The sequence below is a fragment of the Budorcas taxicolor genome, chromosome 5 (assembly GCF_023091745.1).
Source record: "Budorcas taxicolor isolate Tak-1 chromosome 5, Takin1.1, whole genome shotgun sequence".
In the NCBI taxonomy this organism is placed as follows: Eukaryota; Metazoa; Chordata; class Mammalia; order Artiodactyla; family Bovidae; genus Budorcas; species Budorcas taxicolor.
In genome coordinates this window covers 103815572-104069573 of record NC_068914.1, presented here as the reverse complement: position 1 = coordinate 104069573, position 254002 = coordinate 103815572, and the positions used below count along the sequence as shown (strand labels likewise).

Here is a 254002-nt window from a genome sequence, read left to right as displayed (position 1 = left end):
GAATATATTTCAGATGAAGTCTAGAATATGGCGTGGTGGTCTTCCCGCCCATCTCTTTCTTCTGCCTTGTGGACAGAGGTCCGCAACAGTCTTTATACTGCATTTAAATTTGAGGTGGAGGATATTCATGCTATCGCGGATTAATCCTTTTAATGTAACAGTGGAATTGTTGTGTCATATGGTAATTCTGTACTTGAATTCTTGTACCAGACTGCTTTCCACAATGCCTGCACCATTTTATGTTCCCACTAGCAATGTATGAGATTTCTAACTTCTCCACTATCTCACCAACACTAACCATTAAAAAATATTGTCCTAGTTATCCCGTGTGCTAAGTCACTTCGGTTGTGTCCAACTCTTGCGACCCCAAGGACAGTAGCCCTAGGTTCTTTTGTACATGGTATTTTCCAGGCAAGAATACTGGAGTGGGTTGCTTTTTTCCTTCTCCAATAGTTATCATAGTAATCCTACTAATAACATCTCATTGTGGCTTTGATTTGCATTTCCCTAATGACTAATGATGTTGAGCATCTTTTCATGTGCTTATTGGCTACTTGTATATTTTTGGATAAATGTCTGTTCAAGTTATATGTTCTATTTCTGGAATCCTCGAATGAATTGTCTAATTTAAAATCAGACTAAGTTTTTTAAAATACAAGGAAAAGTCATTTAATTATTCTGGGTCTCATTTTCCTCATTTATACAGTTTGGGACGAGATCACAGTTTTCAGCCTCACTACTATTGACATTTTTGGCAAAACAATTCTTGCTGTGGGGTCTGCCCTTTTATTGTAGAATGAATATATTGCAGCAGCATCCTCAGCCTCTACCAACTAGATACCAGTTGCAACCCCTTCCCTCCAATTTGTCACAACCAAAAATGTCTCCAGATATTACCCAGCATCCTCTGGATGGCACAGTTGTCCCCCATTGAAAACTTCTGGATTAGATTAATGGTTTATGAACACAGGCCACAGACTTGGCTCACTTAGCAGGTAGTATTAAGGCTTGCCAATTTTTTTTATTATTCAAAAGTAAACAAAACAACTAACAAATTGTACATTTAAAAATTCAGTCAGTTCAGTTGCTTAGCTGTGTTCGACTCTTTGTGACCCCATGGTCTGCAGCACACAAGGCTTCCCTGTCCATCACCAACTCCTGGAGCTTACTCAAACTCGTGTCCATTGAGTTGGTGATGCCATCCAACCATCTCATCCGCTGTCATCTCCTTCTCCTCCCTCCTTCAATGTTGCCCAGCATCAGGGTCTTTTCAAATGAGTCAGCTCTTCACATCAGGTGGCCAGAGTATTGGAGTTTCAGCTTCAACATCAGTCCTTCCAATGAATGTTCAGGACTGATTTTCTTTAGGATGGGTTGGTTGGATCTCCTTGCAGTCCAAGGGACTTTCAAGAGTCTTCTCCAACAAAGTTCAAAAGCATCAATTCTTCGGCACTCAGCTTTCTTTATAGTCCCAACTCTCACATCCATACATAATTACTGGAAAACCATGGCCTTGACTAGACGGACATTTGTTGACAAAGTAATGTCTCTGCTTTTTTTATACAGTCTAGGTTGGTCATAGGTTTTCTTCCAAGGAGCAAGCGTCTTAATTTCATGGCTGCAGTCTCCATCTGCAGTGAGTTTGGAGCCCCCCAAAATAAAGTCTGCCACTGTTTCCACTGTTTCCCCATCTTTTTGCCATGAAGTGATGGGACCAGATGCCATGATCTTAGTTTTCTAAATGTTGAGTTTTAAGCCAACTTTTTCACTCTCCTTTTTCACTTTCATCAAGAGGCTTTTTAGTTCTTCTTCACTTTCTGGCATAAGGGTGGTGTCATCTGCATATCTGAGGTTATTGATATTTCTCCCAGCAATCTTGATTCCAGCTTGTGCTTCATCCAGCCTGGCATTTCACGTGGTATATTCTGCATTTAAGTTAAATAAGCAGGGTGATGATATACAGCTTTGACGTACTCCTTTCCCAATTTGGAACCAGTCTGTTCCATGTCCAGTTCTAGCTGTTGCTTCCTGACCTGCATACAGATTTCTCAGGAGGCAGGTCAGATGGTCTGGTATTCCCATCTAAGAATTTTCCACAGTTTGTTGTGATCCACATAGTCAAAGGCTTTGGTATAGTCGGTAAAGCAGAAGTAGATATTTTTTCTGGAACTCTCGTGCTTTTTCGACGATTCAACGGATGTTAGAGGATGATGTCATTTGCATATCTGAGGTCTTATACAGTCTCTATTTAATGTGCTGACATTTTTTTTGCCACAGGACTAGAAAAGGTCAGTACATTTAATAGAGACTGTATAAGACTGATGGAAACTTGATGCTCCTTTGCTTTTTATTAGAATGAAATCAACTAAAAATATAAATACTAGTTGATAATCATGGGTCAGAAGCCCTACTGGCATTATTAGATGTATCTGGTTTATAAAAATGGGCAAGCAAATTGTCAGTAAATGATGTTTTTTACTTTCACAAATTATAGATTCAATTTGGGGGAAAAGTAAAGAGTAAAACCCTTTAGAGGTGGTGCAATTTTAAGAAATCAGTCTGCCAGTGTAGGAGATGCAGAAGACATAGGTTCAACCCCTGGGTTGGGAAGATTGCCTAGAGAAGGAAATGGCAACCCACTCCAGTATTCTTACCTGGAAAATTACATGGACAGAAGAGCCTCGCGGGTTACAGTCCATGGGGTCACAAAGAGTAGGATATGACTGAGCAACTGAGCATGTATGTAGAGGTAAAAAGACTAGGAACCCCTCAACCAGATGACCAGCTTCAAATATCGATTTTAAACACAGTTTGATTCCTTGCTGCACTTCCACAGGGTGCCGGTGGTGAATTTTGAGTAAAATTTCTAATCATACAGACACTTGGAAGTTTATATGTGCAAAAGGGGACTTCACTGTTCTCAAAACACAAACAAAACAAAACCACATGGAACTTCTCCCACAGTCGCCTGTGCTGTGCAATCTCCCTACCTCTCTCATTCCTCCAGTGTTTCCAGTGAATCAAACTTCTAAATACTTTTTTTGTTGTTGTCTGGCAGCATCCCCAACTGGGGCCCAGGGATTGAACCCTTCCCCTTGCATTTGAAGTGGAGAATCTTTACTGGATTACTAGGGAAGTCCCTCAATTAAAAAAAAATAAGTTTGTTATTCTACTTTTCATCTTTTACCCACCCTGTTGGATTCCAAGGTGGCTCAGGCAGTAAAGAATCTGCCTAGAGTGCAGGAGACTGGGTTTGATCCCTGGGTCAGGAAGATACTGTGGAGAGGGAAATGGCTACCCACTCCAGTATTCTTGCCTGGAGAATACCATGGACAGAAGAGTCTGAGGGGCTATAGTCCATGGGGTTGCAAAGAATCGGACATGACTAAGCAACAGGCACTTCACTTCAATTTCCTTTGGTTCCAGGTAAACAAAAATTCAGTGTTACTGATAAATGTTGACAGAGTGTAGTGAGTCAAACAAGAGTGTCTGCTGTACCATCCTGTGGCTCTGTCTGGGTTGCTTGGTAATAAGCTTGCTGGGCTTGGTGGATCCTGGCTCTCTCTCTCTACAAAGGTTCCAAGTGCTAAGTGTTCCCAGCACTGGTAGGGAACAGCCCTGAGCAGCTGACAACCAAGCTCAAAGACCACTTTCCTCTACATGCAAGGCTCTTCTGACAAGGAGGGGGCAGGCAAGTTTGCTCTTCTGGAGCACAATCCTTGAAGTGTCTGGCCACATCAAGCCCACAAATATTGGTCTATGGAATGCCAGTCAGGTCACTGACCCTTCTGCCTGCAGATTCCTTCCTTTACTGTTTGGCCCTAGTTCATCACTCAATCAGATGACACCCAAGGTAGAGCTTCACTTTGCCAGTATTGACTGAATGAATAAAACACATGGAAGAAAATGATGACCGGACTCACTGTGATCTAGATTATCTCACAGACATGCCATAGATTAGAATTATACGTGAGGAAGGGAATAAAACCTTGAAACTGTAGTCTTAATGCTTATTCTCTTCTTCCCAATTGGGAGTTCCACTGCAGATGCTACTTTTGTTAAACAAAAGTTATGGCTGCTCTTTCTAGTCTTAATTTAGGTTGATGCTTTCAGAGAAGGGAAGCTTTGCAATGGTGACCAGGTTTGTGGCTTTTTTTTTTTGGGGGGGGGGGTTCCACCTATAATAAATTAGGGCTTCCCAGCCCTAATTTACTACTACTAATTCTTTACCACTGGTAAAGAATCTGTCTGTAATGCAGGAGACTCAGGTTCAATCCCTGGGTTGGGAGGATCCCTTGGAGTAGGAAATGGCAACCCTCTCCAGTACTCTTGTCTGGAAAATTCCATGGACAGAGGAGCTTGGAGGGCTACTACAGTCCGTGGGGAGAGAGTCGGATATAACTAAGCAGCAGCAGCAGCACAACACTTATATAAACCAATAAATTAGTTATGTACATTTTTTTCTAGCCCTTAGGATATCAATTGATTATCACATTCATGGAAAGGAAATTATTTTTATTTTGAAATAATTTCAAATTTATTGAAACATTGTAAGCACAGCACATTAACTTTATTTTTCCTGAATCATTTGCTAGTAATTTGCCAACATGATGCTCTATCACACCAAATACTTCAGTGTATATTTCCTACAAATAAGGAGTAAGAAGAATACTGTAGTCTAATGTAGTACATATTTTTAGTGTAGCTAAGAGTTTTGCCTATTTATCTCCTAGGGAATTAGAAGTTTTAGCATTTGAAATTAATTCCTATGGGTTAAAGCAAGCATGGTAAAAATTTAATTTATTTACGGTAGGTAACCAACAGAAAAAAATACAAATTTAGAGTGATATCGAGTTAAAAAATCTACTTTTGAAAATATTTTAAGAGAGAAAGTATAAATCAATGAAGCTCAGTTTAAGATTATGTAACAGAAAATAAATATTAAGGAATATATTGATAATCTGTTATGGTCAGTTATTTCCTCTTTTTCTCCCATCTTTTCTCTTCCCTTTTCTTCAATAAGTATTTATTACTGAGTCTATTACAAGCTCTGGCGATCCAAAGATTAACAAATAGAGGCTGGGTTCCTGCCTGCTTGGACCTAGTTGGATCCAGATAGTGAAAGAAAGAAGAAAAAAAACTTTTAGGACAAAGGAAGGCAGAGAGAAAAATAGCAGAGTACTAGGGATTAAGCAACATCTCTTATTTTTTTCCTACCTTTGTCCTATTCGAGTCTTTTTATAGTTTTTCCTTGCTGTGATCTGTCTTCTTTCAATTTCTCATAAAACTCATTTGTGATAATCATCAAAGGGTTCTACTTGATATTATAGCAAATTAACCATTTATAACATTTTCCAAGATGATACTCAAAAACTTCTAGAAAAAGAGAAAACAGTAACTTTCTAGTACAGAAATCTGGCAAACACTGCCTTAACAAAGTAATGAAGGTCAAGATGACCACTGATATCCATGGGCATCATGTTAATCTGACAAATGTGTATTCTCTACTTCGCCAGTTAATGATAAATGAGCCATTTTGAAGTCAAAGGAAGCCCTGTGCACAAAGGGAATTCTGAAAGTGTTGGGGTTCTCAAGTGTTACTCACTTTCTTCTTTAACCTCTCCTCACCCATCCTTGTTCTCTGCTGAGACTGTCTTTTCCCCTTTGAACTTAAGTGCATTTGGCCTTTCAGTCAGGGCCACTGCCATTGCCACCGGGCTTAACAAAAGTTGCTATAAAACTGCTTGTACTGAAGTGTCAGAATATTACAAAATACGGAAGAAAGGCAGAAAACAATATGGCAACATGAAATATACTCCATCTCTGTTTTTAGCACGTTCTAACATTTGCCATATTTTTCCCCACCCCACCCCACACTCTTTAAGACATAGAAGTTCCATTCCTTCATCTTGTTTTACACTTCCCCACCACAATTCCAATAGTTCCCCTTTGAGAGGAACTACAGGCTGCATATCTAGATCTGAAAATGGCTATGCCCATCTTCAGCTTTTCTAGACCTTTTCATCTTCAGTTTTCCCAGAAATTGCCAAACTGTTCTTAAAAGTGGATGTGTATTAGGGTTCTCAGAGAAACAGAACCAAGAGGTTCTGTGTGTATACGCACAGACACGTATACACACAGACACATAAACACACAGACATATAGAGATTATACACACACATACATATAATATGGAGTGAGAGACAGAGAGAGACAGGCAGAGATTTCATGAAATTGGCTCACAAGGTTGTGGGCCAAGCCCAAAATCTGTGGGGCAAACTAGCAGACTACAGATTCAGGTGGGAGTTCATATTACTGGTTTGAGCCTGAAATCTGCAGAGCAGTTCAGTAACTGAAAATATAGTCAGGGCAGTCTTGGGGCAGAATCACTTTTTTGAGAAACCTCAGTCTTTGCTTTTAATTCCTTCAGCTGATAGGGTAAAGCCCACCCGCATTCTACAGGGTAATCTGCTTTACTCAAGGTCTACTGATTTAAATGTCAATCACATCTAAAAATATAGTTACTTTCATAGCAACATCTGGACTGGTGTTTGACCAAGCAACCAGATAATATAACCTAGTCCCCTAACCCTAACCCTAACCCTAACCCCTAACCCCTAACCCTAACCCACATCAAATGAACCATTACAGGGTTGTATCAATTTACACTTTTACCAACACCTTTTGAGAGTTCACAGTGTTACCAACTCTTATAATTTTGTCAACTTGTTTAGTGTGAACTAATACTTCATATTAATTTGTATTTCCATGACAGAGAACTGAACATATTTTTTGTCTTTTGCTTATTGCTTTTTTCTTCTGCTTTTCCATACAGCCCAACGTGTTAAGTTTTCTTACATTTGGTCTTTGTCCAAGTTCCTCTGTTGTGTCCTATGTTTGTCAAGATTTTGGTTGAATGTAACTGAAACTAGCCTAAGGGATAAAAACAATCTAATTATAGGTTCTGTTTTCATTTTTGTTTCAACAGTGTGCATGTTGGTGAGGAAACTGTTGTTTTGGAGTCATTCACTAGTGGATGAAAGAAATTTGGAAGTAAGTCAAGAGAGAACAAAATATGATTTGATAGAAGGAAGTGAAGTTGTTTGCTTTATTAACATCACTTTACCAGGTGCAGAGTCTTTCGGCCTTCCTAAAGTACTGAAATATATTCCTTATAAAAGGACACTAAGTAATTTAAAGCTCTCTGTCTCAGAACTATTGATTTATTGATGTTTTGATTGTAGTAAAATATACATAACATAACATTTACCACGTAAACTATTTTTAAACATAAGATTTTAAAATTAAAAAAATAAAAAACTATTAAAAAAAAACAAAAAAACAAAACATATAGTTTATTGGCATTAAGTACACTCACATTATTGTACAACAATCGTCACCATCAATCTCCAGAGCTTTTTCACTGCAGACATTCTGGATCAAATAATTCTTTGTTGGGGCTGAAGCAATATATAGGTTGTGCCTGTCCTATATATTGGAGGATGTTTAGCAGCATCCCTGGACTTTACCCACTGAATGCCAGTGGCATCCCTCCTCTCATCAGTCACGACAATCAAAAATGTCCCTCAGTCAGTTCATTTCAGTCGCTCAGTCGTGCGACCCCATGGACTGCAGCATGCCAGGTCTCCCTGTCCATCACCAACTCCTGGAGTTTACTCAAACTCATGTCCACTGAGTCAGTGATACCATCCAACCATCTCATCCTCTGTCATCCCCTTCTCCTCTCGCCTTCAATCTTGCCCAGCATCAGGGTCTTTTCAAATGAGTCAGCTCTTTGCATCAGGTAGGCAAAGTATTGGAGTTTCAGCTTCAACATCAGTCCTTCCAATGAACATTCAGGACTGCTTTCCTTTAGGATGGACTAGTTGGATCTCCTTGCAGTCCAAGGGACTCTCAAGAGTCTTCTCCAACACCACAGTTCAAAAGCATCAATTCTTCTGTGCTCAGCTTTCTTTATAGTCCAACTCTCACATCCATACATGACCACTGGAAAAACCATAGCCGTGACTAGATGGACCTTTGTTGACAAAGTAATGTCTCTGCTTTTGATTATGCTGTCTAGCTTGGTCATAACTTTCCATCCAAGGAGTAAGCATCTTTTAATTTCATGGCTGCAGTCACCATCTGCAGTGAGTTTGGAACCTGCCAAAATAAGGTCTGACACTGTTTTCACTGTTTCTCCATCTGTTTGCCTTGAAGTGGTGGGACCGGATGCCATGATCTTATTTTTCTGAATGTTGAGTTTTAAGTAAACTTTTTCACTCTCCTCTTTCACTTTCATCAAGAGGCTCTTTAATTCTTCTTCACTTTCTGCCATAAGGGTGGTTTTATGTGCGTATCTGAGGTTATTGATATTTCTCCCGGCAATCTTGATTCCAGCTTGTGCTTCCTCCAGCCCAGCATTTCTCATGATATACTCTGCATATAAGTTAAATAAGCAGGGTGACAATATACAGTCTTGACATACTCCTTTTCCTATTTGGAACCAGTCTGTTGTTCCATGTCCAGTTCTGCCTATTGCTTCCTGACCTGCATACAGATTTCTCAAGAGGCAGATCAGGTGGTTTGGTATTCCCATCTCATTCAGAATTTTCCATAGTTTGTTGTGAAAAAATTTCCCTAGATATTACCAAATGTCCCTGGGAGGCAAAGTTGCCCCTGGCTGAGAACCACTGATTAAAATAGGAAGGATTTTCATTGTAAATAGAGTTATTTTAACTGTGAAGAAATAACTGGAAAAATGCATTATGGGCATTCATTAATATCAGACACAGAACTATTTATGATTTGACTATGTATCAGATCAGTCATGTTTTCAGTAGTAAACAAATAGAGCATTTAATTGCCACAACAGTGATAACATAATCACTCTGATTGGCATTGCTTCAGAACATCAGAGACTAACCAGAAATAGTCTAGATTGGAAATGACAGCTTTGCATGCATGACTGAATGTGAATGAGTGAAAAATTGTTGACGTATAAGGTTAAGAAGTCTATTTTAGTTTTTTATCATAATTACTGTATATTTTATAGAGTAACATCAACTGGCTTGTAGAAAAATAGCCATTCTCTGTTATTCTCAAACACAGAGAGTATCTTTTGTTAAAAAATTATTTTATTTGATCTTGTTGGCCAATATAGACTGTAATTACAGTGAATAATACAATATAGACAAATATTTGAGGAATGTATTAGTCATACACCAAGAAAGTGAAATTTCCCAAAGCCAGATATGATGCTACATCCTTTGCTAGCCAGTGTCTAAAATGATGGAATTTGAGTAGCATTTTGACTTTTAAGGCACTGAAGAACCTGTCCATGTGTTGTAGAAATATAGTGGGCTATTGTGTAAAGAAGTGTAGAAATGAGACACTTAATGTTATTTACATTGTTCCAAATAGTTGATATTTATCCTTAGGTGTGAGAAACAGTTAAGATTTTAAAAGTCAGGTTTATTCCATACTAAAGTAGTTCTAATACTTATTTCTAACAATTATCAACTTACTTTATTTATGGTTGCTGCGATTCTGAAAACAAAAAAGTTTTTTAGTGCTACACTTGATCCCATAGATATTTGGTGAAGTCCCTTGACCTCTGTAGGCCTTAGTTTTGCATTAGTCAAATTAAGGGGTTGAAATAAATCATTTTCTCTGATAGTTTAAATTAACAACTGGAATAAATTGAAGATTAAAATAGGAAATATCTATTTTGATATAGTTGTAACTATTGTTGTAACTTGAATTGTAACCATGGTCTCAATTATATGAGATTAATCCTTGATCTTCCCAAATAAAAGACAGAATAGATTTTCAGTTTAAGTAACAGTGTTTCTTACAGATTAAGCCTTTCAGTTTTTCATGTATGTTCAGAGTGTTAGGCAAGAAAATATAATTCTTTTAAAACCATACACTGTAAAATGAGATTTTGCAATGATGCTGTTAAACATCTGTATCTTGATTCCCAAAGTCTAATAGAGCAATTAGAAATGTAATAATTTAGACGGGAAACTAAAGCTGATTCTGCTTCTATCCAATTATAGATGATAAATTAGATTTTTATAACTGACACAAGATTAAATTTATTCAGCAGACTATTTTTATTCATAATGTAATTTACTTATCCATAATTATTTAGACAATAAAAGTTTTCTTCTCCTTATAGGAACTTGCTATGCTTGGGGTAAAGTCTAGACTGTTTTCAGATCTGTATAATAATATTTAAGTCAACAGCAGCATCATTATGACTGCCATTTATTGAGCACTTATGTGTCAACACTTTACATATATCATCTCATTTAATCCTTACAGCAACTCTGTGAGGTAGCTGTTATTAGCGAGAGTTGCTAAGTAACTTACAGAAAATCCCACAAGGATTAAAGCTCAGAGCCAGGATCTTTCTCCAACTTTGCTCCTTAGCACTTCTAATGCAAACTGTATGAAGCCCAGGGAAAACAAACAAACACAATCTATCTTAATTCTTAATTCTACATATAGTTAATAGCCTAAGTTAGAGAGTGAAATTTCTGTACTGCAGACTGAATGTGATTTATTTTGATATATGTGATTGTCCACTTAATTACCCATACACATAACCTTCCGTATAGTATTAGACTCGTCCGTCCGTCTCCAAATTAGGTTTTGATGTGTGGTCAAAATTAAGATCACTCTCATATCAGAATGTCTGCTATTCTTTATTCTATTCTCTGTCTGTAAGCAGATATAGGAACCAAGGAAAGCTCCTGGGAGTTTAAATTAGAGAAAGACATTCTTAGCTTCTTACAAATCCACCCTCTCTTTTGAGTGGTAGTCCTTCATAGGCTTGCTTAAAGGACAGACATTTTCCCACAGCCCCCTGCTGCTTCTGAATGAACAGATTCTCAGCCCCCTGCTGACTGGTGAATATATTGCTTATCCTCATTTTTACTCTTTACTGACAGCCTTCATAATAACTTGCTTAGAAGACAAATGGCATGGCAGAATCTCTGACAAGTCATTAAGGAAGAGATACAGTAGATTTCTGCCAAATATCACTACCCCCTTAAAGTGAACTGAGAGCAGTTTTTGTCATGATGGAAGAAGATGCTGCTGAGAACTGCCGCCTTCTGTCAAAAGCAGCATAATGTCTCTTTGCACTGTTTTAAGGAGAGATGTAATGACACGTCAGCTTGTAGATTATCTATAGTGTTCTGCCCAGGCGAATGCTGTTCCCTCTACATGAATGCCTTCCTCTCCCTTCTCTGCCGACCTTTCCAGAGACAGCCCAAATGGTATTTTCAATATGATCCCTTTCCTATCTCCCATGGCATCACTCCTTCCTCTAGGCTCTGGCAATACAATTGATACGTTGCAGTATAGTCTGTATAGTTGTTTGTTGGTCTTGACTCAACTTGAAGCTTCTTGAACACAGAGACCATGGTGTACTTATTCATCTTTGCGTCCCCAGCATCCACAGTAATGCTTAGCACAGAAAAAGTGCTGGGTTACTACTGATTGTTAAATAGCTTGTCTACCATAGGAATAATCTTTCCTCATTTGGGTCCAGACTTACATACAGTATGGTGACTACAATCATGGAAACCACTGACAAGTCCCAGTTCTGCTAGTTCTTTGATGTGTAACTTCTTCATTCTGTAAAATGGGGGTTGTAATGGTATCTACCTCATGGAGGTAAATTTCTGCAAATGTTTTCGATTTCATTCATAGTTGAAGATCTGTTTAGGTTTTCTACTGTTTATTCTTGGGGACTTTCCTGGTGGCTCAGTGATAAATAATCCTCCTGCCAATGAAGGATACATAGATTTGATCCCTGGTCTGGGAATATCCCCTGGAGAAAGAAATGACAACTCACTCCAGTATTCTGGTCTGGGAAATCCTATGGACAGAGGAGCCTGGCAGGCTATAGTTGGCGGGATTACAAAAGAGTTAGATGTATATTAGTGACTAAACAGCAACAACTGCTTATTCTTGAGTCAATTAATGTAATTTATAGTTTTCTAAGAATCACTTACATCTTGTTTTTATTTATTTTCATAAAGTAGTAAGTACTCGTTGATTTCACCTCTACATTTGTTTATATTCTGTTCTTAATCTGCATATATATGTATTCACCTCTTTTACTCTTTTCCTTTTTCTAGAGGGAAATATGTAAAAATGTTAGTATTTGGCTCTCTCTGGGTGATAAGATTGTGTTATATTTATATTTTTCTCTTTTTACCCAATATTCAGAAACAAGTATATATGTTACTTTCATATTCACAAAAAAATACTTAAGAAAATCCCTTTCAGTTCCTAAATCGAGACCAGGAATATTATGTGGAACATGGTCTTAGACTGGAACTGGGAAACTGTACTGGCTCAGATGCTTTTTCCTGAGCCTTGAGGTATGAATCATGAAACCAGCGTGATTTTGCTAGTCCTCATCTGATACAAAGAAAATTAGCCACTAAACCATCTCACTTGCTCTAGTTCTCATCTTAGATAAAGGTAAAGATGGTTGGAGTTGTGTAAAAGATCATGAAGAATTAGTCATTGAGGCCGAACTCATCTTATGTGGTGGATTGAATTTTTGGGTGACTTAGCATATCATTGATGATAAAAAATAATAACCTTAGTGATGAAGGACAGCTTAGTTAATATGTCAGAATGACACATAGCAATGAACAAAACATCTGAATGTATAATTGGAAGTATCTGAATGTATAGCTGGAAGTAACTGTAATCACTTGTGTAATTGTAATTAAAATGTGCAATTGAAAATATTCAACATTTTAAAATTTCCTGTGATTCTACAGGAGCATTTTTAGAGGGAAACTGGTTTTTAAAAAAACTGTCTGGAAGAAGGCCCCTTCTGGTTTCCCAGCTCACAGCAAACTAGAAAGAAGAGATAGGCAGCCTAATTTGATTCAACAAATATTTTTGGATTAACTAGTTTGAATTTCTTCCTATACCATAAGTAGAAATGTCTTAATTGTCCTTGTTAAGGACATAACTACTTTCAAAGGGACTTCCTACAATTAGATGTTAATGCTTAGTTTGTTGTTGTTTAGTTACTAAGTCATGTCTGACTCTTTTGTGACTACATGGACTGTCCCCTGCCAGGCTCCTCTGTCAATGGGATTTCCTAGGTGAGAATACTGGAGTGGGTTGCATCTCATTTTCTAGGGGATCTTCCTTGACCAGGGATTGAATACGTGTCTACTGCATTGACAGGCAGGTTTTTTTACCACTGAGCCACCAGGGAAGCCCAACAATTAGCTTACTAGGTTACTATATGTTCAGTTCAGTTTAGTCGCTCAGTCATGTCCGACTCTTTGCGACCCCATGGACAGCAGCATGCCAGGCCTCCCTGTCCATCACCAACTCCCACAGTTTACTCAAACTCATGTCCACTGAGTTGCTGATGCCATCCAACCATCTCATCCTCTGTCTTCCCCTTCTCCTGCCCTCAATCTTGCCCAGCATCAGGTCTTTTCAAATGAGTCAGCTCTTCGCATCAGGTGGCCAAAGTACTGGAGTTTCAGCTTCAACATCAGTCCTTCCAATGAATGTTCAGGACTGATTTCCTTTAGGATGGACTGGTTGGATCTCCTTGCAGTCCAAGGGACTCTCAAGAGTCTTCTCCAACACCACAGTTCAAAAGCATCAATTCTTCTGCACTCAGCTTTCTTTATAGTCCAACACTCACATCCATACATGACTACTAGAAAAACCATAGCCTTGACTAGATGGACCTTTGTTGACAAAGTAATGTCTCTGCTTTTTAATATGCTATCTAGGTTGGTCATGGCTTTTCTTCCAAGGAGTAAGAGTCTTTTAATTTCATGGCTGCAATCACCATCTGCAGTGAGTTTGGAGCCCCCCAAAATAAAGTCTGATACTGTTTCCACTGTTTCCCCATCTATTTGCCATGAAGTGATGGGACCAGATGCCATAATCTTTGTTTTCTGAATGTTGAGCTTTAAGCCAGCTTTTTCGCTCTCCTCTTTCACTTTCATCAAGAAGCTCTTTAGTTTTTCTTCACTTTCTGCCATAAGGGTGATGTCATCTGCATATCTGAAGTTATTGATATTTCTCCCAGCAATCTTGCTTCCAATTTGTGCTTCATCCAGCCCAGCAGTTCTCATGATGTACTCTGTATATAAGTTAAATAAGCAGGGTGACAATATACAGCCTTGACGTACTCCTTTTCCTATTTGGAACCAGTCTGTTGTTCCATGTCCAGTTCTGCCTGTTGCTTCCTGACCTGCATACAGATTTCTCAAGAGGCAGGTCAGGTGGTCTGGTATTCCCATCTCTTGAAGAACTTCCCACAGTTTATTGTGATCCACACAGTCAAAGACTTTGGCATAGTCAATAAAGCAGAAATAGATGTTTTTCTGGAACTCTCTACCTTTTTTGATGATCCAGTGTATGTTGGCAATTTGATTTCTGGTTCCTCTGCCTTTTCTAAAACCAGCTTGAACATCTGGAATTTCATGGTTCACGTATTCTTGAAACCTGGCTTGGAGAATTTTGAGCATTATTTTGTTATTACTATATGTAACTCACGTCTTAAACCCTAAGTGATTTGCCTGGTGCTGACCACAAAGTATATATATTAATAATTTTGTCCCTTTCTATTAGGATATATATAAGCTTTATGAGAGCTAAATATTTTATTTATTTCATTGTTTTAAGGTCATTCATTTCAGTTCACTTTGGTCGCTCAGTCATGTCCAACTCTTTGCGACCCCATGAATTGCAGCATGCCAGGCCTCCCTGTCCATCACCAACTCCTGGATTTCACTCAAACTCATGTCCATTGAACCAATGATGCCATCCAGCCATCTCATCCTATGTCGTCCCCTTCTCCTCCGGCCCCCAATCCCTCCCAGCATCAGGGTGTTTTCCAATGAGTCAACTCTTCGCATGAGGTGGCCAAAGTACTGGAGTTTCAGCTTTAGCATCAGTCCTTCCAATGAACACTCAGGACTGATCCCCTTTAGGATGGACTGGTTGGATCTCCGTGTAGTCCAAGGGACTCTCAAGAGTCTTCTCCAACACCACACTTCAAAAGCATCAATTCTTCAGCGCTTAGCTTTCTTCACAGTCCAACTCTCACATCCATACATGACCACTGGAAAAACCATAGCCTTGACTAGATGGACCTTTGTTGACAAAGTAATGTCTCTGCTTTTTGATATGCTATCTAACCTTATTTTTTTATTTTTAAAATTTTTATTTATTATTTTTTAATTGATTAATTTATTTATTTTACTTTACAATATTGTATTGGTTTTGCCATACAATGACTTGAATCCACCACGGGTGTACATGTGTTCCCCATCCTGAACCCTACTCCCACCTCCCTCCCCATCCTATCCCTCTGGGTCATCCCAGTGCACCAGCTCCGGGCACCCTGTATCATGCATCAAACCTGGACTGGCAATTTGTTTCACGTATGATATTTTACATGTTTCAATGCCATTTTCCCATATCATCCCGCCCTCGCCTTCTCCCACAGAGTCCAAAAGACTGTTCAATATATGTGTCTCTTTTGCTGTCTGACATACAGGGTTATCATTACCTTCTTTCTAAATTCCAAATATATGTGTTAGTATGCTGTATTGGTGTTTTTCTTTCTGGCTTATTTCACTCTGTATAATAAGTTCCAGTTTCATCCACCTCATTAGAACTGATTCAAATGTATTCTTTTTAATGGCTGAGTAATATTTCATTGCGTACATGTACCACAGCTTTCTTATCCATTCATCTGCTGATGGACATCTAGGTTGCTTCCATGTCCTGGCTATTATAAACAGTGCTGCGATGAACACTGGGATATTACCTAACCTTAGAACACTGTGTAACACAACAGAGGTATATAAAAGATTTTTAAATTAATAGTGATAATAGTGGATAACACTTATCAGTGTACTAAACATTTTGCTGGTCCCTTAAATGAATTATTACATTGAATCTTCATGATAACTCTAAGAGTTACTATTAACATCTTCATCTGACTAGGTTTGGCGAGATCAGGTAACTCGTTCAAGATCACACAGTTTGAAAATGATTTGACTAGTATTTAACGTAAGTCTGTCTGATTTCAGAGTTTTTGCTACTTTGATCACCAGTCTCAATGAATGGTTGGTGGCTAAAAGAGTAAGTGAACTTTCATTTGCAGAAATTTGTATTTATTTAATCACTTTTCTTAAAAAAAAGATATCTGATTTTACGAACATCTTTCTATAGGAAGGAAAAACTACAAGTGCCTATGAGATTTATTCTACTATATTTCAAAGACACAGCATTGTTTTATATGTCAATTATGTGTCAATTATAGTTATAGGTATCACTTATGTATCAGTATACATGTCAATTATGATTATAGACGCCATTGATTGTTGGTAATATCCCAGTTTTAGAGATGTTAAATTAAGTGTCTTACAACAGGAAATACAAGTGATATGCATGAATATGTGTGTTCTGTATTGCAACGTGAAATTTTTTCTGCAAGTTCTGAGGCAATACAGTGTAGTAGTCAAGCATGCAGACTTTGAAGCCTGTCTGTTTCTTATTTGCTTGCAGTCCTGGGGAAATTATTTAATTTCTCAGATTCATCCATAAAATATGGATAATAATAATACATTCCTTTGGATCACTCGAAGTACACTTTATTAGACCTAGCTAGGCATTTTTAGTTTGATTTCTAAAGTCTTTTACAAAAGATGGATTTGTTCCCTTGCTTAAAATCTCTATCAGCTGTCAGAGGACCTGCATCCATATTCCTGCCTGAATTTTATTTTCAAATACTATCTTTTAGTTCAAAGACTTATCATTGTCTTCAGGAGGTCTCCAGTTTTATGAGGCCCTAAAAATGGCCATCCTATCAGGTTATTGACACTAACTGAGCTCAAGGTAAGAATATGATGTTAATGAGACACATTTCCATGCATTCACTTCCCACTGTAAATCTGTTAATTTTGCATGAAGAAAACCTCCGATCCATAACTACAGCCTACACTTCTCATTCTAGCCATCCAGGGAAGATGTATATTCATTAATATTTTCTTGATCTTTTTCTCCATCCTCCTCTGTCTCACAGGTTAGTTTTTGCACAAATAATCCTCTTAGCTCTATTCAGGTGGCAAGTGAACAGAATTCATTTTTTGTCAGAAGAGGCCCTTATGGATTCAGTGGAAAAGCCTCTTGATGAAAGTGAAAGGGGAGAGTGAAAAAGTTGGCTTAAAGCTCCACATTCAGAAAATGAAGATCATGGCATCCGGTCCCATCACTTCATGGCAAATAGATGGGGAAACAGTGGAAACAGTGCCAGACTTTATTTTTTTGGGCTCCAAAATCACTGCAGATGGTGATTGCAGCCATGAAATTAAAAGACGCTTACTCCTTGGAAGAAAAGTTATGACCAACCTAGATAGTATATTCAAAAGCAGAGACATTACTTTGCTGACTAAGGTCCGTCTAGTCAAGGCTGTGGTTTTTCCTGTGATCATGTACGGATGTGAGAGTTGGACTGTGAAGAAGGCTGAGCGCTGAAGAATTGATGCTTTTGAACTGTGGTGTTGGAGAAGACTCTTGAGAGTCCCTTGGCCTGCAAGGAGATCCAACCAGCCCATTCTGAAGGAGATCAGCCCTGGGATTTCTTTGGAAGGACTGATGCTAAAGCTGAAACTCCAGTACTTTGGCCACCTCATGAGAAGAGTTGACTCATTGGAAAAGACTAATGCTGGGAGGAATTGGGGGCAGGAGGAGAAGGGGACGACCGAGGATGAGATGGCTGGATGGCATCACTGACTCGATGGATGTGAGTCTGGGTGAACTCTCGGAGTTGGTGATGGACAGGGAAGCCTGGCGTACTGCGATTCATGGGGTCGCAAAGAGTCGGACACGACTGAGTGACTGAACTGAACTTGTTAAGGTGAGTGATAATGAAGTTTTGGAGGCAAAAAATGATGTCTTTTGCTCTAAGTCTAGGAAATGTTTCCTGAGAAGTTTCAGTTCAGTTCAGTCACTTAGTCATGTCCGACTCTTTGCGACCCAATGAACCGGAAGATGCCAGGCCTCCCTGTCCATCACCAACTCCTGGAGTTTACCTAAACTCATGTCCATTGAATCGCTGATGGCATCCAACCATCTCATCCTCTGTCGTCCGCTTCTCCTCCTGCCCTCAATCTTGCCCAGCATCAAGGTCTTTTCAAATGAGTCAGCTCTTCACATCAGGTGGCCAAGGTACTGGAGTTTCACCTTCAACATCAGTCCTTTCAATGAACATTCAGGACTGATTTCCTTTAGGATGGACTGGTTGGATCTCCTTGCAGTCCAAGGGACTCTCAAGAGTCCTCGCTAACACCACAGTTCAAAAGCCTCAATTCTGCACTCAGCTTTCTTTATAGTCCAGCTCTCACATCCATACATGACTACTGGAAAAACCATAGCCTTAACTAGACAGACCTTTGTTGACAAAGTAATGTCTCTGCTTTTTTATTATGTTGTCTAGGTTGGTCATAACTTTCCTTCCAAGGAGTAAGCGTCTTTTAATTTCATGGCTGCAATCACCATCTGCAGTGATTTTGGAGCCCAAAAAATAAAGTCAGCCAAATAAAATCAGTCAAAAAATAAAATAAAATAGATGTCTCCTCATCTATTTTCCATGAAGTGATGGGACTGGATGCCATTAGGGTCTATAAAATGTGGAGTTATTGTTTGATTTTGTTTTATGCAATTCTGATGACTAAAAGAAGGAATAAAGATGTTGACATAGGTTAACTATAGACAGCAACTGTAAGAATGACTATTCCTTTCTGTATTCTTCCACATTTAAAACATCTGGAATAGGAAATGGCAACCCACTCCAGTATTCTTGCCTGGAAAATTCTACAGACTGGGGAACCTGGTGTGCAACAGTCCATGGGGTCGCAAAGAGTTGGACATGACTGAGCAACTGAGTGTGCATGCACACACATTTAATACATTTCCTGTGGGGGGAAAAGCCTACATTTCTGCTCTTCTTTGAAAATGTCAAAAACTGCTTCCCTAAAGCATTATTTGATCATTATAATATAGTGTTTTTCAACCCTGGCAGCTCATTAAATCATCTGAGAGTATTTTTTTTAATGCCATGCCTGACACTAAAACACAGAGGTTCAGATTTAATTGTTCTGAGGTGGAACTTGGGCTTTATTATTGTGATTCTAAATCACAGCCAGGAATGAAAGTCACTGAGGTAACATGCTGCCTTATCAAATTATTTCCCAATCTTGATTCTAATACTTCATTTTATTCTTTATAGAACATTTGGTTAATATCTGTAGTTTGAAGAATGAAGAAGGAAAAGATGTGATCTGTTATCTGAACTATATAATCCAATGATGTACTTGTGTTTAATGAGAGGCTCCATTGGTTTATTTTTCAGTATTATATCTTAGTACTGCACATTTATTTTCAGCCACACATTTATTTTCAGCTAGATTTCAATGCCTATTCCTGCTATAGGAACTAGAAATTTTCCATCTATGAACTAAATAATCATAGAGTACGTTCCAGGACCCTTATCAGCCTATTCAATGAACAGGTAATTGGCCATATGCCAAGGGAATCTGCTGCCCTCTGGAGGGTATTCTGCTGTGATGAATGAAAGCAGAATTTCTCTATGTATATTCCAAAGCACTGGAAAAGTTATGAAAAGAAAACAAACAAAAATGTTCCAAGGTCAAATCATTTGAAAGATGCTACACTATCTCTGTGTAGGGAAGTAACAAAGCAAACTGACAAAATAAAGATTGAAAAGTTCTGGAACAAAGAAATTTGTTTTCCAAACTAATTGTATTCTCTTCTTCCCATCTAAGTCCTGTTAGTATTTGGGGAACTAATATTATACAAATGGCTTTTGTATTAATAATTTATACATACAATTTGGGATTTGGAGAAAGTAGAGGCCACAATGAAAGATTTCTTAAATAAGCTATTAAAAGGAAAAGATTGATCAAGTGGATGAAGCAAGATGAAAGGGTCTCACATCCATGCAGTAATGTTTTGACTGGAGGAATACAGTCTGACATGGCAGTGTGATACTCCATGCTATAAAATTCATGTTTCTCTTTCTTCTTGTTTTTTATCCTAATGAATCATTGAGATGTTTGTACTGTTGCATAACAAATGGAATTGTGACTTTTGCTTTATAATAAATGAAGTTGACTTCATGTACTGTCAAATGTACCAGGAATAACATTTGACCAAAATTGTATGGATGGCAAGAAGCTAGGCATAATAGAATTCCACCCAGAAGTTCAATTAGTACTTAAGTTCATATAAGGGCGGATCCCATATATGAAATTACAGCTGTGTTTTCCTACGGATGGGATGATAGCAAGTTTAGTAGAAATAAAATATTTTCAGTCTTTTATGTCAGTAATTTTTTGATTCTTGCCAATAATCAATACAGTTCTCCTCATGTATAAAAGGAAAACACATAACTCTGTTGCAACTATTCAGTGAGATACCCTATGTGAAAATGCTTCACACAGACTCTAACAAAGTAGGTGCTCAACAAATATGAGTTCAATATAAAGATGATTGATGAACATGGAGATAGCACCAACTTTAAACAGTAAAGGAGTCAACATGGGAGGAAGCTAAAACTGGAGATGAAAGAACTAAGGTAACCAACTGGCCCATTCCAGTCTGCTGGGGACTGTCCTATTTTTTGCACTTAAAGTCCTGCTTTGGGGAGACTTCTATCCTGGGCAAACCTGGATGGTTTGTCACCTTAACTCAGAACCCAGAATAGGAACATAAACAAGGATATGGACTGCAAGAACTGGTGAGAACACAGACACTGTCTCGGAACATTAGAAAGAATGGTCCTGAGATTGCCCAGTGTCTCTCAGGCAGATGGCAAACCAGGTCCAGCATTTCAGTGAGTACGGAAAAGCCCACAGATGCATTGTGTCAGTAGATACGCTTGATTTAGTAACGGGAAACTAAAGGTCCTATTTAAGCAGTGCAATTTGGCACAACTAATTTTTACTGTGAACAGTAAGGAAGAGATAGTTTCTTCAGGGAATAATGCCGGAACAATTACTATTCATAGGAAAAAAGAAAACAAATTTCCTACCTCACATAATACACAAAAGTTAGCAATATAGAAAACTAAATATGAAAATCAAGACTTCAAAGATTCTAGGAGAAAAGCTCATGAATAATTTCTTGAGCTATAAAGAGGGAACGGAGCTTTCCAGGCGGCACTAGTGGTAAAGAACCTGTCTGCCAAGGCAGGAGATGTGAGACCTGAGTTGGATCCCTGGGTTGGGATGATCCCCTGGAGAAGGGCGTGGCACCCCACTCCAGTACTCTAGCCTGGAGAATCCCATGGACAGAGGAGCCTGGTCAGCTACAGTCCAGGGGTTGCTAAGAGTTGGACACAACTGAAGCAACTTAGCACGGATAAAGGGAGAAAGGACAAGATAGCTAAGTTGGTTCAATCAAAAATAAAAGATTCTATGAACATAGTGAAGAGCCAAACTGTAAACTGGGGAACAATAAAATATTTGCAATGTGTTGAACCTACATAGTACTTATATCAAGAGTATGTAAAGAACTCCAACAATTCAGTAAGGATAATTGCCAGTAAACCAATAGACCCAAGAGAGGTATAGGTGATTCACAGTAGATACTTGGATGGTAAAAACATTTTTTAAAGAAACTCAGTTTTACTGCTAATCAGGGAAACACTTATTGAATAACAATGAAATAACATTCTATACCAAGCAGATAGTTAGAAATTTAAACACCTGACAATATCAAGTGTTGGTGAGATAGTGAAGAAATAGAAATTTTCTTTTTTTTTCTATTTTATATTTATTTACTTATTTATTTATTTAAAAAAATTTTTATTTTTACTTTATTTTACTTTACAATACTGTATTGGTTTTGCCATACATTGACATGAATGAAATTTTCTTACACCATTGTTCATTGTTGATGAGGGTGTAAATTGGTCCAATCACTGTGGAAAGCAATTTCTCAATATCTATAGTTTTTTTTTTTTTTGTAAGTATATACCTGAGTACTACTTTTTGGCAGACAGCCTAGAGAAATTCTCAAAGGTGTGCACAGGTGTCACAGTCAAGAGTGTTCACTGTAGCATGGTTTAGAAGAACAAGACCCTGGAAACAATCTAAATGTCCATAAATAAATTGTGCTATAATTCAGTCAATGGATTACTACCATACAGCAGTTAAAATAAATGACTAAAGATCTATATGAATAAATCTGAAAAGTATAGTATTGAGATAGAGCAAGTTGCAGAGGATTTATTCAGTGTGGTATTATTTATCAATAAATCAAGCATAAAAAGTATTCTTTTATAAATTTTATAGGCACATAAATATATAATAAAAATATAGAAACAGTCACAGAAATAGTAAGCCAGATAGTGGTTACTTCTGAGGAGAAAAGGATGCATATGAAGCCAGGAGAGAGTTCAAAGGGCATCAAACGTGTCTCCTGTGTTTTACTTTTAACCTATCTGATGCAAATACAGTAAAATGCCAAAATTGGGTGATAGATACTATATGTCTACATAGTGTCTATATGATACTTCTGTCTGCACTTTGAGATTTTTTTTATGAAAGTAAAACCATAGCAACATTTAAATTCAGATTATTTCAAAATACTCTAAAATATCTTTAAAAATGAAAACAAAACTATGCTTTCAAGAGTTGATCAAGTTTAACACTATTTCCAAAGAATAAGCTAAAGCCTCAGTGTACTTATACATGGGTCACTGCCACTTAACCAACACTAGATGTCACTTTACTTCATTCATTCAGTTAAATGTGAGTGCTTTGAGTTGAAATTAGATGAACTTGAGTATGTCTTAGACATTTGTTTCCCTCTCCAGTTGATGTAAAGAAGGAGGAAAACTGAGAGTGTTTTCTGCTATATATACCTTCTGTAAGGCGAGGGGCATATCTGTTTTGGTTCCTGGTTTTTATTCTCAACATTTACTGCACGTAATACTGTTGCCAAAATATTGTTAACTGAAGAAGGGATACAAGAGACTTTAACAGAAAGCTGTTTAATATTACCAAAATGTATAACATTACATTTAGAATAGTTTTTCTTTCAAATGGCAGCTAGGTATTTGAAGTGTTTTTCAGGAGAAACTTGTGACTCTAATCTCAGCTCAGTTTGTGGTCAGTGGGGATGGTACATCATTTCAAATCTTCTTTTTTTTTTTTTTTTTTGCCACACTGCACAAGGCTTAGGGGATCTTACTTCCCAGGATTGAACCCAGGCCCCAGCAGTCAAAGCACTGAATCCTAACCACTAGACTGCCATCGAATTCCCATTTCAGATCTTTTAATTCAAAGTTGTATTGCATTTTATTGGCACACTGGATTTTCCATGAACAAAGACTCCTTAAATCAACAATTGTTAACTTTTTAGGGGGATAAGCACCTTTGATGATCATGAAAACTATGGACTCTCTGAAAATGTTCATATAAACAAAAATTTTCATGCAGTTTCTGCAGATTTGCAGGCCTCATTAAAGCTCATGCATGGGCCGCAGATTGGAATCCCCTTCTTGAGACAGGCAAAAGCACTTACCTAGTTGCTTTTCCTAAACCTCAAACTCCACTTTGACTCCGGATAACTAGAATGTGTGGCTGATGTCTGCATCCATGATGGTGGCTTAATGATTTGATCATGTGAATGAAAACAGAGACAAACCCTGTAAATTCAGGTATAGGCAAATGTGGGCAATATCTACTTTGGAAATATTTGATTTATAGATACCAATCAAAGTATTTACATATATATTTTTCCTATTAGACTACTTAAAAAAAGAAAAAAATGTAATAACATATTTATTTGGGAAAATATTTATTGGAAGCTTGTTCTTCCCTGCAGAGCAAACTAAATCCCAGGAATTGCTCTACAAATTAAAAATATTTCCTTGAGCCATCTTGTCCAAATATTTTCCTTTTATGCATTCTAAATGGAAATAACTTCTGAATTTTTATTATTGATTTTCTTGCATCATAAATATTTCAAAAGTAACCTTTGGCACTAGCTAGGTGACATTAGTTGATGTTATGGATGCAAATTAATGAAATTTCACTACATCGTGTAAAAACTCTTAAAACCAAGTAAATTTGAAATCTGTTTATTGTCTTTGTTTCAGATTCTTTCCTCATTTAAAAGGCCTCCTCTTTTCAGGAACTCTCGGTTCTGTTGGTCACAGTCTCAGTCTACCAATATCAGGTGTTGAATAACAAACAGAATTTTTCTTTAACATGACAATTCTTTTTATTTAGACAACTTAAGGCCATAGTTACAATAGGATACTGAGCTGGTTTTAATTTTTTTTTTTAATTGTGGTTTTACTCAACAGAGATCATGTCAATGCTATGAAAATTGTACCAGGATTTATTTTTCTCTTATTATGCAATCCTACTGGTGGCTCAGATGGTAAAGAATCTGCCTGCAATGCAGGAGACCCAGGTTTGATCCCTAGGTCAGGAAGATCCCCTGGAGAAGGAAATGGCAACCCACTCCAGTATTCTTGCCTGGAGAATTCCATGGACAGAGAAGCCTGGCTGGTTACAGTCCGTGGGGCCTCAAAAAGTCGGACATGAATGAGTGATTAACACATACACACATGCAACCCTGATACATGTGCAAAGCCTTGGTAAAGTAAACTAAGAATATTTTCAAGTCCTAATTTGGTGCAATGACTGTGTATAGACCTAGTGGGTTATAGCATCCATCGTGAACTTACATGTAGAAAATGGAACCTGCTATAAGAGAACAGAATCTATCTTGGGTTCTAATTATTTGTCCACGGAAAACTTTCACAGCTCGTATAGATCAAAGAGCATATGGCTTGTATCAGAGGTATAAAAGGCTGCATTGCAGCTTTTTATTCGGGCAAGTAAAGAAATATTCAGAGTTCCTTTTCCTTAAAGCAAAAAGCCTGAATTCTGATCCTTCTTTATAATTGATGATATAAACTTTGTAACTCTAGGGAGAAAAACATATTTTCACAACCAAGTATTTTATCATTTATTCAATAAAATCTGTAAATTTTCCATCATTGATTTAACTTTTTCTCTCTGGCCTTTAGAATTTAGAAACATCTGAACTTTTCTTCATAAACACTATTATACTAAGTATTTAATTGAATGACCAACCTTTTCCTCTGAGAAAATCATCTTATATGAGTCATGGCTTAAATACTGGTATTTCTGGTTCTATAGCCAAAATCTTGTAATAATATTTGAGCCTTGTGTCAGTTTCTGGTTCTATGATAAAATACTTTGTTTTTATATGATAGTACCACATACTAAATTTTAGTGTTTATTTTACCATCATTATTGATACTTTAAAAATTATTTTAAAATTTAGAATTTCTCAGCCTGGGGAGGAGTTAAAAGCTGCTGGGAGGTAGCATCAGACCCAGGTGTTCCTCAAAGGGAGCTCTACTTCCTCATGCTCCTTGGAAAAGTACTTTCTTTCTGGTTCAATTTATATTGATGCCAAAGTGATTCACATACAGCTGAGACTGTACTGTGAATTCTGAACTTTGAACTTTTCCTGAGCTAGTGATTTGTGGTACAATTTCTCATGATGCTGGGCAGTGGCAGTGAGCTGCAGCTCCAGTCAGCCACACAAGAATGTGGGTAAACCACTGATACAAGTATTCTGTTGTTCACTTTCAGCACAGTATTCAGTAAATTACATGAAATATTCAACACTTTATTATAAACAGGCTTTGTGTTTTAGATGATTTTGCCCAACTGTAGGCTAATGTAAGAGTTCTGAGCACATTTAAGGTAGGTTGGGCTAAACTGTGATGTTCGGTAGGTTAAGGGCATTTTTGATTTATGATGCCTTCGGTTTACAGTGAGGTTACTAGAGTGTAATCACTGTAAGTCAGGGAAGATTTTCACTCAAATTCTTAGTGTTCTACAGTATACTTTGCTTGAAATCTGAATTATTATGAGGCAAATCTACATCACAAATAATGCTGAAATATAGGAAAAATTTTAGAAGTTTTCCAACCTCATGTCTAATCACTTGATTTGGCCAAAAGTGGGGTCATCTACCCTCGAAAGGGGTAAACACCTGGTCAGTGTGTGGACTTTGCATAAGGATCCTGGATCAGTCACTCACAGCAACGTGACCTGAGGCCAATGACCTATCTTCTTGCCTCACTTCCTCATCTGTATAGTAGGGATAACAATTATACTTCTATCACAAGGCTGTTATAAGACCACTTGAGTTAATGGGGAAGTCTTCAGAGTAGAACCTGGAGCATAATTAGTGTTTTGCTAAACAAACAAACAAGAAACATGTAACAGTAGGTGTTAAATGGCTATCATCCAGAGATGCTATAAAAGAGATTTTTTGCACCTTCAGAAACATGACATCTAAGCTCCATTCCAGAGCTAAATTCTATTATTCTACTGGCCTTTGTGAACCTTGCTCCTATGACTTGCCTACCCAGTGTATCCAGACATTCCTTATTCACTTTAAACCTTCACTCATGCCTTTGGAGAATGTCTTTCCTGCCTTTCTTTAGCTTATCATGTCCATCAGCTGCTGCTGCTTTTCTTCTATTCTTCTTCTCCTTCCTCTTGTGGGCATCCCAGTCTCTAGTGTGTTTTATTGCATTATATTATTCTTTATTTGTTTTGTGTACAATTATTTATATTCCTTGGAGAAGGCAATGGCACCCCACTCCAGTACTCTTGCCTGGAACATCCCATGGATGGAGGAGCCTGGAAGGCTGCAATCCATGGGGTCGCTGAGGGTTGGACAGGACTGAGCGACTTCACTTTCACTTTCCACTTTTCACTTTCATGCATAAGAGAAGAAAATGGCAACCCACTCCAGTTTTCTTGCCTGGAGAATCCCAGGGACGGGGGAGCCTGGTGGGCTGCCATCTATGGGGTGGCACAGAGCCAGACACGACTGAAGTGACTTAGCAGCAGCAGCATTTATATTCTTAATCATATTGTAAACCAGTTGAGAACATTCTTACGATTCACTTATGTTTCCAAGCACATAGATAAATATTTATTAAATGAGTAAATGGTAAGGGAAAGTAAATCAGGAATCAACTCTTTAATGACAATTAAATGCAAGTAAAGGGGATTATGGGCTTCCTAGGTGGTGCTAATGGTAAAGAACTTGCCTACCAATGCAGCGGACCTAAGAGACGTGGGTTTGATCATGGATGGGGGGATCCCCTAGGAGGGCATGGCAACCCACTCCAGTATTTTTGCCTGGAAAATTCCATGGACAGAGGAGCCTGGCAAGCTATATAGTCCATAGGGTCACAGAGTTGGACACAACTGAAGTGACTATATCAGCACCACCAAAGTGGATTATATATCCAGGTTCAGACTTTTAATGAGTAGTTCTTATTCCTAAAGAAATGTTGGTTTATAACTCCCGCTTCACTTTTATGTGGTCTGATCTACTGTTGGTGAAATATTTGTAGATTAGCTGGTTTCCCTTCATTCCTTCTCTTCTGAAATGTGTGGTACAGTAAAAATGCCTAGAGCAATAATTTGTGGATAAAAAACAGCTGCACATGAAAAAATAATTGATGTGGTTTTTAAATTACCCTGAGATGGAAATTAAAATGCCTTTTCAACCTATGCTCTAAAAACAGTGCTAAAGCTAATTCTTTATAAATCATGAAATGGAAGCAGAAGAAGACACAGGTTTTTGAATGGTCAATTGATTTTGGACCAGGAGAGTTTTTAAATTTTGTACATTATATTTTAAAATATTCAATTCTATGAGAGGACATGGTGTAGTTAAAGAAAGCCTTATCTACACCCTTAGTAATGTGAATAAAATGTTTTCCATCCTTATAAATAAGAAAACTGATCACTCTGACTTCTTAATAATTTTTAAAATATTTCTTTATAGTTTTAATTCTTTTTCCTATTATGCTTCTAATATTTTCCAAGGAGTGAACCAAATGGCAAATATTCTTTATTCATCTTTTTTCCAAGGGGAGGTTATCACTGTGCTGTCTTACTTCCACCAATACCTGGTGTGCAGGTGTGTGAATGAAGTCAGATGTTGGGACAAGACTGGAGAATTCACAAAATAACATTCTATCAACATGAAACTGACAATATTTGATTGAACTTTTTAAATTCTAGAGCTACATAGACCTATTATTTCTAAACAAGTAAAAATATTTTTTTTCTATTAACTTTTTTCCTTCATCTAAAATTCTTAGGTCTAGAAAATATGCTTGTTAAGAGAATTCTAATTCCCTGGTTATATAGAGAATATCTGAGAACTATTCAAACACCAATACTTTCCTTCAAAAAGAAATTAAACAGGAAATAGAAAAGGTTTTAGTCATTATTATTTAAATTGCTGTATCTCTTAGCTAATTCACACAGGAAGCCTAAAAATTAAGCAGCATGAAAATGTGATGAGTCACTAGCATATTTCTCTGCTTGATTTGAGACTGTTGCTAACTTCAACACTCATAAACAGTGGTTAAGCATAAAATTTAAAAATATGTACATGTATTTTAATTTTTGAGCCCTAAGCCTTATGATGTTTAGCAGAGTCTGTACAAACAGATAAAATATTCTAAGCATTTATTACCATTTACTGTACCTTAAGAGTTTGCTTTGATAGAAAGGGGCTTAATATAAAATTATATAAACAAGTTTAAACTTAAGCATGAGTTTTAGGAAAAGTAACAGGCTGAGACAGTAAACGGCAACTACCCTGAACAAAGTATCTGAGGATTAAAATATAATTAAAGCAATAATTATAATATACTAAAATTAGGCAGATAGTTAGAAAGGTCTGAATTTCAACCACATGTTAAATATACTTTAGGCATTTAGAGTAGGGGAATTTGAATGTTTCCCTATGGACATTTTGCTGCTAAATGTTAAAAAATCAATTGGCAAAATACATTTTCCAACTATATGGACAAAATATAAGAGAAATATAAACTCATATAAGTGCATGCTATGTACAAGGTATATTCCTAGAATTTTACTTGAAATGACTTATTTAGTCCTCATAAGAAGTCTATGAAGTAGATCCTATTAGTATCCTAATTTATAGATGAGAAAACTGAGGTATACAGAGGGTAGATAATTTGCCCAAAGTCACTCTGCTAGTAAGTAAAAGAACTGGGATTCTTCTAGAGTTAGAATGCCAGAGTCTGAGCTTTTAAGCATCTCACTATTCTGCCTTTGCAACAAGATCAGTGATCTTTTAATTCACTTTTGTTAAAGCAATATAAATTCCTAGTTAAAAGAGTGAGGTGAGCTGTGTTGTTTTACAACATGGAATATCCAAATAAGTTCTATAGAGTTTTAAAAAATGTAAGTACATGCTAGAAATCACATTTTTGGGTGACAGGAATTGAAAACATGTAGCTGTATTGAAATCTTTTTTAGGAAAAAAATCAGAAAAGAAAACAATCCACTATCCCTGATAGAAAAAAGATAAATAACAGTTAACTTGTTATTAAATGCTTACAGTGTGCCAAACATTATTCTAAGTGTTTTAATGAACTTACTCAATTCTATGGAAACCTACAAAATATACATCATTATTATTCCCATTTTATGAATGAGGTTAAGTGGGTGGGTAAAATGCTCACCCTCTCCCCTCCCACCTCTATTCTTTATTCCTGGAGATTCCTGGATCTTTGGTGTTTCCTTGTTTCAAATTTCTTTGAATATTTTGGAAACATTGAGGGGGTTTTTCTGGTGAGGAAGGTTGGCATCTTGGAATCTTTGAGTTGAAGGATAATGCTGCTTAATGACAGAATAGCGAAAAAACCCACGGCAACTTCAAGGCATTTGCTTTTATCCTGCCATGTAACTACTGCATCATCTAGTTCAGTAGAATGGTAGTAGCCACCGGCCCTGGTGTCCAATTTTTCAAATCCTGGCCCTGTCTCTTCTTAGATGATCTTGGGCAAGTTACTTAACCTCCAGAGATGGTGCTCTTGAATGGATCAGAGGGAAACATCCCTGCCTTATAAGGCAGGGATGGAAGAGGGCAAGGGGAATAGGAAGAGAGAGGTCAATATGTGGAAAGGACTGAAAAGGCATAAAGTTATAAAAATAACTAAAAATGTTTCTTCCTATACTCATTCAAGATTTTCCATTACCTATTTGATGTTTTCTATTTGTTTAATGATGAAATCTCTTCGATTTCTGTTCGCAGTTCTTAGTCATATGAAAGCTTTCTATGATGACTGTGCTTGTATGAGAACTGACCTACAGGGCCCACCCATGCTGTTTACAATGAGATCACTTTTTGCAGCTTTTTCTCTCTCAGTCTGTTTGTTATCTTTCCTGATGTGTCACCAATGCTGGGTGAACCACACCCACAAAAATCAGAAACAGATTTTCTTTAATAACATGACATTTGTGAGTTGGGATATTTTAAATTAAATCACATATCTATCTAATTGATCATCCTTCTTCAGTTTTCAGCATGTATTTATTGAGAGCTTATTCTGTGCCCAGCATTGGGGATGTAAGGATGAAGTCATACACTTACTGTCCCTGGCCACCTCAGAATAGTGGTGTTCAGTCACTCAGTGGTGTCTGACTCTTTGAGACCCCATGGATTGCAGCATGCCAGGCTTTCTGTCCTTCACTATCTCCCAGAGTTTGTTTAAACTCATGTCTATTGAGTCAGTGATCCTGTCTAACCATCTTATCCTCTCCCACTGCCTTCTCCTTTCGCCCTCAATCTTTCCTGGCATCAGGGTCTTTTCTAATGAGTCGGCTCTTCTCATAAGGTGGCCAAAGTTTTGAAGCTTCAGCATCAGTCCTTCCAATAAATATTCAGGATTGATATCATTTAGGGTTTGATCTCCTTGCTGTCCAAGGGATTCTCAAGAGTCTCCAGCACTGCAATTCAAAAGCAACAAGTTTTTAGTGCTCAACCTTTTTTATGGTCCAACTCTCATATCCGTACTTGACTGCTGGAAAAACCATAGCTTTGACTATGCTGACCTTTGTTATAGTAGTGACAAGCCTACTATACCTTATACATTGGCAGGGCAGACTGCTTTTATTTTTTTTAACTTAAGTTGTTTTCCAACTCTTGACTAATCATAGCTTTTTTATATAACCTGTGGTCTCTCTTTTTGCTTTCTGTTTAGTTCCTATGCTAGCATCATTATTTGCAAATACATCCAAGCATCCAAATTTTATCCTTTTATATCGAGGTCACGACTGACCTACACTCCTTTTTCAGCTCCATCCAGTGCTTTTCTTCTGACAGTGCAAATTGGTTGCAAACCCTTACTGCGACCTGTATGCAGGACAAGAAGCAACAGTTAGAATCAGACATGAAGCAACAGACTGGTTCAAAATTGAGAAAGGAATACAAGGTGTATTCCTTGTATACAGCCTTGAATACAATATACAAGGCTGTATATTGTCACCTTGCTTATTTAGCTTATATGCAGAGTACTTCATGTGAAATGCCAGGCTAGATAAATCACAAGCTGGAATGAAGACTGCCGGGAGAAATATCAGCCTCAAATATGCAGATGATACCATTCTAATGGCAGAAAGTAAAGAGGAAGTAAAGAGCCTTTTGATGAGAGTGAAGGAGGAGAGTGAAAAAGCTGGCTTAAAACTCAACATTCAAAAAACTAATATGGCATCCATTCCCATCACTTCATGGCAAATAAAAGGGGAAAATGTGGAAGCAGTGACACATTTTATTTTCCTGGGCTCCAAAATCACTGTAGACAGTGACTGCAGCTATGAAATTAAAAGGCACTTGCTCTTCGAAAGAAAAACTATGACAAACCAAGACAGTATATTAAAAAGCAGAGACGTCACTTTGCTGATAAAGGTCCATATAGTCAAAGCTATGGATTTTCCAGTAGTTATGTACAGATGTGAGAGTTAGACCATAAGGAAGGCTGAGCGCCGAAGAACTGATGCTTTTGAATTATGCTGCTGGAGACTCTTGAGAGTCCCTTGGACAGCAAGGAGATCAAACCAGTCAATCCTGAAGGAAATCAACCCTGAATATTCACTGGGAGGACTGATGCTGAAGCTGAAGCTCCAATACTTTGGCCACCTGATGCAAAGAGCAGACTCATTGGAAAAGACCTTGATGCTGGGAAAGATTGAGGGCAGAAGGGGAAGGGGGCAGCAGAAGATAAGGTGGTTAGATAGCATCACCAATTCAATTGACATGAGTTTGAGCAAACTCTGAGAGACAATGAAGGACAGGGAAACCTGGTGAGCTGCAGTCCATGGGGTCGTAAAGAGTCAGACACAGCTGAGCTATTGAACAGCAACAACTTTGTACAAAGCACATATTATTTCCTTTGTGGTATTATCTTCTGTGAGGTCTAAAACTGCGATACAACACTGAATGAATCAGTGAAATATATGTAACTCAAAGCTACGGATGTACAGGTACAAAGATGAATTGGCTATAAGTTTTGCCCCTTTTTAGTCTATAACTGAAGATCTGTCTTTCTGAAGAGAACTTTATGGGTTCATTCAGATAAAAATTAACTTTGACATTGCTTGAGCACAAGATGAGAGTTCAAAAATTGGAAATCTGGTGTCATTGTATGTCTGGCATATGTCATTAACACTGACATTTCTTAGTGAGAAGGTAGCAGCTATGGTATATAATCCTCTCTCTTAAGAACTTTTTATGGCAGAAATTAAGCCCCCAAACAATTTAAATTTGCACCTAAGCCAAGTCTACAAATAACAAATGCTGGAGAGAATATGGAGAAAAGGGAGCCCTCCTCCACTGTTGATGAGAATGTAAGTTGTACAGCTGCTATGGAAAACAGTATGGAGGTTCCTCAGAAAGTTAAAAAATTGAATTGCCATACAATCCAACAATCCCACTCCTAGACATATACCTGGGCAAAATTATAGTTCAAAAAGATACATGCACCCTTATGTTTGTAGCAGCACTATTCACAATAGCCAAAACAATCTACATGTCCATCAACAGATGAATGGATAAAGGTACATATATACAATGGAATACTTCTCAGCCATTAAAAAGAACAAAATAATGTCATTTGCAGCAACATGGATACAACTAGAGATTATCATGCTAAGTAAAGTAAATTAGAAAGAGATATCAAAGTGATACCAAAATCATATGCTACCACTTATATGTGGAATCTAAAATATGGCACAAATGAATCTATCTGCAAAACAGAAACCGACTCATAGACATAGAAAACAGACTTGTTGCCAAGGAGAGGGAGGGTAAGAGAGGGAAGGACTGGGAATTTGGGATTAGCAGATGTAAATCATTATATATAGGAAGGATAAACAGCAAGGTCCTACTGTACAGAACAGGGAGCTATATTTGATATTCTGTAATAAACCATAGTGGAAAAAAAGATAAAAAGAGTGCCTATTTGTGTATAACTGAGTCATTTTGCTGTATAGTAGACATTTGGCACTACACTGTAAATCAACTATACTTCAGTTAAAAAAAAAGTTAAAAAAATGAAACTAAACCAAACAACTAGGACTCATTATTATCATTAGCACCTTACCATTGTTTAATCACAGATATTATTATTATTACTGGTGAGATTTGTAATTTAATAGTTTTACATTGACTCTTTCCCCCAAGCAATACATTTAATCCTTTCCATTTTTTCACCTCATCCTAATTGTGTGTTTATATAAACAGAAGTGACAATTTGCTTAATTACATAATACTAAAGTTAAGGAACATTGAATCAAGACTGATTTGGAGTGGAAGAAGGAAGCTACCCTACTATAGCTACATTATAATCATAACATGTCTCCTAGATAGCATTTTTCTGCTTGCAGCCAAAGAATCTTTTTGAAACACATTTAGGGTTATTTCTGGAGTCAGACATTTGCAGATTATCACTAGTTGCTTGAGAGAGACCCCAGAGTCCTAATTAGACAGAAAAGTGAAATACATAGGCAAGGCTACCACATCAGCCTTGCAGGTTGTGTGCTGCAGAATTTCAGCGAGTGCCATTCACAGAGACAGTAATGTAAATGGTGCCTCTGATGTTGTGCAACAAAGCAAGCTGCATGTTGGAAGCACTAGAAAAATTGTAGGAAGATACAGAGAACACTGATGTGCTAGGTAGACCCATAGTCATCTCATTGTCTTTGAAAGTACATTCATTTTTAATTAAGTTTTTCCTAGAAGCCATGAATATTAAGAAGTATCAATAATTTGAATGTAAAGAGAAAGACAGTTTCTCACTAGGGTATTGATTTCACAATCAATATTCAATTTCACAAAAATACACCATTGGAAATGAGAAAAGTGAATTTGAAACATGGACTCAGAAAATGTATAAAGAGCAATTTACCTAGTAGAAAAGGTAGATAAAGGTATGGGAGATGATTAAAGGTAGGCTATGACTCTAGCAATAGTGCAGATTAGACAATTTGATTTCTCTCAGTACAAAACACCTAGTGCTGGGTTAAAAAAAAAGACAAAAACAAAACTTTAAAACACTTTGTTTAGTGGTTAAGACTATCCAGTGGTTAAGACTCCTCCTTTTCATGGCAGGGGGCCCCGGTCTGATCCCTGTTCAGAGGACTAAGATCCTACAAGCTGGAGCTGGCCAAAACACACACATACACATACACACACACACTTTGCTTACCTCACAAAATGAGTCCATCAGTCATCCAGTATTGTGACTATTCAAAATGTACTAAGTGTTCTAACCAGTGTAATTACCAAGGAAAAACAAATAAAACTTATAAGGACTGGAAATAAACCATAGGTATATATGTATGATAAGACTGTCTATACAGAAAAGTCCAAAAAAACTAAAAATGATCAGAACTAAGAATTTAGTAAGGTTGCTAGATATAAGATCAATACACACAAAAAATCAATTATGTTCCAATATGCCAACAACAATGATTTTTAAAATGCTATTTTTAAAAAGACACTTAGAAAGATAAATAGTCTAGGAATATATCTAAAGATTGACTATTTTTATGAAGAAAATATGAAAGTCTATTGAAATACTTAAAGAGGACCTAAATACATGAAGAGTTATACCATATTCATAAAAATGTGATCTCAATTTCTGAAGAGAATAAATAACCTTAAAATTAACTTTGAATATATAATACAATTCCAGTTCAACACAACTCAATAGCTATGAGTAGTGGAATATAGTTGGGTTGCTGGTACCTAAAGTGAATCTGGAATTTGAGGGGAGTCTAATATAATTAAAGTTACCTCTGATAGGAAAAAAAAATCCTTATGAAGTTTGTTATCAGAAAGATGAATGCTCAGATATATGTATACTGCAAACACAAAAGTTATGTTATATACCAAGAATTGGACATTAAATATCAACACTGGGAAATTAGGAATGTGGTTTCTTAGCAAAGGAATTGCTGCCTCAGTTGCAAGCTGGCATTTTTCATCTATGACTCAGAAGGGAAGTCTGGAATACCGGCTTAATGCCTAAAACAGACTCTGAGTTTCTAGCTCCAGAAAGGAGAATGTTTTAGCAAGTGCAGCCTGCCACACATGAGAGCACCCAGAGCATCCAGAGGTGTCTGAGTGACCACACCTCACCCAAAGGCCACTTGTTAAACTGTAACAGACATGCCACCTGTTCCTTCAGGGGCCAATAAGTGATCTTTGAACAGGCTCGGAGTTAAAAAGTAAACCTACGGTTCACGTTTTTGGATTGTTCTAACTAAAATACAACAGTCGGCTTGCTACAAGTATGCAGTCAGTGTTTGCTTCTGAGATTGGCCCAGTGATTACATTTTAAAGGAAGAAGACATTTATTATGAAAAAAGTTTTCCAAATAGTCTGACTGCTTCTGAAGGAGCTCTTAAAACTATAATACTATGTTATCAGCCAAACTTTCCATATTACAGTTACCTTTACAACTCTATAACTGTGATTTGTGACATTTTACAGTGAAAACAAGGTCAGTTCAAATCACAAGATTATGGATGTTCTTTTTAAGAGTTATAATATCACTTTTTAATTAAAAATTATGAAGTCTCAAGAAGACAAAGAAAATAAGCTTTAAAAAAATAGGTGTGAAAGCATCATTTAGAATATGGAAAAATCTCAGGCTAGTGACGTAATTGGTGTTTCCTTTCAACACTTTCTTCTGTGTTTCTGGCTTACCCTCTCACCCACCTTTTCCTTTCATACATCCTTTTCATTGTTAGAATGAGGTAACAGGCAAAAATGAAAAACTTCATGAAAAGCATGCATGGAAATCTGTTTCCTCCATTATAAACTTTAAGTGTAATTAAGTTTTTTAATTTACTTTTCTGTTGTTTTGTTCACTAGTTGTAAAAAATGAGCATAATTTGAAAAAGTTGAAAACAGTAAGGGTATAGATGACCTGAACAGATCAGTCGATTTGATCAAGTTGACATTTATAGAATATACAACAGTAGACACACAAGAAATATATACCAAGGTAGACCATATACTGGGCCATAAAACACATGTTAATAAACTTGAAAGAATGGAAATCAAGCATGGTATGTTCTCAGACCACAGTGAATTAAGTAGAAGCAAATAACAGAAAGATAATTGGAAAATCCCCAAATATCTGGAAATTAAACAACATATCTCTAAATAACTCATAAGCCAAAGAAGTAATCTCAAGAGGAATTTAAAGATTTTTTGAATTAAAGAAAAATAAAAGTACAATTTGTTAAAATTTGTGGGACACAGCAAAATCAATTTGCTTAGAGGAAAGTTTATAGCGTTAAATGCATACGTTAGAAAAGAGCTAAAGTCAATAATCTAAGCTTCCACCTTAGGAATCTAATAAAAAGGGTGAAATAAAACCAATTAGCGGCCTTCCCTGGAGGCCCAGGACTTAAGAATCTGCCTGCCAATGCAGAGACGGGTTCGGTCCCTGGTCTGGGAAGATACTGCAGGCCGCAGCAGAACTAAGCCAGTGTGTCAGAACTACTGAGCTGGTGAGCTAGAGTCCATTCTCCGCAACGAAAGAAGCCACTGCAATGAGAAGCTCATGTTCTGCAAGCAGAAAGAAGCCCCTGCTGGCTGCAGCTAGAGAAAGCCTGCTCACAGCAACAAAGACTCAACACAGCCAAAATAAATTAAAAATTACAAAAAAAACTGATTAGCAAGCATAGAAAATTTTACAATAACTGTTCAATTTTACATATAATCCAGGAAAAGAAATGCAAATTAAAAAAATCACTTTTCACATGCTGAATTAGGAAATTTATATTTCTAAAGTATAATACCCAGTCCTGGTATGAGTGAGGTAAAATAGTATATTAGAAGTAGTTGTACAAACTGAAACAACCCTTTTTGAAAAGAAATTTGCAAGGTGACCTTAAACGTAATTAATGTGGCTTTTAAATGTATTTCCATTTTAATGATTGTAAACAATCTCAGATTAAGAAAATATTTAACTCACATAAATAGCTATGCAAGTATTATTTACAGCAAAAATCTGAAAATGGCCCAAATGTCCAAACAAGTGTGGCATTAAGTTGAACAAGGAGTATCCAATCACTGGAATAGTTGTTGGCCATGGTGATGTTATTTTGAAATAGTTTGTAATAACTTGATAATAAGAAGCCAGAGTATGAAACAAAAATCGTATGGCTAGAAATACAATCAGAAAAGTATATACCAAAATGTAAACTGCTTTCTTGGTATGATGGGTGTATTGTTGTTCATCCTGTTCGTGACGCCAATTGTCTTGCTGTTCACACTGTCCACGCTGTTCGCTGAACCCCGGGTAGGCAAGGTGCAAACTAAGAGGCTGGAAGGAGCCTTGAGGAGCCATAGGAACTGCAGACACATTTATTCTCTCCTGGCTGGCATGGCAGCCAGAACACAGCCTCTCTCCTGCCTGATGCAGCAGGTGTGGCAGCAGCCGCAACATAACCATAACAGAGCCGTAACATAACCTCATATGACTTTATCACGAAGTCGCTCCAATGTAGCCCCAGTGCAGCAGCAGCCAGCGCTTTCATGGCAAAGCTCATACAGGTGTACCTCACAAAGTAGTCCGTGACCAAGCGAGTTCCCTGTGATGCTCATACACAGTGCTATCAGTGATCTCAGCTGTTAGTGATCCTTATTTACAGAACGCCGGGAAGAGTGAGAGGCGGTGGGGCGAGAGAGCCTGAGCATGCCATCTTGACTGATTTGCCCTTTCGTTACAATGGGTTCGTGCTTTCTACTGCTTTTCCATATTTCCCAGAGACCCATGATGGACATAGAGGCTTTGATCATGGGCTTTAGAGAACAGGGGTTTGGGTTACTGTCTCCACCCTGCTGTGGGAGTCTCAGTTCCCATTCGTCAAATGAGATGATGACTGAAGGTCTCTCTCTACTGTGGCTATGAGGACTGAAGGTGACGCATGTCACATGTTAGGACAGAGTCTGTCACACTGTAAGTCTCTAATAAACACTAGCTATTGTTACTGGTTACAGTAGTTTTTTTTTTTTTAAAGTCTTATTGAGAATAAGCACATTAGGAGAGGTTCATCCCAAATTTTCAAAGGGGGTTTTTATTTTTACTGATCCCTTTGGATTTCATGCATATCCAAGATATTTGTTTACTGAGTACAGAATATTCTGAGTCCATAGAGGGGCAATTAAATATTCTTTGTATACAAAAAAGAACACACATACTAGAAAATTACAAGCATATTGGACTCTCTTTGTGTATTTAAAAGTACTATACCCAAGACCACACGAGTAAGACTGAAAAGAATTCAAAGCTAGTGAATTTAGCTACTTATTACTTCAAGTCTGCAGGTTTTGACCTTTTTTTTTTTCTTTTTCCAGAGTAAGAGACAGTAATCTGAACCTCCTTCTTTCCCCCTGTTGGATGGGTAGGAAGCCAGAGAAAATGATAGTTTTACAGAGCAAACTTCCTACAGGGTCATTAGTGTGTGTGTGTGTGTTAGTCGCTCAGTTGTGTCCAACTCTTTGCAACCCCATGGACTGTAGCCCACCAAGCTTCTCTGCCCGTGGAATTCTACAGGCAAGAATACTGGAGTGCATTGGATTGCCATTACCTTCTCCAGAGGAACTTCCCAACCCAGGGATCGAACCCTGGTTTCCTGCCTTGCAGGCAGATTCTTTACCATTTGAGCTACAGGGACTTTCCCCTAAAGTGCCCTAAAGGGTCATTTGTAGCCTGAGAAATCTACTTCTTTGGAATTTTTTCTAATATAAATTCTAATACTGCTTTAAAAGTGTTAATATATGCTTTCATTCCCCAAAGAGGTCTCCCCATAATAAAGATATTATATATCTAACAATAATCAATAATTTTAAAAAGGATTCCTTCTTTTCTGTTTGTAATAAAACTTGCCTTCATTCAAACATTCCTGAAGGAAGGAAGAAAGTGGGAAAATGCTATATTATTCCTTTATGATGAAGGAATCTTCTATAGTTATGTTAGAGAAACTAACTGCATTCATGAAAAATTGCTTAGACTTCATCAGAGTTAGGACTATTTTCATAATAATTTTGTATTAACTTTGGCTTTAAGGCCCTTATTCCTCAAGTTTAATAGGCAATATTTCTGTGAGTAAATAGCATTTATAAGTAGAGAAAGTTTAAGGTAGAACATGGGAGGGGCCATTTTGAATTTTGCAGGAACATAAATGAAATTATTATTACTGTAACCTTGAGTGGCTAAGGCCTTCCATTTTCTTTACCACTCAGCTGACAGGCTTTCAAAGTGTATTAATACTCTGAAGCTGTTATCCTGATCTCTGAAGATGGTGTATGGTTTGACTTTACTTAATGAGGTTCTCTGATGTTCCTGGTAACTGAATCTATGTTCTACAATGAGGTCTATTATACTCAGTTTAGGGTTAGAGCAAATTATGTCACAGATTTACCTGCTAAATTGCATTGTAATCTTGTGAGACCTGAAATTGAAAACATTCAGAAAAGCGCTTGTGTCTGAAATCACAGCCCAAATTTAGGATTAAAAATTATCCAGTGAAATTATGATCTGCAGGTAAAACCAAACTAGAAGCATACCTAGCTTAATTAGCAGCTTGAATATATTGTCCTATATTATTTATCTTGAAATCCCACTTGCAAAGTTTTTTTTTATATCAAATTGTTGCTTTAGGAAGCAAATTATTATATATAGAATGGATAAATAACAAAGTCCTACTGTATAGCACAGGGAACTATGTTCAATAAACAGTGATAAACCAAAATGGAAAGGAATACACTTTTCTGTAAGTAGAAATTTACACACCATTGTAAATCAACTAAACGTGAATAAAATTTTTAAAAATTGCTGCTTTAGGAGACTATGGGCATTTTAGAGTTGGCTTTCTAAGCTGTGTGTGCTGGGGAATAGTTTATTTGATTTTAAGCTGAAGAGCTAGAAAAACTGAGCAGAACCTTTGTGCTCTCAGTTCAGATCAGTTCATTTCAGTGGCTCGGCTTTGTCTGACTTTTCGTGACTCCATGGACCACAGCACGCCAGGCCTCCCTGTCCATCACCAACTCCCAGGGTTTACTCAAACTCATCTTCATTGAGTCGGTGATGCCATCCAACCATTTCATCCTCTGTCATCCCCTTCTTCTCCTGCCTTCAATCTTTTCCAGCATCAGGGTCTTTTCAAATGAGTCAGCTCTTTGCATCAAGTAGCCAAAGTATTAGAGTTTCAGCTTCAACATAAGTCCTTCCAATGAATATCCAGGACTGATCTCCTTTAGGATGGACTGGTTGGATCTCCTTGCAGTCCAAGGGACTTTCAAGAGTCTCCTTTGTGCTCCAGATGGACGATTTAGGAGTACTGGGCAAGAGAAGGCTCAACCCCAACTTAGTCACTGGTCCTAACTAGCTGTATAACCCTGAGTAGACTGGGGCTCATGGAATAAAAGGTTTTAAATGTATAGTCTCAGCAGACTTCAGTTTTCTCATGCCATAAAACAGGGTTGGCCTAATAACTTCCAAAGTCTTCTCCTATGCCAATATTATATTGTGAAATTACAAAATAGGTAGCTACAGTACAGATGGCAAATGTTCTTAAAATTATCCACTTTTCAGGGGGATTTAAATTTATTGTTTACTGCTTATTATTTCAACTGTATCTCTGTTTTCTTTTCTTTTCTTTTTTTTGGCTATACATCGCAGCTTGTGAGATCTTAGTTTCCCAACCAGGGACTGATCCTGGGCCATGGCAGTGAAAGCACTGAGTCCTAACCACTGAACTGCCAGGAAAGTCCTTCAACTGTATTTTTATGTAGATGATTCCTAAGCCTGTGTCTGGACACTTGACTGCTCAGCTATTCTCTTTAGTTCAACCTGTTCAAGGCCATCTCCTATAGCTCCACCTCCTTAAGCAGCTGAATTTTCTGATTCTTCTGTTTTGATAACATAAGCTATCATTTTTTACAACTAACCAGATTCAGAGCCACCAGGTTCTAACTTCTAACTTTCTTCTAACATTCTAACCTCTTTCTTTCTTCTATCAATACCATGATCATTTACAAAGTCCTGTCAATCCCCTTGTTTTTTGTTTTTCCTTCAATTCCTCTCTCTCTATCTTCTCTAACATCACCTTGGTTTATATCCAAGTCTCCTCATAAAGTAGCTCTCAACTCTCCTTCTAGGTCTTCTTTTTTTCTAATTTATTATGGGTCTTGTGTGTGTGCTAAGTCACTTCAATCATGTCCAACTCTTTGCGACCCTGTGGACTGTAGCCTGACAGGCTCCTCTGTCCATGGGATTCTCCAGGCAAGAATACTGGGGTGGATTGCCATGCCCTCTTCCAGGGGATCCTCCTAACCCAGGGATCAGACCCACATCGCCTGTGGCTCCTGAACTGCAGGCGGATTCTTTACCACTGAGCCACTGGGGAAGCCCTGCTATAGGTCACATCTAGATAATAACAGCTGTGATCACGTAACTTTTCAACACAGATCAGCTGGACTCACCAAAGCATTAACTATTTGTCCCTAGTCTACTTTTTCCCCATCTCCTGCTGACCCCTCTTATTAGACACTACTCACTCTCCCGGGAGGCACCTTGTATATTCACTCCTGTTCATTACAAGCAAGGCTCACCCACATTGGCCACCAATCCATCTAAACCAATTCCAATGTTAGGCGTCAAATATGTCCACATCCTCTGGATAGCTCTTCTAATCTTCTGAGCCCACAGTGTTCCACCTGCTACTAATCACCTACCAATATGTCATTAATCAGATACTGTTTTTTTTAATCATATTCAGCCTTAAGTTGTTACAATTTTACAATAAAAATGTGATCATGACAATTATATGGTATTGCTGAAAATTTCAAAGCTAGAGAAACGGTCATCTCTAGTATTTTTAATATATTGTATGCCTTTTTAATATGTATGTTTTCCATAGGTATAGATAACTAAGGTATAGATAGTTATGCTATCTATAGCTTCATGTTTTGCCCCCATTCAATATATAAGAAAAAAACTGTAATTGAGGATAATGAAGTGATCTATGGGATGACAGAGGGGCAAATAACCCTATTGGAAGAATAGAGAGTAAGAAAGATGTCACAGCAGTTATGGCTGAATTGAATTTCCAAGGATCTGCCAGAGCTAGCCAGAAGCAGAAGAGAAGAGACAGAGGGAGAGAGTGTGCAGAAACAAGGAGCTTGAAGCCCATTGTTAGCTCAGAGACTGCAGGAAATTCACTGTGGGTGGAGCCAAAGACCCTGTGGCAGGAACTGGTACACGGCGCATCTGGGTGCCAAGCCAAGCAGCGAGAATTCCATCTGTCAATGACGGGGAGCCATGAAATATGTTACTAGGTGCTTGGGCCAGATACACTGGTGAAATATTAACATTTGATGACATACATATGTATACTTACACTCAACCTACTCTTCTTTCTAATGGAAGAGGTTTGATTTTTTAAGGGTGGCAATGTGCCCAGTTAAAATATTCACCTCCTCAGACATCCTCATGGTCTGAAGAGGCCACATAACCCAGTTCAGGCCAGTTAGATATAAGCAGATGTGTGGGGCTGCTGGGGAAGCTTTTAAAGACTCAGCTGGCATATATCTTTTCCCCTTCTCTCTTTTCCATTTCTCTTGCCTAGAAGGGGGATACGAGTCCTAGAGGTGGCACAGCCATCTTGCAACCATGAGAAAGAAAACTGCATAAGTCCTAATGACTTCCTTGTTCTGGACTGTCTACCTCCTGCCTCTTTGCCATGGGAAGAAAATCAATCTTGATTTGGTTAAGCTACTGAGTTGAGTCCATGCAATTGAATACAATCCTATCTAATATTATGTCCATTTCTTAAAGATTTGCAATGACTTAACATATGAAAGGAGAAGTCCTATTTACCTTTGTTTAATCTAATATTGATATCATCCGACTACAGAGCTGTTTTTCCTCAGAACACTTCGTATATCTCACTGAGCACGAGTATTCTGTAGAAGTTTGGAAAATACTACTTGTGTTGATCCAGTAGATGGATTTAGTTATGACATTCTACTACAGGAGGAGTAACATGCTAGTAGAGAAAGATAGTTTAGATTTAAATGTGTTGAATTAGGCTAAGTGGAGCTGTCCATTGATGGCCCTGAAGCTCACGAGTGACATTTGGGAATAAACAAAGTAGGGTGGTGGATAAATCCACAGCTCAATGGGTTAAACTGACATTGTGAAAGTAGAAACTAGTCTATGGGTGTCTTTGCCAATGAGAAAGTTGGCAATCTAGTCTCGAACCCTTTCTTTAATTGCCTTCCTATGCCATTTCTCTTGAAAGAGGAAATGGAAAGAACCACTGTGCTTAAAGTCAGACATGCCACATTTCAAATCCTGCCTTGTCAGTTTACTTAGCTGTGTGAACTTCGCTCAGATATTGAACTTCTCGGAGCTTCAGGTTTTTCAACAAGGGGTCAACAACCTAACTTTAGAGAATTGCTATGAGAATTATAAAGTATTCATATTGTGCCTGGTAAATTATAGTTGCTCCATCAGTGCCAATTCTCTTCTCCCTCCAGTTAGAAAAGATTTGTTGCTTCATACTTTCATCTCCTGTGTAGCAACTTTCAATACAGCTAAAACAGCATGTAAAATTAAGTCAGGGCAACTCTTTTGTTTCTGCCTTTTAAAGACCCATATATATTTCCACAACATTTCACAGAAAACCCCAAATGAACTTTTTGGTCAACCAATAACTTGAAGATGGAATACTAGGGCAAGTCAAAGGACATTGTATGCACTTGATGGATTTGTGTATTACTATTTTATGTATTTAACAAAAGAATCGCCTGCAAGGCAGGAGACCTGGGTTTAGTTCTTGGGTTGGGAAGATGCCCTGGAGAAGGAAAAGGATACCCACTCCAGTGTTCTGGCCTGGAGAAGTCCATGGTCTGTATAGTCCATGGGGTTGCAAAGAATCGGACATGACTAAGCAACTTTCACAACAAAACAAAGTGTTTCCAATGTATCTTGCTCTTGTCTAACTTTTCATAAATATTAACTCATTTAATATGCATAATAACCTTACTAAGTAGATACTGTTATTATTCTCATACAGCAAATAAGGAAATAATCGAATCAAGAGGTTAAGTAACTTGCCTTAAGTCACACAGCTAGCAGGTGGCAGAGCCAGGCTTCAAATCTGTGGAATCAGATCCCATAGTCCATGCTCCTAATTACTATGCATATGTGTGTGCTAAATTGCTTCAGTCGTGTCTGACTCTTTGCAACCCCATGGACTGTAGCCACTATACTCCTCTGTCCATGGGATTCTCTAGGCAAGAATACTGGAGTAGGTTGCCATTTCCTCTTCCCCTAATTACTATACTTCTATATAAAAGACATAAATAAGAGAAATTACTCACATTGCTTACTATTCTTTCATCCTCATGAGGCCTTTGGTAGCTGTTTCTTTATCTATTTTCCTACATTAAAAAATAATTGTTTGTCTCTGAGCATCTTTTCATTAATGTCAGAAATAGCAATATGTATAGAAAGTTTTAGCTAAGAAGTATTTTGAAGAGAAAGTGTTTAAAATTTGTGTCAGTATAGTGCTGTCCAGAGGAGTTATCTCTGTAACAACATAACTGTTCTTGTTTGTTTGAACTTTCTAGATTCCATATAATTAATCTGAACAAGAAAGAGCATGCATTTTTTTTTTTTAAGAAAAGTAATGCTTACCTTCCTAGAAAAGCAAATATATTTTCAAAGGTTCCTGCTCTCTTCCTAGGAATGAACAATTATAGCCAGGAAGCAGATGAAATAAGAAATACAGTGCCAGTGGTAAGAGGCTTAGATGAAAGCATAAGGAAATTCCCAAGATGGTGTTTTTAAACGGCATTCGAAGGGAATAGACCAGGTAGACAACAAAATATAGGATTATTTGAATGGAAACAATTCTCCATTTCATTTTCTCCTAACGGTTTTCTAGTTCAAAAAGAGAAGATTGTACTCATGGAAAACTGATGGATACGCAATGGTTAAAACACAAACAAATCTGGAAATCCATGTCCTATCTCTAGTATATATTTATTGGATGATCTAAATTTGGCATTTATGTCTTTCATATAACTTTCTCTCTCAGAAAATGTGAAAAATTTTTCCTGTTCCTTCCCACACATTGATGCTTCCAGGATAACTGAGATAGTGTTTACAGTTCCATGGAGGGAAGATACTAAGTGTACTAAAATCACTATTTCAAAGTTTCTCCTTTCCTTGGAAATGTATAATAATATCAATGTATACAGTGTTGTTAAGGAGAAGGAACTGGCAACCTACTCCAGTATTCTTGCCTGGAGAATCCCAGGGACAGAGGAGCCTGGTGGACTATCATCCATGAGGTCGCACAGAATCGGACACAACTGAAGTGATTTAGCAGCAGCAGCAGAATACACTGTTGTTAAAGAATCAAATTTTCCATAAAAGTGATTATTTTTTCAGAAAATACTTATCCCATTCAGAACTAATAGTTTCCTTTAAAAAATTTAATCATTTTTAAAATTTAACAATTTGCATTTGTGGATTTTTTCCTCAATATTTATTGAATGCTTGCTATCTGCAATGTATTTTAGTGGAACTCTTTCCTCTGGTTAAACAAAATATGTTTACCTTTTATTAATGAGGCCTTAAGATATCAGCATATAAAAAGGGGATTTTAATTTGCTTGAAGCATATCAGTTGACATCATAAAACTTCTAATACACTTTTAGGCTAATGAAATATAAGCCCTAGACCTAAGTGAAGTGAACTATTAGTTCAGTTTTATTCTACACCAATTCAGACAAACCTAGAGTTGAGTTCTAGGTGCACAGTATAAGAGCAACATTGACAAAACAGTAGTATATCTGAAAAGGGGTGAATAAGATGGTTAAAGGTTTGGAAATCATGCTATACGGGCAATTAAACACTTGGAGAAGAAAATAGGAGGAGCAACACAACTTTACTTCAGACCTTCAGATACCTATCAGAAAAAGACTGGACCTATTCTATATTGTTCAGACTACTAAACTATAAACATAGGTAGAATTTTAAGGAGAAAGATTACAATAGTACCCAAAATGAAAAGGGCTGCTTTTGAGGCTTTTGTTTACTGAGATTTCTAGAACAGAAACTGGGTGACCTTTGGACAGAGATTCTGGGGAGAGGATCTGATGAGGTAAGAAGTTGCCCTCAAGGACCCCAAGGTCCCTTTTGATGCTAAATAATCCCATGATCCAATAGAAATGTCACTTACTGTACTAAGTTATAATAGGGTGACACCTTTGCAGCTTTTTGATGCTTTGCCTCTGAATTAAAGGCCTCAGATTGCTATGGGGTTTTTGGTCCTTATGCTACTTCTTATAGTTCTACCATCCCCTTTATGTTTCCCAGGTGGCGCTATTGGTAAAGAACCCACCTGCCAATGCAGGAGACAAGACGGGGGTTCGATCCCTGGGTCAGGAAGATTCCCTGGAGGAGGAAATGGCAACCCACTCCAGTATTCTTACCTGGAGAATCCCATGGACAGAGGAGCTTGGCAGGCTACAGGCTACAGGGTTGCAGAGTCGGTCACGACTGAAGCGACTTAGCATGCACAACATGCATCCTCTTTTTTACCAGGTTGCCCCAACCTTGTTTTAACAGCCTCCTGCTTCATTCTGCTTTCTTACTTCTAATATGCTGTCATCTAGGCTAACAGCATAACCAAACTTATTAACACTGCGTGGATACTTTAAGTGAAGACCTAAAGAGCTCACCTGTGAATGGTATATGGACTTTTTGCCATCAATTTTAGTTCTTGAAGGCCTTTTTTAGCTTTCTTTCAAATTCTCAGGAGTATTCTAGATCTGTCAATTATGTGGTGTCTGGAAACTTGTTATCAAAATTCCATAGGTTTGCTAAGCTTCCTACTAACATAAATTTTTTAAAAAAAATTCTAAACTCATTGCTGAAATTTTCAAAAACCCTTAATCACAGGCATTGTATGCCCTTGATTATCACTGAGCAAGATTTTCCTTAGGTAGGTAAACTTTCCCGGTATAGCATCTTCAAAATGAAAATAGAAAAAAAAAGTAACAAAAAAATTTTCAATGATGAAAACAATTTATAACCAAATTAGACTATGTAACCAAATGAAATTGATTAGAAAGCTAATTACTATTCTCTTCTGAGCTGCTCCATATATAAAATATTGGTATAAACATACAGATTTCTTTAGAATATGGGGAATCATTCTGATTTTACTGGTTTTCTTCTTAATCCCTGGTCTTTAGTATACTGCAATCGTTTTTTAACATAACCCAGTCAAAAATGTTTAATGAAAATTTACTATATATCTAGCAGGTGTTCTCAGTTAAGAATAAGAGAAAATGATAATAATGTTTTGTTCAGACTAAGTATAACAGACTGCTTGACCATTAAGGAACTCACTGTCTCCTTAAAGGAAGTAGGAACCAGTTACAGAGCAATCAAAGAAGTGTATTATCAAGGCAGCATTGGTGCAGATAGTAATGCCCTTAATATTTGTAATGGGAAATGGAGTAGTTCTGCCTCAATAGGGTAGAATCAGAAGTTAATAATAAATGTGCATTTTTTTTTCTTTTTTGAAAGTTTGCTTTGATAATTAGGTTAATATTGGTGTTAAGAGCCCTTGGACTGTTACTATTTCCTGTCATTTATTTGGTAAGAATAATATAGAGAGATGTTCAATTGACTCAATGGGAAGCATTTCTATAAGATATGAAGAAAGCCCCAACATTGCCAATATTTGAAAATTCAAAGGGTTTATTTTCTGAAATGTTATATAAATTGCTATTCCACATCTTTTGCCACTTTCCAGTGCTGGCCAGAATAATTTTAATGTCTCCCAAATGGATGATGCTGACCACATCCCAGTCCCTCCTGGGAGATATAAAGTTCTTCTATAGCCTCAGCCGAGTCATAAATAATACCTACATGTGCTCCAAAGCTCTAAATTGTCATCATCAGCAACACACACAACTAAATTGTATCTGTAAAACAGTTACTTTCCTGGAAAATATTTAAAGGCACAAAATGAACACTGCAATCAAAGACTACTTTCTACTTAACTTTTGCCAGTTTCCCTGGATGTGTGTACATAGAACTAGATTTTCATAGAACTTGCGAAAATCCCTGATTCAAGTGCTCCATAACCGGCATCCATAATCAGCAGCCCGGCACAATGCTATGGACAGTTAGCAGCTTTTGGCTGCTACTAAATCTTCTCCCTTAGGTTATTTCACAACTTTCGCAGCACAACTGGAACGACAGTGCTTGGACGAACCAAAGAGGTTATCTTTGTCGTGCCCCTGCCTCTAGACAAGGGTGTTCTTAAACTGGGCACTGGCTAATCCTGTGCCCCTTTTCTTTTAGCACCCTGAGTTTGAATTAGGGAACACTCTATATATAAAAACGGATACACCTCGGATAAAGTAAGCATTGATTGTTTAGCCAAGATGCTCTCCCCCACCCACTGAGGGTCAGCAGAGAAGCGGCGAATGGGCTCTCTCTTGCCCATAACCCCGATTGGGTGGGCGTGTGTGTGTGTGGGGTTCCATCCCTGGGTCATGAAACTTTGGGAGAAGGGGTGGCGGGAGAAGAGGGAGGGTTTGTTTTTGCTGGGGGATGTGGGAAGTAGGCGCTAGCCTATTTCGCGGTTTTTTAAGCCCCTTGGCATGCCCTGACCTGATCAAGAAGGAGTCAACTGCTCTGTGGAATGTTCCGGGAGAAGGTGGGAGACGGCCTCTAAAGGAGGCCTGTGGGTGCTGGAGGGCACCAGGGGGGTCACGCAGGGACATGCAGGGCGAGAGCCGGGAGGGGCAAGGGCGAAGCTGGGGGCCCGAGGTGACGGGCGCGCGGAGGGGCGGAGGCGGGCGGGTCAAGCTGGCAGCGAGGCATCGGGGGCGGCCAGTCTGGCGTGGGGGATGGGGTGGGGGGGCGTCCCTCCCCGAGCTGCGGCTGCGACTCGGCCTCACAGGCTACAGCGCCCCGGCTGTCAAAGCGAGCGCTGGGGGCGGGAGGGAGGAAGGGGTGGAGGTGCGAGGGGAGGAGGGCTGGCACCGGAGCGCCGCGGTGTCGGTGCAATAAAAATGCATCCCATGGAACTGCCCATGGAGAAGCAAGGGACGGAGACGCCACAGCCAGAGGAGGTGGTAAAAGCGGAGGAGGACGCCCAGGAGGCGGCGGCGGCGGCCGGGAAGTGAAAGGTCTCGCAAAGTTCAGCGGCTGCTGCGGGCGCCGAGCCCCGGGCTAGCCGCGGAGGAGCCCGCGGACTGCTCCGCTGGGCAGCGCGGCCGGGCAGGCTATGGTCCCGGGGCTTCTGCCGCCCCCGAGGTGCCCGGGCCCCTCCAGGCCGGTGCGCGAGGGTCACCCCACCTCCCGGCGCGGCCCCAGCCCGCGGCTTCCCGGCGCCCGCGCCCACTGACCGAGCCAGGCGCCCCAGGAGGAGGAAGAAATAAAGAGCCCTGGTTCCTTCCGAGGACTTGTTGGCGCTTCATCCCACAGCCGCGAGGGCTCGACTCCCTCCCGCGCGCCCGGCCCGGGTCCTCCCGGCTTCTCCCGGCCATGGGGAGCTGCGCGCGGCTGCTGCTGCTCTGGGGCTGCTCCGCGGTGGCCGCAGGTGGGTGGTGACGCTGCCGGGCCCCCACCCCCCTTCCTTCGCTCTTGTGTCCCCCATCTCGGGACTCGGGGATACAGGGGAGCGCAGGCTGAGAGCGCCGAGCTCAGCGCCCAAGGATGAAATGAGTGGCCATGTTCCGCCTCCTTTTCCCCGGGTCTCCGCTGTTTAAAATATTATTGATTTTTGTTTTTTGCAACTGCGATACACATGCCCTTGGATAACCCAATATCCTGGGTGCGCCCTGCCTGAGATAGTGCGACCTTGGTTTTTTCTCGGTTTGGACTAGTAAAAACTGCCTTTCCACTTTGTGAGGGAACAAAGGACCAGGCTCGCCATCCCCCGGCACTACATGGCCTGAGGAATGATGGGGAGGGGTGGCCCAGCGACCCTGGGCGCGCGTGGGCCGGGGCCGCTCTCTTGTTGAGAGCCATCGCCGTCGTCCCTGAACTCTTGCTGGGTACTGGGGAGCCAGGTAGGGACACCTGGGGCGGGGTGAGGGCCCTCTCTCCGGGACAGTGGCTAGAACTCAGACCCCGGCCTGGGACGGTAGGTGGTGATCACCCTAGGTTGCCAGGAGCTGGTTTGCCGCCCTGGGGAATTGGTACCCTGGCGGAGGCTCCGCGGGAGGTCGGAGGCGGGTCTGCTTCCTGTCTGGGTAACTGGACGCCGGGCAGCGGCGTCGTCAGATGCGCTCGCCCTTGCACTCCCACCCCGGCTGCCTTGGGCTGCCCTTGGCCACCAGTCCTAGCTTGCTCTTTCTAAATTTGGGAGCCCCTTCTGCTGCTCTCTCTCCTCTTGTAGGTCACCTGGTTTCCAGTTAGGGGCAAGTGCAGTTCAGGGTGTAAGGGGGAAAGAAAGTGAGGAACTATTCGGCCTCTTGGTCTCTCAAAGCATCTCGCTTGCTCCAGAAAGGAGTGTGGGCTGGAGGGACTGACGGGTGAAGAGGGAGCACTGGCACACTTCTCCCTTCCCTTACTCTGCCCCCAGAGATGCCAGCATGAAGAAAAGCCAGGCTTTAGAATCTGCATCCCAAATCCCAATCGGACTGTTAGGAGCCTCCTTGCTATATTTGGATGGTCACTTCTTTAGGGATCTCTAAGTATTGTGTCCACGGATTATTTATCTGACTCCAGTCTTCTCTGGATTGCTTCTTAGTTTTTTTTCTTTTCCTTGGTGGGGGGAGCTCTAAAATACTCATAACGTTTCCCAAGAAACTGTTAAAGGGTCTAAGCTTTTGTTTTAATTCTTGTTGCTTAAGCATCCCTGTGTGCACTTATTTATGCTCCCCAACCACAAAGTGAACTTTAATAAACCTTTCAAACCATGTTATGGCAAAAACATGCAAGCAATCAAAAGGTTGTAAATAAATATCACAAGGCAAGTGTTTCAAGTCAAAAATACGTGTACGGGCAGTATATGATTTCCCCTGAAATGCTTTACAGGTGAGTCATAGCACATTGTGTGTTTGTGTGATGTTGGCCACAAGCAGCTGATGCCCCAGCTAATCAGAAAAGTGGCAAGCAGAGTCCAGACATAAGGCATACTTGAATCTGACATTTAAAAACTATGCCTAAGGAAGCCCTTTCTTAAGGTTGCAAAGACTATGTGAGGCTCGTGACAGTCAGTGTGTGAAATGTCTCTCTTGGTCTAAGTTGTCATTTGGCTTATAGTGATAACAGTTCAGAGGTGCTCCCTCTTAAGAAGCAGAAATGTTCAATTAGCCAGAATTTGGGGTTTGACTTCCTTTTCCTTCGTTCCCTCTCTGTTTTAACTTTTAAAATAGATAATTTTAAGGTATTCATAATTAAAATGACAAGCCCAAATTAAAGGATTATATTATGTAGTCAGGATGTTAATAGGTGGATAATGTTTATCATTTTAAGTAATTTTGAAACAAAGTCTGCTGGGCCTTTGTTTGGGTGGAAGCACATGTTTCTTTAAGAAGGTGTTTTAGTTCACAGATTATGTTTAAAGGTGCTGTTAGTGGCTGCCAGACTGTAACCACTCTCCTGTTAGGCAAACAGGTGACTACTATATAACCTGTCGTAGGGAGAACCACTCAAGAGGGAGAGAGCACATCAAATAAGCTTTTCTGCCATTTGGTAGTTTAGAGGGTTTTTTCTTAGTTACATTTACTCAGCACTAAAAACAGATATTGCACATCTAAGTTCCTTAAATGAGATCCCATTGTATACGAATATCTCATATTGATTTTCCTAGAGAATTTGTCCCTTCATATTTTTGTCTTAAAAATATGGTAGAATTCTATATTCCCTCCGTAATGCATTCTCATACACATATTAGATAATGCCAAGGACTCAAATTATGTTTGAAAGACTAAACTGAGTGATCTTAAAAACATTGTTGGTTTTTAGTATTATTTATGTCATGGTTTCAAAAGCAAATGAGTGTGTTTCAAAAATAGAGACTGTTTAAAAATATTTGAAAAGGTTTAGGTCCATTATCTTTTCCCAGTGTTTTCACTTTCCTTCCTCTCACCCTTTACCCAAAGTGATTTTATTTTCTTTTATGTGAATTGTACATCTGAACATGAAACACACATGCAGGCACACCCTCATACACTCATGCACATTCACATACTTCCATATTTGCATTTGGTAGAATTTCCTCTTTACTGAAAGTCTCAGGGCAACATGGGGACTGTTGAAGATGGACTGGATGGACAGAAGAGCTTTCCAGATGGGTTTGTCTTGAATAACATATGCTTTCCCATCTCTAGGACTGAGTGGAGTGGCTGGAGTGAGTTCCCGCTGTGAAAAAGCCTGTAACCCTCGGATGGGAAATTTGGCTTTAGGGAGAAAACTCTGGACAGACACCACCTGTGGTCAGAACGCCACTGAACTGTACTGCTTCTACAGTGAGAACACTGATCTGACTTGTCAGCAGCCCAAATGTGGCAAATGCAGTGCTGCCCAGCCTCACCTGGCTCACCTACCAGCTGCCATGGCAGACTCCTCCTTCAGGCATCCTCGCACGTGGTGGCAGTCTGCTGAGGATGTACACAGAGAAAAGATCCAGCTAGACCTGGAAGCTGAATTCTACTTCACTCATCTAATTATGGTGTTCAAGTCTCCCCGGCCGGCAGCCATGGTGCTGGACCGCTCCCAGGACTTTGGAAAGACATGGAAGCCTTACAAGTACTTTGCAACTAACTGCTCGGCTACATTTGGCCTGGAAGACGATGTTGTCAAGAAGGGAGCTATTTGCACTTCTAGATACTCCAATCCTTTTCCCTGCACTGGAGGAGAGGTAAGGGCACACGTTTAGCTCTACACTGTAAGTAAGGTAGAAAAATGTTACCAGCCCACATTTTTTTTAAAGCATGAAGGTATACTTGTAGCAACATGAATGAAATTAGAATTTTTCATGAGCTTTATTTGTCATAAATTATTTCTCACCCTGAGACATGCATGTGGAATCATTTTCAAGCGGGTTGCCCACTGGCTAGGTTTAAATCGAATTCTAAGATTTTAGTTTTTTTTTCATTTTAAGGAAGAGTAGATAGGCAACATTATCAGTTTACCTTAGAAGTTTAAAAGACTACTGATGTCTTCGGTCTGCAGGACTGCTTACTGTGCCTCTGCAGGGGCAAGCCTTACTGAGACTGCCTGTTCCTGGAGCCCATGCCTATCTTCCTGCAAAGTTAACATAAATAGGAAGTAAATAAAAATAAAGCCAAGGGAGGAAAATACTATGTTTGTCAGAAGGATACTTTTGTATAACAGAGGAGTTTTATTGTTAAGATTAAGAGACTGCATAGCAAACAAATGAAGCTAGTTTCTTTTTAGATGCAGGAATTCTTTCTGGGTGCACACACACACATCAGTTGCAGCTCAGGCTCCTGGGTCTATCCTGGGTGCAAGACCTTCTCAGTATCACTCTGCAAAACAGCCCCTTATCTACTAGTACAATTTCTATACAGAATGTTTACTCTTTGCTTCATATTTCCCATTGCTTAAGGGGGAGACTTTTTTTTTTAATTTATATGGAGGTACCTAGAAAGCCCTCCCCTCCTGAGATATATGAAAACATGGAGTTTGGAGACAATTGGGTGAAAGCAGATTTAGAGTAAAGTACCTTCAATGTATAGATCAAGAAATATCAACGTAGAAAAAAAAGAGAAGAGAATATAGTATTTCTAGTTCTAGCACGTGACACAGAGAGTAGATAAGTGGTAGAGACACAGAGAGTGGATAAGTAGATAAGTGGTTCCCAACTAAAGGTGATTTTGTTAACGGGATATTTGGCAATGTCTGGAGACGCTTTTGCTGAGCGTGGGGGTGACACGGTTGGTGTCTAGTAGATGGAGACTGGGGAGGTCACTCAGCCTCCTACAGTGCGCAAGATAGCACTCCTCCCATTCCGGTTCCCAGAAAAGAATTAGTCGCTCAAAATGTCAGTAGTGTCAAAGTTGTGAACGTCTGGACCAAGTGTTAAGCATACATCCAGAGACTAAGATAATCATTCTTCCAGCAGTGTTTATATTACTATTCATAGATTTCCCAGATGAGTATATTTAGTAAATATTCATCGAGTCCCTACTAGGTGTCAGGCAGTGCTACAAATTCTGCCCTTGGTTTGGTGCACAGGGGTACTGATGGAAAGATTGGTTTGGCTACTTCTCCCCCCTGCTCCCATAGACATGTGGACTTTCGCCATGTTATCCAGCTGCTGCTGTTTCTGTGTGCGCTCTGCAGACCTGGAACAGTGTTACTGGCACCAGAACCAAGGAGGATACGGCACAAGCAGCACGCAGATGGTGTTCCATTCTTATTCTTCGTTCCATTCTTCCTTAAGCTGGCTTAGTATTATAAACCTGCGTGCACCCTGTCACGATGGATATTTTTCCAGATACCAGGACAGGAAAGAGAAAGATAAGTTAGACTCTTTGTTTTCTTCTGTGGAGAACACTTTGTGTTGCAAACAAATGAATGGCTTGAACTCTCAAATTGCTTTGGAATTGATCCACAGGTTCATATCAGTTCCTTCCATCTCAGTGCTACTGGGTCATGTTATCTATGAAGTAGCAAAAATAAGAGTTTCAGTAACTAGATGGTAGGCCTGCTTGCTTAGCAAATATCATATTGAATGTATTTCTATGGCCCAGAAATTACTTAGAGATCACTAAAGTAATGACTAAACATTTATTTACTCTACTGCAGAGCAAAACCTTGTTTTCTATAAAGCCAAACTACTTATTGTCATCAATGCTTACATCAAATTTCAAGCAGGTAGAGACTAAAACTTATGGTAGATTGATCTTTCAGTGTGCAGTCACCTTTTATATCTAGTTAAAAATTTTTTTTATTGTAGTTATTTCAGTAGACATATTTCAATGGCAAGAAAAACATTAAATGCCATCTAGTTCTCTCTAGAGCATTACTTGCAAGTGTATGTTAAACCATCATAGAATTTCTTTCCCTTAGAGACAGGTTTGGGAATGAATCTTTCCCCCCTGAGTTAGAAGAGAATCTTCCTCAAAGAGAAGGACCAGAGGAAGCCTCCTTGGAAATGGTCATTATCTACCTCTTCTTTGTTGCTTTGGAATATAAATTAGTGCTGAGCTACAAATTAATTTTTCAGTACAACTCTGTAGCATCAGTCACTACTTTTGAAAACTGAGCAGAAAAATAATCCAATTAATCTAGCATTAAATAAGCAGGCTCAGATTTCATTTATTCCTTATTTATAATACTGTAGACCTTTATGTTCCTCCATTCTACATAAGACGTCTCAGGCCTTCTCTAGGGATTATCCTACTACTTAGGCTAACGTAAATATACCCCAGTCTTTAAATTTGTTTCCATTGTCCATTCTGAAATACTTCTTTGGGCTTTTTAGGGCTTTAGAGACTCCTGTCATTTCATGTCTAAGAAATCAGATACGTCCATCTTCAGAGTGGAAGGCACCAGTCATCTGAAAGAGGACTTTAAAAATACAGGCCTCAAAAATCCACACAGAAGAATACTTTTTAAATACAAGTTTAAGTTTACATAAAACCTTCTAAACCGGTCAGCAGTTTCGAAGAACAGGATATGATTATCCTACAATGTGTCTCATTATAGGAGAGGAGATTGAGGCTCAGAGATAAGGCGATTTGCTCAGCTTACAATTAGTTGGGCTTCCCTGGTAGCTCAGATGGGAAAGAATCTGCCTACAATGCAGGAGACCTGGGTTCAATCCCTGGGTCAGGAAGATACCCTAGAGGAGGGAATGGGTACCATTCCCAGTATTCTTGCCTGGAGAATCCCATGGATGAGGAGCCTGGTGGGCTATAGCCCATGGGATTGCAAAGAGTCTGACAGGATTGAGCGACTAACACTTTCATACAGTTAGTTATGTGACAGAGCTCGGACTAAATCACAAAGACTAAGTATAGTATTTGTTTCATAAAACCATGTTCTCTCACCATTACTGACCTCTAAGAGTTGATAGCAAAAAGATGTCTGCCTTTACCCTTGCTCACTCTCTCACATTTGCTGTTCATTTGGATGTGACATGAAGGTAAAAAAAAAATTGGCCAAACAGCTTTCTCCTAAGCAAAAGTGTCCTCTGAGATGTTGATGGTGTTCTGGGAATAAAAGTTTCCATAGCCAGACTAGGTTGGGAGACACTGACTGGGTTTAACAAAACGAGACATTTATAAACACATAAATATTCTCATTATGTGTCCTGTATCTTCAAATGGGAGGTATAGGATGGGACATTCCCAAACTTATTTGCCCATGCAGTCCTGTCTTTGCAGAACTCCAATTCTTATCTTTTAGAACTCTAGAGATCTTCAGAGCATAACTTGGGAAATGCTGGGGTGAGGTATTAAGTGCTCCCAAAATCCTGGTGAAAGACACAGACAGGAGGAGATATTGTTCATGGGGCACAAAGTTTCAGTTATGAGAGATGAACAAGTTCTGGAGAACTAATGTACAATAGTATGACTATAGTTGGAGAAGGGAATGGCAACTGACTCCAGTATTCTTGCCTGGAGAATCCCATGGACAGAAGAGCCTCGCAGGCTATAGTCCATGGGGTCGCAAAGAGTCGGACACAACTGAGTGACTAAGCATGCATGCATTCATGACTATAGTTAACAACACTTTATTGTGTACTTGAAATTTGCCAGGAGGCTGTATCTTAAGTATTCTCACCACAAGTGCTGAAAAGTGGTGACTATCTGAAGTGACAGAAATGTTAATTAGCTTGAATGTGGTGATTATTTGACAATATTTATGTTTATCAAATCAGCAAATTGTAAACCTTAAATACATATAATTCTTAATTTCCAAATATACCTCCATTTTTTTTTTTAAGGCACAGATGGGCCTGGTGCTTGGCATGGTAGTGAGAGTGGGGGTGGGGAAGACAAAACAAATTAGCTAAGTTATACAGTATGCCAGAGTGTGATGTGTTCTAAGGAGAAAATAAAACAGGATAGAGGATGTGGGGAGGGCTTCCCTGGTGGCTCAGATAATCTACCCGCAATGCAGGAGACCTGGGTTCGATCCCTGGGTCAGGAAGATCACTGGAGAAGGAATGGCTACCCACTCCAGTATTCTTGCCTGGAGAATCCCATGGACAGAGGACAGCAGAGCCTGGCAGGCTGTATAGTCTATGGGGTTGCAAAGAATTGGACTCGACTGAGCAACTAACACACAGACGGTGGGAAAGCTGGCAGTGGAGGGCTTGCTGTTCTTATAACAGATTGAAGGATTTGTGTTAGATGAAACAGACAGTGATAAGAACTCTGAGTTCCTGGCAAGATTTCATGAGTGAACAAAATCTATAATTAAGGCTTCCTTCAATCTTTCGATATGGAAAAATGAAGTTGTGTATTAAAATAACAAACATTGGTAAAAATCCCTCTTGCTAGTGTTTTTTAGAATGAGAGCATTTGAAAAGGAACTTGAATGTCATAGATGGAAAAGCACATGACTGATGAGTAATCTGAAGCCTGAAAGAATTAATGTCTTGTCTACAATTACTCAGCTGAAATGTGTATTTCCTGACTTCTTGCCTAGTGCTAACTCCACTGTACTATTGGCTTGGCTAAAAAGTTCATTTGTGGTTTTTCTCTAATATCTTATGGAAAAACCTGAACGAACTCTTTGGGCAGCCCAATCATTTGAAATTCCTTGGTGTCAAGCTGTGTAGTGTGAAAGATGCAAAAACTATATACATTACTTTTCCTTTGTAGTGCTTACAGTCTAGTGTGTAAGAGATTAAATATCATTTATGGACTGATTTGTTAAGTAATATGAGACAGTGCGTGATTAATTCCCCCTGTATGTTGTGCAAGTCCTATGCTTTTCAAGATTTGAGTATTTGTTTTAGGCTTTTGAAGAGGATTACATTTCAGTACATTGTGATAAAGTCAGTATGGCACAAATGTGCAGAAAATGATATATTAATCAGGGTTTTATAGGTATTTACATGTATCAGGTACTCAGCAATATTTAGGATTTTTAAAGTGAAAAGATAAAGTAATACACAATTAGGAATACTTTCGAGACACTACTCTGGTTAGCTACTTGTTTTCTTCAGTCATTGAAATATGCTCTTAATTTCCAAATAAACCTCCATTTTTCTTTTTAAAGGCACAGATAGGCCTGGTGCTTGGCACACTAGTGAGAGTGGGGGTGGGGAAGACAAAACAAATTAGCTAAGTTATACAGCATCATCAGTCATGAGAGTCATGGTGGCAGCTCTTATCTACTGAAGCTTTCCCATATGCCAGGCATTCTGTAGGCTTCTCTACATCCCTTATTTTCAAAAGAATGCTGTTAGTTGGGTTTCAGTGTCAACCCTATTTTACAGATAAAGTCCTTGAGACTTAGTGAGTCAGGGTAACTTGGTCAGAGGAAGTAATCGATGCTGGAGTTGGGATGACTAGATTGCCTTAAAATTATTTATATAATTAGATTTTATTATAACTCAAAAATTTAAAAATAAAACAAAATTAAATTGCTCTGGTAATTATTAAACTATAAAATTTACAGTTTAATTGATCATTTGTAATATGGCTATGTGAAATTTGGGCTTCCAAGGTGGCGCTAGAACCAGCCTGCCATTGCAGGTAGATATGAGACAGTTCCTGGGTGAGGAGGTCACGGCAACCCATCATGGGATTCTGGTGAGAATTCCATGGACAGAGGAGCCTGATGGGCTATGGTCCATGGGGTCGCAAAGAGTTAGACATGACTGAAGCAACTTAGCATGCATGCATGAGAACTTTGTATAATAAAGTTATTTTTTTTTTTACATTAGATAGAAAAATAATAGGCAAAGACTCTTTGCATTTAATGTTACCCAAGATGATGGTAAAGAATCTGCCTGCCATGCAGGAGACCTGGGTTTGAGCTCTGGGTCGGGAGGATCCTCTGGAGAAGGGAATAGCAATCTACTCCAGTATTCTTACCTGGAGAATTTCATGGACAGAGGTGTGTGGCGGGCTATAGTCCAAGGGATCACAAAGAGTCGGACATGACTGAGTGACTAACAGAAGATCATTTAGCATTAACCATATGGGAATGAGTATTAACAGTTCTTCAGTACCATTTAGCATACTTTTTATTGATTGCTTTGTTTGTTGGGGGGTGGTGTGGAGGAAATACTTTTTATCTAGTTGGTAACGGCTTTAAGTAATTTTTCTTAGTTGTTAATGTTATGCTTTGAAGCATGTTCTCAGCTATAATTTTGTTGAATTTTTTTGAAAATAAATGTTTTATCTGTTTGTTTAGAGTGCTTTGATTATCTACACCCTGGGGCTAGGCTACTCCCTTCCTGTAGGGGTGGGGCAGGAGACTTATAAAAGCACATTAAAAAAAATTGCCTTTAGTTTAAGGAAAACCCTCAGGATGGTTATCAATTAAAATTATTCAAAGAAACTACATTAAAAATTAGAAGAAACCCAGAGATTAAATCAATAAACTTTGATTGATTGGTTTCAATGGGTGGATTTTTCCTCTGCAAATACTTTCTTTGTAGCTATTAAAAAAATCTGTTTAGCATCTGTTTGCTCCATATTTGCCAGTATTTCATTGAAATATTGTGGAAACTTTGAGAGATCAGATTGCAAAATGCTGAGTTAGTAACTGATGATTCATGTTGAAAAATTAAGGCTAGACAATAAGGAACAGACACCTGAAGGTCAGGTAGGCCATACAAAGTAGCTTCCTACTAAGGGATGGAGAACGCAAACCAGAATGGGGGTTCTTAGGGGCTGGGCACTTTGGAAGATGAGGGAAATGAGTCATTCCAGAGAATACGGAAGTTATTGCTTCTGATCAGTAATCAGAAGTGTCTGAAAAGTCATTGAATATAAACCGTGTCTCTTCTGCACACCCACGTACTCTGTGTCTCTCACATGCAACCTTAGAAAGCATCACTACGAACAAAGCTAGTGGAGGTGATGGAATTCCAGTAGAGCTATTTCAAATCCTGAAAGATGATGCTGTGAAAGTGCTGCACTCAATATGCCAGCAAATTTGGAAAACTCCACAGTGGCCACAGTACTGGAAAAGGTCAGTTTTCATTCCAATTCCAAAGAAAGGCAATGTCAAAGAATGCTCAAACTACTGCACAGTTGTACTCATCTCACACGCTAGTAAAGTAATGCTCAAAATTCTCCAAGCCAGGCTTCAGCAATACATGAACCGTGAACTTCCTAATGTTCAAGCTGGTTTTAGAAAAGGCAGAGGAACCAGAGATCAAATTGCCATCTGCTGAATCATGGAAAAAGCAAGAGAGTTCCAGAAAAACATCTATTTCTGCTTTATTGACTATGCCAAAGCCTTTGACTGTGTGGATCACAATAAACTGTGGAAAATTCTGAAAGAGATGGGCATACCAGACCACCTGACCTGCCTCTTGAGAAGTCTGTATGCAGGTCAGGAAGCAACAGTTAGAACTGGACATGGAACAACAAACTGGTTCCAAATAGGAAAAGGAGTACGTCAAGGCTATATATTGTCACCCTGCTTATTTAACTTCTATGCAGAGTACATCATGAGAAACGCTGGACTGGAAGAAACACAAGCTGGAATCAAGATTGCCAGGAGAAATATCAATAGCCTCAGATATGCAGATGACACCACCCTTATGGCAGAAAGTGAAGAGGAACTAAAGAGCCTCTTGATGAAAGTGAAAGAGGAGAGTGAAAAAGTTGGCCTAAACCTCAACATTCAGAAAACGAAGATCATGGCATCCGGTCCCATCACTCCATGGGAAATAGATGGGGAAACAGTGGAAACAGTGTCAGACTTTATTTTTGGGGGCTCCAAAATCACTGCAGATGGTGATTGCAGCCATGAAATTAAAAGACACTTACTCCTTGGAAGAAAAGTTATGAAGCAGAGACATTACTTTGCAGACTAAGGTCCGTCTAGTCAAGGCCATGGTTTTTCCAGTAGTCATGTATGGATGTGAGAGTTGGACTGTGAAGAAAGCTGAGCACCGAAAAATTGATGCTTTTGAACTGTGGTGTTGGGGAAGACTCTTGAGAGTCCCTTGGACAGCAAGGAGATCCAACCAGTCCATTCTAAAGGAGATCAACCCAGGGATTTCTTTGGAAGGAATGATGCTAAAGCTGAAACTCCAGTACTTTGGCCACCTCATGCGAAGAGTTGACTCATTGGAGAAGACTTTGATGCTGGGAGGGATTGGGGGCAGGAGGAGAAGGGGATGACAGAGGATGAGATGGCTGGATGGCATCACTGACTCAATGGACGCAACTCTGAGTGAACTATGGGAGTTGGTGATGGACAGGGAGGCCTGGCGTGCTATGATTCATGGGGTCGCAAAGAGTCGGACACGACTGAGTGGCTGAACTGAACTGAACTGAACTGAACTATCTCTTCTACTCCTACAGTGTTCACTTCTTGAAGAACTTCGCCTCTTCTCTCATTGTATTCGCTCTGTGGCTCCTAGACCCCCAACTTCTGCATCTAGCATATATCCCCAGAAGGCATAAATGTCCAAATACGTTCAGACAGTACTTTAGGACAGCGAGGAGGCTGGTGCTGAATTGAATTCTGTGAAATTATAATACTATTTATTAAATGTGTCAGACGTTACACAACTCCTACATATCCTTTCAATCTAATCATGATTCATTCATTCTTCTTACAAATGTTTATATACTGTCTCCTATGTTCCAGCTATTTTAGGAATGGCGGGTACAGAGCAAAAAGTCAAAAATTCCTGCCCTTGAGATTACATTCTAAGTGTGAGGTGCTAAACAAGTTAAGTAAATAAAATATATGGGATGTTTGATAGTAATAAGTGTAAATTTTATGAAAAATAAAGAAGCAGGGAAGGGGACTAGGTAGTAGAAAGGGGGTTTTAAATGTTTAGACAGCTTCCAGGGAACGCCTTAATGGGATTTTTGAATAAGGACCTGAAGGGAAACAGAAATGAATCATGGATATGTCTAGAGGAAGGGCAAAGGTCCTGAGGAAGTCTACCTCCTGCCGTCAGGACAGTGAGGAGGCTGGTGCTGAGACAGAAGAGTTGAGGTGTAGTATAACAGGTGAGGTCAGAGGCCAGAGAGATAATGGCAAGCTATGGGAAATTATGCAAATCCTCATAAGCAGGTGTCCAGGATGGCCCAAATTTACACCAAGATTTATTAATAGTATTCTTTTTCACTCTCAAAGAGGTCCCAATCCGGACAATAAATTTTTATAAAGTCATTGAGTTTTACTCTGAATGATACTTGGACGCCATTGGAGCTTTAAGCAGAGGGGTAATATGATCAATTTATTTTTAATATGATTTCTCTGGTTTGTGGGTTAAGGAAAGACCAAAGAGGGAAGCAGAGAGACCAGCTAGAATGCTATTGCCAGTAATTTCAGGCTAGATCTGGTGGCGCATGAACAGAAGGTTGCAGTGGAAATGGTGAAAAGTAGTTGAGTTCTGGATCAATGTTATGGATAAAGCCAAGAGCATTTGTTGGCAGGTTGGGTGCAGGTGTGAGAGAAAGAAACAGATAAGAATGTTTCTAGCCTGAGCACCTGAAGAATGGGACAGCCAGTTACTGAGGTGGAGAAGACTCTAGAAGGAGTAGATTTGGAAAGGAAAGTCAGGAACTCATACGTGGACACATTAGGTATGTTGCCTGTGACACATCCAAGTGGAAATACTGAGTAGGCAGTTGGTTCTGGGAGTTTAAAGTTCAAAGGGGAGGTCTGAACTAAATATATACATTTGGGAGTCATTTGCACAGAGATGATATTTAATGCCATGAAACTGGATGAGATCATCAAGGGAGTGGGTGTGGACAGAAAAGAGGAAAGTCCAAGAATGGAGCCCAGGGGAGGATCAAAGTTATTCCATTGACTCTGCCATTACCAAAAATACTTGCAACTGCCCAGGCATATACAAAGACCAGTCTTACCAACCTGTAGATTCAATGGCTGTTTAATTAAGCAACATCATGAATTTGAATAACATTGACTTGGCACTGGCAATACAGTGGGTACAAATTCTAAAATGAAAAGTGAGAGGGAAGGCATGATATTTGCCACTTTAGATTTGCAAAAGATGAATTAAAACAAATAGGGAGACAGGAAAGACTGGTCAGATAATGATGATAGAAAAGGGAGAGGGAACAGTATTGAAGGAGAAAGACATCCTTGAAAACGTTATGCTGAAAGAAAAGTGCTGATTTTAGGGGCTTTCAGATTTTAAGGGCCTCACGTTCCATTTTATCTTGACTCATCCAACTTTTAATCCTTTTTTGACCCTAAATTCCAGCTATAGGAGAAATTTGGCAGGATGATTTTTTAGAAGTCATTTTTAATATCCATGAGCTGTCACAGCATTGGAAATGAAATTAACATAGAGCACTGTACACATTTTTTTCTGCTTAACGAGTTGCGAAATTTAATTTGCAGAATGTGATGGAGAACATCTACCTAAGGCAAGAATGTTGTGCAATTAATCTCATTTATGTAAAAGTATTTACATTTTCACAATCTCAGAAAATGTTACTGTTTTAATGAATGTTTAATTGTTCTCTTAAGGAGAAGAGAAAAGTATCATTTAGAGATCACAGTAAAATGTGCCAGTTTCTCTGTTGGGCATTTTGTATACATCTCACTTTAAGAAACAAGCTCTTTTCCTGGATGGTTTGTCTTATTAACAAACAAAAAGAAAACACTGATCCTCTTTCTTGTCATATTTCACTTCTCTTCCTAACTTTCCTGTAACAGAGAGAAGCAGAAGTCTTTTAAGGCCTCTGCTATGTTTGCAGACATTGCTTTACACTTCATAATCACATAGTTCCTAAAACAAAACAAAAAAATTATGAAGAACATTCAGATGTTTTCTGGGTGACATCATCTGTGCTAACACTATCTTTCAGCAGCTACTGGAAAAGGTTTTGGTGTTTTAAAATTAAATTGAAAAGAGAAAATTTAATCACTCTCTTATACTATTTAATCTCTGTTAAGAATTTATGTTTCTTTTTATGTCAGTCAACCTGACCTTTCTGAAGTTTCTGAGGTTTTCCATGAGCTCCTTTTGTAATTGATTCCTACAGTTTTCTCATATCCTGTATCCCAGTGAATAGCCTTCTGACTCCACCCCTACCTCCAAATAAGAAGCAAAGATAAATGGAGGGCACATGGACCAGTGCTCTGGCTCTCCCAGGAGAACTAGGCATCTCATCTCCAACAACCCATGTTTCCCCTCCCAGCACATCTAAAGGGGTAGGACACTACAGTCACCCTGTTGGAACAATAGCTCCCTCTCTGATGATTATCAAAGTTCAGAAGAACTGAGGTCCACTTAGGGGATCCTTCCTAGAACAGGGGGTGTAGTGAAGAAGTGTAGTTTGTAAAAACAAACAGGTAATTAATTGTCAACTCCTCCTCTGCAGATCCCTAGCTCCCTTCCTTCCCTTATCAATTCCTATTTTTGTTACTTTTGGCCATTTTTCTTTCTATTTTTTATTTCTTCCTTTTAATAATCTAGTTATGCCACATTAGACCACTTATTTTCTCTCCTCTCTGGCCCCCACATAGCTATTTGTCTGCAAAAGTGGGCATGATATCTAGCTTGTTCCCATGATTTTCTCTTGAATCTTCTATGAGTCTGCTCAACTCCATTGACCCCTTGTCTGTCCATCTCAGCCCAGTTCTAATCAATTCTACTGTTCACCTTCTTATTCCTTCAGCTAAAGAGCTGAACTCTAATGGTAAAATAATAACACAATTGTGCTTAGAGATGCCTCTACAAGTTTTTTTTTTCCTACTCTGAATGTGGCCCTTAAATTACCCTGGAAATTCTTTTCTTCCCTTAACTCTTCTCCATTCCTGTAGTGATTCTTTCAAAGTGTCTTCTCCTCTCCCTAAGACCCCTTCTCATACTCATTGCTTGCTCTCAGCCACAGAGCTTACCTCTTGTCTCACTGAGAAAATTAAAACTGAAATGAATGGTATTACTGTCTAACCCAGAAAGGCCCATCAAGACAAAAACTGAGACCCATATTCCATCCTTTCTCTCCTTCACCAGCTTTAGACATTCACCAGGGCCTGTCCCATTCTGCTACTGGAGTCTCTTTTGAGTCTGTATGCTTCTCTCCATCTCTAAGCTACCAGTGGTGGTGCAGACCATTTCTGTGCCTTATAGATATGTCCCCTCTACCTGAGAGTTCACTCTGTTCGGTCTTGCTTGCTCCCCAATCTATTCTCTATGTTGTACTCTGAAGGATCTTTGTGAAATCCAAAATGTTTCTCTGCTTAAAACCCTTCACTGACTCTCCAGTTTCCTCACACATTGTCCACACTGTTTAATGCCAGGCCCTTTCTGAATGTCTGCTGTCTTAGCCTCCTCACTGCCTCTTACGCCCCAGCCTCCAGCTCTACCTGTGGAACTGCTTGTTTACCCCAAGGTGCCATGCTCTTTCTCATCCCCTGACCCTTGCACACATGCTTCCGGTTCCTGAGATGCTCCTCTTCCTGAGTCCTACCTCTATCCATTTAGCTAAGTTGTCGCTCATATATTCTGGGGAGACAGATAGATAAAATAATAGATAATTCCTACTCATCCTTAAGGACTTGGCTTAATCTTCACCTCTTTCCCAAACTGTGGGTTAGGTGCGTGATGTATGTGCATCATGTACGTGCACTCTTGGCACACATTCACCTCTGCTATGGCATTCATCACATTGTTTTGTGAGTTCCTTAAGACAGTCCAGACCACACTTTCAGAAAAACTACCCTTGCCTTTAACATGTTGCCTGATAAATAGTTGTTTATCAAATACATGGATTCTGAGGCATTCAGTTTAGTCGCTCAGTCGTGTCTGACTCTTTGTGACTGCAGCACCCATGGACTGCAGCACGCCACGCCTCCCTGTCCATCACCAACTCCCAGAGTTTAATCAAACTCATGTCCATTGAGTTGGTGATGTCATCCAACCATCTCATCCTCTGTCATCCCCTTCTCCTCCTGCCTTCAATCTTTCCCAGCATCAGGGTCTTGTCAAATGAGTCAGTTCTTTGCATCAGATGGCCAAAGTATTGGAGTTTCAGCTTCAGCATCAGTCCTTCCAATGAATATTCAGGACTGATTTCCTTTAGGATGGAATGGTTGGATCTCTTAGCTGTCCAAGGGACTCTCAAGAGTTTTCTCCAACACTACAGTTCAAAAGCATCGATTCTTCTGCACTCAGCTTTCTTTATAGTCCAACTCTCACTTCCATACACAACTACTGGAAAAACCATAGCCTTGACTAGACAGACCTAATGTCTCTACTTTTTAAAATGCTGTCTAGGTTGGTCATAACTTTTTTCCAAGGAGCAAGCGTCTTTAATTTCATGGCTGCAATCACCATCTGCAGTGATTTTGGAGCCCCCAAAAATAAAGTCTGACACTGTTTCCACTGTTTCCCCATCTATTTGCCATGAAGTGATGGGACCAGATGCCATGATCTTTGTTTTCTGAATGTTGAGTTTTCAGCCAACTTTTTCACTCTCCTCTTTCACTTTCATCAAGAAGCTCTTTAGTTCTTCTTCGCTTTCTGCCAAAAATGTGGTGTCATCTGCATATCTGAGGTTATTGATATTTCTCCCGGCAATCTTGATTCCAGCTTGTGCTTCATCCAGTCCAGCATTTTGCATGATGTACTCTGCATATAAGTTAAATAAGCAGGATGACAATATACAACCTGACGTACTCCTTTCCCGATTTGGAGCCAGTCTCTTGTTCCATGTCCAGTTCTCACTGTTGCTTCTTGACCTGCATACAGATTTTTCAGGAGGCAGATCAGGTTGTCTGGTATTCCCATCTCTTTAATAATTTTCCACAGTTTGTTGTGATCCAAACAGTCAAAGGCTTTGGTGTAGTCAATAAATCAAAAGTAGATGTTTTTCTAGAACTCTCTTGCTTTTTCAATGATCCAACAGATGTTTGCAATTTGATCTCTGGTTCTGAGGCATTATCATTGTTAATATTATTGGTGCATGCACGTGGGCATGCTTTGTTGCTTCAGGAGTGTCCATCTCTTTGTGACCCTATGGACTGTAGCCTGCCAGGCTCCTCTGTGGGGTTTCTCAGACAAGAATACTAGAGTGGGTTGCCATACCCTCTTGCAGGGGATCTTCTTGACCCGAGGAATCGAACCTGTGTTTCTTAGGTCTCCTGCATTGGCAGGCAGATTCTTTACCACTAGTGCCACCTGGGAAGCCCGATATTATTGGTAATGACTACTTATTACCTTCAGTTGTTTAAAGCACCTTTATGGCAGACAGAGAGTCAAACATGACTGAATGACTAACACTTTCACTTTCACCTGGTGTACAGGTACACTAAACAGTCTGTTTGAGAGATGACTTGCTAAATATCTGTTAAATTAGCCATTTAGGATGACAGATTCTAAGGCAGATGGTTGACTAGTACAATTTCTGAACAAGAACAATGTCTTAGCCTCTATCCCTTTAAAACCCAAGCAACAGGCTGTGTTTCTAATCTGCAAAGTCCTGACACAAAGCAGTTTAGATGGAAAGATACAAATCCATCTACATCTCTTGGAACACAATAGAAGGGGTGTGAAAAGGTTAACAGGGAGATTTTGTTTAGTTTTTCATCAATATCACTGGAAATGATTGCTTCTGCAGTGCTTCCAGCTGGATTTCTTTTCACAGTGCTATCCTGGGTGCAAAGGTGTTTTTTGGTGTGTGTGTGATTCTGGAAAAGAATCACAATAATACACTGCCTCTTGACAAACCTGTGCAGCTGTGTGGTTCACTCAGTTAAACTGCCAAGCTTGTTACTCCCTCTCCCAAAGAATTACTCTTTCAAGTAAGCTAAATGCCCCTCACCTAGATTTCTAGAGTTGGGAGGAAAAAGAGGTTTAAATATTATTTTCTTTAAAAAAAAAAAACCCTAAAAATATAAAACTTGTAAACTAAGCTGCTTCAGTTGTCTTCAACTCTTAGTGATCCATGGACTGTAGTCCACCAGGCTCCTCTGTCCACGGGGATTCTCCAGGCAAGAATGCTGGAGTGGCTTACTATGCCCTCCTCCAGAGGATCTCCCTGATCCAGTGATCAAACCTGTGTCTCCAGCATTGGCAGGTGGGTTCTTTACCTCTAGCGCCACCTGGGAAGCTCCTGTTTCCTATTACCTGAACTTCTGTGTAGTATATTCCTGCCTTCAGGGAATTCACATCCTAATTGGGACTTTTTGATTGTCTCTTAAAGTAGAAGTAATAATTGCAAGGCAGAGAAGGGAATTGCATGGAAAAGTGCACATGTATAAGGAAAGTCAACCCTTAGAATGACTGGAGAGTCTGGTATGGTATGGTGTGGAGAGGAGAGAGAGCCGAGGGGAGATGAGGCTGACCCTGAAGGCTCAGGTCGGATTATACAGGGTCTAGTATGCAAAGTATTTTGGATTTGATCCTATAGGTAGCAGAGATCAATCAACAGTTCTGAGTAAGGATAACATAATCAGAGCTGTTTAAGAAAAACAGCTCAGGGAACAGTATGAAAGAGTCTTGAGTAAAATTTATGACATTAAACTTAATTGTGGTAAATTCCTCTTTTAAAAACTCAGCTGTACTACTACCAAAGAGGTGTGACTTATCAGCCATTCATGTGAAAAAGACCTGAGGGTTTCAGTTGAGTGTAATCTCAGTGTGAGTCAACTGTACATCATGACTGCCAAAAAAGCTAATGCAATCTTAGGCTGCATTAATAGGAGAATAATGCTCCAAACGAAAGAGAATAGTCCTTCTGTTGTGTTCTCTAGTCAAAGCATAGCTCGAATATTATGTTCAGGTCAAGATATTCCTATTTAGAGAAGGCTGAGCAGAACTTGTGAGATCAGTTAGAAACCTCATTATATAATGAACAATTAACTTGGGATATTTTGCCTATGAGAGAGGATTTATGGATGTTCAGGAATTGCTAGCATTCTTCAGATATTTGAAGAGGGATTAAATGGACTCTGATGCTTTTCGGAAAGCAAGAGTTTGACCAAAGAAAGACTTTCTTAAAAACTGGATGTATCCAAAAGACAAAGTGAGGCCCCGTGCATTTCTCATCCCATGAAGTGTTTCAGCAAGACCTGAATGAGCCTCTGTGAGAGATGTTATGGAGAGGATTTGTGTGCAGATTTGAAGATTTGTCTCAGGACCCCTTAATGTCTCATCCACCTCTGAATACAAGGGTTATACCATAGAGTGAGTAAATTCTTTACATTCAAACTACTCCAATAGCAGGGGTCTTAGCTTCAGACTGCTTAGCTAATCACATCAGTCTTCTTGCTAGCTAGACAGGAGCCTTCAATTTCGGTTTAATCTTTTTGGGGATATCTGTTTTTTTGCAAAGTGAGAGGGTCCTTCTTCTCAATCACTGAACATAAGGATCTCACTTAACTGCTAAAGAAAAGGTTGACAGGAGAAAAAGAGACTCTACTCTTCGAGTCTCTATTTTGTGTGAAGAGATGATATTTTATCTATAGCTTACACTACTAGATGCAATGTGGTAGCATACGTGTAGGAGCTGGAGCCTATATGAGGTCCATCACCAGGTTTGGGTGTTTCTATCTCTAAGTTGGTTCTCACCTCCACTGTCATCATGTTAATTCAAGCTCCCTCATCTCACACCCAATCCTCTCAAGTAACTTAAATGGCTCTCTCTTTAATTTAGGGGTCTTATGAGCAGCCTTGGGTTATGTCGAGTATGGCTATCATGCAGTTTCTTGACAACGCTTTATTGAGCTAGGCTTCAGCAATATGTGAACTGAAATCTTCCAGATGTACAAGCTGGGTTTTGAAGAGGCAGAGGAACCAGAGATCAAATTGACAACATTCATTGGATCATAGAGAAAACAAGAGAGTTCCAGAAATACATCTACTTCTGCTCCATTGACTATGCAAAAGCCTTTGACTATGTGGATCACAACAAAGTGTTGAAAATTCTTTAAGAGATGGGAGTACCAGACCATCTTACCTGTTTCCTGAGAAACATGTATGTAAGTCAAGAAGCAACAGTTAGAACTGGATATGGAACACTGACTGGGTTCCAAAGGGAAAGGAGTACAACAGGGCTGTATATCGTCACCCTGCTCATTTAACTTACATGCAGAGTTCATCATGCAAAATGCCAGGCTGGATGAATCACAAACTGGAATCAAGATTGCTGGGAGAATTATCAACAACCTCAGATATGCAGATGATACCACTCTAATGGCAGAAAGTGAAGAGGAACTAAAGAGCCTCTAGATGAGAGTGAAAGAGAAGACTGAAAAAGCTGACTTAAAACTCAGCATTCAAAAAACTAAGACCATGGCATCTGATCCCATCACTTTATGGCAAATAGAAGGGGGAAGAGTGGAAGCAGATTTTATTTTTTTGGGCTCCAAAATCACTGTGGATGGTGACTGCAGCCCTGAAATTAAAAGATGCTTGCTCCTTGGAAAGAAAGCTATGACAAACCTAGATACCATATTAAAAAAGCAGAGCTGTCACTTTGCCAACAGAGGTCCCTATAGTCAGAGCTATGGTTCTTCTAGTAGTCATGCATGGATATGAGAGGTGGACAATAAAGAAGGCTGAATGCTGAAGAACTGATGTTTTTGAATTATGGTGCTAGAGAAGACTCTTGAGAGTCCCTTGGACTCCAAGGAGATCAAATCAATCAATCCTAAAGGAAATCAACCCTGAATATTCATTGGAAGGACTGATGGTGAAGTTGAAGCTCCAGTAGTTTGGCCACCTAATGGGAAGAGCCGACTCACTGGAAAAGAACCTGATGCTGGGAAAGGTTGAAGGCCAAAGGAGAAGGAGGTGCCAGAGGATAAGATGGTTAGATAGCATCACCCACTCAGTGGACATGAACTTGAGCAAACTCCAGGAGATAGTGGTGGACAGAAGAGCCTGGTATGCTACAGCCCATGGGGTTGCAAAGAGTTGGATACCACTTAGCTCAAACCATTGTAATAATTATGAAAATCCAAATCAACTTTAACAATAAATCCTAAATGAGAATTTTTTAAAAATTTTGGGGATTTTGGGGGCTTAGATGCTACATTTGTAAATTGAATCAGTGTGAGAAAGAGTAAAATATGGCTCTATACATTCTAAGTACTATATAAATGCTAATTATTATTAATAATATAATTTAACTGTATCATTAATGAAGTCCGCTCTAGGCCAGTTCAGTCAGGCAATCAGCAAATATTGGGATGCCCATTGTGTCTAGCCCTATCCCAGGCTCTAGGGATACAGTAGTAAACAAAAATAAAGCCCAAGTAACTGACTTTACAAATAAATTTTTAGAACACAAGTCACTTGCAAATTCAGGACATCCTGTACTAACATTGGTTAACTGTCAAAGTTTTTCAAGAGCATCAAGGGTCTACATTTCTTTCTTAATTTGGACAGGTATTTAGTTTAGAGAACACATGTGTCTTAGTCATTTTATAGTAAATAAAGTGAATATAAAGAATTATATACTTTTTATTAAAGCAGTAGCCCAGTCATCTTCACAAAATAGAGTAGAAGGAGTTAGACTGAGAGAAAAATGAACACATCACATGTGCAAAGAACATTTCATGTCTCTTCATTCCATATTTAGTTCTACATATCTATTGTGATGCTACAAATTCTTTTAAAACTATATTATGAATGTTAAGTACAAGATAAGGAACTACGTTTTTAAAGATATTTTTAAATGGCAAAGTTATGTTAAGACACAAGTATGAGCTTAAAGTAAAACTTCTTATCAAAACTGAAAAGTATCTGCCTACACCTTGTTGATATTTCAGACTCAAGGAGGAATTTTCAAGTGATTCTAGTAAGAGGTTGCTCTGTAGTGAACTCAGAGTGAGTGAGCAAAGTTCAGTTCCTGGCCCTGGCCTGGATTCTGTATTTGGACTTGCCTTAATGCTTTGGTTAAGATTAGATACTCTTCATGACTTTGTTGGTTTGTCACTAAAATTAATGGTCTTTTAAAACAATATGCTTGAAAAAGTCTGTCTTGAAGTCCTTTTCAAGTTAGGGAGTTATGTTCAAAAGATTATCAATTTGAAATACTATCACCAGAACAGGTGGAAAATACCTGTTTTCTAAGAACTTTATGAAATATGTACCAGCTTCATGGGCCAGGAGTTCAGTGATGTATTATTTCTGCTCCTTTTTAGTTCTCCTCTTTTAAAACAAGCCCTCTTGAGAAAGCATTTGGCTACTTCTGGGTGGCCCAGCAGGTGCTGTAAGTATAACCAGAAGGATGTTTACTTGTGGAGCTGGCCCCTGGTACTTTCATCCTCAAAGGCCATTTTAATCTCCTGGTCAGTTTCCAACCAGTCACCTTCATCACTTCAGCTACTTCTGGAGACAGGGGGAACCAATTTGTTCATATGTAGTTACTGAATATTTAGACTGCTGCCACCTCTCCCAACCCACCTTTGTTACCTTAGCTTTACCTGCCAGCTTTCCTATTGGTTTCATTGGCACATAACCAGAAATATTATTTTCTCAAGAACTAAATAATACAATGACAGATATATCATTGGAATGCTATGGAAATATGTAGATAATATCAACATTCTATTAATATACATGAGTGACTTTCCTTTCCTTCCCCACCTCCCAGAATAATGACGTTACTGCAGTCTTGCCTCCCTATTTGACCATGATTGTAGGTGAGTGCTCAGGAGGCCACATAAACAATATTCTCATAGTGAATTCACTTTAATACCACTGTCTCCAGTCATCAACTCCATTTCTTCCCAAATAGCTGTATTGACACACTCTAGGTCTTTTAAATAAATCTGAATATTTCTGGGCGAGGGCAGGCACAGTTCTTGAGGCACTAGCCTACTGTGTTCCCCATTTGCCTGTAATAAAGCTGTTCTTTCCTTCTCTTACAAAAAAAAATACAATAATACAAAAAGAAAAAAAAAACCTATGAAGATTCCTTAGGTTACAGAAAAACCTTTGAAATGCATTTGGACTGAAAAAGAATTGGGAAAAAAAATGTCCAGCAGTAGAGCTTAGAATTTGTTTGAAATCTTAGAAGGGAATATGTGAGGAAAAGAGTATCATTGGTAGCTTACATATGTAAATTAAACAGAGGTCTTTTGCTACCTAGCCAGAGTGGTAGTAAATGGTCTAAAAACTATGTGATATGAGACACTGTCAATATTTTACCTAGAGAATGAAAGTGAAGTTGGTGGCTGCCCTTAAGTATCTGAAGGACTTCCTGTTGAAGATAAATAGACTTATTTTGTATAGCTCCAAGATCAGTATTAGAAGTTACAGAGGACAGATTCTAGCTTAACACAAGGGAACTTTTTGGTAATTAGAATCATTAAAAATGAAGCATGCTTCCCGATGAGGTTGTGGGATTTAGTAGAGAATGGATGGGTATTAGCCATTCTAGAGGAACTTCCAGCATTGAGAAAGTCAATTAAATGGCCTTATGTGCCCTTCTGATTTAAAAAAATATATATGTTTTGAGCTGTTTCCTAACACCATTTTTTAAAAAGGAATTATTTTTTAATTGATGGAAAATTGTTTACAATGTTGTGTTGTTTCTGCCATACAACAACGTGAATCCATCCTAATTATATATATATATCCTCCCTTTTGAGCCTCCCTCCCCTTCCCCCATCTCACCCCTCTCGGTCATCTAACATCATTTTTGACAGAGCTCACTCAATTTTCAAGAATTATGGAATAACTGAAATCCTATGTATGATTGATTTTTCTTATTCAATTCTGTATCCAGAGTACCTAGCACAGTGCCTGATACAAAGTACTCCTCAATAAATAATGATTGAATGAATAAGTAAATGCTTCTTCTATAAAAAGGCTTAATGTCACATAGACCCGGGATTTTATCTTATTTAATCATGGCTCGGTCATCACTCAGAAATGACACTGCTGATAAGAGTCACAATTAGGATTTATATTAGCCAAGCTTGAAATCCATCCAGGTTGGAAATGTCTTTTTCTTACCTAAAGTATGAGAAACATTTTTAGAAACTGAAAGTGAAAGTGTTAGTCGCTCAGTCGTGTCCAACTCTTTGTGACCCTGTGGACTATAACCCACCAGGTTTCTCTGTCCATGGAATTCTCAAGGCAAGAATACTGGAATGGGTAGCTATTCCCTTCTTCAGGGTATCTTCCTGACCCAAGGATCAAACCGGGGTCTCCTGCATTGGCAGGCAGATTCTTTACTGTCTGAGCCACCAGGAAATGAGATTTAATTTACTTCTCTTTGGAGGTCAGAATTTCTTCTATGGGCTTTCTTGTTCTATAAGCTCAGTGGCCTAAACATCCTGAAAATTGTGTACTTCTAGTTCTTCTCTGTAAATCTCTACTCTGGAGCAGAAGCAAATTTACACTAATTTTATAGTATTTATTATTTTCTGTCTTTACAAAACTTATAAATTAGGGATACCAATCTTTCAGTTGAACTGCTTGTACTTCACTATATGTAGGTAAAAGTAGAGAAAATCTTTTTTTATCTTTAAGCCCGTTTACTGGCTTTTATTTCTGCAAATGTATCCTATTTCAGTTCTCAGCTCTCTTCCTTAATTAATCTCTCGCAACTAGTCATTGTATGTCAGACTAGAACTTAATGGGAAAAAGGTATATGAGATTCATCTCTACTGGGAAAACTTCATTGTGGCAATCAACAGCTATCAAGATCTCCTGCAGGTGAAGGACAAAGTGGCCATATGCTGTCTATTACCACAGTAATAGCAAATATTTGTCTGTGGCTTCGGGAAACCCAGGGAGTCCCTTTGAAGTCTATTTGTTTGGTAGCCAGGATCTCCCCACCAGAGTAACAGTGTTTAAAGTTTGATATATGTTTTAAACCCTAAGCAGGATATTTTGGTTGCTCCTGATTAAGTCTCTTGAATGAGAAGTTGAAAGCACATTCTAGCAAAGGTTTGCATTATGGAAAACCTCCAATAGGGACACAGATGTTGAACAAGAAAGCTAGTTTTAAAGTCAAACTAATTGCTGACTGTGGTTTTCTATGGTAGCCAGTTGGGGAAAGTGTTTATTTTTTAACTTATATGTATATATGAATTTTTATAAGGAAGATTAATTGAGGGGATAAACAAAGAGGAATAAAATTTTTAAAGCCTTTAACATGAAAAAATGGCTGAAAATTTTGCTACAATGGACAATTTTACTGGCATTTGGTCCTGTTAGTGTTTAAGAGTTGTCTTACTCTTAAAGGGGAGGATGTATTTATAGAAATGTAGGTATAGTAGACTTAGAGAATTCTTCTGGATGTTAATAACTGAGCGTTCATGGTTTATCTTTTTTAAATGTGGCTATGTTTTTCAAGTACACTGGAGATCCAAGGATGCCTCTTAGGTCACTTCATTTAAAGGGATATCTCAATTACTGTGATGAAGGAAAATTCACTTTTGCCATATGCACAATCTACATTCTGTGTTAAAGTACTTGATATTACAATTAAGCAGAGAAGGCAGTGGCACCCCACTCCAGTACTCTTGCCTGGAAAATCCCATGGATGGAGAAGCCTGGTGGGCTACAGTCCATGGGGTCGCTAAAAGTCGGACACGACCGAGTGATTTCACTTTCACGCTTTGGAGAAGGAAATGGCAACCCACTCCAGTGTTCTTGCCTGGAGAATCCCAGGGGTGGGGGAGCCTGGTGGGCTGCCGTCTATGAGGTCACACAGAGTTGGACACGACTGAAGCGACTTAGCAGCAGCAGCAGCATTACAATTAAGTGACTGAGGAGGCATAGAAGGCTGTAAATAGCTTTGTTCTGATCATGCCGAATGATAGCAGGGCCAAAGTGAAATCCTAGAAACTGTTAATTCAGTAAGTGAAATAGCAACCCAGAGCTATTATAATACCATTTACTTTGAAAAAGAAAGTATCTGCAACGCTATGGTTTCTGCTTCTTAAATACTGAGTATACCTCCAAATACAACAAATTATGAAAGCAATTTCATCTGCAACTTTCATTTGCTCAAGGGAAAATCTCAAGTAGAATCCTCTGTGTTTTAGGGAGGGAACGGGATATGGGTAGGGAAGAAATAAGAAATAAAGAATAATTACATTTAAGTATTAAATCATATAGGCTTTCCTTTTGTCTTACTTCTGACACTCCAGAAGTTACATCTTGTGTCTGTGTACGTGCTAAGTCACTTCAGTTGTGTTTGACTCTTTGTGACCCTATGGACCGTAACCCATCAGGCTCCTCTGTCCATGGAATTCTCCAGGCATTAATACTGGAGAGGGTTGCCATGCCCTCCTCCAGGGGATCTTCCTGATCCAGGGATCAAACCTGCATCTCTTGCATCTCCTGCATTGACAGGCAGGTTCTTTACCACTAGTACCACCTGGGAAGCCCCACAGCATATTAAAAATTAGCAGTTTGAAATGGAGTTTCTGCTTGGGAAGATTTAGCTGCTGTAGGAATTACCTTCCTACATTAAAAAACTAGAAAACCAGGAAAAAAATATGTGGTACAATTATTTCAGACATTGGCCAACAGGCAGCATAAAACTGATCTCTGAGATGGGAAACAAAACATGGCAAGCCCTGTGACTGTCCAGGTTACTGATGGGGCATTTCTAAGGCATGGTGAAGGGGAACCTGAAGTCCAGTGATCTTACTGACTTGAGGAGATCAGTGTTCAAGGAGGCCAAGACAGCTATAATTTGTGAGGAAGAACCCTGAAGAACAGGAAGCTGCATGAAGAAGTCCAGAGATCTGTCCAAAGGTCCCCTCAAATCTTAGGCTGAATACTGAGCTGCTTCTGTATGAACTAAAACTCTATGAGAATAGAGAAAGAACCAGTAGAATATAGAGGCTAGCTGCACAATTCCTAGCATTCATACAGGGCTGAGAATAGTTTATGGTCCTACCATCCAAAGTGGAAAGACCTCATAACCGGAAAGCGTTCTCAGATAGCCTTAATAGTGGGGCTAAATTAGCTTGAGAATAAAGACTAGACTGGATTCACCCTAACAAAAATTAAAATAAACCTTAAAAAGATTGGGCTTCCCTGGTGCCTTAGAGAGTAGATAATCTGCATGCAATTCAGGAGACCCAGGTTTGATCACTGGGTTGGGAAGATACCCTGAAAAAGGGAAAGACTACCCATTCTAGTATTCTTGCCTGGAGAATTCCATGGAGAGAGGAGCCTGGCGAGCTACAGTCACAGGGTCGCAAAGAGTCGGACATGACTGAGCAACTAACACTTTTCATTTTTAAAAAGATTAAATTGACCACAAGTAAACTGACTGCAGAGCAAAGTCTAACCATTCTTAGAAAAGTACATCAAAATCCAGCAACCAACAGCATAATGTTTGCAATGTCTAATGTTCAATCAGAATGAACAAACTTGGGCTTCCCAGGTGGCTCATTGGTCAAGAATCCTCCTGCCAATGCAGGAGACATGGGTTCACTTCCTTATCTAGGAAGACCCGCCATGCTGCAGACCAACTCAGCCCCTGCACCACAGCGACTGAACCCACGTGCTGTAACTGCTGAAGCCCTCACGCCCTAGAGTCCATCCTCTGCAACAAGAGTAGCCTCCGCAATGAGGAGCCTGCACCCGACTAGAAAGTAGGCCCTGCTCACTGCAAGTAGAGAAAAGCCTGTGCAGCAACGAAGACACAGGACAGCCAAAAATAAATAAAATCAACAAACATGACACACTGCTGCTATAAGGACCTACTGTATAGCACAGGGAACTCTTCTCAATACTCTGTAATGACCCATATGGGAAAAGAATCTAAAAAAGGGTATAAGTGAAGTCGCTCAGTTGTGTCTGACTCTTTGCAACCCCATGGACTGTAGCCTACCAGGCTCCTCTGTCCATGGAATTTTCTGGGCAAGAGTACTAGTGTGGGCTGCCATTTCCTTCTTCAGGGGACCTTCCCAACCCAGGGATTGAACCTGGATCTCCTGCACTGCAGGCAGACATTTTACCATCTGAGCCACCAGGGAAGCCCCCCCTCACCCCCCCCCCTAAAAAAGAGTAAAGAGTATATGTATATGTATAACTGATTTTTGCTGTACAGCAGAAAGTAACACAACATTGTAAATAAACTATACTCCAATAAAAAGCTTTTTTTTAAATAAAAAAATTTAACAATCGTGAGAAAATAACTCCTGACTAGAAGAAAAATCAGTTAATAGAAACACACCCAGAAATGACACAGCTGATAGAATGAGCAGACAAAGGCATTAAAGCAGCTATTATAAATATAGTGTGTATGTTTGAGACATTGAATACAGAAAACACATTGAATACAGAGATAGAAGATATAAAGAAGATCCAAATGGAGCTTCTAACGATGAAAAATGCAATATATGAAATGGAAATGTAAAGGATTAACAGTAGCATAGATAGTGCAGAAGAAAAGACTGGTGAACCCGAGAGCATAGCATTGAAAACTATAAATAAATGAAGCATAGAGAAAAAAGAGAATTGAATGAAAAGAGTGTTAGTGAACTGTGACAGTATTGAGGTGATCTACTTTCATATAGCTGGTGTCTAAAAGGAGAAGCAGGAACTTCCATGTGGTCCAGTGGTTAAGCCTGTGCTTCCACTGCATGGGGCATGGGTTCAGCCCCTGGTTGGGGATCTATCCTGCATGCCGTGTGTGGTATGACTAAACAATTTAATGAATAGATAATATTTTTTAAACAGGAGAAGCAGAGGACCAAAAAAAATTTTTTAAGGAATAACAGGCAAATCTTTTCTAACTTGATGGGAACTATAAATCCACAGATCTAATAATATCAGTAAACTTCAAGCAAAAGAAACATAAAGAAAACTATATACCAAAGTTATCAAGGTGATGCAATAAAGAAAAGGTAGTGTTTTCAACAAGCAGTGCTGGAGTAATTGGATATCCACATGCAAAAAAGAAGGAGAAGGAGAAGGAGAAAGAAACAAAAAGGAAAAAGAGAACACAACTTAGTTCTTAACACATAGTTCACACCATAGAGAAAATTAACCTGAAATGGACTGTATGCCTAAATGTAAGAGCTAAAACTCTAAAACTTCTAGAAGAAAACATAGGAGAAAATATTTATAAGCTTGAGTTACACAAAAATTTCTTAGGTGGGACACAAAAAACACAGATCATAAAATGAAAATATTGATAATTCAATTTCATTCAGTTCAGTTCAGTTCAGTCGCTCAGTTGTGTCCGACTCTTCGCGACCCCATGGACTGCAGCACACCAGGCCTCCCTGTCCATCACCAACTCCTGGAGTTTACTCAAATTCATGTCCATTGAGTCAGTGATGCCATCCAACCATCTCATCCTCTGTTATCCCCTTCTCCTCCCGCCTTCAATCTTTCCCAGCATCAGGGTCTTTTCAAATGAGTCAGTTCTTTGCATCAGGTGACCAAAGTATTGGAGTTTCAGCTTCAACATCAGACCTTCCAGTGAACACCCAGGACTGATCTCCTTTAGGATGGACTGGTTGGATCTCCTTGCAGTCCAAAGGACTCTCAAGAGTCTTCTTCAACACCACAGTTCAATTTCATAAAATAAAAAATTCTTGCTTTTAAGATGCTATTAAGAAAATGAAGAGACACACCACAGACTGGGAAAAAATACATGCCAGTAATATATCTGAATATGCTTGCATGCATGCTCAGTCGTGTCTGACTCTTTGTGGCCCCATGCACTGTAGCCCGCCAGTCTACTTTGTCCATGGGATTTCCCAGGCAAGAATACTGGAGTGGGTTGCCATATCCTTCTCAAGGGGATCTTCCCCACCCAAGGATCGAACCGCGTATCCTGAATTGGCAGGTGGATTCTTTACCACATATATATTATATATCAGAATTTATAAAGAACTCAAGTCTACAAGAAGGAAAACAACAAGAATAAAAATTGTCAAGAGATTTGAAAAGATACTTCACCAAAGACAATGTATATCAAATAAACACATGAAATGATGCCCAACACCATTAGTAAGCAGGGAAATGTACATTAAAACCACGGTGAGAGACTATTCATATTCACTATCAAGGCTAAAGTTAAGACGACTATCAATACCAAGTGTTGGTGAGAATGTGTAGCTACTAAAAGTTTCATCATACATTGCTAGGAGAAATGGAAAATAATATAATTACCTTAGAAAACAGACTTGCAGTTCCCAATAAAATTAAACACACTTTTTTCACACCACCTAGAAATTCCTCTTTTAAATACTGAGGAAAAATGAGTTAGGTTCTCACAATGACTTCTGTGTGAATGTCCTAGCACTTTTATTCATAATAGCCAAAATCTGTAAACAACCGAAATATCTATCAACTGATTAATGAATAAACAAGCTGCCAAAATTCTTCAGTCACTTCTTTTTTGCTTCCACTTCTTTGTCCCTTATTCTTTCTTGAAATTTTTATAAACCATCCCTTATTCCATCTAGGCTCTCAAAAGTCTTCTGTCAGTCAGCCACCTTTTCTTCTTTTTTCCTCAGTCTTCTTTCTTGCCTCCTGTATTCAGCTTACCACTAATAGCTAATTTTCTTTATTTGCATTCTCACTTCCTTTGGCTTCTAGGAAAATGAATTTTTAGTATTTTCCTACATTACTCACTGACCCTTCTTTTGTATTATTTCTGGCTCATTTCCTTTCTTCTGCCTTTAAGTAAGAGTGGCTCCTAAAGCTTAGCCTTTAGTTCTTAGTTTTTGTTCTAATATTCTTTTCTTTTTTTTTTTTTTTTGCCTCTTATCTATGGGTTGTCTGCCCTACCCTTTCCCCACTGCCTTCACCATGGTTCAGACGCTTTTCTTTGCCAGATTTATTCTTCTGTAGAGAAGTTCTGGAGAAGGCAATGGCAACTCACTCCAGTACTCTTGCCTGGAAAATCCCATGGATGGAGGAGCGTGATAGGCTGAAGTCCAGGGGGATGCTAGGAGTTGGACACAACTGAGGGACTTCACTTTCACTTTTCACTTTCATGCATTGGGGAAGGAAATGGCAACCCACTCCAGTATTCTTGCCTGGAGAATCCCAGGAACGGGGGAGCCTGGTGGGCTGCTGTCTATGGGGTCACACAGAGTTGGACACTACTGAAGCAACGCAGCAGCGAAGCTCCAATTATGTCTCTCCCTTGGTCACCTACTTAAGACTTTTAATTATTCTATAACCAAACATAGTTTGTTGTAATAGTAATAACATTGAACTTGGAATCCAACAACCTGGGTTCAAATACTGGCTCTGCCACTTCTAGCTAGGTGAATTTGGACATGTCAACTAACACCTCAATTTCTATGTCTGAAAAATGGCAATGAATAATACCAACCATAGGTTTACTGCAAGGATGAAATGAGGTAAATAAAGGTGAAAGCAGTGTGTGACACGTGAATTATTATTAAGCATGAGTATCATCTTTCCAAAAACATGTGTTAACTCTCGGGACCCTGGTAGCTCAAAAGGTAAATAAATGCCTACAATGCAGGAGATCCGTGTTTCATCCCTGGGTTGGGAAGGTCCCCTGGAGAAGGAAATGGTTATCCACTCCAGTATTCTTGCCTGGAGAATTCCATGGGAAGCAGTGCCTGGCAGGCTACAGTCCATGGTGTCACAAAGAGTCGGACATGACTGAGCGACTTCTATGTGGCAAGCATCGGCTATATACTGGTGGAGAAGCAAACAAGGCCCTCTGCACTCATGGGGCTCACAGTCTAGAGAGGAATATAAGCAGTTAAAATAGACACAGTAGTGTGAAGTCTGCAAGAAATAACAGGTGCTTGAAGTAGCATATGAGAACATCTCATCTAAACTTACAGTGGAGAGGAATGGTGAAGAAAGACACCTAAGATGATACCTAAAAGATAGGTAATGAGTTGGCCAAGGAAGGAAGGGGAGTCAAGCAGTGGGTGACAGTGGCAAAAAAAATGTAAAAAGGATTCCAGGCAGTGAAGTATTATGGGCCAAATCTGGAAAGGGGAAGGGAGAGAGACCATGGAGCTCTCTAGGAACAGAAAGGAGTCCAATATGATTGGAGTATACAAAACTGAGTACAAAGAGGGAGCAAGAGTTGGAGGGACAGGCAGTGAAAGCAGAGAGGTCATGCATGCAATTTCCAGGATAGGTGAGGCAAACAGAAGGCACTGATGACCTGAGATGAGGCAGAGGGTATTCCAGACTGTAGACTGACCATGTTGCCAGGAAACAGAAGGGAAAGACTGGGAGGTTACTCAGGTTGACACACAGCCCTCATCTGCAGGGCCTGTCATGAATCCTAGCCACTGGGCTGCTCAGTCCCAAAGAAGGCAGATTGGCAAAAACAAGGCAGGTCTCTAATAAAAAGCTATTCACCAATCAATTTTATTTATAAAGAGCAGTGATTTTTCAAAATGTTTCTATGTCTGATATCTTTAAAAAAATCTTCCCTGCATCCCTGTGAGCCAAACAAGTATTGTTACTTTTATGAAGGGTACAGTTAGTCATATCCACTAATAAAAAGGTGGCACAGTTAGTCCCATCCATTATGAGGATGACAAGTGGAAAGTGGGATAAATCATATATAAAATTCTCCTTAATCCTGCATTTTAAATTTAACTTTAATTCAGGAATGGCTGGCTGCCAAACGAGTATACAGTGGGATATATTGGAAAACTCATGAGATTAGAATCAGGAAACTGGGTGCTAGTTTTAGCTTGGTCACAAACCTGTTTACTGACCTTTGGTAAATCACTTTAAGCAGTCTGCACCTCAGTTTGCTCTAGTCAGACTAGATCATCAGTTGCTGAGGACTCTCCTGACACTCAGATCCCAAGACTCCAACTACTGAGGGCAAAGGAAAAGCCAGCATTCCAAATGTATTGGAGAATGCTTTAAAATTTATTTTTAGCCCCAGTCTTTATTTTTATTTTGATCTTCTGTCTTGTTTCTTGTTTCTCCTTGCAGTTCTGTCATTTCCCTTCCCTGTGAAGATATTTAAGAAGCTGCCTTTTCATCATTTTAAAACTGTAAATATGTCCTTGAAACATGCAAAGAGCCTTTTGTGTACTTACAAATCGAGGTTATTATCGTACAAGTAAGTCACTTGAGTGCACTGCATTCCTCAGCTTGCTCCACTGAGAGGTTTATTAGGTTATATTGTCCTATCTTAGAAGAACTAGTTGAGTAGATAAAACTCTCCCACTTTAAAAGGTGGGCTATCTGATGAAACAGGGTGCTTAATACTCCAGAGTGTAAGCAAAAGGATTTTGGCACGGCCCAAAGACAGACACACTTCTCTAAGACAAATAGGTGCTCCACTTAAAGTGGCACAGTCAAGGACAAATGTTCTAAAATTAACCCAACCAGCTGCTCTGCCACAGACGCCCACCTGTTAATTATGCTGTCTGCTCCTTGTCCAGCCTTCTCTCCCCTTGAAACCAGAACTCCACTCACTGCAACCCTTAAGAGGCCTGAAACTTCACATACTTTCCCAAAGATTACCTACCCAGGACAACAGAGAGCTGGTTTCAAAAATATATTAGGGTACAGGTACTCAAATAATCTTTCAGCTTTCTATCTTAGATTCCTAAAATGTCAGCTTACATGATGCCAGCAACTAGTTTCAGAAGCCAGGTGACATAAAGCCTTCCTTGTTTGTGTGGTGACAATACAAAACTAGAGTGTGTGAATCCCACTAAATTTTAGGAACTTTTTAAGTAGGAGAGTTTGCTTGAGGAACAGTAGAAATGAAGACAGATATATTAGTTTCTATGTTTAGATCTTAAGGTGTGTCATCAACCTGACAATAAACAGAACAGTTGTCAGTGTGTAGTAATGAGATTCAAATGAATTAACCAGATGCTATTTGTAAAGAACTAGTAAACATGAAAGAAACAACTTGAAGCAAACACATGAAAAAAATGACTTGAAACGCATGAAACAAACACTTTATAATGCAGCTGGAAATATCTCTCACTATAGATGTCATTCTGTACAGTTGGGAAGAAGTGTGATTATTTTTCTAATATATAAAGTTAGTTTATACAGTAGAGGTGTTTTATCTTTTTATTAAATTATGTTAGGGAAAAGTACCAAGGATTCCCTTTCTAAATGTATCGTCATTCTTGCAGTGGATGTAAACTTGTTACTGAAAATACATTATTCAAATTTGGCACTCAGAAAGTATTTTAATATTGATTATAGTAAACCCTTTTTTTAATAAGGTAAAAATTTTAAGTAGTGTAAGACTAACAAACAACTAACATATTTTTAAGATGATAAATTTATTTGTGAAGTACCATGTGCTTAGAAGGCAATGGCACCCCACTCTAGTACTCTTGCCTGGAGAATCCCATGGACAGAGGAGCCTGGTGGGCTGCAGTCCATGGGGTTGCTAAGAGTCAGACATGACTGAGTGACTTCACTTTCACTTTTCACTTTCATGTGTTGGAGAAGGAAATGGCAACCCACTCCAGTGTTCTTGCCTGGAGAATCCCAGGGACAGGGGAGCCTGGTGGGCTGCCATCTATGGGGTCGCACAGAGTCGGACATGACTGAAGTGACTTAGCAGCAGCAGCAGCATGTGCTTAGTATGTTCTTTTATGAATAAAATTCATATTATATAAATAAAATTTTTTATATCTATATTATTATTCTTAAATCAGAAAATTTAAGCCTGTCTTAACATGATCCTAATTAACACATTCTTTCGATAGTATTATTAATCTATCAGACAGTATTAGATGGGAATACAAAGATGCATCAAAGCATGATATAAACTTAAAAATATAAAGTAGAAGATTATAATAAGTCACATACACTGTAAAGAATGTTATAATGAGGATTTTCCTGTCTATTAAAATATACAAATTACCAAAACAGAATAACTGAATAAACTTACAAAGTTCAGATGCTTATGTTTTCAATTATTCTTTGTATTTCTTAGTTTGATATGCCCAATTAAAAAAACAAGTTTTTCAAGCCTTTTTATCTACTAAATGTTCCAAGTGTGCTTCCTACACTTCTAAAATTTCGATATATAATTTCCATGATAGCTTTATACAAAACTAAGGACTTAGTTCAATTATCATTTTTTAAATTATATTTTATACAGTTAAACTTTCTTGGTTCTTTAGACTTCAGCTCACAGCTAAGATGCAATGACAAGAATCAGACTAATCCTGCTGCCTGAAACAACTAAAAAATGGACAAAATATATGAAACGAATGTTTTCAGGTATTGGACGTCAAGTAGCAGATCCCTGATGGTATTGGACATCCCAGTGATCCCTGAAGAGAGCAATAGCAAATGAGGTGAACTCTATGATTGCCCTAGCTTATTGCCTAGAGTTTCCAGTCTGGGGCACAGGGAGGAGGAACTGAGGAGAAGCCTAATAGATTTCCTGAATTAAAGAGCTAAGAGTCTGAGAAGACCAAGGAGGCTAGAGTTTGCAGAGTGGAGCACTAGAAAAAACAATAGCAAAAATGGCTGTACTGGGGGAGACTTCCAGGGATCTACAAATGGTCCCCCTCAAGTCTTCAGCAGAGTACCAATCAACACATGTGTTTAAGAAACCTACTTGAGGCCAGAGAAAGAACCACCTTAAAGAACAGAGGGAACAAATCCTTAGAGACCACACAGGACCCGGATTAGTCAGCCACAGTGGAAGACTTTATAATTCAACCTTGTAATGCATCAGTAGAATAATTAGAAGGGTATTGCCTAAGTGAAAGGACAGAACTAGCCTGATACTAAAAAATGCAGTGGTCCCACCTAACAAAACTTAAAAGCTATTTAAACTTCAAGCTATTTCCAAGTAGTTGCACCACAGAAAAGAGCTCAAGAATAAAAAAAAAAAATCCCAGCCATCAATAAGGTAAAATTCACAATGTCTTGCAGCCAATGAAGCCATGCAAAAAAGCAGGAAAATACAACCTATGATGAGTGGAAAAGTAAACCGAAACAGATCCAGAAGTGACACAAATAAATGATGGGGTAGTGGTCATGGACATTAATACCATTATAACTATATTCCTTATGTTTAAGAATGTAGAGGAAAGACTGACCATGTTAAGTGGAGCATGGAAAATATGGCAGAAATCCCAATTCAACATCCACTGTTGAAAAACACAATGTCTCAGATGAAAAATACATGGAATGGGATTAGTAGCTTAGATACTACAGATAAGTAGATTTGTGAAGTCCAATACATAGCAGTAGCAATGGTCCAATATGAAACACAGTGAGAAAAAAGGCAGATAAATAAATAAATCATCAGTTTAAATAAATAAATCAGTGAGCTGTGAAACAACTTCAAAAAGCAGAAAAATAAATAATCAGCAATTAAAAAAAATAAATCAGTGAGCTGAATAAGTTGGTATCCATGAAGGAGAGGAGAGGAACAGAAAACAATTTAAGGAATAATGGATGAAATTTTTCTAAATTTGATAGTACTATAAATCCATAGATCCAACAAACCTTAAACAAACAAGTATAACAAACCTTGAAGTGAAGTGAAGTGAAGTCACGCAGTCATGTCCTACTCTTTATGACCCCATGGACCCCACCAGGCTCCTCAGTCCATGGGATTTTCCAGGCATGAATACTGCAGTGGGTTGTCATTTCCTTCTCCAGGGGATCTTCCCGACCCAGGGATTGAACCTGGGTCTCCCACATTGTAGGCAGACGCATTAGTGTCTGAGCTACCAGGGAAGCAGCCTTAGACACATGACATGGAAGAAACCTGCCCCAGGGCACATCATAATCAAATAGTTTAATGATGAATAGCAAAGAGAAAAACTTAAAAGCAGCCAGAGGGGGACAAAAAATAACACATTTATGTACAAAAGAACAAATACAAGAATGGCAACTTTTGTACAGAAACAATATAAGCCAAAAGATAGTTGAGCAGAATCCTGAAAGTATTGACAGGAAAAAAAAAAAAAAGTTAACCTAGACTTCTATACCCAGAAAAAATATCTTTCAAAAATGAAGAAGAAAGAGACTTTTTCAGGCATGAAAAGGCAACCAGCAGACCTGCATTACAGGAAATTTTAAAAAGAAATCCTTCAGGCAGAAGGATATCTAGATCTGTGTAAAGGAATGAAGGTCATCCAAAAGGGAAAATAGGTGGCTACATGTAAAATACTTTTTTCTTATTTTTAAAATCTCTTTAAAAGATAATTGACTTTTTAGAGGAAAAGTATTAACTATATGTGGTGGAGATTATAATATATATAGAAGTCAGATACATGACCACAGTGACACAGGTTGAGGGGAGGAAAGGGAGTACATTATTATGTTTCTTATACTGTTTGTGAGGTAGTAAATATTACTTAAAGATAGACTGTGCTAAGTTAAAGATGTATACTATAAACCCTAAGGCAATTACTATTTTTTTAAAAAGAGTTATAATGAATAAAAATGGAAATATAAAGGACCCTAAAATGTTCAATCTAATGGAAAATAGAAAAAGAAGGGGAACAGAATATAAAGCAAAAACCAAGATGGTAGATTAAACACAAGTGTATCATATTACATTTAAAAGGCTTAAACGCTCCAATTAAAGGCAGAGATTATGAGATTGAATAAAAAATTTTAAAAGACAATCATGTTGCTTATAAGAAATCCATTTTTTAAATATTAAGATATAAATAATTTAAAGGGAGAAGAGTAGAAAAAGATAAGTGCTGAGACTAATCAAAAGCTTCTGATAGTGGCTGTAGTATTATCAGACAAAGTAAATTTCAGATCAAAGAATATTGCCAGGGATAAAGAGGGACATTTCATGCTGATTAAGGAGCCAGTTCATCAAGAAAACATAACAACCCTAAATGTTTATGTACCTAATAAAAAGGCTTCAAAATGAATGTAGCAAAAATTGCAAGAAGGAATCGATAAACTGATCATTATAGTTGGAGATTGCAACAACTTTCTCACTGAAATTGATATAATAAGTAGAGAAAATCATGATATAACAAGTAGGGAAAATAATATAGATGATTTGAATTACATTATCAACCAACTTGATGTAATTAACATTTATGTAACACTTCACCAACAACAGTGGAATATAAATCTTTTCAAGGGCATTTATCAAGATAAATCATATACTGGGTCATAAGACAGGTGCCAAGAAATATAAAAATATTCAAATCATACAAAGTTTATTCTCGGATCACAAAGGAATTACTTAGAAATCAATAATAGGAAGGTATCTTGGAAATCCCTAAATATTTGGAAATTACACATTTTTGAATAACCCATGGGTCAAAGAAGACATAGATGGGAAAATTATAAAGCATTTCTGCTGAATTATGAATGAAAATACAGCATAGAGAAATTTATGAGCTACAACTAAAGAAGCACTTAGGGGAAAAGGTCTCAAAACAATGATCTACAGTTCTATCAAGAAACTAGTAAAAGAAAATGAAACCCAAAGGAAGCAGAAGAAAGTAATAAAGATAAAAGCAAAAATAAGGGGATTCCCTGGTGGTTCAGTGGTGAAGTATCCACCTGCCAATGCAGAAGGTGTGGGTTGCATCCCTGATCTGGGAAGATCCCACATGCCTTGGAGCAACTAAGCCCAAGCGCCACAACTGTTGAGCCTGTGTTCTAGAGCCTGGGAGCCGCAACTACTAAGCCCACGTGCTGCAGCTCCTGAAACCTGCCCAGCCTAGAGCGCATGCTTCACAGCAAGAGAAGCCACAGCCACTAAAGGGCAGCCCCCGCTCGCCACAACTAGAGAAAAGCCCGAGCAGCAATGAAGCCCCAGCACAGCCAAAAATAGATTTTAAAAAATTTTTTTAAAACAAAAACGAAATAGAAAAATAGAGAAAATCATTGAAACCAAAAGCTCTTTTGAGAACATGAAGCTATCTAGGTTTTCAAAAACCATTAAATAACAATTGCAATTATGATGCTGAAGCTTCTATTTTTGGTAAATAAAAAAAACTAGACCAGAAACCATGGGAAGTATCTAGTATTTGTATGTGTTTGGGTCCATGCTCATGCCTGCCTGATTTGTTTTCTGAAGAACATGAAAGATCTTGTGTGCTACTGAAGGGAAAGAATCTATGAAACCACTTGAAATGTACTACCTATATTTTTACATAGGTATTTATACAAATATGTGTGTTCACATACTCATCAGGAGTGCAGAACTTGTGGTAAGACCATCTTGCTTTCCTTATTTTTCTAAACCATATTCCCTATTTGGCTTCTCCTTTTTAAAAAGTGCTATTTGGAGAAATCAGTCATTCATTTATTCAGTCAACTTAATTATGAAATGCTACAATTTGCCAAAGACTATGGGACATGCTGGGGGACACAGCTGTTAACCAGACAAACAAGATCCTTGCCCACTGAGCAGAGTCTAATGTGAGATACAGACAAGTAAATAAGCAATAACAATGTACTAGTGTAAAAATGCCATCATGGAAAGAGCAAGTGCCAGAGGAGTCCATGGAATGGGTAATCAGCTTGGACCTGAAGTATTCCTCAAACTAGCAGCTAAAAAGTTCTGTTTTGTTTTTTTAATGTGATAACTAAGTTTCTTGAAGTATTATGATTCTACACAGGCAATACAATTTTAGGTATAAAACAGTATGTGAATTATAAGTTTAAAATGGAAAGAATTCCTTGACTATTATATACCTAATATTACTCTACTACTTAGTTTCTCCACACTGTGTTGGTACTCTGTTGAAATTTCTGAGTATAAATAGAATGCTATGTAAATATATAGAATGCCATTTTTACACTAATTCTCAGTATTATTTTTTGTAAGTATTCTAGAAAAGAAAGAACATGTAGGTGATTCTAACCTGTTCAGAATTTTTTAAAGATCCCTTTGTTTTAGTAGGGCATGAAAAACAGCAGAGCCTAAGCCAAGAATCCAGATCCTTAGGCAAAGCTTTAGGCATTCCAGGCTTAGAGAAGTGAGGCAAGACTGAGAAATGTGAAGATTCCAAAGATTAGCTAAGAAAGGGTACATAATTCATTCAAGAAGCTCAGATAGGTTTTGAAACTATAACTCTTGATTTTTGCATTTGGAAATGTGTCAAGATATTATTATAAACTCCCATATTCTAGCTATAACATTGTACTTTGTAATTGGTTATGCTGAAAAGCTGGAAACAATTTAGATGCCTAATGATAGCAGCCTGGCTGAATAAATTATGTCATATTCACACAATGGAATGCTAAGCAGGTTTTTAAATTATGTGGCAGTGATTCTCAAATGTTATTGTGCTTCAAAACCGCCTGGAAGGCTTGTTGAAACACAGATTGCTGGGCTCCATCTCCAGAGTTTTTGATTTGTCAATCTGGTGTAGGGCCCAAGAATTTGCATTTTGAACAAGTTTCCAGGTTGTTACTGATGATACTGGTCTAGGAGGGCACACTTTGAGAACAACTGATGTAGAGTTATTTTTAATGATTTGAAAGAATATTCACAAAGTTTTGCAAAGTTGAACCAAAGTTTTTACATTATACTCTGTATGTATACATATAGAAGTTCAGATGGAAAAATATCATCAAGCTGGCTTCCCTGGTTGTCTTCCAGGTGGATCAAATTGTAGGTTTTTAATGTTTCTACACTTTGAGTGACAGATTTTCCTGTAGTGAGCATAGTACACTAAAACAGAATCAAATTTCTTAGTTAAAAAGATGAGATCATGAGTGGTCGCTCCGTTGTGCCAACTCTTTGTAACCCCATGGACTGTAACTGGCCAGGCTCCTTTGTCCATGGAATGCTCCAGGCAAAAATACTGGAGTGGGTAGCCATTCCCTTCTCAAGGGGATATTCCCAACCCAGGGATTGAACCAGGGTCTCCTGCATTGCAGACAGACTCTTTACCATCTGAGTCACCTGGGAAGCCTAAGATCATGAAGTCCTGGCCAATAGCACTAACAAGCTGGAAACATCAAAATGGGCTGGATCCTCATCGCCCTCTGGCTTTTTAACGATGTCTTGTTAGGAGTGCATCTTCAGAAGCAATCACAGAGGAACAGCAATGGCCCCTGTGTACATCCAGTTCCTGATGGGAACAAAGACACGAGAGGCTGATGTTATATGGAGAGCTTTTACACTTTTTCTTCCTTCATTTTAGTAGTGCCATACAGGCTTCTTCTGTGGGTGTTTGAAGAAAAACTGGGTGGGACCCAGAAGGCGACCTGCCAGAAGTGTGAAGCATCTGGATTGGCACACTCTTTGTTTCCTGGTGCAGGGTAGATCCATTTCCCAGGGTATCAGATTAAGGCGTCTCCTTTCTAGAAAAAAAGATTTCATGGTTTAAATTCCCGTTCACTTTTGTGTCTGTGGCACTCTGCTGTCTCCTTTCCAGCACACAGCCTCAGGGGTCACAATGCCCGTTCCCTGCTGATATCAGCGTGCCAACTGTGGTGTCATGCACACCAAGCACAGAGCCACCATTCAGCTTCCACAGTCTGGGTTCAGGAAGCAAAAGAGCCTCTGAGTTCCTACAAACCTTGACAGATCTTCCTGTAGTCTTGCATGTGCTGAACAATTCTCACGGGGAGGGAGAGAGAAGGAACTAGGGTAAATGTCAAGGGTGAAAATGTGCCAGGAGCAGAGAGAGCAAACAGTTGCCACCAATGTTCAGGAAAAGGATGGGTGGGTAACAGTGTAGTATGCAAAGACTTTTCAATGGAACACATTTGCATTGGTTACCCTTTTCCATGTCCTTGCACCACTGGTTAATAAATTGGGAGGTAGCCACATCACTGATCTTATTTAGAGCAAGAGTTCTTCACAAGTGTCTAACATAATGCCAGTGTTTGAGAGTCATATGGAAAATAAACCCTATGTGAATCTCACAATGAAGTCACTGTTTTTTAAATTTTTTTTTAATGATTGGAAATATAAAATCATGTTCTGTTTAGTCTGTTGTTCAAAGAAAAAGACATTTATTCTTTAAAAAAAATATTTATTTACTTGGCTGAGCCTGGTCTTAGTTGCGGCACATGTTGTGGCATGCAAGAACTTCAGTTGCGACATGTGGGATCCTATTCCCTGATCAGGAAGGGAACCCAGGCCCCATGCATTGGGAGCACGTCTTACCCACTGGACCCCTAGGGAAGTCTCAAAAGACATTAGTTTTATATTGACTTTCAAATAGGTGACATATTATTTGTTGGAAAATTTTAGTTGATAATGTGTTGCTTTCTACCACCTTACATGTGAATGTAGGGGGCAGACTATTGTTTAAGACACAGCTTTCTTAAATTTTGCAAGTTCAAAATTAGCTACATACTGGTTAATAATTCATTATTTATAACTATTGCTTTAATATAACTTACCTGTTCCCTTCTGGTGCTGTGACATGAATTCAGTATATGAATTTGTTTACAACCCTATAGAAGGAAGTTATTTGAAATTCTCACCTGTTATCTGAATGCTGAGAACAATGTTATAATTAATCAATTCATTTACCAAAAATTTATTGAATAACAGGCCTGTTCTGTGCCAGGCACTGTCCTGAGATACATCAGTGACTCCCCTCAAGAAGTTCACATTTCTGGGGAACTGGAATTCCCTGGCAGTCCAGTGGTTAAGACTCCACGCTGCCACTGCAGGGGGCATGGGTTTGATCCCTGGTCACGGGACTAAAATTCTGTATGTCTTGTGGCACAGCCAAAAAAAAAAAAAAAGAAGTTTATATTCTATATTGAAAAGACTACTAGTAAAACATTAAACAACTACAACTATAATGTGCAGGTAGTAATAGCACTAAGATAAAAAATAAAGCAGGGCCATTATAAAGACTTTGTATTTTATTCTGAGAGAAATGGGAGGTCTTTGGGTGGGTGTGGATTTAAGCAAGGGACATGGTCCAATTTCTGTTAATGAAGAATCACTCTGGCTGCTGGATAGAGAAGTGGCTAGAGGAGGCCTAGTGTCCATTGAATTAACACCTTGCCTTAAGTTATATTTCACTGAGGACAGTTCTGTACCAGTAGACCTGGAAATCTGATCCTACACAGTAGAGTCTTGTCTTTTCCTACTTTCCATGCAAAATTGATTTGTAAAATGAAATTCTTCTATCCAAAGTATTCCTTAAAGAAAATTTTTTTCCCTGGAAAGTCACTTCTACATACATTCTCTCTAAATGGGAGTTTATCCAAAGCTTTCTTTTTAATAATTTATTTCATACTACAGTCAGCTCTCTGTATCCACAGGCTTCATATCTGTGGGTTTGGAGGACCAACTAAGGGATTTGAGCATTTGCAAAATTTGGTACTGGGGCAGGGGCAGTGCTGGAACCAGTCCTCCTGAATACCAAGGGATGGCTGTATGTGGTTATCAAAATATTTCTGTTTTTTTGTAAATAAGGTTTTGACATTTTTTTTTTAAAGCCAAGAGATGCTTAAGAATTTTTCAGAGGAGCTTCGTGTTTCTTACTATACAAATCATGAGATTGATTGAGGTTTTGTCTGTTTTGTTTAATTGCATGATGAGGTGTAACTCATCATGAGTGTTGAGGCAACTCATGCATGAGTATTGCCTTCCTTCTAATAATGCTTCGTGTCACATTATATTTATATTCACTAGTTTCAACAGGCAGTGATTTCCTTCTCCACCAGTCTCTACTCCAAAGTAACAGGCCCACTAGAGAATTTTACACCACTCCACCCCAAGGCCCATGTTATTACCCCCATATAAGGTATAGACTCCTTCACATGCCCTTCTGAGCCTTCCTCCCTCTGGTTTTCCTCCCTCCCTCCTAACACCTTAAATTGCCTATAGAATCTATCTATAACATAAACAATAAGAAAATAATTACTTAATTATACCTTGCTTTTCACCCAAAGTGTTGTTAACTAACTCAGTCAGGTTTATTACTTACTGCATTGGATTTAAATGCTGCTGCTGCTGCTAAGTCACTTCAGTCATGTCCAACTCTGTGAGACCCCATAGACGGCAGCCTACCAGGGTCCTCCGTCCCTGGGATTCTCCAGGCAAGAATACTGGAGTGCGTTGCCGTTTCCTAATCCAATGCATGAAAGTGAGAAATGAAAGTGAAGTCCCTCAGTTGTGTCTGACTGCTAGCGATCCCATGGACTGCAGCCTATCAGGCTCCCCCGTCCATGGGATTTTCCAGGCAAGAGTACTGGAGTGGGTTGCCATTGCCATCTCTGGATTTAAATGACTTTTTACTAATTTCAGAAATCAGATCCATTCTCAAAGGGTTGTATATACTGCCAGTAAAAATATTGTGGCTTCCCTGATGGCTTAGCCGGTAAAGAGTCTGCCTGCAATGAGGGGAGACCTGGGTTTGATTCCTGGGTTGGGAAGATCCCTTGGAGAAAGAAATGGCAACCCACTCCAGTATTCTTGCTTGGAAAATCCCATGGACGGAGGAGCCTGGAAGGCTACAATCCATGAAATCATAGAGAGTCAGACATAACTGAGTGACTTCACTTTCGGACTTCCCTGGTAGCTCAGATGGTAAAGCATCTGCCTGCAATGCAGGAGACCTGAGTTCAATCCCTGGGTTGGGCAGATTCCCTGGAAAAGGAAATGGCAACTCACTCCAATATTCTTGCCTGGAGAATTCCATGCACAGAGGAGCCTGGTGGGCTATAGTCCATGGGGTGGCAGAGTTGGACATGACTGAGTGACTAACACACAAAAATATTCCAAATATATGCCACAGGCTTGCCAGGCAGATCCAGAAAAGGAGGACCAAAAATATTTCTAGTGGAAGTGGCCTCAGTTAATAACTGATGAGCCTTTGAAAGGGTCATACCTCATATAGAAATACAAGTGCCTGGATCTTTATTATTTTGCAGTCTCTCCCTAACTGGTCTTCTTGCTTCTGTTCTTTACTCTTTGTAATCTACCCTCCTCACAAAAGTAAGAGGAAATTCCCTTTTTAATTATTTTATTTTATTTCCCAATAAAACTTTATTTATAAGAACAGGCAATGAGAAGGATTCCCAAGCCCCACTTACTTTTTAAAAAAATTTTTTATTTTTACTTTATTTTGCTTTACAATACTGTATTGGTTTTGCCATACATTGACATGAATCAGCCACAGGTGTACATGAGTTCCCAATCCTGAACCCCCCTCCCACTTTCCACCCCATATCATCTCTCTGGATCATCCCTGTGCACCAGCCCCAAGCATCCTGTATCCTGTATCGAACATAGACTGGCCATTCGTTTCTTACATGATAGTATACATGTTTCAGTGCCATTCTCCCAAATCATCCCACCCTCTCCCTCTCCCACAGAGTCCAAAAGTCCGTTCTATTCATCTGTGTCTCTTTTGCTGTCTCGCATACAGGGTTATTATTACCATCTTTCTAAATTCCATATATATGTGTTAGTATACTGTATTGGTGTTTTTCTTTCTGGCCTACTTCACTCTGTATAATAGGCTCCAGTTTCATCCACCTCATTAGAACTGATTCAAATGTATTCTTTTTAATGGCTGAGTAATACTCCATTGTGTATATGTACCACAACTTTCTTATCCATTCATCTGCTGATGGACATCTGCTAAGCATACACACCGAGGAAACCAGAATTGAAAGGGACACGTGTACCCCAATGTTCATCGCAGCACTGTTTATAATAGTTCCCTTTTTTAAAAATGCAAATCAGATCACATCACTTCTCTGCCTATTACCTTCCAGTGGCTTCCCACTACAGTTAGAATGACTCTACCATGGCCTTTAAAGGGCGCTCTATTCATAATCTGTCATATAAGGGCTCTGTCCTCCTCTCCAAACACTGTCCCCTTGTCCCCTGGACTCTGGTCACACTGATCTTGTTGTTCTTCCTTGAATAAGCCAAGCTTGATTCTACTTAAAGGTCTTTAAACTGGCTGTTCCTTCTGCCTGGAAGGCTCTTCTCCCAAGATCTTTGTATGGCTGCCTTTATCCCAACAGTCAGGTTTCTGCTGTTACTCAGTTTATACTTCTACATCCAAACAGGCAGCATATCTGTTCCTTGAAATAATAGGGCAGCTCTTACCCAGATGGGATCAAGGTCTGAAACCCTCTTATCTTATCATTTGTAGATGATGAAAGGTATAAAGCAAAGCAGGACTACACAGGGCAAAAGAGTTCAGGGTTTGCACACAGTCCTGTATATGCACCGTGTTTTCTTTTTCTTTACAGGTTATTTTCAGAGCTTTGTCACCACCGAATGATATGGAGAACCCTTACAGTGCCCAGGTGCAGGAGCAGCTGAAGATCACCAACCTCCGTGTACAGCTGCTAAAACGACAGTCTTGTCCCTGTCAGAGAAACCACCTGAATGCAAAGTCTCAACATTTTACACACTATGCAATTTATGATTTCATTGTTAAGGGCAGCTGCTTCTGTAACGGCCATGCTGACCAGTGCATACCTATTGATGGCTTCAGACCTGTCAAGGCCCCTGGAGCATTCCACGTGGTATGTAAAACAAGTCCTCACTTATAAAAAAAATCCTTAGATAGTCTAAATTCTCTTACAGTGAGTCTATGCTTGCATAGTGCCTCTTCTTTCTTCCTCTGATGATTCATTCCTCCAACTCCGTGGTCATCCCAGGATATGCCTATTAACTTGTTTTTTTTTTTTTAATCTTCCATTTTTGAATTATAGTCAAGCATGATAACCAGATGCCTTGGAAAACATTCATGCCAGATTTTAGTACCATGACCTTCAGATATAAAGTGTAAGGTGAGCAGTAGGAGAGGTTAGCATAATCATATGTGTGGCATTATCACATAGAAACCAGCTTTGACAGTAAACGGGTACTATTGTTAAATGGATTTTAGAGTGTAAAAAATAAGAACCTTAGTTTGCTGCTAAGTCGCTTCAGTCATGTCCGACTCTGTGCGACCCCAGAGACGGAAGACCACCAGGCTCCCCTGTCCCTGGAATTCTCCTGGCAAGAACACTGGAGTGGGTTGCCATTTCCTTCTCCAATGCGTGAGAGTAAAAAGTGAAAGGGAAGTCACTCAGTTGTATCCGACTCTCAGTGACCCCATGGACTACAGCCCACCAGGCTCCTCCACCCATGGGATTTTCCAGGCAAGAGTACTGGAGTGGGGTGCCACTGCCTTCTCCAAGAACCTTAGTTTAGTTCCTGGTATCTTCTGCTTGCCAGCCACTAAAATGAATAATAATTTTCCTCTCTTAAGAGTGGCCGCTCACCCTAAGGCAGACTTAAATGCTCTTTCCTCTAGGCTCACACTTCTCATTGCACTTTCCTGTGAACTTTTACTTGTTTGCATCTCCCAGGAGGACAGGCACTGTGTGATCTTTGTATCCTCAGGATCTAGTGTGTTACCTGAGCCAGAAGAAGGTGTTCAGCAGGTATTTGGTTGAAGATAGCAACATAGGAATAGGGAGAGGATGTAAATTACTGTCACCATTTGTCCTCACCTCATCTTCTGAAAAAGACACAGAGTGTCTCAGACAGCAAGTACCATGTTGGGATTCATGTGGAGGCATGAATGGAGAATAGGGAAATAGGAGAGCGTTCTGATTCTTTAACTTTATATTTTCTTCTGATACTTCTAATCAAACCAAATCAAAAATAAACTTAAAAGGCTTCAGAATATCCTGACTTTGTTACCTAAAGTGTTGACATGCCCTGATATAGGATAGGGCCACCAGGGACCGTGAACCAGTTAGCCAGCCTGATAATCTTGTTAGCTGGGCTGAGTTGGCAGGGTGCAGAGTAGCATTGGGGTAACTGAAATGATTAGGACAGCAGCCAGGAAGTAACAAGAGTAGAAATAATGCTATTACTTCGAAGTGAAGCTGGGGCTCCCAAGTGGAAGAAGGTGCAATATTCATTCAACAAACATGTACTAGTTTCTATTCATTAATGGGTTTTTGAATCAATATTGTTTCAAATAAATGATGAAATAATTTTTTATACCTAAGTTAATTGGGTTCAGATATTAGTCAGATAGAAAGTAACCTAGATATTCTAGAGACATGTCAACCAGACTGAAAACAAGTCTGTATGAGGTAAGATGTGAGTAACTTTCTGCCATTATATTTAGGTGCATTAGTGAAAGGAGAGTCTGCAGGCTGCAATGTATTGAATGTTTGTGTCCCCACCCCCAAATTTTTCTGTTGAGCCCCTAGTTCCAGTGTGATGGTACATGGAGATGGAGTCTTTGGGAAGTGATTAGGTCATGAGAGTGGAGCCCTCATGAATGGGACTAGTGCCCTGAAAAGAAGCAGCCAGACAGCTTGCTAGCTCTCCTTCTGTCCTGTGAGGACACAGCGAGCAGTCTGCAACGTGGAAGAAGGCTTTCACCAGTACCTGACCAGGCTGACACCCAGATCTCAGACGTTCAGCCTTCGAAACTCTGAGAAATAAATCTCTGTCCTTTATAATCCACCCAGTCTATAGTACTTTCTTCTAGCAGCCCAAACAGACTACAACACTGGCCTCTTGTTTCTTCAACTGTCTCTTGTAACCTGAATCTTACAGGATAATTTTAGAGTAGAGTCCTGAGGACGGATACAAGCTTAGAGGCCCCCAAAACATGAGTGGCACAGAATAGGCCACATTTGATTTGTCTCATGACCTATGAGACAACCTGAATGACTCTGATCAACCAAACTAAATTACCAGAGTTCTCAAGAGCCTTATAAAGCATTCATGGGTATGCATTTAAAAGCAATAGCTTCTTTCTTTTTTTTTTTTTAAAGTAAATCTTCTGAATATAAACTTTTAAGTTGGCAGATTATCTCTGCCAATCCTATGTCAATTCTAGCGACACTTTCTAAGGCTGAAGAGAAAATCCCGGAAGTTTTTATTATATATTCTGGGTATTTGAAAACACACTGTCTAGGGTGAGAGCCACTGAGAGCCACTGAGAGCCACTGAGAGGGGTGTCTTGCATATGCTTCTCACTCAATAGCAGCAATCCCATCACTGTCTCCTGTGCCTGGGACAAGCTGGTCAAGATATGAAGCCTGGTAAACTGCAAACTGAAGACCAATCATATCAGCCCCCCAGACTACCTGACCACTGTGACTATCTCTCCAGAGGGATCCCTCTGTGCTTCTGAGGGCAAGGACAGCCAGGCCTAGCTGTGGCCCCTCAATAAAAGCAAGCATCTTTATACACTAGCTGGTATGACATCATCAATTCCCAGTGCTTCAGCCTCAGCCACTGCTGCCCCAGTGCCACTGCAGGCCTCAATATCCAGATTTGAAGTAAGATGTTATCGGTACCAGCAGCAAGGCAGAGCCACCCCAGTGCCCCTTTCTGACCTGGTGTGCTGATGGCAGAAGTCTTAAAATACAACCATTCTATATAATCTTCAGCCAGAATGATCAAGGGCTTTGCCAGTGGTGATGGTAACAAGGATGTCTGGATTGTGCAGCACTTCATTAAAGAGGGCATTCGTGTTTATCTCTGCCAGTTCTATGCCTATGTAAGTCCTATGCTTACATGTGAGCATGTGGGAGCCTTCACTATGGTTCTACAAAGATGCTAATGGAGCCAAAAGGGTGGAATTGCACTTGAAGATCTTGATCCATCCTAGTATTCTCAGTGGAGTCCTGATTGCCTTAATCCCTGAGACCAGCCCAGATTTGCAAAAAACAATGGTTGCAAGAAATGAAAGGCATGGCCAACTGTGTCATTAGCGCTCAGATTCAACTTGCCTCCAGCCTCAAGAAAGAGGGCTTCTCACACAATGGGCAGCACATCCCTGACCAAACTGGCAAGTTTCATTTCACAGGTCTAACACCCACCTAAGTAGGTGGAGTGGCCAACCAAGGAATTCTCCATCTACATGACAAAGTCAGCCACATCTCTGTGGCAGGGGACACAGGCAACTGGGCTGCCTCTCTCATGACAGCCACCAGGTCACTCAGTGAGTTCCCTGATGAGAGAGAACAGAGAAAACCTTCTTGTCTTCAGCCTCTGAGCTTGTGAGATTCACAAGGAGGGTATAGGAGGGTGGATGGTGGTAAGTGAATCATTTCTTTCAACTGCAGTGCTAACACTCAGCAGTGTTTCTCAAAAAAGAACATATGGTGAAATGGGGCAGAAACATTGGTGGCTTTGTGGCTCTAAACTAAATTCTTCCGCATCCTTATATTTACTGCTGCTGCTGCTAAGTCGCTTCAGTTGTGTCCGACTCTGTGCAACCCCATAGACGGCAGCCCACCAGGCTCTACCATCTCTGGGATTCTCCAGGCAAGACTACTGGAATGGGTTGCCATTTCCTTCTCCAATGCATGAAAGTGAAAAGTGAAAGAGAAGTCGCTCAGTTGTGTCCAACTCTTAGCGACCCCATGGACTGCAGCCTACCAGGCTCCTCCATCCATGGGATTTTCCAGGCAAGAGTACTGGAGTGGGTTGCCATTACCTTCTCCGCCTTATATTTACAGTTTTTCTCTAAGAATTTACATGTGTAAGAAAGTCAGAGCCCCTCAAAACCTGCCCATCCCTCCACTGTAATATTGTGGAAGCTTTAAAGGAAGCACTCTATGGTGTTGGGGGGTTCCTTTGTGGATCTGGCACAGGAAATAGCCCATATTAGAGGCTTCATGAGAAGCCCTAGTTCTGACGTTAATGTTTGTCCTCTCATAGCTGAGGGGTTTTATCAATAGATCATATTATAGAAATCATGTTCTATGAAAAACAGCGAGTCTGCTGCCACTGCAGCAAGAAAATTTTCCCTAAGGAAATGAGATCAGTGTCTACTTTTCACAGTTATTGTGAGGCTTAAAAACAGGGTAGCCAGTCTGTGACATTCGGTAGCCACTATTTACATCACTATTGTTATCTTGTATTGTCTTTTCTACCACTTCTCTCACAGACACTTCTTTCTCAATAACAACAAGAATAAATCATAGAGTAGGTGCTTTTTGACATGTTTATAAGGCTAGCTAGGGGTGTTATGTCACGGAAAATGGTACTTTGATTCCAGCCTGCTGGGATCCCAGAAATGATGTGGCAGGGAGATCTTAAGCTTTTTCTCTATGCAGCTGGGGAGGACTGATTTAGTTCCCTTTTTCCCAGCAGTTGGCGATTTTACAGCTGTGGGATGATGGACGGTAATAAGAAGGAACATGGACTGTTTCATTGTTTTACTAAAATACCATTCATTGGATAACACAGAGGTCTTAGAATGCCGTGGAGAATTGTTTAAATGCCTTGAGTTACACTAAGGTTAAGGTGGATTTTTCTTTTGTAACCAGAAACTCTTTTTTATAAGAGTTTTGACTAATGTGTTCTAAATCTGAAGGTAAACATCAAAACTTGTGGAACCGTAGAGTGAGGTTTGAGGAAGATATTACTTAGCTACTAGCTGTGTCAGTCAGGTAGCAGAATCATTCATATAATGTCATCACAAACATTGTTCTCCTCTGAATCTGACTACTTTTATTCACATATTTATATTTGTACTTCTTATATGTCATGTTTTATAAATTCAGGACAGATTTAAGGCCATAGTTTTATATTCTTTTTAAAAATTATTTGCTGTACTGTGAATATGTATTAATCTGAAAGCTCTTGGCTTTTCAAGATATTAAGGAAAAGAACATAGGGTTTAAAAACAATAAGGTTATTAAATGAGAATATTAAATCAAAATTTTAAAATATTTTTATAGCAAACATACACGTATATTTGGAAATGAACATTTGTAAATTAGTGTCAGGTCTGAGTTCTCAGCAGAGAAAAAAATAATCATCATGGATTATAAATCCTGCTAATAATAGTTCCCACTTACCGTGTGCCAGGTTTTGTGCTGTCGTGTACAGGTGCTATTGAACTTAATCTTCACAACAAGTGGGTGAAGTGTCATCATCCCTTTCTTTCTTAGGTGAGAAACGGAGGCTTGGGAACACTAACTGACTTCCCAAAAGTTAATGAAGAGTAGAGCTCAGGTTAAATTCATCGTCCATCCCTTTTTGTTGTTGTTGTACTGTAAAAATTTAATTAATACAGGGTTGATAATATGTCAAGAACAGAGTAAAAAAGGGCATAGAAGACATGAGGGCAAGAGAGGTGGAGGTAGACTCAAGTAATTAATAATCATCACGGATCATGGAGTCTAAACCGAGCAAAGGGAATTCTCTGGGGGTCTAGTGGTTAGGACTCCGTGCTTTTACTGCAGAAGATGCAGGTCAGTGTGGCACGGCCAAAAAATACATAAATAATAAATAAATAAATAAACAAACTGAGAATGACACAAGAGAGCAAACACTATTTCCACCACCAAAAGCTCTTCATTTTTACATTTTATAAAGCCTGTTCCCATGCTTTTTTCCCCCTTGATCCTTACTACAATCCTGGAAGATGAGCATTTTCAATACTGTTTCACAAATAAGGGAAACTGAGGTACAGAGAGATTAATTTACCTGCTTATAGTCACAGTGATAGTAATTTCTACTAAAGAGACTATTTTCATAGGAATAGGTAATCTATCCAAGTCATCTGCATTTTAATGTTGAATCTAAAATTATCATTGGTTCTCTCTTCTCTTCTATTCATTAGTGAAATGGTCCAAAGGGAAGAAAGAGTAAAAACAAATCTGGAAAATCTACAAAGAAAATAATTTAGAAGTACCTGTCTTTTGGAGTGTGTGAATCATCTTTGATGAGTATCCTTGGTTTTACTAGAAAGAGGGATTTCTGGACCTATCATTCTTTACCTCCATCTCCAGCCCTAGACCATTTTTACAGCTATTGAAAGGCAGCAGCAACCTCACGCATTTGCTGTGTCACATGGAGGAATGGGTAATCCTATCACCAATGGGGACACAATGTTGTTCCTAATATTAACAAAATAGAAACTGCCAACTTGACACAGTTAGTGTGAGACTATTCTCAACTCATTTCAAAATCTTAGTGTTTTTATTTCAGTGCTCCTATGTTAGTATGGTATAGCTTTGCCAGTAGTCCCTTGGCAATGAGTAACTACAGATATAATAACAGGTGTACAGAACGTTCTTTATACTTCATTACTACCTTGTGTTTCCTAGTAGCAGGACAAGTCAGGGAAATATGTTCATGGTTGGAAATTGTTGGTGTTTTGACCATAAGACTGGAGACGAATCTAGCCTTATTTTCCCTCTAAACAGTAAGACATACTCTCTTTTAATGGCAGACGTTGCCTAAGATTAATTTTTTTATTTGATGATTAGGAAACCAGAAGACTTAAGAACTAGAGGTGTTACAAAATATTTTTTGCACTCAGGAAAGCAATTCCCTGTGAAGTTCCTTTCAAAGGTTCCCCAGAACATTTAAGTATTTGTTTATGGGCTTTGGACTGCTTAACACAGAGGTTAAAGGATAAAAATACTGGAAAGCTAAGATGTTAGTGTGAGAGCTGACATCTCTGAAAATAAAAGCCAGCAGGAAAATAAGGTTGATTCTCCAAATACTATATTTTGTACATTCAACTTTTCATGAATATGCTTTGAAGAAAGTGAATCACATGTATATTTTGGTCATACTTTGAGTATTGTAAAGGTACAAAAATGAGTTTGACATATCACTTTGCAAATTTTCTTAAGACTAATTCCTTTTCAGTGCTGTAGCATTTAGAAGGTCCATCTCATAGATAGTTGGAAGCCTAGATTAGATCTGTGTATCTGGAAAGCCTAGTCTCCCTGTTCAATTTTTAATATAACAGAGTGAGTGGAGGGCAAAGCTACATGGAAAGAAGCTGAAGTTACAGATATCAGACTTCTGGTTCACAGCCCCAGGTCTCGTATCTCTGTGGTATTTCACTTGTGTCTTGCCAATTTTGTAAGAGCTGGAAATGTACTTCAATTTGTCTTAAAACAATTACATTCAGTAGAAGATAAGTTGTAATTTAAATCCTGTTCCCTCTTATGAGGTGAATTTTAGTGACCAAACACACAAAGGTAAAATATACACATGTGTGTATGCATGTGTATATATGTATTCATAGAATATATCTAATATATGATAAATGTATAATAATTATTCCGCAAGGTGGAGAAACTTCAGAGTCATTGCAAATAGTGAGAAAAGCAAAGTGTCTTAGTCTTGGCATTCAAAACCTTAATACTATAACTGGAACTACAGTCATATTATATCTTAGCTATGTAAATATTTAATAGAATAAAATAGTACATGTGTGGAGGTATAGAAACAGTATAGTATTAGTTAATTCTTAATAAGATGAAATTTTGGTATCTTTTAAACTCTTTGCTCTAGCTCTCTAGATAGAAAAAGCAGAGAAAATTACGGCTTCAAAAACTACAATATATTGTAGTTTCAAAAACTACAATATATGTGGAAATGGAAAAATCATTATTTTTCCACTAGTAAATATTTTATATATACAATTATTAAATTTGTAAAAGTAAACACTGACCAAGTGTCCTTGGCCTTCTATTTTTGCATCTCTAAGGGCATAAGTGCCAGGCATGTAACTTAGCTGGCTCAGTCAGCTCTCAGAATTCCTGAAGGGCATTGGTTTCATTGTTTCCCAGATAAGGCCTGAGTAGGCATTAAGATTAAAGAAAACATGGGATCCTAGTATTTCCATTATTCTGAATAAGGGCTAAAGATCATAATTGTAGTATATTTAGCCTCTAATCCTCATTTGCCAGTTCTCATAGGTAATAAAAAGGGAATTTCACTCTGTGGGGTTCTGTTTTGGCACTTAACTTCACTAACATGTGAAGCAAAGAATTACAACCTATTTTTTCAAACAAATAGGTTATTAGTGGCCTAGACACAAAGTCCCAATCATTCCTCAGAATTCCAAGAGTTCCCTGTACCTCTCACAATTAAAATATTTACTTCACTGTATCATTTGCTTACATATTCAGCTTTTCCTATCTGCTAAACTCTCTGATTCTTTAATGGCAGATGATGGAATAATCAAAATATCAAATACATAGTGGGTTCAAAATATCACCAGTTAATATATGAATGAATTAATCAATAGCATTTTAAAAATAAGGGATTCATTTCAAATAATGTTAAAAATTATCAATAATAATGACTGCTCTTGATTGATTGTGTCACACATCTACACACATTTTCTCTTTTAATTCTCAAATGCGTGGAGCCAGTACTATTTATAGGTAGGACACTGTGGGTTGTTATTAAGGAATTTATCCAAAGTTACTGAGAGCAGGGATTGGAAACCCCATGTATCTAATTCCAAAGTTTATTCTCTTTATGTCACATTTATCCACATAATGCTAAGAAAAGAACCCAATTTAAAAATGGGCAAAGGTTTAAACAGATATTTTTCCAAAGAAGATATGAAAATGCCTAATAAGTCCATGAAAAGATGTTTGAAATTCTTAGTCATTAGGAAAATGCAAATCAAAACTACAATGAAATACTTCTTCACATCTATTAGAATGACTATAATGAAAAGACATAATACCAAGTTTTGATGAGGATGAAGAGAAATTGGAACCCTCACACACTGCTGGTAGGAGTGTAAAATGGTGCTGCTGCTGTCTGGAAGGTCCTCAAATAGTTTAGCATAGAATTATTTTATGACCCAGCAGTTCTACTCTTTAGTATCTGCCCAAGTGAATGGAGAACAAATGTCCACACAAAACCTTGTACCTGAATATTCATAGTTGCATTATTCTTGCCAAAAGGTGGAAACAACCCAGTGTTTATCACCTGATGAATGAACAAACAAAATGTGGTATATCCATACAACAGAGTATTATCCAACCATAAAAAGGAATGCAGTACTGATACATGCTACAACAAGAATGAACCTTGAAAACATTATGCTGAATGAGAGAAGCCAGACACAAAAGGCCCTGTATTAATCCTTTTATATGAAATGTCCAGGAAAGACAAATCCGTAAAGACAAAGTAGGTTGGTGGTTGCTAGGAGTTGGAGCTTAGGGAGGAATGGGCAGTAACTGCTTAATGGACACAGATTTTCTTTTTGGAGTAATGGGAATGCCTTGGAATGAGATAATGGCAATGATTGCATAATTTTTTTTGCATATACTAGAAACTACTGGATTGTATACTTTAAAATAGTTAAAATGATACATTTTATGTTATGTGAATATAATCGCAGTAAGAAAAAATCAAAAGCTAAAAAACAGACCAACCTATGGCTGGTTATAAAGGAACTTTATAAAATGAATATATTTCTTTTCAAGTCCCAGTCATTAGCTGGGACTGTTTTAAAAAGCAATAGCTTTGGATGGACGGGTATTGAAGAAAACCAGTTCTTTCAGTAGCTGCAGTTGTTGTTTCTGGATGTGTACAAATGATCACAGATTTGGTAATGACATTCTGATAGAGTTATCAAATAAGCATAAGTTTTAATATATCAGTATTTCCACCTTGATCATTCACATGAACATATTCAGTAATGAAGACTATGTTTTACATGGTTCACCTAGAAACAAGCAATTTTCCAATGTGAAAAGAAGCATCTGAATGAATTAATTTAACAAAAAAAGACTATGGAAGAAAACATGCCCTAGCAATTGGCTTCTTGTACGACAATCAGGGGCTCATTTATCTTAAACAAGTCAACTTTTGTAACACCCTCTGCACTGTATAGAATACTGAGTGACAGTTAAACAGAACTGTCAAGAAAAGAGGAAAAACAGTGAGAAATGTGAAGTAGAATGAATTAAAATTGTAAGAGAATGCAAAATAGTCTGTGACAAGGAATTTTCTTTAAAATAACCAAAAGCTATGTGAACACATTGAGCAAGTGAAAAGTACTTAATAATCCCCCACAGCATTTCTAATAGAATTTACCTGGTCTTCTACTAATTATAAAAACCCATCTAAATCCTAAAAGACACTGAACAAAACCCCACAAGACCTTCCTTCATTCTGGTGTCAAATGCTGCTTGACAGATAAGTTGCTTACAAAATGAGTTCTCCTAGTACTTCCCTTCACTTAATTTCTCAGGATCTTGTCTGATAGTTATTGAGTTAATAGTTTTAACAGCATAGAAGTTATATATTGTTAACCCCACTTTTGCTCTTTCTTTCTAAAATTATTCAAATTAAGTAGATAAAAATTTGAAATTATCCTTTTTACCCCTCAAGAAAGTTTATCCTAAGAAGTTATTTTAGGTGTTTGTGGGAAGGAAAAAAAAATCTTCCTGATGACATCACTGTTCTAAGATGGAAGCCTCTAATATTTTTGGATTCTCTTGGGAGTTTTGTTCCCTGTTTTGCCACTGACTTGCCTTGCGAGTCTGGAAAAGCTTAAATATAAAAAGATAAGTGCAAAGTGAACTTATGAAAACAAGACTTAACTTGAGATCAAATGAAGAACAGAGATGAAGTGGATCACATGGCTATGTAGCAACTGTTCCAGTAACTCAACACAGTAACCAGGTAGCAATCTGGCTTGAAACAGATTTCAAAAGTCGAATCTGTACACTAAGATAGTTTCATATATAGTCTTTTAGTAAAGTCAAAGTCTGCCTATAAACAAGAACTGCAGCAAGAATCTAATGGTATTTGTCAATCTTCAATCCTGCTCTGCACCTTGAAGAAATTGTATAACTGTAGAAAAGGAGCTAACTTGACATTTTGAGGTAATTCCATAGATACACCAAAATAAATGTCTTAAGATCAGAGTGCCTTGCTTTATTTCCATTGTATACATGCAAATCTGAAACCAGATTATGCATGTAACCTAAGTATTCATTTGTAGGATTTATCCAAATAAGTAAGTCTGTTGGACAGATATCATTTTTAAAAGCCCATAGTCAGAAATAATACATAAAACTCATTGAAAACAAAAAAGCAATAAGAGATAGTTCTATATAATGAAGTAAGGGTAGAAAAAAAATCACCTAAATTGGTAATAGTTTGATTTTATCTAAATGTAATCTTCATAAGCCTCCTAGGCATCACAGTGTTTAGTTTAATGCTATTTGCACTTTTATGGCTGAAATATTTATTACAGCCTCCACAGGAGAGTTGAAATGCCTGATGAAATGGAAAAAAACAAGGCTAGTAGAATTAATCTTGTAAAGATATGAGACATTCAAAACCCATTTAACTACATATAGCATGTTGAAATTCAACTTTTAGAAGTATATTCTTAAGTAGTCTACATGGAAGAACTTTAGGTAACGTGGAGGATAAGAAATGGCAATATTAAAGGATATTCTTTTAAAGAGTAAAGTCATGATTCACACAGATATAAAATAAATATGTGTCAACAATTTTACTTAACTCAGTAAAATTAATAAGGGGACAGTAAGACCTTACTACTGCTTCAAAGAAAAATTTAAAAAACCACACATACATTGGTAAATAAATATATTTACAAAAAGTTGCAAAACAGGTCAATATGATAAGAATTGTTCAACTGCACTGTCAGACACAACTGACTTGCATTTCTGTGGAGAATAACTTATTTGCATTGTCGTTAATTTTCTACAGCTTATGGAGTTGTGAAATAGTTCAGTGATAATAAAATGCAGGTATGGACAGAAGACCTAAGTAGACATTTCTCCAAAGAAAATATACAGATGGCTAACAGCACATGAAAAGATGCTCAGCATCAGTAATTATTAGAGAATGCAAATCAAACTGCAATGAGGTATTATCTCACAGCAGTTAGAATGGCCATCATTAAAATGTCTACAATAAATGCTGGAGAGGATGTGGAGAAAAGGGAACCCTCCTACACTACTGGTGGGAATGTAAATTGGTGCAGCTACTATAGAAAACAGTATGGAGGTTCATTAAAAAACTAAAAATATACTTACCATATGAAGCAGTAATCCTACTTCTGGGCATGTATCCAAAAAAGATGAAAACTCTAATTCAAAAAGATACATGCACCCCAGTGTTCATAGCTGCAGTATTTACAACAGTCAAGAGATGGAAGCAACCTAAATGTCCATCAACAGATGAATGGATAAAGAAGATGTGGTGTGTATATGTGTATATATATATATATATGCAATGGAATATTAGTCATAAAAAAGAATAAAATGATGCCATTGGCAGCAACATGGATGGACCTAGAGATTATCATACTAAGTGAAATAAGTCAGAAAAAGACAAATATAATATAATATTGCTTATATGTGGAATATAAAAAAAGATACAAATGAACTTATTCACAAAACAGAAACAGACTCACAGACATATGAGTTATGGTTACCAAAGGAAAAGTAGGGGAGGATAGATTAAGAGTTTTGGGCTAACAGATACAAATTCTATATATAAAACAGATAAACAACAAGAACCTCCTGTATAGCACAGGGAACTATATCTAATATCTTGTTATAATCTATAATGGAAAATAATTTGAAAAAGAATACATATATATTTATATATAATTGAATCACTTTGGTGTACACCTGAAATGAATACAACATTGTAAAGCAACTGCTCAGTTCAGTTCAGCTCAGTCACTCAGTCGTGTCCGACTCTGCGACCCCATGAATCGCAGCACACCAGGCCTCCCTGTCCATCACCATCTCCCGGAGTTCACTCAGACTCACTTCCATCAAGTCCGTGATGCCATCCAGCCATCTCATCCTCTGTCGTCTCCTTCTTCTCCTGCCCCCAATCCCTCCCAGCATCAGAGTCTTTTCCAATGAGTCAACTCTTCGCATGAGGTGGCTAAAGTACTGGAACTTCAGCTTTAGCATCATCCCTTCCAAAGAAATCCCAGGGTGGATCTCCTTCAGAATGGACTGGTTGGATCTCCTTGCAGTCCAAGGGACTCTCAAGAGTCTTCTCCAACACCACAGTTTAAAAGCATCAATTCTTTGGTGCTCAGTCTTCTTCACAGTCCAACTCTCACATCCGTACATGACCACAGGAAAAAAAAGCAGATATAATCTAGAAAAGTATGTTAGCCAGAACACTTAGTCTCTCTTTATGGGGGGCAGGTGCATTTCAAAGTTTATCACAATTTTATCCCATAGAAAGAATATTATTTGTTAATTAGAGAAAAATGCAAAGAAAAGTATTCTAATAATGTGGTTTTCCAAAAGATCCTGCATTGGTCCTGCCCATGGTTATAAATAAAAGTAGTCCCTATTCCTGGACTCACAAAGAGAGATTTTCTTTATTCTAGGAAATCATCACTCTGAAAGCTAAGAAGAAAATTGTACCTAAAATTTACTGAAGAACCCCAAATTTAAACTAAAGTGCTCACTTTAAAAAAACACAGTTGAGCTAACAGTACATTTTTAAAACAATGGGGATATTTTAAAATCTTTCACTTGCCTTTTAAAATAGGTGACTTTCTTAACATTTTTTAACTCAAAAGTATTTTGAAATTGATTTGGAAGGTCCAAAAAGCTTTTCTCTGTCCTGGAGAAGTTTCTGCCTTCTTTTCTGCAGATACTAGGTTTGGAAGGTTTGATTTTGTATGTTTTGCTTTGTTTTGACCAATCATCTAATTTCTCAGGAAGGGCCGTGTGGTATGTTGAAAGATAAACGACAAAACTTGATTTTAATTAGTTCTCAGTTCTAGCTGTCATACTACAAAACAAAGGTCTACTGAAATACATCTTTAAGAAATCTTAAAATTAATGTCCACAATTGGGAATACATAAATCTAGTAGCATTTGGAAATTCTGTGTATGTGGATTCATGCTTCCGAATAGTACCTCAGCTACTGATTTCTTCTGATAAATAGCATGCACAATGGCACAGAAAAACTGCCATTTAGATATAAAAATCAAAGCTTTGGGGGATACAAAGTTTTGTACATAAAAAAACATGGAAATAAGCCAACAACCTGAATCTTAACTTTGACCTGAATCATTAGGTTATGTACAGTGTTTGACTTACCATTCTTTTTTTTTTTTTTTTTTGACTTACCATTCTTTATAAATTAAAACTAACTGTAAAAGCCATCACACTACACAGTATTACTATCTATCCTTACCAAATCATATCTATTAGGGAGAACGTGAACGTGAAGTCGCTCAGTCGTGTCTGACTCTTTGCAACCCCATGGGCTATAGCCTATCAGGCTCCTCTGTCCATGGGATTTTCCAGGCAATAGTACTGGAGTGGATTGTCAGTTCCTTCTGCAAGGGATCTTCCCAACCCAGGGATCGAACCCAGGTCTCCCACATCGTAGACAGACGCTTTACCATCTGAGCCACCAGGGAGAACAGATAACAAAAGGGAGGCCATTCACAAACAGCAAATCTTTAATTAGAATTTATTTACATACTTTCCTGTTATCTCCATTTGCAAATTTATTCAGGGGAGTTTCTAAGTTAAGGCAGTAAAGAATCTGCCTGCAATGCAGGAGACCCCAGGTTCGATTCCTGGGTCGGGAAGATCCCCTAGAGAAGGGATAGGCTACCCACTCCCATATTCTTGGGCTTCCCTTGTAGCTCAGCTAGTAAAGAATCTGCCTGCAATGTGAGGGACCTGGGTTCAATCCCTGGGTTGGGAAGATCTCCTGGAGAAGGGAAAGGCCACCCACTCTAGAATTCTGGCCTGGAGAATTCCATGGACTATAGCTCATGGAGTCACAAAGAGTTAGACAGGACTGAGTGACTTTCACTTCTAAGTTAAGACTTGTTAACACCTGCAGTGGCCCACAAATGCCCCTAGGAGGCATCAGAATTTCCAAGGTACAGACAGATTTTACATTGCACCAATAAGAATCTAAAAATATTCTCTACTCCTACATGCCCTGAACTTATTGATGCCAGGTGTGGGAAATGGGGCCAATCTTCCTATATTCACCCATTGCCAAAACTGCTAAGCTTCTCACAGAGGAAGAGGACAAATAATCCATTCAAGAACAGAATACCCTTGAAATGACTCACTTCGAGTCCATACCAACCTTCGTCCTGAGGAGCTCTTCAAGGACAGACAAATTGGTTTGAAACATCAATATTATTTAAGTAACACACTGAAGACATTTGGCCAAAGTAGACCTCTCAAAAATCCTACTCCCCAGGGTCATTTAAGGGTTAAGATGGTGACTCTGGAGTCAGACTGCTATAGAATTCTTGGGTAAATTACTTAAATTCTTTCAGCTTCAGTTTTCTAATTTGTAAAATGACAGCAATAATTACACCTACCTTATAGGGTTCTTATGGGGCTTCCCTGGTGGCACAGTTGGTAAAGAATCCACCTGCAATGCAGGAGGCTGCCTGTAATATAGGAGACCTGGGTTCAGTCCCTGGGTTGGGAAGATCCCCTGGAGAAGGAAATGGTAACCCACTCCAGTATTCTTGCTTGGGAAATCCCACAGACAGAGGATCCTGGTGGGCTATAGTCCATGGGGTCGCAAGAGTTGGACATGACTTAGCAACTAAAATACTATGGGTCCTTATGTAAATCCAATGAATTAATATTTATACAGTGCCTAGAACAGCACCTGGTACATAGTGAGTGCTAATCAATATTAACTACTACTATTATTTTTATTATTTATCATCATCATCTTCATCTTTATTCTCATTTCCCTCCCTGACTAACCTTATGCCTTGGGCTTATAGTAACTCTCTACATAGCATCATATTTACCAGTGTGACTTGTCCAAAAGTGCTCTGGACAAAGCTGAATATCTTTCAACCCTGTTCTGCCCCAAATCCTGCCTGATGACAAACAAACGTATCCCATTCCCACTTCAAATGAATAATTAGCACCCTCTCTTCTTGAGAAGTTTTGAAAATGGAAAAGTGAAAGTGAAAGTGAAGTCGCTCAGTCGTGTCCGACTCTTTGCGACCCCATGGACTGTAGCCTGCCAGCCTCCTCTGTCCATGGGATTTTTCAGGCAATAGTACTGGAGTGGATTGCCATTTCCTTCTCCAGGGGATCTTCCTGACCCAGGGATTGAACCCAGGTCTCCCGCATTGTAGGCAGATGCTTTACCGCCTGAGCCAAAACTAAACTCAATAACTAAGGTTTTCCATGTTCCATTGAATATATATTGGCTGAATGAAAAAAATTAACACATATCAATTGAAAACCTATTATATGCCAGTTAATGGGGATTCAAAGAAATTTAAGCCATTGTTTCTTCCCTGCAAGAGTTTACAGTCTATCAGAGAGATGTATATAGACACGTGATTACCATACAGTGTACTTAAATGCAGTTTTGTTATGAAAGTTGCATTGGCTCCATGCATTTTTTCCAGGTTTGCCAGCCAGAGCAAGGTTCTTGGCACCTTAGTGAAGTAGGCACAGTTTATCTTTGGCTCCTTCCCTCTCTTCTTTAGACATTCCCTTTCCCTCCACCAGAAAGCTACTTCCTTCTTTAGGCAACTCTGAGTACAGTTCTAGAATTGAGAACAGATGGTTATAATCCCTGCTGATATGTTTTCTGCTAATAATTTAAGAATTTATGCTTTCTGAGCTTAAGTCCCTTTTTGTAGGGAGCTCTTGAACCTAACATGATATTCAGGGCCTAAAGGAATGAGTCCTGATAGGAAGAATTGCAGGCAACAGGCTGACTGGGAAGAGAGATGTCTCCTGTGGCTGATTTTCAATCTTTAATCATAATTGTTTCTGCTCTATACCTATCTATTTTATTGCTCATGCTTTCTTACAAGACCTGTTTTCTCTAGTGTTCAAGTATAGACCAAAGAATAGATTGTAGAGCTTTTCCACTGCTTACAATCCTGCAATATATATATTATTGGGCAAAGGTTTGAAATATTCAGTCTTCAACTTATTTTACTCCATTCTAACACTATGTTTCAAGCCTCCTTTTACCAAACTCAATTATTGTGCTACATATTCACCATAGAACTCCCACTTCTGTTAAACTGAAATATGCATACCTTTAATAGGGGTAGAGAAAGATTTTATTTGTTAATGAAAAGACATGTTTTCCTCACAATGCTTTCTATTCAAAGGTTTGTGCTGTAGCATTGTTGTGCCTGTTTTTGTCCTGCTTAAGAGGAGCAGGTTCTAACAGGCTAGCCCATTATTAGAATTTATCTCTTTTCATACATAAGAAGTCCATTCATTTGGAAGCTAATCCTTTTCTCTAAAAGGGACATACTATCTCTTTAGAAATTAAATCAGTTTTTTTGCCTTTACATCTTTTCTAAAGTTGCTGCAAAGCATTGTTCCACTTTTGTAAATCATTTATCAGAGCTAAATGAAGGTCTGTGAATTGCCATAGCTGCCTTTAAGTGGGCAGTTTTCTTAGGATCATAGAATAGGCACTGTTTGTATTCTCTTTTCACAAATATTTTTTTAAGATTCCAATGATGGTATGAAAGGATATTCATTTTCCATTGAAATTCAAAGTTGAATGGTAAAGAAAGAAAATAAAATCATATATATGTAAACAATAATGGCACAGGAGCCCAAGGAAAGTACTCAATTGATGAAATTGAAGAATTTCTGAATACTTGGCTGTAAAATCTTTTCTTTTCCACTAACTTTCATTATAAATTTTAGTAGGACTTGAGCAATAGTTGGTTCTTTCTTTCTTGGAGAGCAGCTGGGAAGCAAATTTTATCAGACATTCAAAGAAGAATTCAGTTAATTTGAGTCTTCCAAAGCTTTAACCATATTTATTATTTGCTTTGGTGTTTCCATTATGGTGAGTGTCTGTGGATGACGAAATATACCTTTATTTGGAAGGCAGGTGCTAGAATGACAGTCTGTGATTACTTTTCTCATAAGCAATGGGGAAAATGCAGTACAGAAGGAGGAAAACAGTAGGAGAAAAATCAGAAAGAATGAAACTTATTTTAGTTTTGGTATAGTTATTATCGACATATGCAAATCCATCTTCAGACTATTAACATTTACTTTTTCATTTCTGCAACATCAGGTAGTGCCTGCTAAAAAGGAGTGATATTCTCCCAACTCTCCCTTATTTGACTTTCACATCATTTGGAAACACTCTTGGTGAAATGGTAATAGGACCTGCTATATGACATTTAAGGCTTATTTGGTAGCTCAGAAAGGATTATGGGTAGTTGCCTCCAACCAGGCAGTATTCACAATACACAGAAGCAGGCCTTAGAATCATAGAATCTTAAGACTCAGTTCAGTTCATTTCAGTCGCTCAGTCATGTCCGATCTTTGCAACCCCACGAATCGCAGCACACCAGGCCTCCCTGTCCATCACCAACTCCCGGAGTTCACCCAAACCCATGTCCATCGAGTCGGTGATGCCATCCAGCCATCTCATCCTCTGTCGTCCCCTTTTCCTCCTGCCCCCAATCCCTCCCAGCATCAGAGTCTTTTCCAGTGAGTCAACTCTTCACATGAGGTGGCCAAAGTACTGGAGTTTCAGCTTTAGCATCATTCCTTCCAAAGAACACCCAGGACTGATCACCTTAAGACTAGAAGGACCTTAAAAGTTGTCAAAGCCAATCTTCCATTTAACGTTTAAATATTCTACACTATTTTGATAAGCGATTGTCCAACCCTTATGCTCAACATTGCCAATGGCCAGATTCTCACAACCTCCTATCATTGACAATTTCCTCAAGTCTACATTTGCTGACTACTAGAGGGCCTTCTGCCCCCAAAGAACAATTAAAAATGAGCTTATCTAAGCAAGATGGATATCTTACAATGACAAATTTGAAAGATAATAATTTCCTCATTTTGTTCCCACATAGATTCTTATAGCCTTACATATGAAGGAGCAGTATTTTCTCTTCTGTGTCTATTTACCTCTAATATATCATATTTGTCACCAAAGTATACAGGTATTCATGAGCAAGCTGTTCTAGTAATCCCTTAAATTTCTTATTCAAAGTTTGTATGATTCCCTTACATATATCCCATACTGTATGGGGTATAGTAAGAAACTTTTGACATCAACGGAGAAACGTACTCTCAGTATAATGGAGGGGTTTATGAAATTCATAAACTATCCAAAATGCCAAGGTATAACTCTTGTATAATTAGGGTTTGTAGATTTGTTGTTAAAGTTGAATTCTCATTTCCCAGTTACACAGCCAGGTACCACTCTTCTTCAACTAAGCCTTAAATACATAATCCCATTTTCCTGCTCTTTATCTAGTTTATGTTTGTGTACCAAACAAGAGCTTTGTTAAACTTGTTACTAAAGTTTCCTTTTTCTGTTTTTTTTCCCCCAGTGAAGACCTAGTTTCACTTGCACATTTTTCACAAGCATCAAATAGTGGGTGATCTTTCAAGCTTGAACAGTAACAGTTGTATCGCTGAGAAAGGATTTCTTGTTTCAAATGGTCTAGGTAATGATTTACAACTATTTTTAGTAATTCTCAAAATGACAGTTCCTTGACTTTTTCTGTGTGCAGAAATATTTGCTGGGCTGGCATCTTTCAGACCCCGGGAGGTTCATCCCAATCCTTGCATGTGGGTGCAAGGAAGTGCTCTGAGATCCCTACTCCGGAGGGAACTGACCGGTCCACATCATCTTGTGATGCACGTGAATGTTTGATGAGGTTCCCTAAGTGTCTTTGGTCTCCTGAGTCCTGGAATTTGTGGACCAGGACTAACCAGAGTTGGGTGAAATTACATATAGGCCTTGGGCATTCCAAGACCAAATCTGATAAACTGAGACTTATAATGATAGTTTAGTTCCTCTAAAGAAAAGTAGCAATAATTTGTAGCAGAATCTGCTTGCAATGCTGGAGGTATATATATATATATGCTGTGTATATATATACACACCTATGTATAACTGATTCATTTTACTGTATACCTGAAACACAATGTTGTAAATCAACTATACTCCAGTAAAAATTTTTTAGTTAAAAAAAAATATAACACAAATGAACTTATGTATGAACAGAAACAGACTCACAGACAGACAGAACAGACTTGGGATGCCAAGTGGGTGTAGGGGAGGGAAGGAGTGACAGTTTGGGGCTAGCAGATACAAGCTATTATATACAGGGTGGATAAACAGGAAGCTACTTTATAGCACTGGACACTATATTCATGGTCCTGTGATAAATCATAATGGAAAAGAATATGAAAAAGAAGGTGTATATATATACATATATGTATAACTGAACTACTTTGCTGTATAGCAGAAAGTAATACAACATTGTAAATCAACTATATTTCAGTTAAGAAAAAGAATCTTACCTTGTGGAAGTTACTTGATAGAATTTCTATTTTTTTTCATGATGATAAGAATGTTGAATTTAAAAGATTTAATAAAGAGCAGTTGGACTGGAGCATTTCTACCAGAATATATGAAAAATTAGATATTCAGGAACGAGGATGAAAACACCTCATTCTTATAGAGTAGTGAACATTGAATCCCTGCAGCTCTCCAAATTTAAGTGCAAGTTGTCTTTAGCTCTTACCTAGATGTGTGAATAGTTATGTATAGTAAACTCCTAACAATTCCATGGGACTTTATGTATAAACAAGTCCTAGCTTTGTTGTATGAACAAGTCTTTTCACAAAGAAAAGACCAAGAAAAAAGGTAACTATAATTCACCTCATGCTTGGGCATTCCAAGAACAGAACCAATACATTAAATCTATAATATTAGCTGAGTTTCTATAAAGAAAATCAACAAAAATTTTTGTAACATATTGTACTCCGAGTCAATTCTACCATTTAAAAAATCTATATCCTAGCTAATCCCTAAGAACTAAAAGGACAGCTATAGTTCATTTTCATTAAGCACAAAACCTTTGTTTATAATACACAGAAACTAACTTTAGCAAGATGGCTCTTAGATCTCATGTGATTCAGCCACAAGTAGCCTGTGGACCTCTAAGCCCTGAATAATTCCTGCGCTTGAATTCTATGTGTACATAAAGGTCCACAGTAGTCACATAACACACTTGGATAATGCATATGCTATTCCCAGAGTGCCTCTACCAGTGGAACGAAAGAAATATATTCCAACAGAATGAAAAGAAAAAGGAGATCTTGGGTAGACAACACAACTTTCTCAAGTGTTAAATTAGGTTGAGCAGTAGTACCTCAATGTATTGGTTGTAGCTATTTCCACATTTGTTGAACCCTAAGGTCCATTTAGTCAAGCCTGTGGTTTTTCCTGTGGTCATGTATGGATGTGAGAGTTGGACTGTGAAGAAGGCTGAGCGCCGAAGAATTGATGCTTTTGAACTGTGGTGTTGGAGAAGACTCTTGAGAGTCCCTTGGACTGCAAGGAGATCCAACCAATCCATTCTGAAGGAGATCAGCCCTGGGATTTCTTTGGAAGGGATGATGCTAAAGCTGAAACTCCTGTACTTTAGCCACCTCATGCGAAGAGTTGACTCATTGGAAAAGACTCTGATGCTGGGAGGGATTGTGGGCAGGAGGAGAAGGGGACGACAGAGGATGAGATGGCTGGATGGCATCACTGACTCGATGGACGTGAGTCTGAGTGAACTCCGGGAGATGGTGATGGACAGGGAGGCCTGGCGTGCTGCGATTCATGGGGTCTCAAAGAGTTGGACACGACTGAGCGACTGAACTGACTGAACTGAAGTTTAATTTTATTTCTGGCTGGTCTAAGTACGTCTAATTTTTAGTAGTTCCTTTATCATCGCAGTCAGAATATTTCAGATGTATTGAAATAAACTTTGTTCATTGATTTTCCTTAACCTCTTAGAACCACAGCTTGGTTAATTTTGTTTCCTCTTCCTGGAAATTCTCTTTCCTTCTGCCTGTCAGAAATACTGCCCAACTTCAACGCCTATCTCAAAAACCCGTCTCTCTCATAAAGTCCTCAGTCACTATTAATCTACTGTGATTTCTGCATCTTTTGAATTCTAACATAATTTTATTTCTTAGGTATTTATTTATTGTCTTGTTTATGAATAATTTTTTCTATGTAAATCTTTTTTATCCAGCTACATTGTACTTTGCTTAAAGACAGAAATCATGTTTTGTAACGCTTTGTGTATCAAACATTGCCTAATATAGCAACTTTCTCTAGTATTCATTAAATAATTGTAAATGGTTGATGTAACTTATTACCTCTGCATTGATTTATCTTTTATACTGTTTCTCAAGAAAAAACAAACAACACTTCATAGATCCAAGTTTGGGACTCTGTCTCTGAGCTACTTCAAAAAACATTCGTTTGTACAGTCATGACATCATGTGTCAATAAATTCATTTTGGTACTAGAATTCATGGCAAACTTAGTTATTAGGAACTATTCCAGATGATCTCAAATACTAATTTTTAGAAATTATTGATGAGATAATATAAAATATTAAAATTCTCATAAAATGCTCAGATCCCAAATAATTCTGTTAGGGGAAGCACACTGATTGAAACCTTCCACTCTGGCCAGGCACCATAGTAACCATTTGCATAAGTTGTTTTACGACAGGACGTCCTGGTAAAGAACAGAGAACTAATAAGCCTCCACCAACCGGAAGAGTTCGGGAAAGGTCAAAAGGAGACACCACAGGTCTGACCACCTCCCAGAATCCTTCTCTCTGGCATCCATTTTGGCTGAACAAGGCATGCACCACCAAGGACTCTTGAGTCAGAATGATTGGCTAAAGACAACCGGGAAACTAATCCCATCACCATAAAACCCGAGACTGTGAGCCATGTGGCAGAGCTGTTCTCCTGGGTTCCCTTACCCTACTGCTCTCCACCCGGGCACCCTTTCCCAATAAAATCTCTTGCTCTGTCAGCACATGTGTCTCCTTGGACAATTCATTTCCGAGTGTTAGACAAGAGCCCAGTTTTGGGCCCTGGAAGGGCTCTTGCAACAATTCCACTAAAATATTTTTCCTTGGGGGAGATACTATTTTTAAAACCCTCAGCTACTCTGAATTATGGGATTAAAAGAAAATGCCCAGTATTATGACAAAATGTCTTCAAAGCCTTAAAAATATACAGATGATGACTGTTCAACTTTACTTCTAGAAAACACATTTCAAATAAATGAAAATGTACACAATAGCTACAAGGATATTAATTATAGAATTAAAATATACTGTATAAAAATATTTAGAAGCCTAAATAACCAAAAATAGGTGATTGGTCAAATAAACTATATATTGTACAAGGAAATCATTAAAATGGGTGTTGTACAAAAACATTTAATGACATGGAAAGATCTAAATTTTCTGTATTGAAGATGTATTACTTTTGTGTAAAGAATAAAAAAAAATTGAGGTATTAAAACTTTAAGTAAATGCCTAGCAATTATCTCAGAATTGCTTATTTGGGTCATGTATCCTGCTGTCAAGAAAATATATATTTTGCAGTTTTTTGAATTAACAGCAAAGACAAACCAAAGAAAGGATCTCTCATCTTGATGACTAACATCTTCAAGTGAATGAATGTCATATGGCTAAAGCCAATGAACGAGATGAGGTTGTGGGAAGAACGTTCTTTCCTAGAGTTGCTTGCGCTCTCAGCTCTTACTTTTCTTTGCAGGTCCATGGAAAGTGTATGTGTAAGCACAACACAGCGGGCACCCACTGCCAACATTGTGCACCTTTATATAATGACCGCCCCTGGGAGGCAGCTGATGGAAAAACAGGGTCTCCAAATGAGTGCAGAAGTAAGTACCAAGTCCACAGACTCAGAAGCCTTCTTTGTCACGTAAACATCTGTAGACTTCTCGTTTGTTGTCTTGAGAAACACAATATGTGGTAGGTGACAGATGCTAACCTACACAAACATAGCCCATATCACTGCCCTCTGTGACTTCAGCCATTGGAAATAATTACTGCTTGCAAAGTCGCTGATATGACTATTTTGCCAGAAATGTGTTGCTGGGACTCTATGTTGAACCTGAGCACCCTTCTTGAGAGTTTGACATAATAAAAACATGTCCAGACACAGAGCAACTGAGGTTTAGAGTTCACAGATACTGAATTATAATAATAAAAATAGGTATCTTGAATTCAGTTCTCAAAACAACCCTATAAAGTAGGTGGTGTTAATCCCATATTAGAGATCAGTAAACTGAGGTCCAATAAAATTTGAAGTATCTTGCCAAAGTTAGTAAATGATAGAGTCAGGACTTGATCCCTAGTTTTCAGACTCCAAATTAAATACTTTTTTTCTAGAATACCATAATGCCTGTCTCTTCACTTATACTTTTAAAAACAAATTAGATTTGAAACTATGTCAGTTCATCAAGAATGAGACTAACACTGTCATGGCTAACTTTGGGTTTGAGGTTAGAGATTAGATAGAAGAGTAAAAAATATGGGAATGTGAACCATTTTTTTTTTCTTTGCAATTAAAAATGAAGCACACATGAAATAGAAAGATACAGGCACAGAGAAATGCACATGCCCATAACAATGTTTACACTAACAAACTTCAATTTTACTAGGATTTAAAGGCAAATACAGTGGGTAAAATTGTGAGAAGTCTCTTCCCATACATAGTTTGGCATCATAACTGATTTGTTTTAGTTTCACGGAAATGTACAGGATTTCCTCTAAGCATAAATCTTAAATTATCTTATAGTATGCTTTTTAAAGACTATGAATCTGGTCAAAATATCATAACACATCAAGGAAACAATGAAAAACAATAGCAGAAACATTTTCAAATACAGCTGACCTCCAGGAAAAAGTCCAGATCCTTCTTCTAAATCAATCAAGAGAATCTAAAGAATTTCTCCCAAATTCCTAGAGTGCCATTATGGCCCTTTCCACAGAAACCAGCTGCGTATCTAAATACATATAGAACACAGAGACTTGTCACTTGGTGCTACTGACTATAATCTTAGAAATGACTTTGAGAATCTGTTACATAAGAAACTGCAAACCTCTCCCATACCTCTTTAGGAGACCACCTCATACTCACCAGTACAGTAACTGAAGAACGGTACTTCATGAAAGGCAAATCAATCTATCTGCGAAGTTACTAACCCCTGTGCACCAGAAGTTTCCTTTGAAGGGGTTTGAAGGAACGTGGGAGGGAGAGAAGGATGAAAGAAAAGGAAGGAAGAAAGGAAAGAAACTACTGAGGGCCAGAGGAAACAGGGTGAATAGGGATGGGGAGACTAGAGTTCTTAATATATAAACCTTCTTACACTGTTTTGACTGTATTGTGAAAATGTATACTATTCAAAAAACTAAATTAAAAAAATGAAGTACAATTGATTTACAATGTTGTGGTAATTTCTGCAGAGTGATTCAATTATACATACATAGGGTTTCCCAGGTGGCATTAGTGGTAAAAAACTCGCCTGCCAGTGCATAAGAGACACAGGTTTGATCCCTGTGTCAGGAAGATCCCCTATAGGAGGGAATGGCAACCCATCCCAGTATTCTTACCTGGGGAATCCCATGGACAGAGGAACCTGGTGGGCTACAGTCTTTAAGGGACGAAAGAGTCGAACACCACTGAAGCAACTTCACACACACACAGACATACACCACACATGTATTCTTTTTTCCATATTCTTTTCCATTATGGTTTATCACAGTTTATTGAATGTAGTTCCCTGTGCTATTACAGTAGAACCTCATTGTTTATCCATTCTATATAGAATAGTTTGCATCTGCTAACCCCAAATCAAATCCCTTATGATTATACAGTGGAAGTGAGAAATAGATTTAAGGGCCTAGATCTGATAGATAGGTGCCTGATGAACTATAGAATGAGGTTCGTGACATTGTATAGGAGACAGGGATCAAGACCATCCCCATGGAAAAGAAATGCAAAAAAGCAAAATGGCTGTCTGACGAGACCTTACAAATAGCTGTGAAAAGAAGAGAGGCGAAAAGCAAAGGAGAAAAGGAAAGATATAAGCATCTGAATGCAAAGTTCCAAAGAATAGCAAGAAGAGATAAGAAAGCTTTCTTCAGTGATCAATGCAAAGAAATAGAGGAAAAGAACAGAATGGGAAAGACTAGAGACCTCTTCAAGAAAATTAGAGATACCAAGGGAACATTTCATGCAAAGATGGGCTTGATAAAGGACAGAAATGGTATGGACCTAACAGAAGCAGAAGATATTAAGAAGAGGTGGCAAGAATACATGGAAGAACTGTACAAAAAAGATCTTCACGACCCAGATAATCATGATGGTATGATCACTAATCTAGAGCCAGACATCTTGGAATGTGAAGTCAAGTGGGCCTTAGAAGGCATCACCACGAACAAAGGTAGTGGAGGTGATGGAATTCCAGTTGAGCTGTTTCATATCCTGAAAGATGATGCTGTGAAAGTGCTGCACTCAATATGCCAGCACATTTGTAAAACTCAGCAGTGGCCACAGGACTGGAAAAGGTCAGTTTTCATTCCAATTCCAAAGAAAGGCAATGCAAAAGAATGCTCAGACTACTGCACAATTACACTCATCTCACACACTAGTAAAGTAATGCTCAAAATTCTCCAAGCCAGGCTTCAGCAATACGTGAACCGTGAACTCCCTGATGTTCAAGCTGGTTTTAGAAAAGGCAGAGGAACTAGAGATCAAATTGCCAACATGCGCTGGATCATGGAAAAAGCAAGAGAGTTCCAGAAAAACATCTATTTCTGCTTTATTGACTATGCCAAAGCCTTTGACTGTGTAGATCACAATAAACTGTGGAAAATTCTGAAAGAGATGGGAATACCAGTTAGAACTGGACATGGAACAACAGACTGGTTCCAAATAGGAAAAGGAGTACATCAAGGCTGTATATTGTCACCCTGCTTATTTAACTTATATGCAGAGTACATCATGAGAAATGCTGGACTGGAAGAAACACAAGCTGGAATCAAGATTGCTGGGAGAAATATCAATAACCTCAGATATGCAGATGACACCACCCTTATGGCAGAAAGTGAAGAGGAACTAAAAAGCCTCTTGATGAAAGTGAAAGAGGAGAGCGAAAAAGTTGGCTTAAAACTCAACATTCAGAAAACGAAGATCATGGCATCCGGTCCCATCACTTCATGGGAAATAGATGGGCAAACAGTGGAAAGAGTGTCAGACTTTATTTTTTTGGGGCTCATCACTGCATATGGTGACTGCAGCCATGAAATTAAAAGACGCTTACTCCTTGGAAGAAAAGTTATGACCAACCTAGATAGTATATTCAAAAGCAGAGACATTACTTTGCCAACTAAGGTCCGTCTAGTCAAGGCTATGGTTTTTCCAGTGGTCGTGTATGGATGTGAGAGTTGGACTGTGAAGAAGGCTGAACGCCGAAGAATTGATGCTTTTGAACTGCGGTGTTGGAGAAGACTCTTGAGAGTCCCTTGGACTGCAAGGAGATCCAACCAGTCCATTCTGAAGGAGATCAACCCTGGGATTTCTTTGGAAGGAATGATGCTAAAGCTAAAGCTCCAGTACTTTGGCCACCTCATGCAAAGAGTTGACTCATTGGAAAAGACTCTGATGCTGGGAGGGATTGTGGGCAGGAGGAGAAGGGGACGACAGAGGATGAGATGGCTGGATGGCATCACGGACTTGATGGACGTGAGTCTGAGTGAACTCCGGGAGATGGTGATGGACAGGGAGGCCTGGCGTGCTGAGATTCATGGGGTCGCAGAGTCGGACACGACTGAGCGACTGAAGTGAACTGAACTGAACCCCAAACTCCCACTCTATCCTTTCCCCATCCTCGCACCCCCTTGGCAACCACAAGTCTGTTTTCTACTTATGAATCTGAAAAAACTATTAAAAAAAAAAATTAGCAGTCAGTTTACCCTACTCGTAACTGCCTGAATACTAGAGAAACTGTCATTTTATTTTTAATTCTTTGCTTTCCTCTGATCCTTCTTTCCCCTAGCCTGCAAGTGCAATGGACATGCTGATGCCTGTCACTTTGACATTAACGTGTGGGAGGCATCAGGGAATCGTAGTGGCGGCGTCTGCAATGACTGTCAGCACAACACAGAAGGTCAACACTGCCAGCGATGTAAGCCAGGCTTCTACTGGGACCTCCGAAGACCTTTCTCTGCCCCAGATGCCTGCAAATGTAAGTGAACTCATGGTTATGGGGGGAAAAGTTTGATTTTTACCAAAGAGATGACACTGCATCCTTCATTTGCTCACCCAAGGGAGAGAGGTCATGAAATTCTCAGACAATCCACTCATACAATTCAGTTAACTTCACTGATAACGGGTAAAAATCGTCAGGTGGGCATAGTACAATAGTCATAAAAACAATCTCCTTACTCACTCTCCATGAAGTAAAATTTTCTCCTATAGCACCATATTTTGGAAAACAAGATGACTAATAACAAGGAAAAAAAAATGATCAAGAGGAAGATATATTTAAGATTATCTTCAGCTCAGTTCAGTCAGTCAGTCATGTCCAACTCTTTGCAACCCCATGAACTGCAGCACGCCAGGTTTTCCTGTCTATCACCAACTTCCAGAGCTTGCTCAAACTTCTGTCCATCAAGTTGGTGATACCATCCAACCATCTCATCCTCTGTCATCCCCTTCTCCTCCTCCCTTCAATCTTTCCCAGCATCAGGGTCTTTTCCAATGAGTCAGCTCTTCTCACTAAGTGGCTAAAGTATTGGAGTTTCAGCTTCAGCATCAGTCCTTTCAATGAATATTCAGGGTTGATTTTCTTAGGATTGACTAGTTTGATCTCCTTGCAGTCCAAGGGACTCTCAAGAGGCTTCTCCACCACCACAGTTCAAAAGCATTAATTCTGCAGTGCTCAGATTTTCTTAAGACCAAATATATGAGTAGGACACAGACAGTAATGGACTCAAACTGATGAAATAAAGAGTGGTTATCTGCACTTGGGTCATTCTTGCTTTCATCTCTGCAGTGAACTTGAACATCTGAAAAATGACAGGTTTTGGTTCCACTGTGAATGCAATCTGGTTGACTCTGCTCTAAGGTACCATGGTATCATAAATGAATTTAGAACATAACAGTAATTCCTTATGTTCCCCCCAATACTAAACTATTAAAGAATGGGTTTGGCTTTTTGTTGGCATAAATCCAATGAGGTTTTTTTGAAAGAAAGAGTATAGTTTTCAAAGATCTGCTCAGTTAATGAGACATTCTCTGAAACATGACTATGAAGGATGCAGACAGAGCTTAAGTAAAAGTCCAGTGTGGATGAATAGTTCCTCTAACTACATGAGCATTTACATGTCTGTTGACTCAGAGATGATTAGATCATAGAAACCACTCAAGACTGTTAATGGAGATGAATGATCATGCCCTTCCTATTCCCACTAAGGACTCTACATTCTAGGTCAAAAAACAGAGACAGGAAAGGAACAATACAATGGGAAACAATCATTTAAAATCTTGAGTTTGTTTTTAATTTAAAGGAAAATTTCTGTTGCTCTTGAAAAAACAGTTTTGACATAAGGCAGGAGGTATTTACATGAAATACTAGTGGGCTTACTTGTTACAGACTTTTTCTCTTATATTGTTGAAGATAGAACATGGAACAGCTCACTTTCAACACTAAGCCCCAAATTGTGAATTTACGTCACAATATTTCTCCAAGAATTGTTTTACTCCTGTTTTTTTCTGTACTCAGTTGAGTGCAGTTCGGTCGCTCAGTCGTGTCTGACTCTTTGAGACCCCATGGACTGCAGCACTCCAGGCTTCCCTGTCCCTCACCAACTCCTGGAATTTACTAAAATTCATGTCCCTTGAGTCGGTGATGCCATCCAACCATTTCATCCTCTGTTGTCACCTTCTCATCCTGCCTTCAATCTTTCCCAGCATCATGGTCTTTTCACATGAGGCAGTTCTTTGCATCAGGTGGCCAAAGTATTGGAGTTTCAGCTTTAGCATCAGTCCTTCCAGTGAATATTCAGGACTGATTTGCTTTAGGATGGACTGGTTGGATCTCCTTGCAGTCCAAGGGACTCTCAAGAGTCTTCTCCAACACCACAGTTCAAAAGCATCAATTCTTTGGTGCTCAGCTTTCTTTATAGTCCAACTCTCACATCCATACATGACTACTGGAAAAACATAGCTTTGACTAGACGGACCTTTGTTGGTATTATTTGACCTGAGGCCAAACTATGGTGGAGGTAATGAAAAGGTCCCATGCACGCACTGCTATACTCAGTGTCCCCAACCCTGCAGTGGGCCACCGCTGACCCACGCCTCCACCAGAGACTCCTGGACACTATGGGCAAGTCTGGGTTAGTCTCTTGTGGGGTCACTGCTCCTTTCTCCTGGGTCCTGGTGCACAGAAGTTTCTGTTTGTGCCCTTCGAGTGTCTGTTTCTCCAGTCCTGTGTAAGTTCTAGTGACTCTATGGTGGGTTAATGGCGACCTCCTCCCAAAGGGCTTATGCCATACCCAGGTCTACTGCAACCAGAGCCCCTGCCCCCGCAGCAATCCAATTCTGACCTGTACCTCCTCTGGAGACACCCAAACACAGTTCTGTCTCAGTCTCTGTGGAGTCTCTGGGTCCTGGTGTATACACGGTATGTTTGAGCCCTCTGAGCTTCTCTGGCCAGTAGGGATTTGATTCTAAATGCTATTTCTGTACTCAGACTTTCATTTATTTATTTTATTTGAAGGATAATTGCTTTACAACATTGTTTTGGTTTCTGCTGTAATATAGTAAATTAGCAAAATCAGACTTAAATTGAAGAAAGTAGGGAAAACCACTAGACCATTCAGGTATGACCTAAATCAAATCCCTTATGATTATGCAGTGGAAGCGAGAAATAGATTAAGGGACTAGATCTGATAGACAGAGTGCCTGATGAACTATGGAATGAGGTTCGTGACATTGTATAGGAGACAGGGATCAAGACCATCCACATGGAAAAGAAATGCAAAAAAGCAAAATGGCTGTCTGAGGAGGCCTTACAAATAGCTGTGAAAAGAAGAGAAGTGAAAAGCAGAGGAGAAAAGGAAAGATATAAGCATCTGAATGCAAAGTTCCAAAGAATAGCAAGAAGAGATAAGAAAGCTTTCTTCAGCGACCAGTGCAAAGAAATAGAGGAAAAGAACAGAATGGGAAAGACTAGAGACCTCTTCAAGAAAATTAGAGATACCAAGGGAACATTTCATGCAAAGATGGGCTCGATAAAGGACAGAAATGGTATGGACCTAACAGAAGCAGAAGATATTAAGAAGAGGTGGCAAGAATACACAGAAGAACTGTACAAAAAAGATCTTCACGATCCAGATAATCACAATGGTGTGGTCACTCACCTAAAGCAAGACATCCTGGAATGTGAAGTCAAGTGGGCCTTAGAGAGCATCACCACGAACAAAGGTAGTGGAGGTGATGGAATTCCAGTTGAGCTGTTTCAAATCCTGAAAGATGATGCTGTGAAAGTGCTGCACTCAATATGCCAGCAAATTTGTAAAACTCAGCAGTGGCCACAGGACTGGAAAAGGTCAGTTTTCATTCCAATCCCAAAGAAAGGCAAAGCCAAACAACGCTCAAACTACCACACAATTGCACTCATCTCACATGCTAGTAAAGTAATGCTCAAAATTCTCCAAGCCAGGCTTCAGCAATACATGAACCGTGAACTTCCAGATGTTCACTGGTTTTAGAAAAGGCAGAGGAACCAGAGATCAAATTGCCAACATCTGCTGGATCATGGAAAAAGCAAGAGAGCTCCAGAAAGACATCCATTTCTGCTTTACTGACTATGCCAAAGTCTTTGACTGTGTGGATCACAATAAACTGTGGAAAATTCTGAAAAAGATGGGCATACCAGACCACCTGACCCGCCTCTTGAGAAACCTATATGCAGGTCAGGAAGCAACAGTTAGAACTGGACATGGAACAACAGACTGGTTCCAAATAGGAAAAGGAGTGCATCAAGGCTGTATATTGTCACCCTGCTAATTTAACTTATATGCAGAGCACATCTAGAGAAACACTGGGCTGGAAGAAACACAAGCTGGAATCAAGATTGCCGGCAGAAATATCAATAACCTCAGATATGCAGATGACACCATCCTTATGGCAGAAAGTAGAGAGAAACTGAAAAGCCTCCTGATGAGAGTGAAAGAGGAGAGTGAAAAAGTTGGCTTAAAGCTCAACATTCAGAAAACGAAGATCGTGGCATCCGGTCCCATCACTTCATGGGAAATAGATGGGGAAACAGTGGAAACAGTGAGAGACTTTACTTCTTAGGGCTTCAAAATCACTGCAGATGGTGTTTGCAAGCCATGAAATTAAAAGACGCTTACTCCTTGGAAGAGAAGTTATGACCAACCTAGATAGCATATTGAAAAGCAGAGATATTACTTTGCCAACAAAGGTCTGTCTAGTCAAGGCTATGGCTTTTCCAGTGGTCATGTATGGATGTGAGAGTTGGACAGTAAGGAAGCTGAGCACCGAAGAATTGATGCTTTTGAACTGTGGTGTTGGAGAAGACTCTTGAGAGTCCCTTGGACTGGAAGAAGATCCAACCAGTGCATCCTAAAGGAGATCAGTCCTGGGTGTTCACTGGAAGGACTGATGTTGAAGCTGAAACTCCACCTCATGCGAAGAGTTGACCCATTGGAAAAGACCCTGATGCTGGGAGGGATTGGGGGCAGGAGGAGAAGGGGATGACAGAGGATGAGATGGCTGGATGGCATCACCAACTCGATGGACATGAGTTTGAGTGAACTCTGGGAGTTGGTGATGGACAGGGAGGCCTGGCATGCTGTGATTCATGGGGTCACAAAGACTGAGCGACTGAACTGAACTGATACAAATATACTTGAGCCTCCCTTCTACATGCCCAACCATCAGACTTTCATTTTAGTAGGATTCAAAGAGATCTAGAATAGAAATTTACCCTGCCTCTTACAGTTGTGTAACCCAATGCCAGCTGTTGAAGGTCTTTGGACTCCAATGTCTTTCTACTCACAAGGTTGTAATGAGAACTATATAACCTAAAGTATGTGGAGTGTTTAGAGGGTTACTTGTCATATAGTAAGTCCTAAAGAAATGAAAAACTAGTATAAACTGTTGTCCTATAAGATCTACTCTTTATTGACTAAAAATACCTTATAACAAAAATAATTACTCCTTTAAAATCCATAGTACCTTAGGGACTAACATGTAGTTTCCTTAACTCTGTGTGCTTAGTGAAGGGTCTGCTTATGAAATTTTACAATCTAAAACATATTCAGCCCTAACACCATTTTGTACAGGATATATTTAAATAGATATGTGTATGGGGGTATTTCACATCTTCAGACCACTAGTAAAAATGTCTAAAAGAAGGAATGTATGCACTAACAAGCAGATAAAACAGGAAATTAATTTCCTGCCTTGAATGGCAATGGGTAACATTTTCAGAAAGATACTGTTATAGGGATTGTATTGTATATGTAGATTGCTTTGGGTAGTATAGTCATTTTCACAATATTGATTCTTCCCATCCAAAAACACCTTCTGTATCATCTTTGGTTTCTTTCATCAGTGTCTTATAGTTTTCTGAGTACAGGTCCTTTACTTCTTTAGGTAGGTTTATTCCTAGGTATTTTATTCTTTTTGATGCAATGATAAATGAGATTATTTCCTTAATTTCTCTTTGTGATCTTTTACTGTTAGTGTGTAGGAATGCAAGAGATTTCTGTGCATTAATTTTGTATCCTGCTTTACCAGATTCATTAATTAGCTCTAGTAGTTTTCTGGTAGTAACTTTAGGATTTTCTATGTATAGTATCATGTTATCTGCAAACAGTGACATTTTTACTTATTTTCCAATTTGTATAGCTTTTTGAACTATTAGTGGGAATGTAAATTGATACAGTCACTATGAAGAACATTATGAAGGTTCCTTAAAAAAATAAACATAGAACTACCATATGACCCAGCAATTCTACTCCTGGGCATATACCCAAAGAAAACCATAACTCAAAAAGACACAGGCACCCCCAAGTTCACTGCAGCACTATTCACAATAGCCAGGACATGGAAACAACCCAAATATCTATCAACAGAGGAATGGGTAAAGGAGATATGGTACATATATACAATGAAATGTTACTCAGTCATAAAAAAGAATGAAATTGGATCATTTGGAGAGATGTGAATGGACCTAGAGACTGTCATATAGAGTGAAGTAAGTCAGTCAGAGAGAAGCAGATATTGTATATTAACACATATAGTGGAATCTAGAAAAATGGTATAGATGATCTTGTTTGCAAAGCAGAAATAGAGACATAGACATAGAGAACAAATGCATGGATTCCAAAGAGGGAACGGGTGGGATGAACTGGGAGGCTGGGGAGACATATATACACTATTAATACTATATATAAAATACATAAATAATTAGAACATTTTATAGCACAGGAAGCTCTACTCAGTGCTCTGTGGTGACCTAAATGGGGAGGAAATGCAAAAAGAGACGGGCTATATATACGCATAGCTGATTCACTTTGCTGTATAGCAGAAACTAACATAACGTTGTAAAGCAACTATACTCCAATAAAAACTAATATAAACAAATAAAATTAATAAATGAAGTATATAGTATATATGTTAGAAGATGGTTTAAGTGCTATTAATAATATCACCAAAGAAGTATAAATCAAACAAGTTAAGAAGGATCCGAGGTGCCAGGGGTTTGGAATGAGAAGAGGAGTGACAAGATGCAGTATTATTTTTCACTTTCATTATTTAAGAAATAATTGGCATATAGCACTATATGAATTTAAGATGTACAGCATAATCATTTGGTATATGTGTAATTGTGAAGTGATCACCACAATAAGTTTAGTTAACATCTATCACCTCACCTAATTATAATTTTTTCCTTATGATGAAAACTTTGATAATCTACTCTGTTAGAAACTTTCACATATATAGTATGGTATTAACTGTAGTTATCATGCTGTACATTATATCCCCAAAACTTATTTATCTTATAACTGGAAGTTTGTTGTTGTTGCTTTTTTTTTTATCATCTTCACCTATTTTGCCCTAACAACCCCTCATTCCCCACCTCTGGAAACCACCAATCTCTTTTCTATTCCTGTAAGTTTGGTTTTTTAGCTTCTCACTGATATAAGTGAGAACATAGACAAGATGCAGTATTGAATGAGGATAGGCCTCATCACTAAGAAGGTGAGACTTGAGCAAAGAACTGAAGATAGTAAAAAAGTTGGCAAATATTTAAGAAAATCTAAGCAGATGGAATACCCAGAGCGAATGTCCTCAGACATGAAGGTGCTTAATGTGTCAAAATGAAAACAAGGAGGTCAGCTTGGCTGCATCAGAATGGGATTTGGGGGGAAGCAGGCAATGAGACCAGAGGTATAAGGCAAATAATATGGGCCTGTAAGCCACTGAAAGCACAGCACCTTTTACTTGAAGTGAAATGATGAACCAGCACAGATATTTGAACAGAAAAGTGGTATAATCTGACTTACTTTTCAAAGATTCATGAACAAAGGCAGCTCAATTCAAGTTTAGTTGCAGTCAACAAGCAAACCAGTGATTCTCAAAATGTCTGGTTCCTTGACCATCAGCATCATCTGGGAATGTGTTAGAAATGCAAGTTCTCAGACTGCAATCCAAGCCAGCTGCACCAGATTTTGGGGTGGAGCCCAGAAATCTGAATTTTACAAGCCTGCCAGGTGATTCTAATGCAAGCAGTTTGAGAAACACTGGTCTAGATAGACTCTGCAAATTTTACTTACATTGATTAAAACAAACCCAGTTTCTAATATCTAACTAACATTTAAGCATCTACTCTGATCCCCTGGAGAAGGAAATGGCAGCCCACTCCAGTATTCTTGCCTGGAAAATCCCATGGACCATGGAGCCTGGCAGGCTACCGTCCATGGGGTCGCAAAGAGTCGGACACGACTGAGTGACTTCACTTCACTTTCACTGTTCTGGTATGGCTTCCCAGGTGGCTCAGTGGTTAAGAATCCATCTGTCAATGCAAGAGACACAGGACACACAGGTTTGATTCCTGGGTTGGGAAGATTCTCCTGGAGTAGGAGATGGCAAACCACTCCAGTATTCTTGCCTGGAAAATTCCATGGACATAGGAGCCTGGTGGGCTACAGTCCATGGCATCGCAAAGAATCAGACACAACTGAGTGAGCATGCATGCGCATGTTCTGGTATAGCAAATGCTTGGTCACTTTCATTAGAGTAACAAGCAGATCTGTAAGAAGAGAGAAAGAAAACTTTGAAACATTGATTAGGACTAGATTTTGGAGGGCCTTGTATGCTAGCCTAAAAATTTTTGGTATTAATTTTCTAGGGTACTGGGAGCCATTGCAGTGATTAATCTGGAAAGTTTCATATATTTCCAATATATTTTACTAATATAATGTTCAGATTAATTTGAAAGCACTGCATATATTTCATTGGATTTTACTTTACTAGTCAAAATTTTAAGTTCTTCAGCTTTTCAAAATGGTAAGATGAGTAAATGTATAAAAGATTGAAACAGAGATAATTTTTTTTAATGTCTAAGTCTTACCAATAAAAAGAGAAATAGAAAAGGTTTATTGGCCGACTTGGAGCCAAAATAAACACCTTTTGTTTTGTTACTGTTCTGTGTTCAAGCTACTGCTCACATTCTTACAAAATGTAAAAAGGTGGTGTCAGCTCTAGCTCTTTAAATACTAGAGGGCTCATGGTTTCAGAGTTTTATAAAAAGATCATGAAAAAGGAGATTATTTAAAAAGTTATCCCACTACTTATATAGCTCTTCTGGGGACCTTTGCCGAAAAGGCTTTATAGGTTTTGGTCTCCAAATTACAGTTCTATAAAAATATCAGCAAAATGTGAGAATGTAGCTAAAATTAACAAAACACATAACTTTTTATTATTTTTTAGTCCATGAAAATGCCTATAGAGACAATGTTTTCCATAATATACTGTTTGATTTCCAAGGTCAGTAGACTTGAAGTAAAATTAGAACATTTTAAAAACTTTCCCTTTCATTCAACAAATTCTTATTGAATATTACTGTGTACTAAGTGTGCTCATTCCTGGGAATTATAACAGTGAACAAGAGAGACAGTCTTTCTTTCTTTTTTTTTTTTTTTTGAGACACAGTCTTTTTACAGAGCTTATGTGTGAATAAATATATATATGTATGTATGTATGTGTGTGTGTGTATAGGCAACTAGTGATATATATGTGTGTGTTAAATCACACCAGTATGACCAGTACTGTTTAGAGTATACAGGAGTGATCATAGGAGGGGCAATGAACAAGAGTTGATTTTTCGACTTAAGATCTAAGACCTGAAGTTTAATACGAATCAACATAATATGGCTAAAGGATATTCCCAGCAGTGAGAACAAACAGTGCTAAAGAGGAACAGAAGGAAGAAAGACTATAGCATATTCAAAGAACTGGAAAAATTTTAGAACAGTTCAGTTCAGTTCAGTTGCTCAGTCGTGTCCAACTCTTTGCCACCCCATGAACTGCAGCATGCCAGGCCTCCCTGTCCATCACCAACTCCTGGAGTTTACTCAAATCCATGTCTATTGAGTCGATGATGCCATCCAGCCATCTCATCCTCTGTCGTCCCCTTCCCGTGCTGCCCTCAATCTTTCCCAGCATCAGAGTCTTTTCCAATGAGTCAGCTCTTCACATCAGGTGGCCAAAGTATTGGAGTTTCAGCTTCAACATCAGTCCTTCCAGTGAACACCCAGGACTGATCTCCTTTAGGATGGACTGGTTGGATCTCCTTGCAGTCCAAGGGACTCTCAAGAGTCTTCTCCAACACCACAGTTCAAAAGCATCAATTCTTCAGTGCACAGTTTTCTTTATAGTCCAACTCTCACATCCATAGATGACCACTGGAAAAACCATAACCTTGACTAGACGGACCTTACAGAGGGAAAAATAGAGGGGCAGCATGGTAGAGGAGTATGAGGATGAGAGAAGTAGAGAAGATGGGTGGTTGGCTGGTTATACCCTCATCTTGGATACTTCCATCAGTGAGATGGTGTGGGTTGAACTATCCCACAAGCAGGTGATAGTCAGTCAATAAGTACCATTTAATATAATTATCGGACCCTACCAAAGGATATTTATAGGCAATGTCAAAGTGTCAGAAGAGTAAAGGTACCAAAGCTATTTCAATTAAAATTCCATGAACAGCACAGTAATGACATTCTAGAACAAAACAAAACATTGTAAGATAATTCTAACACACTTTTCTGGATTAGTTTCTGAACCCCTTAAATTATCATAGTATTCCCTTACATTTGGAGTCCTGAATGACTTGAATAATGACCACCAATAATTCATACTGCTAATCACTCCTAATTCAAAATATTTATACCGTATAAGTATGGTGCAACAAATAGGGGAATTATGAAAATAACTGGTACCAATTTAGTCCTTTTAGTATAATTTGTAGGAGGTGAATGGATTAGTATGGAAGATCTATATTTCCTTTTTTCCTTTTCCAGACATGCCTTCGATTCTGGGTAGACTGCCTGAGGAAGGCATATCTCCATTCATGTTATGACTATTCCAGCATATGTTTGGGACACAGATGCCTGTGTCCACTTCCCAAGCATGGCTTTTCTTAACTGGCACCTTCTTCCAGATTATGACTCTAGTTCTTCCTTTCCCTTTTCTGAGTCAGGAGTAGACTCCACCACTTATTAGCACATCCTATTTTTCTCTCTTTCAAGTATTTTGCATAACATGCTGTTTGGTTGGCAACATGTTTGGCAACATTTTCATTTTTATTTAGTAATATTTCGTATTATTAACTCTCTCTTTAGCAGATGTGTCTCTATATCACCTTTAGATTTACCAAGGCTGAGAATTAAGCTTATGAAAAATACGTTAGTGTACTTAACATTTACCAAGTACCTACAGTGCACCACAAGCTTCCCAAGTGGCTCTAGTGGTGAAGAACCTGCCTGCCAATGCAGGAGACTTAAGAGATGCAAGTTTGATCCCTGAGTTGGGACGATCCCCTGAAGGATGGTTCAACCCACTCCAGTATTCTTGTCTGGAGAATCCTATGGACAGAGGAGCCTGGAGGGCTACAGTCCATGGGATCACAAGAAGTCAGACACGACTGAAGGGACTTAGCACACACACAGCACAGTGCACCATATTTCATGCTAAGTGCTGATAGAGAATCATTATGGCTGCAACTTTTCTGCCCATTGGGTCCCACTTTACTTTTATATGAGGAAGCTCATATCAAGAAAACAAGTGGACATTTGAAAAAAAATTAAACTGTCTCAGTGTGTGACTTCATCAACATGTATAGTGTTATTCAAAATAACAATGTATTTATTTTACTGTGCTTTCCAAGGCAGAAAAGTAGCCTGATGCTCAGTGTGTGGTCCAAAGACCAGCTGCATTGGGATCATCCAGTTGCTGATGAACCTCTGATCCCTACCCCAAACCTACTGAATCCAACACGCACTTTACCAAAACTCTCAGGTGATCATATTTAAAGTTTGAGAGTTGGCAGAATACTTTTCATCAAGGGTTAAATGCATTTAGCACTTATTCTACAGTTAATTTTTTTTTTAAGTTAGCCAGACAGAATATTCTACGATTCCTGAGCATTCAAATTAACCAAAGCTTGTATCTCTCTTTGTATGCATATAGACTTGGATTTTTTAATGAATTACATAGAGGTTTACTGATGAAAAGGATGGAAATCTGGATACATGTGTTTCTATGATTTGGCGTTTTCCAAAGTTTGGTTCATGGAACATTAACTCCATAAGATGTTAATAGAAATTAGATACATGGGAATTTTTCTACAGCCTTCAGATTTGGGAAGTGATGAATTAGTTAAAGGCTTCTTAAAGATTTCTCAGAGACTTTAAATGACAGTGTTCATGGTAAAACTCCTATATAGCTTTTAAGTATGTCTCCCAAATTTAACCAGAGAATGCTTTTCTTATGGAGTCTCTTTCAGAACAAGTGTTCCATAGAACACACTGGAAATATTGCACTGTGTAGTGGCCTTCTCCATATGAAGAGTCACTTACAAAGATATATCCTAGAAGATTCCTTCTATATGTTTGTTCCTCATTTTCAAGTGCTAGAGCAAGAGCCTATGCCTGTATATTAAGGAGAAAATAAACTTCATATTTCTAGCAGTGAAATGATCACAGTTCAGTTCAGTTCAGTTGCTCAGTTGTGTCTGACTCTGAGACCCCATGGACTGCAGAATGTCAGGCCTCCTTGTCCATCACCAACTCATGTCCATTGAGTCCATGATGCCATCCAACCATCTCATCCTCTGTCGTCCCTTCTCCCACCTTCAATCTTTCCCAGCATCAGGGTCTTTTCAAATGAGTCAATTCTTTGCATCAGATGGCCAAAGTATTGGAGTTTCAGCTTTAGCATTAGTTCTTCCAGTGAATATTCAGAACTGATTTCCTGTAGGATGGACTGGTTGGATCTCCTTGCAGTCCAAGGGACTCTCAAGAGTCTTCTCCAATACCACAGTTCAAAAGCATCAATTCTTTGGCGCTCAGCTTTCTTTATAGTCCAACTCTCACATCCATACATGACTACTGGAAAAACCATAGCCTTGACTCTAGATGGACCTTAGTTGGCAAAGTAATGTCTCTGCTTTTTAATATGTTTTCTAGGTTGGTCATAACTTTTCTTCCAAGAAATAAGTGTCTTTTAATTTCATGGCTGCAGTCACCATCTGCAGTGATTTTGGAGCCCCCCCAAATAAAGTCTCTCACTGTTTCCACTGTTTCCCCATCTATTTGCCATGAAGTGATGGGACCAGATGCCATGATCTTAGTTTTCTGAATGTTGAGTTTTTTTTTTAATTTAAACTTATTTATTTTAATTGGAGGTTAATTACTTTACAATATTGTATTGGTTTTGCCATACATCAACATGAATCCACCACAGGTGTACATGTGTTCCCCATCCTGAACCCCCTCCCTCCTACTTCCCCATATCATCCCTCTGGGTCATCCCAGTGCACCAGCCCCAAGCATCCAGTATCATGCATCGAACCTGGACTGGTGATTCGTTTCTTATATGATATTATACATGTTTCAATGCCATTCTCCCAAATCATCCCACCCTCGCCTTCTCCCACACAGTCCAAAAGACTGTTCTATACATCTGTGTCTCTTTTGCTGTCTCGCATACAGGGTTATTGTTATCATCTTTCTAAATTCCATATATATGCGTTAGTATACTGTATTGGTGTTTTTCTTTCTGGCTTACTTCACTCTGTATAATAGGCTCCAGTGTCATCCACCTCATGAGAACTGATTCAAATGTATTCTTTTTAATGGCTGAGTAATACTCCATTGTGTATATGTACCACAGCTTTCTTATCCATTCGTCTGCTGATGGACATCTAGGTTGCTTCCATGTCCTGGCTATTATAAACAGTGCTGCGATGAACATTGGGGTACACATGTCTCTTTCAATTCTGGTTTCCTCGGTGTGTATGCCCAGCAGTGGGATTGCTGGGTCATAAGGCAGTTCAATTTCCAGTTTTTTAAGGAATCTCCACACTGTTCTCCATAGTGGCTGTACTAGTTTGCATTCCCACCAACAGTGTAAGAGGGTTCCCTTTTCTCCACACCCTCTCCAGCATTTATTGCTTGTAGACTTTTGGATTGCAGCCATTCTGACTGGCGTGAAATGGTACCTCATTGTGGTTTTGATTTGCATTTCTCTGATAATGAGTGATGTTGAACATCTTTTCATGTGTTTGTTAGCCATCTGTATGTCTTCTTTGGAGAAATGTCTGTTTAGTTCAATGGCCCATTTTTTCTTTGGGTCATTTATTTTTCTGGAATTGAGCTGCAGGAGTTGCTTGTATATTTTTGAGACTAGTTGTTTGTCAGTTGCTTCATTTGCTATTATTTTCTCCCATTCTGAAGGCTGTCTTTTCACCTTGCTTATAGTTTCAGTGTTGAGTTTTAAGCCAACTTTTTCACTCTCTTCTTTCGCTTTCATCAAGAGGCTCTTTATTCTTCACTTTCTGCCATAAGGGTGGTGTCATCTGCATATCTGAGGTTATTGATATTTTTCCCAGCAATCTTGATTCCAGCTTGTGCTTCATCCAGTCCAGCATTTCTCATGATGTACTCTGCATATAAGTTAAATAAGAGGGTAACAACATACAGCCTTGACGTACTCCTTTCCTGATTTGGAACCAATCTGTTGTTCCACATCAATTTCTAACTATTTCTTGACTTGCATATAGATTTCTCAAGAGGCAGGGCAGGTGGTCTGGTATTCCCATTTCTTTAATAATTTTCCACAGTTTGTTGTGATCCATACAGTCAAAGGCTTTGGTGTAGTCAATAAACGAGAAATAGATGTTTTTCTGGAACTCTCTTGCTTTTTTGATGATCCAGTGGATTTTGGCAATTTGATCTCTGGTTCCTCTGCCTTTTCTAAATCCAGTATGAACATCTGGAAGTTCACAGTTCATGTACTGTTGAAGTCTGGCTTGGAGAATTTTGAGCATTACTTTGTTAGTGTGCGAGATGAGTGCAATTGTGTGGTAGTTTGAGCACTGTTTGGCATTGCCTTTCTTTGGGATTGGAATGAAAACTGACCTTTTACAGTCCTGTGGCCACTGCTGAGTTATCCCGATTTGCTGGCATATTGAGTGCAGCACTTTCACAGCATCATCCTTTAGGATTTGAAATAGCTCAACTGGAATTCCATCACCTCCACTAGCTTTGTTCATAATGATGCTTCCTAAGGCCCGCTTGACCTCACATTCCAGGATGTTTTTCTCTAGGTGAGTGATCACACCATCGTGATTATCTGGGTCATTAATACCTTTTTGTATAGTTCTTCTGTGTATTCTTACCACCTCTTCTTAATCTCTTCTGCTTCTGTTAAGTCCTTGCCATTTCTATCCTTTATCGAGCCCATCTTTGCATGAAATGTTCCCTTGGCATCTCTAATTTTCTTGAAGGGATCTCTAGTCTTTCCCATTCTGTTGTTTTCCTTTATTTCTTTGCACTGATCACTGAGGAAGGCTTTCTTATCTTTCCTTGCTATTCTTTGGAACTCTGCATTCAAATGGGTATATCTTTCCTTTTCTCCTTTGCTTTGTTTTTTTAAAGTTTTTAGTTTTACTTTATTTTTCTTTACAATACTGTATTGGTTTTGCCATACATTGACATGAATCAGCCACGGGTGTACATGAGTTCTTCTCCTTTGCTTTTAAGCTTCTCTTCTTTTTTCAGCTATTTGTAAGGCCTCCTCAGACAACCATTTCACCTTTTTGCGTTTCTTTTTCTTGAGGATGGTCTTGATCACTGCCTCCTTACAATATCATGAACCTCTGTCCATAGTTCTTCAGGCACTCTATCACATCTAATCTCTTGAATTTATTTGTCACTTCCACTGTGTAATCTTAAGGGATTTGATTTAGGTCATTCCTGAATGGTCTAGTGGTTTTCCCTACTTTCTTCAACTTAAGTCTGAATTTGGCAATAAGCACTTCATGATTTGAGCCACAGTCAGCTCCCAGTCTTGTTTTTGCTGACTTTACAGGGCTTCTCCATCTTTGGCTGCAAAGAATATAATTAATCTGATTTTGGTATTGACCATCTGGTGATGTCTATATGTAGAGTCTTCTCTTGTGTTGTTGGAAGAGGGTGTTTGCTATGACCAGTGCATTTTCTTGGCAAAACTCTATTAACCTTTGCCCCACTTCACTCTGTACTCCAAGGCCAAATTTGCCTATTACTCCAGGTATCTCTTGATTTCCTACTTTCATATTCCAGTCCCCTATTATGAAAAGGACATCTTTTTTGGGTGTTACTTCTAAAAGGTCTTGTAGGTCTTCATAAAAGCATTCAAATTCTTCTTCTTCAGCATTACTGATTGGGGCATAGACTTGGATTACTCTGATATTGAAAGGTTTGCCTTGGAAATGAACAGAGATCATTCTGTCATTTCTGAGATTGCATCGAAGTACTGCATTTTGGACTCTTTTGTTGTTTATGATGGCTACTCCATCTCTTTTAAGGAATTCTTGCCCATGGTAGTAGATATAATGGTCATCTGAGTTAAACTCACCCATTCTAGTCCATTTTAGTTTGCTGATTCCTAAAATGTTGATGTTCACTCTTGCCATCTCCTGTTTGACCACTTCCAATTTGCCTTGATTCATGGACCCAACATTTCAGGTTCCTATACAGTATTGCTCTTTAATATTAAATAGGCCTGGGCAATTATAATCTATTGGATGGCCATCAATGATGTATCAAAATCCTTCTCTCCTTTATTTCCTAGCTTATGTCTTTTCAGGAGTTGGAACTATTGAAAACCTGAAACAGCAGTCCCAAGTTTATTAGAAGTGTAAAAATCAAAGTGCAGTTTAGCCGAAGAAACACTCATTGAGTGTCTCCTCTACAGTAGGTATTGTGCTAAGCACTGGATCTGTAAAGATGAAGAGGTCTTCCCTAAAGGATCTTATATCCTCAATGGGGAGAAATTTATTGTAATAGATCATTTCAATACACTGTGGTGTGGTGATGATGTAATAGTAGTGGTTGACATTTATTGAGTGCCTGCTCTTTTCTGTTCACTGTTCAAAGGGTTGTATAGGTATCAACTCATTTATCTTTCACAAAAGCATTTTCATGTAGGTAATATTATTGTCCCCTATTATATGAAGAAAGTGCAATGAAGGTGATGCACGAAGTGCCTTAAGGAGAGTTTGAGGGTGGTGTGAAGGCATAAGGGGAGACTTCCTTGAAGAGATGTCTTCAATATTTCTTTGGTGACTGTTTTTATTTTTCCCTCTTACAGTGCCAAAACACAAAGTTTGTCCTACTTTCTAATCAATGATTGCCTCTGTTGCCTTTAATGAGGTGATCTGAATGAATTGATGTTATTCCCCCTTGCAGAATCTATTGTACATTTAATAGAATATTTACCTGGGCACATTAATTCATTCAACAAATAATAATAACATTGCTCCTGGGACTCTATTCACAGTTAGGTAACTAGTTCCCTGCCAGATAAGCCAAGGACTTATTGGTTCCATGGATGTTCTAGGCTTTTTTTCCCTCCTAACAAACACCATGCTAAATACTATGGTCCTTGTGTGTAAACTTTTAGTTACTGGCCATAAATTCTCCAAACCTGAATAAACAGGGCCCCAAGCCAACTCTACTAGCCAATAGATTTATTCCTGTGAGAAATTAAATCATCTCTATTCTTACTTCCTCTTTACTTTAACCTTAACTAGAGTCACCTGTGGGACCCAAATAACCAACTACACATTTTCATAGCCAAGAAATCTCTTCTGAGGATTTTAGAGATGTTGTTTGTTTTTTTAAAAAACTAGAAGGGATCATTGAAACTGAATTTATTTCTACAACTTAGAAAAAAATTTTATTTTAGGACAGTGCATTTAAGGTCTGTAAACACAAGGGACATTGTGAATCTCTCCAGCTGAATTTAGGGTTGAGAATAAAATGGAGGCACAAACTAGTTGTTAAGATACAGGAAAAATCTATCACTGTGTCCTGAGACATGGTGGAGGATTCTGTCTTTGTTCTAAAACAGCAGTTTCTTCTAAAGTAACTCACTTGAAGTCCTTAAAGTCACTTATGTGCCTTTGGTAGCCTGTAACCTCAATAGATTTTCCTATGGCAGGCCTATTAAAAATATGAGAATAACCCTACTAGACAGTGGTGTGCTGGCTTTTTAGTGGGGAGGAAGCCATGATTTGCAGCACTGCTCAGTTCTATTATTTAAATATTCCTACCATGACCAATTTCAAGCCACCAGGCTTTTTTTTTAGGTCAGAAACTCAGATTCTAAACCAAAAGTAGAATGGTTTCTTTCCTTTGAACAAAGTCTTGCCTCCACTTTCACAGTACCCTTATCTTATCTCAAGCACTGTTGCTATCTAGTCATTGGTTCCCAAACCTGTATGTGGATCAGAATCACTTGGTGGGAGGTATGGGAGGAAGGAGATATATATATAATTTAGAGCTGATTCACTTTGCTGTACAATAGAAACTAGCACAACATTGTAAAGCAACTATATACCCCAACAAAAATTAATCAAAAATTAAAAAAAAGAATCATTTGAGGCTTATTTTTGAGATTAGTTGTCAGTTGCTTCATTTGCTATAATATTTTCCCATTCTGAAGGCTGTCTTTTCACCTTGCTTATAGTTTCCTTTGTTGTGAAAAAGCTTTTAAGTTTAATTAGGTCCCATTTGTTTATTTTTGCTTTTATTTCCAATATTTTAGGAAGTGGGTCATAGAGGATCCTGCTGTGATGTATGTCGGAGAGTGTTTTGCCTATGTTCTCCTCTAGGAGTTTTATAGTTTCTGGTCTTATGTTTAGATCTTCAATCGATTTTGAGTTTATTTTTGTGTATGGTGTTAGAAACCATGAAAAGATGCTCAACATCACTCATTATCAGAGAAATGCAAATCAAAACCACAATGAGGTACCATTTCACGCCAGTCAGAATGGCTGCAATCCAAAAGTCTACAAGCAATAAATGCTGGAGAGGGTGTGGAGAAAAGGGAACCCTCTTACACTGTTGGTGGGAATGCAAACTAGTACAGCCACTATGGAGAACAGTGTGGAGATTCCTTAAAAAACTGGAAATTGAACTGCCTTATGACCCAGCAATCCCACTGCTGGGCATACACACCGAGGAAACCAGAATTGAAAGAGACATGTGTACCCCAATGTTCATCGCAGCACTGTTTATAATAGCCAGGACATGGAAGCAACCTAGATGTCCATCAGCAGACGAATGGATAAGAAAGCTGTGGTACATATACACAATGGAGTATTACTCAGCCATTAAAAAGAATACATTTGAATCAGTTCTCATGAGGTGGATGACACTGGAGCCTATTATACAGAGTGAAGTAAGCCAGAAAGAAAAACACCAATACAGTATACTAACGCATATATATGGAATTTAGAAAGATGATAACAATAACCCTGTATGCGAGACAGCAAAAGAGACACAGATGTATAGAACAGTCTTTTGGACTGTGTGGGAGAAGGCGAGGGTGGGATGATTTGGGAGAATGGCATTGAAATATGTATAATATCATATATGAAATGAATCGCCAGTCCAAGTTCAAATCATGATACTGGATGCTTGGGGCTGGTGCACTGGGATGACCCAGAGGGATGGTACGGGGAGGTAGGAGGGAAGGGGGGTTCAGAATGGGGAACACATGTACACCTGTGGTGGATTCATGTTGATGTATGGCAAAACCAATACAATATTGTAAAGTAATTAACCTCCAATTAAAATGAATAAATTTATATTTTTTAAAAAAAGGCTTGTTGAAATATGAAATCCCAGAGTCCTGCCCTAGGTCTATTGAATCAGAATCTCCAACAGGAGTGGCAACAGAAATTTGTAGCATCATTGGTGATTCTAATTCAGCCTTCTGGTCTCCAGGTTAGCATCGATAGCACTACACATGCTGTTCCTATTTCCAGGATGAACTCTCTTCACTTTCATTCTTGGACCAAAGGTTTTGAGCTAATTATCATCTATCACTTAGTCTACTCACTGAATTAGCCATATCTCTGGTGGAAAATTCTAAAGGATTACTAAAACTCTGGCTAGACATGTTTTCCTAACTCAGTGATAGATATGAATGCTGATAAGCACTCGTTCAGTTATCTTCTCCCACTTAAGAATGTCTCACTCAGAATCTTTGCCTTTCTCCAACAAAATTTCTGGCAGAATTCTAAGATGTCTGTTTTTCATATAACAATTTCAAAATAAATACCTAGCAATTCTGTTCAGAGACACACACACCCATTCATAGTATACAGATTTATTTACCATAAATACCTCATACTTTAAAGTGAATTGTTATAGTGAGACTGGAATTTATAATAAAATTAGTTTACCACCACATTGACATTTTACTTTTACTTCTATATGACATATTCCGGAAGTAGCATTAAACTATTATGTTATGTTGGCATTTAAATGATTATTGAATCCAGTACTTCATGAAGTCCCATCCTTCCCCCTTCTCTGTTCTTTTAACACCACAAGATATGTTAAATGTTCGATGCATGGGAAATTGATTGCATGTGGAATATTGACAGCTAGTCCATGACATTTTTCTATAGAAAATTCCCCTTACTTTAGTGGGACATGTGGTTTAAAATAGATGTTTGAAGAAATGTTTTGTAGAACAGCATTAGTTCTCTTTTTGGGAAACAGTTATTTGATAATAAATGAACTGACTTTTATGTCAAGATACATTTTTACCTATTGCACACTCTCTCTCCACCTTTAAAGAAAAATCAGCGAATGGAAAAGAAAGTAGAACTCATTCTCTGCCAAACTGAACAACCGCTTGAAAAACTGACATGCCCTTCCTTCCTCCCTGGTGGGACAAAATAAATGTAGTCAACTGCCTTTAGCAGAGAGTGAATAAAAATAAACTTAGTCCCTCTGCCCTAAACCCCAAACCAAATGTTTACCAAGATACTGTCTGGTTACTTGGTTACCATTACCCTATGTAGCCAACTATCTTTGTAAAGAATGAGTTTTATCATCCATTCAAATCTCTTTTGTGTCTTCTTGCCTTTTTTTTTTTTTTCTGCTTTCTTCTTTCTGGCTTAGATGAAAACTGTTCAGCTGATAGAAATACAAGTGCCTTGAATGGGAACTATTTTGCCACAGACCATCTTTCTATCTTTTACAGTCCTATTCAGACATCACCTTCTCATCATGGTCCCAAGAAGATTCACAAGAATCACTCTTTGCTTGTACTCCTATTTAACAAGTATTTCATTCTCCCTCTGGCATAGTTATTCTTTACCTTCAAATTGTCTTTGAAGTAAAATTGTTAATCAAATCCAGACTACCTTACCACAGTATTACCTTCCATTTTTCATTCTTGTACCTGTATTCCAGTCCATCTCAGAAAAGAATTGTTCCCCAAGGGTATTGACATAGATTCCAGGAGTAGCTTAGTGGGTTTTTTCTTTGAAACTGTAGTTTTAGCAAAGCCACATGAGTTTATCTTATGTTGTATAAACAACACAGATATCTTTGTTTTATTTTGGAAGCAACTGTGAATGATTCTAGCATGGAATCAATATGAAGTAACTGTTTTTGAAAATGAAACTTTAAATAGAACAGTGACTTGGCAATAAGAGTTGGGAAACTTTAATCTCAGTTTTAAAAAAATCTAGGATGTAAAACCAGAATGTTAAGTAGTCAAAGAAATAGATAAAATGCATATATATATATATATATATATAGTAATAATCATACTAGGACTATCCTTTAAAATATTAAATAACATTAAAATTCACTGTCAAAAGGAGATATTTTATGAACTGATAAATATAAAAGTCAGTCAAATTTGGGAAGAGAAATGGGAGAGGTCATTTGTTGCTGTTCAGTTACTCAGTCAGGTCCAACTCTTTGCGATCCCACGGACTACAGCACACCAAGCTTTGCTGTCCTTCACACCATCGACCAGAGCTTGCTCAAACCCATGTACATCAAGTTGGTGATGCCATCCAACCATCTCATCCTCTGTCGTCCCCTTCTCATCCTGCCTTCAATCTTTCCCAGCATCAGGGTCTTTCCTAATGAGTCAGCGCTTAGCATCACGTGGCCAAAGTATTGGAGCTTCAGCTTCAGCATCAGTCCTTCCAATGAACATTCAGGACTGATTTCCTTTTGGATGGACTGGTTGGATCTCCTTGCAGTCCAAGGGACTCTCAAGAGTCTTCTCCAACACCACAGTTCAAAAGCATCAGTTCTTCAATGCTCAGCCTTCTTTATGGTCCAACTCTCACATCCATACATGACTAATGGAAAAAGCATAGCTTTGACTAGACAGACCTTTGTTGGCAAAGTAATGTCTCTGCTTTTTAATATGCTGTCTAGCTTTACCATAGCTTTTCTTCCAAGGAGCAAGTGTCTTTTAATTTCATGGCTGCAGTCACCATCTGCAGTGATTTTGGAGCCCAAGAAAATAAAGTCTGTCACGGTTTTCATTGTTTCCCCATCTATTTGCCATGAAATGATGGGACCAGATGCCATGATCTTAGTTTTCTGAATGTTGAGTTTTAAGCCAGCTTTTTCACTCTCCTCTTTCACCTTCATCAAGAGGCTCTTTAGTTCTTCTTTGCTTTCTGTCATAAGGGTGGTGTCATCTACATATCTGAGGTTATTGATATTTCTCCTGGCAATCTTGAGTCCAGCTTGTGTTTCATCCAGTCCAGCATTTTGCATGATGTACTCTGCATATACGTTAAATAAGCAGGGTGACAATATACAACCCTGATGTACTCTTTTCCCAATTTGGAACCAGTCCGTTGTTCTCTAAAATGTCTCTAGGACAATTCACTGAATAAATAAATAATATGCTATTTTGCATTTTATGAGAAGAAGCATTACATAATCAAGCCAACAATGATAAAATATTTAAACTCTCAGAAAACCTCAACAAAATTAGACAGGCTATAAAGAAGAGAACTAGCATTTGTTGAGTGGCTACTATAGGTCAGACACTGTGCTGGGCAGTTTACCTAAGTTTTCCCATTTGGCAATCTTTATGAGTTGGGTGGTATCTATTGTATTTCATAAATGAGGATATCAAGGCTTAAATTGACTATATAACTTGTCCAAGTTCACACAACTGATCAGCACAGAGATTTGAACTCAGGTTTATCTGTTCCCAAAGACTTTGATCCAAAGACCTGTTAAGATCCAAAGAACTTGATTCCACACCACATTGTGACCTAGTTGATGAAAACAAAGAGAGTAAACAAAGGCAGATAGAATCAGAAATTATATATGTATACTTATATTCTTGGACCTTAAGAACTGCATTTATCTTAAACTTAGTATAACAAAGGTGAAGGTAAGTGGAGAGAGTTTCAAATAGACCAAAAAAAGAATCGGGAAAAGAGATACTAATAAATAAACATGGAAGAGAATAAATATTCTCAGATCAATGAGGAAACTGCTCAGGGAGAATACAACAACTTTTTACATATACTTGAAAGGTATAAAGGTACATAAGTGTAAGTCGCTCAGTCGTGTCCAGACTGTTTGCAACCCCATGGACTATATAGTCCGTGGAATTCTCCAGGCCAGAATACTTGACTGGGTAGCCTTTCCCTTCTCCAGGGGATCTTCCCAACCCAGAGATTGAACCCAGGTCTCCCACATTGCAGGAGGATTCTTTACCAGCTTACATAGGGAGTGGCAAAAAAGAACTGAATTTCCTAGAACAAAGAGTCATAATTAGATATAATTGGTTGAAAGTGAGGAAAGGAATTTCAGATTGATTAATGTGAAAAAAATATTTTGCTGCCAGTGAGAGGATTTATGGGTGGGGAATGTCTCCCACAGAGTTAGAATAAAGAACTTTTCTTACAAATAATAAATAATATTACTTGACTGAGTGACTCATTAAATGTAGGACGCAGTCTTGCACTCATGCAGGGAACAGCCTCGCTCTAGGAAGATTCAGAATATTCTCTTCTATTTGGCCATTTCCATTTTTTATGAATTTGTTCTGCTTGTTCTGTTTCTAATATCTTAGTGTTACTAAAAACCTGTAAAAGAAATAGTATGAGGCTTTTAGGAGGTTCTTGAAAACATAAAATAATTTCCTGATTGTTGCTCACTGAGAGGCACATTCATTCAATAGAGATTGAGTAAGTCCTAAGAATGGGTCAGTCAGTAGGTTTTGGGGAATACAGAGATGAAAAGACATGGCCTCTACCTTCTAGGCCTTCACAATATCCTATAGAGATGGCAGCGAGGTGAAAAATCATAATGAAATTACACTGGAGGCCAGAAGACCATGAATCATTCAGTTCAGTTCAGTTCAGTCGCTCAATCATGTCTGACTCTTTGCGACCCCATGAATCCCAGCACGCCAGGTCTCCCTGTCCATCACCAACTCCCAGAGTTCACTCAGACTCACACCCATCGAGTCAGTGATGCCATCCAGCCATCTCATCCTCTGTCATTCCCTTCTTCTCCTGCCCCCAATCCCTCCCAGCATCAGAGTCTTTTCCAATGAGTCAACTCTTCTCATGAGGTGGCCAAAGTACTGGAGTTTCAGCTTTAGCATCATTCCTTCCAAAGAAATCCCAGGGCTGATCTCCTTCAGAATGGATTGGTTGGATCTCCTTGCAGTAAAAGGGACTCTCAAGAGTCTTCTCCGACACCACAGTTCAAAAGCATCAATTCTTCAGCGCTCAGCCTTTTTCACAGTCCAACTCTCACATCCATACATGACTACCGGAAAAACCATAGCTGTGACTAGGTGGACCTTAGTCTGCAAAGTAATGTCTCTGCTTTTGAATATGCTATCTAGGTTGGTCATAACTTTTCTTCCAAGGAGTAAGCGTCTTTTAATTTCATGGCTGCAAACACCATCTGCAGTGATTTTGGAGCCCCCAGAAATAAAGTCTGACACTGTTTCCGCTGTTTCCCCATCTATTTCCCATGAAGTGATGGGACCGGATGCCATGATCTTCATTTTCTGAATGTTGAGCTTTAAGCCAACTTTTTCACTCTCCTCTTTCACTTTCATCAAGAGGCTTTTTAGTTCCTCTTCACTTTCTGCCATAAGGGTGGTGTCATTTGCATATCTGAGGTTATTGATATTTCTCCCGATAATCTTGATTCCAGCTTGTGCTTCTTCCAGCCCAGCGTTTCTCATGATGTACTCTGCATAGAAGTTAAATAAGCAGGGTGACAATATACAGCCTTGATGTACTCCTTTCCCTATTTTGAACCCGTCTGTTGTTCCATGTCCAGTTCTAACTGTTGCTTCCTGACCTGCATACAGGTTTCTCAAGAGGCAGGTCAGGTGGTCTGGTATTCCCATCTTTCAGAGTTTTCCACAGTTTATTGTGATCTACACAGTCAAAGGGTTTGGCATAGTCAATAAAGCAGAAATAGATATTTTTCTGGAACTCTCTTGCTTTTTCGATGATCCAGCAAATGTTGGCAATTTGATCTCTAGTTCCTCTGCCTTTTCTAAGACCAGCTTGAACATCAGGATGTTCACAGTTCATGTATTGCTGAAGCCTGGCTTGGAGAATTTTGAGCATTCCTTTACTAGCGTGTGAGATGAGTGCAATTGTGCGGTAGTTTGAGCATTCTTTGGCATTGCCTTTCTTCGGGATATTGGAATGAAAACTGACCTTTATTAACTGAGTATAATTAACCCATTTTATAAAAACTCAACACACATTTACCCAATGCCTGTCATGTGACTGGTCTATCCTATTCATGGTACAAACAACAAAACAAGAATCCCTAACTCCATGTGAACAAGCTATAAAAAAATTTACCCAAGTAAATGTGTAAATTAAAAACTGTATTAAGGGGAAAATAACTACATTAAGTATTAATAAGGAAGGGGTACCATGACAGTCTAGCAGGGGCTATAAATGGAGTCCATAGGGATTCTTTCTTCAAAGGAAAAAGGAGTTAGAGATGACTAAGTGGATGGTACTTGAGTGGACTGGGAATACAGAAGGCTGTCTTCAACAAAAAGACAATGGTGTATAATCTAACGAAATTCTCCAAAAACAGTGTCCAAAACTGTACCAAAAAGTTTTGCCATAGTAAAATTTGTCTATACACCCAAAAGTACTTCCTTCAATTTTAACTAAAGTAGCAACCCGGGAATATAAAATCAGCTATTTAGTTCTCTAAGATCTCTTAGATATACCCAGAAATAAATAGGAACTGGCTCAGTTACAACTAGTAAACAGGAAAGGAATGATACAGAAATCAAACTGAGGGTCTGAGCAGTGGTCATATAGTAAAGCATTAAAAATAAACAGCCTGGGGACTTCTCTGCCAATCCAGTGGTTAAGATGCTGCAGGAGGCATTACAGGGGGTATGGACTGACCCTTGGTAGGGGAACTAAGATCCTGAATACTGCACAGCATGGCCAAAAATAAATACATAAATAAGTAAATAAAATAAGAATCCAGTGGGATTATATCCAAACAATTCAATTCCAAAAATAAATAAATAAAGGGCACAACTTTTGTATTTATTTGCATTACTCATTTAAAAGCTTATAGAAGACAGATAGGAAATATATTTAAATACCTTCCATTTATTTTTAAAAGCCATTCAATAGAGGCAAGAATGGATAAATCTCAGGCATAAATGAATCTCTATCTTTTGTGTGGGATGTACAATTCAGGAGACATTGCATTTTAGTAACTGATAGGCAAAATAATCTAAATCTTAATTTAGATTATTTTCTTATTAAGTTTATTCTAGTGTAATTTTTTAAATGAACATATACCTTGAATATTGCGGAACTAGCTATCTTTGAACACAATGTGTATAACACTTAAAAAGTGAATAGAGACATGCTCCTTAGGAGAATAAAGGGGTAAAACATATTTTCTTTGAGTAAAATTCATGTACAAATTTTTTGTTTATTTTTTATAGCTATCCATCCACTAGCAAAAAAAATAGTTGATAGTAGAAGGGGAAAATAATGTCAAAAAATAGACAACTTCATTTTATCTGATGCTTAACTTCACACTTCATATAGTGGTGACAGTTCATACTGTCTCCTGTTTGGAGCTGCATCTCAAAGTCATTTCCTGTTCCTTCTAAGAACCTTGGCAGGAAGCTGGGCAACTTTTGAAATGACTTTGGTATTAGAAATTCCCCATCAGAAATTCTGTAGGGCCTTGGCCTTTTCAGGAGAAAACAATGTTGGGAGGCTGGAAGGTGCTGCTGAAGGCATGGTTGCTGAGCAGTGGTGAAAACGCTTCACGAGCAGCTTCTTTCCCAGCCGAGAGCCTTGACCTTGGAGTTCTGTTTTTAGAAAAGCTAAATCAGGAGCAAATACTTCCAGGGTATTTTTCTCCCAGTGTAAATTTTACTAACAAAATGGCAAAAGCTAGAGCCATCAGGTGATACTAAAAAGTCCTGACAATTTTAAAAAAGGTGAGATGCTAAACTCAGCAGGTGGTTTCTGTGGTTCCCAAGGTGGTTCCCACACTTGGCATCCTGGATCACTCTTTGAGTGAATGATATGTAGACTCATTGAGCTGCAGTGAAAATGGGAATAAAGGTGAAAAGGCAGCAGTGGTCTCCACCACCAAAGGCTTTAGCAACCCCATCAGAATAAAGGGAGCCATGGCTCTTCAATTAAGTTCCTGGGCATTCTGTATCCATGTTGACATGCTTATTATATTCATGCAGATTGATAGCTGTAACTCTTGTCCTACATTCCATTGCAGGGTATCTCCCTATAAGCAGCAGGACCGTAGATAATACCCTACTTTTTCTCAACATACTTTGATCAACAAAATAAGAGTAATAGCTGATTAATTTTCTTTTAAACAGAGAAGGGAATATGTAACAGGGTGAGTAACCTATAGGACTTAGGTTAGTCAATAAAAGCTGTTTGCCACCGGTTCCTCCCAGGTGCAAAGCAAGGAATTTCAGCCTGTTTTGAAAGCCAGTTAGATAATTAATTTCCTTAAAAAGACACATATCTTTAATGAGGCAGTTTTTATTCTATTCTCTGTGTTTCCATGCACCCTGGTCTTCCTCTGTTCTAACACTTAATTCCCTGGTGGCTCACTGGTAAAGAACCCATCTGTAGTGCAGGAGACATGGGAAGATCCCCTGGAGAAGGAACTGGCAACCCACTCTAGTATTCTTGTTTGGAAAATCCCATGAAAAGAGGACCCTGGAGGGCTACAGTCCATGGGGTCTCAAAGCTGGACTTGACTTAGTGACTAAACAATTATTTATTTGCATATCTCTTTGAAGAGATAAGGAGAAGGCAATGGTACCCCACTCCGGTACTCTTGCCTGGCAAATCCCATGGGTGGAGGAGCCTGGTAGGCTGCAGTCCATGAGGTCGCTGAGAGTCAGACACGACTGAGCGACTTCACTTTCACTTTTCACTTTCATGCGTTGGAGAAGGAAATGGCAACCCACTCCAGTGTTCTTGCCTGGAGAATCCCAGGGACGGGGGAGCCTGGTGGGCTGCCGTCTATGGGTCGCACAGAGTCAGACACGACTGAAGCAACCTAGCAGCAGCAGCAGCTGAAGAGATATAACTCTCTATTTGTCTTTGTATCTTCATCTCCTAGCATAGTTCATGTTAACACCAAGGCTCAATAACTCTTTGGTAAAGGTTTGATGAATAAATGAATAAATGGTGGACATTTAAAGCCAGTATGTTTCATGCAGATAACAAGAACAGTGATTACCTAATCATACGGTGCCACTAAATGCCTGAAACATTGCTACATATATACATTATCTCATTTAATCCTCAAATAAACAACTCTGTAGCATAGGTATTATTACTCTTCTTTCATGAATGAGAAAATTGAAACTTGAGGGGGTTAATTTCACAGTTATATAAGGGGTAGGGGTAAGCCACATAACCAGAATTTGAACTCTTAATCTGACTCTAGGTTTTTGCCCTTACCAACTCTATTAGATTGTCTTTGTATTGTAGGTAATATCTTCCTGAGACATTACAGATACTTTCCAAACAGTTGTATTTATCGTCAGCCTTTGTGATTGAAACAGATATTAGTTTCAGAGCCCTATATATACACAAGGTTATTTAAAAAGTGTTCATCCATTGTTCTATTTATGTTTACCTTTTCTAAGAAAAAAACAGCCTTATTTCCTCACTCTTGTCTCTAACATGCTCTGTGGAGGGACAATACATCACAAAATAGATGTGGTGCTACTAATATGTATCTGTAAATAAGATCTGTACAACATTTAGCAATTATCTAAATTCATTATTTGAAGGAAAATTGTTGTGAAATCTTTTGTGAAGTACTTGTTTCCTCTGTCTCATCTGTTCTGGAAGTTTTGTGTTACTGTGTCATGTTTTCTTATAATAGGACACACAAGACAGAACATACTGTTTAAAATAAGTTGTTTTCATTATTAAAGAAATCTCGTGACAATAATGAGGAATTAAAATGACATTTTTTAATAATTTTGCTTTGTCAATATGGTTGTATGAGAGCAGCCTAAGGTGAATTTTCTTTTTGGAGGTAGTGGTATTAATACTTATTCCAGTAATAATTTGCTACCTAGATAGGCCACATAGCCCCTAAATATTGGGTTGGCCAAAAGGTTCATTCAGGGTTTTGTAGAAGATGGTACAGAAAACCTGAACGAACTTTTTGGCCAACCCAATATATCTGGTTACTACTCAAAGCACCATTTTGGCTGTTGGGAACAATTTACCACAGCTGAATACCCCCCAAATGATAATGAAACTAATAATTAAAACTAGAATAATAGTATATGGTACCAGTTCAATCTCTACTATTGGGTTTTATATCTAACAAGGAGAAGACAAAAGTGATGTCAAGGGTTTATGTCACTCTGGGTTCTAATTTTTTGAAAAAATTTGTATATTTGGCTGCTCTAGGTCTTAGTTGTGGCCTGTGAACTCTTAGTTGCAGCATGTGGGGTCTTCCCAGACCAGTGATCAAACACATGTCTTCAGCTTTGGCAAGTGGATTCTTTACCACTGAACCACCAGGAAAGCCCCCTTGGTTTTAATTTGATATTCACCATAATGAATGCATAAAATATAAGTGTTTGGGTTGACTTTTAGAGTCAACAATTAGTAAGTTGTTATTGATTTACAACAATTAGTAAATTATTGATTCTAAAATTCAAGCCAAGCACTTACTGTTTATGTTGGAAGATCATAACTTGAACCAGAATCTAAGAAGAACTGTCCCTCCTCCTCCCAAACAAGGAGAAAATATACTTCCATTTTGGAAGAAAATAAGAAATGTAGATTATGTATGTAACAGATATTGCTTGCCATAGAGACTTCAGGAGATAGGTATGCAAGGCGAGCCTCAGTGTGCAGTCTGAAAAAGTATGCCATGAAAGGTGTCAGGGGCTTTTGCCTGGAGCTAATTCTGCATAGTTTCCAAGTGGTATTTTTATCTTTTAATTATGTGAAAAGTCACATTGACAGAAATCCACTAGCACGTGGAGAATCACATTCTTCTCTGGCCATTCCTGAATTGTGTGTAGGTTTTAAAATATATGGCAGTACAGAGAGGTCAAATCCTAGAAAGGACTGGATTTTTCCCTCAGAGTAAAAGATAGTGGTGGTAGTGGTGGAATACCATATAATACAATAGGTGAGTCCTGCCTTGTCTTTCTTCTGGTCCCCTGTCTGCTGTCAAGAACTAAGCTGACTTAACTGAGTGATACAGTAGCTATTGGTTTAGTCACCTCAAAATGATGAAATGTTTCTATTGGATTTTGGGATTTAATTAAAACATCTTCACATAGCATTTTGATACATTCATGTTACATACTGTATAATCTCTCCAAATTATTTAATTAAAAACAAATGAAAAATCAAAAATACTTTTCTATCAAGAGAAAATGCCTAATGTTTTCATAACAAAATCCAACCAAAAGAAAAAATATCAGGGGATTTAATGTCAGCAATCACCATAACTGTATGAACCGAAATAAAGTTGGTCTCTTGAAAAACTCAGTGTTTTAGAGGTAGAATGTTTACTTTTCTCCTTGCATTAGATAAGTTTTTTTTTTAATCTTCTAATAATTATTCTTCTAAATTCTGGATATCTTTAAGAGCCAAAAATACCAAATCGGTGCCTGGGAGTCTGTTCAGTATTTAACACACAGTAAGTGCTCATTAAATGTCTGTTGAATAAATGAACAGATAAATAAATGCTGCCTTAAACAAACACACACACTGTTATCTTTTCAAGCAATGTCTATTATGGTGTTTTCCTCTGCTGCCCTTTGTAAATAGCTTTTTCATCACTGCCTTTTAATTCAAATAAACAGTCTTATGTTGAGTAGCCAGAATCTGCTATTTGCTAGCTGCCTGTTAAGTCCTAGGGACATATGCTATGACTCATTTAATTCTTAATACAACCTGGTAAAATAGAAGTGTGAGGCTCATAAAGATTAAAAAATTAGCTTGGAGTTGAGCCTAAGTCTCTCCACTGAAGACTTCAGGGGGTAGGTGAGGGAAACCCATGCTCACCTTCAGGGAATTTACATACTGGTTGGTCAGAGAAAAGTAGACACCTGACTGTCTGAAATGCAAAGTAGAAGTGAGCAGAGCTATAACAATGCTATTTTTAAATGCACTAAGAGGTTTCAAATAAAGGATGAAATCATATTCAACTATGTTGAAATAGGGAATGATTTCTAAGGTAAACTTGCCCATTAGATGGATAAATGGAATGGCTGCTTTGGGCTTCATACTTGGTAGGGTGGGAGGGGGTTGCAGCGGGAAGGGTGCTGCACCTTTTCTGAATATCACTGAATTTCAACCGTGAGGTTCTGTCTTTATAAGAAAGATGCAAACAAGGCTCCTACCATGAGCACTTCCACTACTCCAAATCGTTGAATCATTTTGACCATGGCCTTCCAGAGATAACCTTTAGGGTTGATACTTGAATAGATCTTAAAGGATGTGTAGAATTTTGAAAAATAGATGTAGGAGAAAAGATTTCCCTATTGGGATTCATAAAGGTACAAAAGCAGGAAAGATTGGGTTTCCACTTAATTAGAATGAAGCCTAACTCCAAGAATTCATCTCATTCAATTACAATAAGGGCTATATGCAAGAGAGTAATGAGAGGTTAAACTAGGAAAGTGGGCTAGGGCCATAGTATGAAGGACATTAAATATTTGACTAAGGGGTAGTTGTGTTTTGTAAACTACAAATACTTCATCAGTTCAGTTCAGTTCAGTTCAGTCGCTCAGTCGTGTCCGACACTTTGTGACCCCATGAATCAGAGCACGCCAGGCCTCCCTGTCCATCACCGTCTCCCAGAGTTCACTCAGACTCACGTCCATTGAGTCGGTGATGCCATCCAGCCATCTCATCCTCGGTCGTCCCCTTTTCCTCCTGCCCCAATCCCTCCCAGCATCAGAGTCTTTTCCAATGAGTCAACTCTTCTCATGAGGTGGCCAAAGTACTGGAGTTTCAGCTTTAGCATCATTCTTTCCAAAGAAATCCCAGGGTTGATCTCCTTCAGAATGGACTGGTTGGATCTCCTTGCAGTCCAAGGGACTCTCAAGAGTCTTCTCCAACACCACAGTTCAAAAGCATCAATTCTTCAGCGCTCAGCCTTCTTCACAGTCCAACTCTCATATCCATACATGACCACAGGAAAAACCATAGCCTTGACTAGATGGACCTTAGTTGGCAAAGTAATGTCTCTGCTTTTGAATATACTGTCTAGGTTGGTCATAACTTTTCTTCCAAGGAGTAAGCGTCTTTTAATTTCATGGCTGCAATCACCATCTGCAGTGATTTTGGATCCCAAAAAATAAACATTAGAATTATTAACTAACACATGTTGGTTGAGTGAGCAAATAAATAAATAGTCCCAAGAAGATAATTTATACCTTTTGCTTTTAAAAAGGGCAATATTCCATGTTCTTATTTTAGTGGTTCTCAACCAAGGAGAGCATAAGAGAGGAAAGGAAGGGTATGTTTCACAGATACAACATATATAGAATTTTTGCAGACTTCTCACATTCCTGCTGGTTTGAAAACTACTACCCTAATGATTATAGGCTTAACAAAATGAAGGAGATCTAAACAGAATGCTGCTGCTGCTGCTAAGTTGCTTCAGTCGTGTCCGACTCTGTGCGACCCCATATTCAGCAGCCCACCAGGCTCCCCCATCCCTGGGATTCTCCAGGCAAGAACACTGGAGTGAGTCACCATTTCCTTCTCCGATGCATGAAAGTGAAAAGTGACAGTGAAGTCCCTCAGTCGTGTCTGACTCTTAGCAACCCCATGGACTGCAGCCTACCAGGCTCCTCTGCCCATGGGATTTTCCAAGCAAGAGTACTGGAGTGGGTTGCCATTGTCTTCTCTGCTGAACAGAATATTATACCATTAATACCTCCATTTCTTCAGATCCTGTTCTTCCAAGTCACCAATGTCCTCCTGTGTGACAGCATTACTGTCCTATTATATATCTTATGTGACTTACACATTCGGCTTTGTTTGACATTGTTAATCACTTGAAACTTTCTCACCCTTTGGTTTCCATAATAACACCTACTTGATTCTTCTCCCTTTCTATCTGGTCCTTATCTGCTTCACGAGTTACTGTTCCTCCACTTTCTGGACTATGTGGGTGTTCACCAGTGTTCCACTTTGGTTATCTTCTTACTCTGTATACTATCTCTGGGATATCTCATCCAGTAGTCCTAGTTTCAATTCCCATCTGCTGATAATTCTCAAAACTGTATTTGTTACTCCAACCTTCTATTACACTTCAGATTATTATTTCCAGTTGCTTGGTATAACTTATTGGGCTTCCCTGGTGGCTCAGATGGTGAAGATTCCACCTGCAATGTGGGAGACCTGGGTTCGATCACTGAGTTGGGAAGATGCCCTGTTTGAGGGCATGGCAATTCACTCCAGTATTCTTGCCTGGAGAATACCCATGAACAGAGGAGCCTGGTGGGCTACAGTCCATGGGGTCACAAAGATGTGGACATGACTGAGCAGCTAAGCACATACATACACAGTATAACTTATTAGTGTATTCTTCAGACATCTCAATATGTCTAACCCTGAACTCATCTTTTTCTCCTTCTCTTCCTTGTCTCTGCCCCAACATGGATTCACCTACCCCAGCCTGCCCTATTCACTTTCATAAACTGGAAACCTTAAAATCGTCCTCAGTTTCTGTTGTCCCTTAACAATGCATTCTTCCTCATCATCCATCCCCTGAATCCTAGCAATTCAATATTTAAAAAGTTTTTCATATCCAACCTTTTCTCCTGTTCCTTCATCTGCTCTCTTAGTTCAGTTCCTCGTTTTCTCTCATTTGTTTGGTTTCCCTGATATCAGCCCCTCCCTGCTGTAGTCTCTTTATGATGTCACCAAAGTGAAGTGAAAGTGAAGTTGCTCAGTCATGTCCGACTCTTAGCGACCCCATGGACTGCAGCCTACCAGGCTCCTCCATCCATGGGATTTTCCAGGCAAGAGTACTGGAGTGGGGTGCCATCACCTTCTCCGGAACATCTGACCTAAGCAGAGTCAATCAGAGCAAGAACAAAAGACAAGCTGAGGAAACTAGTGTGCATGATTCTTTATACCCATAAGACAAAATTCAGCTTCTTAGGTTAGGTTCTGCCACGGTCTGGCTCTAAACCTAGCTCAACACTTTTTCTTCTGCCTCATCAGTTGGGAAGATCCCCTGGAGAAAGAAATGACAACCCACTCCAGTATTCTTGCCTGGAAAAATCCCATAGGCAGAGAAGCCTGGCAGGCTATAGTCCATGAAGTCACAGAGTCAGACATGACTTAGTGACTAAGCAGTAACAATGGTATCAATTCCTACTGCTTTCCCCTAAATGTACACTCTACACACACTAAACTTCTCACATTCCCCAAACAGGCCCTTTCACATATGACTCCCACAGCCTGGAATGACCTTCACGTCAATTCTATAAATTCTTTTTTTTTTTTTTAATTTTACTTTATTTTACTTTACAATACTGTATTGTTTGGGCATCTACTGTATTCTGGACTCTGTTCTGGAGTATAGAAAGCCAAAATAAGAAGATAAAGACACTTCTGTCAATGAGTTCAGAGTCTAGTAATAAAGGAGACAGGCACATAAACAAATAATAATGATGCACTGTGATACACACAAAATAGAAATACATACAAAGAACAGAGGCAGTGTAGAAGAAAGAGTGGTTAACTATCTGGAAGGCGTGAAACAAGGAAGCTGAAACTGTCACAGCATTGTTAGTCGGCTATTGCATATGTGCTAAGTTGCGCCCACTAGGCTTCTCTGTCCATAGGGCTGAGGAGAAGGACTCTTGATTAATATAAAGACCTTGCAGAAATGGTGATTATAGATTCTAGTCTGTCTAGAGCTGTCTTAGCCTATACAGGCTGTTATAACAAAATATCATAGACTAGGTGGCTTAAGGGCTTTCCAGATGGCTCAGTGGTAAAAGAATCCATCTGCCAAAGCAGGAGCCACAGGGTACACATGTTCAGTTCCTGGGTGGGGAAGATACCCAGGAGGAGGAAATGGCAAAACACTCCAGTATTCTTGCCTGGAGAATCTCAGGGAGAGAGGAGTCTGGCGGGCTACAGTCTGCAGGGTTACAAAGAGTTGGATACAACTGAAGCGACTTAGCAGACAGGCAGGCAGGTGGCTTAAACATAAACATTTATTTCTCACAGTTCTGGAGGTTTAAGTCTGCAATATAATGCCAGCCATGACCCGGTTCTGGTGAGAGCTCTCTTTCAGATCGCAGACTGCCAACTTCTGTTTTTGCCTCACATCCTTCACGAGAAAGAGAGCTCTGTGCTCTTTGTCCCTTATAAGGGCACCAATCTCATCTCCCCTAAACTGTATCCCAAAGGCCTCCCACCTCTTGATACCATCACAGTGGGGATTAGGCTTCAACATGCAAATGTAGTGGGAAGGACACAAACATTCAGCCAGTCAAATCAAGCTTTCTTCATATGCCACATCTGAACTCTCCTAATTGTACAGAACTGAAGAAACAACTAATCATTTTGTCCGAAGTCACTATAAATTCATGACTACTAATCTCAAAAGGTGCACTTTATGCTGCTGGCAATTATACTTCACTTCCAAGTCTCTCAGTCACTTTCCCACTCCCATTCTTCGTCATCTCTCTCACCTGATGACATAGCTTTCTATTTCATCCAGAAAACAAGCAGTCAGAAGAAAAGTCCCAGCTCCCACTGTGGCATTTATCCACTTTCTTGCATTTGTATCCACATGCTCTGCCTTCCATCTTATTACTATGAACTAATTATGCTTTTACCCAAGGCTAACACCTCCTCTTCTACACCAAATCCCATCCTTTTATCCTTACCCAAGTATGCCCAAATATCCCTTTAAAAATTCTCCCATCTCTCTTTTACTGATCAATTTTCCCCTTTCTACTGGATCTTTTCCACCAACATCAAGCCTGCTGTAATTTCCCCCATCTTAAAACAAACATAACAGACAAAAACTGAAACCTTCACTTCAGTTCCTATCTCCAATTTAAGCTACCACCACATTTCTGTGCCCTTATAGAAAAGCTCTCAACAGCCCTGTTTGTGTTCATGCTCAAATTCCTCTACTCCTATTCTCTCCTGAGTTTTCTTCAATGAGGTTCACTACTCACTATTACACTGAAACTGCTCCTGTCATGGACACCAGTGGTCTTCATGCTGTCAGGTGCAATGATCCATTCCTGCCCCTCATCTGCTTGGACTTACAGCATTTAACACAGTTGATGTTGCCCACCTCCTTGGAGCTTCGGCTTCCAGAACACCATGCATTCATGACGTTTTTTTCTTTCTCACCAACTGCTTCTTCTTTGTCTTCCTTGCTTATTCATCCTTATCATGCCAGACAAAAAGCCATTCATGTTAATGCCTTTAATTTTATGATAAATTAGGTGGTTTAGCAGCAGATGTGCTTCTCTGATGATGTCTTCTTATCTGCAGTTTAATTAGCTTTCACTCGCTGAGCATACATGAAGTGGGTAAAGGAGGAGCCTCAGAGATGCTGTGTGGTGAGAGGAAACAGTTGGGGACCAGTCTCTGCAGGTAACCGGTTCACTCATTGGTGCTTCTGTGTCTTCTCTGTTGTAGTGTGTTCCTGTCATCCAGTTGGATCAGCTGTCCTTCCTTTCAGCTCGGTGACCTTCTGTGACCCCAGCAATGGTGACTGCCCTTGCAAGCCTGGGGTGGCAGGGCCACATTGTGAGAGGTGTATGGTGGGGTACTGGGGCTTCGGAGACTACGGCTGCCGGCCTTGTGACTGTGCGGGGAGCTGCGACCCTCATACAGGAGACTGCCTCAGCAGGTGAACAAGCATGGCCCTTGCTCTCGTCTCTGCGTCTTTCAGATTCTTTTGAAAATCTGATGGTGATCTGGAAAATTTCATGCCACTGGAGGAGCAAAGATGTAGTTTCACATCTCTTTAAAGAATTTTTGTCAAATTGCAGAGTCAAGTAAATTGTGCTTGCAAGATTCTAGAGATGGTCTCGTTCATTTTGCAAGATGAATTATTCTTTTTAACAACAGGCCCTTTATGATACTATTTATTTCTGAAAAGTGAAAAGATAGGAAGATAGCTGACAAGGTTTGCTGCTGCTGCTGCTGCTAAGTCACTTCAGTCGTGTCCGACTCTGTGTGACCCCATAGACGGCAGCCTACCAGGCTCCCCCATCCCTGGGATTTTTGACAAGGTTTAAATCTCTATATCATTTCATTTAAGTTCTAAGAAATTCCTTAATACGTTCTTCATCATTTTCTATTTTATTAGCAGCACAGACATAGACTGGTATCATGAAGTTCCTGACTTCCATTCCATGCACAACAAGAGTGAGCCAACCTGGGAGTGGAAGGATGAGCAAGGATTTTCTGCACTTCGACATTCAGGTGGGACAAGAGGTATAATTGGAGATGATATTTCTGGGTCTGGTCTTGAGTAGCAGTGATCCATGACAAATCAGAGAACAGATTTTGGATCTTATAAGGGGAATGCTTTAGTTCTGAGGTTAACCAGGTAGTGAACCCCATAAGTATAAAACTATTAAATATAAAACAAGCTTTTTAAATTTTCTTGCTGGTAGAATAATATAGTAGAAAAAACTATAATATATAGTTAGAGTAAAAAAATTGGAAAACACAAAATATCACAGTAAAAAAAAATACCCAAATCTCACTATCCCACTCTTATTACTTTGGTGTGTTTCCTTCTCTCTAAAATATACTGTTTTGATGGAAATGTACAGATCCATCTAAAGGAAAAATATTCTTATAGACTTAGTGTAACTCAGTATGTACAAAGCAAAAACTAGCTATGAATGCCTTATGTTTATAGCTTCGTTACAACTCTAAAACAAAAGTAATTTTATAAACTAAATATAAGCCAAATAAAACTAATAAAATTCATATTAACAACATTAATTGAATATGAAAAATTATTTTTACTGAAGTCAAATGTTTACTACATAAAGATGATTCTTTGAGCTTATCAAGTCTATACTACTCTTCTGATTCAGTTTTGCTGTGATATTTATCTGCTGTGTCATTTGAGGAGCATGCTGTAATACTGGTGTGAATACATAATTTCTGGGTTCATCCTGTCTGTATTCTTTTCTCATAGAAAATCAAGTGTTTCTATTTAGCACCAACTTACTTTTATCAAAAATACAAATGTGGACAAAAAATCTTGTCAGCATTTGGCTGTAAAGTGATCACCAAATCATCCAAATAAAACTTAAGTTTTAAAATATTTTTATTATTAAACATTACAAACACCAAAACTGTGATGTGAACACCCATATGAACACCTTGTAATACTATCAAATCTTAATTTTGCAATAATTATGTGCTAAGTCACTTCAGTTGTGTCCAACTTTTTGCCACCCTATAGACTTAGCCCACCAGGGATTCTCCAAGCAAGAATACTAGAGTGGGCTGCCATGTCCTCCTCTGGGGGATCTTCCTGACTTAGGGATTGAACTCACATCTCTTGTGTCTCCTGGATTGGCAGATGGGTTCTTTACCACTAGTGCCACCTGGGAAGCCATATTTTCATTTAAATTATAAGATATTACAGATACATTTGAAGCCCTAAGTGTACCAATCTACAAACTCAATTAGCCTTTCTTATGCCACAGAATAACCACTAACCTGAATTTTGGTGTTCACCATTCACTTTCATATTTTTACTATTTTACTATATATATAGTAAACAGTGAGCTTCCTTGGTGGCTCAGATGGTAAAGCATCAGCCTGCAATGCAGGAGACCCGGGTTTGATCCCTGGTTGGGAAGATCCCATGGAGAAATGGCAACCCACTCCAGTACTCATGCCTGGAAAATTCCATGGACTGAGGAGCCTGATAGGCTACAGTCTATGGGGTCGCAAAGAGTCGGACACAACTGAGCGACTTCACTTTCACTTTCATAGTAAATAAAATTAGTATATTATGTAATTAGTATATAATTAGTATATTATATAATATTTTAAAAATCTTATGTACATGATAACTTACCTACCTCTTAAAATTATTTTTACTTAAATGTGTTCATTTTTTTAGATTTATCCATTTTTATTCTCCCATTGTTTGCCATTTAGGTTATCACCAATTTCCAATTTTCTACTATTACATTCAGTGCTACAATGAATGTTTTCCTACATATGTTATATTGTGTACTTGAGAAGGAGTTTCACTAGATCAGGCAAACTACAGCCCTCAGGCCAAATCTAGCATGCCTTATACTTTTCTGCAGGCGAAAGCTTCATCACTTCGTGGGAAATAGATCGGGAAACAGTGGAAACCTCAGACTTTATTCTTTGGGGCTCCAAAATCACTGCAGATGGTGACTGCAGCCATGAAATTAAAAGACGCTTACTCCTTGGAAGGAAAGTTATGACCAACCTAGATAAAAGCAGAGACATTACTTTGCCAACAAAGGTCCATCTAGTCAAGGCTATGGTTTTTCCAGAGGTCATGTATGGATGTGAGAGTTGGACTGTGAAGAAAGCTGAGCACTGAAGAATTGATGCTTTTGAACTGTGGTGTTGGAGAAGACTCTTGAGAGTCCCTTTTACTGCAAGGAGATCCAACCAGTCCATTCTAAAGGAGATCAGCCCTGGGTGTTGTTTGGAAGGAATGATGCTAAAGCTGAAACTCCAGTACTTTGGCCACCTCATGAGAAGAGTTGACTCATTGGAAAAGACTCTGTTGCTGGGAGGGATTGGGGGTAGGAGGAGAAGGAGATGACAGAGGATGAGATGGCTGGATAGCATCACTGACTCGATGGACATGAGTTTGAGTGAACTCTGGGAGTTGGTGGTGGACAGGGAGGCCTGGTGTGCTGCAATTCATGTGGTCGCAGAGTCGGACACGACTGAGTGACTGAACTGAACTGAAAGCTAACTGCTTTAAGGTTTGAACAGTTACCCTTTAAGTGGTTACATAAATGCCTACATAACATCTTTAATTTTTCCCTGTGGCTCACAAAGTCTATAATGTTTATTATCTGATCCCTGTTCTAGGATAGAACCTCATTTTGTTGGGTCTCAAGTGTTCAGTTCAGTCGCTCAGTCATGGCTGACTCTTCACGATCCCATGGACTGCAGCTCGCCAGGCCTCCCTGTCCATCACCAACTGCCAGAGTTTACTCAGACTTATGTCCATTGAGTCGGTGATGCCATCCAATCATCTCATCCTCTGTCATCCCCTTCTCCTCCTGCCTTCAATCTTTCCCAGAATCAGGGTCTTTTCAAATGAGTCAGTTCTTTGCATCAGGTGGCCAAAGTATTGGAGCTTCAGCTTCAGCATCAGTCCTTCTAATGAATATTCAGGACTGATTTCCTTTAGGATGGACTGGTTGGATCTCCTTGAAGTCCAAGGGACTCTCAAGAGTTTTCTCCAACACTACAGTTCAAAAGCATCAATTCTTCAATGCTCAGCCTTCTTTATGGTCCAACTCTCACATCCATACATGACTAATGGAAAAACCATAGCTTTGACTAGACAGACCTTTGTTGGCAAAGTAATGTCTCTCCGTTTTAATATGCTGTCTAGGTTGGTCATAACTTTTCTTCCAAGGAGCAAGTGTCTTTTAATTTCATGGCAACACTCACCATCTGCAGTGATTTTGGAGCCCCCCAAAATAAAGTCTCTCACTGTTTCCACTGTTTCCCTATCTATTTGCCATGAAGTGATGGGATGAGATGTCATGATCTTTGTTTTCTGAATGTTGAGTTTTAAGCCAACTTTTTCACTTTCCTCTTTCACTTTCATCAAGAGGCTCTTTAGTTCTTCTTCACTTTCTGCCATAAGGGTGGTATCATCTGCATGTCTGAGGTTATTGATATTTTTCCTGGCAGTCTTGATTCCAGCTTGTTCTTCATCCAGCCCAGCGTTTCTCCTGATGTACTCTGCATATAAGTTAAAAAAGCAGGGTGACAATATACAGCCTTGACATCCTCCTTTCGCGATTTGGAACCAGTCTGTTGTTCCATGTCCAGTTCTAAATGTTGCTTCCTGACCTGCATACAGATTTCTCAAGAGGCAGGTCAGGTGGTCTGGTATTCCCATTTCTTTAATAATTTTCCACAGTTTGTTGTGATCCGAACAGTCAAAGGCTTTGATATAATCAATAATGCAGAAATAGATGCTTTTCTGGAACTCTCTTGGTTTTTTTGTGACCCGACAGATGTTGACAATTTGATCTCTGGTTCCTCTGCCTTTTCTAAAACCAGCTTGAGCATCTGGCAGTTCACAGTTCATGTACTGTTGAAGCCTGGCTTGGAGAATTTTGAGCATTACTTTGCTAGCGTGTGAGATGAGTGCAATTGTGCAGTAGTTTGAGCATTCTTTAGCATTGCCTTTCTTTGGGATTGGAATGAAAACTGACCTTTTCCAGTCCTGTGACCACTGCTGAGTTTTCCAGATTTGCTGGCATATTGAGTGCAGCACTTTGACAGCATCATCTTCTAGGATTTGAAATAGCTCAACTGGAATTTTGTTGGGTCGCAAGAGTGCTTACTGTCAAATTTATCATTTACTGCCAAATAGCTCTCTCAAGTGGTTGTATCCATTTGTATTCCACCATCAAAATATGACATCCTGTTGTTCATCCTCACAAATACTTTGTATTTCGCAAATATCTATACAGCATATACAAAGGGCCAAGCACTATCATAACTCATTCACTCAGGCAGTTTAACTCAGTTAATATTTATTGGACTTCTAAAATTAATGTTATCAAACCTCTAAATTTTTCCCAATCTGAAGGGTGTGAAATGGGAGCTTGCCATTTTAATTTCATTTTCCTGATTAGTAATTTTTCATGACTTCTGGGACATTCAGGCTTCTTTTTCTGTGAATTTCCTATTTGTAGTTTTCTTATGAATTTGTAGGTGTTCTTTATAAACTCATTCTTTTAGCAGATACTTATTGAGTAGCCTATGCTATGTGCCAGTGCTGTAAATAGAGTAATTGAACAGACAAAAATCTCAAGCTCTAAGGAGCTTAAATTCATGCAGAGGAAGACAGCTAATAAATAAATGAAATATTTAATGATGTTTAGTATAATAGAAAAACAAAGCCGGGATGGAGGAAAAGAAGGACTTGAGAGGGACATACTTCTAAATAGGGTGAAGAAAGTAAGGGAATGAGCTATACAGATAAAAGAGGAAGGAATTTAGGCAGGAGATAAAGCAAGTACAGCAGCCCTGAGGTGAGACTGTGTGTGCGTGCCAGCTCAGTCGCTTCAGTGTCTGACTCTTTGCAACTCTAGGGACTGTAGCCCATCAGGCTTCTCTGTCGATGGGATTTCTCCAGGCAAGAATGCTGGAGTGCCATGCCCTCCTCCAGGGGATCTCCCCAACTCAGGAATCAAACCCAAGTTTCTTGTGTCTCCTGCATTCGCAGGCAGTTCTTTACCACTAGCGCCACCAGGGAAGCCTGCTGCTGCTGCTGTTGCTGCTGCTAAGTCACTTCAGTCGTGTCCCACTCTGTGCGACCCCATGGACGGCAGCCCACCAGGCTCTGCCGTCCCTGGGATTCTCCAGGCAAGAACACTGGAGTGGGTTGCCATTTCCTTCTCCAATGCATGAAACTGAAAAATGAAAGGGAAGTCCCTCAGTCGTATCCGACTCTTAGAGACCCCATGGACTGCAGCCTACCAGGCTCCTCCGTCCATAGTATTTTCCAGGCAAGAGTACTGGAGTGGGGTGCCATTGCCTTCTCCGCTGGGAAGCCTAGGCCTGGCATATTTAAGAAACAGCAAAGAGGCAAGTGTGGCTGGAGCAGAGTTAAGAAACCACAGTTTTAATGCATTCTCACAGAGAATTATGGACCTTTCAAGAATCAAGAACTCAAATATGAGAAACACTCGATATCAGCAATTTTGTATCATGATTTTTTTTCACTTAACAATCTTAAGATCATTTTCTTAATTGGTGTCACTTTAGTTTACAACCGGAAAGAAGGTATGAAAGATTAGATAATATGAAGTTGTTTTATCTATCTTTTCAGCATTTGAAAAGGAAAAATCTTTCCCATTAATTTTGTGCCTTAATGCTACTTAGTCTGAATTCTATGTTTGAACAATTGCTTTTGAAAGATTTCTTCTATTTTTCTAATGGTTTTTCAAATTCTCCAACTTTGTTTACCTATCTATTTACCTGCCATGTTTCCATAACTAGGAATATAATGCACTACATGAAGATACTCTTAATTTCTACCACGTCTTGTGAGATGGAGAACATCAGATGAAAATTTCACTTAACTGGCTTTAACTAGTACAACAGAACTATAAATAATACCTCTTTTTTGAAACATTCTAACAACCCAGTATAACTAAATAGGTTTTCCTCCTCTTCCAGATTTCTATTAAGAAAACACATCTGGGCTGAGGCCTAATCAAGAAAGATTTATTCAAATTTTAATGTCTGATTTCTTAGCATATGAAAAGGGAGTATTGGAAAGCAGCCAAGAAAAGGTTTTCAAATAACAGACCTATTCATGTTCTTTAAAAAATTTTTTTTCTTTTTCCCCCTGTTTTATTTTCATACAATTTTTAAAGGTTACTTTCCATTCACAATTATTACACAATATTCACTATATTCCCCATGTTGTACAATACATCCTTGAGCCTCTCTTACACTCAATAGGTTGTACCTCCCACTCCTCTACCCCTATGTTGTCCCTCCCCACTCATGTTCTTATAGGCTGAAGGACTAAAGAGAAGAGCATTACACTGAGGAATAAGATATGCCATTGGTGGCGGGGAGGGCACTTCCCTGGTGGTCCAGTGGCTAAGGTTCTGTGCTCCCAATGCAGTGGGCCCAGGTTTGATCCCTGGTCAGGGAACTAGGTCCCACATGCCACAACTGAGTTCACATGCTGTAACTGAAAGATCCCACATGCCCCAGCAAAGATCCTATGTGTTGCAACTAAACCCAGTTCAGTTTGGTTACTCAATTGTGTCTAACTTTTTGTGACCCCATGGACTGCAGCACACCAGGCCTCGCTGTCCATCACAAACTCCCAGAGTTTACTCAAACTCACGTCCATTGAGTCACTGATGTCATCCAACCATCTCATCCTCTGTTGTTCACTTCTCGTCCTGCCTTCAATCTTTCCCAGCATCAGGTCTTTTCAAATGAGTCAGTTCTTTGCATCAGGTGGCCAAAGTATTGGAGTTTCAGCTTCAGCATCGGTCCTTCCAATGAATATTCAGGACTGATTTCCTTTAGGATGGACTGGTTGGATCTCCTTGAAGTCCAAGGGACTCTCAAGAGTCTTCTCCAACACCACAGTCCAAAAGCATCTATTCTTCGGCGCTCAGCTTTCTTTATAGTCCAACTCTCCCACACATGACTACTGGAAAAACCATAGCTTTGACTAGACGGACCTTAGTTGGCAAAGTAATATCTCTGCTTTTTAATATGCTGTCTAGGTTGGTCATAGCTTTTCTTCCAAGGAGCAAGTGTCTTTTAATTTCATGGCTGCAATCACCATCTGCAGTGATTTTGGAGCCCCCCAGAATAGTTACTGTTTCCATTGTTTTCCCATCTATTTGCCATGAAATGATGGGACCAGATGCCATGATCTTCATTTTCTGAATGTTGAGATTTAAGCCAACTTTGAAAAAAGACCCAGTACAGCCAAATAAATAAATAAATAATTTTTTGGGAAAGATATGCCATTTGGAGCTCAAATAGGTTTTGGAGTTCATTTAGCATTAGGAATTCAATTAGGCTTTTGTAGCTCATTTAGCATTTGGAGTTCAATTAACATGGTAGTTACCATAGTCTCCTACTTTGGTAGAATCATCAAAGGCCATGAGGTATCCACTCAGGTTGCTGCAATTTCTGCATGAGCAATCCTCTGCTTTGTTTAGAAGATAAGCAGTATTATTGAACAAATCACAACAGCTCATTTTAAGCTCCTTTAATTTATCTTTCCCACTATTTAATCCCACTATGATTTTCAACTTGCAAATCTTGTGCTCTGATTTCTCAAGAAACTTTAGCTAGAACTAATCTGTCAATGTTTCCCACATCTCTGTACACATCTACATCAGTTACAAGCATTAAAATATATCATTGTTTCTACTTTTCTATATTTCTCTTAGGTCAATACTTTGTTGGATGATAACTAACTCAATTAAAATAGTTTTCTTTTAAGTGACTTTTCATGGTTTCTTATGGATTATATTGTACAAATCACTCAAGTCTTAAAAGGTTATGCCACTTGGATTTACTTGCTGATTTTTTTTTTTTTTTACTTTGTTTCCAAATTACTAACACCATGTTCATTTACTTTCTTCAGGTAAATGTGAATGTAAGGAACAGGTGTTAGGAAACTCCAAGGCATTCTGTGGAATGAAATACTCATATGGTGAGTCTGAAGTCCGTGAGTGCTTCCAAGGATCTATTCAAACTACCTGTACAAAGAGTTTTGAAGGAAATGAGTGGCCTGGTTTATGACATTCTCAACCAATCAAAGCATTAGTCTTATGTAACAGTTGTAAATACAGTATTCTGGTCTTGACCTAGATTTTCCTAATAGAGATGGCTTTGAATGTCTTAGTGAGAGTAGGAGGCTTTCAGAGCAAAAGCAAGGTTATCCTACTATGTGGAAAAGAGGCAGACAACAACAAAATCTTGACATGTAATCCTTTCCTATGAATGATTCTTGTTTTATTAGTCTAAAAGGAAAGTCTCTAGCCACTTAAATGACTCCTTGGCCAGTACTACTGCTAAGCAGAAATCAGTTTAAAGCAGTGTATTCACAGTGATTAAAAGCTCAGGCTTTGGATTCAGTATGTGGGTTTTATTTCTGGTTTATTGGGTAGGTAGCTTAACATCTCCAAACTTCTTCATCTGTAAAACAGGGATGATGCCATCTTCCCCATGAAATGAGATTTTTGAAAACCACACAGCACATTTCCTTGCACATTCTAGATGCTCAGTAGGTGGTAGGAGGGAAGGAGAAATATACTGGAAATATATAGCTCTCTGCCTGACTCTTTTCCCTGCCATCTCTGTCTACTCCTCTAACTTTCAAATACCCAGAAAATAAAGTGTATGGACAAAGGAAAATGTCATTGCCCTAAGTAAAGACTGTTACTATCTTTAAATTCTAAATGGTTTTATTCTTATTATTAAGTATAGGTAGCTCAGATGGTAAAGAATTGGCCCACTATGCTGGAGACCCTGGTTCAATCTCTGGGTTGGAAAGATCCCCTGGAGAAGGAAATGGCAACCTGCTCCAGTATTCTTGCCTGGAGAATTCCATGCACAAAGGAGCCTGGTGGGCTACAGTCCCTATAGTCCATGGGGTTGCAAAGAATTGGACATGACTGAGCAACTAACACTTTCACTTTCAGTATATTAAAGATGCCTTATCTTGCCGACATATCATTGACTAGTGTCTGAGTCTTTTATTATTCCATAACTTATACAGCCCAAAATATACATAATCCCTATCCACATCCATTTCATAAATGGAAGAGTATAATAGAATCATGTAACTGGAGCTCTGCCATCACACAGGACAGCTTCCTAATCCCAGTCAGCTTGAATTTTACACCAGGGAAGAAAAGTAACCAATAATATTTAATCTCTTTAGACTATGTAAAATATGTTCTTGCAATAACGTTTTGCTCCTTGTCATAACATTACACAAAGCTGGCCATAGAGTATAATATAGTCAGAATCTAAATAAAAGCCAGGATAACAATTCTACTTTCTGTGCATCTTTTTTCTTTTCAAATTTGATAGCTGAATGTGCTTAAGATTTATTTGCAGTAGACAAATGGTTGATGTTCTCTTAACATAGTGATATGGAAAGAAGTAACAGTTGAAAATGTCTAAGAAGGAAGAGGATAGTTAATATAGATACATTGGATGAAGTTAGTGTAAAATCAATGAGCCTAATGATTTTCTTTTATTGAGATTTATAGTTAATATATAATATTATATGTTTCAGGAGTACAACTAGTGATTCACAATTTTTAAAGGTTATATTCCATTTGCAGTTATTATAAAATATTGGCTATATTCCCTGTATTGTATAATACATCATTGTAACTTATTTTATATATAGAAATGTATACCTCTTAATCCCTAATGATTTTTAAAGCATATTTCCACATTATAATCACTAGTTCACATTTCCATTATACTCTGAAATGCATATCTAAGTTGTTCAAAGAGTAGTATGAAATTCTATTCATTTTTACTTTTGGAATTGTGTTCCTACAGTGCTAAAAATAAAGATCTTATCGGCTCATGATAAAGGATCTCATGCTGAGGTCAACGTGAAGATTAAAAAAGTCTTAAAATCCACCAAACTGAAAATCTTACGAGGAAAGCGAACACTGTATCCAGAATCATGGACTAACAGAGGCTGCACTTGTCCAATCCTCAATCCTGGTGAGCATTAGACGTTACTAGCTTGATCCCTACCTTGTCTCTGCTGATTTGCTGCTTGTCTTACATTCTCTGAGTCACAATCTAAATAAACTCAGCAAAAGCATCTCTCCTTTTCACCATCTGAATTCTGGGGAAAGTCCAAACGGAATTCTTTGAACTGGTATCAAAAAAATTTTTTTTTCTTTCACATGCTCTATAAAAGTAAAATATTTTAAAATCCAGCAATTTAATATTTTCTGTCTTGAAGAGAAGTCTCAGATTGATTCCAGTGGCAGTAGCAAGGAAAACATTTTCATGAATTCCTCTGCCACTAATACTGTACTGGAAAGCTAGGTCCTATTACAATGCCCTGGTTAGAACTTGCTCTCAAAGGAAATTCAAAGGCAAAATTCCATCTGTGCAAATAGTATTGAATTCATTTTTACTATTGCATGGGAAGCATCTGTTTCTTCTGGATAGAAAACAACTCTCAAGTTGTCATCATCTTTTTCATTAAATGATCATTCTGGTTTCAGATCAAGAACAGTAAAAATAAACAAACAGCAGCGAAACTACAGAATCTTAGAGAAACTTAGAATGGAGGGAAATTTACACCTTAAAATAATATGGCAGACACAGAGGCAGGCAAGCAAGCATGGGATTCTGATCCGTTTACCTTATAAGCACACTCTTTACATTGTGTCATAATCTGCTTATTTATCTATCTCTCTCACTAAATTTGAGGATGGGATTTAGATTTTTGACCATACTGTGTCCAGGATCTACCATTATTTCCCAGATAATAGTACTGCTGTACACAAATAATGAATTCTAGCAAAACAAATAATATATTTTTTAAATCTTCTGTACTTCCCTGTTTACAAAGTTGCCATTTGTGTCTTAATAACACTGCTGAAACAGGTGCATAATTTGTGTTCTGGATCTGATTCTTTTCAAAGTTAAGTCCAGGAAAGCACAGTTACATTAAGAAATCATTTATGGTCTTTGGTTAATAAATTTGAGAGAAACATAACTGAGTGAGAGAGAGAAAAACTATCAATAAAATATCCCCCAACTTAAACAATGATATAACTGTTGACTTTGTTGACTAACCTCTCACACCCTTTTTATAGCTCTTCATATTTTATTTAAATTAATCTAAATTTTAATAAGGAAAATTTTAAAGACATTTTAAAATATGTTTCCAAAGAATGAACTAATCAGAATCTTGGATTTTGAATACTGGAGACTGAGTCTTAAGTTCTATTTCCCAGTGTTCTCTGCATAGGGGCTCTTCCTAGAAGCACTTTTGACTAAACCGGCAAACGAAAAAAAAAAAAAAAGATATCCACTCAGTTTTTTAGTAAGACATTTAAAACAAAAGCTTTGACCATCTGCGCCACCCTCCAGGAAGTAAACTATACTTCCTAATCAGGTTTCTGCCAAACAGAGTAAAAGAACCAACTGAGTTCATCACAATTGAAAACATAAGCACAATTATTCAAAGAATTCTTGAAAACATGTTTATTCACTTTGATGAAAAGACTTTGCCAAAGCAAAACCAGATACTCTTTCACTTTGTTTTTCTATTTTTACAAGTTTAATAGCTAAGGCCAAAGAAAGCTGATAAGAAAACACTGAAACCTTACACGCCAACTTGTTTCCTTTGCTACTTTTGAAAAGGAGTAATCTAGTTGGCATCCCTAAAAATTCATTCATTCTTACTTTCATGCATATATTTACTCATTCACCTATTGAATATTTTAGAATGTCAAGACTAGCACTAAAATACTGTATTTTCTTTTTCTGTGGATACAAAGTGAGCTTTGTGCCCTCAAACTTGCAGCAAGGTAGATGTCAAAAGCAAAGAGATATCAAAATTAAATGTAAATGCTAATAAGTGATACAACAGAGAAAGTTATTTTTCATGCTAACTTTTGGTATGATGCTGTTCCATAATTTACAGATTTATTCAGCATCATTTTCATTAGTTTATATTTATACTTTGACATAATGGTAAACCCTTATAATATTTGTTTTATTTATACTTTCAAAGTAAATTCATCAAAATACTAGACTTAACACTGGAAGTTTCCTAAAAATTATTTGTTGTATTTTTAAAGAGGATATTATTATTTTAGGGATGATACAAACAATATCACAACCATTATGTTTCAACTAGTCTGTTGATAAAATACTGGGATTCTTTTTCATAGAGAAGCTAAGGTTACCCTTTAAAGAATTCAAATACCTTATAATCCACCTTAAATTTCTGCTCTCTGGTGTTTGAAACCTATGTCATTATCTTCCTTTTTTTTTGTCTCTCTCCTTTTTTTTTTTGGAAAATATCATCATAGCTATTTTTAAGTTTAGGACTTAGAGCTTTTAAGTCCTAGACTTAATTTCTTTTAAAATCTTGATTTCTTTTAATAATTTAAATAACCTTTTTTATTATTATAGAAGCAACATGTGTACATTATAGAAATTTAAGGGAAATTTTTAAATTTTACACTTCTGTCCTCCAAAGATCGTCTCTGTTAACATCCTAGTGTGAATCCTTCCAGATATTTCTCTATATATGTATACATTATATTTTTAACCAAAATGAAATCATAATATACACTTCATTCTGCAGCCTACTTTAGTTAGTTAATGATCTTTACCTTAAATTTTAGTTTATTTTCATATATTCTAATACTGAGATCATATTCCAATTTCCCAACTGATCCCAAAATGCTGTTTAGGGCTTGTCCTTGCCAGTATTCAATCCAGAATCACAAATTGTATCTAGTTTTTAAGTCCCTCAAATATCTTTGATTTATGATGAGTTTCTTTTTAGTGTTTTAGAAATTATTGTTGAAAAAAATAGGCCAAGTGTTCTGTAGATTATCCTGCCTTCTGTATTTGGTTGGTTCTTTGTAGTGTCATTTAGCTTGTCTCTCTACTTCCTATTTTTCTTATAATCTCTACAGTCTATCTTGATAGGCTCAAGATAAACATTTTGGCTAGCACTTATTATAGACATTGTTGTGTTGTTTCATGTTAAATCACATCACAAAATATATAGTACCTGGATGACCCACCATCACGGGTCTAAACTTCTGGGTTGCTCTAACTGAACAGTCTGATCTCTTCATTGGGGAGTTTTGTTTTCCCTTTTGAGACTAGGAAACAATGAGTGTGAGTTATTTAGTCACTATGCAAACATCCAGTTCCCCATCAACTATTCACTTCATGATTTTGTCACCCAATTGGCAATCCCTTCTTGGATGAATAATTTAATTAGTGTTTGAGAAATGTTTTTTCTAATTTTGTCTAATTCCCTTCATTTATTACATGAGTTATTCTGTAGCAGGACTTTCTCTCCCATGGTGGGTTATTAGGTTACCATGAAATATAGTTCCTATTATAAAAGCAGGATAAAGGCTAAATTGTTTCCTTTAATCACCAATTTCCAAAGTAAGGAATGGTTTTAACAGCTATCTCAAGATGGCAAGTTAATTTCTCTCTGGATTTCTCTTTTTTGAGTATCTTGGAATTATGGATTTTTGTTGATTTGGTATGTTAGCACACAATTACTATGTTCTTGGTGCTCAAATTATCATAACTTTGGCAAGTTATAACCCTCCTTTACTGATTCCTTTACTGTGCCCTTTTAAAATGATTCCCATGAGCCTTTTTAGCATAATAAGTCCCATGTGTACTTGTATATTTCAGCCTTGGAAAAAGCATTTCTTCAAGAAGCTTTGTTTTGTGTTGTTTTTGGTGATACCTGTTATTAGAGACCACATTATGTTTGTAATAGGTAATCCTTACCATTAGAATGACATTTTTAAAAACCATTTCATGCACGGGGATGATCCAGAGAGATGATATGGGGTGGGAGGTGGGAGGGGGGGTTTCAGGATTGGGAACTCATGTACACCCGTGGCAGATTCATGTCAATGTATGGCAAAACCAATACAGTATTGTAAAATAAAATAAAGTAAAAAAAAAAAAAGATTAGAAAATAAAATAAGCTACAAGTATACATAACAACAACAACAACAAAAAAAACATTTCAGAGAATGAAATGGGGCTTCCCTGGTGGCTCAGACAGTAAAGAATCTTCCTGCAATGCAGGAGACCTGAGTTTGATCCCTGGGTTGGGAATATCCCCTGGAGAAGGAAATGGAAACCCACTATAGTATTCTTGTCTGGAGAATTCATGGACAAAGGAGCCTGGTGGGCTACAGTCCATGGGGTCGCTAACAGCCAGACAGGACTGAGAGACTAGCACTTTTACTTTCACTTCAGCGAATGAACAAGACTATATATATATAATCAAAGAGTTTAAATAGATATTTTCAATTGAATTTTAATATCTCGTGTTTTCCTTTAATTTGAGTTTTAAAGTATATGTCTCTTTATCTTATATTGGACAGTTTTATTTTATAAATGTAATTACTTATTTGTTCTACCCTATAATATTACAGAAAACTGTTTCACAATACCAATATTGATATTACTAAAGACATCTACTGAGGGAGATAATCATATTTCTATTTACTAATGTATAGATAATGAAATTGTCCTTTTGGTTTTCTTTATTAGCCAAACAATTTTACTTGAAGCCTGAAAAGAATTTTGAATTATAAAATCAGCAGTAGGTCTTGTCAAGTCTCATCATTTTTTAAAAGTATGACAAAGAAACATTCTATATTCCAAAAACACTTTATCTAAGAGATATGTGCTGTTTTGTATAGTCCATGCTTCTCTTCCAATGTTGTTGTTCAGTTGCTCAGTCGTGTCTGACTCTATGATCCCATGGACTGTACCCCACCAGGCTCCTCTCTGCCCATGAGATTTTCCAGGCAAGAATACTGGAATGGGTTGCCATTTCCTTCTCCAGGGAATCTTCCCAACCGAGGGATCGAACCCACATCTGCACGCATCTCTTGCGTTGCAGGTGGATTCTTTACTGCTGAGCCACCAGGGCTTCTCTTTCTTTCAATATGTTTTCCCAAATGGTTGTTTCACTTTTATAAAATCCTCCTTAATGTACACTACCATATATAGTGAGTCCTCAAGAACTATTGATTTATAGCATGGAGAGTGGTATATAGCAAAGAGTAAAACTTCTACCATCAGACAGGGCTGGCAAACACTGTTTCTTAATCTTGCCAAGCCTCAGTGTCCTCATTTGTAAAATGAGGAAAGAAGAAAAGTGATACTTACTTCAAAGGGTTATTTTTAAGGTTAAATAAGATAATACATTTAAAGCATTTGGCACTTAACAAATATTTACCAAATTATTGCTTGTGACTCCCTATTTCAACTGTGAATTGATAAAACCTTGAACCATGTATATATAAAACTACTAAAATCATATCTCTCCCTTCCATAAATTTTGATACTGCATAGCCCCTAACATTGTTCTCTTTTAGGTTTGGAGTACCTTGTAGCAGGACACGAGGATGTAAGAACAGGCAAACTAGTCGTGAATATGAAAAGTTTTGTCCAGCACTGGAAACCATCTCTTGGAAGAAAAGTCATGGATATTTTGAAAAGAGAGTGCAAGTAACAGTAAGGGTTTATAGCACTTAATGGCACATCTCTATGTACAAAAGACAGACTTAATGGAAAGGAGACCTCAAAAATGAAACTGGAAATTTTTTTAAGTGCCAAAATATATAGAAATGTTCCAATGCATGGACCTTATCTAATGTATCTCTTTTGGGCCCATGTTTAAATACAGTTTGTTTCATAAAGAAGAATGAAAAATCCTAACACTGATACCTATTTTCTATGAGACTGATTCTGAAATTCATAACTATTAAGGATATTTTAATAGCAATATGATATTTAGCAGTAATCTGTTAAGGCCAATGCACCTAACAAGGACTTTTCCCATCTTCAGATATGTTACTTACATTTGTGCTACTTGAAGTAATTAATGAGATTTTAAGGAATTCCCAACCCTACTATCAGAAAAGGTGTTTCTTAAAAAGAGCCTTCTCTTGTGTGATGTGTGTGAACTTTGGTCTGTGGGGTGTTAAATGGATCCTCTCCACATGTATATAGTATTTCATTGTATAAAGCACTTTACTACCTACCACTTGTGTTGTGAAAGTTTGGAGACTGCTGTTGACAGGAAAAAAAGAGAAAAAGGCGTGTATGAAAACCTGCTGAAACAGAAGCACTGCCACTATGTGTGGAAAAAAGTGACCACATTCAGAAAGTTGTACTCTTTAACCTTGAACACTTAGAGAAACTATGTGAAGATGCAACCTGAAAGGAGAATATGTTTGCATGAAGTCTCAGCTTTGGGCTAGAGGTTAGATTCCACAGATACCAGCAATGATGAAACTTTGAAAAATAAAAAAACTAAACAAGAAGAGATTCTAAAATAAGAGAAAGGAGTCCTAAGTATAGAAAATGCTTGGATAAAGAGGAAATGGACTTTAAATTGTAAAAAGCCCATTTATTTGCAATGCACTTGTATACACTTCAAAGATTATTGTAGACACAGAATTTGTTTTTTGTGTTTAGTATTTAAACCTGAATATTGAGACAGTTTCCTCCTTGTCTTTATTAACAGTATTTGGTCATTCTGTTCACTCATTTTTGGACACAATGTATGTGATAGTTCACCAAATTATAGTTTTTCATTATTATTCATCTTCTGTATCCATCATAACCACTATATATACCATTTCTTCTGTACTTGAATATATAAAACGTGAACCACAGTGCCATAAGATTAACTTCACATTCAGAACATATTTTTTTCCTGAGGTCCTGTGGACTAGCAAAAAATTTATATATATTGCTCTGTTAAGTTTTTTATACTTCATATATGTAATAAAGAAATATGATCTCCTTATTTATTGCCTCATTTTCTGATCAGCTCTTTCACTGATATTAAAGATTGCTTTCTCTCAATGTAGGAGCTCAACTCTAATCCCTTAAATTAAGAAAATAAAATATCATGGGGTTTGGGAATGGAGTGGAAGCTAATTCAGAAGGGTTTACTTTCTGTAGCTGTTGGATGTGAACTTTTTTTTATCAGATGCATTGCATTTTTATATTACATTTACTTTTTAACTAATTTTAAAAGCAATAAAATTTTATTGAAAATACAGAAAACCATAATGAGAAAAATATGGCTATACTCCAACAATCCTGTGATAATAACTATTAGCATTTCAGTATAGATGTTGCTTGACTGCTTTCTATGCATATATATACCTTTTATAGAACTGGAATTATACTATACATACTATTAGGAAATCTGCTTTTATAACCTGTAGCATAGGTCTCAGTTTCTTCCCTATTCCTATCTTATCCTGGTAGATGGAATGCTAGCTAGTAGGCATAATTTACAAGCAACTTATAAAACATAGTGGTAAGTTCATCATATCAAGAAAAATAAAAATATATCAAATATATGATTTTCTTAAGTTTCAGAATCGCCAGGTTGCCTTCATTTCCATTTCACTTTATATAAAATAACCCCTTAAAAAGAAGAATATAAATAATGTCTATTTTTTAAAAGAGTACAAAGACGCTAATAATATATTATTCAGTAAAAGAAAATGACAGAACAGTATGTACAGTATTAGCTCCTGCCCCTAAAACACATTTATAAAATATACAGTGTTACAAAAGTTCTGACAGATAAATTATATAATAATAATATTTGTCCCTGCAGGGGAAAGAAGGAAGGAGGCTTTCACCTTTTATGTGTATATGTCTGCATTGCTTGACTTTCTTCCCTTAATTATGTACTGGTTTTGTAACTTATTTTTTAAATAATTAACATTTAATCAATTGTTTTTAAAGTATGTTCAAGCAAAATCATAGCAAAAACTTAATTTAGCTAGTTTACCACTTTGCTGGGTCCCCCTATATGGCTTTCCATTTACAAGCAATTTATAAAACATGTCTTTTCATCAGAATCCAGTCCTTATGATTAGAATCTTCACTAGGTACTCTTTCAACACCTTTTCTGGCAATATTCTAAAAAAAAGGCCCCTCTTATAATCATTTCTTAATGTCTTGATTTTCATATCATTTTTAGCCCCTTCACTGCAGTTTTAATTTCCTGTGAGCATTGTTGGTTTCCAAAGGGAAAAAAGAAAAGAAACCTCATGCTCCCCATTTGTAAAAGTAAATAACAAAATGAAATGTGAGGAAGCCGCCTTATGACCCCACTCCCATCCCAGCATTCCATCATTCTGCCACACTTCTGTACACTTTCTCACCCTTGGCGTCTTTCAAAATAACCATCACGGTACCAAGGCAACAGAATCACATACAGCTTCCATCTATGGCTGCAGATGAACATGAACGCTTCCTTAGAGAGCTAGTGGGAAAGTCTTTGCCCCCAGAGCTTTACTCCCTGTACTTCTGGGCTTTATTGGCTAGCAGATTAGTTGCATAATCTTCACATACTTCTCTGTATAATTTGTCTGAGGTCAACTCAGTCTATGCCCTTTTATTACATCACTTTCCCCACAGAGGAATGTTACTAATATTTAGTATTTGATGCAATGGAAATTCTCAATCATAGGATAATCTTTTAATAGTGTCTGCTAAATGAGGTCAAATCTGTAGGGATATGACTGTGAGTCCAAAAAGCAGTATCCATCTGGCTAGATTAAACAGAGAGCAAGGTCTGTTATGGGTAAATATAGTTCTTTGGGATACTTTGGGTTCTTGCAGAACAAATCCCTTTCTCAATGATTAGAGGCTTATCAAATCTGAAGGGTGGGAAAAAAGAACCTTGAAAATTCCTTGTGCTGGCTGTCCCTTTGCCACTCCCCTGGAATGCTTGAGAACAAGGAGCGTGAGTACCGCCTCAGCTGTTGAGTTTGTCAGAGGCCCCAGGATTGAATTGCCTTTGTGTTCATTGTTTCAATGATAAGCAGTCCCCTAACCTAACTTTATCAAAGATCCAAAGTTACTCATGATTTATTTCCCACAGTTTGGAAGGAAAATATTTACGAACAACCTCAATTTTGTAGGGGAGATTGCCATGATAAAAATGGAATAGAAGCAAAGGGGTGTGCCTTGTATGACTGATTTTTTTTAAATCTCTCAGAGAGTGATTTGTCTGAGAATACTTTCTGAAAAATGATGCCCTTGTTCCTGCTTTCCTACACTTCTGCCAAAGAGAGTTGAACATTTCTCTACGTTTTGAACATTATTGACTGTGTTTGAGACCTACAATATTTTAAATAACAATTTCTCAGCTTTATTATTAGTCTGTTTATATATGCTGAAAGACAAAAAAAGCAGTATTAGTTACGAGAGAGAAAGAAATATGCACTGGGTCAAATAGATATTTCCAGAATTAAGATGCATGTTCTGTTAGAGAGAGTTTTAGTAAATACTGAATACACCTCTAGTTTTTCAATACATGGTCACAGATGGTGATTATGTTCCAAAGTGTGATCATTAATAACAAGTTAATTTATAAATCTAAAACTATCCAAGGTTTATTGGGGGTGATCAAATCATAGTGCATTTATCTGAGTAAAAGGGAATGACAGCCAGACAAGGAAACTTGCTTCCCAGAAAGAAAAATAACCACTGTCAGCAAATTTTCACAATGTGAGCAAAATGGTCTGTCCAGAAACTCCCTGAACACTTCCTCCTCACCTAGGACATCACTGAGGATTTCAAACTTGATGAATGAAAAATAAGAAAGATACTACATCAATAGCAATCAGTACTTAAGAGTTTGCTATAAAGAAGGCACTTCTCTCAGTGCTTTACACATGTTACTCTCATTTGCTCCTCCTCCTGCTGCTGTTGCTGCTGCTGCTGCTGCTGCTGAGTTGCTTCAGTCGTGTCTGACTCTGTGCAACCCCATAGACAGCAGCCCACCAGGCCCCCCTGTCCCTGGGTTTCTCTAGGCAAGAACATTGGAGTGGGTTGCCATATCCTCCTAAGCACCCTTAAAGGACATGCTATTATTATCTACATTCCCAGACAAGGAAACTGAGGCACAGTGAGACTAAATTGTCCAAGGACAGTCAGCCAGTAATTGTGGAGCCTGGGTTTGAACCCAAGCATTCTATCTGCCAGAGTTCATATTTCAACCACTAAAAGGGGATCCTAGTATTCAGAGAGGAATTTATGTGAGATGATGCCAACAGTACCATTTTTTTCATTGGTTGTTTCTTTTATTTATTCATTGAAGTATAGTTGATTTACAATGTTGTGTTTCTGATGTACAGCAAAGTGACTCGGTTATATATATATTAATATATATTTTTCATATTCTTTTCCATTTTGGTTTATTACAGCATGCTGAATATAGCTCCCTGTGGCTATACAATAGAACTTTGTTGTTATCCATTCTATATATGATAGTTTGCATCTGCTAGTCCCCAAACTTCAGCTCCAACCCTTCCTCACTCCATCTTCCTCCTTGGCAACCACAAGTCTGTTTTCTATGTCTGTGAGTGTTTCTGTTCTGTAGATAAGTTCATTTGTGTGATATTTTAGATTTCACATGCTGTTTCTTTTGGATTGCAGTTGAATCCCAGTTTTCCTTCAGTTCAGTTCAGTTCAGTTCAGTTGCTCAGTCGTGTCCGACTCTTTGCGACCCCATGAATCGCAGCACGCCAGGCCTCCCTGTCCATCACCAACTCCCAGAATTCACTCAGACTCATGTCCATCGAGTCCGTGATGCCATCCAGCCATCTCATCCTCTGTCATCCCCTTCTCCTCCTGCCCTCAATTCCTCCCAGCATCAGAGTCTTTTCCAATGAGTCAACTCTTTGCATGAGGTGGCCAAAGTACTGGAGTTTCAGCTTTAGCATCATTCCTTCCAAAGAAATCCCAGGGCTGATCTTCTTCAGAATGGACTGGTTGCATCTCCTTGCAGTCCAAGGGACTCTCAAGAGTCTTCAACACCACAGTTCAAAAGCATCAATTCTTCGGTGTTCAGCTCTCTTCATAGTCCAACTCTCACATCCATACATGACCACTGGAAAAACCATAGCCTTGACTAGACGGACCTTTGTTGGCAAAGTATATCTCTGCTTTTCTCTATCCTCCAAATTATAATGTATCCCATTATTCTGTGATTACATAATTTTCTTTCTCATTATTGCATTGCCATTAGCATAATACTGTTTACCATACTTTACACTAAGATGAAACAATGAGTCCATTTTTATCTTTGCTCTTTTCCTCTTGCTTTGATTTTCTGAGATCTATTTAGGTATAAGGTCCACTTCTGCATTTATCAGTAATGACCCTGAATAAGTTACTATACAATTTAACAGAATTTCAATCGGTTATCTCAGCTTTAAGTTTTGCTATGTAGAGCAGTTCTTGCAAGATGAATGAGAAGGAATTACACCAGGAAGACAAGGAAACAGAAGAAAATAGAGCATGTAGGCACTATGTTGACCAAGGAGAGAGAGCAAAAGGTAAGAAACAGGGGTGAAGATATAAGAGAAGAAAAGGAAAGTGACAGCTGGAAAAGAACCCAGGTGGTCTGTTCTAGTAAGAATATGCAAAATATTTCAAAGGAGAACATAATCAATTCTTCCATTGCTAGATACCATGCTTTAGGGGAGATTGTTCCAAATATTTATTACAAAATATTCCATCCAACTCTTTTGCTATTAGATATGTTTGAGAAGTCAGAAAAGCTAAAGAACAGCAACAGAAAAACCTTGGGGAACAATAATTAGGAAACCAATTGGTTTTACCATATATTGCAATAGAATTTTGAAATTATCTTTTGCAAAGTACATTGTCATCAAAATATTTAATACCTAAGTATTAGTCCTGCCTGAGTTTTTTCCAATAAATATACTCATCTTAATAATGATATCACTTTTGCCCTTATTAAGTGCCAGATGCTGTGCTAAACTTCATACAACTTAGCTCCTCGGACCTCACTTAAAAATCTTGTGAAGTTGGTATTCTTATTAGGCAGAAACTGAGGGCTAGATGGTTGCTTGTCCAAGGTCACCAAACAAGCAAGCAGCTGAGGTGGGATATGAACCCTGACCTACCTACATTTAGAATCCATATGTTTAACCTCTATAATCTACTGAAACCTCCAAACCAATAATTCTCAAATAATGTGCATAAGAATCAACAGACATATTTGTTAAAATACAGAGTCCCAGACCCCCCATCTCAGAACATCTGGTTTAGAGACTCTGGGTGGGAACTAGGGAGAGGCAATTAAATCTGTGTGGTGACTCAGATACAACTGCCCTAGACACTTTTACAGAATAGTCTCAACAAAGTCAGAATGATCATGAGCTCTGCTTCTACAAATGTATCTCCTTCTGGTCGTAAATCCACTTGGCCTTCATCATGAATATTATTTTATGAATAACCAAATCATTAGTCCTGTTGTGGTTACCCAAGAACTAATGGTGAGAAGGGGGCAACAGGGGATGAAATGGTTGGATGGCATCACTGACTCAATGGACATGAGTCTGCACAAATTCAAGGAGATAGTGAAGGACAGGGAAGCCTGGTGTGCTGCAGTTCATGGGGTTGCACTGAATAGCAACAAAGATAGTGGAAAAGGGAATTGAAAGGAGATTCCTCCAACCATTATGTACCTTACTTCTTAACCTGGCCTGAAACAGAACTGTGAAATATTTTGTCTTTGATATCTTAGCTCCTTGGTCCATTTTGGGCAATCTTCTCCCAAGCATTTATTGCCTTCATACTGCTGAGTCTACACGAAGATGCTACATGAAACTCTGAACTCCCAACTTTCCCTCCAGCCTTAAACAGTATACTGTACCTACCTGTCAAGATGCTGCTGTTTACTAAGAGATTCATAAACTGATAAGGTAAAATAAGCCATCGTAATGAGACACCTTCCCATTTTCCCACTTTCTTCTTTTTCCCAAACACAATGTTTTATTGACCCAAATAAACCATGCGTGTCTGCAGAAAACTTTTAATGGGTGATTCTTATCATAGGAATTTCAGGCACTGATGGCAGGCCAGTGGAGGAGATATTTTTGGTCAGTTGTGCTTTTCAATGCCTCATAAATCAGGCAGTTGAGGCAGCTTCCTAATTTCCCTTTAGGCAGCGCCAGTCCTATTCATACACTCAATTGTGAGTGTAAGCTACCCACTCAGAAACTTAAGAAGTAAGGAGAAAGATAAAAAGCAGTTAGATTGGGAAAGGAAAGCACTGAGAACCATCTAACTTACCCTCTCTCAGAAATAAGGATTCATACCACAAATAATAGTCTGCCCAGACTTCACATTTTTCTTTCTCATTCCTGTAAATGAGAAGTAAAATTTAGGATAGCATTTTCCTTGATACACATGGGCAGAAAAATCGAGAAAATGTACACAACTTGTAGCACAGCAAATAGAATTCCTTAACTTTGGTAATACTTGTTATATACACATACAAGCTCCAACCTCTTACGCATAGAGAGTTGGCCAGGAGTGACCTTAGCAACCTTGAGAGCTTTTTATAATAATTGAGAATACAAAACTGGATATTTTCTATCAGTGTTCTCTGCCTTTGATAAATGTTGTACTAAGTAGTTTGAAGCAAAAACACAGTGAATACATTGTTTTAATACAGTATTTACAAGTATACTTAATTCACATGCTCCAGAATTTTACAAGTTTCACCAAATGTCTCAGGAAAGAAAGCTAACTTTAGGAAAGATCCCTCCAAGTTTTTGCTTGACCCTAAATGTTATTCAGTTTGGATTAGGTAAAAGCTATTTGAGAAATGGTGTTTTAAAGCCTCATATAGGCCATGGTTGACTTTTCAGGATTCTGATTCAGTATCTTTACAAAATGTGCTTTCCATTTTTAAGTAGAAAAGAAAAATAACACATATTAAAAAAAAAAAAAAGAAGAGTAAGTACCCTGCAACATGAAGAGTTCTTTAATATCGATTTTTAAGGCAGTAAAAAGATGTTTGCCTTGCTTAATCTCCCATTGAGTAGGTCATCCATTATGTAAATTCCTGACTGAAACAACATGATTTATGGGAGGCAGGGGTAGAATCAGCATTTTCAGAGTGTCAAACATCATCACAATTTTCATCTCAATTGATCCTCAGAACAACATCTTGAATAGAGGTATTTCTAATGACCTTCCTATGCAGTGAGCATTGTTCTGGGTCCTGAGGACAGTGGTCAATGAAATAAAATCCCTACTCTCATGGAGCTTACACTGTATTGGGAGAGGCCATTCATAAGATACATATAATAAGCCCTACTCTTTATCCATGCTGCAAGGATTATTTATGGAGTGCTCCCTGGCCCTAAATGATTTAACAGGAATATCCTCTTTTCATTACTAAAGGGAAAATCCAATGCAATGAACCCTGTCATCTTGGTTGCATTGAACACTATTTTCTCCAAGATGAACTGAAAGCGATAAATGATTAAATTCTTCAGAATAGAAAGCTGTTAAATGGCTAATGGTCACAAAGCAGGCATTTTTGAGTTACACTAAATGCCTGGGCGGGGGTGGGTTGGGGGGAGGCGGGAAGCAGCAGAATTTTTCCTCCTGCCACCCATTATGGAACTGACAAGGTCCTGCTCTGTGCGGTGCTCCTTAATTTTCCTGTTGGCTTCAAAGATTTACAACAGCTCTGTGCGACACTCGTGCATGAGAAACACAGGGATTCCAGGTGCCCAAGCCTTGGTGCACTGGCTGGCTTTGTTCCCCACACGAGCTTACTGGGATCTCATCAACTCCAGTCATGAGAGTTTGGGAAGATTCACTTGCCCCTGTGAGAAATAACAGTGATCATAATAGAAAAAGAAATACTAGGCATTCTTTCAAGCTGTTGGGAAGTTCCAGCACATTCCAGCTGCAAAAGAATTCAAATTCCTCCACTTACGTCAAAGTTTCAGCACCATCCTTGTATGCTTTGTACATTTAATAGGCCAAAGTTTAGTTATTAACTCTATAGATTCTCTCCCTGATGTTTTTTATCATGAACCACAAGCTGATTTTATAGGGAGGTCAATCTGGGATTTGGTGAATTATCCTTTGGCTTTGGGCAATGACATTTCAGAGATTTGAAGACTTTTAACATAAAGTGTTGCTATTCCAGAGCACTAAGACATTGTTTGTGATCTGATTTTTGCAGAGTAGTTTTTCCATAAGCTCTGGAAATCCACATCTATGACTACTTACGCTTTTGTAAGAAGTCTTCAGTCCTTTCAGGGTTCGCATCTTTGAAAGCTCACAACTTGAAGGTTCATATGTAGGGGACCCACTACATCTATTTTCTTCACATTATATCCCCTATGCATACCAGAGTGCCTGGCATACAGCAGGTATTCAGAAAATACTTGTCAATGAATAAAATAGGTGATATATCCCAAAACATATTCAACTATTCTCTTTTCTTTATATATTTAATTGCTCAAAGTTAATTGAACAGCAGTTACTAAAAGAAATGGCTTAGTGGAGTGTTTAAGAACGCAGAATGTAAACTGATTGCCTAGATTCAAATATTGGTTCTGTCACTTATCAGCTATGTGGACCTGGGCTAACCAACTAACTTTTCCGTATTTTATATTCCCAATCTGTAAAATGCTGCAAGTGATAGCACCTACCTCACTGGATTGTTGTAAGGAAGAAGTGAATTAACATAGGTAAAGTCCTTAGAACAGCACCTGGGGATTTCCCTGCTGGTCCAGTGGTTAAGAATCTATGTTCCCAAGACAGGGTTCATGGGTTTAATCCCTGGCCAGGGAACTAAGATCCTGCATGTCAAGTGATGCAGCCGATAAATAAAACAGCACCTGGCATATAATAAACAGTAGGTGTTTGCTATGATGAAGAAGATGATGATGTTCGAAGCTTCAGGGCACTGGGGGTACATTAGTGAAAAAGTCAGATAGGTTCCTGTGTACATATAACTTACATTCTACTGGGAGAAACAAACAGTAAACTTACAAACCAGCCAGTGAAACAATTTCAAATAGGTTTAAACATTATGAAGGAAATGACACTTTCCTGGTGTTGAGAAATGAGTGTGTATGTGTGTGCTAAGTCGCTTCATTTGTGTCCAACTCTGTGCGATCCTATGGACTGTAGCCCACCAGGCTCCTCTGCCCGTGGGATTCTCCAGGCAAGAATACTGGGGTGAGCTGCCATGCCCTCTTCCTGGGGATCTTCCAGACCCAGGGATGGAACCTGTGTCTCTTACATCTCCTGCATTGGTGGGCAGGTTCTTTATCACTAGTGCCACCTGCGAAATGAGCACTGAGGTGGGATTTAGAATGTTTACTAAATTCCACTAACCTCTGTGGAAGGGAGGAGATGGAAACAGAAGTAATCTGAGGAGAAACTGCACAGCAAAGCAGGCCCAGCTGTAGCCCTAGCCCATGCCACGAGGACAGAGGGAGCAGAGTGAACCTTCAGGGCTGTCCTGAGTGGGGCTGAGGTAAACAGGCATTTAGATACCTCTTTGGATGTGGGCTACCCTAGGAAGGGGTGTGACCATGATCTCTGCAGCTGAAGAAATGCCTAAAGGGGCTGACAGCTGGAGACTGCCTGCTGCCACTGAAGGGAGACAGGACAGCACAGAGTACACATTCCACCTAGAAGATATGATGGAAGGGATGGGCCAATGCCTAGAAAATGTGGTCATGGAAGGCCTCTTTGAGGAGGTAATGTTCAAGCTGGTAACTCTACAGTGAGGAAGTGGCAGCCATAAAGTAGAAAGGAGAAAGCATTCTTATTAAAGGAAATAGAACAGTGTCCCCCAGGACAGAACAAGTTGGTAGTGTTCAAAGTTCAAACCACCAGTCGGGGTGGAGAGTGGTATAAAATGAGATCTGAAGAGGCAGGCAGGGGCCAGAGCATGAGAACCTTGGAAGAGTTTGGATTTTATTCTAGATAATGATGAGGAGCAATTGGAGGAAAGAGGCAGGATCTGTTCTACTTTTTAAAAAGATCCCTCTGGCTGGTATTTTGGGAATAGATTAAAGAAAGAATACAAGTGAAGACAGAAAGACCAATTAAAAGGTTATTGAAGTTTCCTAACAAATGCTGGTATGTTGTGGAGAACGCAATGGCAACCCACTCCAGTACTCTTGCCTGGAAAATCCCATGGACAGAGGAGCCTGGTAGGCTGAAGTCCATGGGGTCGCTAAGAGTCAGACACAACTGAGTGGCTTCACTTTCACTTTTCACTTTCATGCATTGGAGAAGGCAATGGTAACCCACTACAGTGTTCTTGCCTGGAGAATCCCAGGGACGGTGGAGCCTGGTGGGCTGCCGTCTATGGGGTCGCACAGAGTCAGACACGACTGAAGTGACTTAGCAGCAGCAGCAGCAGCTGGTATGTTGATGAACATGAGAAAAGTGGCTGTATTTACATGCACTACTCTGCAGGAAACCCCACAGGGTTGTTAAAGGATTAAATGTGGAAAGTGAAAAAGAGACTCAAGAATGACTCCTAGTTCTTTCAGCTTGAATGACTGGAAGAATGGTGGTATCCACTGAGATGGTAAAAAGCAGATTTAGCGTTGAAAATAAAGAGTCTCTTTTGGATTTTTTCATTTGAGATGCCCACTAGACACAGTGGAGATGTCAAGTAGTCAGTTGGATATAAAAGTCTAGAGCACAAAAGAAGAGACACCAAAGGCTAAAGCTTTATATTTAGAAAGGTAAACAAATGCTGTTATTGCCACATGTGTGGGCTTACTCAGTTGTGACCGACTCTGCAGCTCCATGGCCTATAGCCTCATGAGGCTCCTTTGCCCATGGAATTTTCCAGGCAAGAATACTGGACTGGGGTACCATTTCCTTCTCAAGGTAACCTTCTCTTCCTGACCCAGGGGTCAAACTCAAATCTCTTGCATCTCCTGCATTGGCAGGAGGATTCTCTGCCATTAGCACTACCTGGGAAGCTATTGGCATATGATGATTCCCAATACTCAGTGGCATAAAGCAACAATAGTATATTTTTGCTCACACCTGTAAATTGTCTGTGGTTTAATATAAGCATCTCTGCTGTTATCTGCAGGTCTGTGGGTCAGACAGGTAGCTATACTCTATGTCTCTCATCCTCCTAGGACCAGCAGGCCAGCCAGGCAAAGATAGTGGCAGAGACTCAAGAGAACAAGAAGAAACATGCAAGGCCTTGAGAAAGTCCCAGGAAATAAAAACAGAATGAGAAAAAAATATCTGCACCTCCATGTTTACTATATTCACAGTAGCTAAGATGCAGAAACAACCTAAATGCCCATCAGTGGATGAATGGATAGAAGATATGATATGTACATATATATTTAATATTCTATTATAAATAGTGAAATATTATTCAGCCATGAAAAAAAGGAGCTTCCACAACACAGATGGACCTTGAGAGCGTTAGGCTTAGTGAGATAATCCAAAGACAAACATTTTATATCATCTGTGTAACCTAAAAAAGCCAAACTCATAAAAATATAGAGTAGAATGGTGGGTAGGCCAGGTTCACAATTTTAGGCTGCTGTTCAGACATCCCCCAGTCCCTGCTGCTTTCTTTCCCCAAGCCCAGCCCTGTCTGTCCTCCCAGACAGCTCACCACACACCGAAAACTCGTGGAGTTCAGAACATGGTGATGGCCCTCATCTTGCTCTAGTCTTTCTCTTCTAGTCCTCCTCACCTCAGGCTTGACATCTTATGGATTTCCACCTTTTACAAATGCTTTCCTTACTTCAAGTCCCACTTGTCTCTCCTAGGGACTCTTAGCAGAGGGTTGAGGTGGGAAGGGAGTGTGAGCAAGTAATGATCCTGAAGAGCAGCCATTCTGTCTTCTACATGGCTTAATCTGCAGTATTTTCCAAGAAGCCTAAAAGGCACCAACAAATATCTCACATAATGAAATATTATTATTTGTATTACATAGTAGTTTGGCTTGGAGAACTTTTCCTACAGTCTCATGCCAGGAATTCCAATGAACAGGTACTTTTTTCCTGGAACAGAAGGATTACTTGAAATGAGCTATAGTTTAAAACAAGTCATTATTGGATATATGCTAAGATTTTCCTTGTTGATTTTCTGAGGCCATCGTGTTTTTCTAAACTCATACATCTTCAGGTGCTATGCATGGTATTTTCCTGTTGTCGGGCAGCTAAATATTCTTTCACTGACTGGTCCTAGTGAGGTATGGAGAAAATCATAAAACTGGACATTAGGAAGTAATGACATCAGTGTTCAAATCACAAAAGACAATATGGAAACAAATACCATAGCCCTTTGGTATATGCAGGGACTAGTTCCAGGAAACCCCCTCCCTCTCCAGATACCAAAATCCACAGATTCTCAAGTCTCTTACATAAAGTGGCATGGTGTTTGAACAAAACCTATGGATATCTTCCCATCTTTCTGTATATTTAAAATCATCTCTGCTGCTGCTGCTGCTAAGTCACTTCAGTCATGTCTGACTCTGTGCGACCCCATAGACAGCAGCCCATCAGGCTTCCCCGTCCCTGGGTTTCTCCAGGCAAGATCACTGGAGTGGGTTGCCATTTCCTTCTCCAATGCATGCAAGTGAAAAGTGAAAGGGAAGTAAAATCATCTCTAGATTACTTATATACCTAATACAAAGTAAATGCTATATAAATTGTAAATACAATGTAAATGCTATGTAGACAGTTGCCAGTTTACAGCAAATACAAGTTTTGCTTTTTGAAACTTATTTTTCTAGCATTTTTGATCCTCAGTTGAATCCACAGACACAGAAACCACAGATAGGCAGGGCCAACTGTGTCCTGCTTTAATTCTGGTTCGCGGTGTTAACAAAGCATTGAGTTTGGCACGACTGAAAACTGCTAACTCTGCTTGATCACTGTCATTTAGTGAAAATCTATTTCCCTGAACTCAACAGTACTTCATCTGGCCATGGTGCTCACTGGGAAATTTCCAGTGACCCATGAAACTCTCTCATATTTCACCACTCCTGGGTTCTAGTTACCTCTCCTTGCCACAAAATCATTTTGTGGTCTCTGCCTCTTCCTTCATTCTTTGCCCTGCAAATAAGGTGGAGTAACTATGCTGCCCACCTGATGACAGAGCCTCTCAGATCTGCCTGTTATCACATTATTTCAGGCATCTTCAGAAGCAGCTTTAACTTTGGTCTCTGCTTTAAGACTATTTCATTATTTGATTTACTTCAGAGTTTGTCATACTCAGACTGAATTACTTTTGTCTGGTGGGGACCAGTCTCTTTTTGCCTCAGGCTCCCTGTTACTCTCTTCAGCCATGGCTCCCCCTAGTGGCAAAGTTTCTGCACACACTGATGCCCCATGTTGCCTCAGGAGTTGGTTACACTTTCTTTTTTGTTTTTGACTACATCCCTTGTAGCATGTGGGACCCTGGTTCTCCAACCAGGGATCCGACCCATGCCCCCCTGCATTGGAAGACAGTCTTTGTCTTTGGACCACCAGGGAAGTTCCGGTTACACTTCTTAAAGGGACTCTGTAATACCTTTGTCAAAGAGTGGCTCAGAGCAGTCTCTCCACTGAATATATATATTGCTTGCATAGATCATGTCTCCTAGTTCGTCCCCCAAACCCTTTTTTAAAAATATAAATTTATTTATTTTAATTGGAGGTTAATTACTTTACAATATTGTATTGGTTTTGCCGTACATCAACATGAATCTGCCACAGGTATACACGTGTTCCCTATCCTGAACCCCCCTCCCTCCTCCCTCCCCACACCATCCCTCTGGGTCATCCCAGTGCACCAGCCCCAAGCATCCAGTATCATGCATCGAACCTAGACTGGCGATTCATTTCTTATATGATATTATACATGTTTCAGTGCCATTCTCCCAAATCATCCCACCCTCGCCTTCTCCCACACAGTCCAAAAGGCTGTTCTATACATCTGTGTCTCTTTTGCTGTCTCGCATACAGGGTTATCGTTACCATCTTTCTAAATTCCATATATATGTGTTAGTATACTGTATTGGTGTTTTTCTTTCTGGTTTACTTCACTCTGTATAATAGGCTCCAGTTTCATCCACCTCATTAGAACTGATTCAAATGTATTCTTTTTAATGGCTGGGTAATACTCCATTGTGTATATGTACCACAGCTTTCTTATTCATTCATCTGCTGATGGACATCTAGGTTGCTTCCATGTCCTGGCTATTATAGACAGTGCTGCGATGAACACTGGGGTACAGGTGTCTCTTTCAATTCTACCCCAAACCCTTTGTGAGTCAAACTTGCATACGGCCCTAAAAAATTGGAGTAGGGCAGCTAAGGGAGCACGCCGCAGTCACACTCAAAACTGCCTCTTGACTAACATCTGAGTCTCTGAGACCAGACATGCACCCACGGACTCCCTTTTAGCCCTGTCTCTGAGTGTGTTCTTGGCCCTTCCTCCATGACTACCAGCCCTTCTACCACTCCCAGGTGAAATAGGGACACCTGAGCAACTTAAGCCTGGGATATTTCTTAGTTTCCCTACACAGACCTACAACGGCCTAGGTTATACTAGTAAAGGAAAGGAGTCTCTGACTAAAGCCTGCGTCGGGGTCAAGTCACCTCAAATATTTATGGAGAACCTTCTTTATGCCCAGCACAAAGAAGTTCTTGGCACCCAGTTATTGTCGCTAGTCCCAACAGTTTTCCCTGAAAGAGTCATTATGTCACATGATTTTCACAGCCCTCACTGCCCTCCAGGAGCTATGGTGCAATCCTGGGTGATGGTGGACTATTGAATGGAGCAAGCCTGGGCCACAGACGGACCACAGACAGACTCTGCATAGTATAGTATAGAGTATAGCTGAGTTCTCCAGCCCTCCTCTACCCTCCAAAAGGCTCCGAGTAAACAGTACCTGTGTGTTATAGTCATTATTTAGCACTTCTCTCCTTTGCTTCATTACCTCATATCTGTTACTCAGACTGTAAACACAGACCAAACGCCAAGACAGAGATAAAGTCACCAGGAAACCCAGCTCCATGTGCCAGACCCACCTTTGTGCTTTTGGACGTTTGCTCTCTTTGTTTAGAGATGACAGGAAAATGGTGCCACATAGCTCAGTGCTCATTTGCTTCCTGCTCTGTTAGGTATTAAATCCCAGAAACTTGTGCAAGACTCAGTGCCCCTTACCATGGCCAGCTGACTAGAACACTAACCCCCAGCTTTATGTCCAACAAGAGGTTTTTCCTCTCCTCTCCTCTTTTTACTTCACCTCTTCCCAAGATCCTGTGAGCCAAACAATATAATGTAACAAACAAGACATGTATGGTGCAGAGACTTCTCTTCTCTATGGTTCTACTCATAGAAAAAAAAAAAATAAGAAAGAACTGTTGATTATCTTAACCTCCACATAACTTGTAGGACAAAAAGATTCCTGTCAAATAACCTTCCCTTAATAAATTCCCTTCGCCATTGTAGACTAAGGCACGACCTTTAAGCATTAATATCCAGACAATAAAACATTTGTGTGTTATTTAATTAGCTTATTTTTTTGTTAATGTACATTCCTGTGGTTATACTACTTTCCACTCAAACTTTAAAAAATATATACTATCTGGGATTAAAGCTTTTTTTTTTTAACTGGTGCATCCATACTTCTATTCCATTTTTTAATTATTTTATTGCCTCCTAGCCAGGCTCTTTTAATGTTTTGAGGTTATCTCATAACAACGGATAATTTATTAAGTCCTGGAAACATGTACAACAATAAGCCTTTGTGCAAAGTTTTGGCATGCTGGAGATTTTTGGTTTAAAAAAAAAAGACTGACAGATCCGGCAGAGACCACTGTCATTTTTGCACCATCTAATCCCCCTTATGAAGTGAGCTTTATCAAAATGGGAAGTGATCATCTGGCACTATAAACAACACTGGAAAAGCCAATTCAATAAATCAGAGGGGTTATTCCATGTCATCTACATGCTCAAACAAGAGGGAGAGCACATGGGCTTTAGTAAATCCTCAGTTTCCAGCCAAAGGCCTTTCAGAGCTCTTGGCTGCCTGATCAGATGTCTAGATCTATGAAAGAAAGTGTTTGGAGCTAAAGGAGGATGGTCTGATATACCATAAAGAGAAGGTTTGGACTGTACAACTTGCTTAGGATTCTACATGAGTGTCTAATAATTATGTAATTAATAATTATGATCTCATTTTTTACATTATTATCTCATTTAAAGAAGTAAGACTAAAAAGAGCTAAGAAATATACTTATAGGCAGATGAGAAATGATAGATCTGGAATGATAATCTTTCCACAATGTCCACATCATAAAATAGAACATCAGAGGGTGCTGCTGGTCTCTATCAGTGATCCCATGTTAGTCCCACACATTGCCTGGTTACTGAGCAATGATGTATATGACTGATGACTCAGATCACAGTGCTGATGAGGCCCACAGCCACTCAGTTGTAACCAATGTTGTTGAGAAACTACTGTGTGCCAGGCACTATTCTAGGTATAAGAGAGACAGCAGTGAATCAACAGACAAAGTCCCTGTCCTCGCTGGGTTTACATTCTAATAAGGGGAAACAGGGCTTCCCAGCAGTTAAGAATCTGCCTGTAATGACAGAGATGCAGGAGCTTCGGGTTTGATCCCTGGGTTGGGAAGATCCGGCGGAGGAGGGCATGGCACTCCACTCCAGTATTCTTGCCAGGAGAATCCTGTGGATAGATGAGCCTGCCGGGCTATGGTCCATGGGGTCAAAACAAGTTGGACATGACTGAAGTCACTGAATATGCAAGGGGAAACAGACAACGAAGTACATAATGATGTCAAGTAGGGATAAGCACTATCAAGAAAAATAAAGGTTAAGGAGGAAAAGAGAACACTTCAGTGGGGGTGCTATTCAATTTAGATGGCCAGGGAAGTCCTCTCTCATAAGAAGATGTCTGAGCAAAGATTGAAGGAACTGAGGGAAGGGAGAAGAAAGTGAACCATGTGATATCCATGGAAAGAGCACTCCAGGCAGAAGGCATACCAAGTGAAGGGCCTTGTGCAAGAGGATGTTCTGTACATTTAAGGAAAAATGCTGACTTTGCCAGCGTGGCTACAGCAGAGTAAGCAAAGGCAAGAGTACAAAGAGATGAGGTGGAATGGGTGGCAGGGGGAGATGACTGAGATCCTTGCAGATTCTGAAAACGCTCTGAATTTCACTATGTGAGATGGAAATTCTTTGGGAGGTTTTCAGCTGAGGAATGACATACTCGGGACTATGTTTTAGGAGAATCACTCTTAATTAACCTGCTGATTGCCTTCCTCTAGTCAACAAGGCCTCAAACTACACATAGAATGAGAGGTAGGGTGGTAGTGCAAAGAGGATGGGCTTTGGAATGAGATAGTTCTGGGTCCAAATCTCAGGCTCAATCCTCTGTTAGTTTATTAACCCTACACTAGTTATTTAAGCTCTCTGAAGCGCAGTTTCCTCAACTCTAAAAGGAGAAAACATAATCTACTACAGAGCAATTAATTAAATGAGATATTTATTAAGCACTTGAAATATAGTGGTTAGCTCTTAAAAAAAAACACACAAAAACCAGCCAGTGTAGTTATTTAATTTAGTAACTAAGTTTTGGATTATTTTCATTAGTACAAATAATATAGGTAAGACCCAGATTGAATAATATTTCTTATCTGCTTCTAGAATAATAACAATAACAAATTAATAGTTGGAAAAATAAAGGAATTACTCTTTCTCCCTCAAAAAAAAAACTTTCTATTTTGGGAAATTTCCAAACATATACAAAATTAAAGCAACTAATCTAATGAATCTCCATTTACACAATATCAATAATTAGCATTTATTCAATCTTATTTCATCTTATTTTTCTAGATTGTTTTTTTTATTTTCTAAATTGTTTTATTTATTTTCTTATTTTTCCAGAATGTTTTAAAGCTAATACCAAATATATTTTATCATTTCAACTATAAATATTTCAGTTTGAATCCCTAACAGAAAATAACTTCTTTTTAACATAACTTCAATGCAATGATCATATCTAACAAAGCTAGCAATCATTTCTTTCCTAAAACAATTGTCGCTTAATATCATCTAGTATGCATTCCATGATCAAATTTCCCAGCTGTGTCAAAAGTATCGTTTTTACAATTGTTTTGGTCAAATCAGGATCTAAGCCAGGCCCATGGATTTTGGTTGACTGATATGGCCCTCAAGTTTCCTTTTATTTGTAATGGTACCTCCTTCTTCTTTTCCCTCATGACGTTTGTTTTTGAAGAAACTGTCACTTAAAGAATATGCTTTATTAATGGCATGTTAACAATGTTTCCTCCATATGCAGAGGATAAAAACCTATACTGTATTATACTGTAGTCACATGACAAATGGTTTCAGACAGAAAAAGGAATGTTTTCTTCTTCCAAGAGAGGAAATTGACACTAGCAAATCTTGTAGAGATAATGTCATTTAACATGGTGAGGAAATGACCAAGAGCAGACTTAGGCTCTTTAACATGGACATAAAGGACTATTGTGGAAATGTATATTACCTGAGGGCTTCCTTCCAGTCCTAGAATCCTCTGAAACCCATCATTACATATGTATTCAGAGAATCACCATGGGATAATGACCAACAGAATTTCTGTTTTACATTAAAGAGCAATCAGAAGTTTTCCTTGTTGGGAAAAAATGACAAGATTACTTCCTGTCCTAGTTGAAAAGAGAATAGGTCAGTTAATACCACCGAACACCTATATTGCCCTTAGAACTTATGGTCTAATTGGGTTGGCTTAGCTAAATTCAATCCTGAAATCATAGCTAGAGCTAGCTGACTTTCACTAGTTTTTTCAAGTAATTCTCTAGAACACCATCAAAAGAATTAAAGGGATGCTGAAAAATTCTGACTGAGCATAAGTGGTTTTTTCAGTTGGGAGAAAAGAAAACCAGGTAGAGGTAGCCCCTATTGATTCCATATCACATTATGTAAGTTTTGACAAAGGCTCACTTGTTGAAATAACTACCGAGAAGCTAAACTGTCAAGAACTTGTCCAGGAACTGACTTCTAGAAGGAAGTAAAAAACTTAAATTTAGATATTGGTTCCCATACACTTTATTTAACCATCAGGTACAAACTTCCTTTATAGACCTTAGTTAAAGGCCAGAATTAGAAATGAAGTATTTGTACTCGTGACAAATTATTTTGGACTTGAGGATCCTTTGAAATGTCCATGTGAGTCAACATGGGGTGGGAGTTGGAAAAAGAAAGCCTGATCTCCCACTTATAGCTAATTTTGGCTCTGGTAATCAGGGAAACACAAGAGGCAGCCAAGTATAGACTGGCAGCTCCAACTAGCTTGTTTTGTTATTTTGTCTTTCCCTCAATAGTCAACCTTCCTTCAACATTCATTGGAGTGTGACCTAGCACTAGACCCACTGTTTTCTGAATATAATAATTCTTCATCAAAACATGAAGCCAGGAGTCTGGTTTGACACTGACATTTACTGTTAATTGAGATGAATAACTCAGAGATTATTGTTGCCAAACAAATCACAGAAGGAAAGCAGTGGTCTATAGGACACAAGGCAGAACAGTGGAGAGAAAACAGAATGACAGGAGAAGAAAATAGATAGGAGAAAGAAAGGACATTTCTAAAAAATATGTACCCAAACATCTGATGAAAAGGAAAACAGGAGATGGAGGGGGGTGATGTTGGAAAAGAAAGTAATAACTTTGGATTCAGAGATGTCATTAAAGTTGGCACATATAGGATTGTGGAAGGGAAACATCAAGTCTCTTCTGTGCTGGATTGGCCATGGAGAAGAGCAGGAGAGGTCAAGCATAGCCCACTGTGTGGTTCATCAGTAATAACAAAAAGAAGACAAGTGAGGCTCTGTCTTGGACAAGGCCTTCCCTGCGCAGGTGAAAACCTGAGCTGTCCTGCCAGGGCTTGGTCTCTGAAGTGTGAGAGCGACATACCTGGCTTACCCAAACTACATATGCTTTTTATATTACTAACCAAAATTGATAGAAAACAGAAAATTTTTAAAGTCTTTAAATTTAAATGGGAGGAATTTTGGTTAGATTTAATCAAGATTTTATAACAAGTTGCTTTAAAAGGAAAAAGAAAATTAAATGCTGGCATCCAATAAGGGCTGTTCCTTGGAAGAAAGCCTAATGTATATTGATGCTGTTTCTTCCGGCTAGGATCAATAAGACAGATGGGAAAATACTGGGAGACAGATTTCAATTCAATACAAATAATAACTTTTCAACACTTTTATGGCCCAATCATGAAACATGCCATTCTTTCAGAAGGATGAGATCTATGATACTGGAAATAGTCAATACTGGATGACTTGCTATCAGTAAAACTGAATACAAGTGGTCTCCAATATTTGTAAGTATAAGATCCCCTTTGAATTCATCAGGTTAGAATTTGAACTCCTGGTATTAAGAAACCATGTTGACTAATGCCACAGAATTATCCAGTTAAAAATGGTTAAAATGGTAAATTTAATGTTATGAGTAGTTTACTACAATAAAAAAATCAGGATGACAAAATATGAATTTAGTGATGCTTTTAAACAACAAAATTCTGTAAAAGTAATTATCCTTCAATTAAAAAAGTTTTAAAAAACTAAAATTTTGTATTTTTATGGCATTTACATATGTTAGGAAAACCATGTTCATTATTTCCTATAGTTGTTTGTTTATGGCATGTACAATATATCCCAGGTACCAAGGCAGGCACTGGAGGTACAGAAGTGAGTAAAAACCAATATGGCACCTGATTTCATAAAGCACATATGTATATATGTAAGACATTTTTAAAAAATTAATTCATTTTTAATTGAAGAATAATTGCTTTACAATATTGTGTTGGTTTCTGCCATACATCAGCATGAATCAGTCATAGATATACATATGTCTCCTCCCTCTTCAACCTTCCTCCTATCTCCTACCCCATCCCAAGATTTGTTATTTATGATCCACAGACAGTGCTATGTCACAGTTGATTAGAGAACCCTGTCTCTAATTCCCCACTTTCACATGTTGAGAACTACTGGTATAAAGCAATCTCCTCCTTCTTTAACCATCAGATCTCTACTGTATGCATTATAAACAAAAACACAGGTCAGCAATAACATGTGGCTACAGATAATATGTTAAAGTGTGAAAAGTTCATCCCATGCTAACTTGGAAACAAGATGATAGATTTAGGGTCTTTTTCATGGTAACCCAATATGCCCTTGACAGGAATATGAAGATGATTGATACATGTTGATTTGTTATTCTAAGTTTGGAATTTTGTTGCTATAGTATGAAAGGGGAAAAAAAAGCACACTTTTTTTAAAGTTCTTATGAAGGATTATTTAGGGACATCTAAAATAGGATCATGAACAACTAGTTTAAAATAAAGAGGTTTTGCTTTAACATCACACTCAGTTTAGGGGTTGTAAAAGAACAGTCAGATAGTTAACAATTTACCTGATACCTTGGGTGCCTGCCTAAGTACTTGCTGATTTCATTCTAAAATGTGTCCTGCCAGGGGCTACAAATGAGAGGGATTCCTCTGTTTTGCATTTGTATGTGACACACGGTTTTTTAGGAGAGGAGTCAGAGGAGAAGGGGAGTTTTTAAATTCAGTTATACACTTCAACAACGGAGAGCCCCTGAATAATCAGATTTTCTTCCTCCACTTGGCCCCCAACTGAGCATGTTGCAATCCTTTCCTAACTGGAGCGCTGCAGGGGTGTGACAAGTGAGGACATTACTAGACATTTGCATTTAAAGAATTAATAAAAATTCCACATTTGCATGAAAGCCCCATGAAGTTTATAACCTTGACGCTTTATAACCCCCTGCACTGGTTTCTCTCCTGGTGCGGCCAAACAAATCAACATAAGTCTGTATTTTAAAGAATGCAATTAGTAATGTGCTACTGGGCCACATACTGGAATGATGCAGTTCCCTGGCCAGAAGTTCAGAAAAGGGAAACAAAAAATACAGAACAATGAAAAGCATTCCCTGGGCTATATTAACCTTTAGGTCACCCATATTAATGGCAGCTGTTCCATGTGAACATTTTTTACTGTGAGCAAACAATCTATTGAGGACAAAAAGGTCAAAACTGCTTTTCTTTGGGGTTGACAGAGGAGAACTTCTTTTCACTTGTTCTTGCCTGGAAATTGATATGATCAGTGCTTTTTGGGGCTGATTTTCAAAGTTTAGCTTGCAAATCTACCTTAGGGTTCTCTGTGATCAATTCCTCTAGCAGTACCTGAGCCCAGTCTGCCTCTGTGGTCCTGCACCCTACTTGGGGCAACACAGAAGAAGGTCATTAGGGCTGTTGCCAAGACCACAAGACTCCTGAGAATGGATCTGGCATCAACACCCTGCCCTGCAGGAGGAGCACTGGGAAGAGGGTACCTAACGGAAAATTCAAGAATGTGTCCTTAGCCAGGGGGGAGAGAGGAACCTGCCCCGCAGCGTGGCACTGAAGAAGACAGAGAACACCGGACTTCGATTAGGACCCCACAGGCCTCACTCTCTTGTGTAACCTTAAAAAAGGAATTTCTTAAAAGATGAGTGTAAATCTCAGATTAGTCAAGCTACTGACGGCTTTGGGAGAGATCCAGGCGCCCTCTAGAGGCGATACTGTGATTTCTAGTCACTGCGTGGCCTAAGGATATTTGGGAAGGGGTCAGGGCTTCTCCCCACTCCAGTATTCTTGCCTGGAGAATCCCATGGGCAGAGGAGCCTGGCTAGCTACAGCCCATGGGGTCGCAAGAGTAGGACACGGCTTAATGACTAAACCACCACCACCACCACCAGGGTTTCTCCGGGCTTCCTCCATTGACTCAGCGGTAAAGAATCCGCCTGCAATGCAGGAGAGGCAGGTTCATCCCTGGATCAGGAAGATCCCCTGGAGGAAGAAATGGCAACCCGCTCCATTATTCTTGCATGGAGAATTCCATGGACAGAGGAGCATGGAGGACTACAGTCCATAGGTCGCATAGAGCTGGATAAGACTGAGAGACTGAACACACACACACACACAGGTTAGTTACTAAACACACACACACACACACACACACACACACACACACACACACACACACATACACAAAGGTTAGTTACCAAACACACAAACTGGAGGAAGTCCCCAGGAATAGCAGTACCACTGGGAGCTTCCAATGAAGCCCAGCTAATAAGAACTGTTCCCAGGAGCAGCAGTGTCGAACTCTGTCTTCTCTTCCTGTTTGTCGCCCTTGAGGGAAACTGAAGTCAGCCTTTCCTGTCTATACATATATCTGAGGGTGGAATATCAGGGTGAAAGGGTGGCCTTTTCTTCTTTTGGAAACCACTCTATAATTTTGAGCCCTTTTATCTAAATTAGCTAGATCCTTGACTCCAAATTACTTCCTCTTATTTCTTCCCCTGAGAAGCTTCAACCTTGCCACCTCCCCAGCAGCCTGAGTAAGGCTGCTCCCTACCACGATGTCCCTGGCGAGGTAGTTACTTTATTAAACATAGGTTTCTTCAGCTTGGTCACCACCACTGCTCCCACTTCTCTGGCCCTAGAGATGTGGCATCATTCTTCTCTTTGCCACATCTTTTCAAGCATGCAACAGGCCTTTCTAAGAATTCATCAAGGCAGACTATATCACCCATAACAAGGGTTCAACAAAGGATCAAAAGTAACAAACTGGAAGAGACCCTAAGATTATTTGCTAAACTCTATAAACTACACGCATTAGAATTATCTGAAGTGTTTGTTAACAAACAAGGTTAAGGGCCCTACTTCACCCTTAATCAGAATTTCTGGAAGTGGGACTCAGATATGATAATAATCTCCCCAGAAGGTATACATGCACACCAATATTTGAATGACTGGCATGGGAAGTAATTTACAACTGCTATAAGATGTGACTTCTTTCAGAGCCCACAAGACCAGCAGCCAATATGAGGAACCCTCAGGGCACATCCATGTCTAATTTTCAACCTGCATTCATGTGGTAGACATTGGCTCAGCCCCACCACTACTAGTGCACTGGAATGTCCATGTAGCAAAACCCAGGCAAAATGCCAAAAAGTCTAGTGAGAGAAGAGTTCTCTCATCTGGTCTAAGGCTCACCCAAGTTCTACTTTATTTGCAGTCCCAGGAAGTGCTTCTTTCAAGATGACTGAGTTTCCAAGATCACAAATTTCCACTGTCATCATGAAAACCACCATCCAAAACCCACCAAAGCATGGTCTTACTCTGAGAGTTTCAAAGATAATCACTTCAATATACTTCTAAAAGCCCAGGGTCATTCCTTTTCCAAATAACACTAGAGCTCAGGCATTAACAGTCCAAGCTGACTTCACCAAGTCCAGCACAGCTCTTTTTATTGTCTCTCCTCTGTTCTAAGATAAAGGTAGTGCCTATATCCCTTTCCTGGAGTTCTCTTGGTCCTGGCTTGGACTATGTGATTAATCTTGCTTAACTAGAATACAACAGATCTCCCCAAGAAAAAGAGGTAACAGACAGAGGAGTCTTGATCTATACTTAGAAAAGAGACATTTCAAATTATGTGATTCTAAAATGCTATCAATTCCCAGACAGAGTATCAGTATAATGCAGGTTTTATCAGTTACTTGCATACTCTCCTAAATATTTAAATTTATATTTAATGTCACTTAAAATAATTTCAAGATTACATTTTAATGTAGCATTGAAAAATCTGTATATTTAAAAGGGCATGAAAATGGAACAATGTTTTAAATGTACACAAAAATATTTTACTCATTGACAAATAGTATATATTTATCCATATAATTATTCTACTTTATTATATGATATTACAAAAGTCTGAGACTTTTTAAATTTATAAACTTCCAAATCACTTCTTATAGACAGCATGATATGAAAGATATCAAACAATGACCTCCACAGCTGTGAAGTGGCAGAACTCAAAGTTTCAGTCAGACCCGCTGACTCCTAAGTCTACCCTTTTTTTGCTATGTCATGCCCCCTCTTGAACTATCAGTGGTCAGAACTGCAGTTCCTGCCCTGGTTTCTCCTTTTCCTGGTATTTTACCCTTGTCCTGTCTGGGTCATTCATTTTCTACGATACAGTGACGCTAGAAATGTGGCGTCCATTATACCTGCTTCTGAAGGCCAAATACTCTTTCTGGGTACCTATCTGCCCTTTAAGCAGATAGGTTTTAATTTTCCCGGTTATCTAAAGACAGTGGTTGCCAAATTCTGTTTTGACTACTCAGCTCTATCAGTTTGAGCACAAGTTCCACTGTATGCATGTTTGTATGTGTTCAGTCACTCGGTGGTATCCGACTCTTTGTGACCCCATGGACTGTGGCCCACCAGGCTCCCCTGTCTACGGGAGTTTTTAAGCAAGAATATTGGAGTGGGTTGCCACATCCCTCTGGAGGAGATCTTCCTTACCCAGGAATCAAACCCATGTCTCCTGTGTCTCCTGCATTGGTAGGCAGATTCTTAACCACTGAGCCACCTGAGTTATAAATCATATTATATAATACATACTCCTGTATCATGTATTTCATAAAGCGTGAAAAATGTACAATGTTTTAAATGAGATTTAAAAAATAAAGATATGTCTAATATTTTTTCCAACATCCCTACTTTGGAAACTATATAACTTTAAGAAACTCTTATTAGGTCTGATGGCCAGAGCCCACAGTCACATTTTAAAATGATAAAGCTTCAAGACAGTAGTTCCTAGCCTGACAGAGTTGGAAATTTTTTTAAAAGATAGAATCTCAAGCCCCTTCCCTCCAAAGGTTCTGAGTTAGAACATGTCAATGCCTCAGTTGTAGCTGATGCTCAGATGTGGAAACCACAGCTCTAAGAGATCCAACCCTGGCCAGAGGACACAGTCTCAGTGACAACAGTGATTAAAATCTGCTTATTTCTAATATCACCTCTCCCTGTTGAACCATCTCATCTCTCTGATAAATTCTGACTCACAGGATTTCAATTATCCCTCTTACCTCTGCTTTAATTTGGAAGGAGGGGTAATTTATGCTTGCTCTTTAGTTTTAGATGGAATGAAGACTGTCCTAGGTAGCAACAACTTTCCTGGGTGGCTGGTCCTCTACTTCTATTAAAGATAGTTCCTCACGGTTCCATAGTAGCAGTGCAACCACAAAATAGCTTTCAAACCTTCTGGCTTCGTTCCATGAAAAAAAATTATTTATAAAAAATTAATTACTTCTTGTCTATTACCTTTGGACTACATTTTCACTCAAAACACTACACTTCTGAAATAAATATTTTTTAATAGTTGTTTTGATTCACATAGCTGCATTTTGGGGCATGTTCGAGAAAGGTAAATGATTGAGGAAGAATCCAACTGTGTAATCTGTTCCTAGGGCCACGTATGAATAACTAAATTGTATCCAATATTCAAATGTTTGCATAAGCCATTGTATTTTTGTATATTAAGACAAGACTGTCACTAAGCCAGCTGATTAGCATTCATTAAAATAGATTAAATTATCTACTCTGGTTCTCAGAACTATCTGACCAGTTCTCACCATTTACTTATGTCCTTCTTGTCTGATTTGGTATTAATTCCTAACCCATCTTTGATTATGAGTCTTTGTCTCTACCTCTACCCTCCCAAATGACAGGGGTGGTAATTACAGCTGCAAATGGATTGCTGTAAATGAAGCAATAGGGCACTCATGCAGAAGGGGGGCTCCAAGGCAATTTGTTTCTCAAATATATTTTACAATGCCTACAAAATCACATATACACAGACATAAAATTTCATTTGTCGGATAAGCCAAACTATCTTTATCTTTAAAAGGAAAAAGTTTATTTTGTTAGAGAACTTATTTCTCACATATAGAAATTAAAGTAAACTATTGACTATGCCAAAGCCTTTGACTGTGTGGATCACAATAAACTGTGGAAAATTCTGAAAGTGATGGGAATACCAGACCACCTGACCTGCCTCTTGGGAAAACTATATGCAGGTCAGGAAGCAACAGTTAGAACTAGACATGGAACAACAGACTGGTTCCAAATAGGAAAAGGAGTACGTCAAGGCTGTATATTGTCACCCTGCTTATTTAACTTCTATGCAGAGTACATCATGAGAAACGCTGGGCTGGAAGAAGCACAAGCTGGAATCAAGATTGCTGGGAGAAATATCAATAACCTCCGATATGCAGATGACACCACTCTTATGGCAGAAAGTGAAGAGGAACTAAAAACCTCTTGATGAAAGTGAAAGTGGAGAGTGAAAAAGTTGGCTTAAGGCTCAACATTCAGAAAACAAAGATCATGGCATCGGGTCCCATCACTTCATGGCAAATGAATGGGGAAACAGTGGAAACAGTGTCAGACTTTATTATTTTGGGCTCCAAAATCACTGCAGATGGTGACTGCAGCCATGAAATTAAAAGACGCTTACTCCTTGGAAGGAAAGTTATGACCAACCTAGATAGCATATTCAAAAGCAGAGACATTACTTTGCCAACAAAGGTCCATCTAGTCAATGCTATGGTTTTTTCAGTGGTCGTGTATGGATGTGAGAGTCAGACTGTGAAGAAAGCTGAGCACCGGAGAACTGATGCTTTTGAACTGTGGTGTTGGAGAAGACTCTTGAGAGTCCCTTGGACTGCAAGGAGATCCAACCAGTCCATTCTAAAGGAGATCAGTCCTGGGTGTTCTTTGGAAGGAATGATGCTAACGCTGAAACTCCAGTACTTTGGCCACCTTATGCGAAGAGTTGACTTATTGGAAAAGACCCTGATGCTGGGAAGGATTGGGGGCAGGAGGAGAAGGGGACGACAGAGGATGAGATGGCTGGATGGCATCACTGACTTGATGGACGTGAGTTTGAGTGAACTCTGGGAGTTGGTGTTGAACAAGGAGGCCTAGCGTTCTGTGATTCATGGGGTCGCAAAGAGTTGGACACGAATGAGCGACTGAACTGAACTGAACTGATTGACTTGAAAATAACTTTTTAAATTATTTCGCCCGTTGAAACTGAGGTGACTGTAACTTTGGAGTCACTAATATTAAACTTAGGAACTTATCCTAAGAAATAATTGAGATGCATCCAGAGATTTATGTTCAGTGGTATTATGCTGAATGTTACCATAATAAGGAAAAATTGAGCCCGATCTAAATGACCAACATTACTTTGTTAAATAAATTGTGGTGTTTATCTGATTAAGCTTTAAAGTCATGTTACCAAATAAATTAAAATAAATAGTAAAATGTATAAAATATCACATGGTAAAAGCAAAAGCAGATAGTGAAGCACTGTTAGATTTATACAGATTTTTATTTCAATTTTGTAAAAGAGAAAATGCTTGTGTCCATTTTTTGAAAAAGACTAGAGAGATGTAACAGAGTGTTTGTTTTTATCTCTTTTAAAATCTTAGGCAAAGTTTTCCCAAATTTTCTACAACAAGCATTCTTTTCTTACATACAGATATACACATATATTTTGGTTTGTAGAAACACTGAAAAATTATTTTATTATGAAAGTATGCTTTGGTCCCTAAATCATCTTAATTTGAAAACTACTGTAAATATAACTTCCAACATTTTATTATGGAGACCACTCAGGGATTACATATTATTATTCATATTAATAATTTAATTGCCATAAAATACTTAAGCCTTATTCATTTACATAGACATAATATTCCTATGTTGTTTTTATCTCATCTGCTATTCTTATTAAAGTATGTGTGTGTTAGTCACTTAGTCATGTCCGACTCATTATGACCTCATGGACTACAGACCATCAAGTTCCTCTGTCCATGCAATTTTCCAGGCAAGAATACTGTAGTGGGTTGCTGTTCCCTTCTCCAGGGGATCTTCCCTAGAGGGATCGAACCTGGATCTCCTGCATTGGAGGCATATTCTTTACCATCTGAGCCACCAAAGAAGTCTCTTATTAAAGCATGCATGAAAATACAGAGAAAAATATTACCTGACATCCAGTACTAAAGAAAAATAACAATAAGGATCCAAAGGAGCCTGTTAATAATAATACTATTTCTTCTGTAGGAACAGACAAATTTTAAGACAGTTAATCATAACCAATTGTTGATTTTTGCTCTGCAATGCTACAACTTGGGTTTCCCGTGATCCTGTATTATCTATTTTTATACTAAAGTGAAAGTGAAGTTGCTCAGTCGTGTACGACTCTTTGCTACCCCGTGGACTGTAGCCCACCAGGCTCCTCTGTCCATGGGATTTTCCAGGCAAGAATACTGGAGTGGGTTGCCATTTCTTCTCCAAACAGTGTCAGTTTATATAATTGGTTGGGGGCTTTAAATTACTAAAAATGATCAACAAGAGAGTTACAGCTTATTTATCAAGATTCTTAGTCTTTTAGAAACAGGAAAAAAAAATAAAAATTTCAAACAGATATTTAAAAGTGTTGACCTTGGTAATTCTTAATAGCCCATCTCTTCATGGGATTTATGTCATTGAAAACACAGATAAATCACAGAAGGAAAGCACCATCCATCTAATTATTCCAAAGAGCATACAGCAGAAAAAGAAAAGGGCAAGTTTTCATCCAGCAACCCAGCTTCAAGCTTCCGTGAGTTGTTGAGACATAATAGCGTGACCAGTTTTTATACACCCATGAAACAGTATTCCTCTGATCTCTTATTTAAAAGATTACTGCCACACATCAGAGGGAGTATGTGAGTATGAAGGCTGAGTTTAGTTGGTTTAGTGTGGATCTTTAAATTCAGCCATGAAATAATAATATTTTTCTTTAACTATGTAATGTAGAACAAAATGGGCAGGTAAACTTAAAAGAGCTATTCATCAGAACAAAATCTGAGCTCTGAGTCAACTGTTTACACAACACAAATGTATTTCATCCACTTTTTAACACAATGCCACCCCTGGTGATGATGCCTGCCAAGCTGGAGACTGTCAAGTTTTAAGGGCTCAAAGAAGTTGATTATGGACTTTAAAATGGCCCCATGTGTACCTTCTCCCAGATGAGAGCACCTGGATTTTAGACTAACCCTTCTCATAAATCTGCTGCTGCATAAACTCCCAACTTGGAATCTCTTCCTTCTACTTATACAGATTGTATCATAACTGGAAAGGGTTTCGAAGATAAAAAGTGAGCATGGTTCAAGGTTGAGACCTTATTAGCATTTCCAAAGAGCAGTGAAAGCCTCTATTCTGTCATCCCTGCCAAGTAAATTTTGTTTTGCTGAGCTTTGGCACTGTTCCTCTGTTGTCATGGTGGGGCATTATTGTCACAGCTGTCTCAGGGGGTGCTGCCTTGAATATGTTTAGCAAATAACACACAAATAAGGAACATGACATTCGCTATACCAAATAAAAGAGCTTTTTATAAGGCAACCACACCTACTACTGCAAAAATCCAAACTGGGAATATAAATATCACTTCGAACTTTTAAAACTATGGAGCCAAAAGATGAAATTTTACGTAAGTGAATGAATGTGCTATTTACTATAGAGAAGAGAACATTAAACAGCATACACCGATGCCTTCACTAAAAAGGGCAAATAATAATACTCTGAAGATCTTGAACAATCTATGCAACTTTTCTCAAAAATAATTATAACCCCTTCCTTCCAACTACCTGCTTCATTCAGTAAATTTTCTTTTTCAATGTGACCTATTCTTTTGTTTTGATTATCTTGCTCTTCAGAAAACATCAAGCTATTAACAATAGGAGAGGAAGTTCCTTTCAATTTTATATTGATTATGAATAAAAAGAGTGCTTAGAGAAGTTAATAGTGCATACAAGGCCTTGAATGATGGATAAAATGTAAATTTAATGCATCATATTGGAATTTCCTTTACCAACATGCTACCTTTAACATACTTATGTTTAACCAGAATTTCATGTAAGAACTTGCAACTAATGTGCATTTAATGAAAAGTTATTCACTATATCCTTACCAATAAATAAGTGGCTCAGAGGTCATTTGACATTTTCCAAGCACTTTCACAATGATTTCAAGTTAAAATCAAAACCAAAAAACTTTAGTTGCTATGCCTGATTGACATCTTCAAAATCAAGGGAAATGAGAGCGTTTTTCAGTACCATCACAGACTTGCCATGGAGTTTTGAGAAAGTCACTCCCAAATCAATGCTCTTTTTTTCTAGAAATAGATTAGTGATTAAAATAAAGCAATAATACTTCTAGTGGATTATGATTACATATATTTAGGAATTTCTCACAATAAGATATGGCTGCATTAAGACATTGGTTTGAACACCTTAACAGAATCCAACATAACAGTGACTTAAATAAGAATAAAGAATTATTTCTCCTTCACATAAAAGTCTGAGCTGGTAGATGATGTGGAGTGTAGGGTGGCTTTCTTCCATGAAGTAACCCAAGAACCCAGATTTTACCTATGTTATTGTTCTACATGAGCAGGGGTAGAGAAACTATAGTCAGTAGGGTGATCGCTTACTTTTGTCAAAAAAAAAAAAAGAGTTTTATTAGAACATAGCCATGCCCAAATGTGTAAGTATTGGCTATGGCTGCTTTTAACCTATGACAGCAGAACTGAGTTGTGACAAAGACCCGAAGGCCTATAAGTCAAAATATTTCCTATTAGGTCCTTTAAGAAAATTTGCCAACCTCTGCAAAGAAATATACTAAATGAAGTTCTCTACTGCAAAGTCAAAGCTGGTTCACCACCACACTGCAGCTTGTGTGAAAGGGTAAAAAGAGAACTAAAGATATTTCCTGAAGAGTGACAATCCCTTTCACATCCCATTGGCCAGAACTTAGTTACACGGCCTACATTCAGAGAAAGCTGGAAAATGCTGTTTCTAGCATGATAATCGTTTTCCCAACTAAAAACTGGAGCTTCTATTAATTAAAAAAAAAAAAGACTGACAGAATAAGTATCAGAGGTCAATTAGCAGGCTTTCCTACAGACCACCTCTCTGGCCACCCTAGTATTGACACATACCCTTCTGATACATAAGAGCACATTCACTTCCGTCCCATGGGAACCCATCCAACATCCCACCCAGTTACCACATCCATCTTGGAGTCCAGGTTCTGTGAGCACTAAGCAATCTTTTCCATCATATCTGGATGTGGCTTCTTTTCATAAGACAGCCAATATGTAGTGGTATTACAAAGGCAAGATAACCACAATAAAAACTCCCAAGTCAGAAAAGGGAAAAATGGGAAATACGGTCATAGTCACTAGTCCACAGCAACTGTCAATTTCTAATGAGCAAAAACTGCAAAGAGTCCCTGCCCCAGCAAGGACTAAGTCCCTTGGTTGGCACTTCTGATCACCCCAACTCTGCTCTATGGGGGTTCTTTCACCAATATCCTCTGTAACAGCATCTGAAGTTGGTATTAGAAACTATGTCCTTCTTGGAGACTTGAAATTTTCTCAGTCTGTTTCCTGCTGGTGTGGGCCCCAGGGTTGTATTGGGGTATGAAAAACCATAGGTTTATGGTTTCTTGGAAACATTTAATAGTTTTCTGTGAGTGACACACCTGGAATTGTATAGTACACAAACTGCAAGGCTATTTGTGATAGCCCCAATCCTGAGTGAGGTCAGATTATAGGAAAAGGCAAGAAATCCTTTAGAAGACACTCATTGTGTAGACAGGAGTCTAGACTCATGAGCCAAGCTTCCCAAGAAGGGTTGAAAGAGTGCTGCTTCTAAGTACTTCGCAGTTAATATCAGAACCCATCTGAACGAACCACATCAGAGCTCTGAGTGTGCCTATGCAGGAAATAGTGGGGACTTGTAAACTGAGCAGAACTCTACCTTTTAGGATCCAGAGTTTTTGCCAAAGTACACCCCTGAGTGAGCATTACACAGTAGGAGGGAACACTTTCTTCTCTCTATTCAACCTTCAACACAATGTCATCCTAACCATATAAATAGTTTACTCTTCCTTTTAAGCAAAGTAAAAATGCCCCTTCTCTATAAGAGTTCCTTAGTATACCCAGGTCTGCTGCTATTGCTGCTAAGTCGCTTCAGTCATGTCCAACTCTTAGCGACCCCGTGGACTGCAGCCCACCAGGCTCCTCCATCCATTACTTAAAGAAATAATTATAATATGTGCTGTAATAGAGATAGTTACAATAAGAGCCTAATGGAAGAAGTATTAGTCTAGTTTCTTTGGGAAATCAAATCTACCCCCTTACTAAATTCCTAAGGGTGGAGAATTAAATGATTTCCATCTTCTCATTCTCAGTATTTGGCATGATTTCTTGTACATGAGTGTTCAAAAATATTTGATTACTTCAGCTTAAGTACTTATCAAAAGTATCATTTTTACTAGGTTCTCCAGTGTGTTTGTTAATTTTTTAGAGGATAATATTGAGTCCAAATTCAAAGTATGTTTCTATTACTATTTCCTCCAATCTTGTCAGAAGTCTCTAGCCTTATTTTGTATGTATATATGTGTATTTATTATACTTCTAAGATGTGTTTAAGGTACTTTAAAATATAAAATACAAACATACTTGGATAGGCATTTTTCCAAAGAAGACATAAAAATGGCCAACAGGTATATGAAAGATGCTCGACATCACTAATTATCAGGGAAATGAAAATCAAAACCACAATATGGGAGATATCACTTCAAACCTGTTAGAATGGCTACTATCAAAAAAGTCAAAAGGTAGCACTTATTGGTGTGGATGGGTAGATAGGGAACCTGTGTGCCATTATGGAAAATTGTTTGGAGGTTCCTCAAAAAGTTAAAAATAGAAATACCATATCAATCCCACTTCTGGGTACATATCTAAAGGAAATAAAGTTACATCTTGAACAGATATCTTTACTCCCATGTTTAATGCAGCATTATTCATAATAGCCAAGGTATGGAGACAATCTCAGTATCCCTCAGCAGAAGAATGGATAAAGAAAAATAAAGAAAATGTGGTGTATATATATATATATAAATATATATAAAATGTTTATACATATTCCATTCCAATATGTAGTATGACAAAGACAAGATAACCACAATAAAAACTCCAAGTCAGAAAAGAGAAAAATGGGAAATACGCAGTAATCACTGGTTCACAGCAACTGTCAATTCCACTATAAAATGTACAATTCACAGAAACATGGAGTTCAATTCTTGGTTGGGAAGCTAAGATCCTGCAAGCCACATGGCCAAAATAAATAAGTAATAGCCTTCTTTTTGGAAATGTAAATGACAGGTGTTAAAATTTTAGAACAGAATTTTCATATAATTTGGTAATTTTTCAGAAGGCAAGAGTGCCAGAGCTAGAAGTGGCATCCTTAATCCAGGCAGGTAGAGCCTTGTTTGATAAGATTCTCCATCCTAATTTTCTTTCAAAAAAATGTATTTTTACCTACTGGGAGGTTTTAGCGTGAGAAATATAGTTACAGTATCTCTTTAGCCTGAAATATTAGAAACTGAGAATCCAGAGAAATAATCAGAATTAAGGAACTCTGGCATGTGCCTCCTTAGGGATGGGGGGACAGAGGGTACTGATTTCAAGATGTGATCATGATGTAGAGTCCACTGAACATAAGTATTTTCTGATGGATGTGTCAGGAGATGGAAAAAGGACACTTCTAAGCAAAGATGATTAGGAAACTGTTTTTATTTCATCTTAACTGCCGTCTTTGTAATTAAATGTTTTTATCTTTATAAAGAAAACTGCCATAATCCTCCAAGATTTTCCAAGTTTAAGAATGCTTCCTCCCTTCTACTTCTTCCCTTCCCATTTGTTTTTTTTAACTGGAATTTTGTCTGTTCACTTTGATTAGTAATTTTCAGTTTAAACTGTGTCTGAATTTTTACGTATGACAGATAAAAACTGTATATACTTAAGGTGTACAACATGATGCTCTGATATATATATATATGTGTATATATATGGTGGAATGATTACCACAATCAAAGTAATTCACATATCCATCACCTCCCATGGTTACCTTGTGTGTAGCGTGTGTGTGTGTGTGTGTGTGTGTGGTAAGAACACTTGAGATATACTCTTTTATCAAATTTAAAGTATGCAATACATTACTACTAGCTACAGTCATCATGCTGTACACTAGGTCTCCAGAAATTAATCATCTTATAACTGAAAGTTTGTACGCTTTGATTAATATCTCCCCTTTGCCCCTATCTACTAGACTCTGGTAGTTACCAGTCTACTCTGTTACTCTGAATTTGAACTTTTTTTTTTAAGATTCCACGGGTACATGGTGTGTGCGTGTGTGCTAAGTCGCTTCCGTTGTGTGCGACTCATTGAGACCCTATGGACTGTAGCCCAGCCAGGTAGTATTTGTCTTTTTCTGTCTGGCTTCTTTCACCTAGCATAATGCCCTCTGGGTTCAGCCACATTGTCCCAAATGACAGGATTTCCTTCTTTTTTTTAAGGCTGACTAATATTCCTGTGTGTGTGTCGGTGTCTGTGTGTGCAGATAAATGAAGAGATTTTTTAGATCCAGTCATCTGTTAATGGATGCATGCATGCTAAGTTGCTTCAGTTGTGTCCAACTCTTTGTGACCCTATGGATAGTAGCCCATCTGGCTCCTCTCTCCCATGGGATTCTCCAGGCAAGAATACTGGAGTGGGTTGCTATGACCTCCTCCAGCAGATCTTCCCCACCCAAGGATCAGACCCTGGTGTCTTAGTGTAGCCTGCATTGACAGGCAGGTTCTTTACCACTAGTGCTACCTGGGACCCCCTCATGGACACTTAGGTTGTTTCCATACCATGGCTATTGTGAATAGTGTTGCAATGAACATAAGAGTACAGATATTGCTTCAAGATAATGGCTGCGTTTCCTTTGAATATATATACCAAAAAGCAGGATTACTGGATGGGAAAGCAACTTTTAAGGTTGCATAGACTTTCCTTAAAGAATTTTATTGTTCAGTTGCTCAGTCATGTCTGACTCTTTGTGATCCTATGGACCTCAGCATGCCAGGCTTCCCTGTCCATCACCATCTCCCAGAGCTTGCTCAAACTCATGTCTGTTCAGTCAGTGATGTCATCCAACAATCTCCTCCTCCATTGTCCCCTTCTCCTCCTGCCTTCCATCTTTCCCAGCATCAGGGTCTTTTCAAATGAGTCGGCTATTCGCATCAGATGGCCAAAGTATTGGAATTTCAGCTTCAGCATCAGTCCTTCCAATGAATATTCAGGGTTGATTTCCTTTAGGATTGACTGGTTGGATCTCCTTGAGGTCCAAGGAACTCTCAAGAGTCTTCTCCAACAGCACAGTTCAAGAGTAACAATTCTTCAATGCTCAGACTTCTTTATGGTCCAATTCTCACATCCATACATGAGTACTGCAAAAACCATAGCTTTGACTAGATGGACCTGTGTGAGCAAAGTAATGCCTATGCTTTTTAATACACTGTCTAGATTTGTCAAAGCCTTTCTTCCAAGGAGCAAGTATCTTTTAATTTCATGGCTGCACTCACCACCTGCAATGATTTTGGAGCCCAAGAAAATAAAATCTGTCACTGTTTCCATTGTTTCCCCATCTATTTGCCATGAAATGATGGGACAAGATGCCATGATCTTCATTTTTTGAATGCTGAATTTTAAGCCAGTGTTTTCACTTTCCTTTTTCACCTCTATCAAGAGACTCTTTAGTTCCTCTTCCCTTTCTTCCATAAGGGTGGTGTCATCTGCATATCTGAGGTTATTGATATTTCTGGCAATCTTGATTCCAGCTTGTGCTTCATCCAGCCTGACATTTACCATGATGTATTCTGCATGTAAGTTAAATAAACAGGGTGACAATATAGAGCCTTGACATACTCCTTTCTCAATTTTAAGCCAGTCTATTGTTCCATGCTTGGTTCTAACCATTGCTTCTTGAGCTGCACACAGGTTTCTAATGAGGCAGGTAAGATGGTCTGGTAGTCCCATCTCTTGAAGAATTATCCATAGATGTCATCCACATAGTCAAAGGCTTTAGTGTAGTCAATGAAGTGGATATACATGTTTTTCTGGAATTCTCTTGCTTTTTCGATGATCCAACGGATGTTGACAATTTGATTTCTGATTCCTCTGCCTTTCTAAATCCAGCTTGTACACCTGGAACTTCACAGTTCACATACTGTTGAAGCCTGGCTTGGAGGATTTTGAGCATGACCTTGTTAGTATGTGAAATGAGTGCAATTGTATGGTAGTTTGAACATTCTGTGGCATTGCCCTTCTTTGTGATTGGAATGAAAACTGACCTTTTCCAGTCCTGTGACCACTGCTGAGTTTTCCAGATTTGCTGGCATATTGAGTGCAGTATTTTCACAGCATCATCTTTTAGGATTTGAGATAGCTCAGCTGGAATTATATCACCTCCACTAGTTTTGTTCGTAGTGAAGCTTCCTAAGGCCCACTTGACTTTATACTCCTGGATGTCTGGCTTCAAGGTATCTCTTGACTTCCTACTTTTGCATTCCATTCCCCTATGATGAAAAGGACATCTGTTTCTGGTGTCACTTCTAGAAGATCCTTAAAGAATAGGTTGCTATTAATTATGACTCAATTAAAAATGCGACAAACACAATTTAAATGAGTTTAAGAAAAAGAGCAAATGACTAGGTTGTCTGGAAAAGTTTAAATACAACTATATCCAGGAACCAGACCAATATTGGCACCTTTCATTTTCTCTCTGTTTCTCCACTCTTCTCCTGTGTGTTAATTTTCTCTCAGTATAAGACAGACTCCATGAGGCCTGAGAGGATTACTCTGTGAGGCTTCATGCTATATCCTAATCTGGCAGCTTTGCAGAAGGAGTGCTTTTTACCACCATCCATCAGTTCAGTGAAAGTCTCAGACTGGTCTTGCTTAGATCAATGCCCACTACTGAGGCAATCACTATGTTTAGAAGAAGAGGTTACTATGAATGGCCAAGCCTGGTTCATGTGCCATTACTGTTGCCAAATGAATGAGACCCTGGGAAATGCTGTCGATAAGAATCACAAGAAGTAGAGGAGAGGCAGTTCCTCTAAAGAAAGGATGCTGGATAGGGGGAAAAAAGAGTCCAGTGCAGTAGGAAAGCTGAATGTCTGGTAAATTGTATTACTCCAGAACATTTTTATGCATGTATATAAGGAGTCTATGGCAATTAGCACTTTCCAAGTTGAAAGATTTAGTGAGGAGGGAAAGCAGCAACCTTCTGCCCTGGAACTAGTAACATAATATCATGGGAATTTGTGTTGAGTTAACCTTACAACCTTATAGTTGTCCCATAGATCAACTCTTCTATTTTGTTTTTACCTCAGTTAACATGTTTAGCTCTTAGATATTCTGAGTATATCAGCTGTGAGACAGCATAAGTGGATCCTAACATGGCATGCAGTCTTTTTTCTAAAGCACTTTGAAATCCTGGGAAGATGGGGGTTATAGCAGATGCTCCAGTGAGCCTGTTAAGATTACTCATGATGACTCTAGGCTATGTTTGGAACTCTTTCTGAAGTGAATAAACAGATGGTCGGCAGTGGCTAAAATTGAAAGTAGTTTTAAAAATGCTGAGAATCAATCACTTTAATACTCTCTAAGCTTAAAGTTCCTTCAGAAATGACTGGATGATATTTACTGAGAAACATGTTCTTTCTGGAAAGAATTCAGCTCAAGGAGAGCAGATGTGCCGTAATATTCTGAGACATGATGTGAGAAAAAATCACTTGTTTCACATCAATATCACAGAAGTCCTGAGGCATAATTAATTGATGATTGCTTCAGAAATATTCTGAGCCAAGACATCACCAAAAAAGGGAAGTATTTTTCTCATTAACTTTCTAATAGCACATATTACTCATAAGAAATTCACAGGAATGGACATGCTATGTCTTGGAAAAGTGACCCATTTAGGAGTATTCTTGAGCCAGAAACAGCAAAATGGTGGGAAGGTTGAGCTGCAGGATTCTGAATCCTAGAAACTATGCCAGTAAGATTTTCTGAGGGCCAAGAAAGACAGTGAATCAGCCAGTCCAGCTGTGAGAATGCAGCTGTGAGATTGCTGAAGGAAACGATGAAGTAGAAAGTAAGGTCATAAAATGGACACACCACGAAGCTGAGAGAGGCATTAGCACACTGGAGGATAAAAATCAGTGCTGAGAATGACTTTGGCAAGTTAGAGACTTGTGTCTAAAATTAAAAAAAGAAAAGAAAAAATTTTAACAAGATCAGTCATTGATATGAAGAATCTGTAGGACCAACATAAGGCTGCAGACAGAAGTTGAGTAGCAACTTCTGAGTTTATGCTATATGGAAATTATCTTGTCCAACTAATTCATCTTACAGATGAAAAACGTCTAGCACAGAGAGTGTGTTTCAATTCTCTTGCTATTTAACAAATTAACCTGAAAGATAGCGGCTTTAAAAAGCCATTTATTTGCCTCTAATTCTGTAATTTGGGTAAGGCTGGGCAAGGATAGTTTGTCATCACTCCACATGGCTTCAGATGGGGTGCCATGCTATGATTAGAGAATTCCATCAACTTACAAGATGGCCTCACTGATGGGTGGTCAAGCTGGTGTAGTTGGTATGGTCAGTTAGATCAGCAAGGGCTGTTGGCCAGGGGTTTGTCTTCTCTACATGGCCTCTCCGTGTGGCTAGTTTGGGCTCGTGGAGAGGTGATGTGGAGCACAACTGCTCACGGCATGGCAGTTTCAGGGTGGAAATGTTACACAGCGGCTGGCTTTATTCCAGAAAGCTGCTAGGTCTTCTTGAGGCTTAAGTCTGGAATGAGCACAATGTCACTTTCTCAGTATTCTGTTAGTTACAGCAGGTCTCAGGGCCAGCCCACAGTTAAAAGGAGAACATAACACAGGGGCCCGAATAATAGAAGGCATAGTTCAATTTACCACAGAGGAGCTGTGGCTTGTGTAAAGTTAACAGTATGCTACCATCAGTAAAACTTGACTCTAATATGTCTGTATAATAAAACATAGTGGGGGGAAAAAGTACTGTTTGGCATGGCCAACACAGGAAAAAAAGGAAAAGAAAAGAAGAGGAAAATAGGCAGAAATAGGTAAATAATGATTCTACTATAAGGGCTATGGTTTTTCCAATAGTCATGTATGGATGTGAGAGTTGGACTATAAAGAAAGCTGAGCACTGAAGAATTGATGCTTTTGAACTGTGGTGTTGGAGAAGACTCTTGACAGTTCCTTGGACCTCAAGGAGATCTAACCAGTCCATCCGAAAGGAGATCAGTCCTGAATATTCATTGGAAGGACTGATGCTGAGGCTGAAGCTCCAATACTTTGACCACCTAATGTGAAGAACCATCTCACTGGAAAAGATCCTGATGCTGGAAAAGATTGAAGGTGGGAGGAGAAGAGGATGGTTGAAATGGTTGGATGGCATCACTGACTCAATAGACATGAGTTTGAGTAGGCTCTGGGAATTGGTGATGGACAGGGAAGCCTGGCATGCTGCAGTCCACGGGATCACAAAGAGTCGGACATGACTGAGCAACTGAACTGAAGTGACTATAAGGGCCATGTTCAAATCTCAACTTCACAACTTAAAATAAACCTGGAAAATTTGCAGGTAAGTCTAAGGGAAGTGGTAATTATAACTGGAGGATAGGAAAATAAAACTCATGATGAAAACTTTTAAAAATTATATGCCTGGAGAAAAGAAGACTGGAGAGTGATTTAGTAAATGATCCTCGAAGTCTGCATATGAACATTCACCACTAGTTCCTATCTCTAAGAAGAGGAAAAGATGATGTCTGTTTAAACTGAGCATAAGATATAGGTTGAAATAACTTCTGGAAGAGACCATGGATTAGAAAAAGGAGGCATAAGTTTCTCTTTTTATATGGGAAAGTTTCCTTTGTCCTGGACAAAATGGAATCCTCATGATGACTCCGTCATATGAAGCTGAGAAGCTCCTAGGGAGGGTGATGGTCTATATAGACTAATCGTCTATACCTTTCCTCCTGCATTATTATTAACCCTTTTATCCCCCTGTCTTTGCTCCCTGCCCTACATCCCATCTATATCAAAGGTTCCTTGAGGGCAGGGATTATATCTTGATCTTCTTTTCCCAGAGTCTACAACTTGCTCTTAACAGAATATGTGTTTAATATATAAAGTGTTTAGATACCTTTGCCCATGTTAACTGATTAGGTGCTAAGCACAATGACTAAATAATTGTCTCTTTATTCAATTTGATTGATATTAACTGTGCATTGATTCTGTGCCAGGCACTACTGTAAGCAGTGATAAACTGAGGTCAGCAAAACATACTTTCTGTCCTTACAGTAAGAAGCTGTATGTATGTATAGTTTTTGAAGGAAAACTAAAAGATTACATGAAAGGTTAGGAGAATTTTTATAGAACAGTAAGCATATATATGAGCACAGGTTGTAAGGCTGCACTGACTGCAAGTTTCTTAAACACTGAATATTTTGATCTGTAAAATGGAAATAATAGAATCTAGCTCATAAAATTATTTCAAAATGTAACCTTGGTATAATGTCAGTGTCCACTAGACTCCTTTTTGATTTTTGAATTTCTTTTTCGAGCAGTTCTATTTGTAAAGATTAACTTTTCATAGAGGTCTTCATCTGAGAAGATTGACTTATTTTAGAAATTATAAAACAACAAAGAGAAATTTTGCATTTTTATTTTTTAGGCTTAAACTATTATTATCTTGCAATTGCCATACAGGTCCAATGAACCCTTCAAAATCTAACATATGGGATTTTAGCGACCTTATTTTTCTCATATATTCAATTATTTTGCTATGTCATCATCCTTGAAATTGGTTCAGCAATACTTACCAATTATTCTCAACTATGATTTTCAAAGAATAAGATAATAAGAAAATAGAAAAATTATTAAATTACCAGAAGTATTTGTAATAGTAAAATAAATCACCACTATTACATCACTCTTCAGTTTCTTATTGTCCTAAACAAAGTATTGAATTATCTTTCAAGAAAATACAAAAGATAAAAGAAAAACTATTTCTTTGGTTAAGGTTTTTTTTTAAACACAGTTGGGAGAATTGAGTTTACAAGTAAAGTTTTGGAAACAAAAGAGTTCAGAGAGGGGGAAGCAATACTTCATGCAGACCACATGACAACAAAGAAAAATAGTAAATGAATAATAAAGGTGTAGGGAACACTTCCCTTGATTATCTTGAAATCTTTCCAATCCGGGGCTGTGCTGGGCTCACAGTATGTTTTCAATAAACAAATAATTAACAGAGAAATGGACCCAAATCAGTCCTTAATGTTAGTAAAGAGGAATGATATGAATCTTGCAGTCCAAAAATCCTAGGCCCTAATTCCTGTGCTGCCTCTAACTATACGTTTGACCTTAATCAAACCTCACTTTCATCATCTGTAAAAGAGACAATAATAGTATTTACCTCAGGAGATTGACATATGAAATAAGACAGGTAAAATACTTAGAAGAGTACTCAGTAAGTGTGGGCTTCTTTTTTCTCCCTGGTTAACAGGTATTTTTCATCAGCATAGCAGTCAAATGTACAAAACCAAATGTCAATGCATTAACACAATAGTCTCACATGACTATTTTTTCCAAGAGCAAAAGCCAGCTTTTCATTTATGGTGATTTATGATGGGATTACATTTGTCAACGGAATGACTTTAAAATCTGGGCCTAACTCTTTTCTTAATAAACCAGGAAAGAGAGTTCCTTAGGAATCATCGAATAACACTAAATTATATCTTATAAAATAAAAAGGGAAGAATAAAATTCCCTTTGTCATGTGAAAGGAATTAGCACTCATACCACAAGAAAATAACCTAAAATTTGAAACTTCTTCAGGGTAAACAATATAATGTATGCTCAACAGAAATGTTATAATTTTCCTTTCCACTTGTACTAGCTCTTCTCCATGCTTAATAAAAACACAGCTTGGGAAATAATACTGTTTTCTTTTTTCCAAGACATCTGCCAACTAGGTGAGAATAACAATGGTATTAATACTTATGATAATGAGAGCACTTAATAGTCACCATAAGTATTTCACATGACTTATCTCATTGAATTACCACACTGCTATGATTATATAATATAATTACATACAAAAAATTCATATGAATGGTTTTAGGAAGTTGATCCTAAGACTAAGAAGGGTGCATGAGGTAGACATTGTGCTGCACCGCCCAGATTCCTTTTCATTGACAGACGTTGCCTCAGCTAAGAACATTGTTGGCAGACAGTCTTGCCCTATGTTAACACCTTTCAGGAACTATCTTAATCAGGGTTCTGCTGTCAGCCAGCCCCTTCCAGGAGTGCCTCAGAAGCAGAGACTTTTGCCTGAAGTGTGTGTGAAAGTCGCTCAGTGGTGTCCAACTCTTTCCGACCCTATGGACTATACAATCCATGGAATTCTCCAGGCCAAAATACAGGAGTGGGTAGCCTTTCTCTTCTCCAGGGAATCTTCCCAATCCAGGTCTCCTGCATTACAGGTGGATTCTTTACCAGCTGAGCCACAAGGGAAGCCCAAGAATAATGGAGTGGGTGGCCTATCCCTTCTCCAGGGAATCTTCCTGACGCAGGAACTGAACCGGGGTCTCCTGCATTGCAGGCGGATTCTTTACTGACTGAGCTATAAGAGGAAACCTTGCCCCAAACCATGCCCTTTCCAGGGTGGCCCCTATCCAATGACTGGTTGATGTGGAAGTATAAAGACTTAGCCATCTAGGGCCAACTTAGGACAACCCCGAATGGCCATTCTAGCTTCAGAGCTCTTTGTGGGGTCAGCTGAGATGGTGGTTGGTGTGCATCACAGCTGGATTTATCCCTCTGCTTCCTTCCCCATTTTTCAACAAGTTTTAATCCCAAGGGCACTGCTTAATAAACATCCTGCATGCTAAGCTGTGTCTCAGAGTCTGCTGCCTGGGAAACCCAACTTGCAACACTGCAAGTACATTACCAAAAAAAGGCCATCTTTTCTCCCACAGAATATCTCACATTTTAAATTATTCATGACACTAAATGTAGTTATTGAAAAAAATGGAATCTCAAACAAGTTACAGTATTCTTTGTCTTATTATGCACATTTATACAGCCTGCAGGGTGGAGCGAGGATGGTCATGGTGTAGCTGTGCTTTGGACACACTTAGCACATAGTTGCAGGTGAATGTTGGGGAACCAAGTTTGTCAGTCTGATAACTGATCCTCTTAACCAAAATAAAAACAAATAAAGAAAAGTAGAATCTTCTTATGGAATATAGTACAAATATAAGTAATACATTCTGATTGGTGAACTTTTAATTACAGAAATTGTATAAGATCAAAAAGGAATGATCCACCTCTTTCCTCACCTCAACCCCATCCCATTCCCCAGAGGTAATCGCTGTTGGTTGGATATGCACTATTACCAGAACTTTTTCTATGACTACTTATTTATAGGTATGCATATGTTTGAATATGAATTTTTAATAAAAATGGAATTTCTTCTATGTGCTGCTCAGCAACCCACATTATAGAAGATAATCTGCTTTACTCAAACTACGGATTTAAATGTTAATCATATCTAAAAATTACCTTGACAACATCTAAATTGGAATTTAACCAAACATCTGGGCACCACAGACAAGCCAAGCTGATACATTCAAGATTAATCATCACAGTACACCCTTTGTCAATTTGGCACTTTTAAAATCATACTTAATATCTAAATATAGATAATAACAAGTGTCTTAGTTCAGGCTACGATAGTGAAGTACCATAGACTGGGTGGCTTATAAGTAACAGAAATGTATTTTTCTAAAGCTTGGAAGTCTGAGGTCAGGGTGCCAGCATGGTCAAGTTCTGGTGAAGTTCTGGCCAAGTTCTTCCAGAAACTCTTCCAGTTACTGACTGCTGATTTCTTGTATTACATGGCAGAAAGCAGAAGGGATAGGAAGCTCTCTTGTAGGTCTGATAAGGGCATTAATCCCATTCCTGAGGGTTTTATCATCATGACCCCATCTTAGCCTAATCCCAAAGGCCCCATCTCTTAATACCATAACACTGTGAGGGTGGAGTTTCAACATATTAATTTTGGAAGGACACAAACATTCTGTCCATAACAATAACATTATATTTCCACCTAATATGGTCTGAAAAAGCACTAACCTTTTCTCCAAAAGAAGATGCAAAGTTCTTGGGTGATGTTCACTCTTCTTACCATACAACTTGAATATTATAAAGGTAATACATCTTATGTTATATAAGAGGATCAAAAAAGAAAACAAAGATACTTGCTAAGAATACACACATACAGACATTCATAATGAAATAAGGATGAAATGCTCATGATAATTACAGTTGTTACAGGACAGTTCAGTCAGTCAGTTGTGTCTGACTCTTTGCGACCCCATGGACCTTAACACGCTAGGCTTACCTGTCCCTCACCAACAGTTATTACTACTGGTCATACAGTCATAGCTGGTATTTAGAATACATTCTTCCACTCCATATTCTGTATTTCCCCTTTTGCTCAGCAAGCACCCCAGCTGGTTGTGATTCTTTACCACGTAGATAACTCAAACTTTCATTCCTGGAAGGTCTAGGTTATTTCTAGTCCTGCCTGAATTGGGTTGTTGTAATTTTCCATCATCTTTGATTACAGGCTTGAAGGCTTGAAGTCACTCAGTCCTGTCCGACTCTGCAACCCCATGGACTGTAGTCTACCAGGCTCCTCCATCCATGGGATTCTCCAGGCAAGAATACTGGAGTGGGTTGCCATTTCCTTCTCCAGGGGATATTCCCAACCCAGGGATCGAACCTGGGTCTCCCACATTGCAGGCAGACGCTTTAACCTCTGAGCCACCAGGGAAGCCCTGATTACAGGGCGTGGTAATAATAGACACCCTAAGAGACATGCCCTTCCTTACCTCCACTGTGAAGTAGTAGACCAATTTCCCCTTGGTTATCAAGATCAGTCATCCCAGCCAACATAGTAACTCTATTCTTTGTCCATTCAGGGGTATGAGGAGCCCAAAGTGGTGGGCTGGCAGTTTTAACTTCCAAACTGTTTGGTGCCTCCTGGAAAAAAGGCATTCTTCCATTTAACACTAAGACGTTTAGGCCAGCAGAATATGAATTTATGAACACAGAAAGAAAAAAATTTGATAGTGGATTACTAGGGAAAATAGTGAATGGTGCTGATCCCATTTCTACCCTTTGATTCCTGGACTCATGAATCCTGGCTACAGGAGAACAGCAGAAAGTACAGAGTACATAAAACCTCCTGGCCAATCTTGTCCTACTCCTACAAGATACTGCCACCTGAGTTCAGTTCAGTTGCTCAGTCATGTCCAACTCTTTGCGACCCCATGAAGTGCAGCACACCCGGCCTCCCTGTCCATCACCAACTCCCGGAGTTCACTCAAACTCACGTCCATTGAGTCAGTGATACCAATCAGCCATCTCATCCTCTGTCGTCCCCTTTTCCTCCTGCCCCCAGTCCCTCCCAGCATCAGGATCTTTTCCAGTGAGTCAATTCTTTGCATGAGGTGGCCAAAGTATTGGAGTTTCAGCTTTAGCATCATTCCTTCCAAAGAAATCCCAGGGCTGATCTCCTTTAGAATGGACTGGTTGGATCTATTGCAGTCCAAGGGACTCTCAAGAGTCTTCTCCAATACCACAGTTCAAAAGCATCAATTCTTTGGCGTTCAGCTTTCTTCACAGTCCAACTCTCACATCCATACATGACCACTGGAAAAACCATAGCCTTGACTAGACAGACTTTTGTTGGCAAAGTAATACCTCTGCTTTTGAATATGCTATCTAGGTTGGTCATACCTTTCCTTCTAAAGAGTAAACATCTTTTAATTTCATGGCTGCAAGCACCATTTGCAGTGATTTTGGAGCCCAAAAAAATAAAGTCTGACACTATTTCCACTGTTTCCCTATCTATTTCCCATGAAGTGATGGGACCGGATGCCATGATCTTTGTTTTCTGAATGTTGAGCTTTAAGCCAACATTTTCACTCTCCACTTTCACTTTCATCAAGAGGCTTTTTAGTTCCTCTTCGCTTTCTGCCATAAGGGTGGTGTCATCTGCATATCTGAGGTTATTGAGATTTCTCCCGGCAATCTTGTTTCCAGTTTGTGCTTCATCCAGTCCAGCGTTTCTCATAATGTACTCTGCATAGAAGTTAAATAGCAGGGTGACAATATACAGCCTTGACGTACTCCTTTTCCTATTTGGAACCAGTCTGTTGTTCCATGTCCAGTTGTAACTGTTGCTTCCTGACCTCCATATAGGTTTCCCAAGAGGCAGGTCAGGTGGTCTGGTATTCACATCACTTTCAGAATTTTCCACAGTTTATTGTGATCTATACAGTCAAAGGCTTTGGTAGTCAATAAAGCAGAAATAGATGTTTTCCTGGAACTCTCTTGCTTTTTCCATGATCCAGCAGATGTTGGCAATTTGATCTCTGGTTCCTCTGCCTTTTCTAAAACCAGTTTGAACATCTGGAAGTTCACGGTTCATGTATTGCTGAAGCCTGGCTTGGAGAATTTTGAGCATTACTTTACTAGTATGTGAGATTTAAGGGACTAGATCTGATAGATAGAGTGCCTGATGAACTATGGACTGAGGTTTGTGACATTGTACAGAAGACAGGGATCAAGACCATCCCCACGGAAAAGAAATGCAAAAAAGCAAAATGGCTGTCTGAGGAGGCCTTACAAATAGCTGTGAAAAGAAGAGAAGTGAAAAGCAAAGGAGAAAAGGAAAGATATATGCATCTGAATGCAGAATTCCAAAGAATAGCAAAAAGAGATAAGAAAGCCTTCCTCAGTGATCAATGCAAAGAAATAGAGGACAACAACACAATGGGAAAGACTAGAGATCTCTTCAAGAAAATTAGAGATACCAAGGGAACATTTCATGCAAAGATGGGCTTGATAAAGGACAGAAATGGTATGGACCTAACAGAAGCAGAAGATATTAAGAAGAGGTGGCAAGAATACAGAGAAGAACTGTACAAAAAAGATCTTTAAGACCCAGATAATCACGATGGTGTGATCACTCACCTAGAGCCAGACATCCTGGAATGTGAAGTCAAGTGGGCCTTAGGAAGCATCACTACGAACAAAGCTAGTGGAGGTGATGGAATTCCAGTTGAGCTCTTTCAAAGCCTGAAAGTGCTGCACTCAATATGCCAGCAAATTTGGAAAACTGAGCAGTGGCCACAGGACTGGAAAAGGTCAGTTTTCATTCCAATCCCCAAAAAAGGCAATGCCAAAGAATGCTCAAACTACTGCACAATTGCACTCATCTCACATGCTGGTAAAGTAATGCTCAAAATTGCCACCTAGGTGGCACTATAAATGAGTCTTCAAAAGGCCTTTCCACCATTCTATGAAGCCAGATGCCTCTGGATGATAGGAGACACAGTAAGACCAATGAGTTCCCTGAACATTGTCCATAGTCATACTTTATTTGTTGTAAATTGAGTTCCCTGATCAGAAGTAATGCTGGAATACCCTAATAGCAGATAAAGCATTCTATATGTCTACAAACTGTATTTTTGGCTGAAGCACTGTGTGCAGGGAAGGTAAATTCATATCTAGAGTGTCTATTCCAATAAGAGGAACATGCTGCCCCCTCCATTATGGATGTGGTCCAGTGTAATCAACACGTCAGCCAGTAGTTGGCTGATCACCCTGGGGAAGGATGCCATACTGGGGACTCAGTATAGATAGCAGACTGAGCACTCAGCAGTGGCCACAACCAGGTCAGCTGTGGTGAGCACGAGTCCATTTCAGAGCCCAGGCATAGCCTCCAGCCCTGCCACTATGGCCACTTTGTTCATGAGCCCATTGAGCAATGACAGAGGTGGCTGAGCAAAAAGGCTGACTGGTATCCCCAGAATGGGTCATCCTATCCACTTGACTATTAAACTCCTTCTCTACTGAGGACATACTTTTGTGAACACTCACATAGACACAAGTAACTTCACATTTTCACTCATTCAGAGAGGTGTATTTATATACTTCTTCCCCAGATTTCTTTGTTTTCAGTTTTCCAGTCATGCTTCTTCCAAATGTCTGACCTTCCAGCCAAACTATTGGCCACAGCCCATGAATCAGTATATAATCACACAGCTGGTCATTTTCCCTTCCAAGAAAAATGAGCAAGCAGGTGTGCTGCTTGACATTCTGCCCACTGGGAGGACTTTTTTCATCACCATGCTTCAGAGATGTCCCAGAAAGGGGTTGTAGTACTATAGCTGTCCATTTTCAAGTAGTGTCTGCATGTTGCACAGAATCATCATAAACCAGGCTGAAGATTTCTCTTCCCCTATCAACTGATTGCAGGCAACTCCCAGTGAGGCCACAGCCACAGACTGGGAGAAAGAAGCTAATGTTGCAGGAGCAGGAATCCTTTTACATTTATACTATAAATCTAGCTCATTCATTTTTATCATTATATCCCATTTTATCATTGTACCATAATACAACTATTCCACTGTAATGAGCTTATAGCTTGTCTTCAATTTTTTCCCCCCTTTAAAATGTTCCAGGGAATTTAGTACGGACTGCATTGAATCCGTAGATGGCCTTAAGTAGTACAGTCATTTTTACAATATTGATTCTTCTAATCCAAGAACATGACATTTTATCTTTTCATCTGTTTGTGTCTTTAATTTCTTTTATCAGCATCTCATAATTTTCAGAGTACAGGGTTTTTTCCTCTTTAGGTAGGTTTATTCCTAGGTAGGTATTTTATTTTATTTTTTATTTTTTTGGCTGCACTGGTTCTTTGTTGCTGCGCACAGGCTTTCTCTAGTTTCGAGTGGGGACTACTCACTAGTTATGGTGCAAGGGCTTCTCATTGCAGCAGCTTCTCCTGTTGCAGAGTACAGGCTCTAGTGTAGGCTTCAGTAGTTGTGGTTCATGGACTTGGTTGCCACGTGGCATGTGGAATCCTCCCAGGCCAGTGATCAAACTCATGTCTCCTGCATTAGTAGGCAGATTTCTTAACCACTGGACCATTAGGGAAGTCTGGTGTTTTATTGCTTTTTGTGCAATGGTAAATGGAGTATCTCTTTCTGATCTTTCATTGTTAGTGTATAAAAATATAAATGCCATATGATATCATTTATACATGGAATCTAAAAAAATGATACAAATGAACTTATTCACAAAACAGAAAGAGATTCACAGACATAAAAAACAAATTTATAGTTACCAAAGGGAAAAGCTGAGGGAAGGATAAATTAGGAGCTTGGGATTAACAGATATACAATACTATATATAGAGTAATCAACAAGGACTTACTATATAGCACAGGGAACTCTACTTAGTATTCTGTAATAATCTATACGGGAAAAGAATCTGAAAGAGAATGGATATATGTATAACTGAATCACTTTTTTGTACATCTAAAATTAACACAACATTGTAAATCAGCTACACTCTAACATAAAATAAAAATTAAACTTAAAAAATGTTCTGGGGGAGAACATTATATACTTATATATATAAGTATATATACATATATATACTTATATCCTTGTGCATCTGTGAGATTTTCATAAAAATCAGGTAATGGAAGTAGAAAATAAAATATTAACTGTGGCAACTAGATTGGCTACTCTGAAACAAAGATGCATCAGGATACTTATTCATTTTGAAATCTATTACAGGTATCCTTGACTACTCAGAAAAGAATCTAATGAAATTCTCAAGTGTGTGTGTGTGTGTTAGTGTGTGTTGACCCTTGAACAACGCACTCTCTGAGCAGTAGAAAAGTTGCATATAAATTTCAGTAATCCCTCAATATCCTAAGTTCCTCTACCTATGGTTCAGCATCTGAGGGTTCAACCAACATTGGGTCATATAGTACTGTATTATTTTACTATTGAAAGAATCCACAGATAAGTGGACCTTAGCAGTTCAAACATACTGCTGTTCAAGGGTCAGCTGTACTGTACTCTTTATATTATTGAGCTAACATTTAAACCAATGCAGGAGTATTTTCACCTACAATTTTGAGTTGAATTAGCTACTCAATGAATTATTATTGCTACTCAATGAATTTGGGGGTATTCAACAGTTAGGATATAGTCCAACTTATTTAAATTCTTTTGTTCATTGCAAGCACAGCTCCACAAATTATCTACTTGATCAGTTAGGTATTTAGTACTTTCTGATGATTGCTTCTATCCCAAGAGTTGATTCATTCTTGGGGATAATTATTTAAATAATGCATTTCAAATTCAACAGAAGTCTTATACTCACGCATAGTAATACATCCTTTTTAACTTTGCCAAACCAATAATCTTAACAATTTATACTTTATACATCAAAGAAATTCATTCCATTCTAACCAAGAGTATAAGCTTTCAGTTTCTTTTATAAAGGATATATGTTTCATACTTTGGTGGCTGGTTATATTTCACTGAACTGAAAAAAGCCATCTCGTATATGAACAACTAAAATGTGCATCTCTACTTACAAATTGTTGAGTTAATAGAGATTTTACCTCTTACAGAACAAAGGCTTCAGGTAAAGTGTTTTAAATCTTTGCTGATTTCAAAAGAAACCAACCTCCAAGTTAGACAGGGCTCTCTTCTTTGGTGGGCCTTCTATAAGCGGAGACTGACTGTTACTTGCAAAACCTTACAAGTGAGTCCTCTTGTGAAAACATTGCTCCACATTAAAAAAAAAAAAAAGTTTAAATTCCAGTATCTGAGATTTTATTAGAAGTCTTTAAAAACCTTTCAGTCTTCTTAAAAAAATCTCTTAAAATACAAATTCCTGGGAGAGTTAATCCCTTAAGCCAAGAGGGCAGTTATCATCTTCATTAAATAACTTAGAAATGAGATGAAAGGAGCTCACCAGACAGCCAAAGAAAATTTTTGGCTTATTCTACTTTACCAATAATCTACCCTCATAAGATTTCAGGTAAAATAAGCCCATATTAACTTAGTTAGGTTTGGATGTGAATTTATCTTCTAAGATATTTCAAAATTAGATGATACTTTATTTATAGATAGCTCTTTTAGACACACTTTCTTTTCAAATCATGAACTTTCTATACTTTGTTCCTTCTAGAAAACATCTATACTTACTAACTCTTGAGAATGGATCTTCTGTTATCTCTGATCCTCTTAAAGTTAATCATTATCTTTACTTTTATCATAGTCTTGTCATTATTTCCTTTACTTACACCACCCATATAGGTATCCTGAAATAATATAATTTTGTTTTGCTTATTTTTGAAATTCATAAAAGTTGAATCATATATATGTATTCTCTTTTGCTCCATATAGTTGATTATGGCTATATTTGTTCATTTTTAGTTCAGTTCAGTTCAGTCACTCAGTCGTGTCCGACTCTTTGAGACCCCATGAATCACAGCACGCCAGGCCTGAGTTCACTCAGACTCATGTCCATCGAGTCAGTGATGCCATCCAGCCATCTCATCCTCTGTCGTCCCCTTCTCCTCCTGTCCCCAATCCTTCCCAGCATCAGAGTCTTTTCCAATGAGTCAACTCTTTGTATGAGGTGGCCAAAGTACTGGAGTTTCAGCTTTAGCATCATTCCTTCCAAAGAAATCCCAGGGCTGATCTCCTTCAGAATGGACTGGTTGGATCTCCTTGCAGTCCAAGGGACCCTCAAGAGTCTTCTCCAACACCACAGTTCAAAAGCATCAATTCTCCAGTGCTCAGCTTTCTTCACAGTCCAACTCTTACATACGTACATGACCACTGGAAAAACCATAGCCTTGACTAGACGGACTTTTGTTGGCAAAGTAATACCTCTGCTTTTGAATATGCTATCTAGGTTGGTCATAACTTTTCTTCCAAGGAGTAAGCATCTTTTAATTTCATGGCTGCAGTCACCATCTGCAGTGACTTTGGAGCCACCAAAAATAAAGTCTGACACTGTTTCCACTGTTTCCCCATCTATTTCCCATGAAGTGATGGGACCAGATCCCATGATCTTCGTTTTCTGAATGTTGAGCTTTAACTTTTTCACTCTCCACTTTCACTTTCATCAAGAGGCTTTTTAGTTCCTGTTCGCTTTCTGCCATAAGGGTGGTGTCATCTGCATATCTGAGATTATTGATATTTCTCCTGGCAGTCTTATTTCCAGTTTGTGCTTCATCCAGTCCAGCGTTTCTCATGATGTACTCTGCATAGAAGTTAAATAAGCAGGGTGACAATATACAGCCTTGACGTACTCCTTTTCCTATTTGGAACCAGTCTGTTGTTCCATGTCCAGTTCTAACTGTTGCTTCCTGACCTCCATATAGGTTTCTCAAGAGGCAGATCAGGTGGTCTGGTATTCCCATCTCTTGAAGAATTTTCCACAGTTTATTGTGATCCACACAAAGGCTTTGGCATAGTCCATAAGGCAGAAATAGATGTTTTTCTGGACCTCTCTTGCTTTTTCGATGATCCAGCTGATGTTGGCAATTTGATCTCCGGTTCCTCTGCCTTTTCTAAAACCAGCTTGAACATCAGGAAGTTCACGGTTCAGGTATTGCTGAAGCCTGGCTTAGAGAATTTTGAGCATTACTTTACTAGCGTGTGACATGAGTGCAATTAGTGCAGTAGTTTGAGCATTCTTTGGCATTGCCTTTCTTTGGGATTGGAATGAAAACTGACCTTTTCCAGTCCTGTGGCCACTGCTCAGTTTTCCAAATGTGCTGGCATATTGAGTGCAGCACTTTCACAGCATCATCTTTCAGGATTTGAAATAGCTCCACTGGAATTTCATCACCTCCACTAGCTTTGTTCGTAGTGATGCTTCCTAAGGCCCACTTGACTTCACATTCCAGGATGTCTGGCTCTAGGTGAGTGATCACACCATCGTGATTATCTTGGTCTTGAAGATCTTTTTTGTACAGTTCTGTGTATTCTTGCCACCTCTTCTTAGTATCTTCTGCTTGTGTTAGGTCCATACCATTTCTGTCCTTTATCAAGCCCATCTTTGCATGAAATGTTCCTTTGGTATCTCTAATTTTCTTGAAGAGATCTCTAGTCTTTCCCATTGTGTTGTTGTCCTCTATTTCTTTGCATTGACCACTGAGGAAGGCTTTCTTATCTCTTCTTGCTATTCTTTGGAACTCTGCATTCAGATGCTTATATCTTTCCTTTTCTCCTTTGCTGTTCACTTCTCTTCTTTTCACAGCTATTTGTAAGGCCTCCCCAGACAGCCATTTTGCTTTTTTGCATTTCTTTTCCATGGGGATGGTCTTGATCCCTGTCTCCTGTACAGGGTCACAAACCTCTGTCCATAGTTCATCAAGCACTCCATCTATCAGATCTAGTCCCTTAAATCTATTTCTCATATCCACTGTATAATCATAAGGGATTTGATTTAGGTCATACCTGAATGGTCTAGTGGTTTTCCCTACTTTCTTCAGTTTAAGTCTGAATTTTGCAATAAGGAGTTCATGATCTGAGCGACAGTCAGCTCCCGGTCTTGTTTTGGTTGACTGTATAGAACATCTCCATCTTTGGCTGCAAAGAATATAATCAATCTGATTTTGGTGTTGACCATCTGGTGATGTCCATGTGTAGAGTCTTCTCTTGTGTTGTTGGAAAAGGGTGTCTTCTGTGACCAGTGCATTTTCTTGGCAAAACTCTTATTAGTCTTTGCCCTGCTTCATTCCAAGGCCAAATTTGCCTGTTACTCCAGGTGTTTCTTGACTTCCTACTTTTGCATTCCAGTCCCCTATAATGAAAAGGACATCTTTTTGGGGTGTTAGTTCTAAAAGGTCTTGTAGGTCTTTATAGAACCATTCAACTTCAGCTTCTTCAGCATTACTGGTTGGGGCATAGACTTGGATTACTGTGATATTGAATGGTTTGCCTTGGAAATGAACAGAGATCATTCTGTCATTTTTGAGATTGCATCCAAGTACTGCATTTTGGACTCTTTTGTTGACCATGATGGCTACCTCATTTCTTCTAAGGGATTCCTTCCCACAGTAGTAGATACAATGGTCATCTGAATTAAATTCACCCATTCCAGTCCATTTTAGTTCACTGATTCCTAGAATGTCGATGTTCACTCTTGCCATCTCTTGTTTGAGCAGTTCCAATTTGCCTTGATTCATGGACCTGACGTTCCAGGTTCCTATGCAATATTGCTTTTTACAGCATTGGACCTTGCTTCTATCACCAGTCACATCCACAGCTGGGTATTGTTTTTACTTTGTCTCCATCCCTTCATTCATTCTGCAGCTATTTCTCCACTGATCTCCAGCAGCATTGGGCACCTACTGACCTAGGGAGTTCCTCTTTCAGTATCCTATCATTTTGCCTTTTCATACTGTTCATGGGGTTCTCAAGGCAAGAATACTGAAGTGGTTTGCCATTCCCTTCTCCAGTGGACCACATTCTCTCAGACCTCTCCACCATGACCCGCCCGTCTTGGGTGGCCCCACAGGCATGGCTTAATTTCATTGAGTTAGACAGGCTGTGGTCCTAGTGTGATTAGATTGACTAGTTTTCTGTGATTATGGTTTCAGTGTGTCTGCCCTCTGACGCCCTCTTGCAACACCTACCGTCTTACTTGGGTTTCTCTTTCCTTGGAGGTGGGGTATCTCTTCATGGCTGCTCCAGCAAAGCACTGCCGCTGCTCCTTACCTTGGCCAGGGGGTATCTCGTCACTGCCGCCCTTCCTGACCTTCAACGTGGGATAGCTCCTCTAGGCCCTCTTGCTCCCACACAGTCACCACTCCTTTCATTTTTACTTCTAATTTTCCATTTCTAAATATCCTTTTGTTTCTTTATTGAACAGCTAATAAACATTTATGATGTTTCAATTTGAGGACTACTAAAAATAATGGTGCTATGAATGCTGTTAAACATGAACTGTGATAAACATAAGCACACAGTATATTCCTAAGACTGGAATTCTTATGTCACAAGATGTGAATACCTTCAATTTTACCTGATAATGCAAACTAATTTCCAAAGCAATTGTGCCTAATTACACTGCAACTAGAAATCTATGAGCTCCAGTTGCTTTTTATCCTGGCCAACCCTTGATATTGTCAGATGTACTAATTTTTGCACATCTGCTGTGTGTGTAAAAGTATCCCACTAATCTACATAGCCTTGATTAGAAAGGAGGTTGAGTACTTTTTTCATAAATTTTACCAGCCATCTGGATGTCCTTTATTGTGAAGTGGTGAAAAGTCCCTCACATGTTTTGCTGTTTCTATAGATTGTTTTTTTGTTTAAAAAAAAAAAGTTCTTTATTCTGTGTACTAATAAATACTTGATTGATCCTACAGGTTGCAAAAGTCTTCCATTCTCTGTCATTTCTTTTCTGTCTTTTTAAGTTGTCTTTTGACATAATTTTAATGTAGCCAATTTTCCCTTTTATGTTTAGTGATTTTTGTAACTTGTTTAATGTCACTTAAACCTTGAGGTATTTTCCTATATTTCTCCTAATAGCTTTATAGTTTTTGTCTTTCATATTTAAGTCATAAATCTACCTGGTATTAGTTTTTTAATTAATTAAATTGGAGGATAATAACTTTACAATATTGTGGTGTTTTTTGCCATATATCAACATGAATCAGCCATGGGTATACATGTGTCCCCCCGATCCTGAACCCCTCTCCCACCTCCCTGTCCACCCTATCCCTCTGGGTTGTCCCAGAGCACTGGTTTTGGGTGCCCTGCTTCATGTATTGAGCTTGCATGTCTATGGTGTGAGGTAGAAGTCTATTTCTTTTTTTCCCATAAAGACACTCAACTGTTCCAGCACTGATCTTCCAGAACAAGAAAAGAGTCTTCTGAGTTGTTTTTCTTTTCTTTTAATCCAAGTGTAGGAAATCTCTAGCCCTTGACAACCGCTTTCATCTCACAGAGAAGGTAACAAGAAGGGGTTCAACTTATCTCAGTACTTGTTAAAACTCAGAAGAGTTTTCTTTATATTGTTAGTTGTAATCATTTGCATGCGTGCGTGCATGCTAAGTTGCTCCAGTTGTGTCCAACTCTTTGTGATCCTAAGGATTGTAGCCTGCCAGGCTACTTTGTCCATGGGATTCTCCAGGCAAGAATACTGGGGTGGGCTGTCATGCTCTCCTCCAAGGGATTTTGCCAGCCCAGGGATCAAGCCATCCTCTCTAATCTGCTGCATTGGCAGGTGAGTTCTCTACCACCAGCACCAATGGGAGGCCCCTAAAGAGCTCACTAATAAACCAAAATTTGACCAATACCTACTTTTTCCATTCACTGAACAAAATTCAACATAATAAGGTCCTTCCAGAAGAAGTCTGATCCTTCTTCCTCCTCTTGACTCTTCTAGTCTTGCCTTCTTCAGACTAAACAACACCAAGATTCTTTCACTCTTCCTTGTTGTCCTAATGTCATCTCCCCTCAGCATCTTAGCTCTTCTGAAGGAAGGTTCTGAACATAAAATTGACTAGCAGAATGTAGAATAAACTCTCACCTTCTTTACCTCACACATAATACCTTTATTAATGTGTTTCCTTTTCTGAAGCCACTTTCTATTGCGGTTTTTGTATGCGGCATACAACTAGCTATAACAGTGACATAAAATTAAATGTTTATTTGTTAACACTATCAAATAGCATTATGTTCCTATTTAAAACATGACTGGAACATCCCTGGAGGTCCAGTGGGTTAAGACTTCATGCTTCTGCTGCAGAGGGCATGGACTCAATCCCTGGACAGGGAATTGAGATCCCATAGGCCACATGGTGGGCCCAAAATAAATAAGTAAATAAATTTTTTAAAAGTAAATGAGTCTACTGTTTTTACATTTCTCTCATTCTTAAAAGATAACCTTAGTTATGTTTCTTATGTACTTATGTGTGTGTGTGCAAGTTGATTCAGTCATGTCTGACTCTGCGATGCTACAAACTCTAGCCCTCCAGGCTCCTCTGTCCATGGGATTCTCCAGGCAAGAATACTGGATTGCATTTCAATACCCTCTTCCAGAGAATCTTCCTGACCCAGCAATCAAACCCACGTCTCTTACATCTCCTTCAGTGGCAGGTGGGTTCTTTACCATCAGCGCCATCTGGGAAGCTGCTTATGTACATACAGATGATCCCAAATGGTTTAAAACACATACATGCTTCTTGAGAGGAAACAGAACCATTTCTAGTACAACATGTATCTAAGAGACTTACATTTCACTCTTCGAAGTGAAGTGAAAGGAGCTCAGTCGTGCCTGACTCTTTGTGACCCCATAGACTATATAGTTCATGGAATTCTCCAGGCCAGAATACTGGAGTGAGTAGCCTTTCCCTTCTCCAACCCAGGGATTGAACCCAGGTCTCCTGCATGGAAGGTGGATTCTTTACCAGCTGAGACACAGGCAAGCACAAGAATTTCACTCTTTATGTAAAGGTAAAGAGTTTTTGGTCACTTTGTTTTCTTCACTACTTTTTTTTTCTTAAGTGGAACAAGGAAAATTCTGTTTCTGTGCTTATTCACAGTTCTCAGCATGTGAATGAGACAACATCTTTGCCCCTCTTAGAAAATTTTTTTCTAGCATAGCCAATTATAATTTTGAAGTCTTTTCTTTATTCAATTGTAGAGGGGTTTTGTGTGTGTGTGTGAAGAATTATGACTGATGATCCAAAAAACTCAATGATGCCTAGCAAAATTCCATCGTCTAATTTCCCAAGGGCTACTAGAGAGCCCTACCCCACCAGCCAGGATACACAAGAACTTTGTTTTAAAGCAGTTCCACATGATTGCCTATTTCTCCCTTGTATTCTCCATGGCTGGGAATTACCTCTTTGAAAAACACAATGCCATGCTGATTGTGCGTTTTTCATTAAAATGTGGCCGGTTACCAGGTTGGTTTCTGAGCTCCACATTCAGCTAACCCTTTGACCAAATTCACACCCACATATCTTGGACATTCTTCTGGCCTAAAGCTACACCCAGAGCATCTGTTCTGTGCAAAGGATTAATGAGAAAAAAATGTATGTGCAGGTCAGGAGCCAGTTTAGTAACTGTACTAAACAGTTGCTTGTACAGTTTAGTAACTGTACAAGCATCCCTTCTGATGCTTGATCAGCCCACAAAATCCTTGAGGCAACTATCAGACATGTGCAGTTTGTGGCTTGTTTAAAAATCTTTTTTAAAGTTCTCATCTTAAATAGATGGAAAAGCAGCAAGAAAAAACAGAGAACATTTTCTTTGTTTTAGTTCTTTGACATTTGATAAGCTCTTAGGGTTTCTAATACTAGATTCTTAAAAAAGTCTTTTCCTTAGGAATCTAATAAAAGTTTGGATTTTTCCCCCACAAGTGGAAAGAACAAGGAAAATACTAGTTTAAACCTTAAAAATAAGGAGGAAAAATTTTATATATATTTTCCTTTACCTATAACTCTTTCTCACCCTCGTTTCTCCGTATCATCTCTAAAAAAAAAAAAGCTTAAAGGTAACCAATTCTAAGAAGTGGAACCCAACATATATTTAAGAAAAATGTATTTTTAAAATATTGATATGGATATATCTTATTTTTTAAGTTAATGCCATGGAAAAAATGACACTAAAGATGGATGAATATACATTATTCTAAAAATCCCCCAAGTTGGATTGGCATATATATATTACTATATATAAAATAGATAACTAATGAGAAGTGACCATGGAGCATAAGGAACTCAATGCTCTGTGATGACCTAAATGGGAAGGAAATCCAAGGAGGAGGGGATATATGTATATGTGTAGCTGATTCACTTTGCTGTACAGTAGAAACTAACACAACATCGTAAAGTAGCTATACACCAATCATAAAAAAAAAAAACCTCCCAAGTTACACTATATAAATCCTCAACCAAATTTCCCTCTTGTATATAGAGGTGACTAAAGAAGCCTCACCGAGTTATGCCTGAGGAGATGAGTTTAGGAAATATATAGAGAGACTTACTCTTTTATAAGCAAAGGTATAACATTTCCCTCTATCCCTCTACTAAATACTAGGGCTCTTTGCCAGGCAATTAAGGAGCCAACACCATCACACATCCTGTGGTAGAACCCAGTGAGTTCTTGTGCCCAAAACAATAAAGAGGACCTCTCTGTTCTAGCCATCAGATGTTGTAGCCATCTCACTGAATGTCCTGTTAGTGATTTTGACTAGTTAGTTGTCCTTCTCGGCATTCTGTGTCTGGAATACTATGATTGCCTCTCTTTCTCCCTTCCAGGCTATAAAAAGAGAATTGAGTTTCCTCCTCACTGTGTCACTTGCCACACTTAGGGAGGCAAGAATTTGTCAAAAAATGTGGCAGAGGTTAACAGTAGCACTTACAGAAACACTGGCGAAATGTCTTAAGAAAGCAGTTTCAACTACAATGGATCCCCAAAGCATTGGCCAAAAACAATGACATAGTGAAAGTAATGCCACTAAAAGGAACTAAAGGAAAAGAGTAAACACTAGTTCCTCAAGTCAACAGAATTCAAGTGTAATTTTGGCTTATTATGTTTGTTATTTCTTTGAAAAGGAAACAAAGGTCTAATAAAATGACACTTGTTATTTTAAATAGTTTTCATTAGTTTTGATTGTTTTAATTTAAACTGACACCTTTTAAAGGTTAATGAGTCTGGATGAGAAGTAGAATTACCAAATCTACAAGTTTGCTTTTTTTCAGGTATCCAAGTAGAAAACAGAGGCTTTGCTGAACAGTATTATCCCAGAGCGCCCCCTTATGGCTAAATTCACTAAGGAAAGGGCTTCCACAGGAAAAGTCAAGTGCTTTAAATATTCAACATAAACAAATACTGCTTTTCCACTCTTAAGATCTTTTCTCCTTTTTTGATGGGAAATTAGAAATCCCCTTGGCACTCAAAAGAATAGTCTCAGTTCACTTTATAAGCAGATTCATTTACTACTTCAAAAATTAATTTTTTCATGCTAGAAGAACATAGAACCCCAAACTTTAGCTTCATTCAATCACGGCAAACCTAAACAGACCCAGTTTTTATACTCCTGATAAGCTTAATTCCCAGATGGCTTCTTATACCACCAGCTGGACTTGAAGTATTCTGTGACATGTCATCTTTCATTAAACCATTCACACCCACTAATCTCTGAACTCCTCTTGGATGCCAGCTTCAGAGCCCATTCATGTTATGAACACCTCTGATTTGTTATTGACTGAACAGGACCATTGACCCTTATTGTTAAGATGGTGAATGACTACAGCTATAAATATGGTTCTCTGGAGGGTTCTTGCTGCAGTTGGAAAGACAGGACATGAATTAATAATTCTGAACCAAGCAAATGTTTATAATTTAGCATGACAGGATTCTCACATGTAACTTCTGTCTCCTGTTATTTTTTAACCCATTATTTAGACTTTTTAAATGTTCTGTATGTTAAGAATAAATCTCTATGATCTTATGTTAAACGTCAGAAACAGCCATCAAAGGTCTGTATAGTTAAGGCTACAGTTTTTCCAGTAGTCATGTACAGATGTGAGATTTGGGTCATAAAAAAGACTGAACACTGAGAATCGATGCTTGAATTGTGGTGAAGACTTTTGAGAGTCCCTTGGACACCAAGAAGATCCAACCAATCAGTCCTAAAGGAAATCAACTTTGAATATTCATTGGAAGGACTGATGCTGAAGCTGAAGCTCCAATACTTTGGCCACCTGATGCAAAAAGCCAACTCATTGGAAAGGATCTTGATGCTGGGAAAGATTGAAGGCACAAGGATAAGGGGGTGGCAGAGGACTAGATGGTTGGATAGCATCACCGATCCAATGCACATGAATTTGAGCAAACTCTGGGAGATAGTGAAGGACTGGGAAGCCAGGTGTGCTGCAGTCTATGTAACAAAGAGTCAGTCATGACCTAGTGACTGAACAACAACAGAGCAGACTTGAAGACTTTGAATTTAGTTTTCCAAATGTCAAGTTCAGCTATCTATTCAACATCCATGCAGAGACACTGAATAGGCAGATAGAAATATGGGGTCAGAAGTTAACAGAAGTCTGGGTTGGAAAATCTGGGAATTGTATTCATTTAGATAGGGAAAGGAGTACGTCAAGACTGTATATTGTCACCCTGCTTATTTAACTTATATGCAGAGTACATCATGAGAAACACTGGGCTGTAAGAAACACAAGCTGGAATCAAGATTGCTGGGAGAAATATCAATAACCTAAGATATGCAGACGATACCACCCTTATTGCAGAAAGTGAAGAGGAACTAAAGAGCCTCTTGATGAAAGTAAAAGAGGAGAGTGAAAAAGTTGGCTTAAACCTCAACATTCAGAAAATGAAGATCATGGCATCTGGTCCCATCACTTCATGGGAAATAGATGGGGAAACAGTGGAAACAGTGTCAGACTTTATTTTGGGGGGCTCAAAATCACTGCAGATGGTGACTGAAGCCATGAAATTAAAAGACGCTTACTCCTTGGAAGGAAAGTTATGACCAACCTAGACAGCATATTCAAAAGCAGAGACATTACTTTGCCAACAAAGGTCCATCTAGTCAAGGCTATGGTTTTTCCAGTGGTCATGTACAGATGTGAGAGTTGGACTGTAAAGAAGGCTGAGCACTGAAGAATTGATGCTTTTGAACTATGGTGTTGGAGAAGACTCTTGAGAGTCCCTTGGACTGCAAGGAGATCCAACCAGTCCATTGTAAAGGAGATCAGTCCTGGGTGTTCATTGGAAGGACTGATGCTAAAGCTGACACTCCAATACTTTGGCCACCTCATGCGAAGAGTTGACTCATTGGAAAAGACTCTGATGCTGGGAGGGATTGGAGGCAGGAGGAGAAGAGGATGACAGAGGATGAGATGGCTGGATGGCATCACCAACTTGATGGACATGAGTTTGAGTAAACTCCAGGAGTTGGTGATGGACAGGGGGGCCTGGCATTCTGTGATTCATGGGGTCTCAAAGAGTCAGACATGACTGAGCAACTGAACTGAACTGAACTGAGATGCAATTTAAAACCACAATCATAGATGAAATCACCAAGAGAGTGAGAAAGAGATAAGGACCAAGAAATGGTGCTCTCCAATGAAAAAGGTGGGAAAAAGAGAAGGATTCAGCAAAGGAGACTAAAAAGGAACAACCAGTGAAGGAGGAGAAAAACCAGGAGTGTGTGGAATTCTTGGGAGGCAAAGGGAAGACAGTATTTCTAGGAAGAGATCAATTGTGTTGATGGCCATAATGATGAAAACTAAAAACTGACCACTATACTTAACAATTTAGAAATTGCTGTTACCAGAAACTCAAGAGCTGCTTCTATGGAATGATGGAGATGAAAACCTGACTGGAATGAGTTTAAAAGATAATGGGAAGAAAGGACCTTTGTTATTAAGAGAACAGAGGAATGGAGCAATAGTTAGTGGAGTTAAAAGATGGTATTTTTAAGATAGGAGAAATAACAGCATGTTTCTATGGTATTAGCAATAAATCCAGCAAAAAAGAAAATTTATCATGTAGAAGAGAGAGGAGGATTACAGTGTACTTGAATAGAGGGGGTATGCAATCCCATTCACAAACCGAGGCACAGAAAAGTGATTTTTCATGATCACACAACTAATAAATTATAAAAGCCTAGATGTGAACTCTAACCACAGAGTCCACATTCTCTAACAGACCATGATGGAGAAGGCCTGTGTCACCCACTGTAACATGCTTGGCAAATGGTCATCAACCTCTGCCTAATAACATTATTTCAGGGCACATATGACTTCATAGGCAATTCATTTCAACATATTGAATGTTTAATGTGTGTTAGGCACTAGGCTGGTGGGGACAGAGGAAAGAAAATATAAAGGTGAATGACATATTTTCTTTAAGGAAATTAATAATCTGGTGAAGTTTGAACAAATTACGAAGAGAGAACAAAAGAAATTAGTGCACTGTTGGACAGTTCTAGTGATGAAAGTATTCCCTTACACTGAGGCACACTCTACCTCTAGGCAATGTCTCCCAATCTGCTTCTAAGTCTGCCCTCTCCAGAATTAATGACAATATCTATTCTTTAGGAAAAGTGGATGAGTCACAAGTCCTTTCTCACTGGTAGAAAATTGTTCCAACTGGATCTGGGAATAAACAATAGATCACAAGCTCCAAAGCATACACTATAAGGTAAAGGTAATGAAAACACCAGTATGAACTTGTTTTATATCTTTATTTCAATCTCACTAGCCCAAGGCTGGGTAAGCTGGAGGGCCTCCAGGAGAAGGCCCAAATCTGTCTTTTCCTCTTACCTCACTCCACCTGATGACCACCACACCACTGACCCCTGACTGAATCACTTCCCCAATGGCTCCTCATTGACAGTTGCCAGTGGGCAGGGCCCACTGTGGCAATGACCAATAGCTGAGCAGGACAACTAAGAGTTGCTCATTGACAGTGGGCAGGACTAGTAACAGATCATATTAAACAAAATAATAAGGGGAAAACATTCACAGTAAGACTAGTTAAAATTATAATTATTTTGTACAGTTTAATTCTGTGATTCGCTAATGACCAACCCAGGGATCGAACCTGGGTCTCCTGTATTATAGGCAGATTCTTTACCATCTGAGCCACCAGGGAAGCCCCACAATGACAGTGTTAAGACCAGATTTCATCTTAACTCAATAAAATGTGATAGCCATAAGTAAGTAAGTTAAAATGTTTGGGTCATCTTTTAATACTATCATTGATTTTTAAGAAGAGAAGGGATAATTTCATAAGTGTTGAATGGTGAATTTATACAAAGTTCCTATGATCATTCCTGAGGTATTTTAGTTTTCATACAAACAGACAAAACAAAGAAAACTTGATACATGTTAAAAAAAAACCTTTATGTCGCTTTTTTTTTTTCTGACCGACTTATCCTTCATTATTTTTTCTAAAGATCTGGAGCCATACAGTTTTTCAAACTAAGAAATCTGTGTGAAGTATCTGTTTTGCTTAGTTCTGTAAGTACTAGTTCCGGGATCAGAGATAAAATGAAATAGATGGGGCTACCCACTTTACAATCTCCTTGTCCCTTAATAATGTCCTGTGGAAATGTGATTTTCTAGGACTTCATTAATCTCTGGTTAACTGAGGAAAGGACTTATAGACACTGCTGTTTTCTATTCAGCTTTCTTGTTTTTAACAACCCAGGAGCAACACTGCAGAATTTCAATTTTCAGATGGTTTGGGAAGATGTAAATAATAATACACACAGCTATGGTTAACCATCTATGCTTTTCTTATTCTACTTTTTTTTTTTTTTTAATATGTACTACTTTTTTTTTTTTTTTTTTAAAGACATGTACAGGATCTAAAATAAAACTTAGGTACCTCAATGACCTTCCCTCAAGAAAGAGTACTAGTATCTTTTTGGCACAGTTTACTAAAGCTTTAAAAGTTAAAATCTCCACCCCTCATGTTTTTCCTTTCATTTCTCTCTCTGCTTTTCCAGACCCTCTTCCCCCCTGCTGTAAGAAAGGGAAACCCTGCAACTATTCCTTTAGTATAGAAATAAAACTCAATTTAAAGGACTATAAATATGAACAAAATTCAGTTCTCGACCTCAGGGAACTTTATAGGATGCTGATTATCCTAACAGGAATAATAAAAATAAATATATTTACTTCCCTCATTACACTTAAGGAAGGGCTTACACATGCAAAACTTCATTTGATCTTTAAAACATTCTTGTAGGAAAGACAGGACAGATACTATTTTCCCAACATAACAGAGAAGATAGAGATAAAGTATTCAACATATTTAAAAAGGTAAAAATAACTGCATAAACTCCTGAGGTGAGGTGAAGTCGCTCAGTCGTGTCCGACTCTTTGCGACCCTGTGGACTGTAACCTACTAGGCTTCTCCGTCCATGGGATTCTCCAGGCAAGAATACTAGAGTGGATTGCCATTACTCCTACATTGTGATTATAATTAAACATGTTATATAATTATCTACGTGTATATATGTGTTGACTTTTGAACAACACGAGTTTGAACTACATAAGTCCACTTACACATGGATTTTTTTTCAATAAATAAGTACTACTGTACTACAGGAACTGTGGTTGGTTGAATCTGCAGATGTGGAGGAAATGCAGGATATGGAGCACTGACTGTAAAGATATACTTGGATTTCGGATTTGGAAGAGGGGTCAACTGCACCCCAAGTTTTTTTCAAGGGTCAGCTCTATATACACCACACATACCCATTGCTTATCCTTGGAAAGCTGTCTTGGCTTCAGAAAATATTTATCCCACTAATCTGCTACAATGCTTAAAATTTCATTTTAGAAAGTCCATACTTGGGTATCCACAAGAAGTTCCATTAGAACATAGGCCTAAAATGCAAAAAAAAAAAAAAAATTACTGAATGCTAAAATTTACAAGTGGGTCAGTATAGTCATGATAATTGGGTTCTTTAGAAAAATGGAAGGTTGGGATTATAGTCCTAGAACAAATGGGAAAAGTTGAATGGAAGGAAAGACAGAAAGGTCTTCATAGATTGAGGTAAAGCTCTGGGTACAAGCAGCCTGAGAATCTGTGTGAAACTGAGTAAGGTAGAGGCAGTGAGAGAGGAGAGATATGATAAAAGGAGAAACAAATTCACTAGCTTCACAATTTTGTTTCCACTAAATACAAAACCCTGGTATCAGCTGCAGTTTCCAGTAGGCCTACATTGGTAATTCACCTCCAAGATACAAGTTTACCTCAGTTCAGTTCAGTTGCTCAGTTGTGCCCGACTCTTTGCAACTCTGTGGGCTGCAGCACGCCAGGCCTCCCTGTCCATCACCAACTCCCGGAGTTTACTCAAGCTCATGTCCACTGAGTCCAGGATGCCATCCAACCATCTCATCCTCTGTTGTCCCCTTCTCTTCCTGCCTTCGATCTTTCCTAGCATCAGGGTGTTTTCACATGAGTCAGCTCTTTGCAGCAGGTGGCCAAAGAATTGGAGTTTCAGCGTCAACATCAGTCCTTCCAGTGAACACTCAGGACTGATCTCCTTGCAGTCCAAGGGACTCTCAAGACTCTTCTCCAACACCACAGTTCAAAAGCATCAATTCTTCAGTGCTCAGCTTTCTTTATAGTCCAACTCTCACATCCATACATGACTACCGGAAAAACCATAGCCTTGACTAGATGGACCTTAGTTGGCGAAGTAATATCTCTCCTTTTAAATATACTAAGTTGGCCATAACTTTTCTTCTAAGGAATAAGCATCTTTTTATTTCATGGCTGCAGTTACCATCTGCAGTGATTTTGGAGCCCCCCAAAATAAAGTCTGCCACGGTTCCCACTGTTTTCCCATCTATTTGCCATGAAGCGACAGGACCAGATGCCATGATCTTTGTTTTCTGAATGTTGAGTTTTAAGCCAACTTTTTCACTCTCCTCTTTCATTTTCATCAAGAGGCTCTTTAGTTCTTCTTCACTTTCTGCCATAAGGGTGGTGTCATTTGCATATCTGAGGTTATCGATATTTCTTCCAACAATCTTGATTCCAGCTTGTGCTTCCTCCAGCCCAGCGTTTCTCCTGAGGTACTCTGCATATAAGTTAAATAAGTAGGGTGACAATATACAGCCTTGACGTACTCCTTTTCCTATCTGGGACCAGTCTGTTGTTCCATGTCCAGTTCTAACTGTTGCTTCCTGACCTGCACACATATTTCTCAAGAGCAGGTTAGGTAGTCTGGTATTCCTCTCTCTTCCAGAATTTTCCACAGTTTATTGTGATCCACACAGTCAAAGGCTTTGGCATAGTCAATCAAGCAGAAATAGATGTTTTTCTGGAACTCTCTTGCTTTTTCCATGATCCAGCAGATGCTGGCAATTTGATCTTTGGTTCCTCTGCCTTTTCTAAAACCAGCTTGAACATCTGGAAGTTCACGATTCACATATTGCTAAAGCCTGGCTTGGAGAATTTTGAGTATTACTTTGCTAGTATGTGAGATGAGTGCAATTGTGCAGTAGTTTGAGCATTCATTGGCATTGCCTTTCTTTGGGATTGGAATGAAAACTGACCTTTTCCAGTCCTGTGGCCACTGCTGAGTTTTCCAAATGTGCTGGCATATTGAGTGCAGCACTTTCACAGCATCATCTTTCAGGATTTGAACTAGCTCAACTGGAATTCCATCACCTCCACTAGCTTTGTTTGTAGTCATGCTTCCTAAGGCCTACTTGACTTCACATTCCAGGATGTCTGGCTCTAGGTGAGTGATCACACCATCGTGATTATCTTGGTCTTTAAGATCCTTTTTGTACAGTTCTTCTGTGTATTCTTGCCACCTCTTCTTAATATCTTCTGCTTCTGTTAGGTTCATTCCATTTCTGTCCTTTATTGAGCCCATCTTTGCATGAAATGTTCCCTTGGTATCTCCAGTTTTCTCGAAGAGATCTCTAGTCTTTCACATTCTACTGTTTTCCTCTATTTCTTTGCACTGATCACTAAGGAAGGCTTTCTTATCTCTCCTTGCTATTCTTTGGAACTCTGCATTCAAATGGGTATATCTTTCCTTTTCTCCTTTGCTTTTGGCTTCTCTTCTTTTTTCAGCTATTTGTAAGGCCTCTTCAGACAGCCATTTTTCTTTTTTGCATCTCTTTTTCTTGGTGATGGTCTTGCTCCTTGTCTCCTGTACAATGTCACAAACCTCTGTCCATAGTTCATCAAGCACTCTATCAGATCTAGTCCCTTAAATCTATTTCTCATTTCCACTGTATAATCGTAAAGGATTTGATTTAGGTCATACCTGAATGGTCTATTGGTTTCCCTTACTTTCTTCAAATTAAGTTTACCTCACAGACCTCTAAATAAACACTTAACAGTCCTTTAAAATTAAATCAGCTTTGGTACCACCTGAGCTTCCCTGGTGGCTCAGTCAGTAAAAAATCCACCTGAATTGTAGGAGACCTTGGTTTGATACTTCGGTCAGGAAGATCCCCTGGAGAAGGGAATGGCAACCCTCATAAGTATTCTTACCTGGGGAATTCCAGGGACAGAGGAGCTTGGCAGGCTATAGTCCATGGAGTTGCAAAGAGTCAGACACGACTGAGCGACTAACATTTAAATTTAATAAACTTGGTACCATCTACTTTTCAACTTGCATTTACTTCCCCTATCTGCCACCAGCCTTGTTCTTTCCTAGAACTGATAAAACAAAACCAAAAAAAAGCCTACCCCCCACCCCGTTCTTTCCTCTCTATTCACTTACTCAGGCCAAATCTTGCCATCTGCTGTTGCATTTTCAACATTTCTTTCTCAACTTCTTTCTTACTTATTTGCCACAAATCTAACATTACTTGGGTCACTCTTTAAAAATAAAATTTCTGCACTGCACTGTCTTGCTGCAACTACATAAAACTTTAGGTCTGAGTTCTTCAGTACTCTTACTGACTTCCTTCATCCAATCCTTCATCTTCTTGTAACATTTAAATGAAAGCTGGGGACATTTCATGGCAGATACCAGGCATGGGGCCAGGCACATATGTACTAAAAAATATTTGTAATAACTTTATGTAACTTTAAAGTCAGGAACATTCAGTATGTAAATCCTTGGAAGTAGTTTCCTCAAAGTTAATAAGCTCAAAAATTCATTCATGAGAAACTGGACTAGAAAATTCTAAAAATCAAAGCATAAAAAGCAACTCTAATGTTTGCTTAAATTAAAATCTGCAGTGTATTTTGTCTTCCTTTAATTCATTCATATCTTCTTTTCAGGATATAGAAACAAAATGCTTGGGTTGCAAACACTTCAGAAGAAGCTGGATATGGCCTCAGACTTGAGTATTAGAGTCATTAAATTTTAATCTTGTTTAGGAAACTGTCAGCTTACTTTGGGTAAAGGGCAAGTTGCCATTTCTCCCCATATGGAAATGGTGGAAACAAGGGGAAACACCTGCACATCTTTTCCACAATCTCATATTATGCTATGGAATTTCTGATTGTTAATTCATTAAACATTTTAAGAGTATTTTTGGCTAACACTGTACTGAGTGATATATGCAAATAGAGCAAGTGCACAGTGCTTGCCCCTAAAGAAGTCACAACGCCAAGAGAGAGAACCAGGCAGAATTTGGAACAAAAGCTGTGACCACATAATAATGTACTGGTTGGGGGGATGGGGCATCTGGAAGCCCAGTGGTTACTAGGAGAGTGGTTTCCTGGAGGTGAGAGTTTTAGGCCTGCTCTGAAAGAGTTTGATTGTAATGATTTGCAGGAGTGAAAGTTAAAGTCTTCTATTTAGGAGATAAAGAGCCGTGATTTAAAGGTGGTAAGAGCCTGAAGTGTGGCAGACGGTGAGAAGATTGACTTCCTAGCAGTCAAAAGTCGGATTTGGGGAAGGACTGATTTTGATATAACCTCAATAACCTCAGATATGCAGATAACACCATCCTTCTGGTAGAAAGCAAAGAACTAAAGAGCCTCTTGATAAAAATGAAAGAGGAGAGTGAAAAAGTTGGCTCAAAGCTCAACATTCAGAAAACTAAGATCATGGCATCTGGTCCCATCACTTCATGGCGAATAGATAGGGAAACAGTGGAAACAATGGCAGACTTTATTTTGGGGGGCTCCAAAATCACTGCAGATGGTGACTGCAGTCATGAAATTAAAAGATGCTTGCTCCTTGGAAGAAAAGCTATGACCAAACTAGACAGCATATTCAAAAGCAGAGACATTACTTGGCCAGCTAAGGTCCATCTAGTCAAAGCTCTGGTTTTTCCAGTAGTCATGTATGGGAGAGCTGGACTATAAGGAAAGCTGAGCACTGAAGAATTGATGCTTTTGAACTGTGGTGTTAGGGAAGACTTTTGAGAGTCCCTTGGACTGCAAGGAGATCCAACCAGACTTTCCATAACCAAGAAAGTGAGATTATCTCATCCTAAAGGAAATCAGTCCGGAATATTCACTGGAAGGACTGATGCTGAAGCTGAAACTTCAATACTTTGGCCACCTGATCTACAGAACTGACTCATTTGAAAAGACTCTGATGCTAGAAAAAACTGAAGGTGGGATGAGAAGGGGATGACAGAAGATGAGACGGTTGGATGGTATCACTGACTCAACGGAGATGAGTTCGAGTAAGCTCTGGGAGTTGCTGATGGACTGGGAGGCCTGGCATGCTGCAGTCCAAGGGGTTGCAAAGAGTCGGACATTACTGAGCGACTGAACTGACTGATTTTGAGAATGCAATTGGTAAGTTTGGGGAAGTCAGGTGATAAAGAGGGGAAGGGATGGAGATTTGTGTTGTGGTTGTTATTTAAAAGCTTAGGTTTGATATGGTGGGTAAAAAACAAATAGGGAAATTACCCAAGAAGAATGATTTTTATGACAGCTATGTAAAAATTAGACTGCAATAGAGAGGTCCTGGAGCTCAGTAGACAAGCCAGACATGTCATATTTTATGCCTAGGTTGTTAAGACCTGAAATAAAATGGTAGCTGAGGAAATTTCAAAGTTGAATTAAGATAAAAATAAAGAAAAGGCTATGCTACACACTATCCCATTCCTATTGTGCTTAGTTGTTCAGTCATGTCCGACTTTTTGCTACTCGTGGACTATAGCCCGCCAGGCTCCTCTGTCCCTGGGGATTCTCCAGCCAAGAACAGTGGAGCGGGTTGCCACGTCCTCCTCCAGGGGAATCTTCCCAACCCAGGGTTCAAACCCAGTTCTCCCACATTGCAGGCAGATTCTTTATCACCTGAGCTAGCAGGGAAGCCCATTCCATTCCTATTCTTTAATTATTAACCTAATTAACAATTATCTCCAGATAATTGATCTCCAGTCCCCCCTTCCCATGGAGCACCTCTCCCTAGTTTACATCTTTGTATCAGAGACATTCAGGACATCCTTTTTAGTACTCTCCACCTATGCCTTCCTTTACTTCATCTTCTTTCCATTTCACCTCCTCCTGTCATTTAGTCAAATGATTTTAGTCCTTATAAGACCTTAAGGCATTAATAATCTCAGAAAATTCTCTGAAATTCTGTCTGCTAGTCACTTTACACAATGACAACATAGAACTTATTTTCAAAATTATTAGAATTTTTGACTGCTGATATTCATGCTAGTTAATGCTTAAGTTTTTAAAAATGATTGTTGTAGAAAATAAAAATCACTTGTAATCTTGCCACCATTATTAAAACACTAAAGCATTCCTTCCAAATATTGTAAAATGTGAATAATTTTCACATATTTTAAAATACAGTTAAAATATCAGACTGCAATAGAGAGATCCTGGAGCTCAGTAGACAAGTTGCTGCTGCTGCTGCTAAGTCGCATCAGTCGTGTCCAACTCTGCTCCCGTCCCTGGGATTCTCCAGGCAAGAACACTGGAGTGGGTTGCCGTTTCCTTTTCCAACGCATGAAAGTGAAAAGTGAAAGTGAAGTCGCTCAGTCGTGTCCAACTTTTAGCGACCCCCATGGACTGCAGCCTACCAGGCTCCTCCGCCCATGGGATTTTCCAAGCAAGAGTACTGGAGTGGGGTGTCATTGCCTTCTCTGACGCCCTATTTTAGGCCTAGGCTTTTTAACTTATTTTTAATGGGAGAATAGTTGCTTTACAATGTTGTCTTGGTTTCTATCATACATCGACATGAATCAGCCATAGGTATACATATGTTCCCTCCCTTTCAGTATATACATCTTTGAATCTTGCTTTTAGTTTTCACTTCCATAGTTATTTTGGAGACTCCTAGAATTCAAGTGGGTCTACTCAGAATCTTGCTAAGATCCCTGCTATTGCTGCCTCTCTGTAACTCAGCCTGTACTCTTTGTAACCTCCAATTATTCGTGACTTCTGCTCCCTGAGGTTTTTGCTGTCTGGCATCCACCACTTGCCTACTCAATGCACCTTTAAGCCATTTTTCAAACCACCTCAGTCTCTCTTTCTCCTTACAGTGTTTGGGTAGAGCTTTAACAAATTTCCAACAGGCCTATTACCCTTGGGTCTAGTGTCCATGCCAGTTCACAAAATGCTGCAAAGAGGGAGGAGTCATGTCTACCATAACAGAACTTATGGAGACGAAACCTCTTAGAGGAAAGGGAATGGCAGACACAGTTGTCTTGATCTATATTCCTTCATTTCTCACTTTTTGAAAATAAGATTTTTGATGACTATATAATTTTCTGTCTTATGAACATTCTAGATGTACCTAGCTGTTCCAACAGTGATGAACAGTTAGCATGTTTCTGATTTCCACTATTATAAACAACAGTGAGATGAGTAGCCTGCTAAATTGCTTGAGTCTCAAGCAAAAACTCTTGATTTCTAAAAGTTAAATTACTACATCAGAGGTGGCATTCTTGATTGATAGTGTTTGCCAAACGAACTTCCAAGGGTTTTATGACATTAAAATAGGAGCAAAGATTTTAATTTGTTATATTTTGCTTTTTAGGAACCACAGGGAAATCTTTACCGTATGCTAGAACTACTTAATTAGAAGAAATATTTGCTTTTAAGAGATGCTCTCATGTAATGAATTTAGTACATTTTAGGAATGAAGATGGTAGGGAAGATTACAAAACAGCAGTTTGTGTTCTGAGGAGGAGGAATGAACTGGAGATGGACTTGAATTGGGAAGTTATGCACTCAAATATATTGAAAAAGGAATGAAAGGCCTATTAAGCTATGCAAATTCATTCCTTATCTTTAATCTTTATATGCATAACTACATTTTACACAGTTGAGCCTGCAGGTACATTTTGGTATTTTTCAACTATTAATCGATAAGGCTATTGCCATTTTGTGATCTGCTCTAAGAATTCCCAAGGTCAGTATGCCAGAAGTTAATTAGCTTTTCCCTTTTAGTTAGAATTTTTTTCTCCCTTCAAATTTTTGTTGTTCGGATAATTTTGGATAATACCGCATGAGTACCTTAGTGCTATCATTTTTTAAAAGTCACGCCACTGAAAGGTATTTCTCAAAGTGGAATTGTTGTTTTAAAAGATACGAACAATTGTATTACTTGTCTTATATACTGCAAGATACTGTACTCCACTGACATTAACTTTGCACGGCTGTCTCGCTGGTTCTTTCCATTTTCCATCTTCCCCACGGGGAAACGGAGCACAAATGGCTCAGAGTCGAACGCAAAGTATAAATAGATGCTCAATAAATACATGGATTAATCTTTCCGTACCTGTAGGCTTGACTTTTCTCTAGATTTTTCTCCGCGAGGCTCTTCCTTTCGTTTCTTTCCGGAAACTACTTCATTACCTTAAATTGGCAGTTTCAGGTAAAGTAATTTTGAACAGAAGCGACTTTCGTTTCCCTTACATCTTGTTTCCCTTACATCTTGTTTCCCATTCTGGAAACTTATTTGCTGTCTGAGGAAGCCAAATTCAAAGCACTCACTGCCACCTGAGCTCGCACCTGGCTGCCTCCTCA

At 38.8% G+C, this 254002-nt stretch overlaps 1 protein-coding gene and 1 non-coding gene across 2 annotated transcripts; both read left to right on the top strand.

Annotated features, from left to right (window-relative positions):
- Positions 1–50065: 50065 nt before the first annotated feature.
- On the top strand, positions 50066–179634 carry NTN4 (netrin 4). Its single transcript, XM_052640357.1, has 10 exons — positions 50066–50165; positions 52906–53435; positions 96762–97040; positions 120892–121018; positions 125201–125389; positions 161996–162209; positions 162672–162799; positions 170712–170780; positions 172649–172819; positions 178225–179634. The coding sequence occupies exons 1-10, from the start codon at positions 50111–50113 to the stop codon at positions 178359–178361; spliced, it is 1899 nt and encodes a 632-aa protein (XP_052496317.1). The 5' UTR covers positions 50066–50110; the 3' UTR covers positions 178362–179634.
- On the top strand, positions 169175–169247 carry TRNAG-CCC (transfer RNA glycine (anticodon CCC)). Its single transcript has one exon. It is a non-coding gene; the product is annotated as a tRNA-Gly (tRNA).
- Positions 179635–254002: the final 74368 nt, after the last annotated feature.

What these genes read in the sequence shown, in the direction of transcription:
- NTN4 (XM_052640357.1), top strand. Translation starts at nt 50,111, where the DNA reads ATGGGGAGCTGCGCGCGGCTGCTGCTGCTCTGGGGCTGCTCCGCGGTG. An exon ending in CCCCTGGAGCATTCCACGTG is followed by an intron (nt 97,041 to 120,891) that starts GTATGTAAAACA and finishes TTTTCTTTGCAG; the next exon opens with GTCCATGGAAAGTGTATGTG. An exon ending in TGCCCCAGATGCCTGCAAAT is followed by an intron (nt 125,390 to 161,995) that starts GTAAGTGAACTC and finishes TCTCTGTTGTAG; the next exon opens with TGTGTTCCTGTCATCCAGTT.